Source organism: Oncorhynchus clarkii, chromosome 1 (assembly GCF_045791955.1).
Source record: "Oncorhynchus clarkii lewisi isolate Uvic-CL-2024 chromosome 1, UVic_Ocla_1.0, whole genome shotgun sequence".
Classification (NCBI taxonomy): Eukaryota; Metazoa; Chordata; class Actinopteri; order Salmoniformes; family Salmonidae; genus Oncorhynchus; species Oncorhynchus clarkii.
This window is the reverse complement of record NC_092147.1, coordinates 52,500,947-52,784,897: the sequence shown is the minus strand read 5'-3', so window position 1 is coordinate 52,784,897 and position 283,951 is coordinate 52,500,947. Positions and strand designations below refer to the sequence as shown.

The window sequence follows — 283,951 nt, the reverse complement described above, 5'->3', positions numbered from 1 at the left end:
CACATGACTTCTGTTATGGTGTGAGGAACACCTGTTTGGTCAGGGAATGATTCAGTTGGATAAATAATACCTATTGAAATACTGTAAGGTTTGGTCACTGGGTTATAGAGCACCGTTTGGCTCTTGTTGCCCCTCTGTTGGTTTCAGTGTACACAGTAGCAACCCCGGTTTCTTTCATTAACAACATGTTTTGTTGAGGTAATGTATTTTCATAATGTGGCTTCTTTAGTGCTTTTAAGTTGATTGGGGTGTCTGTATGGTTATGTTAGTAAATTATTATACATTGAACAAAAATATAAATGCAAGATGTTAGTCACATGTTTCATGAGCTGAAATAAAAGATCCCAGAAATGGTCCATACACACAAAAAGCTTATTTCTCTCAAATTTTGCGCAGAAATTTGTTTACATCCTGTCACGTTCTGACCTTTATTTCTTTTGTTTTTTCTTTATTTAGTATGGTCAGGGCGTGAGTTGGGGTGTGCAGTCTATGTGTGTTTTTCTATGTTGGGGTTTTGAGTTCAGCCTAGTATGGTTCTCTTATGGTTCTCAATCAGAGGCAGGTGTCGTTAGTTGTCTCTGATTGAGAATCATACTTAGGTAGCCTGGGTTTAACTTTTGAGTTGTGGGTGTTTGTTTCCGTGTGAGTGTTTGGGCCACACGGTACTGTTTCGGATTTCGTTCGTTCACTTTATTGTTTTGTATTTCAGTGTTCAGTTCGTTTCATTAAACATAATTATGAACACTTACCACGCTGCGCTTTGGTCCTCACCTTCTTCCACCGACGACAACCCTTACACATCCCTGTTAGTGAGCATTTCTCCTTTGCCAAGATAATCCATCCACCTGACAGGTGTGGCATATCAAGAAGCTGATTAAACAGCATGATCATTACACAGGTGAACCTTGCGCTGGGGACAATAAAAGGCCACTCTAAAATGTGCAGTTTGTTTCACAAAACACAATGCCACAGATGTCTTAAGTTTTGAGGGGGTGTGCAGTTGACATGCTGACGAATGTCCACCAGAGCTGCTGCCAGATAATTTAATGTTAATCTTTCTACCATAAGCCGCCTCCAACATTGTTTTAGAGAATTTGTCAGTTCGTCCAACCAGCTTTACAACCGCTGACCACGTGTATGGCGTCGTGTGAGAAAGCGGTTTGCTGTCAACGTTGTGAACAGAGTGCCGCATGGTGGCGTTGGGGCTATGGTATGGGCAGGCATAATGAACAATGAACCCAATTGCATTTTATCGATGGCAATTTGAATGCACAGAAATGCCATGATGAGATAATGATGCCCATTTTGATTAAGGTATCAGTAACCTAGAGATGCTTATCTGTATTCCCAGTCATGTGAAATCCATAGATTTGGTCCAAATTAATTCATTTCAACTGACTGATTTCCTCATATGAACTGTAACTCTGTAAAATATTTGAAAGTGTTGCATGTTGCATATATATTTTTGTTCAGTATAATTATGTTTCATTGTTTATTCTAGAAAAACCTGGCAATCCACTTTGATAAAAATACAGTGACCCTTCCGCTGTATATCTTGGAAAACATTCACATGCTTCTTTATGTATATTAAACATCTATTAAAGCTGTAAAAAGCAGAAGCTTATATATTTCTCTTTTGGCTTTGTGGACTGTTGCTTCTCAGGGCAGAGTTTAATGCCATCATCACCCAAGGTTGTCGGTTCCCTCCTCATGGTGAAATGGATCAGTCATGCGTGGGGGACATTGTTGGTCTGTTGCTATTGGAGCCTTCAGTTGGGAAGCTGGGAAAAGTCACATGAAGGCCAATTTGTGGAAAGAAGTCTTCCCCTGCTGAGTCCTACAAAGTTGTCCTCCATTTTCCAACCCAAGAAAAGACCAGCCATCAAGTAAGGAAACAACCAATTAAATAATCTGTGAACGTTTGCTGATCACAGGGAATGTCCCCAATCAATCCCAGGGCTCGTATTCACAAATAGTCTTAGTAGGAGTGCTGATCCGAGATGAGTTACCCTCTGTCAATATAACATTATTCATTATGTTCAAAAAGGGAAATTCCTACTCTGAGATGCCCAGATGCCCTTTGTTCTATTTACCTAAGAAAAGAAGAGCCAATTGAACAAAGATCCCCAGGCTTCAACTAACGTAAACGTATCAAATAACCCTAAATAGATTTTTGAAAGTAGTGACAGTCAGAAACTGCGACGATCAATGTTAAAAGGTTTATTTTTTCAAAATAAACTGTAGTAAACAGGCTTGATGAGCAAATATACAGCACAGTATTAATACGCAGCCCATACAAACAGATATCTCTTAGCTTAAAATGGTGGATTTTGATGGGGATTTTTTTATTATGTTACTTAGATTGAGGCACCGGTGCCTCAATACACTCTAGGGGGTTAAAAGCAACCTCTTTCAATGACAGAAACTTTACACAATACCTTGACATTGCAAATGGAGAAAGATACAAGGTTCATGAAGCCACATTCAGATCCAATTACTCCAGCTCTGAAAATACCCCAAAAAGCTGTTATTTTTTTCACATGCCCTTTCGTTTCCATTCGCTTGCTGTGTAGAGGACTTGGACCCATTTATAATAGAAGAAAAGCGGTTAACATACATGCACTCGACACATAGCACTCAACACTCTAGTCAAACTGAAGCATCACTAGCAAAAGGAAGAAAGAAAGAAAGACCTGCCTCCACTGGCTCACCTCTACACTTTGACCCATACTAGTAGTGTAGCCCATAGTAATAGTAATTCTATTTCTATAGTGTAGCCAGCCTGGTCTGTTAGAGGGAAGACACCTCCCTCCTCCCTCAAATCCAGTACAGGGCTTTCTATTGTTAGGTATGGCAAACAGAGAGAGAGACAGAGAGAGTGTGGTGCGGTTGCAGTAAATAGTGGGATCATCATACAGCAGTCTCCTGGTCCTCTCGTTGGATCATCTGGTAGTACTGGCAGTTCTCCAAGTACTCAGCCAGCTCCTGGTCATTGGTCTTCTTTGCATGCCACTTCAGTGTCTCACCCTGAGGAAGGGAGGGCAGGAGAAAGGGATGAGGGGGTGGAGAGAGAGAAAGAAGGAGGGATGAAAGCGAGAGTGAGAGAAAGGGAGAGGGGGATGACACAGAGAAATGTGTGTGTGTGTGTGTGTGTGTGTGTGTGTGTGTGTGTGTGTGTGTGCGCTTTTTGGTTGATTCTGATGATAATGCCCCCAAAACATACACACTGAAATAAAATCTATTTTTTTTATATTGGCAAGAAAACAGGAAAATATTCTCATACACTATGTTTTTTCCTGTTGCCAGTGAGTTCACCATGGTGACTGTGTAGTGTACTAAGACCATTGTGGATCTATGGGACCAGCCAGGAATCCTGCAAGGCTACAATTCTCACTGACAGAGAAGAACGTTAATCACCATTACAAAGTATAGACAGCAATTTTCCCCAATAATAGACCTTTACTGGACTATAGCTAGTCTTTATTATAACCATCAGGCTGGTTGTGATAACAATCAGCCCGATTCATAGAGCCCTTTAACCTGAAGGTCAAGTAAAAAAGGCCCCTTTACTGAACTAGAGCAAGTAATTATGATAACCACCACAGTCTTCATGAGGGAAGTCCCGGCCTCCACCAGGTTGTGTTGTAGCTGGGAGCTCTAGGTTTGACCCAGTTGACATACTTTATCCAGGAACTGAGTAATTCATATAAATTAGGTCTATTTTAATTGTATTATTTGAGGACAGAGCTTTAATAGTAGAGAGTTGGCCTCAGTAATAGGCCGATGCGCTGGAAACCGGTTGCATGATGTTCTGTGTCAAAAGGGTCCATATAGAAAATCAGTAAAAGGAAGTTGACAATATGACTCACGTCTCTTTTTCTGTGACATCCAGGAGAGTGGTAGGTGCTGTGTGTGTTAAAAAATGGACAGGATTCAGATATTGCATCCAGTATCCATGTGCACACAAGCACCCTATCTACAGTATTTCACACATATCTATCAATCATGTTAGATGTGTTAGAATGCTTTTTTATGTTTGATCCACAACAGTGAGGGAAAATATTAGTATGTTCATTGGGTTTATACACTGAGAATAACAAACATTAGGAACACCTTCCTAATATTGAGATGCTTTCACTTGGATTCACCTGGTCAGTCTATGTCATGGAAAGAGCAGCTGTTCTTAATGTTTTGTATATTCAGTGTATGGGATACTGCAGAGCGGTTCCATTATCGAAACGTTAAAAGTGTCATATCAGTACTTTAAATCACTTTCTAATTCTTAAAGTGGGATGGGAGTCAACTGCATTGATTGATGGGTCAGTTTCTTACCGTTGTCTATGATTTACTTGTCAATCTCCTTGCAGCTCACCTCCACTGCATAATGGAGGAAGGTGCAGCCCAAAGTATCCTGCGTAAAAATATCTGCCACCTGTTTGTGGAGCTCTATGAGCTGTGAGGAAAAAATAATGGTTCATTTACAGTGCTTCAACTTTACAGTACTTCAACTTTACTGTTCTTCAACTTCACAGTGATTAAAACTTCATAGCTTAATAAGCATGCCCCTTTCAAAAAATGTAGAACTAACAGATATAGCCCTTGCTTCACTCCAGACCTGACTGCCCTCGACCAGCACAAAAACATCCTGTGGTGGACTGCACTAGCATCGAATAGTCCCCACGATATGCAACTTTTCAGGGAAGTCAGGAACCAATACATGCAGTCAGTTAGGAAAGCAAAGGCTAGCTTTTTCAAACAGACATGTACATCCTGTAGCTCTAACACCCAAAAATTCTGGGACACTGTAAAGTCCATGGAGAATAAGAGCACCTCCTCCCAGCTGCCCACTGCACTGAGGTTAGGAAACACTGTCACCAGCAATAAATCCACGATAATTGATAATTTCAATAACCATTTCTCTACGGCTGCCAATGCTATCCTCCTAGCTACACCAACCTAAGCCGACTGCTCCGCAACCCCTGCAGCAACTTGCCCTGCAGCTACTTGCCCAAGCCTCCCCAGCTTCTCCTTCACCCAAATCCAGATAGCAGATGTTCTGAAAGAGCTGCAAAACCTGGACCCGTACAAATCAGCTGGGCTAGACAATCTGGACCCTCTCTTTCTAAAATTATCCACCACCATTGTTGCAACCCCTATTACTAGTCTGTTCAACCTCTCTTTCGTATTGTCCGTGATTGCTAAAGATTAGAAAGCTGCCGTGGTCATCCCCCTCTTCAAAGGGGGTGACACTCTAGACCCAAACTGTTACAGACATATATCCATCTTGCCCTGCATTTCTAAAGTCTTCGAAAGCCAAGTTAACAAACAGATCAATGACCATTTTGAATCCAAACCGTACCTTCTCCACTGTGCCATTTGGTCTCCGAGCTGGTCACGGGTGCACCTCAGCCACGCTCAAGGTACTAAACGATATCATAACCGCCATCGATAAAAGACAGTACTGTGCAGCCGTCTTCATCGACCTGGCCAAGGCCTTCAACTCTGTCAATCACAGTATTCTTATCGGCAGCCTCAACAGCATTGGCTTCTCAAATGACTGCCTCGCCTGGTTTACCAACTACTTCTCAGATAGAGTTCAGTGTGTCAAATCGGAGGGCCTGTTGTCCGGACCTCTGACAGTCTCTATGGGGGTGCCACAGGGTTCAATTCTCGGGGCGACTCTTTTCTCTGTATATATCAACGATGTCGCTCTTGCTGCGGGTGATTCCTTGATCCACCTCTACGCAGACGACACCATTCTCTACACATCTGGCCCTTCTTTGGACACTGTTAACAAACACACTCCAAACAAGCTTCAATGCCATACAACTCTCCTTCCGTGGCTTCCAACTGCACTTAAACGCTAGTTAAACTAAATGTATGCTCTTCAACCGATTGCTGCCCGTACCCGCCTGCCCGACCAGCATCATTACTCTGGACGGTTCCGACTTAGAATATGTGGACAACTACAAATACCTAGGTGTCTGGCTCGACTGTAAACTCTCCTTCCAGACTCATATTTAACATCTCCAATCCAAAATTAAATCTAGAATCGGCTTCCTATTTTGCAACAAAGCATCCTTCACTCACGCTGCCAAACATACCCTCGTAATACGGATCGTTCCGATCCTCGATTTCGGCGATTTAATTTACAAAATAGCCTCCAACACTCTACTCATCAAACTGGATGCAGTCTATCACAGTGCCATCCGTTTTGTTACCTAAGCCCCTTATACCACCCACCACTGCGACCTGTATGCTCTCGTTGGCTGGCCCTCGCTACATATTCGTCGCCAGACCCACTGGCTCCAGGCAGAGGTGGGACCAAGTCATTGTTTTACAAGTCACAAGTAAGTCTCAAGTTTTAGCACTCAAGTCCCAAGTCAAGTCTCAAGTCAAGACAGGCAAGTCCGAGTCAAGTCTCAAGTCCTAAACTTTGAGTTTCGAGTCCTAAGCAAGTCATAATGTGCTCTTCACCAAATGTAATACCATTTCATATTTTTAACAAGAGTATTAGTTAGTATATTACATTTACGCAAATCATGAATGCTTTTAAAAATATCTATATACATATTACTTTCCAAATAAACGTTATATTTCCATGGAAATACATGGGTAACCATGAGAAAGACCCCCCCCCCCCCCCCTCAATAGTGATCAACGATCGAGGATCGCTATGGGGCGCAATCGGGCAATGTGGGCTTGTACACAATCGCCCAACCTTAACACACAAACACACAGTCTCTCTCTGTGTGGTTACACTAGGCTAACGTATGTCAATGGTTATAGGAACAGCAGTAACATCAGGCCTAGCCAGTTGCAGCTCAATCTTCTGTGCAATGATCACGTTCCAGCACTGACTGACTGTGTGGAGGCTCATTGATTTAACGTAACGTTAGCCTACATGATACACTAGTAAAGTAATAAAATATATAGCTGTCGGCTATATTAGCCACGACTTACCGTTCTTTGTGCAGCTTCAAATGTTGAACAAAGTTGGAAATTGTTGTGCCTCTTCCCGCATGTTTTGCAAGTTGAAATCCGTTTTTTGTTGATACAGCGTCGTCTTTATATCCAAAAATAATAATTTTGGGTATCATCTTTCCAAGGGCTCCATCTGAAATCACCCGCCGACATTCCTCTGCACTGCCACGCGCAACTTTTTCTCAGCTGGCACAATTTGATTGGCTGCTGTCCGATTCAAAGTGTAATCTGTTAAATGAAGAGTTGATGCACTGCACACTTTTTTTTAATATAATCATTTTAAATATTTGGGCTTGGGGAGGGTATCAAATCAGGTAGAGTCATAAGGCTCAAGTCCAAGTCAAGTCACGAGTCATTGGTGTTCAAGTCAAAGTCAAGTTGCAAGTCATCATATTTGTGACTCGAGTCGGACTCGAGTCCAAGTCATGTGACTCGAGTCCACACCTCTGGCTCCAGGTCATCTATATGTCTCTGCTAGGTAAAGCTCTGCCTTATCTCAGCTCACTGGTCATCATAACAACACAGCACGCGCTACAGCAGGTATATTACACTGGTCATCCCTAAAGCCAACACCTGCTTTGGCTGCCTTTCCTTCCAGTTCTCTGCTGTCAATGACTGGAACGAATTGCAAAAATCGCTGAAGTTGTAGACATATCTTCCTCACTAACTTTAAGCATCAGCTATCTGTGGAGCTTACCGATCGCTGCAGCTGTACACAGCCCGTCTGTAAATAGCCCATCCAACCACAACTTCATGAATTTGAAGTCATAACCCTCCGATAGCTAGCCAAGGGGAAGAGGTAGGGAGTGCATTGCGACCAGGTGAGGGAATCCAATAGCCAAGGGGAAGAGGTAGGGAGTGCATTGCGACCAGGTGAGGGAATCCAATAGCCATGGGGAAGAGGTAGGGAGTGCATTGCAACCAGGTGAGGGAATCCAAAAGCCAGACAACAATGCATGAATACTTCATTGTTCCATAGCGGCATTTGTTTGGGAATAATGGCACACGTAACACATCACAGAACATTCAACACTTCACTAAAATACAACATAAACATCACAGGACATACTTCCCAAGACAAGGTCAGACAGACAAATAGATATAGGTGTACTGTAGGTGGTGAGTTACGGTTTAGTCTTCCTGGATTTAGGAACCTGATGCTGGTTGATATGAATGACTTGTGTGCCCTGTGTGTTCTACAGAGTGGGGTTTTGAACGTTCGACCTGACAGCAGGAGTTGGTACTGGTCTTAGTAAAATTGTCTGGATTTATGGATGGTTCTTGATTTGTAGAGTGACGGGATGCTTTGTGTCTTGACACTGCCGAACCATACCACCCAAGGGAGCAGAAGGTTAGGATGCATTCAATTAATGTCTTATATAAAAGGTGAATCATCAGTAAGGCCATAGGAAGTAGTCTTAAGACAAATGTTTTGCCCAGAACCCAGGGAGATATTACAAAAACACAAAACCATTTCTTATGTTCACAGAATACAAAACAGAACACTAATGACCCTCACCTCCACCACACTCTCCGACAGTCCAGTTCTGTTTGCTGCCTCAGCCAGTATACTTATCACAGACTTCATATGAGAAGTGGGCCATAATAAGCTAAGAAATCACTAAGGCAAGGTTACACGCTAGGCAATCCCCACAGCAGATGATACTGATTTCACATTATTCACATCCAGCCATAGGTACTGTATGATGCAATAAGGCATGTTTCAGTATAAGCGTTGTGCCCTTAGCCAGTAACACACTAAAAACCTACTCCACTGATTGTTGCTAGGACTTACTAGTGAGGTTGTTTCCATGAATTGTTGGCTGATTCGGGACACTATTGTTATGTTACTGTGTTGTTATTGTAATGGTGATTTTGCTTCTGTTTGTAAATTATTTTGGTACAATGGGCTGTATAATCAGAACAAGCATCACAAATAATATTTACATGTACCAGGAATTTGACCTGGTGACATGGTGCTGATATACAGTATATAGATTATAAGAATGTTATAAAAATCTTATAACAATATTACAAGGGCTCATGTATTCAAGTATGCTGTGCTGGAGTATGGTGATGTTCAGCTTGTCAGTTGCACCAAAGAGCTAGAGAAGGAGCTTGAGCGAGTACAATTCAGATGGATATATTTTGCCACCCTGCTGCCCAGCTCTACCCTCACGCTTTTGGCCATGAATGGTGACTAACGGAATATAGATAGGAAGCCATCATTTTACTCCTCAAAGACATGAGAGATCCCTCCACTCAAATAGCACTGACAGTTCATAGCTTCTCAGTTTTACCTGCTAGGACAAAGCCATTCCGACTATTTCCTACATTATCCTATCAGACTCTGTACTGGTAAAGATACATTTAACGTCTACATGATTCTATGATATTTTTAAATAAAATTGTATTGGTTGCATACACATTTTTAGCAGATGTTATTGCGAGTGTAGTGAAATGCTTGTGTTCCTAGCTCCAACAATATCTAACAATTCACAACAATGCACACAAATCTAAAAGTAAAAGATTGGAATTAAGAAATATATAAATATTAGGATGAGCAATGTTGTAGTGGCATTGACTAGAATACAGTAGAATGCAGTATATAATCAAATCAAATCAAATTTTATTTGTCACATACACATGGTTAGCAGATGTTAATGCGAGTGTAGCGAAATGCTTGTGCTTCTAGTTCCGACAATGCAGTAATAACCAACAAGTAATCTAGCTAACAATTCCAAAACTACTACCTTATAGACACAAGTGTAAGGGGATAAAGAATATGTACATAAAGATATATGAATGAGTGATGGTACAGAGCGGCATAGGCAAGATACAGTAGATGGTATTGAGTGCAGTATATACATATGAGATGAGTATGTAAACAAAGTGGCATAGTTAAAGTGGCTAGTGATACATGTATTACATAAAGATGCAGTAGATGATATAGAGTACAGTATATACATATACATATGAGATGAATAATGTAGGGTATGTAAACATTACATTAGGTAGCATTGTGGCTAGTGGCTAGTGATATATTTTACATCATTTCCCATTATTAAAGACATCATTTCCCATCAATTCCCATTATTAAAGTGGCTGGAGTTGAGTCAGTGTGCTGGCAGAAGCCACTCAATGTTAGTGGTGGCTGTTTAACAGTCTGATGGCCTTGAGATAGAAGCTGTTTTTCAGTCTCTCGGTCCCAGCTTTGATGCACCTGTACTGACCTCGCCTTCTGGATGATAGCGGGGTGAACAGGCAGTGGCTCGGGTGGTTGTTGTCCTTGATGATCTTTATGACCTTCCTGTGACATCGGGTGGTGTAGGTGTCCTGGAGGGCAGGTAGTTTGCCCCCGGTGATGCGTTGTGCAGACCTCACTACCCTCTGGAGAGCCTTACGGTTGTGGGCGGAGCAGTTGCCGTACCCTGTCACCGTGTCTTATGACCGAAAATAGCTTCTACATATCAGGACAGAGATTACTCACCCCGTACTGGAGGAATAATATAATATCTTATGTTTCACAGAGTCGAGGCTGAACGACGACATGAATACCATACAGCTGGGGGGTTTTAAACTTTTTCTGTCGGATAGAACAGCGGCCTCTGGTAAGACAAGGGGTAGTGGTCTATGTATATTTGTAAACAACAGCTTGTGCACAAAATCTAAGGAAGTCTAGGTATTGCTCGCCTGAGGTAGAGTATCTCATGATAAGCTGAAGACCACACAATTTACCAAGAGAGTTTTCATCTGTATTTTTCGTCCCTGTCTATATACCACCAAACCGATGCTGGCACTAAGGCCACACTCAATGAGCTGTATACAGCCATAAGCAAACAGGGAAATGCTAATCCAGGGGCAGCCCTCCTAGTGGCCAGGGACTTTAATGCATGGAAACTCAAATACGTTTTACCTAATTTCTACAAGCATGTTAAATGTGCAACCAGAGGGAAAAAACTAGACCACCTTTACTCCACACACAGAGACACATAAAGCTCTCCCTCACCCTCCATTTGGCAATTCTCACCATAATTATATCCTCCTGATTCCTGCCTGATTCCTGCTCAATAAGAAAGTGGTCAGATGAAGCAGATGCTAAGCTACAGGACTGTTTTGCTAGCACAGACTGGAATATGTCCCGGGATTCTTCTGATGGCATTGAGGAGGAGTACACCACATCGGTCACTGGCTTCATCAATAAGTGCATCGATGACGTGGTCCCCATAGTGACTGTACGTACATACCCCAACCAGAAGCCATGGATTACAGGCAACATCTGCCCTGAGTTAGATGGTACAGCTGCCGCTTTCAAGGAGCGGGACTTTAACCTGGAAGCTTATAAGAAATCCCGCTATGACCTCTAACAAACCACCAAACATGCAAAGCATCAATACAGGACTAAGATTGATGAGCCAGCTGAAGCGTAGACAACCTGGTGAGCCGGCTGAGGAGTAAAACCCTGGCGATCCAGCTGAGGCCTGACGTGGGATAGCATGGGTGCCTGCCGAGTGAACGGGGACAAGAAAGCTGGCTCGAGAGGTTAAGGCGTGGAAGCCCGATGGCGGCAGCCCTTGGACCCGACGTCACCACCAACCGGAACGCCACCACTCCCCGATGCTTCGTTAGAAGGCTGCTGCATTCTGTAAGGACCGATGCTGTAGATGAAAAGCATGTACGGGGAGTCAACATTTAATAAGGACCAGACATGAAACAAGACAGGCACAGCGTCAGCACACGGTCCAAACAACGACATTCGACAATCAATGCTGAAGCGGGGAACAGAGCGGGGGAACAGACAGATATTGGGGAGGTAATGACAGAGGTGACTGAGTCCAGGTGAGTCCAATCATTTCTGATGCACGTGATGGGGCGGCAGGGTAGCCTAGTGGTTAGAGCGTTGGACTAGTAACCGGAAGGTTGCAAGTTCAAATCCCCTAACTGACAAGGTACAAATCTGTCGTTCTGCCCCTGAACAGGCAGTTAACTCACTGGTCCTAGGCCGTCATTGAAAATAAGAATTTGTTCTTAACTGACTTGCCTAGTTAAATAAAGGTAAAATAAAATAAAATGGGGGAAGGCAGGTTTGCGTAATGATGGTGGCAGGAGTGCATAATGCTGGGGAGGCTGGCGCCCTCGAGTGCGGCAGCGGGCATGACACTTCGCCGCAAAACTACCTGATCTTCTCAAAAAGATACGTTTGTCTAGCTGTGTCCGGTCCAGGTGGTGCTTGTACAAGCAGGCCATCTATGGAAGGAAGGATGTCAGCGTTGCGCAGCAGCTGAAACCTGGTCCCGACTGAGTCCGAACGCTCCTTGGCTACAACAACACCAGGCTCCAGAGCATCAAAGTTGTGAAAGAGGAAATAACAAAAAAAAAATTGTGTGAGATCAATAAAAGTAGTGTTACAACCTGGAATTAAAATGGATTTTGGAAGGGTTTGTATCATTTGATTTACACAACACTTTGAAGATGGAAAATATTTTTTATTGTGAAACAAACAAGAAATAAAACAAAAATACAGAAAACTTGAGCGTATATAACTATTCACCCCCCCAGTCAATATTTTGTAGAGCCACCTTTTGCAGCAATTACAGCTGCAAGTTTCTTGTGGTATGTCTCTATAAGCTTGGCACATCTGGCCACTGGGATTTTTTGCCCATTCTTCAAGGCAAAATTGGATTGAGGTCTGGCCTTTGACTAGACCATTCCAATACATTTAAATGTTTTCCCTTAAACCACTCGAGTGCTGCTTTAGCAGTATGCTTAGGGTCATTTGTCCTGCTGGAAGGTGAACCTCGGTCCCAGTCTCAAAACTCTGGAAGACTGAAACAGGCTCCCCTCAAGAATTTCCCTGTATTTAGCTCCATCCATCATTCCTTCAATTCTGACCAGTTTCCAGTCCCTGCCGATGAAAAACATCCCCACAGCATGATGCTTCCACCACCATTCTTCACTGTGGGGATGGTACATGGAATAAACAAACATACAGTCAATATTACAATAGAAAAATCTATATACAGTGTGTGCAAATGAGGTAGGATAAGGGAGGTAAGGCAATAAATAGGCCATAGTGGCAAAATAATTACAAAATAGCAATTAAACACTGGAGTGATAGATGTGCAGAAGATGAGTGTGCAAGTAGAGATACTGGGGTGCAAAGGAGCAAAATAAATAAAATAAATAACAGCATGGGGATGAGGTAGTTGGATGGGCTATTTACAGATGGCTATGTACAGGTGAGGTGATCTGTGAGCTGCTCTGACAGCTGGTGTGTCACGAATATTACCGAAGGTGACTCCCCTTCTTGTTCGGGTGGCGCTCGGCGGTCGTCGTCGCCGGTCTACTAGCTGCCACCGATCCTTTGTTCTGTGTTCGTTTGGTTTTGTCTATTGGTTTCACCTGTTTCTTGTTTGGTTATTTGGGTGGGGTTATATAAGTTCGTTCAGCCCGCTTCTGTGTGTTATGTGTTAGAGTGGTTTGTGTTTGCATTTCGGGTTTCTCGCTGTCCTTTATTTTTTCACATTATTGTTTTCTATTTTGTTCCTGTGATTTATTCTGGACATTAAAGCGTGTTTTTCCCGCATCCTTTTGCTCTCTGCGCCTGACTCCACACCTATACACTCTTTGAGCGTTACAGAAGCCTGCACCTTAATATGGAGTCAGCAGGAGCAGCGACCACCCCTCTTCCCACGATGGAGGAGAGAGTCCTTCATCACACTTCCATCCTCCATCGCATCGGATCAGCGATGGATCAAATGATGGAGAGGATGGATCGTTGGGAGAGGAGTGGTCTCCCTACTACCCCACCTACCCTCCCACCAGCAACTCTACCATCTCCCCCAGCGGGATCTGGTTCCAGCGCTCTACGCATTACGCCTCCGAGGGAGTACGATGGAGCAGCGGCGGGGTGCCAGGGATTCCTGCTGCAACTAGACCTCTACCTGGCCACTGTTCGGCCGGCTCCCTCGGACGAGGAGAGCGTGAGTGTCCTCGTCACTTGCCTTACGGGTAGAGCCCTGGAGTGGGCCAATGCTGTCTGGAACGGGCCCGACTCAGCGAGGGGCAACTACCCGGAGTTCACCCGCCGTTTCCGGGCCGTGTTCGATCACCCTCCGGAGGGCCGAGCGGCGGGTGAGAGGTTGTTCCATCTCAGGCAGGGGACGAGGAGCGCGCAGGACTTCGCGCTGGATTTCTGGACCTTGGCCGCTGGAGCAGGGTGGAACGACAGGGCCCTGATAGACCATTACAGGTGTAGCCTGAGAGAGGACGTCCGCAGGGAGCGGGCCTGTCGGGACACTACGCTTAGCCTGGATGAACTGATAGACCTGTCGATCCGGTTAGACCATCTGCTAGCTGCTCGCGGACGTTCTGAAAGGGTCCTGTTAGTTCCACCTCCTGACCCTCCCGCTCCTATCCCGATGGAGCTAGGAGGGGCCGCGTCTAGGGAGATCGGAGGAGGAGGCTCCTCCTGTACCAGTTGTGGCCGGAGAGGGCACACTTCAGGTCGGTGCTGGAGGAGTTCATCTGGGAATCGAGAAGGCAGGCAGAACACTCCTCGGTCACCCCAGGTGAGTAAGCACCACACTCTCCCAGAGTTTCCTGTTGGTCACATGTTTTTATTAATTTGTTTCCTTAAAATGTTTTCCCTCTCTCCAGTATAAGGCGCTAGTAGATTCAGGCGCAGCTGAGAACTTTATAGATCGCTCAGAGGTTGAGGATTCCGTTAGTAAAAGTAGACCCCCCTTTTCCCGTGCACTCTTTAGATAGTCGACCATTAGGGTCAGGGCTGGTCAGGGAAGCCACAATTCCTTTGGAGATGATTACGCAGGGGAATCATAAGGAGCGAATTAGTCTGTTCCTTATCGATTCACCTGCGTTTCCGGTGGTGCTGGGGATTCCCTGGCTGGCTATTCACAATCCAACGATTTCGTGGAAACAGGGAACTCTCCAGGGGTGGTCTGATGAGTGTTCAGGCAGGTGTGTAGGGGTTTCCATCGGTGCAACAACGGTGGAGAGTCCAGACCAGGTTTCCACCGTGCGCATTCCCGCTGAGTATGCCGATTTGGCTATCGCTTTCAGTAAAAAGAAGGCGACCCAATTACCACCCCATCAACAGGGGGATTGCGTGATAAACCTCCAGGTAAACGCTGCACTCCCCAGGAGTCATGTGTATCCTTTATCCCAGGAGGAGACGTTGGCTATGGAGACATATGTCACCGAAGCTCTGGGACAGGGGTACATTCGGCCCTCCATGTCACCCGTCTCCTCAAGTTTCTTTTTTGTGAAGAAAAAGGATGGTGGTTTGCGTCCGTGTATTGATTATCGAGGTCTAAATTCCATCACGGTGGGTTTTAGTTACCCACTACCGCTCATTGCTACGGCAGTGGAATCATTTCACGGAGCGCAGTTCTTCACGAAACTGGATCTCAGGAGTGCGTATAATCTGGTGCGTATTCGGGAGGGAGATGAGTGGAAAACTGCATTTAGCACTACATCTGGCCATTGTGAGTACCTCGTCATGCCATACGGGTTAAAAAATGCTCCAGCTATCTTTCAATCCTTCGTGGATGAGATTCTCAGAGACTCACACGGACAGGGTGTGGTAGTGTATATTGACGATATTTTGATCTAATCCGCTACACGTACTGCGCATGTGTCTCTGGTGCGCAAGGTTCTTGGACGACTGCTGGAGCATGACCTGTACGTGAAGGCGGAGAAATGTGAGTTTTCCAAACGAGCCGTTTCCTTCCTGGGTTATCGCATTTCCAGCTCGGGGGTGGTAATGGAGGGTGACCGCGTCAAGGCCGTGCGTAATTGGCCGACTCCGACCACGGTAAAGGAGGTGCAGCGGTTCTTAGGGTTTGCCAATTACTACCGGAGGTTTATCCGGGGTTTTGGTCAGGTAGCAGCTCCTATTACCTCACTGCTGAAGGGGGGGCCGTTGCGTTTGCAGTGGTCAGCAGAGGCGGACGGAGCTTTCCGTAAGTTGAAGGCGCTGTTCACTGAGACACCGGTGTTGGCGCATCCGGACCCTTCTTTGGCGTTCATAGTAGAGGTGGACGCATCCGAGGCTGGGGTTGGAGCGGTGCTCTCACAGCACTCGGGTGCGCCACCGAAGCTCCGCCCGTGCCTTTTTTTCGAAGAAGCTCGGGCCGGCGGAGCGGAATTATGATGTGGGGGACAGGGAATTGTTGGCTATGGTTAAGGCCCTGAAGGTGTGGAGACACTGGCTTGAAGGGGCTAAGCACCCTTTCCTTATCTGGACTGATCACCGTAACCTGGAGTATATCCGATCAGCTAGGAGACTGAATCCTCGTCAATCAAGGTGGGCCATGTATTTCACTAGATTTCGTTTTACTATATCGTATTGACCAGGTTCCCTCAACACTAAGGCCGACGCGCGGTCCATCAATCCTACTCCCATCATTCCGGCGGCTAAGCTGGTAGCACCAGTAGTATGGGAGGTGGACGCGGACATCGAGCGGGCGCTAAGGAAGGAACATGCGCCTCCACAGTGTCCGGAGGGTCGTAGGTACGTGCCGCTCGCTGTTCGTGATCAATTGATTCGATGGGCTCATAGTCTACCCTCGTCGGGTCACCCAGGTATTTATTTTTTTATTTTTTTATTTTTTTAAATTTTTTTTTGAATTTTACCCCTTTTTCTCCCCAATTTCATAGTATCCAATTGTTGTAGTACTACTATCTTGTCTCATCGCTACAACTCCCGTACGGGCTCGGGAGAGACGAAGGTTGAAAGTCATGCGTCCTCCGATACACAACCAACCAAGCCGCTGCTTCTTTAACACAGCGCACATCCAACCCGGAAGCCAGCCGCACCAATGCGCCGGAGGAAACACCGTGCACCTGGCCACCTTGGCTAGCGTACACTGCGCCCAGCCCGCCACAGGAGTCGCTGGTGCGCGATGAGACAAGGACACCCCTACCGACCAAGCCCTCCCTAACCCGGGCGACGCTAGGCCAATTGTGCGTCGCCCCACGGACCTCCCGGTCGCGGCCGGTTACGACAGAGCCTGGGCGCAAACCCAGGACTCTGATGGCACAGCTGGCGCTGCGTACAGCGCCCTTAACCACTGCGCCACCCGGGAGGCCCACCCAGGTATTTCTAGGACAGTGCGAGGTCTTAGGAGGAAGTACTGGTGGCCCACCTTGGTGAGGGATGTGCGATTCTATGTCTCCTCCTGTTCGGTGTGCGCCCAGAGTAAGGCTCCTAGGCACCTGCCACGAGGGAAATTACAACCCCTCCCCGTTCCACAACGGCCGTGGACCCATCTATCGGTGGATTTTCTTACTGACCTTCCCCCCTCTCAGGGGAACACAACGATCCTGGTCGTTGTGGATCGGTTCTCTAAGTCCTGCCGTCTTATCCCATTGCCCGGTCTCCCTACGGTCCTGCAGAATGCGGAAGCCCTTTTCACCCATGTCTTCCGGCACTACGGGGTGCCCGAGGATATAGTTTCGGGGTCCCCAGTTTACCTCCCGTGTGTGGAGGGCATTTATGGAACGTCTGGGGGTCTCGGTCAGCCTGACCTCAGGGTATCACCCGGAGAGTAATGGGCAGGTGGAGAGAGTGAACCAGGAGGTGGGTAGGTTTCTGCGGTCGTATTGCCAGGACCGGCCAGGGGAGTGGGAGAGATGCATCCCCTGGGCAGAAATGGCCCAGAACTCACTAAGCCACTCCTCTACCAACATGTCACCATTTGAGTGTGTGTTGGGGTACCAGCCGGTCCTGGCACCATGGCATCAGAGCCAGACGGAGGCTCCTGCGGTGGAGGAGTGGGTGCAGCGCTCTAAGGAGACCTGGAGGGCTGTCCAGGAGTCATTACGCCAAGCGAGTGGACGGCAGAAGAAGAGTGCTGACCGTCACCGCAGTGAGGCCCCCGTGTTTGCACCAGGGGACAGAGTCTGGCTCTCAACCCGAAACCTGCCCCTCCGCTTGCCCTGCCGGAAGCTGGGTCCGCAGTGTGTAGGGCCATTTAAAGTCCTGAGGAGAATAAACGAGGTTTGTTATCGATTATTACTTCCTTCGTATTATCGCATTAACCCCTCGTTTCATGTGTCTCTTCTCAGGCCGGTGGTAGCTGGTCCCATGCAGGAAGGTGAGGTTCCGGAGGTCCCTCCGCCCCCTCTGGACATCGAGCGGTCCCCGGCGTACACGATACGAGCTATTCTGGTCTCGAGACACCGGGTGAGGGGCTTGCAGTACCTTGTTGACTGGTAGGGGTACTGGGTCCCGGTGGGGGATATTTTGGATCCATCTATGTTGAGAGAGTTCCATCGCCTCCATCCGGATCGCCCAGCGCCTCGGCCCCCGGGTCGTCCAGAGGCCGGCGTCGGCGCGCTGCGGGAGCTGCGCGTCAGGGGGGGGGGGGGGGCGCTCGGCGCTCGGCGGTCGTCGTCGCCGGTCTACTAGCTGCCACCGATCCTTTGTTCTGTGTTCGTTTGGTTTTGTCTATTGGTTTCACCTGTTTCTTGTTTGGTTATTTGGGTGGGGTTATATAAGTTCGTTCAGCCCGCTTTTGTTTGTGCGGGCTTGTTTGTATGTATGTGTTAGAGTGGTTTGTGTTTGCATTTCGGGTTTCTCGCTGTCCTATATTTTTTCACATTATTGTTTTCTATTTTGTTCCTGTGATTTATTCTGGACATTAAAGCGTGTTTTTCCCGCATCCTTTTGCTCTCTGCGCCTGACTCCACACCTATACACTCTTTGAGCGTTACATGGTGCCTGAAGTTAGTGAGGGAGATATGAGTCTCCAGCTTCAGTGATTTTTACAGTTTGTTCCAGTCATTGGCAGCAGAGAACTGGAAGAAAGGAGGCCAAAGTAGGAATTGGCTTTGGGGTTGACCAGTGAAATATACCTGCTCGAGCACGTGCTTGAAGTGGTCTTAAAGTGGTCCTATGGACAGATACTCCAGTCTCCCCTGTGGAGCTTTGCAGCTCCTTCAGGGTTATCTTTGGTCTCTTTGTTGCCTCTCTGATTAATGCCCTCCTTGCTTGGTCCATGAGTTTTGGTGGGCGGCCCTCTCTTGGCAGGTTTGTTGTGGTGCCATATTCTTTCCATTTTTTAAATAATGGATTTAATGGTGCTCTGTGGGATGTTCAAAGTTTCTTTCTTTTTTCATAACCAAACCCTGATTTGCACTTCTCCATAGCTTTGTCCCTGACCTGTTTGGAGAGCTCCTTGGTCTTCATGGTGCTGCTTGCTTGGTGGAGCTCCTTGTTTCATGGTGTTACAGACTCTAGGGCCTTTCAGAACAGGTATACTGAGATCATGTGACAGAACATGTGACACTTAGATTGCACACAGGTGGACTTCATTTAACTAATTATGTTACTTCTGAATGTAATTGGTTGAACTAGATCTTATTTAGGGGCTTCATAGCATAGGGGGTGAATAAATATGCACGCACCACTTTTCCATTTTATATTGTTTAGAATTTTTTTAAACAAGTAATTTCTTTTGTTTCACTTCACCAATTTGGACGATTTTATTTGTCCATTACATGAAATCCAAATAAAAATCTATTTAAATTACAGGTTGTAATGCAACAAAATAGGAAAACTGCCAAGGAGGATGAATACTTTTGCAAGGCACTGCACCAAGTGATGTCATCGATTCCTTGTAGAGACACCACAACGCTGCTTTTGTCACATGGGATGGCAGCAGCTTTCCACCAAGTGTTTGTGTCCTGGGTGGCATCCTGGTAATACTATTACATTATCCTCTGCGTAGTTGTTGATGAAGTTCACCACTCGCTGTAAGTCCTCATGCTTCAGGTGTAACCTGTGTTTGCTTGGGCCAGCTCTTATTTTGATGGGAGGCATTAGACCATTCCCCTTGTATGAATGGTGGAGGAGAGTCAATCGTGTTCTACTGATGTTGAAAGACAAATTCCAGATACAAATATTTTGGAATTATTATACAATAGATAGCCGTAATCACCGTCAGACACACATCTGGCGAAGTGGAGTCTTTTGTTTAGACATGCTAGCTAAACAATGAATCATAATACATTGAGTAATGTTCCTAGCAATACAAACCGATTGTCATAGATAGCTAAAGTTAACCAAATAGGTTCAATGTTAGCTAGTTAGCTAGCTAACATTAGGCTATTATGCTATAACTATTAGGCCATTAGGCTGTAACTAGCCATGCGAAATGGCATTCTGAGATAACATTACTACATACGGATCATAAACGTAATGTTAGCTCACGAGTCAGCCATCTAACATCAGCTAGCTAGCTAACAGTAAGCTTTAACTTGGGGGATTTTTTGTTAAGACATTTAGCTAGCTAGCTAAACAAACAATGAAGCATAATCCCAATCCATAGAGTACTAGCAATCCATAGAGTACTAGCAATTTCATAGCTAGCTAAAGTTAACCAAATAGGTTCAATGTTAGCTAGTTAGCAAGCTAATATTAGGCCATAACTAGCAATGCGAAATGGCATTCTGAGAATGTTACTACACACATATCATAAACATAATGTTAGCTAGCGAGCCAGCCATCTAACGTCAACTAGCTAACTAACAGTAAGCTTTAATAACTTATTATGGCTGGGGGGCAGTATTGATTAGCTTGGATGAATAAGGTGCCCAGAGTAAACTGCCTGCTCCTCAGTCCCATTTGCTAATATATGCATAGGATCAGTATTTGGATAGAAAACACTCTGAAGTTTCTAAAACTGTTTGAATGATGTCTGTGACTGTAACAGAACTCACATGGCAGGCAAAAACCTGAGAAAAAATCCAACCAGGAAGTGGGAAATCTGAGGTTGGTCGATTTTCAACTCAGCCCCTATTGAAGTTACAGTGGGATTTGGTCATCATGTACTTCCTAAGGCTTCCACTAGATGTCAACCGTCTTTAGAAACTTCTTTGATGCTTCTACTGTGAAGTGGGGCCGAATGAGAGGGGAATGAGTCAGAGGTCTGGCAGCAGTCACGCACATTTCACATGAGAGGTATCTCCCGTTCCTTTGCTTTTCTGAAGACAAAGGAATTCTCCGGTTGGAATATTATTGAAGATTTATGTTAAAAACATCCAAAAGATTGATTCCATACACCGTTTGACAAGTTTCTACGGTCTGTAACGGAACTTTTTGACATTTAGTCTGCAACTAGTGAACGCGCTTCATGAGTTTTGATTTGTTTACCAAACGCGCTAACAAAAGTAGCTATTTGGACATAAATTATGGACATTATTGAACAAATCAAACGTTTATTGTGGAACTGCGATTCCTGGTAGTGCATTCTGATGAAGATCATCAAAGGTAAGTGAATATTTATAATGTTATTTCTGACTTCTGTTTACTCCAATATATGCATTTGTTCTCTGAGCGCCGTTCTCAGATTATAGTATGTTTTCTTTTTCCATATAGCTTTTTTGAAATCTGACACAGCGGTTGCATTAAGGAGAAGTATACCTTTAATTCCATGTATAACACTTGTATTTTCATCAACATTTATGATGAGTATTTCTGTAAATTGATGTGGCTCTCTGCAAAATGACCGGATGTTTTTGAAACTGCTGAACATAACGCGCCTAATGTATACTGAGATTTTTTGATATAAATATAAACTTTATCAAACAAAACATACATGTCTTGTGTAACATGAAGTCCTATGAGTGTCATCTGATGAAGATCAAAGGTTAGTGATTAATTTTCTCTCTATTTCTGCTTTTTGTGACTCCTCTCTTTGGCTGGAAAAATGGCTGTGTTTTTCTGTGAATAGGTGCTGACCTAACATAATCGTTTGTGGTGCTTTCGCTGTAAAGCCTATTTGAAATTGGACACTGTGGTGGGATTAACAACAAGATTACATTTAACCTGTTGCGTCGACCAAACCCGGATCCGGGATTCTATTTACAGACCTAAGCTCATTACCATAACGCAACGTTAACTATTCATGAAAATCGCAAATGAAATGAAATAAATATGCCATCTCTCAAGCTTAGCCTTTTGTAAACAACACTGTCATCTCAGATTTTCAAAATATGCTTCTCAACCATAGGAAAAAAATCATTTGTGTAAAAGTGGCTAGCTAGCGTAGCATTTAGCGTTAGCATTAGCGTTAGCATCCAGCACGCAAGATTTCAACAAAAACATAAAAGCCTTCAAATAAAATCATTTACCTTTGAAGAACTTTTGATGTTTTCAATGAGGAGACTCTCAGTTAGATAGCAGATGCTCAGTTTTTCCAAAAAAGATTCTTTGTGTATTAGAAATAGCTCCGTTTTGTACATCACATTTGGCTACCAAAAAAAAAACGAAAATTCAGTCCTCAAAACGCGAACTTTTTTCCAAATTAACTCCATAATATCGACTGAAAACATGGCGAACGTTGTTTAGAATCAATCCTCAAGGTGTTTTTCACATATCTCTTCAATGATATATCGTTCGTGGAAGCATGGTTTCTCCCCTCAATCAAATGGAAAAGTACAAGCAGCTGGCGTTTGCGCACCGAATTCCACGCAGGACACCAGGCGGACACTTGGAAAATGTAGTCTCTTATGGTCAATCTTCCAATGATATGCCTACAAATACGTCACAATGCTGCAAACACCTTGGGGAAACGACAGAAAGTGTAGGCTCATTCCTTGCGCAATCACAGCCATATAAGGAGACAATGGAAAACAGAGCTTCAGAGATTCTGCTCATTTCCTGCTTGACGCATCATCTTGGTTTCGCCTGTAGAATGAGTTCTGGGGCACTTACAGACAATATCTTTGCAGATTCTGAAACTTCAGAGTGTTTTCTTTCCAAAACGGTCAATAATATGCATAGTCGAGCATCTTTTCGTGACAAAATATTGCGCTTAAAACGGGAATGTTTTTTATCCAAAAATGAAATAGCGCCCCTAGAGATCCAAGAGGTTAAAATGGTATAAAATACTTGTATGTTTGAGGAATTTTAATTATGAGATTTCTGTTGTTTTGAATTTGGCGCCCTGCACTTTCACTGGCTGTTGTCATATCGATCCCGTTAACGGGATTTCAGCCCTAAGAAGTGTTAACCCATTCCAGCCGTGCATTGTAAATTACATCATAACTTTCAATTGTGGCTCATTCCATTGTGCCACATGATTTCTCCATATAGCCGAATGGCTTGCTTCGTTTCAAGCATGGTTTCAAGTAATTCGGCTGACAGCGCTTAGTAAAAATATAAAGTGAAATATAACCCCTAACCCTAACTTGAGTTCACTGCCTGTAGCCATTTCAAGTGTGAAATGCTCAGTCTGAAGCCATTCGGCTATGGGTTTCAGAGCCCTATCATAATAATACAATAAACATTGGCAAAAAAAACAATAATTAAATTGTTGCCAGGAGTACAGTTACAGTCACCAACACTCTTGATAACATGAAAATAGCCTAACCAGCTCTGATTGGGTGAGTAAAATGGTCAGAGTTGGGTGGGGGCTAAAGCTTCAGATGATTCTTATGACATTACACATGGCCAGTGTGAACCAGAGTGACTTGACACAACAGGCCAAGCAAGCTGTACAAACAAAACAGAAATGACACAGGACGTGTTATTTAATGAAAGGGGTTGCAGTGTGCTGTGAAGCATTCATCCATGTATACGGGTAAGAGTCTAGCTACAGATTCAGATATTATATGTTTATATTTTTGTCAGAAAGTTATTTTCATTGCAAGTTAAGTGTATATTCGATTCATTAAATTATTTTTATCGATACACTGGGTCACATTTATTTGGATGGTCTGGATTTTCCATCTGTTGATGGTCCACAGATACGTAGTCATACTATTAATAAGCTATGTGTTGACAAGCAACTGCTTGCTACGGTTAGAGTTAAGTTTAGAATAAGGGTAAGGGTTAAGGTTAGTGTTAGTCGATAATTAGTTGAAATGTTACTGATAGTATCAAAATAAAGTGTTAACATAAACATATTCATTTTGGCAAACAGAGACACAAGTTATACTGTAGTAGGATGTTAGTGGGACTGAGTAATGTACAAAAGCATGCTCCTGGTCTCCCAAGGTGTTTTATTACAGTTTTTTTTCAATAACTAGTGCAATTTATGTGGTATATTTCCACAACTATTAGCACATAAAATCAACAGATCATCAAAATGGGACATGTTTCAAAACAAGTATAATTTCAATTGACTGAGTACAACAAACATATTCACAAAAGTCACTTGTTCATTGCACCAAATCAATCATACAATTGGCATTCATATTCCAGTATCTGCTTTTCACAATGCATCATTCATATAACCTTTGACATGATTTCCTTGTCATTTGTTAAAATACATACTAAATGACTTAATCAATTAGCTCAAAACTGATAACTAGTAAATCAAATTGTATAGTGTATACCGAAAGTAAAATCGATTGTATATGTAAACTCAGTACACAAAACATTATGAACACATGCAGACTTTCCAAAATTGCTGCACAGTGTTGGATACCAGTGTATAATCAGGTTTCTCTTCTCCATGGCCTTCGTTAACATTTATTTTAAAAGGTTTAAAACCTATATTGACTAGCCTCAATACAGTGTGACAAATATGATGGAGACAACATCCTAAAAAAGCGACTTACTTTCAAGCTGAGAAGTCAACTGAGTGTTCCTATCACAGGTGATTGACAGGGAATTCCTTTCAGACCTAGAAAATATTATACAAATATAAGTGAAAATATAACAGTACGAAAGCATCTCAACATAAAACTAACTAGGCTAAATCCATTTGAGTATAGATTTGAGTGTAGAGTGACTTATTGCAGCATGAAGTGTTGGCACACAGGTCAGAACACTTCATGTAGAATAGATTAAGCAGGGGAGGGGGGGGACTCATGTTTCTAATATATGGAGTGGAAAGGGTCAGGTGACAACAGGAGGTGGAGATAAGAGTATAAAGTAACGGGGCAGGGAGTAGCTATGCAGATCCAAGACACAACAGGAGGTGGTGATAAGAGTATAATGTAACAGGGAGTAGCTATGCAGATCCAGGACACATCAGGAGGTGGTGATAAGAGTATAAAGTAACAGGGAGTAGCTATGCAGATCCAGGACACAACAGGAGGTGGTGATAAGAGTATAAAGTAACAGGGAGTAGCTATGCAGATCCAAGACACAACAGGAGGTGGTGATAAAAGTATAAAGTAACGGAGTAGCTATGCAGATCCAGGACAACAGGAGGTGGTGATGAGAGTATAAAGTAACAGGGAGTAGCTATGCAGATCCAGGCCAACAGGAAGTGATGCTAAGACTAAAGTAACAGGGAGTAGCTTTGCAGATCCAGGCCAACAGGAAGTGATGCTAAGACTAAAGTAACAGGGTGTAGCTTTGCAGATCCAGGACAACAGGAGGCTGTTATAAGACTATAAAGTAACAGGGAGTAGCTATGCAGATCCAGGACAACAGGAGGTGGTGAAAAGAGTATAATGTAAAAGGGAGTAGATATTCAGATCCAGGACAACAGGAGGTGGTGAATAGAATATAAAGTAACAGGGAGTAGCTTTGCAGATCCAGGACAACTGGAAGTGATGATAACAGTATAAAGTAACAAGGAGTAGCTTTGCAGATCCAAAACACAACAGGAGGTGGTGAAAACAGTATAAAGTAACAGCGAGTAGCTATGCAGATCCACGACACAACAGGAGGTGGTGATAAGAGTATAAAGTAACAGGGAGTAGCTATGCAGATCCAGGAAAACAGGAGGTAGTGACAAGAGTATGAAGTAACAGGGAGTAGCTTTGCAGATCCAGGACAACAGGAAGTGATGATAAGGGTATAAAGTAACAGGAAGTAGCTATGCAGATCCAGGACAACAGGAGGTGGTGATAAGAGTATAAAGTAACAGGGCAGGGAGTAGCTTTGCAGATCCAGGACAACAGGAGGTGGAAACAAGAATTTAAAGTAACAGTGAGTAGCTATGCAGATCCAGGACAACAGGAGGTGGTGATAAGAATATAAAGTAACAGGGCAGGGAGTAGCTATGCAGATCCAAGACACAACAGGAAGTGATGATAAGAGTATAAAGTAAAAGGGAGTAGCTATGCAGATCCAGGACACAACAGGAAGTGATGATAAGAGTATAAAGTAACAGGGAGTAGCTATGCAGATCCAAGACACAACAGGAGGTGGTGATAAGAGTATAATGTAACAGGGAGTAGCTATGCAGATCCAGGACACAACAGGAGGTGGTGATAAAAGTATAAAGTAACGGAGTAGCTATGCAGATCCAGGACAACAGGAGGTGGTGATGACAGTATAAAGTAACAGGGAGTAGCTATGCAGATCCAGGCCAACAGGAAGTGATGCTAAGACTAAAGTAACAGGGAGTAGCTTTGCAGATCCAGGCCAACAGGAAGTGATGCTAAGACTAAAGTAACAGGGAGTAGCTTTGCAGATCCAAGACAAAACAGGATTTGATGATAAGAATATTAACTAAAAGGGAGTAGCTATGCAGATCCAGGACACAACAGGAGGTGGTGATAAGAGTATAAAGTAACATGGAGTAGCTTTGCAGATCCAGGACACAACAGGACGTGGTGATAAGAGTATAAAGTAACAGGGCAGGGAGTAGCTTTGCAGATCCAAGACACAACAGGAGGTGGTGATAAGAATATTAACTAACAGGGAGCAGCTATGCAGATCCAGGACACATCAGGAGGTGGTGATAAGAGTATAATGTAACAGGGAGTAACTATGCAGATCCAGGACACAACAGGAGGTGGTGATAAGAGTATAATGTAACAGGGAGTAGCTATGCAGATCCAGGACACAACAGGAGGTGGTGATAAGAATATTAACTAACAGGGAGTAGCTATGCAGATCCAGGACACATCAGGAGGTGGTGATAAGAGTATAAAATAACAGGGAGTAGCTATGCAGATCCAGGACAACAGGAGGTGGTGATAAGAATATAAAGTAACAGGGCAGGGAGTAGCTATGCAGATCCAAGACACAACAGGAGGTGGTGATTAGAATATAAAGTAACAGGGAGTAGCTTTGCAGATCCAGGACAACTGGAAGTGATGATAACAGTATAAAGTAACAGGGAGTAGCTTTGCAGATCCAAAACACAACAGGAGGTGGTGAAAACAGTATAAAGTCACAGGGAGTAGCTTTGCATATCCAGGACACAACAGGAGGTGGTGACAAGAGTATGAAGTAACAGGGAGTAGCTTTGCAGATCCAGGACAAAAGGAAGTGATGCTAAGACTATAAAGTAACAGGGAGTAGCTATGCAGATCCAGGACACAACAGGAGGTGGTGATAAGAATATTAACTAACAGGGAGTAGCTATGCAGATCCAGGACACATCAGGAGGTGGTGATAAGAGTATAAAGTAACAGGGAGTAGCTATGCAGATCCAGGACAACATGAGGTGGAAACAAGAATTTAAAGTAACAGTGAGTAGCTATGCAGATCCAGGACAACAGGAGGTGGTGATAAGAATATAAAGTAACAGGGCAGGGAGTAGCTATGCAGATCCAAGACACAACAGGAGGTGGTGATTAGAATATAAAGTAACAGGGAGTAGCTTTGCAGATCCAGGACAACTGGAAGTGATGATAACAGTATAAAGTAACAGGGAGTAGCTTTGCAGATCCAAAACACAACAGGAGGTGGTGACAAGAATATAAAGTAACATGGAGTATCTTTGCAGATCCAGGACAACGGGAGGTGGTTATAAGAGTATAAAGTAACAGGGCAGGGAGTAGCTATGCAGATCCAGGACAACAGGAGGTGGTGATGAGAGTATAAAGTAACAGGGAGTAGCTATGCAGATCCAGGACACATCAGACATGGTGATAAGAATATAAAGTAACAGGGAGTAGCTATGCAGATCCAGGACAACAGGAGGTGGTTATAAGAGTATAAAGTAACATGGAGTAGCGTTGCAGATCCAATACACAACAGGAGGTGGTGATAAGAGTATAAAGTAACAGGGAGGAGCTATGCAGGTCCAAGAGATGGTGCGACCAGGACACAGCATACAGTAGGGTATAGGAACATGGCATTCATGACTGGTAGGGCTAAGCCAGACAGAAAGGGGTATTTAGAAATGCAATAAAACCTTAGGTCAGAGATGAAGGAACTACTTACGCGACCCGCTGTTGCTCTGCGAGAGTTTCCACGTATCTCTCCTGCCATGTAAAGAACAACGTCCTCTTGTCTGTGAGGGTCTCCTTTATCTGATGTGTCCAAACTTCCACATCTGACTGTGTGCTGCCTGCAACATAAAGGGCCTAATTAAATCTATTGGAGAACAAAATAAACCAGTTCTACATGTTGTCATGACGTAGGCCTGGGGGTAGGTTTATGACAGTCATAAATACCTCTCCCCCCATTTTTCCTCTCTCTACCCTACTGATGTTACATTTGAAAACCCCTTGGTTAACATAGAGATTCTGGGAACATCAGAAGGTGGGGGGAAATGAACTATATTCTGTTAATCCGACCAATTGAACATATGCATGTGGTTGATACTTAATGAATGTCAGTTCGGTTGTCATGTGAGACATTCTCATCAATAAGATGACAAACTCTACAGTGTAAAGTCTACACAGAGTTATCAGATTCACATGGAATTGTTGTTCAATTTAAATGTTTGAATATGAAATTATTTGTGATGGGATGAAATGTGATTTTAGCTTCTAAAATGTGAGAATTGGGTTTTCATGAGTGAATTAGGCCCGACTCGGTGGCCCGCGTGAAGAGACATAGTTTACAACTTATGAAACACAACCTATCCCTCCACTATATAAGCCCTTGACGAAAATATAACCTCCTGTTCCGAGGATGTGAGGATGACGGTCCTATGTCAGAATGAACTACAGAATGAACTACAGAATGAAGCCAATATCAGCGTGAGCTTTGGTTGCGAATGGTATAAACTTTGAACTCTTATTCACTACAGAAGTGATACCTCCTAGCCGTTAGGGTTAGCAACAGCAGCTGCAAACGAGGGTTAGGAAGGAACAGACAGAGTATTCCGTCTATCACACAACGTTACTACAACATATCCAATTGACCACTAGAGACATTCTTCAAAGGACAAAGGGCTCGGTTTGGCAACACGGCCTTCCATCTACTACCAACCTACCGAAGCGCAGCTCAGAGTAAATATTTATTGCATTTTCCTTTTCCAAATGGGCGGTAATTTAGAATGCATAAGATACTGTATTTACGATAGGACAGCTTCTTCCTTTGTCCCTCAGTCTTCCCGCTCTTTCACACAAACCCAGCCCTTTTCTTTTGTGTAACCAGCTGTCATATCTGTTCCGCCCGCTAGAGACGTTTTCCTTTATCACGTCATTTGTAATCAATTTGTAATCAAGTATAATTCATTCTTTGTATATGTAATTCTGTGTGATTAATTATTTATTTACTAAATACCTAACTAAACACAATTTTGTCTTGCTGATTCAACTTGTTAGCCAGGGTTCGTTTAGATAACCAAGAATTTACAACTTTCAGATGAGAATGAATTAAGTTGACGATTAATATTGACTGCTAATGATGTAAAATATTACTAGGTCTTTAAGAGTTTATTTGGAAGATAACAGCTCTATAAATATTATTTTGTGGTGCCCTGACTCTAGTTAATTATCATTTACATGATTAACTCAATCAGGTAATATTAATTACGGAGAAATTATTTTATAGAATAGCATGTCATATCACTTAATCCGGTATAGCCAAAGATACAACAATGTTCAATGCTCAGAAGTTAGAGAGAAATATCTTACGGACAATGTAAGGAATTTGACAAAAATATCAAATTGTCACTGAAACCACAGCAAGGATTTCATCATCAAATCAAACAAATGTATTTTATAAAGACCTTTGAACATCAGCAGTTGTAAAAAAAAGCATCAAAGTGCTTTACAGATACCCTGCCTAAAACCCCAAAGAGCAAGCAATGCAGAGGCAGAAGCCCAATACAAGAGGTTTGCATGGTGTGCATGCTTGTCAGACTGATGGATAATCAGAACAGGATAGAGCACACAAAAATACTTTCAAATGTTCATAGATGACCAGCAGGGTCAGGCTATAGAGGGTGCAAACATGGCTTTCATGTTTAAGGAAGTCAAGGTTTATGGGTGGGGTGGGTTGCGTGGTTGACCTTCCCACCCATGGGGGAAAATAAAAAGTATGTGGGCGTGGGTTCCCCAGTAGCTTATGTAGGTTTGCTACTTACTTACGAAGAGTAGCTACCTCGCTCCTGTAGTTGTCTGCAAATATTGACTGGCAATCACCAAGCTGCCCACTCAGGAAAAAACTTCAAACTGTAACCAGTGCCTGCAACCTGGATCAGGTTGTCAGTCAACCTACCAGGGTAGTTACAAACAGCACAGGAATTAAATCATCAACATGTATTGATCACATCTTTACTACCGCTACAGATATTTGCTTTAAAGCAGTATCCAAATCCATAGGATGTAGTGACCACAATATAATAGCCATATCTAGGAAAACCAAAGTTCCAACGGCTACAAGAAGTTTAGTAGTGATTCATACGTTGATGATGTAAAGAATGTTTGCTGGTGTGTGGTGTGTAATGAGGAGCAACCAGACGCTGCACTTGATGCATTTATGAAACTACTTATTCCAGTTACTAATAGGCACGCACCCATTAAGAAAATTAAGATTTTCTTTAATCTCCTCGGATTGATGAGGAATTGAAAACTTGTATGGTTGAGGCAAAAGGTATGGCAATTAAGTCTGGCAGCCCAACTGATTGGCAAATGTACTGCAAATTAATAAATCATGTGACTAAACTAAATTTAAAAAAAACTACACTATGAAACAGATAAAGCTTTTTACTATCATTCTTTATATAATTTGGGGCACCTTAAATTACATTTTTGGGGAAAAAAGTCAACTCGGCTCCTTCATTCATTGAATCAGATGGCTCATTCATCACAAAGCCCACTGATATTACAAACTACTTCAACTTAGGGCTGAAATCCTGTTAACGGGATCGATATGACAACAGCCAGTGAAAGTGCAGGGCGCCAAATTCAAAACAGAAATCTCATAATTAAAATTCCTCAAACATACTGTATCTTATACCATTTTAAAGGTAATCTTGTTGTTAATCCCACCACAGTGTCCGATTTCAAATAGGCTTTACAGCAAAAGCACCACAAACGATTATGTTAGGTCACCACCAAGCCACAGAAAAACACAGCCATTTTTCCAGCCAAAGATAGGAGTCAAAAAGCACTAAGAGAGATAAAATTAATCACTAACCTTTGATGATCTTCATCAGATGACACTAATAGGATTTCATGTTACACAATACATGTATGTTTTGTTTGATAAAATTCATATTTATATAAAAAAATCGGAGTTTACATTGGCGCGTTTGTCACGCGGGACTAGGTGTGTGAGGAAGGAATAAGGCGCAGAGAGTTCCACAGGGAAAATGTGCACTTTAATCCGGCACAAACAAACAAACAAATAAGCCCCAACACAGGGCACGGAAATAAATGGACCACCCAAAACACAGGGTGCCAGGTCCAGAACACGAACACACCTAACTAAAGCACACACGTAACACAAATTAATCCTGCAACAAACAAGGGCGGGTAAATGTACTTTAAATAAGGAAGCTCATCATGCACACTCAAAAGGACACAGGTGAAACTAATAAGACAAAACAACCAGACAACGAAAAAGGGATCGGTGGTGGCTAGTAGGCCGGTGACGACGACAGCCGAGCACCGCCCGAACAGGCAGGGGAGCCAACTTCGGCGGAAGTCGTGACAGCGTTACGTTCACTAGTTCCAAAAGCATCCAGTGATTTTGCATAGCCACATCAATTTTACAGAAATACTCATCATAAATGTTGATGAAAATACAAGTTACACATGGAATTATAGATATACCTCTCCTTAATGCAACCGCAGTCAGATTTTTTTTTTTTAATTTATGGAAAAAGCAAACCATGCAATAATCTGAGAACGGCGCTCTTTATCAGCCGTGTTGGAGTCAACAGAAGTCAGAAATAACATTATAAATATTCCCTTACCTTTGATGATCTTCATCAGAATGCACTCCCAGGAATCCTAGTTCCACAATATATGTTTGATTTGTTCGATAATGTCCATTATTTATGTCCAAGTATCTACTTTTGTTAGGGCGTTTAGTACACAAATCCAAACACTCGTGCAGGTCCAGTCGAACGTCGGACGAAAAGTTAAAAAAGTTATATTACAGGTCGTTTTTATCATAAATCTTCAATAACGTTCCAACCGGAGAATTCCATTGTCTGTAGAAAAGCCATGGTTGCGTACATGTGAAATGCGCGTGACTAAGACCTGGCTCTATGCCAGACCACTGACTCAAAGAGCTCTCATCCGGCCCCACATCACAGTAGAAGCCTCATTCAAGTTTCTAAAGATGATTGACATCTAGTGGAAGCCCTAGGAAGTGCAACATAACCAATATCCCACTGTGTATTCAATAGGGCTGAGTTAAAAACTAAAAACCTCAGATTTCCCACTTCCTGTTTGGATTTTTTCTTCGGTTTTTGCCTGCCAAATGAGTTCTGTTATACTCACAGACATCATTCAAACAGTTTAAAAAACTTCAGAGTGTTTTCTCTCCAAATGAATGTACTAATAATATGCATATATTAGCAACTGGGACTGAGGAGCAGGCCGTTTACTCTGGGCACCTTACTCATCCAAGCTACTCAATACTGCCCCTGCAGCCATAAGAAGTGAATTACTTTTTAATTGGCAAGATAAGCAAACTTAGGGATGACATGCCAGCAACAAACACTGACATCCAAGTATATCGGACCAAATTCTGAAAGACAAGAATTGTACTTTTGAATTCTGTAAAGTTAGTGTGGAAGAGGTGAAAAAATGATTGTTGTCTATCAACAATGACAAGCCCCCGGGGTCTGACAATCTGGATGGAAAATTACTGAGGATAATAGCAGACGATATTGCCACATCTTCAATTTAAGCCTACTAGAGAGTGTGTGCCCTCAGACCTGGAGTTAAGATAAAGTCATTCCGCTACCCAAGAATAGCCCCTTTTACTGGCTCAAATAGCCGACCAATCAGCCTATTACCAACACTTAGGGAACTTTTGGAAAAAATTGTGTTTGACAAGATATAATGCTATTTCACAGTAAACAAATAGACAACAGAATTTCAGCATGCTTATATGGAAGGACACTCAACAAGCACTGGAAAAAACATACGTGTTAAGGCTTTACACCCCCTGCTATACTGTGGATAAAGAGTTACTGTATAACAGAACACAGAGGGTTCTTTGATGGAAGCCTTCCAAATATAACCCAGTTAGAATCAGGAATTCCCCAGGGTAGCTGTTAAGGCCCCTTACTTTTTTCAATTTTTACTAACATCATGCCACTAACTTTGAGTAAAGCCAGTGTGTCGATGTATGCGGATGACTCAATGCTATACACGTCAGCTACTACAGCGACTGAAATGACTGCAACACTCAACAAAGAGTTGCAGTTAGTTTCAGAGTGGGTGGCAATGAATAAGTTAGCCTTAAATATTTCTAAAACTGAAAGCATTGTATCACTCACTAAACCTCAACTAAAACTTGTTATAAATAATGTGGAAATTGAGCATGTAGAAATGACTAAACTGCTTGGAGTAACCCTAGATTGTAAGGGATGTCATGGTCAAAACATATTGATGCAGTAATAGCTAAGATGGGGAGAAAAAATGACTCCCTTATCTCAGCTCGCTGGTCACCATAGCAGCACCCACCTGTAGCACGCGCTCCAGCAGGTATATCTCTCTGATCACCCCCAAAATCAATTCCACCTTTGGCCGCCTCTCCTTCCAGTTCTCTGCTGCCAATGACTGGAACGAACTACAAAAATCTCTGAAACTGGAAACACTTATCTCCCTCACTAGCTTTAAGCACCAGCTTTCAGAGCAGCTCACAGATTACTGCACCTGTACATAGCCCATCTATAATTTAGCCCAAACAACTACCTCTTCCCCTACTGTATTTATTTATTTAGCTCCTTTGCGCCCCATTATTTCTACTTTGCACATTCTTCCACTGCAAATCTACCATTCCAGTGTTTTACTTGCTATATTGTATTTACTTCACCACCATGGCCATTTTTTTTTGCCTTTACCTCATTTGTTCACATTCTATATAGACTTATTTTTCTATTGTATTATTGACTGTATGTTTGTTTTACTCCATGTGTAACTCTGTGTTGTTGTATGTGTCGAACTGCTTTGCTGGTGGCATTATCTTGGAAACCATCATCGGGCAAATTTCACATTTTGTCCCAGTTTTCTAGACTATATTGTAATTTACTCTTAATGAATGTAACGAACGGTAACGTTAGCCTATGTGCAGACTGTTGCTAAATTACATGTGAGCGCCGAATACAAATATTTAATGACGTATATCTGGAGTTCTGTAAGTCATATGCGGGAAAAAAAAGTCAGATGACGTTTCCACCTTCATTGGCTACATTTGAATTAATTGGAGGTGTTAACTTCCAAGGTGCTCTTTAAGAATCTTTCATTTACATTTTTGTGGTAATCAGTACATCACTGTAGTACTATAGCTAAACAATCGTAATCAGCAACAATGTCATCAGGTGGTGTGGCTTTCGTTATTAAATTGTTAAAAGAACCTGCAGGATAATGCCAGTGGCAAAAAACAAAATGCTGTTTGCAAAATTTATGGAATTAACACTGAAGATGCTGGCGCAACTACATCTAACTTCATCCGACATTTGAAAACGAAATGCGAAATGTCAGTTAGGCTAGCTTGCTAACAACGTTACAATGTGATTAGACTAATAGCCTGTTTAGCAGATGCCAGCTTGATATAGCTAGCTTTCTTGTGTGTCATCTTTTAGCTAACAGGAAATGTATTACTGTCGAATATTTCTTGAAAGGTTAAGAGGTGGGTTGTCAGATAGCTAGGCCTACTTGTTAGCAGAGATTATTAAATTACATCTCGGCCATATGCACATCACTCTGAGATTAATATACTTTCTGTTGTAGCCTGTTCCTAGGAAGTAACTTAGTATAAAACGAGAGTTCAGAGCATGCAACTTCTTGGACACTTCTGCTGTAAAATCCCATCGACCATAAATATTTGTTTGTGTCCTTGTACTTCCATATCAAGTCAGCAACAACTATCCATCATGTTGTTCATCTGCAGGTTCACTGAATTCTGCAAAGCAAAGGTGGCCAGCGCAGGGACAGAAGGACAAAGCAGCATTGACTCATTCTTGACCACCATGTGTACAGCTAGGGCCACCCCAGGCAGAAGGCCATAAAAGAGGCTGCATAAGCTGACCATTTCCTTGGTGGTCAGCCCTCACTTTAGGCATTTCATGTCAGTGGTAGATGACAAATATAGACCAGTAAGTAGGCCCATGTTGATCAGGCGCCTGCAAAACTGAACAAAGAGGCTACAATCAAAAGTGCCCTAGAGAAGACAGACACTGATTCTATCCTGAACAACTTTTTTGATATCAGGCGTACCCATACCATGATGCAGCCACCACCATAGTTGAAAATAAGGAGGCAGTTACTCAGTGATGTGTTGTGTTCGATTTTCCCCAAACATAAGGCTCTGCATTTAGGTCAAAAATGTTATTCCTTTGCTGTGTTTTTTTTGCAGTATTACTTTAGAATCAGTGATAAATTTGAAGTAATATGTGATAATTTTGGTATAAAACATAAGTTAGATTATGTCATATGTGATAATGCTGCAAGTAAGAAAAAGCCCTTCACAGTTTGTTTCCCTTAAAGCAAGCAATGATCATGATGATTTGGATAACCCCAGCCTATGGGAAGAATGTGGTGAAGAGTACAATGCTGATGTTGAAGCTATCCAAACCAACTGCAGGAAACAGATCTTACATTGCTTTGCCCATTCATTACAACTGGTGATTAGAGATGGACTAAAGGAAACAAAAATGATACACAGTATGATGGCTAAGGTAACTAAACTTTGCAGCTTACTACATACTACCTGTGGTCTGAAAGAAGCATTTGAAGCTGAGTTCGGAGTCAATAGTAGTGTCCCTGCTGCTGTGTCTACCAGATGGAATTCTATCCTCCAGCTTGTTAAAGTAGTCACCAATCTGAATCAACAAAGCCTCAATACTCTACTTGAGGCCCAAGGAGCTCTGCTTATCACCAAGGGAAGGGAGCCAGCTATTGGACCCTTTTGTCCAGGCCACCGACCTTACTCAGGGGGAGAATGTGGTGACACTCAGTGCTGCCCTTCCTTGTGTATTGTCACTCAACTATCATCTGCAAAGTATACTGAGCACAAGTTGTCATTCAGTCAGTCTAGTAAAGCACTGCAGCAGTCACTGAAATGCCAATTCCAGGTGGTGTTTTTGAATGTCAGAATGGAACACTCAGATTAACAGGAAACAAAACTTCCATTTGGTGACAATGTATACAGAATGGCTGCACAGCTGGACCCATCTTTCCGCCTGTTCTGGCTTGATCACGATGTCCTCATACCACATGAAGATAAAGCTGCATTGAAGGAGAGTCTGATTGGTAGGTACAATGCACTGCAACATGCACTTTAAAATGTTGTTTTTTTTCTTCATATCTGGTACAATTACTTTTATTAATGTAAACTATCTACATTTTAAAAGGAAATGTATTTTGATTTAAATTGTGCCTGAAGTGCTTTTTTCATACAAGTATTGGACAATGAACAAGGGAGTCTCTTCAAATCATTTACAAGGTTTATAGACCTGACCCAAAGCAGGCAGAAAGCCATTGCCAAAAGGCATTTGAGACTTGATTTAGACTTGGCCCTAAAAGGCATGTTAATAAACCTAGGCAACAGTACCGCCGTGTGGCTGTCGCCTACCGTTGAACGTGTAACTAACATGTCGTCATACCAGCGCCTTACTAACATCTGCGTGACGCCTGTGTTTTAACGAAAGTCATAAGGTGCATAGTTTATATTTATATTAATTACATCTCAACCATAATGTTAGAAACATACTTTTTTTTCCCTGTGCAAGCCAACATTCCGATGTAGCCACCTTGAACTGTAGTGTAGCCTACGGCTTGTGTATTTCCTGTTATCTATAATGGCCTAAAAAAAGATTATATCTAATCTATAGGTCATTTGTCATCCCCTCAACACCTCATGGGATGGTATGTTATCGTATCTCACTGTACAGCACCAGTCAAAAGTTTGGACACACCTACTCATTCCAGGGTTTTTTCTTTATTTTACTATTTTCTATATTGTAAAATAATAATAGTGAAGACATAAAAATTATGAAATAACACATATGGAATCATGTAGTAACCAAAAAAAGTGTTAAACATATCAAAATCTATTTTAGATTTTAGATTCTTCAAAGTAGCCACCATTTGCCTTGATGACAGCTTTGCACACTCTTGCCATTCTCTCAACCAGCTTCATCTGGAATGCTTTCCCAACAGCCTTGAAGGAGTTCCCACATATGCTGAGCACTTGTTGGCTGCTTTTCCTTCACTCTGCGGTCAATCTCATCCCAAACCATCTCAATTGGTTGAGGTCGGGTGATTGTGGAGGCCAGGTCATCTGATGCAGCACTTCATCACTCTCCTTCTTGGTCAAATAGCCCTTACACAGCCTGGAGGTGTGTTGGGTCATTGTCCTGTTGAAAAACAAATGATAGTCCCACTAAACGCAAACCAGATGGGATGGCGTATCACTTCAGAATGCTGTGGTAGCCATACTGGTTAATTGTGCATTGAATTCTAAATAAATCAGTGTCACCAGCTAAGCACCCTGACAGAATCACACCTCTTCCTCCATGCTTCATGGTGGGAACCACACATGCGGAGATCATCCGTTCACCTACTCTGTCTCACAAAGACACAACGGTTGGAACCAAACATCTCAAATGTGGACTCATCAAATCAAAGTTTATTTGTCACGTGCGCCGAATGACCTTACAATGAAATGCTTACTTACAGGCTCTAACCAATGGTGGAAAAAAAGAAGGTATGTGTGTGTGTGTGTAAGTAAAGAAATAAAACAGTAAAAAGGCATTTGAAAAAAGAGTAGCATAGCTATATACCAGACACCTGTTAGTCAGGCTTATTGAAGTAGTATGTATATGTGCAAGTAAAGTGACTATGCATATATGATGAACAGAGAGTAGCAGAAGCGTAAAAAGAAGGGTTGGAGGGTGGTGGGACACAATGCAGATAGCCCAGTAAGCCAATGTGTGGGAGCACTGGTTGGTTTGGCCAATTTAGGTAGTATGTAAAAACAAAAAAATGAATGTATAGTTAAAGTGACTATGCATTTAAGATAAACAGAGTAGCAGCAGCGTAATAGAAGGGTTGGGGGGAGACACTATGCAAATAGTCAGGGTAACCATTTGGTTACCTGTTCAGGAGACTCATCAGACCAAAGGACAGATTTCCACCAGTCTAATATCCATTGCTGGTGTTTCTTGGTGTCCTTTAGTCGTGGTTTCTTTGCAGCAATTCGACCATGAAAGCCTGATTCACGCAGTCTCCTCTGAACAGTTGATGTTGAGATGTGTCTGTTACTTGAACTCTGAAGCATTTATTTGGACTGCAATGACTATGTCTTCCTTTCCTGTGGCGGTCCTCATGAGAGCCAGTTTCATCATAGAGGTTGAGGATTTTTGCAACTGATCTTCATGTCTTAAAGTAATGACGGACTGTTGTTTCTCTTTGCTTATTTGAGCTGTTCTTTCCATAATATGGACTTTATCTTTTACCAAATAGGGCTATCTTCTGTATACCTCCCCTACCTTGTCACAACACAACTGATTGGTTCAAACACATTAGGAAGGACAAATATTCCAAAAATGAACTTAAGGCACAACTGTTAATTGAAATGCATTCCAAATGACTACCTCATGAAGCTGGTTGAGAGAATGCCAAGAGAGTGCAAAGCTGTCATCAAGGCAAAGGGTGGCTGCTTTGAATAATCTCAAACAAAAAATATTTTGATTTGTTTAACACTTTTGTTTACTACATGATTCCACGTGTTATTTCATAGTTTTGATGTCTTCACTATTATTCTACAATGTAGAAAATAGTAAAAATAAAGAAAAACCCTGGAATGAGTAGGTGTGTTTTGACTGGTACTATATACAGATCTAAATGTTGTTAGCCAATCAGACTGTTGTTCCCAGTAGCCTACATCAGATAACCAATAAGAGTTGTGTCCACGGCTTTCAGCGAAAAGAGGAGTTCATAGGCTTTCCCAGAGGGTCAATGCTATTCGGGATCTTTGGGATATCCCTACGTACACCATTTTACATTTCTACTTCATTAAGTTTAGGTTAGGTAAGGGTTCTAGTTTAGGGTTCAGGGTAGGGACGTCCCAAGGAATCTGGATAGCAGTGACCATGAGAGAATGGGCACGGTATTTGAGAGCTCAGCGGCGTATGTTGGGAATTACAAGATTATGTTATAATACTTTTATTGCATCAATGGTTGTTTTATGCAACAGAATTGAGGGTTCTTACAACTCTATTGTGTCTGTGTGAACTGAAAGTGGGCCTCTTGGAGATAACACTGACAGGAGATTTATGATGACTTTTGGGTGATAAAACCTAAAAAGAGACCGCATTCCAGAGCATAAGTTAATGTTTCTGTTTTATAAAGGTACCAGGGAGAGATGACACCAGGGCCAGACCCTGGTCTGTACACAAATAGTACTGTTTTTACAGCAGATACTGTCTGCTGTGAATTATAAGTATCTTTCATACAAATCTTAACCTTGTGACCCATTCCATACATCTGTTCGTCATGTAGACTGAAAGGGGTGCATCTTGGCTATAAAAGACCTTTGTACTTTTGTCTCCGGGCTCTCAACAAATCATCGGAGGGTGATTCGTCAACCAGCCATCATTATCGTAGAGCACTCAATCAATTAACTTTATATGTGTGTGCTGTATTGACCTGCTCCCTTATTAATAAGTGTGCCACTCTGTGGTCCAAAAGAGTTCTACCTATGCATGGAAGGGGTTCTCCTATGGCGAGCATGAAGAATCCTTTTAGGTTGTAGATGCACCTTTTTTTCCTGAGTGTAGGCCTATATTGCAGAGGTGGTTCTGTGGTTTTCTGAAGAAAAAAACAAACAATTGGGTTCCTTGTTGGTGGGAAGTTAAGATCATCAAAAATACTATGAAGGTAGCATGGTAAACTACATAGTCCATGAGTTTGGTGTTGTTTGAAGACAATTGAAGGGAGTTTTAACCGAGTGAAACAATGGGGAAAATACCAACCAGTTTAAGTAATGGAGATTGCTAACAGTTTTACATGTAAGAGAAGGGTTTAAGATGGTGTCCAAACTTTCTGTAATTTATTTAAACAACGTTCTAAATCCTATTTGTTTTATTTTCTATGAACAAAGGCTCAGTTTAGTTCAGGTAGTTATGTAAATATTGGATGTCTTGATAAAATGTGTTAGTGTTAATATATGCATGAAAATTGCATTTAACAGTTCGCTAGGTTGATGCTTTGCAAAGTTAGATCTCTTTGCACACAACAGCAGCATCCAGGCCTCCAGACTACTCAACCTATCGCCTTCTGTAGGGACAGGAGCCTCAGATTTTCAGGCCCTCCAAGAGATATGTAAGAGATGTATTTGTAATAAGATGAAATATATTTGTATTTATTCAATATAATCTAATAATATATGTATTTTGTCAATGAAGGTGAGCCTGAACATGGACAGGGTGCAGGAGAAACCGAAGGAAAACCACCAGAGGAGAATCAAGAAGGGGACCAAGTGCTTCGACATCCGGTCAAATTACTTGGCTTGGAAGAAGGATGAAAGGAAGGCGAGACCTTGCTGCTCTTTGCTCCTAGCTGGGGTCACTATCCGTTCAGGTGAATATAAACAATCTCAGATGATAACTATTCGCATTTTCCTCCTTGTTTGTGGGTGGCATCGCCATGTTGTCAGGAGTACCAACACTGGCCCAAGAGTTTCTCCAAATAGTAAATCTCAAAGCTAACCACTGGGTCACGTTAAGTAACCTCTGCTTCTAGGTAGGTGCTGTTAAGGTGTATGATTCCAGTGGTCATAACACCACCCTGGAGTTTCTCTCACAACTAACCTCTTATCTTTTCCAGGGACCATCCCTCACCTCCCTCATCAACTCCACTGACAAAGAAAAAACAGACAGTTATCCTTTTTTTCTGTCTGCCGTTACCATTATTGTCCAATCAAACATGTTAAATTAAATAATTCAATAACTGTATTTTTACATACCTGATCAACCTGTAACCTGTGTGTTTGCTTGTTTACGTCGCTGTCTCCTACCCTGTTCCCTTTACTCTGCTCCGGTTCTCCAGGACCTAGGGGTGCTGCCCAACGCCCAGATGTGGATCCACCTGATGTCCTCCATTACCAACCACCCTCCAACTTTTCATTACATAATCTACAGCTACTGTTATTGTCATGTTGTCATTATCTTCTAAGAAAGAGCAAGAACACTTTCATACTGGGAACATAGTGAGATACACAGATGATCTAAAAACACTAGCACTCAGAACAAAGAGAGCAGCAGTGCATGGACTTCAGTCTCCCTCTTCCGAGACTGACTGTTTGTTGGGAACAAGTGACAGACAGAACCTCCCACCCACATAGCACCCACCTCTTCTCTATTCCACACACCAGAAGTCAGTATTTCAGTCTATGATTGTCATGTGAGGACAAAAAATCTAAGTTTTAAATATATAAAATCGTAAATATTGTCAGGTTGGTTTTCAGAGCTTGATCATTTTAATGTATCCCTTGATGGTATTTGTTAGTTCAACATTATTCATAGTTGCATCATAGGACCCACAATAGATATATATTCAACCACAAGGGTGTACTAATGAGCTATATAAACTCAGAAAAAAACGAAACGTCCTCTCACTCAACTTATTTTCAGCAAACTTAACATGTGTAAATATTTGTATGAACATAACAAGATTCAACAACTTAGACATAAACTGAACAAGTTCCACAGACATGTGACTAATAAAACTGGAACAATGTGTCCCTGAACAAAGGGGGGGTCAAAATCAAAAGTAACAGTCAGTATCTGGTGTGGCCACCAGCTGCATTAATTACTGCAGTGCATCTCCTCCTCATGGACTCCACCAGATTTGCGAGTTCTTGCTGTGAGATTTTACCCCACTCTTCCACCAAGGTACCTGGAGGGTTCCCAGACAATTCTGGAGGGAATGGCCCTAGCCTTCACCCGCCGATCCAACAGGTCTCAGACGTGCTCAATGGGATTGAGATTCGGGCTCTCCGCTGGCCATGGTAGAACACTGACATTCCTGTCTTGCAGGAAATCACGCACAGAACGAGCAGTATGGTGTCATTGTCATGCTGGAGGGTCTTGTCAGGATGAGCCTGCAGGAAGGGTACCACATGAGGAAGGAGGTTGTCTTCCTTGTAACGCACAGCGTTGAGATTGCCTGCAATGACAACAAGCTCAGTCTGATGCTGTGACACACCACCCCAGACCATGACGGACCCTCCACCTCCAAATCGCCCTCGGTGTAAATCTCATTCCTTCAACGATAAACTGGAATCCGACCATCACCCCTGGTGAGACAAAACCGCGAATCGTCAGTGAAGAGCACTTTTAGCCAGTCCTGTCTGGTCCAGCGACGGTGGGTTTGTGCCCATAGTCAACATTGTTGCCGGGCATGTCTGGTGAGCCCTCAGTCCCGCCTCTCTCAGCCTATCACTGATGGAGGAATTGTGCGTTCCTGGTGTAACTCGGGCAGTTGTTGTTGCCGTCCTGTACCTGTCCCGCAGGTGTGATGTTCGGATGTACCGATCCTGTGCAGGTGTTGTTACACGTGTTCTGCCACTGTGAGGATAATCAGCTGTCCGTCCTGTCTCCCTGTAGTGCTGTCTTAAGCGTCTCTCAGTACGGACATTGTGTAAATCAGCTATAAAGATATGTTGGCATCAAGTAATTGTCTCTGGCCCCCTCCCAGTTAGGGGGAGTGATGAGCTCTTCAGCAGAACTCAATCACTGGTTGAAAACTGTTTTCTGCCCCTACCAAAAGATAGAATTTGTAGATAATTGGTCCTCTTTCTGGGACTCACCCACAAACAGGAACAAGCCTGACCTGCTGAGGAGTGACTGACTCCATCCTAGCTGGAGGGGTGCTCTCATCTTATCTACGAACATAGACAGGGCTCTAACTCCCCTAGCTCCACAATGAGATAGCCAGCCTGCCAGCTTAGTAGAGCCTGCCACTAGCACAGTCAGTGTAGTCAGCTCAGCAATCCCCATTGAGACCGTATCTGTGCCTCGATCTAGGTTGGGTAAAGCTAAACATGGCGGTGGTTGCCTTAGCAATCTCACTGGAGTTAAAACCTCCTCCATTCCTGCCATTATTGAAAGAGATTGTGACACCTCACATCTCAAAATAGGGCTACTTAATATCAGATCCCTCAATTCCAAGGCAGTTACAGTCAATGAACTAATCACTGATCATAATCTGGATGTGGTTGGCCTGACTGAAACATGGCTTAAGCCTGATGAATTTACCGTGTTAAAATGAGGCCTCACCTCCTGGTTACACTAGTGACCATATCCCCCCGTGCATCCCGCGAAGGTGGATGTGTTGCTCACATTTATGATAGCTAATTTCAATTTGCAAAAAGAAAAACATTTTTTTTGTCTTTTGAGCTTCTAGTCATGAAATCTATGCAACCTACTCAATCACTTTTTTTTTGCGTTCCTCACTGAGTTCCCTGAATTCCTATCGGACCTTGTAGTCATGGCAGAAAATATTATAATTTTTGGTGACTTTAATATTCACATGGGAAAGTCCACAGACGCACTCCAAAAGGCTTTTGGAGCCATCTTTGACTCAGTAGGTTTTGTCTCACATGTCTCTGGACCTACTCACTGTCACAGTCATACTATGGACCTAGTTTTGTCCCGTGGAATAAATGTTGTGGATCTTAATGTTTTTCCTCATAATCCTGGACTATCGGACCACCATTTTATTACGTTTGCAATCGCAACAAATAATCTGCTCAGACCCCAAACAAGGATCATCAAAAGCTGTGCTATAAATTCTCGGACAACCCAAAGATTCCTAGATGCCCTTCCAGACTCCCTCCACCTACCCGAGGAAGTCAGAGTACAAAAATCAGTTAACCACCTAACTGAGGAACTCAATTTAACCTTGCGCAATACCCTAGATGCAGTCGCACCCCTAAAAACAACATTTGTCATAAGAAACTAGCTCCCTGGTATACCGAAAATAACCAATCTCTGAAGCAAGCTTCCAGAAAATTGGAATGGTAATGGCGCTACACCAAACTAGAAGTCTTCCGACTAGCTTGGAAAGACAGTGCCGTGCAGTATCGAAGAGCCCTCACTGCTGCTCGATCATCCTATTTTCCCAACTTATTTGAGGAAAATAAGAACAATCCAAAATGTATTTTTGATTCTGTCGCAAAGCAAACAAAAAAGCAGCATTCCCCAAGAGAGGATGGTTTTAATTTCAGCAGTGATAAATTCATGAACTTCTTTGAGGAAAAGATCATGATCATTAGAAAGCAAATTACGGACTCCTCTTTAAATCTGTGTATTCCTCCAAAGCTCAGTTGTCCTGAGTCTGCACAACTCTGCCAGGACCTAGGATCAAGAGAGACACTCAAGGTTTTTAATACTATATCCCTTGACACATTGATGAAAATAATCATGGCCTCTAAACCGTCAAGCTGCATACTGGACCCTATTCCAACTAAACTACAGAAAGAGCTGAGTCTGCGTATTTCACATGGGTAGGCAGACCATTCCATAAAAATGGAGCTCTATAGGAGAAAGCCCTGCCTCCAGCTGTTTGCTTAGAAATTCTAGGGACAGTAAAGAGGCCTGTGTCTTGTGACCGTAGCGTACGTGTAGGTATGTACGGCAGGTCCAAATTGGAAAGATAGGTAGGAGCAAGCCCATGTAATGCTTTGTATGTTAGCATTATAACCTTGAAATCAGCCCTTGCCTTAACAGGAAACCGGTGTAGAGAGGCTAGCACTGGAGTAATATGATCACATTTTTTGTTTCTAGTCAAGATTCTAGCCGCCGTGTTTAGCACTAATTGAAGTTTATTTAGTGCTTTATCTCAACCTTTAAGTCTTTATTGAAGACTCAACTCTTCAGTTAGTCCTATGATTGAGTGTAGTCTGGCCCAGGAGTGTGAAGGTGAACAAAAAAGGCACTGGAGCAACGAACCGCCCTTGCTGTCTCTGCCTGGCCGGTTCCCCTCTCTCCACTGGGATTCTCTGCCTCAAACCCTACTACAGGGGCTGAGTCACTGGCTTACTGGTGCTGTTCCATGCCATCCCTAGGAGGGGTGCATCACTTGAGTGGGTTGAGTCACTGACGTGATTGGGGGTTGGTCCCCCCCCCCCCCCCCCCCGTGGGTTGTGCCGTGGGGGAGATCTTTGTGTGCAATACTCGGCCTTGTCTCAGGATGGTAAGTTGGTTGGTTGAAGATATCCCTCTAGTGGTGTGGGGGCTGTGCTTTGGCAAAGTGGGTGGGGTTATATCCTGCCTGTTTCGCCCTGTCTGGGGGTATCGTCAGACGGGGCCACAGTGTCTCCTGACACCTCCTGTCCCAGCCTCCAGGATTTATGCTGCAATAGTTTGTGTCGGGGGGCTAGGGTCAGTCTGTTTTTTTCTGGAGTATTTCTCCTGGAGTATTTTATCCAGTGTCCTGTGTGAATTTAAGTATGCTCTCTCTAATTCTCTCTTTTTATATATATATTTTTTTATCTCTTTCGCTCTCTGAGTACCTGAGCCCTAGGACCATGCCTCAGGACTACCTGGCCTGATGTTTCCTTGCTGTTCCCAGTCCACCTGGTCGTGCTGCTGCTCCAGTTTCAACTGTTCTGCCTGCGGCTATGGAACCCTGACCTGTTCCCCGGACATGATACCTGTCCCAGACCTGCTGTCCAAAACCTGCCAATTAAGGGACATTTCTTTTTTTCTGAGTTATATATATATATATATATATATATATATATATATATATATATATTTTTTTTTTTTAAATAATCATAATAGTGGACTTATTGAAATAATATTATTTCAGTGTAGATAAGGAAAGGCCAGCTTAAAATGAAAACATGCCAGCCAGACAAGCCAGTGTATGAATCAAATGTATTTACAGATTAATGGAGTGGAAATTAGCTGACTTTGTGATCGGTCAGGTAAATAACAATGTGTGTGGGGGGTGATTTTTTTTTGTTTTACTCCAATGCCTGTTTATACTTAAAGCAGAATATAGTCAATATAATTAATCGCAATGGGTAGCCTATGCAAATGAATAGGAAAACATTAAAAGCTTATTAATAGGACTATTGTTTGTCAAATCCAGATTAAATATAGGTATTCATGTGTATCAAATCTGTAGGTGATTGTGAGCTAAATCAATGACCAGTATAGCTAAAATGTTCAGGCTTCATCATGATCTGTGATCAAAACAGGCTGGGGTGTTTTCGGTTCCGTTTAGGCAAATTTTAAGAATGCAACTGCACTGACGTTTTTGGTCTTTTGCTGTAGGCATAGCCTACCACTAATATTTTAAATTGCGGAGCATTTAATAAAACAACCATATTTTCCTATGATAGTGACACTTGCTTTTAATTTAAAAATGAATGTTTCATAAGCCTATAGAAACCATGTTGAGGCTGAACAAGGCCTTCGATAGGCTAGTAGATTATGAGGAAATAATTGTGGAGTTAATCATTATTATGGCCTAGATCGTTTATATAATTTGGACCGTTGTTTTTTTCTAAGGCTAAGCAAACAAGAGGTACATATGTTTTTTGCCCATCTCTATAACAAGGGTTAGGCCTATATCCTCACACACCCACTGAATTCAAGCCCTGCTTTTAACCAAATGGATAGCCTAAGGACATAAGTGATTTTCAGGTCGGAGAAAGATTTTCTGAATTGGAATTCTGCTTTGAATGACCGTTCAAAACTATTTTTCATAGTTTGAACTTGTACGACTTCCCAGTTGTCTTGAACTCACTGAAGTCGGAAGTCAGAGATTTCCACTAGAGACCTAATGCGTCACTAGAGAGACCTAGGGTACCTCTTATTTGTGAATAGGGCTACCTCCAACAAAGAAGCCCTTGTGTCCGTATTGATTTGAGAAATAGGCATATCTACACAGTAATGGTGGCTGGCTGCAAATCAATTGTATTGAGGTGATATGCCCATTTTAGATAAATCAACAGATGAAATTGATTAGATTACTTTGGCAATGAAAAATATGTTTTACAAAATCATGTACAGTGCCTCCGGCAAGAATTTTCAGACCCCTTGACTTTTTCCACATTTTGTTACATTACAGCCTTATTCTAAAATTGATTAAATAAATACACAATTCTCAGCAATCTATACACAATATCCCATAATGACAAAGCAAAAAAAAGTTATATATTTTAGCAAATGTATAAAAAAAATAAAACTAGAAATACCTTATTTACATAAGTATTCAGACCCTTTGCTATGAGTAGAAATTGAGCTCAGGTGCATCCTGTTTCCATTGAACATATTTTAGATGTTTCTACAACTTGATTGGAATCCACATGTGGTAAAATCAACTGATTGGACATGTTTTGGAAAAGCACACACCTGTCTATATAAGGTCCCACAGTTGACAGTGAATGTCAGAGCAAAAACCAAACCATTAGGTCGAAGGAACTGTCCGGAGAGTTCCGAGAAAGGATTGTGTCGAGGCACAGATCTGGGGAAGGGTACCAAAAATGTCTGCAGGAATGAAGGTCCCCAAGAACACAGTGGCCTCCTTCATTCTTAAATGGAAGAAGTTTGGAACCACCAAGGCTCTTCCTAGAGCTGGCCGCCCGGCCAAACTGAGCATTCGGGGGAGAATGGCCTTGGTCAGGGAGGTGACCAAGAACCCAATGGCTCTGACAGAGCTCTAGAGTTCCTCTGTGGATATTGGAGAAAACTCCAGAAGGACAACCATCTCTGCAGCACTCCTCCAATCAGGCCTTTATTGTAGAGTGGCCAGATGGAAGCCACTCCTCAGTAAAAGTCTGATGAAATCAAGATTTAACTCTTTGGAGGAATCCTGGCACCATCCCTACAGTGAAGCATGGTGGTGGCAGCATCATGCTGTGAGGATGTCTTTCAGCGGCAGGGACTGGGAGACTAGTCAGGATCGAGGCAAAGATAAACGGAGGAAAGTACAGAGAGATCCTTGATGAAAACTTGCTCCAGAGCACTCAAGACCTCCTACTGGGGAGAAGGTTCACCTTCCAAAAGGACAACGATCCTAAGAACACAGCCAAGACAATGCAGAAGTGGCTTCCGGACAACTCTGAATGTTGTTGAGTGGCCCAGCCAGAGCCTAGGCTTGAACCCGATCGAACATCTCTGGAGAGACCTGAAAATAGCTGTGCAGCAACGCTCCCCATCCAACCAGACAGAGCTAGAGAGGACCTGTCGAGAAGAATGGGAGAAAGTCACCGAATACAGGTGTGCCAAGCTTGTAGCGTCATACCCAAGAAGACTCAATGCTGTAGTCGCTGTCAAAGGTGCTTCAACAAAGTACTGAGTAAAGGATCTGAATACTTATGTAAATGTGATATTTCAGTTTTCTATTTGTAATACATTTGCAAAAAAATCTAAAAACCTCTTGTTGCTTTGTCATGATGTGGTATTGTGTAGATTGATGAGGGGAAAAAACGATTTAATACATTTTAGAATAAGGCTGTAACTTAACAAAATGTCAAAAAAGTCAAGGGGTCTGAATACTTTCCGAAGGCACTGTACATGTAGACGTCAAGGCGTTCATGGTGATATCTTTAATAATAAATTGACAAGTAAACAGTTTCAATTTTTTTTTAACCTTTATTTAACTAGGCAAGTTAGGGCACGGCGTGACACCTGTCGACAACATTCGGTGAAATTGGAGGGAGCGCAATTCAAATAAATATTTGTAATATTAAACATTCATGAACATTACAAGTATCTTATATCGGTTATTAAAAGATTACATTTGTGTTAATCTAACTGCATTGTCCAATTTACAATAGGCTTTACAGCTTTACAATGTGATTGTTTGAGGACGGCGCCCTACATCAACATATTTTTCAACCAGCACAGGCTTCATAAAATCACAAATAGCGATTTAAATAATCACTTATTTTTTGAAAATCTTCATGTTTGTAATCCCAAGGGTCCCAGCTACAACATGCATGGTCGTTTTGTTAGATAAAATCCTTCTTTATATCCCAAAAAGTCAGTTTAGTTGGCGCCGTCGATTTCAGTAATCAACTCGTTCAACATGCAGACAAAGGAATCCAAAAAGCTACAGATAAAGTTTGTTAAAACAAGTCAAACTACGTTTCTATTAAATCCTCAGGTACCCTAAAATGTAAATACACTATAATATTTCATACAGAAGGTAATATGTTCAATGGAAAAGTAAAATTAGCAAGTGCGCGTCCTCTTCGTCGCACGCCCACAGACTGATTTATTTTCTTTTGATTTTTTGCTACCATATCAATTGTGTTATAGTCTAATACATTATTTTAACATTTCTACAAAATTCAAAGTGTTTTCTATCCAATGATAGCAATTATATGCATATCCTTGGGCACGTCAGTCAGGCGGAAATTGAGAAAAAAGGACCCTACGCCTAGTTTCCTGAATCGGTCACATTTTATCTCTGGAACCCCCAGGGTGACAAATCAGAGCAAGATTACTGAATGTAAGTACATTATTTATCTTCAGAGGTGAATGTAGCAAACCAGTTGCCGTGAAAAAAGTGTTTTGTTGTTGTGCACTATCCTCAAACAACAGCATGGTATTTTCTTTCTGTATTAGCTACTTTAAATTGGACACTGCAGGTAGCTTAAATTCTTGTTAATCTTTCTGCCCATATAAGACATGTCCCGGAAAGTTGGTGTTGTATGCAACGTCTTCTAGTCATTATGGCATATTGAGCAACAACCGTCCAAGTTTAGGATTAATACTTCTTCAGGCTAGGGTCTGCCTGGAAGGCCAGCATCCCGGATACTGTAATGAAGCTGCCAGTTGAGGACTTGTAAGTTGTCTGTTTCTCAAACTAGACACTAATGTACTTGTCCTCTTGCTCAGTTGTGCACCGGGGCCTCCTACTCCTTTCTATTCTGGTTAGAGACAGTTTGAATGGTTCTGTGAAGGGAGTAGTACAAAGCGTTGTACGAGATCTTCAGTTTCTTGGTAATTTCTCGCATGGAATAGCCTTCATTCCTCAGAACAAGAATAGACTGAAGAGTTTCAGAAAAAGGACTTTGTTTCTGGCCATTTTGAGCTTGTAATCGAACACACAAATGCTGATGCTCCAGATACTCAACTAGTCTAAGGCCAGTTTTATTGCTTCTTTAATCATAACAGTTTTAAGCTGTGCTAACATAATTGCAAAAGGGTTTTCTAATGACTAATTAGTCTTAAAATTATACATTTGGATTAGCTAACATGCCATTGGAACACAGGAGTGATGGTTGCAGATAATGGGCTTCTGTAAGCCTATGTAGATATTCCACTACAAATCTGCCGTTTCCAGCTACAATTGTCATTTACAACATTAAATGTCTATACTGTATTTCTGATCAATTTGATGTTATTTTAATGGACAAAAACCTTTATTTTCTTTAAAAAACTAGGACATTTCTAAGTGACCCCAAACATTTGAACGTTAGTGTATATTTAATCCATTTTAAATTCAGGCTGTAACACCATTTTTTTTATTAGTTGAGGTATGAATACTTTCTGAAAACACTATACCTGAAGGCTTTATGTAAAGTGTAATATTGAACTCAAAAGTTATAATTTGACTTCATCGTATGTGTAGCACAGAACAATTCAAAGTTGAACCAAACTGTAAACTGAACCAAATTTAATGGCTACATCGATTTTTGGACATAACTTATAAACTAATGAATGCCTCATGAGCTTAGTTAAACTGTTGTACACCATCAGAACCCAAAATAAGTGTGTTTTACAACAATGTTTGTAAACAAAGTAAATGTAAACACTGCATCATTTTTATATCATCGATGGTCAGTTCTTGCGTCAATAGCTCTGTCTATGAATTTGAGAGTGATTACATTTAAAAAAAAAAAAAAATTTTTAAAGAGGTGGGTGCCGCTTTGTTATTGTTTCACCTGCGGATTATAGCTCCAAGTCAGTTTTGGTCCTCTGTGGCTCAGTTGGTAAAGTATTTTGCTTACAATGCCAGGATTATAGGTTTGATTCCTGCTGGGGCCACCCATACCAAAATATACAGTGCCTTGCGAAAGTATTCACCCCCCGTGGCATTTTTCCTATTTTGTTTTCTTACAACCTGGAATTAACATAGATTTTGGGGGGGTTTGTAATCATTTGATTTACACAACATGCCTACCACTTTGGTAGAGGCAATATATATTTTATTGTGAGACAAACAAGACAACAAAACAGAACATAACTATTCATTCCCCCAAAGTCAACACTTTGTAGAGCCACCTTTTGCAGCAATTACAGAGACTTACAGCCCAAGTCTCTTGGGGTACGTCTCTATAAGCTTGGCACTAGAGGTCGACCGATTATAATTTTTCAACACCGATAGCGATTATTGGAGGACCAAAAAAAGCTGATACAGATTAATAGGACAATTTTTTTTGTTGTAAAAATGACAATTACAACAATACTGAATTAACATTTATTTTAACTTAATATAATACATCAATAAAAATCAATTTAGCCTCAAATAAATAATGAAACATGTTCAATTTGGTTTAAATGATGCAAAAACAAAAAGTGTTGGAGAAGAAAGTAAAAGTGCAATATGTGCCATGTAAAAAAAGCTAAGTTCCTTGCTCAGAACATATGAAAGCTGGTGGTTCCTTTGAACATGAGTCTTCAATATTCCCAGGTAAGAAGTTTAGGTTGTAGTTATTATAGGAATTATAGGACTATTTCTCTATACCATTTGTATTTCATATACCTTTGACTATTGGATGTTCTTATAGGCACTTTAGTATTGCCATTGTAACAGTATAGCTTCCGTCCCTCTCCTCGCCCCTACCTGGGCTCGAACCAGGAACACATCGACAGCAGCCACACTCAAAGCATCGTTACTCATCGCTCCACCAAATCCGCGGCCCTTGCAGAGCAAGGGGAACAACTACTCCAAGTCTCAGAGCTAGTGACGTCACCGATTGAAACACTATGAACTAGCTAGCCATTTCACATTTCAAATCTCGGGAGTTAGGCTTGAAGTCATAAACAGCTCCATGCTTGAAGCACAGCGAAGAGCTGCTGCAAAAACGCACGACAGTGCCGTTTGAATGCTTACAATCCTGCTGCTGCCTACCGTCGCTCAGTCAGGCTTCTATATCAAATCGTAGACTAAATTATAACATAATAACACAGCAATACGAGCCTTTGGTCATTAATATGGTTGAATCCGGAAACTATCATTTCAAAAACAAAATGTTTATTCTTTCAGTGAAATACGGACCAGTTCTGTATTTTGGCATCCCTAAGTCTAAATATTGCTCTTACATTGTACAACCTTCAATGTTACGTCATAATGTTACACAATGTACTGTTATGCTACCATAAGTTTGTTACAACGTGGATAATATAAAGATTTATGTTAACAAGTTTCACAAAGCTCGTGAGTACTTGGGACACTGAGTACTTGGGACAGCGAAGAGCTGCTGCAAAAACGCACGACAGTGCCGTTTGAATGCTTACAATCCTGCTGCTGCCTACCGTCGCTCAGTCAGGCTTCTATATCAAATCGTAGACTAAATTATAACATAATAACACAGCAATACGAGCCTTTGGTCATTAATATGGTTGAATCCGGAAACTATCATTTCAAAAACAAAATGTTTATTCTTTCAGTGAAATACGGACCAGTTCTGTATTTTGGCATCCCTAAGTCTAAATATTGCTCTTACATTGTACAACCTTCAATGTTACGTCATAATTATGTACAATTCTGGCAAATTAATTACGGTCTTTGTTAGGAATAAATGTACTTCACACAGTTCGCAACGAGCCAGGCGGCCCAAACTGCTGCATATACCCTGACTGCTTGCGCAGAACACAAGAGAAGTGACAAAATTTCCCTCGTTTTAAGAAATTCATGTTAGCAGGCAATATTAACTAAATATGCTGGTTTAAAAATATATACTTGTGTATCGATTTTAAAGAAAGGCATTGATGTTCATGGTTAGGTACAAATTGGTGCAACGACAGTGCTTTTTTCACAAATGCGCTTGTTAAATCATCACCCGTTAGGCGAAGTAGGCAGTGATTCGATGAGAAATTAACATGCACCGATTATATGCAACGCAGGACACGCTAGATAAACTAGTAATATCAACCATGTGTAGTTAACTAGTGATTATGTTAATGTGGCAGTGTGATGTTGTTCCCCTAGATTATGCACCAAGTTGCACACAAGGACCAATTAAAATAGGCCAGGTCAAGAGGGGATGTTAATAATTTGATAATAATAATAATAATAATAATTCAGTGTATTTCTTTATTTAATTACAGCTGCATAGCTAATGTTTTTCTTTGGTGTACAAACACTTTTTCATATAAATTTTGCACATACATGTGATTGTAAAAGTTTTGTACATGTTGGTTTGACCCATCGCGGGTAATCTGTATTTCCGTACCCCCTTATTGTTCTCTTTTGCCTGAACTTCGGCTAGCAAGGTATGTTGTCCTTGGCTCCGAAATTGTTTAACATAAAACCGTCATAATGTTACACAATGTACTGTTATGCTACCATAAGTTTGTTACAACGTGGATAATATAAAGATTTATGTTAACAAGTTTCACAAAGCTCGTGAGTACTTGGGACACTGAGTACTTGGGACAGTGTTTGAGTGAGTGTCCATATGCAGGTGCCTGAGAGCTAGGACTGCGCCAAGGTTTAACATAATGTGTGTTGTCTCTTTGTGTGCAGGGCAAATAAAAATAATTCCACTAGCAGACCTTCCATTGTGGCAGCGTCCTAATTAAAAGTACACAACGCAGAATGAACCACGCTACAAACTAGTGCTGCGACCTGCCGACTGGTCAGCACAAGCCGACCACTGGAGCTCTGCGCATGCGCACTTGTTGATGGTTTGCTATAAGTGAATGTATACTGTAAATAGTGAAGGTGAATGTAGCATATTCACTAGATAAGGGAATTTGTGTTTATTTGCATGTTGAGGGAATTTGTTTATTGCATGTTTTTTTGTATTTGTCTGCAGTAAATTACATTGCATTTTAGTGCTCTATTGAGCCATGGAAGACTCTCAAATCCATAAAATGAATTATGCTGGGGATTTTAGTGTGGGTAGAGGGAGGGGTGTTCTTGCATTTACACCATTTGTACAGTCAGCTCCTGGGAGTAGTGTTTGCTAGTCCTGAGTTTACAAGCACTGGGAGGGGTAGGCTGTTTACTCCATCCTGACCAGGGCATCCCACCACTGTCTCTTGATGTACCATCATCCCCAGTCCTCAGTAATAATGGGACACCTCCAAGTCACCTGAGTGACCTTATTAAGCAGATAGCAGAATCTATCTCTGAACCAATCAGAGCGAGTTTACTGCTTCAAGTCTGTCTCCTGCCCATTCCCCTCACCAATCCCAGCAGTTTCCCCTGCCTGAACAATGTGGGTCAACTTTTATTGATGCGTCCAAGCTGAATCTGGTTGTGAAGTCAGAGGTTAGTGCTCCACCTCTCTTTAGGGGTGATGGCACAGATAAGTACTCTGTCCTGGAGTGGGAGGAGCTAATGGGAGTCTACCTAGAGAAGAGGGGTTACACTGGGTCTGAGAATGTTGGGAAGGTGATGTCTCGGCTCATGGGGAGGGCACGGGATGTGACCAAAGTCTGGATGCGTAACAACCCCGTTGTCACAGATATTAAGGCAGTGTTCAGTGTTCTCAAGCAACACTTTGGGGATACTGTCTGTTCAGGTATGCCATTAGCTGATTTCTATTCAATGAAACCATATGCTAATGAGGGTCCACTAGATTTCTGGATTAGGCTTAACAAAGCTGCAGAGGCAGCTGAACAGTACCTTGTAAGTGAGGGTAGAACCTTGCCCAATCAGTGCTCAGAGTTGGCAGTCATGTTTGTACTTAACTGTCCTGATAAAGAGTTGGCCCAAGTGTTCAAATGCAAACCCCTTCGTGACTGGCAACTGACAGCCAGTGCGGTACAGGATCGTTTGGATGAACTGTTAAGGCAGTGTAGGGGAGTAGGTTTATGACAGTCATAAATACCTCTTTCCCCCTTTTTCCTCTCTACCCTACTGATGTTACATTTGAAAAACCCTTGGTTAACATATAGATTCTGGGAACATCAGAAGGTAGGGGGAAATTAACTATATTCTGGTAATCTGACCAATTGAACATATTCGGTGGTACTTAATGAATATGATGTCAGTTCGGTTATCATCTGAAACATTCTCATCAATGATAAGATGACAAACTCTACAGTGTAAAGTCTACACAGAGTTATCGGATTCACATGGAATTGTTGTTCAATTTAAATGTTTGAATATGAAATTATTCGTGATGAAATGTGATTTTAGCTTCTAAAATGTGAGATTTGGGTTTTCATAAGATAGGGCTCTGCTCAATCAGTGGCCCGCACCTGTGAAGGGACATGGGCTATAAAACTTTTCAAACACGCCCTCCTCTCCCTTCCTATATAAGCCCTTGACGACAATGTAACCTCCTGTTCCGAGGATGTAGGATGACGGTCCGATGTAAGAATGGTTCAGATAATAACTACAGAATGAAGCCAACATCAGTGTGAGCTTTGGTTTGCGAATGGTATGAACTTTGAAATCTTATTAACTACAGAAGTGATACCTCCTAGCTGTTGAGTTAGCAACAGCAGCTGCAAACGCAGGTTAGGAAGGAAGACAGAGTATCCCGTCTACCACACAACAACGTTACTACAACGTATCCAATTGACAACCAGAGACATTCTTCAAAGGACTCGGTTGTGCAACACGGCCTTCCATCTACCACCAACCTACCGAAGCGCAGCTCAGAGTAAATATTTATTGCATTTTCCTTTTCCAAATGGCCGGTAATTTAGAATGCATAAGATACTGTATTTACGATAGCACAGCTTCGGCCTTTGTTCCTCAGTCTTCCCACTCCTTCACTCAAACCCTTTTCTTTTGTGTAACAAGCGGTCATATCTGTTCCGCCCGCTAGGGACGTTTTCCTTTATGATGTAATTTGTAATCAAGTTATGATTTAATTATGTGTAATTCTGTGTGATTAGTTAGGTATTTAGTAAATCAATGATTAAACCCAATTTTGTATTGCTGATTCAACTTGTTAGCCAGGGTTTGTGCAGATAACCAAGAATTTACAACTTTCAGATGAGACTGAATTAAGTTGACTATTAATATTGACTGCTATTGATGTAAAATATGACTAGGTCTTTAAGAGTTTATTCGGAAGATAACAGCTCTATAAATATTATTTTGTGGTGCCCTGACTCTCGTTAATTACATTTACATGATTAGCTCAATCAGGTAATATTAATTACGGATAAATTATTTTATTGAATAGCATGTCATATCACTTAATCCGGCATAGCCAAAGACACGACAGGAGCATAAAGCATGTAGAACACAACTTTCACAGCAGGTGGCTGCTGTCTTTGACTCCCCCCAGGAGGAAGTGGATCCAGAGAGCAGACCTAATGTGTCATATTTTTCTCGATGTGGCCGTGAACCAGAACAGGCCCCATCTGTATCTGAGGGTGGGACATTAGAGAAAGTTTTGAGTATGTTAGAGAATGCTCTTCTCAGCAATACTCAGTCTGAACAGAGGACCCCGTAAACAGTTCCCCAAATGTGAGCGCGCTGTCTGTGGAAGCACTAATCACTGGAACAAAGCTCACTGTCAGATGCACCAGCTGTGTTTCAAGTGCTTCTCTCCTGGCCACATGAGCTTTGACTAGTGAGACTGGGAAGCGAAAGAGCCCTGGATGTGGACAGATTGGCAGGTCTCAGGAAAACTAGAAAGTCTCCATTCTGAGGAGGGCAATGTGGGGCAGTCTAATTTTTCCTCCACTGAAGATGATATCCAATCTGTTTATTCTTATTTTTCTGAGTTAGTACCCAAGAACACAGTCATTTTTCAGAACACAATGAGAATTACTCAGAATGACAGTTTGGTACAGGATAAAGTTGAGCTGAAGGGAATGTTAGATAGTGGGTCCATGGCTACTACTCTGCGTGCAGAGTACCTCGGTTGAGGGAGGCAGGAGTGGTAGAGGGGAACTTTCTAGCTCCTTCAGACATCATCCTGGTGGGTTGTGGTGGAACGCAAACTAGCCCAGTGGGCATGTGTGACTTAAAAATACAGCTTTATGGCTTCAGTTATGTAGTCCCAGTGCTTATTGTAGATGGGCAGGTTGATGAACTCATTGTAGGCACTAACGTGTTGAAGTCTCTGATTAGACAGTTCAAATCAAATGACAGCTACTGGCGGGTGGTGGGTACGCCAGGACCTTCTGGTCAGTGTGATGACAGCCAGTTCCTGAGGAGTGTCCAATGTTGTCTCCGAGTGCAGGGCAAATAAAAATAATTTCACTAGCAGACCTTCAGTTGTGGCAGCGTCCTAATTAAAAGTACACAACGCAGAACGAACCACGCTACATTACGATTGATTGTTTTTTTTATAAGATAAGTTTAATGCTAGCTAGCAATTTACCTTGGCTTCTTGCTGCCCTCGCGTAACAGGTAGTCAGCCTGCCACGCAGGCTCCTCGTGGAGTGCAAGGCAAGTGGTGAGAGCGTTGGACTAGTAATTGTACTAGTAACAGGTTTGTTGTGGTGCTATATTCTTTCCATTTTTTAATATTGGATTTAATGGTGCTCTGTGGGATGTTCAAAGTAAAAAATTAATTAAAAAAAGTTAGAACCAAACTCTGATCTGTACTTCTCCACAACTTTGTCCCTGACCTGTTTGGAAAGCTCCTTGGTCTTCATGGTGCCGCTTGCTTGGTGGTGCCGCTTGCTTGGTGGTGTTACAGACTCTGGGGCAATTCAGAACAGGTGTATATATACTGAGATCATGTGACAGATCATGTGACACTTAGATTGCACACAGGTGGACTTTATTTAACTAATTATGTGACTTCTGAAGGTAACTGGTTGCACCAGATATTAGTTAGGGGCTTCATAGTAAAGGGGGTGAATACATATGCATGCACCACAAGTAATTTTTTTCCTTTCACTTCACCAATTTTGACTATTTTATGTATGTCCATTACATGAAATCCAAATAAAAATAAATTACAGGTTGTAATTTAACAATATTGGAAAAATGCCAAGGGGGATGAATACTTTTGCAAGGCACTGTATGCATGCATAAGTCACTTTGGATAGAACAGAAGCGTCTGCTAAATGGCATATATTATTATTAGTTAAGTGATTTCATTGTTTAGAACACAAAATGCACATTAGCAAATGTACTTTATATGTAGTTTTACAATAATGTTTACTAGTGTGCATTCAATTACAACTGTATTATTTTGGAGAGCCTTCATGCATGCATTGTAACAAATGGAAATGTGTTTCCTGAATGAGGTACCGTTTGCTTTTATTCAAAAGTCATCACCTGCTCTTGGAATCTTTTGGGCGTGTTTAAAAAGTAAATTAGCAATGGTGTGTCATTATTTGCCCAATTCAAACCAATCAATATGACACAGTATTATCCCTACAACCACATTGCCCATGATGGTGAAAATAATTTGAACACTTGACTAGCAACTTGTAGCCTCATTAATTTATCATTCAATGTTTTTATTTACAAAACAGGTGACACTAAGTCTATATATTAGTCTATTGAAAGAGAATGTCTTGTGTTTTACTCTCCATAATACTCTAATTTCCCATTGGTGTGGTCAAGTAAATGCATCAGTCAAATTTTGTTGGATTGTGGCCCCGAGATTTTCATTTTAGGTTAATGATAAATTAGGTTTCAGTGCGCACAGAATTATTTTACATTCCAGAGACAATAATGGCCAAAGGGACAAGACGCTTGCTATAGCATGTTTTAAAGTTTGATAATTGTAGTCTAAAGCATTCAGGCCAGGGGGTAGCCCGAACAGGCCTCGAACCTGAGTCCTCACGGCTGTCAGCCCAGTACATTAGCCATTACACCAAGCGGTTCAAACCTTTTTCAATATTACAGTTGTATAGATATTTTAACTCATGCAGGGACAAACAAATCAAATTACATGCATGAGAGGATATAAAAGAGATTTATGTTATATCAGTTTGTTTTTACTGTAACTTGTAAGTACAGGGTAGTATGTTTAGCCTGGTAGCGTGCTTAGCCTGCAGTGGTGGAAAAAGTACCCAAATGTCATACTTGAGTAAAAGTAAAGATACCTTAATATAAAATGGCTCAAGGAAAAGTCACCCAGTAAAATACTATTTGAGTAAAAGTCTAAAAGTATTTGGCTTTAAATATACTTAAATATCAAAAGTAAATGTAATTGCTAAAATATATGTAACTATCAAAAGTAAAAGTATAAATAATTTGAAATGACTTATACCAAGCAAACCAGAAACACAATTTTTGTTAATTTATTTACAGATAGCCATTGGGACACTGCAACACTCAGACATAATTTACAAACCAAGCATTTGTGTTTAGTGAGTCCTCCAGATCAGAGGCTGTAGGGATTACCAGGGTTGTTCTCTTGATAAGTACTTGAATTGGACCATATCCCTGTCCTGCTAAGCATTCAAAATGTAAGAGTACTTTTGGGTGTCAGGTAAAATGTATAGAGTAGTACTTTACCCCATTGTTAGCCTGTTATCCACTGTCTTGTATCATAAACCTGTGTATTGTATAGGCCTATTATGGAATCCATCAGTTTTGGTAACATCAAGTATTATTTTTGACAATTTACACTAGTTATCTATAATAATAATAATAGTGTGTCGTTCTACAATACTAAATAAATATAGATGATATGACATATCAAAAACAACTATTTTCTAATTATATTAAAATCATGGCGCACTTGTAAAGTGTCGCTTGCCCACGCCTCACATTAACAGCCAGCCATCACCAGAAAGCATGTACAGTGCAGCGGTTCTGCATAAACGTTTGATACTTGGCATGACCGTTTTATTATGTCGAGCGCCCCTTCAATACTAAAACTGAATTCAGAATGGCTGGCTAGTAAAATATATGAAAGCAAGTGCTGCTTTTTCACCCATCGACAGTGAGGCGCAGGATATGGGCCGTGGCAAGTCTAAGCAGCAACAAATTGCTCCGCGTATTTCTTTGCATCGAGTGCTAGGTTTGCATTAGATAGCACAGTCACAAAGTCAAAATTGGCTATATTGTAACAATTTATGAAAACATACATTGCTGCTTTTGGTCGTAATTTAAGGTCAGGGTTAGGCATAGTGCATGGTTAAGTTTAAAATCACATTATAAGAAGATAACTTGTAGAAATAGGCGGATTTTAAGACTTTGTGACTGTGGTTACTAGTGACGACCCGAGTGCTACTTCTCTCCAGATGAGTTTCACCGAGTTTACATCCGGGGTTTTTCCCTAGGCAATGGAAGGCGTAGTACCCCTGTTCCTTAGGCAAAGTGAAATAAATTCGCCGCACCATGACAAAAAATAGTTCGCTTTTCAAACACATTTTCGTTTCACCTTGCGAAGAACCTCGACTCAAAATGTATAACTAACCATATACTATTCATTAATTAATCAATCTGGGATACAACGGCTACAATTGTCACCTTTTAGAAATAGTTTTCCTACCCCTTTCTTCTCGCTCCTCATGAGCGCATGGATAACTGTTGTGCTCAGGCTGTGGTGAATGAGATTGAAGAAGAGTTCTTGTTTTGTATCTCAGTTTCTCTCTTTTTGCACAAATTGAATTTAAACAAATACTACGGAGATCTCAGACTAATCAATGGAGGATATTTGAATATTCACATCAATTGTATCGGTAGAGAGTATTGGGTTGTTTGTAAATATTTCATTAATATCTGTGGAGAGGACTGCTGCTGTTCATGTGATTGAAGGGTAAGTACACATAGGGATTTAAAAAAAATATTATTATAAGTTTAATTTTCATTGTTTAGAAACTTTGGTTGTTTTCACATGCGTTTGATCCCTATACCTGTAATTAATCGTGTGTTAGGATAGGCAGGACGGTTTGTTCATAGCTATTTCTTATAAGAGTTGGATGATATTCTCTAGCTCAGTGGTTCCCTACCCTTTTCGGTTACCAACTGAATTTTGCTCTGCACGGAGTACCCCTGAAATACTCTCTCATGTGCATTTTTACCAGTAGGCCTATGGTCTCATGAGTCTTCAAGTACCCCCGGGGGTCCTAGTACTCCTTGTTGGGAACACTAGTCTAGCTAGCGAAGTGCACTGCTATTGGAGGGCAGTGGACATAGCTAGCTAGAAAGGGGCCGATTCTAACTTGTAACCACCAAAGCGTGCCTATTTGTGAGGATTTAGTTATTTATTTGAAGCCATCCCCAAAATATTATTATTATGTTATGCTACTGTTTTATTTTCTAAGTTACTTATCTAGATTGACAGCTAGCTTGTTTGCTACAGTTTTGTGCCATATGTAGTTAGCTATCGCTAACTAGTTTAGAGCTAGCTTGCTCTCTAGTGACTGGATGCTGTGAAAACTCTCCCTGTGTTAGCTAGCCTCGCAAGCTGAAATAACCGGCTAACGTCGTTAGTTATAGTTGACGAGGATGTCAAGGTATATCAACTGTAGTGATATCTTATTTTAAAATGAGTTTTAAACTGTGAAATGGAACTGAAGTCTGACTCATTGCCATTAGCTAGCAAATAATCTGATGTTTTTCATTAGCTTGCACCAAATATGTAACAACAATTTACTAGCTACCTGGCTAACGAACGCGAATTGAACGTGTGCGCGCGGCTGCACTGCGCAACATGGCGATTTGTGCTCTTGTAAATGAAAGTTATAAAACACTCGTTCATGCTGAAATAATATGCATTTTCAGACAAAGTCAATGCATCTGATAGCATGGCATTGTGCAAAGGAGGTCCAAATAGTGCTAAATATGAGTTGAGGCCCTTATGTTAGGAAAACTAATCAATATTTATGCTCATGGAGTCATTTTATAGACTGCACGCTAGCCAGCAGATCCAACCGGGTTGCTTACAGCTGCACTAGGGTCAGACAGCAGAGAAGCCGGTTCAAATCAAATTTTAGTTGTCACGTGCCGAATACAGTAGGTGTAGATTTAACAGTATAACTTTATTCGGTCCCCTCGCCCATACCCGGGCTCGAACCAGGGACCCTCTGCACGCACACATCAACAACTGACACCCACGAAGCATCGTTACCCATCGCTCCACAAAAGCTGCGGCCCTTGCAGAGCAAGGGGAACCACTACTTCAAGTTCTCAAAGAGAGTGACGTCACCGATTGAAACGCTATTAGTGTGCACCACCGCTAACTAGCTAGCCATTTCACATCGGTTACATAGACCTTACAGTAAAAGGCTTACTTACAAGCCCTTAACCAACAATGCAGTTAAAATAAATACATAAAGTAACATTAAAGAGCAGCAGTAAAATAACAATATCGACGCTATATACAGGGGGTACCGGTACAGAGCGGGGGCACTGGTTAGTCGAGGTAATTGAGGTAATATATACATGTGGGTAGAATTATTAAAGTGACTTATGCATAGATAATAACAGAGAGTAGCAGCAGTGTATAATATGGGGGGGGGTAGAAGCCACTTGGACCTAGACTTGGCGCTCTGGTACTTCTTGCCGTACAGTAAGGGTACAGACTAGGGTGGCTAGTCTTTTCTTTTTTTAGGGCCTTCCTCTGACACCGCCTGGTATAGAGGTCCTGGATGGCAGGAAGCTTGGCTCCAGTGATGTACTGGGCCGTACGCACTACCCTCTGTAGTACCTTGCGTTCGATGCCGAGCAGTTGCCATACCAGGCAGTGATGAAACCAGTCAGGATGTTCTCGATGGTGCAGCTGTAGAACCTTTTGAGGATCTGAGGTCCCATGCCAAATCTTTTCAGTCTCCTGAGGGGGAATAGGTGTTGTGCCCTCTTCACGACTGTTTTGGTGTGCTTGGGCCATGTTAGTTTTGTGATGTGGACACCAAGGAACTTGAAGTTCTCAACCTGCTCCACTACAGCCCCGTCGATGAGAGTGGGGGTGTGCTTGGTTTTCTGTAGTCTCGGCCCATTTGCTCCTCCCCCATTGTTTTCCAAGCAGAGCAGGGAGGCACAACTCCAGACTCCACACAGACACTGTGTACACATGCTGCTTCAGAGACAGTTCATTTTTTAACATTTAACTTTATTTAACCAGGTAGGCCAGTTGAGAACAAGTTCTCATTTACAACTGCGACATGGCCAAGATAAAGCAAAGCAGTGCGACAAAAACAACAGTCTCTCACATAGGATAAACAAACGTACAGTCAATAAGACAATAGAAAATCTGTATACAGTGTGTGCAAATGAAGTAAGGCGGTAAGTCAATAAATAGGCCGTAGTGGTGAAGTAATTACAATTTAGCAATTAACACTGCCGTGATAGATGTGCAGATGAAGATGTGCAAGTAGAAATGCTGGTGTGCAAAAGAGCAGAGAAAAAAACAAAAAACAAATATGGGGATGAGGTAGGTAGGTAGTTGGTTGGATGGACCATTTACAGATGGGCTGTGAACAGCTGCAGCGATCTGTAAGCTGCTCTGACAGCTGATGCTTGAAGTTAGTGAGGGAGATATGTCTCCAACTTCAGTGATTTTTGCAATTTGTTCCAGTCATTGGCAGCAGAGAACTGGAAGGAAAAGCGGCCAAAGGAGGTGTTGGCTTTGGGGATGACCAGTGACCAGTGCTGGAGCGTGTGCTACGGGTGGGTGTTGCTATGGTGACCAGTGAGCTGACATTAGGTGGAGCTTTACCTAGCAAAGACTTAAAAATGACCTGGAGCCAGTGGGTTTGGCGACAAATATGTAGCGAGGACAAGATAACGCGGGCATAAAGGTCGCAGTGGTGGGTAGTATATAGGGCTTTGGTGACAAAACGGATGGCCCTGTGATAGACTGCATCCAATTTACTGAGTAGTGTTGGAGGCTATTTTATAAATGACATCGCCGAAGTCGATTGCATTTAGATAATTTGGCAGTAGGTCCTACCAGCCTCACAACCACAGATCACGTGTAACCACGCCAGCCCAGGACCTTCACATCCGGCTTCTTCACCTGCGGGATCGTCTGAGACCAGCCACCCAGACAGCTGATGAAACTGAGGTGTATTTCTGTCTGTAATGAAGCCCTTTTGTGAGGGGAAAAACATTCTGATGGCTGCGCCCCTGCCCAGTCATGTGATATCCATAGATTATGGCCTAATGAATTTATTTCAATTGACTGATTTCCTTATGAACTGTAGCTCAGTAAAATCGTTAATTGTTTCATGTTTAAATATTTTTGTTAAGTGTATATTAACCAAGTAATGGGTTTTTAATCATGTCACTCTTCTGTTCTGCTGTTGGTCTGTAGGCTGTCTCCATGCTGTAGAATGGCCATTGGAATTTTTATGAAGGTATTCTAGCTTAATTACACATACTCTTACTGTACATGCTCAGCTCTTCTAGCTGCATAGAATCAACCTCTATACAGGAAATAAAATATTTTATCATGGACAGTAACTGTAGCCCACCTAATGAACTAGGTAAGCTTTCCTGATTACGTTTCACACTAGTAGGTTTCAAACCAATCTGTGTCATTAGGAATTATGGATTGTACGGGTGGTTTAGTTCAGAAGTAGGGAAACTGAAAGTGGCCAAGGGATAGTATTGCCACCCACTGCTACCTATATACAATTACTGTCTGTTATGATCAGAACCATGCATGAAAATTCATGTTTGGTCAAACCATGTTTAGTTGCAAATTATCCTGCACGTTGTCCACCCATGTTTAACATGACTGACTTTACAGGTGAACTTGGCTCGGTTGCTCTGGTAGTTTTACAATGTTGGGGTGACTTAGCCATCCTGAAAGTCCAATTTGTGGTGGTGAGGAGTCTCATGTAGGCCTAGTGGGCTCTGCATCTACTATCTTGCAGGGAGTCTGAGAGAGTGGAGACCAGTTACACTGCCAGGTGTGAGTCCTGCAACAGCACCTGTTGTAATTGTTCTCTTGGCTGGCAGTTTTGGCCCGGAAATCAATCAGACTGGACGGCTGTGACATTGCCTCGGGCGGACTCGCTGGTTTCCCGGTTCTCACTGTTTGTTTATTGTTGTCCCACGGAACCAGCCAAATGTATGCTTTTGTGAGCTTCACGTCATTGCCCTGCGAATTTAATTTCCAAGTTGTTTTATTTACTCTTGTGCATGCTAAGAACAAAAATTCTAATTCAGTAGAAGACAGAATTATTGGCTTTCTTTGACGTTGCAAGTTGATCCATAATCCAAGGTGGTTGTGCAGGATTCAAAGTGTCGTCCCTTTGAAAGTAATACTATGGGCCTTTGAAACAATGAGCTTTACGCAGATTCATGGCATCATTACAGTTAGGCTTGGGTGGTATACCATGTATATACCCAGGGGTCACATTAGCTTTCAGAAATCAGCATTTTCAAAACACAGACCATCATGCAATCTGCGTTTTTAAACCATTTCACTTACATTTTATATGGAACTTTGACATATTTGTGATCGGGGGCATGCAACTATTAGCTTACAATGAAAAAGACGATGCATGGCCATCGTATTTCTGTTTATCATAGAAAGAATGAAGCCAGCTACATTTCGTAATGTTTTGCTTGAAGGTAATGTTGCATTTTACTGGAGAACAGTAGCTACACGTCAGTCAGAGTGCTGTCTGACTGATGAATGACGAGCAAACATTTTTCATCTGAGTGGAGAAGTGCTTAAATTAGTCTGAAGCCAAGCAGAAAATACAATGAGTTACATTTTAGATCTGCGTTTCTAAAAAGCAGCAAGATATTTTTATACCTTTTTGTCTGTGTGACCGGTGAAATGAAGAACACAATCTGCTTTATCTCTTAATGTATTGCACAAGTTGACTGCAAGTATTCACTTAGAAAGTAGCTACAAATATTCAAAGTTTATAAAATAAAAACTTCAAAGAAATAGTTCCAACGGTATTGATAAACCATCTTGTGGCTATTTCCAAATAACCCAGTTAACGGTATCGGGTTGCATTAACACAGAATTCTGATAACTATTTCTTTGACGTTTTTATTATTGTTAGCTACTTTTTAAGTAAATACCTGCAGTTAAACATGTGCAATATGTTAGGAGATAAAGCAGATCACGTTCATTATTTCATCCCTCACATTATTTTTCATTATGAAATTTACCAGCATTCCCCAGTAACATGGTGTTTGTTTACAAGTACACAAACAAGGAGAGACTGGAGCCTTGTGAGTCACTGACTGTTGTGCTGCATTCGCCAGGCACTCTAATTACAGTATGGAATACGCAACTTAATATTTGCCAGTTAGATACTTTGTATAGGTAGTGTGTTTTTCACTCCTTCAAATGAGTGGATTTGGCTTTTTCAGCCACACCTGTTGCTGAATACAGCCACACCTGTTGTTTTTGTCACACTGCCACACCTGTTTCAGCCAAACAGCCATGCAATCTCCACAGACAAACATTGGCAGTAGAATGGCCTTACTGAAGAGCTCAGTGACTTTTAACTTGGCACCGTCATAAGATGCCACCTTTACAAAAAGTCAGTTTGTAAAATGTATGCCCTGCTCGAGCTGCCCCGGTCAACTATAAGTGCTGTTATTGTGAAGTGGAAACGCCCAGGGGAAACAACGGCTCAGCCGCAAAGTGTTAGGACACACAAGCTCGCAGAACGGGACCGCCGAGTGTTGTAGTGCTTAAAAATGTTGCTTGGTTGCAACACTCACTACCGAATTCCAAATTGCCTCTGGAAACGTCATCACAAGAACTGTTCTTCGGGAACTTCATAAAATGCGTTTCCATGGCCGAGCAGCTGCACACAAGCCTAAGAACACCATGCACAATACAGCTGGAGTGTTGTAAAGCTTGCCGCCATTGGACTCTGGAGCAGTGGAAACGTGTTCACTGGAGTGATGAATCACGCTTCACCATCTGGCAGTTCGACGGACAAATCTTGGTTTGACTGATGCCAGGAAACCGCTACCTGTAAAGTTTTTGGTGGTCTTGGGCTGTTTTTCATGGTTTGGGCTATGCCCCTTAGTTCCAATGAAGGGAAATCTTAACGCTAAAGCATACAATGACAGTCTAGACGATTCTGTGCTTCCAACTTTGTGGCAACATTTTGGGGAAGGCCCTTTCCTGTTTCAGCACAAAGCGAGGTCCATACAGAAATGGTTTGATGAGATCGGTGTGGAAGAACTTCACTGGGCTGGATAGAGCCTTGACCTCAATCCCATCCAACACATTTGGGATGAATTGGAACGGCGACTGTGAGCCAGGCCTTATCGCCCAACATCAGTGCCGACCTCACTAATGCTCTTGTGGCTGAATGGAAGCAAGTCCCCACAGCAATGTTCCAACATCTTGTGGAAATCCTTCCCAGATGAGTGGAGGGTGTTATTGCACCAAAGGAGGGGGGGAACAACTCCATAGTAATTCCCATGATTTTGGAATGAGATGTTTGACGAGCAGATGTCCACATACTTTTGGTATGCTAACTTAGTAGTTATCTAGCTGGTTAGTGTCTTCCCGAAATCAGCGTCTTCCGGTATTACCAAAAATCCCGGGATGGCACAAGGTCGTTATGAATGTCTGACAATCTGGATACCGCCCAAGCCTGATTACAGTCCCTTTAGATCTTTCAGGTGAGTTGGAATTAGGGTCAGAGTAGCAGTGAACACAAGTCATATGCCATTTATCAGATTTTCTCACCTCCTGCATCCTCTATCCTTCGTCCTCTTGCGCCTCCTATTGAAAATAGTCAAAGTGAATCGAGGAAAGTGAACGTGGATGGAAATGCGCTTGCTTGAAATGAGGCGGTCCTTCTCCGTTCACACGTCGTTAGGTAAATTACGTTTTACAGGGGTGGATCCCAAAATAAATGTGTAAAGTGATAATTTGTTTTTAAGTTAGTTGTGCAAGACATTTTATCGATTTTAAAACAATAAATAGCATATTGTTTTTAAACGTGTGTATGTTTTTATCCTCTGACAAAACAAAAGCTGACTCAAGGGGGTGTGGCAGATTTCAAAACTCTTCCACGATAGGATACACGTAAGTATCCTTGATGAAAGGTGGCGATCAAGGAGGGGAGGACACTTACGTTTGCCTTCTAACGAATTTACATGCTCCTTCTCGATCGCTTATCGGTTTCCGGGTCACAGAGAAGAGGGGACGGAGGATGGTCTTTTGAGAAGCCCATAGGCGACCCTCTTTATCAGGGCATGTTCATTAGGTACCAAACGGGGGGAAATGGACTGCAACACACAGGGACTTCTTGGACTTAAGGCTCATTTTTGTTTTCTGTTCCGAAACATTTGAAGACGTGTGCCCTAATAGAAACAACTTATTTTTTGTTTTGTTACTGAAAGGTGAATTGTTTATTTGCTGTTGGCGCAAAGGTCAGTTACTGTGTTTTCTGTTTTGCGTACAGCGGCTCTTTTAATGCTTCAATTGGATGGTATTCAACCTGGAGACGGTGTGAAGGTAAGTGGGAGTTAATTATCACATTCCTTCACTATTTTTACTATTCACAAGGTTACAACATTCAGCCTTTTGTACGTCCAAGGCTATGTTGATAAATATCCTAAAATACTCAAACAAAAAGTTAATAACTGTTTTTTTTTTCCCCAGGCCGTTTGACTCATAACCTTGCTTTTTTTGCCAGGATGTACAATGCATTCGGAAAGTATTCAGAACCCTTGACTTTTTCCACATTTTGTTATGTTACAGCCTTATTCTAAAATGGACTACCATTCTCCCCCCCCCCCCCCCCCCATCAATCTACAAACACAGTACCCCATAATGACAAAGCAAAAACAGGTTTTTAGATATTTTTGAAATGTATCATTTTTTTTAAATCACGTTTATGTAAGTATTCAGACCCTTTACTCAATACTTTGTTGAAGCACCTTCGGCAGCGATTACAGCCTCGACTCTTCTTGGGTATGACGCTACAAGCTTTCCATACCTGTATTTGGGGAGTTTCTCCCTTCTCTGCAGATCCTCTCAAGCTCTGTCAGGTTGGATGGGGGCGTCGCTGCAAAGCTATTTTCAGGTCTTTCCAGACATATTCGAACGTGTTCAAGTCTGGGCTCTGGCTGGGCACCTCAAGGATATTCAGAGACTTGTCTCGAAGCCACTCCTGTGTTGTCTTGGCTGTGTGCTTAGGGTTGTTGTCCTGTTGGAAGGTGAACCTTCGCCCCAGTCTGAGGTCCTGAGCACTCTGGAGCAAGTTTTCATCAAGGATCTCTGTTGTCGTGGCGATCATTAACATGATGACTGTTATCAAATCAACTATGTTTATTTGTTACTAACTTTAAATTAATCATGTAACAATTAACTCATTGTGAATTTGGGGCACCACAGGAAAGTAAAAAAAAAAGTTACAATCTCTGAATTAAACTCTAAACTCTCATCGCCAACAGTCGCTTATTAATCATTACCTCATATCGGTCTCATTTTGAATGTCGCAGACCTCTTGAATCCACAATAACCGATAACAGATAAAAATACAATCAGGAAGTGCCGCATTTTTTGAAACCGCCTCATGGCAATGACTCCTTTATATGGCTGTGGAGGAGCTAGGAGTCAGCTTACCTTTTGCACGTTTTCCCCAAGGTGTCTGCAGCATTGTGACTTATTTGTAGGCATATCATTGGAAGATTGACCATAAGAGACTACATCTACCAGGTGGTCGGTTGGTGTCCCCCGTCGCAATTATTGCGTAATCTCCAGCTGCAGTATTTTTCCGTTTGCCTCTGATGAGAAACCGACTGCCAGGAATGATTTTTCATCGAATGGAATTGTGAAAAACACCTTGAGGATTGATTCTAAACAACGTTTGCCATGTTTCTGTCGATATTATGGAGGTAATTGGGAAAAAAGTTTAGCGTTGTGTTGACTGCATTTTCGTTTTTTTTTCTTAGCCAAACGTGATGAACAAAACGGAGCTATTTCTCTTACACAAATAATATTTTGGGAAAAAATTAACATTTGCTATCTGAGAGTCTCGTCATTGAAAACATCCGAAGTTCTTCAAAGGTAAATGATTTTATTTGAATGCTTTTCTTGTTTTTGTGAAAATGTTGCCTGCTGAATGCTAGGCTTAATGCTATGCTATCAATACTCTTACACAAATGCTTGTGTAGCTTTGGTTAAAGCATATTTTGAAAATATGAGATGACAGTGTTGTTAACAAAAGGCTAAGCTTGTGTTTCAATATATTTATTTTATTTCATTTGCGATTTTCATGAATAGGAAACGTTGCGTTATGGTAATGAGCTTGAGGCTATGATTACGCTCCCGGATACGGGTTTGGAGTCGCAAGAAGTTAAAGAGAGACTTCTCCTTGCAACCGCTGTGTCAGATTTCAAAAAACCTTTACGGGAAAAGCGTAATCTGAGAACGGCGCTCAGAACCCAAAACAGCCAGAGGAATATCTGCCATTTTTGAGTCAACAGAAGTTAGAAATAACATTTTATAAATATTCACTTAAATTTGATGATCTTCATCAGAATGCACTCCCAGGAATCCCAGTTTGACAATAAATTACTGATTTGTTCCATAAAGTCCATAATTTACATCCAAATAGCCACTTGTTGTTAGTGTGTGCAGCACAGTAATCCATCTTCATGAGGCGCGAGCACTTCGTCCAGACAAAAACTCAAAGTTCTGTTACAGGTCATAGAAACAAGTCAAACGATGTATGGAATTAATCTTTAGGATGTTTTTAACATAAAACATGAATACGCTTCCAACCGGAGAATTCCTGTCTGAAGAAAAGCACTGGAAGGAGCTAACTCTGCTGGGAGCGCGCGTCACGAGCCTGAGACACTCCGCCAGACCACTGACTCAAACAGGTCTCATGACAGGTCTCATGCCCCTCCTTTTATAGTAGAATCCTCAAACCAGTTTCTAAAGACGGTCGACATCTAGTGGAAGCCGTAGGAAGTGCAACTTGACCCCATAGACACTGTGTATTCGGTAGGCCAAGCTTTGAAAAACTACAAACCTCAGATATCCCACGTCCTGGTTGGATTTTTCTCAGGTTTTTGCCTGCCATATGAGTTCTGTTATAGTCACAGATATCATTCAAACAGTTTTAGAAACTTCAGAGTGTTTTCTATCCAATAATAATATGCATATATATTAGCATCTGGGACAGAGTAGGAGGCAGTTCACTCTGGACACGCTATTCATCCAAAAGTGAAAATGCTGCCCCCTATCCCAAAAAGGTTAACAGTTTCATCGTTTTTCATATTCTATTAACATCATATTGGATGGAAACTTGAAAGCTAGAATGATTTTCCTTCCTAAGTTACAGTATTTGGTCAATACAGTTTTTATTAACATCACAAAGTAATAAATAATATGACAACATTCTTTAGATCCCCATGGACCATTCTTAACATTCCTATCTTATAAATATTGCTCCAAAGTTCACTCTTTGGATGTTTTTATAGTTTTGGGCAGCAAAATGTCTCTGTAACAAAGACATTCCTTTCCCAATACTGAGGAGCAAAGAGATTCCTCTCCTGCCTAATTTACGACCGAGTGTTAAGGGGTCAAAACCTCTTCTGTGGTTAAGAGGGTCTGGTTGTTGTAAGCTATTTACCAAGCTGATCTGAGGCCTTTAATCCTTGACCAGGAGAGTCATGACACTGTACTTTGCTCCTTTCATCTTTGCCTCAATCTTGACTAGTCTTCCAATCCCTGCTGCTGAAAAACATCCCCACAGCATGATACTGTCACCATGCTTCACCGTAGGTATGGTGCCAGGTTTTCTCTAGACATGACGCATGCCAAAGAGATCAATCTTGGTTTCATAAAACCTTTTCTTGTTTCTCATGGTCAGAGTCCTTTAGGTGCCTTTTGGCAAACTCCAAGCGGGATGTCGTGCCTTTTACTAAGGAGTGGCTTTAGTCTGGCCGCTCTACCATAAAGGCCTGATTTGGTGGAGTGCTGCAGAGATTGTTGTCCTTCTGGAAGGTTCTCCCATCTACACAGAGAAACTCTGGAGCTCTGTGAAAGTGGACATCGGGTTCTTAGTCACCTCCCGAACCAAGGCCCTTCTCCCCAGATAGCTCAGTTTGGCCAGGTGGCCAGCTCTAGGACTAGTCTTGATGGTTCAAAACTTCTTCCATTTAAGAATGGCGGCCACTGTGTTCTTGGGAACCTTCAATACTGCAGAGATGTTTTGGTACCCTTACCCAGATCTGTGCCTCGACACAATCCTGTCTCAGAGCTCTATGGACAATTCCTTCAACCTCATGGCTTGGTTTTTGCTCTGACATGCACTGTCAATTGTGGGACCTTTATATAATCAGGTGTGTGTCTTTCCAAATCATGTCCAATCAATTGAATTTACCCCAGGTGGACGCCAATCGAGTTGTAGAAACATCTCAACAATGATCATTGGAAACAGGATGCACCTGACCTCAATTTCGAGTCTCATAGCAAAGGGTCTGAATAGTTATGTAAATATGGTCTCTTTTTTAAAAACATTTTTAATACATTTACAACAATTTGAAACATGTTTTTGCTTTGTCATTATGGGATATTGTGTGTTGATTGAGGAAAATAATACATTTTATAATAAGGCTGTAATGTAACAACGTGGAAAAAGGGAAGTGGTCTGAATACTTTCCGAATGCACTGTATTCCCTTCAGGACTTATGTAATGTACTGTATTCAATGGACATGATTCTTTAACATGCAGAATAGACTATTAAACCCAAGCCATGATTATCACCTCCAGAGTATTTCGTTACGAATCGGATGGGGACAGTGTAATTGTTTGAACTACGCATATTGCCATAAAAAATTGTTTCCATCATGGATTGTGTGACAAAGCTTAGGGAATGTAGAATATTCTCTGGTTGCGATGACTGCAAGCTTGAAACCACTGATTCAACTGTGAGAATTAAAGGTGTTGTTGTCTGATGTTTTTACCATTCTCCTTCTGTCTCTGTACACAGGCTGAACGTTCCCCCGGACTGACTTGCACACTGATTGACTCAATGATGGAATTACAAACATTACAGGAGGCCTTGAAAGTGGAAATACAAGTCCATCAGGTAGGAGGGGAAAAAGAGGTGTTCTCTTGTTCATCAGCTCAGTGTTCAGGCTCTTTGTTAGGCCTGCAAATGTTGACATAGTACTCTAATCAACTGGGCTAACTGTCAAGTTGAATCACCGCTATTATTAAGAGTCCTATCAAATAAAGTAAAAATGTATTACACAGTTTAGCAGATGGTATGGCGGGTGCAGAGAAATGCGTATGTTCCTATCAGTCAATGCAGTAAATGTCCAACAAGCACACAATAATGAAACATTTTTAAATGTTAATGTTGTACAGCAGTAGATATGTAAATAGTATGTAATCATTATTAAAGTGACCAGTGTTCAATGACTATGTACGTAGGGCAACCGTCTCTGAGTAGCTGGCTAGTGACAGTGACTAAGGGACAGAGTTGGGTCCCCAGTCCACCTGGCTGTGCTGCTGCTCCAGTTTCAACTGTTCTGCCTGTGATTATTAATATTTGACCATGCTGGTCATTTATGAACATTTGAACATCTTGGCCATGTTCTGTTATAATCTCCACCCGGCACAGCCAGAAGAGGACTGGCCACCCCACATAGCCTGGTTCCTCTCTAGGTTTTGGCCTTTCTCTAGGTTTTGGCCTTTCTAGGGAGTTTTTCCTAGCCACTGTGTTTCTACACCTGCATTGCTTGCTGTTTGGGGTTTTAGGCTGGGTTTCTGTACAGCACTTTGAGATATCAGCTGATGTACGAAAGGCTATATAAATAAATTTGATTTGATTTACTGGGAGGAGGCTGTCTAGTTTTGGCTGTTTAATTGTCTGATGGCCTAGGGATAGAAGCTGTTTATGTAATGTCTTCGCCTTGTAGATGATAGTGGGGGAACAGTCCTTGATGAGCTTCTTGACCTTCCTGTGACACCGGGTGCTGTAGATGTCCTGGAAGGCAGGCAGTGTGCCCCCGATGATGCGTTGGGCTGACGGCACCACCCTCTGGAGAACCCTGCAGTTGCGGACCGTACAATTGCTGTACCAGGTGGTGATACAGCCTGACAGGATGCTCAATTATTTTGGTATTTTATTAGGATCCCCATTAGCTGTTGCAAAAGCAGCAGCTACTCTTCCTGGGGTCCACATGAAACATGACACAATACAGAACGTCAATAGACAAGAACAGCTACATTATGGTGTATCTTTAGAAGTTTGTGAGAGTCTTATGGGCCAAGCCAAATTTCTTCGGCCTCCTTAGGTTAGAGGCGCTGTTGCGCCCTCTTCACCACGCTGTTGGTGTGCATTTCAGGTCTTCAGTGACGTGCATGCAGAGGAATTTGAAGTTTTTTACCCTCTTCACTGCGGCCCGTTGATGTGGATGGGGGCGTGCTCTCTCTGCTGTGTCCTGTAGTCCACGATCAGCTCCTTTGTTTTGTTGACGCTGAGGTTATTTTCCTGGCACCACTCTGCCAAGGCACTCACCTCATCCCTGTTTTTTAAAGTGATTTAATTTATTTTTTATTTCACCTTTTATTTAACCAGGTAGGACAGTTGAGAACCAGTTCTCATTTACAACTGCAACCTGGCCAAGATAAAGCAAAGCAGTGCGACAAAAACAACAGCACAGAATTACACATGGGATAAACAAACATACAGTCAATAACAAAATAGAAAATCTGTATACAGTGTGCAAATGAAGTAAGAAGGTAAGGCAATAAATAGGCCGTTGGGGCGAAGTAATTACAATTTAGAAATGAACACTGGAGTGATAGATGTGAGGGAGATAAGTCTCTAACTTCAGTGTTTTTTGCAATTAGTTTCGGTCATTGGTAGCAGAGAACTGGAAGGAAAGACGGCCAAAGGAGGTGTTGGCTTTGGGGATGACCAGTGAAATATACCTGCTGGAGCGTGTGCTACGGGTGGGTGTTGCTATGGTAACCAGTGAGCTGAGATAAGGCGGAGCTTTACCTATAGACTTATAGATGACCTGGAGCCAGTGGGCTTGGCGACTAATATGTAGCGAGGACCAGCCAACGAGGACATACAGGTCGCAATGGTGGGTAATATATGGGGCTTTGGTGACGGATTGCACTGTGATAGACTGCATCCAATTTACTGAGTAGAGTGTTGGAGGCTATTTTGTAAATGACATTGCTGAAGTCAAGGATCGGCAGGATAGTCCGTTTTACGAGGGTATGTTTGTCAGCGTGAGTGAAAATTGGAAGCCGAATCTATATTTAATTTTGGATTGTAGATGTTTAATATGAGTCTGAAAGGAGAGTTTATAGTCTAGCCAGACACACCTAGGTATTTATAGTTGTCCACATATTCATATTCAAGTCAGAACCGTTCAGAGTAGTGATGCTACGTGGGCGGGCAGGTGCTGGTAGCGATCGGTTGAAGAGCATGCATGTAGTTTTTCTAGCATTTAAGAGCAGTTGGAGGCCACGGAAGGAGTGTTTTATGGCATTGAAGCTCGTTTGGAGGTTTGTTAACACAGTGTCCAAAGAAAGGCCAGAAGTATACAGAATGGTGTCGTCTGCGTAGAGGTGGATCAGAGACTCACCAGCAGCAAGAGTGACATCATTGATATATACAGAGAAAAGAGTCAGCCTGAGAATTTAACCCTGTGGCACCCAATAGAGACTTTCAGAGGTCCGGACAACAGGCCCTCCGATTTGACACACTGCACTCTATGTGAGAAGTAGTTTGTGAACCAGGCGAGGCAGTCATTTGAGAAACCGATGAGAAACCTGTAGGCAGTCTCGTCGTTGTTTGTAATCAGGCCTACCACTGTTGCGGCGTCAGCAAACTTGATGATTGAGTTGGAGATGTGCTCAGTCATGAGTGAACAGGGATTACAGAAAGGGGCTGAGCACTCACCCCTGTGGGGCCCCTGTGTGAGGATCAGCTTGGCGACGGTATTGTCTACCTTCACCAACTGGGGTTGGCCCGTCAGGAAGTCCAGGACCCAGTTGCACAGGGAGGGGTTCAGACCTGGGGCCCTGAGTAATGAGCTTGGAGGCACTATGGTGCTGAAGGTTGAGCTGTCGTCAATGAACAGCATTCTTACATAGGTATTCTTCTTGTCTAGGTGGAATAGGGCAGTGTGCAATGCAATGGCAATTGCGTCTGTGTATCTGTTGGGGCTGTATGCAAATTGTAGTGGGTCTATGGTGTCAGGTAAGATGGAGGTGATATGATCCTTAATTATCCTCTCAAAGCACTTTGTGATTACAGGAGTGCTATAGGGCGAAGTCATTTAGTTCGGTTAACTTTGCTTTCTTGGTTACAGGAATGATGGTGGACGTCTTGAAGCAAGTGGGGACCATCTACCGGGATAGTGAGAAATGTAATTTGTCCATAACTCCAGCCAGCTGGTCTGGGCATGCTCTGAGGACACTGCTTTGTATGCAGTCTGGGCCGGCAGCCTTGCGAGGGTTAACTTGTTTAAATGTCTTACTTGCTTCGGCTAGGGAGATCAGGAATACACAGTCCTTGTGAGTGGTGGGGGTCCACATCGGTGGCTCTGTGTTGTTTTCCTCGAAACAGGTGTTTAGCTTGTCTAGAAGTGAGGCGCAGTGTCTGAAGCGTTGGGCTTTCCCGTTATAATCAAGGGTTGTCTGGAGTCTCTGACACATGCGTCTCGTCTGAGCTGTTGAATTGTGACTCCACTTTCTCTGTACTGACTTTTTGCCTCCGATTGCCTTTCGGTGGTCGTAGTTGGTCTGTTTGTAATAGTCAATGTTCTCAGGCACCTTACGGTAGTTTGCATTTTCTGTTTTGTGAGAATGCTGCCATGTCTCCCTGGTTTCTGAAATGGATACATTTTCATCACAGTAGGAACAATGTAACCTATGTGCTTCTGATGAACCCAGTCACCGAGTCAATGTATGTTTGAGAAGATCCACTGAAGACCATTGCATTATGGGGTGAATCCATACTTCCACTTAAGTAGAATTTTTACTCCGATTTGACAGCAACTCACAACTAGGTATTAGAATTAGTGGCGAAACCTTATCTTCCTTTTACAGTGCATTTGTAAAGTAAAGACTCCTTTACTTTTTCCAGATTTTGTTACGTAACAGCCTTATTCAAAAATGTATTTAATAAAATCCACAATACCCCATAATGACAAAGCAATTTTTTTTTTGCATTTTTAGCAAATGTATTAAAAATAACAAATAGATACCTTATTTACATAAGTATTCAGAACCTTTGCTATGAGATTTGAAATTGAGCTCATGTGCATCATATTTCCAATGATCATCGGTGCTGTTTCTACAACTTGATTGGAGGCCACCTGTGGTAAATTCAGTTGATTGGACATGATTTGGAAAGGCACACAGCTGTCTATATAACGCCCCACAGTTGACAGTGCATGTCAGAGCAAAAACCAAGCCATGAGGTCGACAGAATTGTCTGTAGAGCTCTAAGACAGGATTGTGTCAAGACACAGATCTGGGGAAGGGTACCAAAACATTTCTGCAGCGTTGAAGGTTCCTTAGAACACAGTGGCCTCTCAAACTTATTCCATTTAAGAATGATGAACCACCAAGATGGAGGGGGAAAAAATAAACAATTTAATCAATTTCATAATAAGGCTGTAACGTAATAAAATGTGGAAATAGTTAAGTCTGAATACTTTCCAAATGCACTATTTGTGGCAACTTCAAGCATCCATTTTCATTACATGTTTGTTAGTGAGTAAGCATGAGTGTGCTAGATAATGGATGCATCCCAAATGACACCCTATTCATTACGCAGGCCAGGTCTTCAGCCTCCTTGCTGTTGCGCACCAGTGGGGTCAGGCCAGTGTCCCATAACCACATAGGTCACTCACCATTGTCCCATAACCACACTCCCAGCACATTGAACAGGACTCTCCCAATGAGTAGGCAATTTTTAACTCCGCCTACTGTAGGCCTATAGTATGTCTTTATAAAGTTGAATGTAAATACTGTATGTAAAATGTATCAGTATGTAATTTACATGTAAAATGTCACATTTCAGTATTTTATAAAGTCATAAACTAATCAAATATTCAAATTATAATAATCATATACTATAATGATGAAAATACAAAGTGTTGTATGTGTTATTCAATTTTATGTTTGTTCAGACTGAATGATGGCCAATGTCACAATTTGGGTATGGGACACAGTTGAATGTTTTGTCTATAGGTTTCACTGTCCACAGGCTGTAGTAGTCTTGCGGAATGTCCCTGAATGCATTTGTTATCCTACCCACATGTATCTCTTTCTTCTACAGAAACTGGTCACCCAGATGAAACAGGACCCACAGGTAAATACAATTTCAGTTAATAATTGGTTTGTTTTCAGTAGACTGATGGTGCCGATAGGAATTGCAGCTCTGTTTCTACCTCCTAAGCAACTTTGCAGAATTTATTTAGTAGTTATTTCTTACATTATTAGCCCAGAACGTTTTTTGCATTATTACATACAGCCGGAAATAACTTTGGGATATCAGAGCGGCGGTAACTCACCAGCGTTCCGACCAGGAATACGACTTTCCCGAATTGGATCCGAATTCGTATCCCCAAGGCAATTTAACTTATCCCCGAGGGTGCTCCAAGACGTCACCGGTAGAGAAGAGGTATTCGGAATGGACTTGTCGTCTGACTCAAGGCGTGCACACCATCCACCGCTTCCAAGTGTATTACTTGTTAATGTTCAGTCCATGGAAAATAAAGTTCCAGAAAGACATCAGGGACTCTAACATACTCTGTTTCACGTAATCATGGCTCTCTCCGGATATACTATCCTCATCCGTACAGCAGCTTAAATGGGCTACTTCTTTGTGAGTTAATGAGGAAGCGGAACACCTCTCCATTCAAATTTTTGTTAGAAAATACAACTTGTTGGAAAATAATTTGAAATTGACAAATTGAAAAATAGTCTATAGATCACAAGCAGTGTGATAAGTGTGTTAAGTCCTGTTGCGTAACAGTCACATTTTGGAACAGTGAGTGCATTCTGACATCACGTGCATAAAACAACTCACGCTGGGGTGACCGTTAGAGATATTTGGAACCCACAAAAGGTTAACTATGCATGGTGTGATTGTGGTAACATACAGGAAGGAACTCAAGCCCTTTTGTTCACCTGACCTAGAGTACCTCACAATCAAATGCCGATCACATTAGCTCCCAAAGAATTGTCTTTGGTTATCGTCACAGCCGTGTATATTCTTCCCCAAGCCGATACCACGACGGCCCTCAAGGAACTAAACTGGACTTTGTGCAAACTGGAAACCGCATATACAAAGTATATCTAAGAAAATTCAGGTAGCATTTACAGTGGGGAGAACAAGTATTTGATACACTGCCGATTTTGCAGGTTTTCCTACTTACAAAGCATGTAGAGGTCTGTAATTTTTTATCATAGGTACACTTCAACTGTGAGAGATGGAATCTAAAACAAAAATCCAGAAAATCACATTGTATGCTTTTTAATGCATAAAAGTTAGCCACCCCTAGCCATAAGAAGTTAAAGAAGCAATAAAACGAGCCTTCTTTAGACTAGTTGAGTATCTGGAGCATCAGCATTTGTGGGTTCGATTACAGGCTCAAAATGGCCAGAAACAAATAACTAACTTCTGAAACTCGTCAGTCTATTCTTGTTCTGAGAAATGAAGGCTATTTCATGCGAGATATTGCCATGAAACTGAAGATCTCGTACAGCGCTGTGTACTACTACCACCTTCACAGAACAGAGCAAACTGGCTCTAACCAGAATAGAAAGAGTGGGAGGCCCTGGTGCACAACTGAGCAAGAGGACAAGTACATTAGTGAGGTGTCTGTTTCTCAAACTAGACACTCTCAAATCCTCAACTGGCAGCTTCATTAAATAGTACCCGCAAAACACCAGTCTCAACGTCAACAGTGAAGAGGCGACTCCGAGATGCTGGCCTTCTTGGTGTCCTTTAGTAGTGGTTTCTTTGCAGCAATTCGACCATGAAGGCCTGATTCACGCAGTCTCGTCTGAACAGTTGATGTTGAGATGCGTCTTACTTGAGCTCTGCGAAGCATTTATTTGGGCTGCAATTTCTGAGGACGGTAACTCTAATGACCTTATCCTCTGCAGCAGAGAACTGTGTCTTGTGGCAGTCCTCATGAGAGGCAGTTTCATCATAGCGCTTGATGGTTTTTGTGACTCAACTTGAAGAAATTTTAAAAGTTCTTGAAATGTTCCCAATTGACAGACATTCATATTGTAAGGTAATGGACTGTCCTTTCTCTTTGCTTATGAGCTGTTCTTGCCTTAATATGGACTTCTTCTTTTACAACAACAAAAAACTACCTTGCCACAACACAACAGATTGGCTCAAACGCATTAACAAGGAAAGAAATTCCACAAATTAACCTTTAACAAGGCACACCTGTTAATTTAAACACATTCCAGGTGACTACCTCATCAAGCTGGTTGAGAGAATACCAAGGCTGTGCAAAGTGGTCATCAAGGCAAAGGGTGGCTACTTTGAATAATCTCAAATATAAAATATATTATGATTTGTTTCACTTTTTTGATTCCATGGGTGTTATTTCATAGTTTTGACGTCTTCCCTATTATTCTACAATGTAGAAAATAGTACAAATAAAGAAAAACCCTTGAATGAGTAGATGTCCACATTTTTCACTGGTACTGTAAACTCTCGGTCCCAGCTTTGATGCACCTATACTGACCTCGCCTTCTGGATGATAGCTGGTTGAACAGGCCGTGGTTCGGGTGGTTAATGTCCTTGATGAATATTTTTGACCTTCCTGTGACATTGGGTGATATAAATATCCTGGAAGGCAGGCAGTGTGCCCCCAGGGACGCATTGGGCAGACTGCCCCACCTGCTGGATAGCCCTGTGGTTTCGGACGGTGCAGTTGCCATACAAAAGGGGTGATACAGCCTGACCGAATGCTCCCAATGGTGCATCTGTCAAAGTTTGTGAGGGTCTTAGGGGCCAAGCCAAATTTCTTCAGCCTGCGGAGGTTGAGGAGGCACGGTTGAGCCTTCCTCACAAGACTACCTGTGTGTACACTGAAGACTTGAAGATTTCCACCTTCTCCACTGTGGCCCCGTCGATGTGGATCGGGGCGTGCGCCCGCTGCTGTCTCCTGGAGTCCACAATCAGCTTCTTCGTCTTGATGTTGAGGGAGAAGTTATTTTCCTGGCACCACTCCGCAAGGGCCCTCACCTCCTCCCTTTAGGCTGTCTCGTCATTATTAGTAAATCAGGCTACTACTGTTGTCTGCAAAAGTTCATTTTATTTTTTTACCACTTTTTCATGGTATCCAATTGGTAGTTAGTCGTCTCACCGTGCTTCCTCAAACACAACCCAACCAAGCCGCACTGCTTCTTGACACAATGCCCACTTAACCCTGTAAGCCAGGCGCACCAATGTATCGGAGGAAACACCGTACACCTGGCGATCGTGTCAGCATGCACTGCGCCTGGCCCGCCACAGGAGTCGCTAGTGCGCTATGGGACAAGAACATCCCTGCCGGACAAACCCTCCCCTAACCCGGACGACGCTGGGCCAAATTGTGCACAGCCCCATGGGTCTCCTGGTCGCGGCCGGCTGTGACAGAGCCTGGACTCGAACCCCGAATCTCCAGTGGCACAGCTAGCACTGCGATGCAGTGCCTTAGACCAACCCTCCCCTAACCCGGACGACGCTGGGCCAAATTGTGCACAGCCCAATGGGTCTCCTGATCGCGGCCGGCTGTGACAGAGCCTGGACTCGAACCCCGAATCTCCAGTGGCACAGCTAGCACTGCGATGCAGTGCCTTAGACCAACCCTCCCCTAACCCGGACGACGCTGGGCCAAATTGTGCACAGCCCAATGGGTCTCCTGATCGCGGCCGGCTGTGACAGAGCCTGGACTCGAACCCCGAATCTCCAGTGGCACAGCTAGCACTGCGAAGCAGTGCCTTAGACCACTGCGCCACTCACTCATCAAACTTGATGGTTGAGTTGGAGGTGTGCATGGCTACGCAGTCACGGGTGAACAGGGAGTACAGGAGGGGGCTGAGCATGCACCTTTGTTGGGCCACTGTGAAGAGGATCAGCGTAGTGGAGGTGTTGTTTTCTACCTTCACCACCCGTCAGGAAGTCCAGGATCCAGTTGCATAGAGCTGGATTCAGACCCAGCTTAATGATGAGCTTGGAGCGTGCTATGGTGTTTACGGCTGAGCTGTAGTCAATTAATATAATTCTTACAAAGGTATTGCTCTTTTCTAGATGGGATAGGGCAGAGTGCAGTGCAATTGCGATTGCTTCATCTGTGGATTGATTGGGGCGGAATGCAAATTGCAGTGGGTCTAAAAAGGTAAGGTGAAGATGATATGATCCTTACCTAGCCTCACAAAGCACTTCATGATGACGGAAGTGAGTGTTATTGGGTGATAGTCATTTAGTTTGTTCCTGTACCCAAGAAAGTGCAGGTAACCAATGGTGGGGACAGCAGACTGGGATAGGGAGAGATTGAATATGTCCGTAAACACTCCAGCCAGCCGGTCTGCGAATGACATGGCTAGGTATGCCATCTGCGCCCGGCAGCCTTGCGAGGGTTAACGCTCTAAAATGTATTACTCCTATCAGCCACGGAGGAGGAAAGCCCCCAGTCCTTTGGGAGCAGGCCGCGTCGATGGTCCTCAAAGCGGGCAAAGGTGTTTTAGCTTGTCCGGGAGCAAGACGTCAGTCTCCGCGACGTGGCTGGTTTTCCCCTCGTAATCCATAATTGTCTGGAGTCCTTGCCACATACTGAATTGCGACTCCAACTCTCTGTACTGACGTTTTTCCTGTTTGATTTTATGTTTTTATGGAGAGCATAACTGGACTGTTTGTATTCGGCCATATTCCCAGTCACTTGGCTGTGGTTAAATGTGGTGGTTCGAGCTTTCAGTTTTGCGAATAGTGCCATCTATCCACGATTTTTGGTTTGGGTAGGTTTTTTTTCTTTTTAGGTTTTCGTCAGTGGTTACAACATCCCCTATACACTTCCTTACGAACTCGGTCAGTGTATACATCAATGTTATTCTCTGAGGCAAGCCAGAACATATCCCAGTCCACATGATCAAAACAATCTTGAAGCATGGATTCTGATTGATCAGACCAGCATTGAATAGACCTCAGCATGGGTACTTCCTGTTTGAGTATCTGCCTATAGGAAGGATCAGAATGGAAGTCGTGATCTGATATGCCGAAGGGAGGGCGGGGTGGGCCTTGTAGCCATCCTGGAAGTAAGAGTAACAATGGTCGAGAGTTTTTAAAGCGTGAGTACTACAGGCAATTGGTTGATATACAGTGGGGAGAACAAGTATTTGATACACTGCCGATTTTGCAGATTTTCCTACTTACAAAGCATGTAGAGGTCTGTAATTTTTATCATATGTACACTTCAACTGTGAGAGACGGAATCTAAAACAAAAATCCAGAAAACCCATTGTATGATTTTTTTAAGGGACAGTATTTTCACTTTTGGATGAAAGGCGTGCCCAGGGTAAACGGCCTCCTACTCTTTCCCAGATGGGAATATATGCATAGTATTATTACTGGTGGATAGAAAACACTCAGTTTTTAAAACGGTTTGAATTGTCTGTGAGTTTAACAGAACCCATAGGGCAGGCAAACTTCCAAACAGGAAGTGGAAATTCTGGGGCTGGTTGATTTTCAACTCATTGCCTATTCACATCCCAATAAGATATGGATCTGTTCGCACTTCCTACGCCTTCCACTAGATGTCAACAGTCAGTAGAACATGGAATGAAGCCTCTAGTGTGATGTGGGGCCAAATGGGAGGGGAATGAGTCACTGGTCTGGCAGAATGCCAGTTCCTGGTTATGCGCACTACTCATTATATCTTCATGTGTTCCATTACTCTGTAGACAAAAACGAATGCTCCGGTTGGAACGTTATTTGATAAAATGATAAAAACATCCTGAAGATTGATTCTCTACTTAGTTTGACCAGTTTATTCGACCTGTTTTCGTCCGAGTTCGCCTGGACCGGCGCCAGCTTTTGGACATGTGAGCTAAACGTGCTAGCAAAAGTAGCTAATTGGACACTAGTAATGGACATTATCGAACAAAACAACGATTTAATGCGGAACTAGGATTCCTTGCACTGCATTCTGATGAAAGATCATCAAAGGTGAGGGAATATTTATGATGTAATTTCGTATTTCAGTTGACTCCAACATGGCGGAGAAATGTATTTACGTCTGAGCGCCGTCTCAGATTATTGCATGGTATGCTTTTTTTCTGAAAGTTTTATAAAAAATCTGACAGTGGTTGCATTAAGAACCAGTGTATCTTTAATTATATGTAAAACATCTATCTTTCGTCAAAGTTTATGATGAGTATTTCTGTTATATGACGTGGCTCTGTAATTACTCCGGATAATTTGGAGGCATTTCTGAACATGGCGCCAATGTAAACCGCGGTTTGTGGATATAAATATGCATATTATCGAACAGAACATAAATGTATTGTGTAACATGATGTCATATGAGTGTCATCTGATGAAGATTATCAAAGGTTAGTGATTAATTGTATCTCTAATTCTGCTTTTGTGACTATCTTTGGCTGGGAAAAATGGCTTTTTTTGGGGGATTTGGTGGTGATCTAACATAAATATATGTTGTGTTTTCGCTGTAAAACATTTTAAAAATTGGACACAATGGGTAGATTAACAAGATGTTTATAATTTGCTGTATTGGACTTGTTAATTTGTGAAAGTTAAATATTTCAAAAAAATATTTTTGAATTTCCTTCGATGCCTTTTCAGCGGAATGTTGGGGGGTGGTTCCGCTAGCGGAAACTGTGTCCTAGACAGGTTAACAAGTGCAATACACCAAATGAAAAACTTCTTGTTAATCTACCCATCGTGTCCAATTTCAAAAAGGCTTTACAGCGAAAGCACAACATATGATTATGTTAGGTCAGAGCCAAGTCACAAAAAAACACCTTTGATTATCTTCGTCAGATGACACTCATAGGACATCATGTTACATACATGTTTGGTTCGATAAAGTGCATATTTATATCCAAAATCTGTTTACATTGGCACGTTACGTTCAATAATGTTTTGCTTCCAAAACATCTGGTGATTTTGCAGAGAGCCACATCAATTTAAAGAAATACTCATAATAAACATTGATAAAAGATACAACTGTTATTCACAGAATTAAAGATATACTTCTCCTTAATGCAACCGCTGTGTTAAAATTTCAAAAAAACTTTACGGAAAAAGCAAACCATGCAATAATCTGAGTACGGCACTCATATAAGCCAAACAGATATCCGCCATGTTGGAGTCAACAGAAGTCAGAAATAACATTATAAATATTCACTTTGATGATCTTAATCTGAATGCACTCTCAGGAATCCCAGTTCCACAAATGTTTGATTTGTTCGATAAAGTTCATCTTCATGTCCAAATACCTCCTTGTTGTTAGCGCGTTCAGCCCAGTAATCCAAATTCATGACACACGAGCAGACAAAGTCAAAACATTCTCTTACAGTCCGTAGAAACATGTCAAACGAAGTATAGAATCAATCTTTAGGATGTTTTTATCATATCGTCAATAATGTTCCAACTGGAGAATTCCTTTGTCTTCAGAAATGCAATGGAACTCAAGCTAACTTGCACGTGAATGCGTGTCACGAGTTCATGGCACTCTGCCAGACCACTGACTCATTCAGCTCTCATTCCCCCCTCCTTCACAGTAGAAACCTGAAACAAGGTTCTAAAGACTGTTGACAGTCTAGTGGAAGCCTTAGGAAGTGCAATTTGACCCCATAGACACTGTTTTCGATAGGCCAAGAGTTGAAAAACTACAAACCTCAGATTGCCCGCTTCCTGGTTGGATTGTTCTCAGGTTTTCGCCTGCCATATGAGTTCTGTTATACTCACAGACATCATTCGAACAGTTTTACAAACTTCAGAGTGTTTTCTGTCCAAATCTACTAATAATATGGATATATTAGCAACTGGGACCAAGTAGCAGGCAGTTTACTCTGGGCACGCTTTTCATCCAAACGTGAAAATGCTGCCCCTTATCCCAAACAGGTTAATCAGAACAACAGTTTTCAGCTGTGCCAACATAATTGCAAAAGGGTTTTCTAATGATCAATTAGCCGTTTAAAATGATAAACTTGGATTGGCTAAGAAGTAGCCATTGGAACACAGGAGTGTTGGTCGCCTATGAATATATTCCAGCTACAGTTTCAATAGTCATTTACAACATTAATAATGTCTACACTGTATTTCTGATCTATTTGATGTTATTTTAATGGACAAGAAATGTGCTTTTATTTCAAAAACAAGGACATTTCGAAGAGACCCAAACTTTTGAACGGTATTGTGTGTGTGATATTTTATTCACAATGAATGGAAGATAACATTTTGACCCTCAAATGGTATACTTATTCTTTTGATTTTAGGAACAGCCTCCAAGATTTGATGCTAAGGGAGGATTGATAGATTTCCAATTGAATGAAATCCTTCTGCGGGCTAATGGGGAGGCAATGGCATGCAGAGCTGTCTATTTGTCAGAGATTGATTGTTTGGTACTCCGAAAAAAACATTTCTGCACTTGGCTGCAACTTTATTTAAAACCCTTTCTGAAGCATTAGATATATAGTAAAATAAGTCCAATGTAAGTGAACTGGAGAATACTCAATCTCTGAAATTCCAGTTCAAGTTTGCTGGTTAGGGGAGTAAATTTCTCATAATGGAGGGAAGACGAGGTATATTGGATATTGGTGATATTGGACCCCTAAATATTTAAAGCCAGACTTGGACATATGAAATGGAATAGTATCCCGTGGAATTTGTAATGCAAATTCATTAATAGGAAAATATTCACTTTTTGAGAAATTCAATTTATAACCCGAAAACACACCAAACCTACGCATTAGGCCCACTACCACAGGGACACACACTTCAGGGTCTGAGATATATATAAAAGCAAGTAATCTGCATACAAGGAAACTTTGTGTTCTAGTCCCCATCTGTAGATACCACGTATTGAGGGTGTGGCCTTTAGCATGATGGAAAGGGGTTCTATCGCCAGGGCAAATAACAATTGGATATCCACTGCATGTGGCCCTTGATAATGGGAAATACTTTGGGTATTGAGTACAACCGTCCGACCCAGGTAATTAAGTTCGCACCAATGCCAAATTTTCCCATTACAGAGAATAAATATTCCCATTCTACCCTGTCAAATGCCTTCTCCGCATCTAAAGAGAGAACTACTTCAGGAACGTCCGAAGATGCAGGAGAGTATGACATTAGGCAGACATCGAATGTTAGAAAAGGAGTGTCGACCCTTAATAAACCCTGTCTGATCTGTTATGTCTGTCATAGTGGATTCTAATCGAGAGGCAAGCAATTTCGCCAATACTTATGCATTTAAAAGTGAGATTGGTCTGTATCGGTTTCAAACATTTCAAGCAGGTGGTGGTGGAGTTTGGCATCAAACATTGTAGAATTAAATTGGGTAGCCATCTGGGTTAGCGATTTTCCACTTTGCATTGCTGTTATTGAATTAATAATCTCCTCTAACTGCAAAGCTAGATCCATTCCCTCTCTTCTCTGTATTAAGGGTAGGAGTTTCCAAATTGTCAAAATCATTCATAATTCAATTTTCTTCAGGTCCTTCAGATGTGTATAGATCATAATAAACATTTGATAGTAGTATTGGTTTCAGAAGGACTACTTAAGACACCTGAGGTGTTGTGAATTTGAGGGACCAGCTGTGAGGCAGATTTGCACTTGAGTTGATGAGCTAGAAGTCGACCAGCCTTTTCCCTATATTCTTAAACAGAACAAGTAGCTGCAGCTCAGCCTTATCTGTGGATAGTAAATTGTACTGAGTTTGAAGACTCAGCCTTTGTAAAGTTCTGGTGATGTAGAGGTGGAATATTGTTGGTCTAATTCCAGAATTGCATTGATCAGCTGTTTTTAATTTTCCGTTTATTGAGAAGAGAGGAATAGGAAATTATTATTAACAACTTTAAGTGTGTCCCAAAGTGTAGATCGAGAGATCGGTTCGGTTTTATTTGTTTCAATAAAGACAGCAATTGCATTTGATAGAATGGTGCAGAATAACTTGTTTGAAAGTAGGTTAAGTCTCCATGTGGGGGTCTGTATAGTTCAGTGAGAGGTCGAGCGACAGAGGAGCATGGTCACTAATAACAATGGCAGAGTATTCTACTTAACAGAGGGGAGAAGAGCTTTATCTACGAAGAAGTAGTCTATTCTAGAATAGGAGTGGTGCACATGTGAAACAAAAGAGAATTCTTTGTTACTAGGAAAAAGTAATCTCCATGGATCTAGAAATCCTGCCTAGCTTATAAATGCAGAAATAGCGCTGGACATTTTGAGGGAGATGATGATCTAGGGTTTGAGTGGTCCGAGACTGGGTGGATCACACAATTCAAGTCGCCTCCAAAAATGTAATCGTGCGGGTTGAGATTGGGCAGCAAAGAAACAAGTTGGTTAATGCAATCAACATTATCCCAATTGGGAGCATAAACATTTACAATTTAAACAGAGGTGTGAAAGAAATAACCAGATACCATAACAAAACTCTGTGGATCTGAGACTGTCAGCAGCAGTAAATTATACTTTCTTGTAAACTGTACTTGTTGCTGTTCCCCTTGCCTTAGCATTGAATTTTGAATGCACCTGTACATAGCCCACCTATAATTTAGCCCAAACAACTACCTCTTTCCCTACTGTATTTATTTATTTTATTTATTTATTTTGCTCCTTTGCACCCCATTATTTGTATTTCTAATTTGCACATTCTTCCACTGCAAATCTACCATTCCAGTGTTTTACTTTCTATATTGTATTTACTTTGCCACCATGGGCTTTTTTTTGCCTTTACCTCCCTTATCTCACCTAATTTGCTCACATCGTATATAGACTTCTTTATACTGTATTATTGACTGTATGTTTGTTTTACTCCATGTGTAACTCTGTGTTGTTGTATGTGTCGAACTGCTTTGCTTTATCTTGGCCAGGTCGCAATTGTAAATGAGAACTTGTTCTCAACTTGCCTACCTGGTTAAATAAAGGTGAAATAAATAAAAAGCTGTTTGAGAGATTGCCAAGAGTGTGCAAAGCTGTCAAGGCAAAGGTTGGCTACTTTGAAGAATCTCCAATATAAAATATATTTTGATTTGTTAACACTTTTTTTTGGTTATCACATGATGCCAAATGTATTATTTCCTAGTTTTGATGTCTTTACTATTATTCTCAATGTAGAAAATGGGTGTCCAAACTTGACTGGTACTGTTTGTGTGTGTGTTTTATTTATATATATATATATATATATATATATATATATATATATATATATATTGTTAATGTTTGTACTGATTTCTGTTCATTTGTAGATGTGTGTGCATGTGAAACATCAGTGTGGAGACATAAATATTCCAATTTGAAATAAAGTAGTTTTGGTTGAAATGAACCAAACTGCCTTTTCAAGTGAACCTGGATGTACATTTTTGGAACTTGGTATGAAAGTGCCCTAAAAAGAGCTTTGCCTTCCTTTGCAGAATGCTGATCTGAAGAAGCAGCTCCACGAACTTCAGGCTAAGATCACAGCGCTTAGCGAGAAGCAGGTATTTCAGGAGATGATGCTGACACAACACAAGGCTGTCCCAGGTTGCCCTACATGAGAGCAGACACACCAATATTGATATGCGTTTGAAACACATGATTTTTACAAATTAAAATGTGTAACCAGTTGGTCCTTTTAGACAGACTAATTTGTTTCTTTAAACATCATATTCGAAGATACGCACAAGTTAATCATGTATGTTTATTTCGTTTAAGGCTTTATAAATCCCAATGAGTAATTTGTCACTCCCTCTGTGCAGAGCTGTGTGCATGGGCAAGTGAACACGGAATAGACACGCACACAAACATACTGTTTACACAGCTAATGTCTTGTGATGGATGCTCTGAGGCAGAAATGAAAGCACATTATTATTTGGAATGTGTGTTCTCTTCCCAATGTGCTGTCTCTGTTAGCAGTATTCTGCCCACTGTGAGGCTCACCTAGTGTGACTTCCACAACGACTTGTTTTCCTGCTGCTTTCTCCATTCTGTCAAGGGAGCTGACTAATCAATGTGGTTTGTGACACACTGACTGTTCTCTGGAACAATTCAAAGAACATGGAATATATTCAATATATAGAGTGGTGGCTCTTTTAGTTAAAGGGATACTTCGGGATCTACTTCCCCAGAGTCAGATGTTATTGTGGATACCAGTTTTATGTCTCTCTGTCCAGTATGAAGGATCCGATACCCATAGACTTCCAGCCATTGCACTAGTTAGCATTGGCTTGCAATACTACCTATAACGTCCTTCATACTGGACACAGAGACATAAAAATGGTATCCATGAGTTCTTCTGACTGGGGCAGTAGATTAGATACTTTTTCTTGCCACTGTATGTGAACCCTTTGGAATTACTTGGATTTCTGCATAAATTGGTCATCAAATTTGTTCTGATCTTCATCTAAGTCACAACAATAGACTAACCTAGTGTGCTTATATGCACACATTATTGTATTCAATATAGACATCATTTAAACATTCACAGTGTAAGTTGGAAAAAGTATGTGAATCCCTAGGCTAATGAGTTCTCCAAAAGCTAATTGGCGTCAGCTAACCTGGAGTCTAATCAATGAGACGAGATTGGAGATGTTGGTTAGAGCTGCCTTGCCCTATTAAAAAACACTCAAAATCTGAGTTTGCATTTCACAAGAAGCATTGCCTGATGTGAACCATGCCTCAAACAAAGGAGATCTCGGAAGACCTAAGATTAAGAATCGTTGACTTGTATAAAGCTTGGAAGGGTTACAAAAGTATGACAAAGCTCAAGTGAGGTTAAGAAGAGTGTCAGCTAAAGACTTAAAGAAATATCTGGAACATGCTAACGTCTACGATTCGTAAAACACTAAACAAGAATGGTGTTCATGGGAAGACACCACAGAAGAAGCCACTGCTCTCCCAAATTCTGAAGTTTTCAAAAGTGCACCTGAATGTTCCACAGCGCTACTGGCAAAATATTCTGTGGACGGATTAAACTAAAGTTGACACACAATACTATGTGTGGAGAAAAAAAAGCACAGCACACCAACATCAAAACCCCATCCCAACTGTAAAGAATGGTGAAGGGAGCATCATGGTTTGGACTGCTTTGCTGCCCCAGGGCCTGGACAGCTTGCTATCATCGACGGAAAAATTAATCCCCATGTTTAGCCTAACATTCTCCTGCAAAATGTCTTTATATCTGTCCGCCAATTAAAGCTCAACAGATCGGTGATGCAAAAGGACAACGACCCAAAACACAGTAGTCCTGACCTCAACCCGATTTGAGATGCAGTGGCATGACCTCGAGAGCCGTTCACACCAGACATCCCAAGAATATTGCTGAACTGAAACAGTTTTGTAAAGAGGAATGGTCAAAAAATTCCTCCTGACTGTTGTGCAGGTTTGATCCGCAACTACAGAAAACGTTTGCTTGAGGTTATTGCTGCCAAAGGAGGATCAACCAGTTATTAAATCCAAGAGTTCACATATACTTTTTCTACCCTGCACTGGAAGTGTTTACACGGTGTGATTAATAAAGACATGAAAACGTATAATTGTTTGTGTGTTATTAGTTTAAGCAGACTGTCTATTGTTGTGACCTAGATGAAGATCAAATTTTATGACCAAAGGGTTTACATACTTTTTCTTGCCACTGTAAATGGCCTAATTGCCAAAATCACAAAGTATCCCTTTTACGATCCAGGCTGTATCACATCCGGCCGTGATTGGGAGTCCCATAGGGTGGCGCACAATTGGCCCAGCGTCGTCCAGGTTTTGCTGGGGTAGGCCATCATTGTAAATAAGAATTTGTTCTTTAACTGACTTGCCTAGTTAAATAAAGGTGAAAAAAATGTGTTTAATGTTGGGCTGTCCAAAAAATTGGATCTTGGCCGACCGAAAGTTGTCTTCTTTTGACCAGTCTAAGGTGTATTTTTCCTTATGTAGATGTAACAGTATAGACTTTACATCTGTCCCCTCGCCCCGACCTGGGCGCGAACCAGGGAGGCTCTGCACACGTCAACAGTCACCCTCGAAGCATCGTTACCCATCACTCCACAAAAGCCGCGGCTCTTGCAGAGCGAGGGGAACCACTACTTCAAGGTCTCAGAGCAAGTGACGTCACCGATTGAAACGCTATTAGCGCGCACCACCGCTAACTAGCTAGCCATTTCACATCCGTTACACTGACACACCTTTAATAAAATCAACGATATGCATTGAGCTTGTCTGAGGGTTTAAGCGCACTGTGTGATGAAATAAGACGCACATGACTCAAAAGAGGGAGCCAGAGATCAAGATAACCTGAAGAAAAAAAATCCTTAACCTGACCCAATCATCCTTCTCCTGCTGGCTTTCTAACGTTACACTCCTGAAGTTGCTGGTAATAAGCTACACGAGTAGTCTGCAATTTTTTCTCATGTGGAATGCCAATGTATCTTACCATTTCCACTGATCTGCGTGCAAGTTATGGTTTTCATGTGCACATTTTCATGGAACAGTTTAATTTGTAATGACGTCTTCGTATCTCAAAATCATTGTCGTGTTTAATCAAAATTAGATCCAAATCTAAATGAAAATGATTCAAACCTAAAATAACTTATATTGCCATCTATGTAAAAAAAAATTGCTTACATTAAAGCCAACAAATACAAATATTACAGCCTGCAAGCAGAAAATATCCTGATTTAATAGAGAACGATTTATTTAAGTTATCTTTCATCACATTCCCAATGTGTCAACAGTTTACATGCTACCAAATACTAATTGAGTCTATTGCCTTAAACAATTTAAACTTAGGTCAAACGTTTCGGGTAGCCTTCCACAAGCTTCCCACAATAAGTTGGGTGAATTTTGGCCCATTCCTCCTGACTCCTGTTCCATTTTTCTTTCATCAGACCAGCGGACATTTCTCCAAAAAGTACGATCTTTGTCCCCATGTGCAGTTGCAAACCGTAGTCTCTCTTTTTCATGGCGGTTTTGGAGCAGTGGCTTCTTCCTTGCGGAGTGGCCTTTCAGGTTCTGTTGATTTAAAGGACTCGTTTTACTGTGGATATAGATAATGTTGTACCTGTTTCCTCCAGCATCTTCACATGGTCCTTTGCTGTTGTTCTGGGATTGATTTGCACTTTTCGCACCAAAGTACGTTCATCTCTAGGAGACAGAACGTGTCTTCTTCCTGAGCAGTGTGACGGCTACGTGGTCCCATGGTGTTTATACTTGCGTACTATTGTTTGTACAGATGAACGTGGTACCTTCAGGTGTTTGGAAATTGCTCCCAAGGATGAACCAGACTTGTGGAGGTCTACAAGTGTTTTTATTTTTTTTTTTTTTTTGAGTGCTTGGCTGATTTCTTTAGATTTGTTCCCATGATGTCAAGCCAAGAGGCACTGAGTTTGAAGGTAAGCCTTGACATGCATCCACCGGTACACCTCCAATTGACTCAAATTAGGTCAATTAGCATATCAGAAGCTTCATGACATTTTCTGAAATTTTCCAAGCTGTCAACTTAGTGTATGTAAACTTCTGACCCACTGGAATAGTGATCAGTGAATTATAAGTGACATACTCTGTAAGCAATTGTTGGAAAAATTACTTGTCATGCACAAAGTAGATGTCCTAACCGACTTGCCAAAACTATAGTTTGTCAAGAAATTTGTGGAGTTGTTGAAAAACGAGTTTTAATGACTCCAAGCTAAGAATATGTATAAACTTCAAACCTCAACTGTATATACACTGCTCAAAAAATAAAGGGAACACTAAAATAACACATCCTAGATCTGAATGAATGAAATATTCTTATTAAATACTTTTTTCTTTACATAGTTGAATGTGCTGACAACAAAATCACACAAAAATGATCAATGGAAATCAAATTTATCAACCCATGGAGGTCTGGATTTGGGGTCACACTCAACATTAAAGTGGAAAACCACACTACAGGCTGATCCAACTTTGATGTAATGTCCTTAAAACAAGTCCAAATGAGGCTCAGTAGTGTGTGTGGCCTCCACGTGCCTGTATGACCTCCCTACAACGCCTGGGCATGCTCCTGATGAGGTCTCCTGAGGGATCTCCTCCCAGACCTGGACTAAAGCATCCGCCAACTCCTGGACAGTCTGTGGTGCTACGTGGCGTTGGTGGATGAAGCGAGACATGATCTCCCAGATGTGCTCAATTGGATTCAGATCTGGGGAACGGGCGGGCCAGTCCATAGCATCAATGCCTTCCTCTTGCAGGAACTGTTGACACACTCCAGCCACATGAGATCTAACATTGTCTTGCATTAGGAGGAACCCAGGGCCAACCGCACCAGCATATGGTCTCACAAGGGGTCTGAGAATCTCATCTCGGTACCTAATGGCAGTCAGGCTACCTCTGGCGAGCACATGGAGGGCTGTGCGGCCCCCCCAAAGAAATGCCACCCCACACCATGACTGACCCACCGCCAAACCGGTCATGCTGGAGGATGTTGCAGGCAGCAGAACGTTCTCCATGGCGTCTCCAGACTCAGTCACGTGCTCAGTGTGAACCTGCTTTCATCTGTGAAGAGCACAGGGCGCCAGTGGCGAATTTGCCAATCTTGGTGTTCTCTGGCAAATGCCACACATCCTGCACGGTGTTGGGCTGTAAGCACAACCCCCACCTGTGGACGTCGGGCCCTCATACCACCCTCATGGAGTCTGTTTCTGACCGTTTGAGCAGACACATGCACATTTGTGGCCTGCTGGAGGTCATTTGCAGGGCTCTGTTAGTGCTCCTCCTTGCACAAAGGCAGAGGCAGCGGTCCTGCTGCTGGGTTGTTGCCCTCCTACGGCCTCCTCCACGTCTCCTGATGTACTGGCCTGTCTCCTGGTAGCGCCTCCATGCTCTGGACACTACGCTGACAGACACAGCAAACCTTCTTGCCACAGCTCGCATTGATGTGCCATCCTGGATGAACTGCACTACCTGAGCCACTTGTGTGGGTTGTAGACTCCGTCTCATGCTACCACTAGTGAAAGCACCGCCAGAATTCAAAAGTGACCAAAACATCAGCCAGGAAGCATAGTAACTGAGAAGTGGTCTGTGGTCACCACCTGCAGAACCACTCCTTTATTGGGGGTGTCTTGCTAATTGCCTATAATTTCCACCTATTGTCTATTCCATTTACACAACAGCATGTGAAATGTATTGTCAATCAGTGTTGCTTCCTAAGTGGACAGATTGATTTCACAGAAGTGTGATTGACTTGGAGTTACATTGTGTTGTTTAAGTGTTCCCTTTTTTTTTTTTGAGCAGTGTATATTTCTGTACCAGTCAAAAGTTTGGACACACCTAATCATTCAAGGGTTTTCTTTATTTTTAAAATATTTTCTACCATGTAGACATCAAACTATGAAATAACAGATATAGAATCATGTAGTTACCAAAAAAGTGACAAATAAATATATTTGAGATTCTTCAAAGTAGCCACCCTTTGCCTTGATGACAGCTTTGCACACTCTTGGCATTCTCTCAACCTGCTTCATGAGGTAGTCATCTGGAATGCACTTCAATTGATATGTGTGCCTTGTTAAAAGTTTATTTGTGTAATTTCTTTCCTTAATGCGCATTAGCCAATCAGTTGTGTTGTGACAAGGTAGGGGTGGTAGAAGATGGACCTATTTGGTGAAAGATCAAGTCCACATTATGGCAAGAACAGCTCAAATAAGCAAAGAGAAACCACAGTCCACCATTTCTTTAAGACATAAAGAACATTTCAGTCACATAAGCCATCAGGCGCTATAATGAAACTGGCTCTCTTGAGGACCGCCACCGGAAAGGAAGACCCAGAGTTACCTCTGCGGCAGAGGATAAGTTCATTCGTTACCAGCCTCAAAGTTTCAGCCCAAATAAATGCTTCACAGAGTTCAAGTAACCGACACATCTCAACATCAACTGTTCAGAGGAGACTGTGTGAATTAGGCCTTCATGTTTGAATTGCAGCAAAGAAACCACTACTAAAGAAAACCAATAAGAAGAGACTTGCTTGGGCCAAGAAACACGAGCAATTGACCAGGTGGATATCTGTCATTTTGGTCTGAGTCCAAATTTGAGGTTTATGGTTCCATCTCTCGTGTCTTTGTGAGACGCAGAGTAGATGAATGGATGATCTCCGCATGTGTGCTTCCCACCGCGAAGCATGGAGGAGGAGGTGTGATGGTGTGGGTGTTTTGCTGGTGACACTGATTTATTTAGAATTCAAGGCACAATTAACCAGCTTGGCTACCACATCATTCTGCAGCGACACACCATCCCATCTGGTTTGTGCTTAGTGGGACTATCATTTGCTTTTCAACAGGACAATGACCCAACACACCTCCTCCATGCTGTGTAAGGCCTATTTGACCAAGAAGGAGAGTGATGAGTCCTGCGTCAGATGACCTGGCCTCCACAATCATCATCAACCCAATTGAGATGAGTTGGACCGCAGAGTGAAGGAAAGCAGCTAACAAGTGCTCAGCCTATGTGGGTACTCCTTCAAGGGAACTCCTTCAGGCATTCCAGGTGAAGCTGATTGAGAGAATGCCAAGAGTGTGCAAAGCTATCATCAAGGCAAAGGGTGGCCACTGATTTGTGTAACACTTTTTTGGTAACTACATGATTCCATATGTGTTATTTCATAGTTTTGATGTATTCACTATTTTCCTACATTGTAGAAAAAATTAAAACAATGAAATAACTCTTCAATGAGTAGGTGTTAACAAACTTTTGGCTGGTTCTGTATATAGACAATGCTTTCGGGAAAGTATTCAGATGCCTTGACTTTCCAGATTTTGTAACGTTCCCACCTTAAAAAAAAAATGGATTAGATAAATAAAATTCCTCAGCAATCTACACAAGATACCCCATAATGACAAAGTGAAAACAGGTTTTTAGACATTTTAGCAAATGTCAAAACAATTTACATAATTATTCAGACCCTTTGCTATGAGACTCATAATAAAGCTCAGGTGCATGCTGTTTTTCATTGATCAATCTTGAGAGGTTTCTACAACTTGATTGGATTCCACCTGGGGTCAATTCAGTTGATTGGACATGATTTAGAAAGACACACACCTGTCTATATAAGGACCCACAGTTGACAGTGCATGTCAGAGCAAAAACCAAGCCATGAAGTCGAAGGAATTGTCCGTAGAGCTCCGAGAAAGGATTGTGTCGAGGCACAGATCTGGGGAAGGATGCCAAAAATGTCCGCAGCTTTGAAGGTCCCCAACAACACAGCGGCCTCCATTCTTAACTGGAAATAGTTTGGAATCACCAAGAATCTTCCTAGAGCAGGCCACCCGGCCAAACTAAGCAATCGGGGTAGAAGGGCCTTGGTCAGGTAGGTGACCAAGAATCCTATGGTCACTCTGACAGAGCTCCCCTGTGGAGATGGGAGAAGGACATCCATCTCTGCAGAACTTTATGGTAGAGTGGTCAGAAGGAAGCCACGCCTCAGTAAAAGGAATGACAGCCTGCTTCGAGTTTGACGAAAGGTACCTAAAGGACTCTTAGACCATGAGAAACAAGATTCTCTGGTCTGATAAAACCAATATTGAACTCTATGAATGCCAAACATCATGTCTGGAGGAAACCTGGCACCAGGCCTACGGTGAAGCACGGTGGTGGCAGCGTCATGCTGTTAGTTTGTATTTTAACAGTAGGGACTGGGAGACTCGTCAGGATCGAGGGAAAGATGAACGGCGGAAAGTACATAGAGATCCTTGATGAAAACTTAATCTAGAGCGCTCAGGACCTCAGACTAGAGCGAAGGATCCCCTTTCAACAGGACAACAAACCGAAGCACACAGCCAAGACAAAGCAGGAGTGGCTTCAGGACACGTCTCTGCATGTCCTGGAGGAGATTGATTCTTTTCTAGGACGTGGGAGTGGCCATTCAGTGAAGGAAGAGCCCTGCACATTCTACAAGTCTTAAAAGGCCCAGTGCAGTCAAAAACGTGAAATCCTGCGTGTTATATATTTCCACACTGAGGTTGGAATAATACTGTGATATTGTGAAAATGATAATGCCATTTTAGAGTAAAAGCTGTTTGAAAAGATCAGCTGAAATTTCAACCTGTTTTGCTGGGATGGTGTTTTGGCCTGCCCGGTGACATCACCAGGCGGTCAAGTAGTTAATAGACCAATAAGAAGCAGAGTTTCAAACCTCTCTTCCAATAACGGCTAGTTTCCACCTCCAAACTCAGCTAGTTTCCACCTCCAAACTCAGACCACTCCCAGACAGTCCTAGCTAAATTCTTGTTTTAGAAATTGCTCTTTGCTAAGAAGCTATTTGTATTTAAAGAGGGATTTGCTGAATTTCCCCTTTTTTCAGATGTGCCCTGCTAAACCACAAAAGGAGCATTCCACTTTTCAGTAACATTTTACTTGACATCTAGCGTCATAACACGTTATGACATGGTCATGGCCATGTGCTAACAGCTGACCTAACTTGTCATAAAATGGTCATAACACCTTCATAACACATATTTACACATGTTGTGACATATTGCATTATTTTAAGGCTAGTTGTGACAGCTACATAAGTGTCTCAACCCACATTTTATGCAAAATGATTTTTCCCTGCCAAGACGTTTCATTTAGTTTTTCTTAACTTTTTCATACGCGAGTTCCAAATATCTCTTAACGGTCGCCCCAGCGTGAGTTGTTTTATGCACGTCATGTCAGAATGCACTCACTGTTAACACTCGCTGCGTGCAAATTATCTGTAGGCTGTAGGGGGGGGAGGGAGATCACTACTGGCTGTAAGCGAACAAGTGATGCGCGCTTGGAGCAATACTGGCTGAAAAGTAAATAAAAACAATATGGGGATGAGGTAGGTAGATTGGATGGGCTATTTACAGATGGGCTATGTACAGCTGCAGCGATCGGTTAGCTGCTTAGTTAGCTGATGTTCAAAGTTAGTGAGGGACATATAAGCAATTCGTTCCAGTCACTGGCAGCAGAGAACTGGAAGGAAAGGCGGCCAAAGGAGGTGTTGATTTGGGGATGACCAGTGAGATATATCTGCTGGAGCGTGACCAGTGAGCTGAGATAAGGTGGAGCTTTACCTAGCAAAGACTTATAGATTACCTGGTTAAGTCTGTTGTTGTAATGATTTCTTTCCAGTAATTTTCATCAAGCATTATAACCAGGGTTCCCCAACTAGCGGCCTGACAGTTTTCTGAGCAAAAAAATATTGTTGAATTTTCATTGTTGGACATAAAACTGTAAAAACACCAGGAAATCAGAGATTAATGTACTTTGATGTGAAAAGTGCAAATCAATCCCAGAACAACAGCAAAGGACCTTGTGAAGATGTTGGAGGAAACCGGTACAAAAGTATCTACAGTGCCTTGCGAAAGTATTCGGCCCCCTTGAACTTTGCGACCTTTTGCCACATTTCAGGCTTCAAACATAAAGATAAAACTGTATTTTTTTGTGAAGAATCAACAACAAGTGGGACACAATCATGAAGTGGAACGACATTTATTGGATATTTAAAACTTTTTTAACAAATCAAAAACTGAAAAATTGGGCGTGCAAAATTATTCAGCCCCCTTAAGTTAATACTTTGTAGTGCCACCTTTTGCTGCGATTACAGCTGTAAGTCGCTTGGGGTATGTCTCTATCAGTTTTGCACATCGAGAGACTGACATTTTTTCCCATTCCTCCTTGCAAACAGCTCGAGCTCAGTGAGGTTGGATGGAGAGCATTTGTGAACAGCAGTTTTCAGTTCTTTCCACAGATTCTCGATTGGATTCAGGTCTGGACTTTGACTTGGCCATTCTAACACCTGGATATGTTTATTTTTGAACCATTCCATTGTAGATTTTGCTTTATGTTTTGGATCATTGTCTTGTTGGAAGACAAATCTCTGTCCCAGTCTCAGGTCTTTTGCAGACACCATCAGGTTTTCTTCCAGAATGGTCCCGTATTTGGCTCCATCCATCTTCCCATCAATGTTAACCATCTTCCCTGTCCCTGCTGAAGAAAAGCAGGCCCAAACCATGATGCTGCCACCACCATGTTTGACAGTGGGGATGGTGTGTTCATGGTGATGAGCTGTGTTGCTTTTACGCCAAACATAACGTTTTGCATTGTTGCCAAAAAGTTCCATTTTGGTTTCATCTGACCAGAGCACCTTCTTTCACATGTTTTTGTATCCAAATCTGGCTTTAAACTTCTTCACAACAGTATCTCGGACCTGCCTGGTGTGTTCCTTGTTCTTCATGATGCTCTCTGCGCTTTTAACGGACCTCTGAGACTATCACAGTGCAGGTGCATTTATACGGAGACTTGATTACACACAGGTGGATTGTATTTATCATCATTGGTCATTTAGGTCAACATTGGATCATTCAGAGATCCTCACTGAACTTCTGGAGAGAGTTTGCTGCACTGAAAGTGAAGGGGCTGAATAATTTTGCACGCCCAATTTTTCAGTTTGATTTGTTAAAAAAGTTTGAAATATCCAATAAATGTCATTCCACTTCATGATTGTGTCCCACTTCTTGTTGATTCTTCACAAAAAATATAGTTTTATATCTTTATGTTTGAAGCCTGAAATGTGGATAAAGGTCGCAAAGTTCAAGGGGGCCGAATACTTTCGCAAGGCACTGTATATCCACAGTAAAACGAGTCCTATATCGACATAACCTGAAAGGCCGCTCAGCAAGGAAGAAGCCACTGCTCCAAAACCGGCATAAGAATGCCACACTACGATTTGCAACTGCAAATGGGGACAAAGATCGTACTTTTTGGAGAAATGTCCTCTGGTCTGATGGAAGAAAAATAGAACTGTTTGGCCATAATGACCATCGTTATGTTTGGAGGAAAAAGGGGGATGCTTGCAAGCCGAAGACACCATCCCAACTGCGAAGCACGGGGGTGCTTTGCTGCAGGAGGGACTTGTGCACTTCACAAAATAGATGGCATCGTGAGGGAGGAAAATGTTGTGGATATATTGAAGCAACGTCTCAAAACATTAGTCAGGAAGCTAAAGTTGGTTGCAAATGGGTCTTCCAAATGGACAATGACACCAAGCATACTTCCAAAGTTGTGGCAAAATGGCTTAAGGACAACAAAGTCAAGGTATTGGAATGGCCATCACAAAGCCCAGACCTCAATCCTATAGAACATTTGTGTACAGACCTGAAGAAGTTTGTGCGAGCAAGGAGGCCTACAAACCTGAGTCAGTTACACCTGCTCTGTCAAGAGGAATGGGCCAAAATTCACCCAACTTATTGTGGGAAGCTTGTGGAAGGCTACCTGAAATGTTTGACCCAAGTAAATTATTTAAAGGCAATGCTACCAAATACTAATTGAGTGTATGTAAACTTTGACCCCACTGGGAATGTGATGAAAGATATAAAAACGGAAATAAATCATTCTCTCTACTATTATTCTGACATTGCATTGTCAGAATAATAAAATAAAGTGGGTATCCTATCTGACCAAAGCTGACATTTTTAATAGGATTAAATGTCAGGAATTGTGGAAAACTGAGTTTAAATGTATTTGGCTGTGTATGGAAACTTACGACTTCAACTGTACATGTGTGTGTATAAACCCTTTTTCAGGACCCTGTTTTTAAAAGATAATTCGTAAAAATCCAAATAACTTCACAGATCTTCATTGTAAAGAGTTTAAAAAATGTTTCTCATGCTTGTTCAATGAAACATACACAATTAACGAACATGCACCTGTGGAACAGTCGTTAAGACACTAACCGCTTACAGATGGTAGGCAATTAAGGTCACAGTTATGAAAACTTAGGACGCTAAAAGAGGCCTTTCTACTGACTATGAAAAATACCAAAAGAAAGATGCCCATCTGTGTGTATGTGCCTTAGGCATGCTGCAAGGAGGCATGAGGACTGCAGATGTGGCCAAGGCAATAAATTGCAATGTTTGTACTGTGAGACGCCTAAGACAGCGCTACAGGGAGGACAGCTGATCCTCCTCGCAGTGGCAGACCCAGTGGCAGACCACGTGTAACAACACTTGCACAGGATCGGTACATCTGAACATCACATCTGCTGGACAGGTACAGGATGGCAACAAGTGCCCGAGTTACACCAGGAACGCACAATCCCTCCATCAGTGCTCAGACTGTCCGCAATAGGCTGACAGAGGCTGGACTGAGGGCTTGTAGGCCTGTTGTAAGGCAGGTCCTTACCAGACATCATCAGCAATAATGTTGCCTATTGGCACAAACCCACCGTTGCTAGACCAGACAGGACTGGCAAAAAGTGCACTTCACTGACGAGTCGCCGTTTTGTCTCACCAGGGGTGATAGTCGGATTTGCGTTTGTCGTCGAAGGAATGTGTGTTACACCGAGGCCTGTACTCTGGAGCGGGATCGATTTGGAGGTGGAGGGTCCGTCATGGTCTGGGGTGATGTGTCACAGCATCATCAGACTGAACTTGTTGTCATTTCAGGCAATCTCAAAACTGTGCGTTACAGGGAAGACATCCTCCTCCTTCATGTGGTACCCTTCCTGCAGGCTCATCCTGACATGACCCTCCAGCATGACAATATCACCAGCCATACTGCTCGTTCTGTTCATGATTTCCTGCAAGACAGGAATGTCAGTGTTGCCATGACCAGAGAAGAGCCCGGATCTCAATCCCATTGAGCACGTCTGGGACCGGTTGGATCGGGGGGTGACATATTATGTTCAGGGACACATCATTCTAATTATGTTAGTCAAATATCTGTGGAACTTGTTCAGGTTGTTGAAACTTATGTTTAAAATTAGCTGAAAATTAACACAGGTGACAGTGAGGATGTTTCTTTCTTTTTTTAATTTTTTTAAATTTTTTATTTATATATATTTCCCTTATTACCCTACCTACCCTCCCCCAATTGGAGCAAACTAGTGAACAACAACGCTTAGGCCTTTATTTACAGCTTATACATACTATATGCGTTTTATGGACACAGTCTATTTTACAATAGTTTTATTTTGTTTGTTTTTAACTCTTGTCCTTCCTCTACCCTCAACCTCTCCCATATATTTATGATGTCCATCCGGTTTGATTTCCTTTTGACAAACAATTTCCAAACCTATATACGTTTTATGGGCACAGTACACATTAGTTATCTTGTTGTTATTAGTCCCAACCTTCAGGTTCATTCAACCCCTCCCATCTATCTCTTAACACCGTCCATATTGGATTTCTATTTGCCATTTTTTTCAACTGTGCTGTGATGTTTCACAGAAGCTCTGAACCTTTCCATTCTCATTGTTTCTGCAGATTGTAAATTGAAAATATTTTTCTTTGCTAAAAGTATTATATTATTTATCTATTGACTATGACTTTTCAGATCACCCAATAGTGCTATCTGCAGGGTTAGCTCCAGGTAAATATTGCAATTCTTCAGCCATACCTGAACCTGTGACCAAAAACAAGCTACATATGGACAATACCAAAACAAATGATATAATGTTTCTGCCTCTTCGCAGCAAAATCTTCTGTTGGTTGCAAGAATTCTGTATTATAATTGATATTGAAAAATGCTAAGTTTTGTGTCCGGCGTCGTCTTGCGTATCAGTTCTTAAACCATGTACCATGACATCGGTACGTCAAAAATCCGACAGACAAGTTCCTTACTTTTTGCCCCTTCCACTTTCCTCTTCCATTTTTGCGGTAATGCCGCAATTAGTTGATTTGTTATTTTGGGTAGAGCAGACATTTCCATATGTTTTAGTTAGCTGCATGTATGTCATAACTCCACCAGTCATGTTGTATCATTTTATGAAGATTATACCTGTTTTTTACATTTTTTATAATTTTTTTTATCAATTCATATATTTGAGTTTAACCATATTTGTTCTGTTTTTTTCTGGTGAATTAAATTGAAATTGCAACCAACTTTCTATGGCTTGTTTTAAAATAGCGATATTTGAGAGATGGTTTCTTTTTCAAATAACAAAGTGAGATGTTGTAATCTGAAGAAAGTGAAAAAGGCCTTTCTTGAACACAGGGTGAGATATTCTTACAAATTTACTAGAGAACCAGTTTGGATTGAAGTATAACTTTTGTTTGACTGAAGCCTTTAGTGAGAGGTCTTAATGCTTTCATTTTTTAAAATCATTTCTGCCCTACGAATTCATATTTATTATATAAATAGGCCCGTTTAATTTTGTCTGGCTTGCCTTTCCAAATAAAATTGATTTTTTTTCTCATATAATTAAAAAACAGCTCGCTAGGTGTAGGCAAGACCATAAGCATATAGGTCAACTGGGATATGACTAAAGAGTTAATTGGGGTGATTTACCTTTCCGTGTTTGCAAGATCTTATCTAATTTTGCTATATTTCTATAAAAATGTATTGGAGTGAGATCATTTATTTATTTCGGGATATGTATACCACATCACCATCAGACAATTTTATTGGTAAACCACACGGTAAAGTCAAAGTAGTATTTTTTTTTTTTAGTGATCCAATACTTAATATAGTACACTTATTATCATTTGGTTGTTATCCAGAGAGGTTAGAAAATGATCTAGATCCTCTGAGGTTGTGAATTTAAAAGAAAAGAAAACATGAGTCATCAGCGTACAATGACACTTTTGTTCTTAAGCCTTGTATTTCTAATCCTTTGATATTATTGTTGGATCTGATTTTAATAGCTAACATTTCAGGGGCCAAAATAAATAGATCTGTCAATAGTGGACAACCTTGTTTTACTCCTCTTGACAGTTTAAAACTTTCTGAGAAGTAGCCATTATTTACTATTTTACACCTAGGGTTACTATACTTGATTTGAACCCATTTTTTTTATAGATTCTCCAAAATTGAAATGTTCCAGGCATTTACATATGAACTCCAGTCGTACTTTATCAAACGCCTTTTTAAATCCGCTATGAATAGCAGGCCTGGTTTCCCAGATTTTTCATAGTGTTCTATTGTTTCCTGTACTTGCCTTATATTATCTCGACTGCATTGTCCATGTAAAAAACCTGTCTGATTAGAATGAATAATGTCTGACAATACTTTTTAAATTCTATGTGCTATACATTTTGCTAGAATTTTTGCATCACAACACTAAAGTGTAAGTGGCCTCCATTTTTTTTTTATGGACTGGGTCTTTATATTTCCCACTTGTATCCTGTTTCAGTAATAATGAAATCGGAACTTCTTGAGTGTCTGATAATCTACCACTTACATAGGAGTGGTTTAAACATGCTAATAACGGTCCTCTAAGAATATCATAAAAGGTTTGGTCTGGTATGCCATCCAGTTTTCCCAGACGTAAAGGCTTTAATTGCATCAAGAAGTTCCTCCTCTGTAATTTCACCTTCACATGAGTCTTTCTATATGGCTGTTAATTTTACATTATTAATTTGAAAAAAATCCATACATTTAGCTTCGTTTAGAGGAGATTGAGGAGACTGAAGCGAAAACATATGCTTAAAGTACTTTTAAAGTGTTTTTCTTCTAACTTACTCTGAGCCTCTATGGTACAGTTTTTATTGCTATCAATCTGTTCTGTTAGATCTTCTATTTCCTTTGTAAGTATGGACTCATTTGACCTAACTTGCTTTTGTTTTTGAGATGAGTACTGAATTCCATGACCTCTAAATGCACATTTATAAGTGTCCCATACAATAAGCGGATTTGCTGTACCTATGTTAAGTCGGAAAAATTCAGTTATAAATTCCTCTGTCCTAGTTAAAAACAAGTTTTTTTTTTATATATATATATATATATTATATTTCCAATATCCTTGCCCACGTGAAATTCAGTAAGAGTAATGTATATGCCAATTATCTGATGGTCCGACCACATTCTATCCCCTTTCAATTAGAGCTGGACGATATATTGAGTTTTTTTAATATAATCAAGTATATGTTTTGCGCGATATGGAAAATGCCTGTATTGAGGTTCTGTTATAAGGTTCTGTTATAAGGCTGTGACGATTTACAAATGCAGCATCTCACTGTCTTTTCTGTCAGCCCAATGTCCAATCATGTCCCAATTGCTTGACAACACATGCACAGAGGTTACCCACCAATCACAACCCTAGACAGCCTTTCACAAATTGTAACCACGCCGGAGAAGTGTAGCGGTAGTAAGAGTTCCACCAAAGTGGAAAGCGAGGAAGCCAACTCAGCCTCTCGTGAGGATGAAATCAACCCCAAAAAGGGCAGCAATGTTTTTTAGTGATATGGAAGTGGTTCAGGTTTAAGAGGTCTGCTGTTCAGCAAACGAATGTCCTGTGCAAAATGTGTCTAAAGACAATTGCTACGAAAAGCAGCAGCACAACCAACCCCTTCCATCACATGCAACTGAAACACGCGGAGGAATGTGTGAGACTACGGCAATGCCGATTCCAGTCACCCAATTCCCAAAACGTCTGCTAAAAGACATACTACCATAGCCGTATCCTTTTCAAACGTTATCGCTTATGACAAGAAAAGTTTGAGGTGGAAGGAGATAACGGATGCAGTGACCAATTACATAGCGAAAGTCATGGTTCCAATCTTTACAGTAGAAAAGCCAGGCTTTCAAAATCTGCTAGGTACAGTTGACCACAAATATCAGCTGCCAAGCCGATATTTCACGGAAGGCTTCACGGAAGAAGCCCTGCCGAGATTATACACTGCTACCCGCGAAAGAGTCGCAGAGAAGCTGGCTAGTGTTTCTTATTTTTCCACCACATCCAATCTATGGTTGAGCAGAACGTCAGAGCCATAACTAAGTTTGACAGTCCACTACATAAATGAAGACTAGAAATTGCAAAATGTCTGCCTCCAAACATCTTACTTCCCTGATGATCATACGGGTGAAGTAATAGCCCAGGGTCTCAAAGACTCTCTGGCATCGTGGAAGATGAGCGAATACTGACAGGTGTGCATGACAACTGACATCAGAGGCAACATGATAAAAGCATTGTGCTTGAACAACTGGACCCGCCTGGAGTGCTTTGGGCACAGGCTTCACCTCGCCATCGGTAAGTGTGACATTGGATAGTTAAAGTGCATTCAAAAAAGTTATGTTCAGGCCAGCTGTAGGCTAATGTGTTAGTAGTTAGTAGTGTCATTCTGCCAATCGAATAGCAAATAACCACAGGCTGTTTTAATAACAACAAATTAACTAATACATTTTAAATCAAAATTATGATTTAAATTACATATTCAAATAGCTAGTGGTCAAACATTGCTAAGCAATAGAATAGACTTGTGGGTGTGTGTTGTTCATTTGTGTTGCACAAATAGGCTTTGAGGCCTTGTATATTTTTTTTACATTTTAATCAAGAAAAATCAGTTAAGAATTATGTCTTGGCCTTTTAAAAATTTGTTTAGAGAAAAACAAGAAATTGAGATTAGAGGTCGACCGATTTATGATTTTTTAATATCGATACCTATTATTGGAGGACCATAAAAAGCCAATACAGATTTATGTATATATATTTGTAATAATGACAATTACAACAATACTGAATGAACAATGAACCCTTTTATTTTAACTTAATATAATACATCAATAAAATCTATTTAGTCTCAAATAAATAATGAAACATGTTCAATTTGGTTTAAATAATACAAAAACACAGTGTTGGAAAAGAAAGTAAAAGTGCAATATGTGCCATGCAAAAAAGCTAACGTTTAAGTTCCTTGCTCAGAACATGAGAACATATGAAAGCTGGTGGTTCAATATTCCCAGTTCTTCAATATTCCCAGTTAAGAAGTTTTAGGTTGTAGTTATTATAGGAATTATGACGCGTCGACTATTTCTCTACCATTTGTATTTCATATACCTTTGACTATTGGATGTTCTTATAGGCACTTTAGTATTGCCAGCCAAATCTCGGTTTGCTTGAAGTCATAAACAGCGCTGTGCATCAAGCATCGCTAAGACCGGCTCGCAAACGCGGTAAAGTGCTGTTTGAATGAATGCTTACGAGCCTGCTGTTGCCCCCCACCGCTCAGTCAGACTGCTCTATCAAATGTCAAATCATAGACTTAATTGTAATAAACACACATAAATACGAGCCTTTGGTCATTAATATGGTCAAATTCGGAAACGATAATTTCGAAAACAAAATGTTTATTCTTTCACTGAAATACAGAATCGTTCCGTATTTTATCGAACTGGTGGCAACCCTAAGTCTAAATATTGCTGTTACATTGCACAACCTTCAATGTTATGTCATAATTATGTAAAATTCTGGCAAATTAATTACGGTCTTTGTCAGGAAGAAACACAGTTCGCAACGAGCCAGGCGACCCAAACTGTTGCATATACCCTGACTCTGCTTGCACTGGACGCAAGAGAAGTGACACAGTTTCCCTAGTTAATATTGCCTGCTAACATGCATTTATTTGAATTAAATTAGCAGGTTTAAAAAAAATATACTTCTGTGTATTGATTTTAAGAAAGGCATTGATGTTTATGGTTAGGTACATTTGTGCAACGACTGTGATTATTTTCGTGAATGTGCTTTTGTTAAATCACCCGTTTGGTGAAGTTTAAGTAGGCTGTGACTCCTTGATAAATTAACAGGCACCGCATTGATTATATGCAAAACAGAACAAGCTAGTTAACCTAGTAATATCATCAACCATGTGTAGTTAACTATTGATTATGTGAAGGTTGATTGTTTTTTTTATAAGATAAGTTTAATGCTAGCTAGCAACTTACCATGGCTGCAAGGAGCCAAGGTCCTTTTGTCGCTGCACCCGTGTAACAGGTGGTCAGCCTGCCATGCAGTTTCCTCATGGATTGCAATGTAATTGGCCATAATCAGCATCCAAAATTGTTGTGAATTACCAATTGTGTTATGAAAACTTGAAATCGGCCCTAATTAACCATAACCATAATCGGTCAACCTCTAATCAAGATATATATCATGAATCGTCCAAACCTTTGAAAAGGAATGTAGATATTACTTTTAGTCCATATTGTCCAGCCCTACTTTCAACACACTTTTGGTGCCAATGAGAATGACATAAGAAAGAAGTCAAGATGACTAGGTCAGGATATTTAAGCCTCCATATATCTATTAGTTCCAATATATCCATGACATTCATGATTTCCTTTGCTGTCCATTGAGGAATTTAAAACAGTATTATAATCTCCCACCATAATAATAGAGTCTTGTATTGCTTGTAAGATTGATAATTTGTTATACACTGCTCAAAAAAATAAAGGGAACACTTAAACAACACAATGTAACTCCAAGTCAATCACACTTCTGTGAAATCAAACTGTCCACTTAGGAAGCAACACTGATTGACAATAAATTTCACATGCTGTTGTGCAAATGGAATAGACAACAGGTGGAAATTATAGGCAATTAGCAAGACACCCCCAATAAAGGAGTGGTTCTGCAGGTGGTGACCACAGACCACTTCTCAGTTACTATGCTTCCTGGCTGATGTTTTGGTCACTTTTGAATGCTGGCGGTGCTTTCACTCTAGTGGTAGCATGAGACGGAGTCTACAACCCACACAAGTGGCTCAGGTAGTGCAGCTCATCCAGGATGGCACATCAATGCAGGCTGTGGCAAGAAGGTTTGCTGTGTCTGTCAGCGTAGTGTCCAGAGCATGGAGGCACTACCAGGAGACAGGCCAGTACTTCAGGAGACGTGGAGGAGGCCGTAGGAGGGCAACAACCCAGCAGCAGGACCGCTACCTCTGCCTTTGTGCAAGGAGGAGCACTGCCAGAGCCCTGCAAAATGACCTCCAGCAGGCCACAAATGTGCATGTGTCTGCTCAAACGGTCAGAAACAGATTCCATGAGGGTGGTATGAGGGCCCGATGTCCACAGGTGGGGGTTGTGCTTACAGCCCAACACCATGCAGGACGTTTGGCATTTGCCAGAGAACACCAAGATTGGGAAATTCGCCACTGGCGCCCTGTGCTCTTCACAGATGAAAGCAGGTTCACACTGAGCACGTGACTGAGTCTGGAGACGCCGTGGAGAATGTTCTGCTGCCTGCAACATCCTCCAGCATGACCGGTTTGGCGGTGGGTCAGTCATAGTGTGGGGTGGAATTTCTTTGGGGGGCCGCACAGCCCTCCATGTGCTCGCCAGAGGTAGCCTGACTGCCATTAGGTACCGAGATGAGATTCTCAGACCCCTTGTGAGACCATATGCTGGTGCGGTTGGCCCTGGGTTCCTCCTAATGCAAGACAATGCTAGATCTCATGTGGCTGGAGTGTGTCAGCAGTTCCTGCAAGAGGAAGGCATTGATGCTATGGACTGGCCCGCCCGTTCCCCAGACCTGAATCTAATTGAGCACATCTGGGACATCATGTCTCGCTCAATCCACCAACGCCACGTCCTGCATGGTGTTGGGCTGTAAGCACAACCCCCACCTGTTGCACCACAGACTGTCCAGGAGTTGGCAGATGCTTTAGTCCAGGTCTGGGAGGAGATCCCTCATGAGACCATCCGCCACCTCATCAGGAGCATGCCCAGGCGTTGTAGGGAGGTCTTACAGGCACGTGGAGGCCACACACACTACCGAGCCTAATTTTTACTTGTTTTAAGGACATTACATCAAAGTTGGATCAGCCTGTAGTGTGGTTTTCCACTTTAATTTAACTTTAACTCCAAATCCAGACCTCCATGGGTTGATAAATTTGATTTCCATTGATTAATTTTTGTGTGATTTTGTTGTCAGCACATTCAACTATGTAAAGAAAAAAGTATTTAATAAGAATATTTCATTCATTCAGATCTAGGATGTGTTATTTTAGTGTTCCCTTTTTTTTTTGAGCATTGTACTTAAACAGCTGCAGACTGAATGTTCCTGTGTAGTCTTAATTTTCTTCACTCAAGAAAGTTTCAGTGTCTAGCCATTCCATACCTTTCAGCTCACCCTGTTGGTCTCGCTGGCCTATAGAGTGGTAGCCATTTCATTGTGGGGACGCACGTTCTCTGTACTTTAGTTTTGTAGATTTCTTATCCATTCGTGACAACATCTGCCTGCTTGGTCTCTAGTTTTAAACTATTTCTCAGCCATGTAGCCACCGCTTCACGCTGTCTGGTCTAATGCACATTTAGAAGTGGGTTTTATTGCGAAAAGGGGGCGTTCCATGACGCCGACATAATATCTGTGCTCACGCAGGTGTGGTCGATGGCTAGTTAAGACTTTACATGAAAAACAATCATTTATAAGGCTAAAATCACATTTAATCTTTTCACAAATAGTTTCATATTCAATCATATAAGTTCCCCAACATTTGGATGTGAATCTGATCACTGGGAAATATGCACATTCAGAGATGTTGTTGTACATCACAAATTAGAACAAATTCGACAGGATTGTTTAAGCCCCCCCTCCATTTCCAACTGTTTGGATTACAGAAGTATTGTTTCACTATTCAACCTTTTTGATTTTACCGTTTTGGTGGGAGGAATCTCCTTGTAACAGAGGTTTCTTTCCCCTCAATCCTGCCAAACCCAAAGGCAGAGTTTCTACAAGGTATTTACGACCATCATAATACTGGTGGTGGGTGTGGGGGGGAATCTGGCACCTATGATTCTCACCCAAAAGGGCAAGTCATGACACATCCTTACCCCCTTGCAACAGATGTGGGATACACACACACACTCAACCCCTTTCCCCCATTCTCAACCATAAGCTCAGATGCTCAAAGGTTGTTACATCCCAGAGCCTAACTCAGGAAAGGACCTGCTTTATGAATGAATATACAGTTACAGCTGTTTGAGAAAGAATGCAAGATTGAGCAAAAATTTGAAAACATTTGCCATGGTCAAGTCCAAGGTGATGGAGATTAGATCCACCCCCGCTCCCCTGAAACACAGACGCTGGTCCCCCGTTTATGACCATTTCCCCAAACATCTCTGTGCAGTCAGCTTTGATTATTTAGTGCCAACAGGGTCACAATAGAATGACCCCTCTCTTACTGCAGCTAGTGTTGCCAGGACTGCCACTTCCTTGGTGGAGGCACCCCACCAGAATCCCCACCGGCTTGGTACAAGGTCGTCAAGGTTTTCATTAGCAGCTTTGAGAATTTCCTTGTATATTATGCTCTCCCATCAGGGGGCTTTGGCTTTGTAGGACCAACCTTGCCAGGCAGGCTCAGTAGGTCTCTGACCGCATTTATCTTTCTGTTTTGGCTATACAGTTGGGCAAAAAAGTATTTAGTCAGCCACCAATTGTGCAAGTTCTCCCACTTAAAAAGATGAGAGGCCTGTAATTTTCATCATAGGTACACTTCAACTATGACTGACAAAATGAGAAAAGAAATCCAGAAAATCACATTGTAGGATTTTTTATGAATTTATTTGCAAATTATGGTGGAAAATAAGTATTTGGTAAATAACAAAAGTTTATCTCAATACTTTATTTCAATAACTTTGTTATATACCTTTGTTGGCAATGACAGAGGTCAAACGTTTTCTGTAAGTCTTCACAAGGTTTTCACACACTGTTGCTGGTATTTTGGCCCATTCTTCCATGCAGATCCACTCTAGAGCAGTGATGTTTTGGGGCTGTTGCTGGGCAACACAGACTTTCAACTCCATCCAAAGATTTTCTATGGGGTTTAGATCTAGAGACTGGCTAGGCCACTCCAGGACCTTGAAATGCTTCTTACGAAGCTACTCCTTCATTGCCCGGGCAGTGTGTTTGGGATCATTGTCATGCTGAAAGACCCAGCCACGTTTCATCTTCAATGCCTTTGCTGATGGAAGGAGGATTTCACTCAATCTCACGATACATGGCCCCATTCATTCTTTCCTTTACACGGATCTGTCGTCCTGGTCCCTTTGCAGAAAAACAGCCCCAAAGCTTGATGTTTCCACCCCCATGCTTCACAGTAAGCATGGTGTTCTTTGGATGCAACTCAGCATTCTTTGTCCTCCAAACACGACCAGTTGAGTTTTTACCAAAAAGTTATATTTTGGTTTCATCTGACCATATGACATTCTCCCAATCTTCTTCTGGATCATCCAAATGCTCTCTAGCAAACTTCAGGCGGGCCTGGACATGTACTGGCTTAAGCAGGGGGACACGTCTGGCACTGCAGGATTTGAGTCCCTGGCGGCGTTGGGTGTTACTGATGGTAGGCTTTGTTACTTTGGTCCTAGCTCTCTGCAGGTCATTCACTAGGTCCCCCCGTGTGGTTCTGGGATTTTTGCTCACCGTTCTTGTGATCATTTTGACCCCACGGGGTGAGATCTTGCGTGGAGCCCCAGATCGAGGGAGATTATCAGTGGTCTTGTATGTCTTCCATTTCCTAATAATTGCTCCCACAGTTGATTTCTTCAAACCAAGCTGCTTACCTATTGCAGATTCGGTCTTCCCAGCCTGGTGCGGGTCTACAATTTTGTTTCTGGTGTCCTTTGACAGCTCTTTGGTCTTGGCCATAGTGGAGTTTGGAGTGTGACTGTTTGAGGTTGTGGACAGGTGTCTTTTTTTTATACTGATAACAAGTTCAAACAGGTGCCATTAATACAGGTAACGAGTGGAGGACAGAGGAGCCTCTTAAAGAATAAGTTACAGGTCTGTGAGAGCCAGAAATCTTGCTTGTTTGTAGGTGACCAAATACTTATTTTCCAACATAATTTGCAAATAAATTCATTAAAAATCCTACAATGTGATTTTCTGGATTTTTTTTCTCATTTTGTCTGTCATAGTTGAAGTGTACCTATGATGAAAATTACAGGCCTCTCAAGTGGGAGAACTTGCACAATTGGTGGCTGACTAAATACTTTTTTGCCCCACTGTATATAGGCAGCTTTCAGCAAGCCCATAAAACAGATAGCGACTTCTCTTTAGTGTATGGTACATTCAGGTGTGTGTCTAATTTTTTTAAACGAAACCCTCAGGGTTTCCATTAGGATGGATTGTAAAATATTGCGCTCGGGAGTAGGCGACAACATAATTGGAGGATTGGATTATTCTATTGGAGGATTGGAGGATTCTAAATGAATTTCTAAGCGGCATAACATTTCCTCACCCTAATTGTAGTGTTACCAATACTCATTTCGCCTATGGTAGGCCTACAGGGTATCTAAAAAATATATATATTTCGCCTATGGTAGGTAGGCCTACAGGGTATCTAAAAAAAAAAATGCAATGATGTGATTCTCTGCCAATAATAAATTAATATCTAAGGGGCATTTTCCTTTAGGATCTGTGAGAACATCTGTGTATATCTAAGGGGCTTTTATATAATTCTAAATTAATTAATTAATAATAATAACAATTGCTTTGTTGAAAAATGATATTTTGGAGATTTAAATTGTATTTAACGTAGAGGGAACGAGAGGCAATTCTTGAACATGGGGTGAGACATTCTCACTAATTTGTAAATAAAGCCAGTTTGTTATTTAGAATGATTTATTTCTAGAGAAACCTAACAAGATTATTTAGCAGAGATCACTTTCTTATATTCAGTCAACATATATCTTAAGAATATCATGGAATATTTGAACATTTTAGTTTCTCCATGCTTGTCTCAGAGCAGCGAGAAATGGTGCTGAAATAGACGCCCACAGCGGGAAGGCTATACACGTATATATTTTGGAGATTATTTTGTTTCCAAAAAAACGACTGAGCAATTGTAATCTGAATTAAGGGCCAAAATATAGCCCTGCTAATAGCCATAATGATGCTGTACAATGTGCCTACGTGTGTTTGAAATAGTTTTCCAGTAAGCAACAATGTGTTTGCATTCATTAGACAATTTTGTTCCAATAATTCTGTAATTCAGTGATATTTATTCCCATAATAATTCGTTATGGATCCATAACTAAATCAACATCTGCAGTTTTAAAGAGTATTTTTTTATCATTATTTTATTAACAGAAGCTGATGAAGAAATACATTACTGTACAGTATATGCTTTTACATTTGGATAATAAAGCATTTCAAGCATTTTGAAGATATAAGCCACCTGCATTTGTTTATTAGTGGACTGTGCAGTCTGACAAGAAAACACAGCCTACAATACATACTGTAATAAACATGGGGAAAGTGTCTAATTCCTTACATAAAGGAGAGCAGTCCATGTCCAGACTCTCTCGGTGACCTCAAGTACCTTCAATAATGGCTGTTCTAAAGAATGCGGATACGTGGGAGACTGGGGTTCAATTCCCCGACGGGGAGGAAGGAGTATGCTGTCCTTGTAAATAAGAATTTGTTCTTGACTTACTTGTCTAGTCAAATAAAGGTTACACTAAGAGCATTTCGGCACCCACATTTTTAAATTCCAGTCTAACCAATACCCAAACGGAGATTCAGTGAAAATAAAAATCACATTGATTTATCAAGACCAGTCCCCGTGCTTGTCTCAGAGCAGTGCGAAATGGTGCTAAAATAGTTGTATGCTTTTGCTTCAAATCCTATTGCTTCTAAATGCAATATGCTCTTTAAATAAATAAGGCATACACCACTTTTAACAGCACATTACTCATGACATTAGCACATTACTCACATTTACTCATGACATTAGACGATTCTTTAGTAAAGGTTGAATAGTCTATTGTTCAACTAATAGCCCTTCCTAGAAACATTGTTTGCAATTCACAGCCTGCTACAGTACGCTTGTGGAAAACAAAATGCCTCCAGCTGTCGAAACACTAAATATCTAAGGGGCTTTTATATAATTATAATGCAGGGTTAATATTAATAATAATAATGATACTTTTCCCCCTTTCCACTTGTTAAATAGCCTGGATTGTTACTCCCATCTCATTCCTCGCCCTCTTCCACGTTTCATTGTCTGCCTGAGTGGCTTGCTGGCAGGATATGGCAGCACATTCAGTTGTGCGTCAAGAATACAGCATAGCAAGTTTGTATGAAGGTCTGGTTATTCACAGGCAATAGTAATATGCTCTAAACCGTTCTGGTAACAGACATACTTTGCTGCCCTGTTTTCAATCGTCCACATGGCTGGGAGAACCTATTCAAGGTTGTAGAAACAATGTATTATTAGCTACAGTAACTAGCTACAGTGCATTTTAACCCAATTGAGCTGCTAACATAGCTAGCTAGTTTACACACTGTATAGATAGCTAGCTAAGTTAATTACATTTGACCAGCTACCTAACTTCATATTAGCTAGCTATCTTGATATATTTGTATTTTATGATGACTGACCATGTTAGAAAAAAACAAACAAAGCTTAATAATGCTCTCTCTCTATCCATCTGTCTCTCGTCTGCAGGTATGTTTTGATGTGAGAGAGGAAGCCAGTTCCATCATCGCCACCTCACCCACTCTTAGGATAACCTTCGGGCCAACTGGGGGCCAAAGGCTGGTTAGGAGACACCGCTAGGGACACTAGCACTGTAGCACTGTAATTCATTAATCATATGCTGTCTTCCCAGCTCCTCTCTGCTCTTACCTCTTTCCCTGTCGGTCTTCTACACCTCTCCTTCCATCTAATTTTTCTTTCTCTTTTTTTTAAATATGTGCTTTGAAGTGTACAGATTGAACTTGTATTTTAGAATATATTTATAATGCATGTATTATATATTTCTAACACCTGGATAATGAACTTTCAGTAAAGTGTTTCACATTCTCCACTGGTTGAAATACTATCCTGTGTCCTCAGATTAATGCAGATGAAGGGAGTTAGATATGCATAGGAAGTATAGTGTACTGTTTTTTTATCTGTATATATGAATTACAAATCAGCCTTTACTTAAATCATGTCTCTAGTCTATTGCATAGTTACAATGTGTAATCATTGATGTCCTAGGAGCAGAAGTGGTAAACACTGAAGTGTATACATGTAATACATACTTGCAGACACACCATAATTCAAAGAATTTGTTTGATACACCTGGTATTGGATTTGACTGAAAAATAATGTCTCACAGAGATTCATACCTGAACCTCACATTTATTTGCCAAGAAAGAGTACCAATTCTGGCAAGTTCTCCCACTTAAAAAGATGAGAGAGGCCTGTAATTTTCATCATAGGTACACTTCAACTATGACAGACAAAATGAGAAAAAAAATACAGAAAATCACATTGTAGGATTTTTAATTAATTTATTTGCAAATTATGGTGGAAAATAAGTATTTGGTCACCTACAAACAAGCAAGATTTCTGGCTCTCACAGACCTGTAACTTCTTCTTTAAGAGGCTCCTCTGTCCTCCACTCGTTACCTGTATTAATGGCACCTGTTTGAACTTGTTATCAGTATAAAAAAGACACCTGTCCACAGCCGCAAACAGTCACACTCAAAACTCCACTATGGCCAAGACCAAAGAGCTGTCAAAGGAAACCAGAAACAAAATTGTAGACCTGCACCAGGCTGGGAAGACTTAATCTGCAATAGGTAAGCAGCTTGGTTTGAAGAAATCAACTGTGGGAGCAATTATTAGGAAATGGAAGACATACAAGACCACTAATAATCTCCCTTGATCTCGGGCTCCACGCAAGATCTCACCCCGTGGGGTCAAAATGATCACAAGAACGGTGAGCAAAAATCCCAGAACCACACGGGGGGACCTAGTGAATGACCTGCAGAGAGCTGGGACCAAAGTAACAAAGCCTACCATCAGTAACACACTACGCCGCCAGGGACTCAAATCCTGCAGTGCCAGACGTGTCCAGGCCCGTCTGAAGTTTGCTAGAGAGCATTTGGATGATCCAGAAGAAGATTGGGAGAATGTCATATGGTCAGATGAAACCAAAATATAACTTTTTGGTAAAAACTCAACTCGTCGTGTTTGGAGGACAAAGAATGCTGAGTTGCATCCAAAGAACACCATACCTACTGTGAAGCATGGGGGTGGAAACATCAAGCTTTGGGGCTGTTTTTCTGCAAAGGGACCAGGACGACTGATCCGTGTAAAGGAAAGAATGAATGGGGCCATGTATCATGAGATTTTGAGTGAAAACCTCCTTCCATCAGCAAGGGCATTGAAGATGAAACATGGCTGGGTCTTTCAGCATGACAATGATCCCAAACACACCGCCCGGGCAACGAAGGAGTGGCTTCGTAAGAAGCATTTCAAGGTCCTGGAGTGACCTAGCCAGTCTCCAGATCTCAACCCCATAGAAAATCTTTGGAGGGAGTTGAAAGTCCGTGTTGCCTAGCAACAGCCCCAAAACATCACTGCTCTAGAGGAGATCTACATGGAGGAATGGGCCAAAATACCAGCAACAGTGTGTGAACCTTGTGAAGACTTACAGAAAACGTTCCTTATACTTATTTTCCACCATAATTTGCAAATAAATTCATTAAAAATCCTACAATGTGATTTTCTGGATTTTTTTCTCTCATTTTGTCGGTCATAGTTGAAGTGTACCTATGATGAAAATTACAGGCCTCTCAAGTGGGAGAACTTGCACAATTGGTGGCTGACTAAATACTTTTTTGCCCCACTGTATATTCAATGTACAGGCTACAATGTGGGGATCTAATGCCTGGTAATAACTGCATGTACAGTGCCTTGCGAAAGTATTCGGCCCCCTTGAACTTTGCGACCTTTTGCCACATTTCAGGCTTCAAACATAAAGATATAAAACTGTATTTTTTTGTGAAGAATCAACAACAAGTGGGACACAATCATGAAGTGGAACGACATTTATTGGATATTTCAAACTTTTTTAACAAATCAAAAACTGAAAAATTGGGCGTGCAAAATTATTCAGCCCCCTTAAGTTAATACTTTGTAGCGCCACCTTTTGCTGTGATTACAGCTGTAAGTCGCTTGGGGTATGTCTCTATCAGTTTTGCACATCGAGAGACTGAAATTTTTTCCCATTCCTCCTTGCAAAACAGCTCGAGCTCAGTGAGGTTGGATGGAGAGCATTTGTGAACAGCAGTTTTCAGTTCTTTCCACAGATTCTCGATTGGATTCAGGTCTGGACTTTGACTTGGCCATTCTAACACCTGGATCTGTTTATTTTTGAACCATTCCATTGTAGATTTTGCTTTATGTTTTGGATCATTGTCTTGTTGGAAGACAAATCTCTGTCCCAGTCTCAGGTCTTTTGCAGACACCATCAGGTTTTCTTCCAGAATGGTCCTGTATTTGGCTCCATCCATCTTCCCATCAATTTTAACCATCTTCCCTGTCCCCGCTGAAGAAAAGCAGGCCCAAACCATGATGCTGCCACCACCATGTTTGACAATGGGGATGGTGTGTTCAGCTGTGTTGCTTTTACGCCAAACATAACGTTTTGCATTGTTGCCAAAAAGTTCAATTTTGGTTTCATCTGACCAGAGCACCTTCTTCCACATGTTTGGTGTGTCTCCCAGGTGGCTTGTGGCAAACTTTAAACAACACTTATTTTTATGGATATCTTTAAGAAATGGCTTTCTTCTTGCCACTCTTCCATAAAGGCCAGATTTGTGCAATATACGACTGATTGTTGTCCTATGGACAGAGTCTCCCACCTCAGCTGTAGATCTCTGCAGTTCATCCAGAGTGATCATGGGCCTCTTGGCTGCATCTCTGATCAGTCTTCTCCTTGTATGAGCTGAAAGTTTAGAGGGATGGCCAGGTCTTGGTAGATTTGCAGTGGTCTGATACTCCTTCCATTTCAATATTATCGCTTGCACAGTGCTCCTTGGGATGTTTAAAGCTTGGGAAATCTTTTTGTATCCAAATCCGGCTTTAAACTTCTTCACAACAGTATGTCGGACCTGCCTGGTGTGTTCCTTGTTCTTCATGATGTTCTCTGCGCTTTTAACGGACCTCTGAGACTATCACAGTGCAGGTGCATTTATACGGAGACTTGATTACACACAGGTGGATTGTATTTATCATCATTAGTCATTTAGGTCAACATTGGATCATTCAGAGATCCTCACTGAACTTCTGGAGAGAGTTTGCTGCACTGAAAGTAAAGGGGCTGAATAATTTTGCACGCCCAATTTTTCAGTTTTTGATTTGTTAAAAAAGTTTGAAATATCCAATAAATGTCGTTCCATTTCATGACTGTGTCCCACTTGTTGTTGATTCTTCACAAAAAAATATAGTTTTATATCTTTATGTTTGAAGCCTGAAATGTGGCAAAAGGTCGCAAAGTTCAAGGGGGCCGAATACTTTCGCAAGGCACTGTATATAGGACTTGCATCCTTGGCACAATAAAGTTATTATATTCTACTCAATCCATAGGCTTCATTAATGCCATTCAGTCTTGAAGTCAATACAACAACTATGATAGCTGAGGTTCATAGGTTCTGAACTAATATTCATACCAAATGTTTTAGGGTCCATACGCAGATCGGCTACATACTGTAGCTAGCTACACATCCATATGCATCCATTTATTTTTATCCTCCACTACACAATAAGCAAGTAAATAGTTAGCTAGCTATGTTACTTCAGCAGCATTGCATGGAAAGTATAAGCAAGGCAAGCTTACACAATTGTACATTCAATTTGCAGTAAATGCTTTAGCTAGCTAGATTCTTTACATCCACTGTTTCAGGTTTTCTCAGGAGTCCTTAAAACATTAAACAACATGAATTACAATTTCATACTCATGTCATAACACTAGCTAGTTAGCTGGCTAATATTAGCTAGTCAGCTAACTTACTAAATAGCGATTTTCGCCCCAAATTTTTTTTGTCTCTACATTAACATATTCCTCTCAATTGTATGTTTTTTGCTTGACTCGTTATGATGTTATAATTACTTTCATTTGCTTCCACTGTAATGTTTTGTCAGCCATCTTTGCTGAAGAAAGTCACCAGCGACGGGGGGCTTGCGTCAAATTCGTCATTGGAACTACTCGATATGATTGGTCATATAAAAACCTTGGGACCCAAATGCATAATAAGTGCTCTAACTCCCCTTGCGGTGATCTGGAGCAATGAAGCCGTGATGCTAGGTACCTCTAAGTCCTGCGGTGTAAGATCGCAACTTTTAAAGGAGGAACCACTGTATCATGGTCCAAACACACCAAGACAGTCGTAAAGAGGGCACGACAACACCTTTTTCACCTCAGGAGACAGACAAGATTTGGCATGTGTCCCCAAATCCCCCAAAAAGTCTACAGCTGCACCATCGAGAGCATCCTGACCGGTTGCATCACTGTGGCAACTGTTCTGCATTTGACCGTAAGGTGCTACAGAGGGTAGTGCATAGTGCTCAGTACATCACTGGGGCCAAGCTTCTTGCCATCCAGGACCTATATACTAGGCGGTGTCAGAGGAAAGTCACAAAAATTGTCCAAGACTCCAGTCACCCAAGTCATAGACAGTTCTCTCTGCTACCGCACTGCAAGCGATACCGGAATGCCAAGTATAGGACCAAAAGGCTCCTTAACAGCTTCTACCCCCAAACCATAAGACTTTTATTTATTTAACCTTTATTTAGCTAGGCAAGTCATTTAAGAACAAATTCTTATTTGCAATGACGGCCTACCAGGGAACAGTGTGTTAACTGCCTTGTTCAAGGGCAGAACGACAGATTTTTACCATGTCAGCTCGAGGATTCAATCCAGCAACCTTTCGGTTACTGTCCCAACACTCTATCCACTAGACTACCTGCCACTGAACAATTCATCAAATGGCCATCCGGACTATTTACATTGACCCCCTCCATTTGTTTTTACACTGCAGCTACTCACTGTTTATTATCTATGCATAGTCACTTTACCCCTACCTACATGTACAAATTACCTCGACTAACCTGTACCCCCGCACATTGACTCAGTACCGGTACCCCCTTTATATAGCCTTGTTATTTTATTGTTACATTTTATATACTTTTTTACTTTAGTTTATTTTGTAAATATTTTCTTAACTCTTTCTTGAACTGCATTGTTGGTTATGGGCTTGTAAGTAAGCATTTCATTGTAAGGTCAACACCTGTTGTATTCGGGACACGTGGAAAATAAAGTTTGATTTGAATGTCCGAAATGGTTCCAACAACTCTTCTCCTGTTGTCCTTCTTCGTAGTTGTCCGGTATCCGGTGACTTGTCGTGTAGTCCTGAACCGATCTTATGAGTTGATTTTCCTTCCATTCACTCCTAACGATGCTTCTTTGAAGATAGGATTAGCCAGCTGTATTGATGGTTAAGCAGAGTAACAGGATGATCCTACTTAAATTCACTTTTGAAGATATCTTACTTAGAATAGCTAATCAGCCATACCTGTGATGGCTGATTAGGGAGGTGAGTTTGTCTCTACCTCATGTTGAGATTCAATGTTCAAGCCATTTAAATGCGCAGCTGCAGCTTCACGTTTTTCCTGGTTCAATGTGGTTTTTTCTTAACTCGTAATTTATACCTTTTTGCTCGAAAGGGGCGGTCCGGCAGGCTGGCACGCTCCCTGACCTCACTCCAGGGCGGTGGTTACTCACTGTGCAAACTTATGGAAAACAATTATCTCTTAAATCACATCCCTTCCTTAACAAAAACACTAATCATTTTTAATATTACATGCACAACGCACAGTATGGAAACGTCAAATATGTAGTGGGTATACTTTCCAAGTTACAGTATTTCCTTTATAACATTTGTAATGATATCACAAAAGAACAAACAAAATGACATTAGTGTTCTATAGATCGCCTCTGACCATTCCCTACATTATATACTAGAAACATTGTTCCATTTCTATTTGTTTTTGAATGTGTTAGAGTTTCAGCGGGAAAAAGGTATGTTGAGACAAAGCACAATCCTTTGGTGAATTTGGAGAGCGCAGGCTGGATCTTCTCCCTTGATTTACAACAGGACGTGAGTTGTTAAACCTCACTAGTTATATCCATCCCCCTCTACGGGTGAGAGGGGGTCTGATTGAAGTTATTCATTGCAAATCTGATCTTTTGGGATTTTTGTGGACAGTTATGACACCACTGAGAGTCCGCACTAGAGGTCGACCGATTATGATTTTTCAACGCCGATACCGATTTATTGGAGGACCAAAAAAGCCGATACCGATTAATCGGCCGATTTTTATTTATTTATTTGTAATCATGACAATTACAACAATACTGAATGAACACTTAACATTTTAACTTAATATAATGCATCAATAAAATCAATTTAGCCTCAAGTAAATAATGAAACATGTTCAATTTGGTTTAAGTAATGCAAAAACAAAGTGTTTGAGAAGAAAGTAAAAGTGCAATATGTGCTATGTAAGAAAGCTAACGGTTCACAATCCCTACATAAGTGACAACCCACAAAACCTTCCACACCATAGCTTACTTATCAACAGTATGTTTATGTTATATAATATTTTCTGAAACTGACCATATTAGCAGTTCTACAGAGGGTAGTGCATACCCGCACTTCCTTGCTCAGAACATGAGAACATATGAAAGCTTGTGGTTCCTTTTAACATGAGTCTTCAATATTCCCAGGTAAGAAGTTTTAGGTTGTAGTTATTATAGGAATTATAGGACTATTTCCCTCTATTCCATTTGTATTTCATTAACCTTTGACTATTGGATGTTCTTATAGGCACTTTAGTATTGCCAGTGTAACAGTATAGCTTCCGTCCCTCTCCTCGCTCTTACCTGGGCTCGAACCAGGAACACATCGACAGCAGCCACACTCGAAGCAGTGTTACCCATGCAGAGCAAGGGAAACAACCACAGGCTCAGAGCGAGTGACATTTGAAACGCTATTAGCGCGCGCTAACTAGCTAGCCATTTCATTTCGGTTACACCAGCCTCCTCTCGGGAGTTGATAGGCTTGAAGTCATAAACAGTGCAATGCTTGACGCACAACGAAGAGCTGCTGGCAAAACGCACGAAAGTGCTGTTTGAATGAATGTTTACGCACCTGCTTCTACCACCGCTCAGGCAGATACTTAGATACTTGTATGCTTGTTGTATGCTCAGTCAGATTAGCAGGACACGCTAGATAATATCTAATTAACCATGTGTAGTTAACTAGTGATTATGATTGATTGTTTTTTATAAAATAAGTTTAATGCTAGCTAGCAACTTACCTTGGCTTAATGCATTCCCGTAATAGGCAGTCTCCTTGTGGAGTGCAACGAGAGAGAGGCAGGTCATTATTGCGTTGGACGAGTTAACTGTAAGGTTGCAAGATTGGATCTCCCGAGCTGACAAGGTGAGCATCTGTCGTTCTGCCCCTGAACGAGGCAGTTAACCCACCGTTCCTAGGCCGTCATTGAAAATAAGAATGTGTTCTTAACTGACTTGCCTAGTTAAATAAAGGTATACATAATTTTTTTCCGGCAAATCGGCGCCCAAAAATACCGATTTCCGATTGTTATGAAAACCTGAAATCGGCCATAATTAATCGGCCATTTCGATTAAACGGTCGACCTCTAGTCCGGACACCCGTTTTAACATCCCATCCAAAAGACGACACCCTACTTAGGGGAATGTCCCCAAATGTAATCAAGGTTTGGTCAAATATTATATCTGTTTAGGCTTCTTGAAGTCAATTTGCAATCTATTTGTCTGATTATGTTCTAGCCCCCTGACCATCCGCTAAAAAAGAAATTGTCCCGTGGCTGAATCTAGTTTATCACTGGTTATGACCATCCTCGGTCACTTTACTTGGACAAAGAAAATACACTTTATGACACTGTCAAGAAGCATTATAACCATCATAATCATATAAGCCAGATAGGCCTCTCACGTACATGCCCTTATGTCAGTCATCAGTCAAAAAGAGGGTCTCGTCCTGCTCCTGAAATCTGCTCCTGTATTCATCTGTCATCAGCAACAGAGCATTGGGTAGGGATGTCTGACATCAATTTGTGCGCAATAACAATGATAATTTAATATGGTCAGTTTCAGAAAATGTTATATAACATAAACATACTGTTGATAAGTAAGCTATGGTGTGGTTGGTTTTGTGGGTTTTGTCACTTATGTAGGGATTGTAACCAGGCATAAAATAATGCCATATGTCACAACAGGTTTAAATGTGTCATTACAGTGTTATTACCATATTATGACAGGTTATGACAATGTGTGAAAGGCAGCTCTATGCATGCTGAAGCTAATATGATGAGCAAAACAAAGAGAAGCAGCTGGAAGTATGCATTTCTGGAAGTACGCACATTTATTGGTTTGACACAGTGAATGCATATTCAATGGCCTAAGCCCTGTTCCATGCATTAATATTTACTAGAGAGAATGAGAGTGCACTGCAACAGTACTTATTTCATACTTGCCTGTTCCTCTGCTCCCCAGTCTCTACCCCTCCTCAGAGCAGGTCTAATTCCCTGTCGGGAAAATCGTTTCGAGTTAGCGTAGTAGCGGAATTAGCTATTGAAATGACTTGGCATTGCTGCATATACTAATTTGGTATTCTGCTCTTGTGAGAACTGCAGTTGTTGTCAAAGGGAAAGGTCAGAGCCCCCGGCCTCAAATTTAAGTCACAAAAGTTGGTTTGGTCTTAAAGCCAAGTATTCTCAACATTAATTAATCAACTATGTCAACGTGGAACAATGAAAGTGATTTGATTTGACAACCAATTGTTAGCAAATGTTGATATAAGAGACTTTTGAGTAGTTACCATAATACAATGTTAATCACCGGTTGGGGTTATTGCCAAAAAAGGGTACAGAACATTTAAAGGGAACAGTGACACTAAACTCAATTGGAGTTTTATTCAATCTGCTTTCCTTCATCTTGTTTCTTCTCCCTTCATCCCCTCTTCTCTCCCCATCCTCTACACCCCTCCCTCTCTCGCCCTCTTCTCACTCCCCATGCTCTTCACCGCTCTTTTCCCACTCTTCTCCCACCATCCTTCACCCCTCTTCGACTCCCACTCTTTCTCTACCCCTCTCACTTCTGTCCTCCAGAAAAGCGTTGTGGAGCAGCTGAGGAAGGACCTGCTGGTGAAACAGGAGCCAGAGGTGACGGTGCAGGTGCCGGCTGCAGACAAACACGTCCTCCAGATCCCCTCCTCTGCCACTCTGCTGGCCCTACAGCAGACCACACACACCCAGGCCCTGCAGCAGGTAGCCACACAAGTCCACAGTCAACCTTAGCTCAACTCAGCTGCTTGTTATGTTGCACAAAGGCTTGTTGTGTCATAACTTTGCAGTAGCCTAGAAACATTCCTGAAACTTTCCCAGGTTTTTCAGAAATACCATTTGGATGATTCCTTGTTGGATAACTTATTCTCTCCTGCTTATTCCCTCCTGATCCAAGGAATCCTCCAACCAGGATTTCTGGAAAACCTAGGCAGTTTGGGAAAGTTTGCAACACTAGCATGCCCTGAAAAGCCCCAAACCTGTCAGTGTTCATAATCGTTTACTACTATAAAGATAGAGAGTGAAGAATCATGCTAAGAAAAAGTCCCCGATACTCTGGATGGTTCTCTGTACTGGCATTAGCTCCGTTATCAGATGTCCTTCAGCCATGCCAGTTCTTTCAGGTAGTACTTCTTCGTTCCTATGACCTCGCGGACCACGTTCCCCGCTAGACAAACACAGACATGTTGTAAACCCTCCATCATTCATGACTCTGTAGATTTATCTCCAGCTCTTAGTGAGATGTACGTGCTCGGCTGCCAGATTTTCTGTGGCGTTTGATATAACCGGGAGGAAAGATTCACTCCTCCAGAGAATGGTTTAATAAAGGTAGCCGTAGTAGTGAGTCACTAGGCTTCACATTAGTTCATATTTCTTGGATTTAGCATTATTATGCTCACTTTTCCACTCCCTTTTTTGACCCCATCTCATCTAATTTCTCTCTCTTCTGTCTCCGATTTAGAAACTTTTTATTTATTTGTATTTTTTCTCTCCTCTCGCTGTCAGAAGATGCTGGCAGTCACCCCAGTCATCACCACTAAGACTCTACCTCTAGTGCTGAAAGCTGCCACTCCCACCATGCCTGCCTCTGTCATGGTGCAGCCCCCCTCCACGGTCACTGCCATCAGCCACACCTCCAAGCCCGGTGCCATCATCTCTAACAACGCCAACTTCCGAAACACACCAGTCAACCTCCAGGTGGCCAGCAAGTTGACCAATCAGGGTTCAGAGTCCGTGCGTCTGGTGTCAAAGAATTCAGTTGTGGTAAGGGGCATTCACTTCCTGTACATTCTACAGTACTATCATTGTCATCCTTTGTAGTTCAACTCTTTCAAACTCTTTCTCTTGTAATTGGTGGCAGTTTGGGATCCCCAGAGTGTGTTCAAATTAAGCAGTAAATATTCAACCAGTTTTTTTCTGTTTTACAGAGTCTCTTAGAGCAAGATGGGTTGAACATCTTTGTATGGAAATATGCATGGTCAAAATTGAGAATGTCTGTTAATGAGGAGGTGCCACCACCACCCCCACCTCAGCACAGCCAGTCAAAGTTCCTCAGTTTGTCTCCTAAAATGACGCCTCAACCCACCTTTCAACCACAGTTGCGTCCTAGTAAGACCTGCCCCCTAACCCTAATCCCCACCAATACTTTCCAATGTGTGAGTGGACACATGAGGCATTTAACTCAGACGTCACTAGAGGGCGACAGTGTATCCAAGGACACAAACCCAGTGCAGTCACAGTCTTGGCTCCCTGGCTCCAAGCTACTGTTTGCATTGTGCTGCTTTGTTCATTTACTTTCCTCTAGTCTTCTTCAGCTTTCAGAATGATGTGTGCTCATGTTGTTGCTTTGATCTGTGTTAATACTTTCCTTTGCGGCTGTTGCGTCGTTATGGTGAAAACTCGTTGTTTTGGCTGTCAGTGTGATGACCTGTTTTTAACCCTGGGTGTGAATGTGTGATTTAATGCCCTGCTATTGAGGTGTGTAATGCCCCTGGGATCTCAGAGTCCCTCAACACTGGGCTCATTCTGACAGTTACACAAAAAAAAGAAACCCTGGAATGAGTAAGTGTGTCCAAACTTTTGACTGGTACTGTAGAAAATTGTAAAAATTAAGAAAAACCCTGCAGTGAGTACTTGTGTCCAAACTTTTGACTGGTACTGTATCTATATATGTACTTTAACCTTATTTATAGGGATATACAATTGCTCCTGTAGCAGATGATGATACATTATTGGAACCAACCCTCACGGGTTAATTGCTTGTTTATTATCTCTTCAATAGGGCTGGCAGTGAGACAAGTAAGGGAGCTTCCCGACCATATTGACTAAACTTCGTAGCTGGAGGTGTCTCCAAAATGTATTCTGTGGCAACTTATATTTCTTGGAAATTTGGGAAAAGCTTAAGAATTGCTTAGAATGCTCATCAAATAGATCCAACAGATAATTGATTCCTAGTTGTTGCCACTGTACCCCAAAAATGGTTTTACTTCCAATTAGGATACTCTTATTTTGCCACAGAGGGGCCTGAGGCGATGTATGAAGGTCCCAGTGTCCAGCTCTATGTACCTTACCCCACAAGGTTCGGGTGTTTGTAACATTGGGGTGATCCATCAGTTGTGGTCCAAGCCAGGGCGAGACTCCCCCACAGGCCTCAGACTCTATCTGGTACCAGCCTGGTTTAGCCCCTCCCTTCCAATATGGTAACCACATACTGATATGTTTGACATTGATAGCCCAGTAGTACCCCCTGAAGTTATGGATACCATATCCACCTTTTGGGTGTGGGGGGGAATGTCTTTTTTATACCTAAATGGATCTGTGAGTTACCCCAAAGAAAATCTAGGACATGCCTGTCAATATCTTTAAAGTAAGAATCTGGAATATATAGAGGGAGATGAACTAGAAGATAATATATTACAGGTGCCAGCAACATTTTAATATAATTAATTTGACCCCATAATGAAATATATATTTTTGACCATTTAGCAAAGCCATTCTTCATGTTTAAAAGTAACGGTTTTTATATTCTCTCCAACAATATCCCTGTGGCTGGGTGTTATTAGTATGCCAAGGTATTTGATACCCTAAGGCACATATGTCAGAGTCAAGGCCCGCGGGCCACATCCGGCCCGCAAGAAGGTTTTTTACGGCCCCTGGGATGATCTTGATTTATTATTAGAACCGGCCCGCAGCAAGCCGGCAGCCCGCAGATCTTTTACACGCACCAATACTACATTTCCCACAATGCAAAGGTGACGCACCGAGCAGTAGGCTGCTTCATTTCAATATTTATTGGCACAGCAGTCGTCAGCATCACAGTAAAATTAACTTTCAGATACCCATCAAAAATGGCAAAACGGAAGGTGGATACTGAGAACCGGGGGTTTCAAACAAGGTGGGAGTCGGAGTATATGTTCACGAAGGTAGCTGGAAAACCTGTGTGTCTTCTGTGTGGAGAAAGTGTGGCGGTACTGAAAGAGTATAATCTGAGACGACATTATGAAACGAAACACGCGGACAAAAACAAGAATATGGACATGGAACAAAGGCTACAAAAGGCAGAGGAATTAAAACGAGGCCTCAAATCTCGACAGGCTCTGTTCAAAAAAGCCAAATCACAAGGCCAGGCTGCTGTCAAGGCCAGTTTTATTTTGGCAGAAGAGATCGCTAAATCAGCCCGGCCATTTACGGAGGGGGATTTCATCAAAAACTGCATGATTAAAGTTTGTGACGAAGTTTGCCCAGAAAAAAGGCAACTCTTTTTAAATGTGAGTCTGAGCAGAAACACCATTGCCGAGAGAGTAGACCAGTTGTCCATCAATCTAAAAGAGCAGCTTGTGAAAAAGGGAAAAGATTTTATTGCATATTCCTTGGCTGTGGATGAGAGCACCGACATTTCTGACATTGCCCAGTTGTCAATTTTCATCCGCGGAGTGGACTCCAACCTAAGCGTGACAGAGGAGTTTTTGGCTTTACGTCCTATGCATGGCACAACTACGGGGCATGATTTGTATGAAGAGGTGTCAAGATGTGTAAATGAGATGGAGCTGCCTTGGGAAAAACTCGTGGGTTTGACAACCGACGGAGCACCTGCGATGTGTGGACACAGGAGCGGACTGGTGGCGAAGATACGGGAAAAGATGCAAGAGGAAAACGCGACAGGTGAGCTGACAGCTTATCATTGTATCATACACCAGGAAGCGTTGTGCGGTAAAGCCTTGAAAATGGAGCATGTAATGAGCATCATCACGCGCACAGTTAACTTTATCAGAGCCAAAGGTTTGAATCACCGCCAGTTCAAGGCATTTCTGACGGAGTTAGAAACGGAGCATGGTGATTTGCCTTATCACACAGAGGTGCGATGGCTAAGCCAGGGAAAGGTGCTTCAAAGATGTTTCGAGCTTCGTGAGGAGATTTGTCTGTTCTTGGACAGCAAAGGGAAAGACACAACACAACTCCGAGACGAAATGTTTCTGTGTGAAATGGCTTTTCTGTGTGACATTACGAGTCATCTGAATGCAATAAACTTGCAGCTGCAGGGTCGGGATCGTGTCATCTCTGATATGTACAGTACAGTGAAGGCATTTAAAACCAAACTGACTCTGTGGGAGACGCAGATGCGGAAAGAAAATTTGAGCCACTTTCCCAGCTGCCAGACCATGAAAGAGAAGCTCTCTACCAGTGCGTTCCCGAGCACACAGTTGGCTGATAAAATAGGTATGCTTGCCGCTGACTTTCGACGCCGATTTGCTGACTTTGAAGCACAAAAAAGCAGGTTGGAACTGCTCGGTAACCCATTTGCTGTTGACGTGGAAAGCTCACCACCAAACCTCCAAATGGAGTTGATTGACCTCCAATGCAATGATGCACTGAGGGCAAAATATGCGGCAGTGGGTGCTGCGGAGTTCGCCCGTTTCCTCCCCGGCACAATGCCCCAGCTGCGCATCCAGGCTGCTCAAACGTTGTCTATGTTTGGCAGCACATACCTGTGTGAACAACTGTTTTCTTTGATGAACCTGAACAAAACATCACACAGAAGTCGACTTACTGCTGAACACCTCCACTCAATTCTGAGGATTTCTTCAGCTCAGAGCCTTACCCCGAACATTGATGAACTTGTGGAAAAGATGGGACACCACCAAGTATCACCCTCAACCTCAAACAAGTGAACATTACTGTGCAATCACATATTTAGAGTTTTTACTCAGTTCAAGTTTAAAAGTTAAAATTTAATATTTGTTTTCACTGCATGTTACTTCTCCTTAAACAAAGTGTTGTTTTTGATTAATAGATTTTTGCACTTTATTTTTTTGTATTTCAATCCAATTATATTTTTAAAATATTTCAGTTGAGTGGATGATAGAAAATTGCTATTATTGTTTTTTCTTTGAAGTAAATTTAGCCCACTTTTGCTAAAATAGAAAATATAGTCTACTGATGGTGCCTTGAATACCGGTTTCTTTCATTTAATGTTCATGTTATGGGGATATTTATATAAAGGAAATTTGTCTTTTGTGTCTGTTGAAAATTAAAGATTACTGACAGAGCCATAAGAAAATATTGCTTTATTTATCTGATCATATTGTAATATATTTGTTAGGTTTTCAGTAGGTTCAATTAGGTTCACTAGACTATATGCGTCATTTAAAAATTTTTCAATGAACATTCGAACAGTCCGGCCCTCGTCTTGTAGCTGATTTTTTTATTTGGCCCTCCGTCCATTTGACTTTGACACCCCTGCCCTAAGGGGACCATGTACATTTCTATTGGTTGAAGAAATTGGATGGGCTTAAGCCAGATAAAAGATGAGCCTCAGATTTATGCCAGTTAATATGATAACTAGATGATGTAAATTCCTCAGCAGTGTCGTAAATCAGGGACAGATATCTCAGGTTGAGACAAGAAAAGTAACATGTCATCTGTATAAAAGCATGAGCTTATGCTGAATGTTGCCCACCATAACACCATGAATAAGTGGGTTACCTCTGTTTCTGGGCCAGGGGTTCCAAAGCTAGCACAAATAAACTGGGGCTTGAAGGGCATCCTTGTTTTGTACTTCTATGTAACTGGAAAGGGTTGGGTATGAGACCATTTGTTAAAACGCAGGCATAAGGAGTGCCATATAACATTTTATCCAATTCACAAAGTTCTCCCCAAAGCCAACTGTTGTAAGAGATTTAAAAATATAGCCCCATTCCACACAATAAAAGGCTTTGGCAGCATCTAATGACAAAGTGCTCGAGTCCTGGACAGCACACTGTATTTATGTGTTGTAAGGTTATCTGAGCTGTAACGGTGGGGGATAAAGCCAGGTTAATGATACTACTGTCGTGACGTTGTATTAGTTAATGCTCAGACTGTTGCTCATCGAATGATTACAAGTTTCTAATTGCATGATTAACAGAATCAAGCAATTATTAACTCATTAACCTGGGGCACCATGGGAAAACTAGTTTTTATTGAGTTTCTATTTCCCAAATTAACTCAAAGAATATCAGAATATCGATTTTACAACAGCCGCTAATTAACCAGTTACCTCTACCAATCTCGTTCTGAACGTCGTATAGCCTGTGAATCTGCACGGACCCAGGTCTCACCAATGAGTTCGTACCACACCAATCTTAGTTGAATATTTGATGATAATAAAAGATACATGATGATAAAAGATACATATAGACAAAACACATTATAGGCTATTGATTAGAACTTAGTATAATGGGCCAACACACTATGGCGCGTGTTACCAAAATGGGGATTTCAAAGAGAGAGAGAAAAAAGAAAGTACACAAGAAAAATATACATTTGGGTGAATTTGTCAGCTATGCTTATTCTAACCCTAGCCTTGCCCCAAACTGCCGCTCTTATGGGTCAGAATATAATTATGTAATTACGTGGGGATGATCTCCGAGGATTCTCTGCGTGGACCGTTCAGGGGAACGTTCAGGTTGCTCGATGACGCACCTCTCCGGCGCACCTCTCTGACGCACCTCTCTGATCGTCCTCCCGATGTCAGTGTCCTTTTGGCTTAGGAGTCTGTTCCCTGAGGACAGACAGCTCTGTAGCTCAGAGCTCACAGCATAGGAATGAAACCTTTTAGATACCACGATTCGCTGGGATTGGATGCTAAGGGGGTCCGTCTTGAATTCACCCGCTTAGACACAGCTACTCATCCGTAGCTTGGGTAGAAAAGGATTTCGTTGTCTTCAAACTTACTCCTCAACCCTAAGTAGTGCATCTAAATAATCTCTATCCTTATCTGAGAGTTGGGCTAAATTCATGTCTGCAAAAAATCTATCCAACTTTTGTTTGTCCAGTATACCCTGAGATGTACAGTGGTTCCTCCTTTAAAAGTTGCGAACTTGCACCGCGGGACTTAGGGGTTACCCAGAGTCACAGCTTCATTGCTCCAGACCACCACAAGTGGGAGTTAGAAAACTCATCATGCATTTGGGTCACAAGGTTTTTATATGACCAATCATATCGAGTGGTTCCAATTATGAATTTTGAAGCGAGCGACCCTTGCCTTTGTGGCGTTCTTCAACAAATATGGCGGACAAAACATTATGGTGGAACCAGATGTAAGTTCTTATAACGTCATAATGAGTCAAGCAAAATATTTACAATTGAGAGGAATATGTTAGTTAATGTAGAGACAAACGTTAGTGCATAATTTTTGTCATAAAGTTAATTTACGAAAATTGCTATTTTCGCAAGTTATCTGACTAGCTAACATTAGCCAGCTAGCTAGTGTGATGTTGAACAAACCAAAAAAATAAAAAATAACCTACTGGTAAGAAACAGTCCAGTCAAATCCAGCTCTAGGGCTGAGTCTAATCAAAGCAATGCAAAGTCAAAGGCACTTATAGTCCTACATCCAATATAATTCTGGATTCAGCGGACCTCCCTGGCAGATCTTCTCTGGATGAAGGCTGATGTTTCGTCTTGTCAGTCAAACGTGTGATCTTGGCTCCATTGAGTTTGGTCTCCAGTGTAGCAGGAAAACACAGAAAACGCATGAACTCGATCTTCCGCAATTTTAGATCGATTTTGACATGTTTGAATGCCATCCTCCGGTCGTTAACTCGTTTAGAATAGTCTGGGAAGAACATAATTGTAGATCCCTGCCGTGTCACCTGTCTTATCTCTTGCTGTTCTGAGAATTTATTCCTTCACCTGGTAACATAGCATGTCGAACATAATGGGCTGTGGCCGGCATCCCTCTTTCGGGTCTCTTCTCGGCGGGCCAGGGGGGAATCTATGTGCCCTCTGTACCACAAGTGACCTCTCAAACTGGCATTCCAGCACATTTGGGATTTTCCTCTGTAGGAACTGTATCATGTCTTTGATTTCTACCATCTCGGGAACACCCAGGATTTTAATATTACAGCGATGCCCTCTGTTATCCAAGTTATCAACATGGTCCTGTCATTTTTTAAATTCTTTATGGATTTAATCTAGCTGACCTTTCGTTGAGACGGCACCATTCTCCTATGTTGCAACATGGTCCTCTGCTTCTCTAAAGCGGGTGGTCAGCGAATAAATGTTCCTTCCATTTCCTACTTTTAGGTTCTAATTCTCAGAGAAAAAAACTCTACAAATACTATGAAAGCTTAACTTCTTTGGGATAGGGGGCGGTATTTTGACGTCCGGATGAAAAGCGTGTCCAAAGTAAACTGCCTGCTACTCAGGCCCAGAAGCTAGGATATGCATATAATTGGTAGATTTGGATAGAAACCACTCTAAAGTTTCGAAAACTGTTAACATAATGTATGTGAGCATAACAGAACTGAAATGGCAGGTGAAACCCTGAGGACAACCCCCCCCCAAAAAAAAATGTAATCCTACCACTGATTTCAATGGCTGGCACTTTTATAATAGGGCAAAATTGTGCCTGATTGCAGTTCCTATGGCTTCCACTAGATGTCAACAGTCTTTAGAAAGAGTTTCAGGCTGGTTTTTGGAAAAATTTGCCAGAAATGGTTGTTTTTCTAGGTGGCTCCCATTTTGGCTGTAGTGTTTCCAAGCGCGTGAATGAGAGCGCGTTCTTTGGTATTTTTCTCCGGTAAAGACAAACGATTCTCTGTCTTAAATTTTATCGTTTATTTGCGTATTAAGGTACCTATTGTTTGATTATAAACGTTGATTGACTTGTTTGGATAAGTTTATTGGTAACGTTTGGGATTAATTTTGTATGCATTTTGAAGGAGGGAAACCGAGTGGATTATTGACTGAAGCACGCCAGCTAAACTGAGTTTTTATGGATATAAAGAAGGACATTGTCAAACAAAATGACCATTTGTAATGTAACTGGGACCTTTTGGACTGCCAACAGAAGAAGATAGGGATTTTAGGAGCCACCTAGAAAAACAACCATTTCTGGCAAATTTTTCCAAAAACCAGCCTGAAACTCTTTCTAAAGACTGTTGACATCTAGTGGAAGCCATAGGAACTGCAATCAGGCACAATTTTGCCCTATTATAAAAGTGCCAGCCATTGAAATCAGTGGTAGGATTACATTTTTTTTGGGGGGGGGGGGTTGTCCTCAGGGTTTCACCTGCCATTTCAGTTCTGTTATGCTCACATACATTATGTTAACAGTTTTCGAAACTTTAGAGTGGTTTCTATCCAAATCTACCAATTATATGCATATCCTAGCTTCTGGGCCTCAGTAACAGGCAGTTTACTCTGGACACGCTTTTCATCCGGTGGTGAAAATAGTGCCCCCTACCCTAGTGTGGTTAACGATGTGGTAAGCTGTGCATAATTATATATGCATGAAAACCAAAGTTTGAGACCATGACAATTCCCACTCTCTCTTCACCTGACTCCATGCCTTCAGGATACTTTACTGCTGGATTCCACAAAAATGAATGCCCTAAAAAGCCTCCTCATGCTTTCGCTCAGTCTTCCCCTTTCCGGCCCCAGGTTCCGAGAGATGTTCCCAAGCTATGTCATTTCACTTTGTTCCCCATCTCCTCCATTGTCACCTGATAGACAAGTCACCTGATAGGCAAGTGCGTATCCCTAATCAACACCACATCCTCTTGAGGTAACTCAGCACTGTATATGCTTTCACAAGAATGCCTTCAAAATGTTGTTTAGAGTACAATTACCCCAACATCTATCCTCTTTCATATGATGCATTAACCAATAAAGCAGCTATCCCAACTATGATGTTAAAGTAGCTCCCAGACCCAACCCATCTGCAGGTCTTACAGTGGAATCTAGTCTCTCTCTCTCTCTCTCTTTAGCCCCGCTTCCTCTGTCATGGTGTCTTCAAGCTCACCCATTATGCAGCTGGACCTAACTTCACGTGAGAACTATGCACCCACCAAGGAGAAACATGATGATCTTTACCGCTGCAGGTGCTGTATGGAGTACTGTGTGTGGATCAGACCAACGCTGTCCCAACATCCCTGCCTGGTGTATCTTGATGTACACTCAATCTCCAGAATTCAGCCCATGCCCTTAGTTATCTCTGGCTCCTTATGTGCTGCTTTCACCTGAGGACATACACACTGCAACACATGGGTCATTTCCTGACAACGTAAACTCTCCTGTTATAGCAAGATCACTAATTTGTGACATTTAAGTAATAGCCTCCCCTGTACTCCCATCGGTCTCCCAGTTACCAGTTACCAATCCATGAGTCTTCATAAACTGTTTTCCCAACAATGCTACTAAAGTAACCCCTGCAACTACTAACATGGCCCATGACTATAGCCTCCTTCAATTACGGTCCCTACAGCGACTGCCGTGAGAATAACTACTGCATGTAATCTGTCAAGTGTTTTCCGGCTGTTAGAAATTGGGAACGAGATTAATGAGTTGGAAGAATATCCAATCTAACAAAACACTGAGTTACAGGTTTCTTGAAAGTTTACCATTACCACTATCTTTTCTACTCTCACCATGACCTGGGTATGTGTAATGTTCAATTTAACTTAACAGTTAGCTGTCCTCCCTCCTATGAGCGATCTCCTGTAACAATATACATAGTCTCTGGGAATGATACCCCTCTACCACCATGACCTTAATTTATGAGCCCCCTCAGATCTTCACTGCAGTCACGTTCCATCCCACTTAACAGCCCTATGTAAACATTCTGTCTCAAACACCTCTCCTCCTGCTACAGATACATTTGCACATATATCAGTCCATCGAACCCATAACACGCTAGTCACTACTCCTAATGCACTTCTACAGTTATAAACATACTAAAACATTCTCAAATAATTTAGTCAATATACATCAGTCCCGACTCTGGAACAATGATCACTAATATGTTCCATGAAACCCAAAAACATATTGACTTCACACCACCCTTGATGTTTATGTATTGTTTATGTATCTTTAGCATGTACTATTCTCCATAACCACTGCACCACAATGTTTATGAACTAACTATAAAAAAAAGTTCATTTTAGGTTTAGTATCCCCTTTGCTAATTCCTCGTTACCCCTCTACCCTTTCGTACATTCTAGAAATCTATTTCAGAATAAAACCACATAAAATGTCTCATGAGAAACAAGGCTTTCTGAGTTTGCAAGGAGTGTTTGGCCAGATAATTAAAATGTGTTACCTCTGGAATCCATTCCCCTGACATTTTGCCTAGATTCTTCAACCCAAAGTACGTTTTCCTCTGGCAAATTTAGCCATTTTCTCATCTTAGGGAATCTGCGATATTTGATCCCTGGCCTCTACTAAAAAGTTGGGTAAGATGTGATCTCATACGTCTTCCTTCACATAAAAACAAGAAACTGTAATCTCTATGAACCACTATCGATTGAACCTGTGACATTTCCTCTCCTGCTACTCTCAAAAGGATTTGTTGTTGCTCTTTTGTAAAAGATGCAAACACTTGTATTGCGGCATTTCCTTCGACTGCAGCAGGTTCCAGTATCACCTTATTCTTACAATGTCCGATAGCGCCCTGTTTTAGTCCCACATCTATCTCCTTACGCTTTGATGTTTTTTTTCTAAGTTTCTTTGTCTTACCTTGGCCATTGAAACCACTGTTATTGACTTTCACTGTGGCCGTATTAACCCCTCGCACATCTGCGAAGTGAGCGGAGTTATATTCCACTCTCAAAACATCTTCCTCTATTATATCCACAACCCCCACAACTGTCGTTTTGATCACAGGTTTCAAACCTGCCATCAACGCCGAAGTACAAATTCTATCAATGTACTCACGTACCCAGCCTTTTGGTAGCTAAGTACATCTATTAATTCCCCATATTCGAGCTGAATTGGTAGAATGCTCGTGCGCTTCTTTCAGCGACTCCATGGCTTTATTAAAATCCTCTAGCTCCGCTTGGAGAATCGGGGCCGTATGTCGCCATATGAATTAGAGGTCGACCGATTATAATTTTTTCATTGCCGATACCGATTATTGGAGGACCAAAAAAGCCGATACCGATTAATCGGACGATTTTCATATATATATATTTGTAATAATGACAATTACAACAATACTGAATGAACAATGATCACTTTTATTTTAACTTGATATAATACAGAAATAAAATCAATTTAGTCTCAAATAAGTAATGAAACATGTTCAATTTGGTTTAAATAATGCAAAAACACCATGTTGGAGAAGAAAGTAAAAGTGCAATATGTGCCATGTAAAAAAGCTTACGTTTAAGTTCCTTGCTCAGAACATGAGAACATATGAAGGCTGGTGGTTCCTTTTAACATGAGTCTTCAATATTCCCAATTAAGAAGTTTTAGGTTGTAGTTATTATAGGACTATTTCTCTCTATACCATTTGTATTTCATATACCATTTGTATTTCATAGACTATTGGATGTTCTTATAGGCACTTTAGTATTGCCAGCCTAATCTCGGGAGTTGATAGGCTTGAAGTCATAAACAGCGCTGTGCCTCAAGCATTGCTAACATGGAACCCAAACCGGCTGCGCGCGTGTGCCATCGTGCATAAATGTATTTTGTCTCCCCATACCAAACGCAATCACGACACGCAGGTTAAAATGTAGAAATTCTTTCAGTGGAATATATTCTTTCAGTGGAATATGGAACCGTAGCGTATTTCATAATTATGTTCTGGCAAATTAATTACTGTCTTTGTTAGGAAGAAATGGTCTTAACACAGTTCGCAACGAGCCAGGCTGCCCAAACTGCTGCATATACCCTGACTCTGCTTGCACTGAACGCAAGATAAGTGACACAATTACCTGCTAACATGAATTTCTTTTAACTACATATGCAGGTTTAAAAAATATACTTGTGTATTGATTTTAAGAAAGGCATTGATGTTTATGGTTAGGTACATTTGTGCGACGATTGTGCTTTTTTCACGAATGCGCTTTTGATAAATCATCACCCGTTTGGCGAAGTTGAAGTAGGCTGTGATTCGATGACAAATTAACAGGCCCCACATTTGATTATATGCAACACAGAACAAGCTAGATAACCACACATGGTTGATGATATTACTAGGTTAACTAGTGATTATGTGAAGATTGATTGTTTTTTATAAGATAAGTTTAATACTATCCAGCAACTTAAGGTCCTTTTGATGCTGCACTCGGGTAACAGCTGGTCAGCCTGCCACGCAGTCTCCTCGTGGATTGCAATGTAATTGGTCATAATCGGCGTCCAAAAAGGCTGATTACCGATTGTTATGAAAACTTGAAATCAGCCCTAATTAATCAGCCATGCCTATTATTCGGTCGACCTCTAATATAAATAGTTATTCCCAAACCTCTCTCGACTGTGTCTAGGGTGTTTTAGATTTCTTCACTCCCGTCTATAATAGACACCTACTATTAACCATTTTCCAAGGTAGCGCTGCCCACTTCCCCGGATAATAATGATTTGGTCACGGCACTTAATACCTTGTATTAGAACCTATACTATAGCGTCTGCAAATGTATTACTGGAGAATACGGATTACTTCATGTTTTATTCCAGTAATGCGCCCCAAATATCACTGTTGTTGATAACCCACATTACCAAAATTATTCACACTTTGTTTTCCTATTTCCACCCCCTCCCCATAGGGCATAAACCAACCTCTCTCCGTATTGCTACTGCTACTACACGTAACTCAAACAGTGTTAGAATATCTTCATTTTTCTTTTCTTTTTTACTCACTAGCTTCTAGAACTCTAGTCTTACAAAAACTCCCTGCAGCTGGGACTTTTGTCCCTTTTACAGATCTCACAGGGGAATACCCCCACTAGGGACCTATCCTAATTTGGAACCTACCATACACTGTATTGTCACTCCTGGATCTTGCAGAGGAAAACCTCCACTCGGGACCTATCCTTGAAGGATCCCACCCTAGACCTGTTTTTTACCTGGATATCGCAGAGGAAAACCTCCACTCGGGACCTATCCTTATGGAACCTACCCTACACCGGGCTGTATCACAACAACCGTAAAGCTCTCCAGAGGGTAGTGCGGGCTGCACAACGCATCACTGGGGGCAAACTACCTGCCCTCCAGGACACCTACATCATCCGATGTCACAGGAAGGCCAAAAATGCTGCTGCCAACATACAGGCTCAAATCTCTAGCCACTTTAATAATTAATAATTGGATGTAATAAATGTATCACTAGTCACTTTAAACAATGCCACATTATATAATGTTTACATACCCTATTACTCATCTCATATGTATATACTGTACTCTATACCATCTACTGCATCTTGCCTATTCCGCACGGCCATTGATCGTCCATATATTTTTATATACATATTCTTATTCATCCCTTTACACTTGTGTGTATAAGGGAGTTGTTGTGTTATTGTTAGATTACTTGTGAGATATTACTGCACTGTCAGAACTAGAAGCACAAGCATTTCGCTACACTAACTAGCACATTAACATCTGCTAACCATGTGTATGTGACCAATAAGATTTTATTTGATATTTATATTACACAATGGGCCTACCGAATAAACTCAGGCTCTCTAGGTCCGTATCCTATAATTGTTCAGCCTACGATTCTCATCTCCCCAAGATATCAAAATGAGTGGAAACAGTTGTAGGAACTGTGCCTACCTTGTTTGTTGCCAGCTCCTGCTCCACTCATCTGGACTCTCTGGTTTGACTACAAATCGTGGTGAACCCAGCTCGTGACGCCAACTGTTAGGTTCTAATACTCAAAGTAAAAACCTTTACGAACACAATGAAAGCTTAACCAAGTTTATTGTGCCCAGATGTTCAATACAGCTGCATTAGACAAAAACATTTTCACACAACCTTTCCTCATAGGCTGAGTCTCCTCCTACCCTTCTGTACAAACATCGTTCTTTACTGCTAGGCAGGACACTAGTGATACCGGCCATACACTTTTATTTATCCCTTAAGCTGACCTGACCTCAACCCCCCTCCATCACCAATCCATGGCTCTCTCCCCTTACCAATGCCTGCCACATGTAATCGCTTCCCTGCACTCAACACATTCCAAGCTTAGTTGCACACACTATATACCTTCCTCTTATAACCCTTAACCTTTTTGGGATAGGGGGCAGCATTTTCACTTTTGGATGAATAGTGTGCCCAGCGTGAACTGCCTCCTACTCTGTCCCAGATGCTAATATATGCATATTAGTATTAGTATTGGATAGAAAACACTCTGAAGTTTCTAAAACTGTTTGAATGATGTCTGTGAGTATAACAGAACTCATATGGCAGGCGAAAACCTGAGAAAAATCCAACCAGGAAGTGGGACATCTGAGGTTAGTAGTTTTTCAAAGCTTGGCCTACCGAATACACATTGAGATATGGATAAAGTTGCACTTCCTAGGGCTTCCACTAGATGTCAACCGCCTTTAGAAACTTGAATGATGATCCTACTATAAAGGAGGGGCTCATGAGACCTCTTTGAGTCAGTGGTCTGCAGAGTGCCTTGGTCTCATGACGTGCGCTCCCGACAGAGTTACCTCTCGTTCCAGTGCTTTTCTTCAGACAAAGGAATTCTCCGGTTGGAACATTATTGATGTTTTATGTTAAAGACATCCTAAAGATTGATTCCATATATCGTTTGACATGTTTCTAAAGGACTGTAACGGAACTTTTCGAGTTTTTGTCTGGACATAGTGCCTGCGCCTCATGAAGATGGATTACTGGGCTGAACACGCTAACAACAAGTGGCTATTTGGACATAAATGATGGACTTTATGGAACAAATCAGTCATTTATTGTCGAACTGGGATTCCTGGGAGTGCAAAGGTAAGTGAATATTTATGGTGTTATTTCTAACTTTGTTGACTCCAAAATGGCTGATATTCCTCTGGCTGTTTTGGGTTCTGAGCGTCGTTCTCAAATTATGCTTTTTCCATTAAGTTTTTTTTAAATCTGACACAGCGGTTGCATTAAGGAGAAGTTTATCTTTAATTCTGTGAATAACACTTGTATCTTTTACCAATGTTTATTATGAGTATTTCTGCAAAATCACCGGATGTTTTGGAATCAAAACATTACTGCATGTAATGCGCCAATGTAAACTGCGATTTTTGGATATAAATATGCACATAATCGAACAAAACATACATGTATTGTGTAACATGATGTCCTATGAGTGTCATCTGATGAAGATCATCAACGGTTAGTGATTAATTTAATCTATATTTCTCCTTTTTGTGACTCCTATCTTTGGCTGGAAAAATGGCTGTTTTTTTTTACTTGGCAATGACCTAACATATGTTGTGTTTTCTCTGTAAAGCATTTTTTAAATCGGACACGATGGGTAGATTAACAAGATGTTTATCTTTCATTTGCTGTATTGCACTTGTTAATGTTTGAAAGTTACATATTTCCCAAAAATATTTTTAAATTTCGCCTGCTGCCTTTTCAGCGGAATGTTGTCGCTGGGTTCCGCTGGTGTAGAGCCTCTAAACCTCAGCACTCCATCAGTGACATAAGTATATTTTCATATTCTCAGAACCCAACACTACACTGTGGTCTTAATTTCTGATGTGTCTTGTTCAGTATTTTGGGTGGACAAACAAATTGCTCTGATTTCAGAGTCAAGAAAGGTCAGAGTGGGCTCGCAAGTTGCAGAGTCTGGCATATCTGGCCTGTAGGCAGCCTCAATTTCCTTGCTAAGCTTGGACAGTTGTGTCTGCAGTGAATCCTTTGTACGCTGTGATTTGCGGCTATCCAGTTTAGAACTGTTAATTTTCGTTGTAACAAAAATCTGCCTTTCACTTGTATAACTATGCCCCAAAATGGGTAAATAGCATTGCCAAAATCATTTCAGTTCCACGGAGCTACTCAACTACACAGCCATCCTTGTCAAGAGCACAAGTGACGTCCTGCTTGTAAGGGTTAGGAACACCAGCAAAGCCAAAAGGAACATCAGCAAAACCACCAAGGTCACCATTTTTTTCTGGTTTTGATGGTGAAATGAATGACCGCTTACATTTCACAACCTATCGCAGGTTCATTTAACAGCTCAATTTTTGGGTTGTAACTTTTACTGACACCTTCCTTACCTAAGTGTTCATAGTTAAGTAGAGACTGTGATTATATAGTACAGTGGGGCAAAAAAGTATTTAGTCAGCCACCAATTGTGCAAGTTCTCCCACTTAAAAAGATGAGAGGCCTGTAATTTTCATCATAGGTACACTTCAACTAATCACATTGTAGGATTTTTAATTAATTAATTTGCAAATTATGGTGGAAATAAGTATTTGGTCACCTACAATCAAGCAAGATGTCTGGCTCTCACAGACCTGTAACTTCTTCTTTAAGAGGCTCCTCTGTCCTCCACTCGTTACCTGTATTAATGGCACCTGTTAATTTAATTCATTAAAAATCCTACAATGTGATTTTCTGGATTTTTTTTCTCATTTTGTCTGTCATAGTTGAAGTGTACCTGTGATGAAAATTAGAGGCCTCTCTCATCTTGTTAAGTGAGAGAACTTGCACAATTGGTGGCTGACTAAATACTTTTTTGCCCCACTGTATGCCTCCATCTACAGTGATACCTCAGAGCACCACATTGGAATTACCTTTCCCTGGTCGGTCTCTTTTACACACATTTGTGAAGACCCATAAGCTCCAATATGACACCTGATGAATGATTGGCTAACCTCTGACCCCTATCCTCCCAACTCAGGTCCGGGCGAAGCCCAACAGCGTGCCCATTGCCCCAGCGCCCCTTCGGCCCATGATGACGGCGCTCCAGCTGCTCCAGCGAGGCCCGGTGATGCTGACCAACAAGCTGAGCCCCTCCTCGCTGCCCTCCAGCGCCGGGCTCATCCACCAGGTGCGCATCATCAATGGCCAGCCCTGCGCCGCCAAAAGCGGCCAGCCCACAGGCATGTTGACGGGCATTGTCATCACGGCCCCGGCATCGGTGCAGACACTGCAAATCAGCGGCCTAACCTCCGACACCAAGGTCAGCACCACGGTTTGGGTGGGAAGTTACGATACTAGAATTGTATCGTCCATTTTCAGGGAAATTAATACATTTTGTGGGGTCAGCAGGACAGTTTGGATGGGAAAGTGACTTGTTCCCTTTTCATAATTGAAGTAATTCTACATGTATAACTCTGTTACTTTCATTGTTCATGTTTTAAGAGCGTTGTTTTCCTCCCTCTGTTTCCAGACTGTTAAAGCACGGGGGGGATTGGGGCAGAAGATGTTGGTGAGCAGGACCCCTCCTCTGCCTCCAGCACCGAGACTAAAGAGAGAGGACAATCCTCAGGTACACTGGAGAAGGAGCTTATGCTTCATTCTGAACTTGGGGTCAAACCTGCATAACAAATACATACCATACTTTTTTGAATGTCAGCCTACTGATAGAACCTTAAAGTTCTTCACAGATGACTCTGTAATGGGAGGCAGGCTTTGCCAAAGATGTAGTGTAAACATATAAAGTAATTTATAGATACAGTATACACTACATGACAAATTAGTGGCAAGAAAACTTATGTAAACCCTTTTGAAATACCTGGATTTCTGCATTAATTGGTCATACAATGGTCATACAATTTGATCTGATCTTCATCTAAGTCACAACAATGTACAAACACAGTTTGCTTAAACTAATAACACACAAACAATTATACGTTTTCATGTCTTTCTTGAACACACTGTGTAAACATTCACAGTGCAGGGTGGGAAAAAGTATGTGAATCCTTGGATTTAATAACTGGTTGACCCTCCTTTGGCAGCAATAACCTCAACCAAACGTTTTCTGTAGTTGCGGATCAGACCTGCAAAACGGTCAGGAGGAGTTTTGGACCATTCCTCTTCACAAAATTGTTTCGGTTCAGCAATATTCTTGGGATGTCTGGTGTGAACTGCTCTCCTGAGGTCATGCCACAGCATCTCAATCGGGTTGAGGTCAGGACTCTGACTGGGCCACTCCAGAAGGTGTATATTCTTCTGTTGAAGCCATTCTGTTGTTAATTTACATCTGTGTTTTGGGTCGCTGTCCTGTTGCATCACCCAACTTCTGTTGAGCTTCAATTGGCAGACAGGTAGTCTAACATTCTCCTGCAAAATGTTTTGATGAACTTTGGAATTCATTTTTCCGTCGATGATAGCAAGCTGTCCAAGCCCTGAGGCAGCAAAGCAGCCCCAAACCTCAATGCTCCCTCCACCATACTTTACAGTTGGGATGAGGTTTTGATGTAGGTATGCTGTGCCCTTTTTTCTCCACACATAGTGTTGTGTGTTCCTTCCAAACAACTCAATTGTAGTTTACTCTGTCCACAGACTATTTTGCCAGTAGTGCTGTGGAACATCCAGGTATACTTTTGCAAACTTCAGACATGTAGCAATGTTTTGTTGAACAGCAGTGGCTTCTTCTGTGGTGTCCTACCATGAACACCATTCTTGTTTAGTGTTTTACGTATCGTTGACTCGTCAACAGAGATGTTAGCATGTTCCAGAGATTTCTGTAAGTCTTTAGCTGACACTCTAGGATTCTTCTTAACCTCATTGAGCATTCTGTACTGTGTTCTTGCAGTCATCTTTGCAGGATGGCCTAGGGAGAGGAGCAACAGTGCTGAACTTTCTCCATTCATAGACATTTTGTCTTACCGTGGACTGATGAACATCAAGGCTTTTAGAGATACTTTTGTAACCCTTTCCAGCTTTATGCAAGTCAACAATTCTTAATCTTAGGCCTTCTGAGGTCTCTTTTGTTCGAGGCATGATTCACATCAAGCAATGCTTCTTGTGAATAGCAAACTCAGATTTTGTGAGTATTTTTTTATAGGGCAAGGCAGCTCCAACCAACATCTCCAATCTGTCTCATTGATTGGAATCCAGGTTAGCTGACTCCTGACTCCAATTCGCTTTTGGAGAAGTCATTAGCTGTCACGCCCTGACCATAGAAAGCTGTTTATTCTCTATGTTGGTTGGGGCGTGATAGTGACTAGGGTGGGTCATCTAGGTGAATTGTATGTCTATGGTAGCCTGATATGGTTCCCAATCAGAGGCAGCTGTTTATCGTTGTCTCTGATTGGGGATCATATTTAGGTTGCCATTTTACCCATTGTGTTTGTGGGATCTTGTCTACAGTTAGTTGCCTGTGTGCACACCAGTAGCTTCACGTTTTGTTTGTACTTGTTTGTTTTTGTTTGGTAAGTTTCATTTAATTAATATATGTGGAACTCTACTCTTGGTCCATTCATTACGATGAGCGTAACAGAAGATCCCACCAACAACGGACCATGCAGCTTGCCTGGGAGATAATGGCATCCTGGTCTGTGGAGGGGATTAGGGAGAGAACATCCTGGACTTGGGACGACATAATAGCAGGAGAGAAGAGCCCGCCATGGAGGCAGGCGGAAGCAGCGAAAGAGGGACAGTGACGAAGTCGGGGAGGTGGGCCACAGAAACCCCAATATTTGGGGGGGCACATGGAGCAGTCGGCAAAGTTGAGGGGTGAGTCAGAGTCTGTCGAGGAGTTATTGGACAAATTGGAGGAGAGTGAAGAGAGAGAGCTGTTGGTTTGGCGTGGTATGCACGGCATTCGCCCTGAGGAGCGTGATAGCTGTCCGATGCCATCTGTGACAGTTCCTCGCACTTGTCCTGAGAAGTGTGTTAAAGTTCCGGTACAATTGATGCCGGCTATACGCACCAGGTTTCCAGTGCGCTTTCACAGCCCAGTACGTCCTGTGTCAGCTCCTCGCACTTGTCGTGCTAAAGTGGGTATCTGTCCAGGGCGGGTTGTGCCGGCTTAGCGCTCCTGGTCTCCAGTGCGCCTCCAGGGTCCAGTACATCCTGCGCCGGTTCTACGCACTCTCCCTCAAGTGCGCTTTCCCAGTCAGGTGCGTCATGTTCCTGCTCCTTGTACTCTCCCTCAAGTGTGTTTCCCCAGTCAAGTCCGTCCTGTTCCTGCTCCCCGCACTCGCCCTGAGGTGCTTGTCATCAGCCCGGTGCCACCTGTACCGGTCTCACGCATCAGGCCTCCAGTGCGCCTCCACAGTCCAGTACGTCCTGTGCCTCCTCCCCGCACTCGCCCTGAGGTGCGTGTCATCAGCCCGGTGCCACCTGTACCGGCATCAGGCCTCCAGTGCGCCTCCACAGTCCAGAGCTTCCTGCGACAGTTCCCAGTCCAGAGCTTCCTGCGACAGTTCCCAGTCCAGAGCTTCCGGCGACAGTTCCCAGTCCAGAGCTTCCGGCGACAGTTCCCAGTCCAGAGCTTCCGGCGACAGTTCCCAGTCCAGAGCTTCCGGCGACGGTTCCCAGTCCGGAACCTCCAACGACGGTCCACAGTCCGAAACCTCCAACGACGGTCCACAGTCCGGAACCTCCTGAGACGTTCTACAGTGCGGAACCTCCTGAGACGTTCTACAGTGCGGAACCTCCTGAGACGGTCAGCAGTCCAGAGCCTCCAGCAACGGTCTGCAGTCCATAGTCTCCTGCGACGATCTACGGTCCTGTTCCTTCGGCGATGATCTACGGTCCGGCGCCGACACACGGTCCGGTGTCTCCAGCAACGACCCACGGTCCGGAGCTTCCGGCAAAGATCCCCGCACCAGAGCCACCATGGAGGATGATGTATCTGCGAGCGGAGTGGGTACTTCGCCCCGCACCAGAGCCACCCCTGACGCCCTGTGTCATCCTTTGTAGATGCCCACCCAGACCCACCCCTATTGAGTCAGGTTTTGTGGTCGAAGTCCGCACCTTTGGGGGGTGGTACTGTCACGCCCTAACCATAGAGAGCTGTTTAATCTCTATGTTGGTTGGGGCGTGATAGTGACTAGGGTGGGTCATCTAGGTGATTAATGGTTTATGTTGGCCTGGTATGGTTCCCAATCAGAGACAGCTGTTTATCGTTGTCTCTGATTGGGGATCATATTTAGGTAGCCATTTCCTCATTTGTGATTTGTGGGATCTTGTCTACAGTTAGTTGCCTGTGTGCACACCAGTAGCTTCACCTTTCATTTGTGCTTTATTGTCTTGTTTATTGAGTTTCTATTTATAAAAAATATGTGGAACTCTACGCACGCTGCGCCCTGGTCCAGTCATTACGACGAGCGTGAGATTAGCCGAGGGGTTACATTTTCCAACCTACATATATTTTCCAACCTACACTGTGAATGTTTAAATAATGTATTCAATATAGACAAGAAAAATACAAGAATGTGTCTGTTATTAGTTTCACCACGGCTGTGCCACGGCTGTGCCGGGTGGAGATTATAACAGAACATGGCCAAGATGTTCAAATGTTCATAAATGACCAGCATGGTCTACGGCCAATCCAATGTCAGCACAATAACGTTGGGAGCTTCATGAAATGGGTTTCAATGGCTGAGCAGCCACACGCAAGCCTAAGATCACCATGCACAATGCCAAGCGTTGGCTGGAGTGGTGTAAAGCTTGCCGCCATTGGACTCTAGAGCAGTAGAAACGCGTTCTCTGGAGTGACGAATCACGCTTCACCATCTGGCAGTCCGACGGACGAATCTGGCTTTGGTGGATGCCAGGAGAAAGCTACTAATCACCTAACATCAGTACCCAACCTCACTAATGCTCTTGTGGCGGGGCCACAGTGTCTCCTGACCCCTCCTGTCTCAGCCTCCAGTATTTATGCTGCAGTAGTTTATGTGAATTTAAGTTCTCACTCACTCACTCACTCACGACCTAAGCCCTAGGACCATGCCTCAGGACTACCTGGCATGATTACTCCTTGTTGTCCCCAGTCCACCTGGCTGTGCTGCTGCTCCAGATTCAACTGTTCTGCCTGCGACTATGGAACCCTGACCTGTACACTGTGATTACTATTATTTGACCATGCTGGTCATTTATGAACATTTGAACATCTTGGCCATGTTCTGTTATAATCTCCACCCGGCACAGCCAGAAGAGGACTGGTCACCCCTCACAGCCTGGTTCCCCTCTAGGTTTCTTCCTAGGTTTTGGCCTTTCTAGGGAGTTTTTCCTAGCCACCGTGCTTCTACACCTGCATTGCTTGCTGTTTGGGGTTTTAAGCTGGGTTTCTGTACAGCACTTTGATATGTCAGCTGATGTAAGAAGGGCTATATAAATAAATACTTTTGAATTTGGCTGAAAGGAAGCAAGTCCCCGCAGCAATGTTCCAACATCTAGTGGAAATTGGCAGTTTGGAACTCGGTAGTGGGTGTTGCAACCGAGGACAGACTATATTTTTTACACGCTTCAGCACTTGGCGGTCCAGTTCTGTGACTTTGTGTGGCCTACCATTTCGTTGCTAAGCCGTTGTTGCTCCTAGACGTTTCCACTTCACAATAACAGCACTTACAGTTGACCGGGGCAGCTCTAGCAGGGCAGAAATTTGACGGACTAGAGAGGTGGCATCCTATGACAGTTACACTTTGAAAGTCACTGTACTCTTCAGTAAGGCAATTCTATGAAGATTGCATGGCTGTGTGCTAAAAAAAAATATTATCTTGTCAGCAAGGGTGTGGCTGAAATAGCCGAATCCACTAATTTGAAGGGATGTCCACATACTTTTTTATATATAGTGTAATTGTTCATGTTAGGAATTCTCCTCACAGAAGGCACAATTTATGGAGGGGGTTGTCCTAATACTCTTTTATTGTTTCCTCCCAGAAACTTGCCTTCATGGTGTCCCTCGGACTTGTTACCCATGACCGTTTGGAAGGTAAGCACAGCCAGTTTCGCCTGAAGTAAATTCCAGTTCCTACATTCACCCGCATTCCCTAGGAGTGTATACTGCAATGCCTGTATTAATATACTACTCTGTGGTTATAGAAATTCAGAGGAGGAGGCAGGAGCGTAAGCGAAGAACAACGGCCAATCCGGTGTACAGTGGAGCTGTGTTTGAGCCTGAGGTATGGACTTACACTGCTGTTCTTCTACTTATCAAACATTTTTGATAGTGTAACCACACATTATTACAACAGCCGATACACAATGTGTTTCTTATTCAATTGGATGCCACTGTTTTCAATGTGCATATCTGAATTATTGAAGGTAGGATCTGACCCTGTGTAGCATATGAATAGCAAATAGGTTTTCTTTTTGAGTGAGTGACATGATAAACTTGCAGACAAATCACAGCTGTATTTCTTCTCCCACATACGTGTTCCTATCCACGCTGTGCAGAGGAAGAAGAGTGCAGTGACCTACCTAAACACTCCGCTCCACCAGGGCACCAGGAAAAGAGGTTAGTATCCACTCAACAACTGCACCTTCTCCAATGCCCAGGACATATACAGGTCACTGCCAAAATAATGGAATCACCAACATAACGTGTCTCAATAGGGCCAGCACGAGCCACCAGAACAGCTTCAAAGCACATTGGCATAGATTCTACAAGTGTCTGGAGCTCTATTGGTGGGATGCAACATCATTCTTCCACAGTTCTTCCATAGTTTGTTGTTTTGTTGCTGGTAGTGGAAAATTGTGTTCAATTGGGTTCAATCAGTACCACTGTTCCTCTTGAAACACAGCAAGTTGAGCAGTCTTCATCACTGAAGCTCCTGCCAAACGTTCCCCAACAATCAACTCTCTTTCAATGTCACTGAAATCTCTTCTTCTAGCCATGGTAGCCAAAGTAATGGGCAAGTGAGCCTGCCCAGCATTTTTATACTTGACCCTAAGCATGGTGGGATGTTAATTGCTTAATTAACTCAGGAACCACACCTGTGTGGAAGCATCTGCTTACTTTGTATCCCTCATTTACTCAAGTGTTTCCTTTATTTTGGCAGTTCCCTGTACATGTTAATATGGATTCCTGAGCTGGCCTATATTTGATGCTTGTATGTTCTAATCTATTCAATGTAAATGGTACGAAATGCTGTGAGTTTCTCTCTCACACACCACACAACTTTTCTGCTGATACCTCTTTGCTTGCTGGCTGAATCCTGCGCAGGGACACTTAAGCATGAAACACACAAGAATCTCACTGTCGATAGACTGCCAATAGGTACGTATCACAGTGAGAGGCCATTCCTTCTCTTGCTAGAACAAAACTGGTACGAGCTGCGTGCCGTCCTGTTATCTACGAACATGCCTTTTCTACTTGTAGAATTGCAATTCTTGGCAGTGGCCAACAACTTGAATTTGAGCGAAACATTCTAAAATGTATTAAATAAGAAATATGTCTTCAGCGATCTGCACACAATACCCCATAATGACAAACAAAAACAGGTTTTTAGAAATGTTTCAAAAATTAAAAAAACATAAATACCTTATTTACATAACTATTCAGACCCTTTGCTATGAGACTCAAAATTTAGTTCAGGTGCATCTTGTTTCCATTGATCTGTGGTAAATTCTGTTGATTGGACATGATCTAAATAAGGTCCCACAGTTGACAGTGCATGTCAGAGCAAAAACCAAGCAATGAGGTCGTCCATAGAAATTGCCCGTAGACCTCTGAGACAGGATTGTGTCGATGCACATATCTGGGAAAGGGTACCAATAAATTGCTGCAGCATTGAATGACCCAAGAACACAGTGGCCTCCATCATTCTTAAATGGAAGCTGGCTGCCTGGCCAAACTGAGCAATTGGGGGAGAAGGGCCTTGGTCAGGGAGGCCTTTATGGTAGAGTGGCCAGACGGAAGCCCCTCCTCAGTAAAAGGCACATGACAGCCCGCTTGGAGTTGCCAAAAGGCACTTAAGTGACTCTCAGACCATGAGAAACAAGATTGTCTCATCTGATGAAACCAAGATTAAACTCTTTAGCCTGGAATGCCAAGTGTCACATCTGGAGGAAACCTGGCACCATCCCTACGGTGAAGCATGGTGGTGGCAGCATCATGCTGTGGGCATGTTTTTCAGCGGCAGGGACTGGGAGACTAGTAAGGATCGAGGGAAAGATGAACAGAGAAAAGTACAGAGATCCTTGAAGAAAACCTGCTCCAGAGCGCTAAGGACCTCAGACTGGGGTGAAGGTTCACTTTTCAACAGGACAACGGGCCTAAGCACACAGCCAAGACAACTCAGGAGTGGCTTCGGGACAAGTCTCTTAATGTCCTGGAGTTGCCCAGCCAGAGCCCGGACTTTCTATTCTGACCTCGAAGACTTGATTATAAAGGCCACTTTTTCTTTATCCCGAGTGAGCTCCTGAGGTTACACACACACACACCACTGACCAAAAAGTTATTTTGTTGGCATTTACGTATGTCCCCATTACCAGGAAAACATAATCAAAACCTATTTCTTTAATTTACTTGCTGTGCTGTTTCGTTGTTCATTTGTCGTTTCATTCTGAACCAGGATTTCTAGGGAACACTGTTTGGGTCTTTGCATGTCAAAAAAGTTACATGTCAAATAAGCTTGTTGACCAATCAGGACCTGAATATGACTGTCACATAATAATTTAACGAGTTCATAATTTTTTTTAACATAGTGTAATCAATGTGTAATAACTATCACTTGTATTTCATATGTCACAACGATTTATCGATACGTATGCTAGGAGAGTTGTCTCGCACACCTACAGTGCTGGTCATAAAAAAAGCTAGCTAGCTCATGGATGCAAACAATGTTCTTCCCGAAAAACATAGCAAAACGACAATCTGTTTCAGTAGGTATAGTTAGCTAACAAACTTTATAGCTAGGTGTCATCATCTAAAATGACCCTAATTTATAAGACCGTTCTTATTTGATTATTAATGGTGGTCGGACCCATCTTTGTGAAGCTAGCCACAATAAGGATTAGCCACAATAGGGGAATTTGCGGTTAGCCTTCAAAATAAAAGTATGTAATTGACAGTGATGCAAATAAATACAAATAGTAGAATTATGCCATTATTAAATAGATCATGCTAAACGAGGTTGGAATGTTGTTTCTATGAAATCAACAAAAGACAATTAGTTAATATGACAAAAATATGTTGAAATCACACTGGATTTATTATACTTTAGAATTGCGTTAGGGTCATACTTCTTTCACTGTACAGCCTTACCTATGGATTGTGGATCAATGACATGGCGTATCAGTCTTCTCAGTGACACCCAGAGAACATTAGCGTCGTAGCTCTTTTTGCGGGACTCTGAAACAACTGTGAATTGAGCAACATTTATTGGCAACCTATGTGTATTGAACATTATTCCAGAGGATGTTTTGGAGTCTGATAACTCTGATGAGGACGTTGGGAAAAAATATCTTGGGTAATGAGTAGACTGATATATTTAATTGATCCCCAATCCTTAGCTAAAGCTGTACAGTTTAATATGAATGTCAATACACACAATAGGCTGACTGGGGAGGTGATTTCACAGAATCACAGTCCTGCGATAAGAGCTACAACGCTAATATTTGCGTAAACTCTTCACAGTTGTGTTCTGTGGGTGTCACCGAGTAGACTGATACCCCATTTCATTGATTCACATTCTGACCTTGTTTAACATTATCTAGTCTAAATATGCCATGATTCCACCAATTGTAACCTTCTGCATCACTTTCAAAGAAGTACTTTTATTTTGAAGACAAGCCTCAAATTCCACTATCAAATCAAATCAAATGTATTTCTATAGCCCTTCGTACATCAGCTGATATCTCAAAGTGCTGTACAGAAACCCAGCCTAAAACCCCAAACAGCAAGCAATGCAGGTGTAGAAGCACGGTGGCTAGGAAAAACTCCCTAGAAAAGCCAAAACCTAGGAAGAAACCTAGAGAGGAACCAGGCTGTGGGGTGACCAGTCCTCTTCTGGCTGTGCCGGGTGGAGATTATAACAGAACATGGCCAAGATGTTCAAATGTTCATAAATGACCAGCATGGTTAAATAATAATAATCACAGGCAGAACAGTTGAAACTGGAGCAGCAGCACGGCCAGATGGACTGGGGACAGCAAGGATTCATCATGCCAGGCAGTCCTGAGGCATGGTCCTAGGGCTCAGGTCCTCCGAGAGAGAGAAAGAAAGAGAGAAAGAGAGAATTAGAGAGAGCATACTTAAATTCACACAGGACACCGGATAGAACAGGAGAAGTACTCCAGATATAACAAACTGACCCTAGCCCCCCGACACAAACTACTGCAGCATAAATACTGGAGGCTGAGACAGGAGGGGTCAGGTGACACTGTGGCCCCATCCGATGATACCCCCGGACAGCGCCAAACAGGAAGGATATAACCCCACCCACTTTGCCAATGCACAGCCCCCACACCACTAGAGGGATATCTTCAACCACCAACTTACCATCCTGAGACAAGGCCGAGTATAGCCCACAAAGATCTCCGCCACGGCACAACCCAAGGGGGGGGGGGGGTGGAGCCAGCCCAGACTGGAAGATCATGTCAGTGACTCAACCCACTCAAGTGACGCACCCCTCCTAGGGACGGCATGAAAGAGCACCAGTAAGCCAGTGACTCAGCCCCTGTAATAGGGTTCGAGGCAGAGAATCCCAGTGGAAAGAGGGGAACCGGCCAGGCAGAGACAGCAAGGGCGGTTCGTTGCTCCAGAGCCTTTCCGTTCACCTTCACACTCCTGGGCCAGACTACACTCAATCATATGACCAACTGAAGAGATGAGTCTTCAGTAAAGACTTAAAGGTTGAGACCGAGTTTGCGTCTCTCACATGGGTAGGCAGACCATTACATAAAAATGGAGCTCTATAGGAGAAAGCCCTGCCTCCAGCTGTTTGCTTAGAAATTCTAGGGACAATTTGGAGGCCTGCGTCTTGTGACCGTAGCGTACGTGTAGGTATGTACAGCAGGACCAAATCAGAGAGCGAGGTAGGAGCAAGCCCATGTAATGCTTTGTAGGTTAGCAGTAAAACCTTGAAATCAGCCCTTGCCTTGACATGAAGCCAGTGTAGGTAGGCTAGCACTGGAGTAATATGATCACATTTTTTGGTTCTAGTCAGGATTCTAGCAGCCGTATTTAGCACTAACTGAAGTTTATTTAGTGCTTTATCCGGGTAGCCGGAAAGTAGAGCATTGCAGTAGTCTAACCTAGAAGTAACAAAAGCATGGATTAATTTTTCTGCATAATTTTTGGACGGAAAGTTTCAGATTTTTGCAATGTTACGTAGATGGAAAAAAGCTGTCCTTGAAACAGTCTTGATATGTTCGTCAAAAGAGAGATCAGGGTCCAGAGTAACGCAGAGGTCCTTCAGTTTTATTTGAGACGACTGTACAACCATTAAGAATAATTGTCAGATTCAACAGAAGATATCTTTGTTTCTTGGGACCTAGAACAAGCATCTCTGTTTTGTTCGAGTTTAAAAGTAGAAAGTTTGCAGCCATCCATTTCCTTATGTCTGAAACACAGGCTTCTAGCGAGTGCAATATTGGAGCTTCACCATGTTTCATTGAAATGTACAGCTGTGTGTTTCATCCGCATAGCTGTGAAAGTTAACATTATGTTTTCGAATGACATCCCCAAGAGGTAAAATATATAGTGAAAACAATAGTGGTCCTAAAACGGAACCTTGAGGAACACCACAATTTACAGTTGATTTGTCAGAGGACAAACCATTCACAGAGACAAACTGATATCTTTCCGACAGATAAGATCTAAACCAGATCAGAACTTGTCTTTGTAGACCAATTTGGGTTTCCAATCTCTCCAAAAGAATGTGGTGATTGATGGTATCAAAAGCAGCACTAAGGTCTAGGAGCACGAGGACAGATGCAGAGCCTCGGTCTGATGCCATTAAAAGGTAATTTACCACCTTCACAAGTGCAGTCTCAGTGCTATGATGGGGTCTAAAACCAGACTGAAGCATTTTGTATACATTGTTTGTCTCCAGGAAGCCAGTCAGTTGCTGCGCAACAGCCTTTTCTAAAAATGTTGAGAGGAATGGAAGATTCGATATAGGCCGATTTAGTTTTTAATATTTTCTGGGTCAAGGTTTGGCTTTTTCAAGAGTGGCTTTATTACTGCCACTTTTAGTGAGTTTGGTACACATCCGGTGGATAGAGAGCCGTTTAAAATGTTCAACATAGGAGAGCCAAGCACAGGAAGCAGCTCTTTCAGTAGTTTAGTTGGAATAGGGTCCAGTATGCAGCTTGAAGGTTTAGAGGCCATGATTATTTTCCTCATTGTGTCAAGAGATATAGTACTAAAACACATGAGTGTCTCTCTTGATCCTAAGTCCTGGCAGAGTTGTGCAGACTCAGGACAACTGAGCTTTGAAGGAATACGCAGATTTAAAGAGGAGTCCGTAATTTGCTTTCTAATAATCATGATCTTTTCCTCAAAGAAGTTCATGAATTTATTACTGCTGAAGTGAAAGCCATCCTCTCTTGGGGAATGCTGCTTTTTAGTTAGCTTTGCCACAGTATCAAAAAGGAATTTCGGATTGTTCTTATTTTCCTCAATTAAGTTTGAAATTTAGGATGATCGAGCAGCAGTAAGGGCTCTTCGATACTGCACGGTACTGTCTTTCCAAGCTAGTCGGAAGACTTACAGTTTGGTGTGGCGCCATTTCCTTTCCAATTTTCTGGAAGCTTGCTTCAGAGCTCGGGTATTTTCTCTGTACCAGGGAGCTAGTTTCTTATGAGAAATGTTTTTAGTTTTTAGGGGTGCAACTACATCTAGGGTATTGCGCAAGGTTAAGTTGAGTTCCTCAGTTAGGTGGTAAACTGATTTTTGTCCTCTGATGTCCTTGGGTAGACAGAGGGAGTTTGGAAGGACATCAAGGAATCTTTGTGTTGTCTGCGAATTTATAGCACAACTTTTGATGTTCCTTCTTTGGGGTCTGAGCAGATTATTTGTTGCAATTGCAAACGTAATAAAATGGTGGTCCGATAGTCCAGGATTATGAGGAAAAACATTAAGATCCACAACATTTATTCCATGGGACAAAACTAGGTCCAGAGTATGACTGTGACAGTGAGTAGGTCCAGAGACATGTTGGACAAAACCCACTGAGTCGATGATGGCTCCGAAAGCCTTTTGGAGTGGGTCTGTGGACTTTTCCATGTGAATATTAAAGTCACCAAAGATTAGAATATTATCTGCTATGACTACAAGATCCGATAGGAATTCAGGGAACTCAATGAGGAACGCTGTAATATGGCCCAGGAGGCCTGTAAACAGTGATTGAGAAGGCTGCATAGATTTCATGACTAGAAGCTCAAAAGACAAAAACGTCATCATTTTTTTTTTGTAAATTGAAATTTGCTATCGTAGATGTTAGCAACACCTCCGCCTTTGCGGGATGCATGGGGGATATGGTCACTAGTGTAGCCAGGAGGTGAGGCCTCATTTATAACAGTAAATTCATCAGGCTTAAGCCATGTTTCAGTCAGGCCAATCACATCAAGATTATGATCAGTGATTAGTTAATTGACTATAATTGCCTTTGAAGTAAGGGATCTAACATTAAGTAGCCCTATTTTGAGATGTGAGGTATCATGATCTCTTTCAATAATGACAGGAATGGAGGAGGTCTTTATCCTAGTGAGATTGCTAAGGCGAACACTGCCATGTTTAGTTTTGCCCAACCTAGGTCGAGGCACAGACACGGTCTCAATGGGGATAGCTGAGCTGACTACACTGACTGTGCTAGTGGCAGACTCCACTATGCTGGCAGGCTGGCTAACAGCCTGCTGCCTGGCCTGCACCCTATTTCATTGTGGAGCTAGAGGAGTTAGAGCCCTGTCTATGTTGGTAAATAAGATGAGATCACCCCTCCAGCTAGGGTGGAGTCCGTCACTCCTCAGCAGGTCAGGCTTGGTCCTGTTTGTGGGTGAGTCCCAGAAAGAGGGCCAATTATCTACAAATTCTATCTTTTGGGAGGGGCAGAAAACAGTTTTCAACCAGCGATTGAGTTGTGAGACTCTGCTGTAGAGCTGATCACTCCCCCTAACTGGGAGGGGGCCAGAGACAATTTCTCGATGCCGACACATCTTACTAGCTGATTTACACCCTGAAGCTATGTTGCGCTTGGTGATCTCTGACTGTTTCATCCTAACATTGTTGGTGCCGACGTGGATAACAATATCTCTATACTCTCTACACTCGCCAGTTTTTTCTTTAGCCAGCACCATCTTCAGATTAGCCTTAACGTCGGTAGCCATGCCCCCTGGTAAACAGTGTATGATCGCTGGATGATTCGTTTTAAGTCTAATACTGCGGGTAATGGAGTCGACAATGACTAGAGTTTTCAATTTGTCAGAGCTAATGATGGGAAGCTTCGGCGTCTCAGACCCCGTAACAGGAGGAGTAGAGACAAGAAGGCTCGGCCTCTGACTCCGACTCGTTGCTTACAGTGCCTTGCGAAAGTATTCGGCCCCCTTGAACTTTGCGACCTTTTGCCACATTTCAGGCTTCAAACATAAAGATATAAAAATGTATTTTTTTGTGAAGAATCAACAACAAGTGGGACACAATCATGAAGTGGAACGACATTTATTGGATATTTCAAACTTTTTTAACAAATCAAAAACTGAAAAATTGGGCGTGCAAAATTATTCAGCCCCCTTAAGTTAATACTTTGTAGCGCCACCTTTTACAGCTGTAAGTCGCTTGGGGTATGTCTCTATCAGTTTTGCACATCGAGAGACTGACATTTTTTCCCATTCCTCCTTGCAAAACAGCTCGAGCTCAGTGAGGTTGGATGGAGAGCATTTGTGAACAGCAGTTTTCAGTTCTTTCCACAGATTCTCGATTGGATTCAGGTCTGGACTTTGACTTGGCCCTTCTAACACCTGGATATGTTTATTTTTGAACCATTCCATTGTAGATTTTGCTTTATGTTTTGGATCATTGTCTTGTTGGAAGACAAATCTCCGTCCCAGTCTCAGGTCTTTTGCAGACTCCATCAGGTTTTCTTCCAGAATGGTCCTGTATTTGGCTCCATCCATCTTCCCATCAATTTTAACCATCTTCCCTGTCCCTGCTGAAGAAAAGCAGGCCCAAACCATGATGCTGCCACCACCATGTTTGACAGTGGGGATGGTGTGTTCAGCTGTGTTGCTTTTACGCCAAACATAACGTTTTGCATTGTTGCCAAAAAGTTCAATTTTGGTTTCATCTGACCAGAGCACCTTCTTCCACATGTTTGGTGTGTCTCCCAGGTGGCTTGTGGCAAACTTTAAACGACACTTTTTATGGATATCTTTAAGAAATGGCTTTCTTCTTGCCACTCTTCCATAAAGGCCAGATTTGTGCAATATACGACTGATTGTTGTCCTATGGACAGAGTCTCCCACCTCAGCTGTAGATCTCTGCAGTTCATCCAGAGTGATCATGGGCCTCTTGGCTGCATCTCTGATCAGTCTTCTCCTTGTTTGAGCTGAAAGTTTAGAGGGACGGCCAGGTCTTGGTAGATTTGCAGTGGTCTGATACTCCTTCCATTTCAATATTATCGCTTGCACAGTGCTCCTTGGGATGTTTAAAGCTTGGGAAATCTTTTTGTATCCAAATCCGGCTTTAAACTTCTTCACAACAGTATCTCGGACCTGCCTGGTGTGTTCCTTGTTCTTCATGATGCTCTCTGCGCTTTTAACGGACCACTGAGACTATCACAGTGCAGGTGCATTTATACAGAGACTTGATTACACAAAGGTGGATTGTATTTATCATCATTAGTCATTTAGGTCAACATTGGATCATTCAGAGATCCTCACTGAACTTCTGGAGAGAGTTTGCTGCACTGAAAGTAAAGGGGCTGAATAATTTTGCACGTCCAATTTTTCAGTTTTTGATTTGTTAAAAAAGTTTGAAATATCCAATAAATGTCGTTCCACTTCATGACTGTGTCCCACTTGTTGTTGATTTTTCACAAAAAAATACAGTTTTATATCTTTATGTTTGAAGCCTGAAATGTGGCAAAAGGTCACAAAGTTCAAGGGGGCCGAATACTTTCGCAAGGCACTGTAATGGGGAAAACCGGTTGAAAGTTTCTGTCAGGCTGAATGAGCGACACCGGTTGAGCATTCCTACAGCATTTCCCTCCAGAAACCGTGAGAAAGTTGTCCGGCTGCGGGGACCGTGCGAGGGGATTTATACTAACGTTACTATCTGTACTTACTGGTGGCACAGACGCTGTTTCATCCTTTCCTACACTGAAATTACCCTTGCCTAACGATTGCGTCTGAAGCTGGGCTTGTTCTCCTGTATATTATGAGTACAGCGACTGCAATTAGAAGGCATCATGTTAATGTTACTACTTAGCTTCGGCTGTTGGAGGTCCTGACGAACCATGTCCAGATAAAGCGTCGGGAGTGAAAAAGTTGAATGAAAAAAAAAGTTGCCTAATCCTCATTGTGGCTAGCTTCACAACACATAACCCAGTCCGGTCGAGCCTCACTAGCCAGATGAAGCTAGCAGGCAGCTTATTACGTTAACTTTGGGCAACAGGGTTAAGTAGCTGGCTAGCTATTTATTTTCATGAACTGAAGTTCAATTAGGAGAACAACAAGTGGCAACACCTACCTAATACTTAATCACAAGGATTCCTTAATCATTGCTAAGAATAATGAAAATGACTGCAGTTTCTACTGGTCATTGTTTTCAGGCTGGTTGTATTGGTGCTAGCTAGGTACCAAGCTAAAGCTAGTTAGCTACCCCAGAGGTTGCGTTCAAACAAATAATGCTTTATTACCAACGTGGTATTGTAATACATCGTTCGAGGCCGGTGTTTGCTTGTTTGCAGACAGTGCTACTGCTTTGACAGTGCTACTGATAGTAGTGGTGGCGCTTGGCTTGCACGTGCAAATTCAGAACACATAACATTCTATAAAAAGAACTGTGTTATTTGACGTGTCAAAAGCTTATTTAACACGTTAAATAGTGTTATTGTCAAATAGTGTTATTTTACATGTATCTTTTTTGACATGCAAAGACCCAAACGGCGTTCCATAGTATGTCGTGAAGCTAATAACAGTGACGCTACCTGTGTAACTCCAGTAGGGCAACATCTGAAAAATAGCGCACTTGGTAGCGTGTACCGGTGCTCAACCAGTCGGTCGAGAACGGTTGATTGTCAAGGGCATTGTATTCAAATATCTTGGCCTTAATGGATTTTGCCTTTGAGCTGTCTCGCTGAAATGTTCTTACTCTTTCAAATGACTGCTCGATTTGTTGACTGCTCGATCCACACAGCAGAAATTGTCAGACATTGTCATAGGTTAGGAATTCTGTGTTGCACTTGTAGCGCAAAATTTTATGTGGCGTCATTACGTCATCTACCTACGTTATATAGGTATGCACGTCAGCTTTGACATCGGTTTTGCACATCGGCGCTACACTAGACATCGGGCCGAGACTGATGTTGGCATTTTTAGCTAATATCGGCCGATTCCAATATGTTCACCGATATATTGTGCATCCCTATTAAAAATAATGTAATTGAACTTAGCTGAATAAAATAAAATATATTATCCCCATTAAGGAGCGAGTAAGCATATGAAATGGCTAAGTTGAGCGTAAACGTGAGCTTTTGAAACAGGTCCTATATGCTAGATTTTGAGTTTTTTGGCAACTTTAGTTGGGAATGTCTAAAAAAGCTTGCGCACTGTTCCTTGCCTCAGGCTGCACATGCTGTTCTCTCAAGTGATGATATCTTCAGCCATCAGACTGTTCTCAATTGAATCTTGGCCTTTACTAATATGTAACATTTGTTTCTGTTTAGGATGGCCCATTACCAAATGGGCAGGAACATGGGGAATAAAACATGTCATCCTTATGCACGCAAATAGCTTTTTCAATCATGCCTGGTAGGCAACGTTTATTTCACTCCACCCATCAACCACTGAGTAGCCTGCAGCCTCTCGCTGCGGGACAAAAAAGACTATAACAATTCTCCGTCTTAAAGTTTATCGTTTATTTGTGTATTAGGGTACCTAAGATTTGATTATAAACATTGATTGACTTGTTTGGATAAGTTTATTGGTAACGTTTGGGATTCATTTTGTATGCATTTTGAAGGAAGGAAACCGAGTGGATTATTGACTGAAGCGCGCCAGCTAAACTGAGTTTTTATGGATATAAAGAATGACTTTATCGAAATAAAAGGACTATTTGTAATGTAACTGGGACCTTTTGGAGTGCCAACAGAAGATGATCTTCAAAGGTAAGGCATATATTATATCGCTATTTCTGACTTTCGTGTCGCAACTCCCTGGTTGAAAATGATTTGTTATGCATTTGTGTGCTTTGCACTGTCCTCAGATAATCACATGGTTTGCTTTCGCCGTAAAGCCTTTTTGAAATCTGACACGGCAGCTGGATTAACTTCTTGGCGCACCCATCCCGTTATAACAGGATCATTTTCATCAACATCCGCTGAACTGCAGAGCGCCAAATTCTAATTAAATTTTCATGAAATCACAAGTGCAATATAGCAAAACACAGCTTAGCTTGTTGTTAATCCACCTGGCGTGTCAGATAAAAAAAAATTAAAAGCTTTACAGCGAAAGCAAACAAAGCGTTTATGTGAGGACATCTCTCTCAGCAGACAAAACATTACCAACAGCTAGCAGCAAAGTCAGAAAAGCAATAAAATGAATCGCTTACCTTTGAGGATCTTCGGATGTTTGCACTCAGTTACACTCCCAGTTACACAATAAATGTTCTGTTTGTTCGATAAAGATTATTTTTATATCCAAAAACCTCCATTTGGTTGGCGCGTATTGTTTAGTAATCCACAGGCTCGTGCAGGTCATGACGGGCAGACGAAAATTCCAAATAGTATCCGTAAAGTTCATATAAACATGTCAAACGTTTTTTATAATCAATCCTCAGGTTGTTTTTACGATAATATTTAAACCGGACCGTAGCTTTTTCAATAGGAGAGAGAGAAAAAATGTCTGCTCCAAGCTGTTGCGCATGCAAAACTCTGGTGCAAGCCATCCACTGACCCGATGTAATCGTTCGTGCTCATTTTTCAGAATAAAAGGCTGAAACTATATCTAAAGACTGTTCACACCATGTGGAAGCCATAGGGAAAGGAATCTGGTTGATATCCCTTTAAATGGAGGGAAGGCATGCAATGGAACAGGGAGTTTTCAAAATAAGAGGCACTTATTTTCCTCGGGTTTTCGCCTGCAATATCAGTTCTGTTATACTCATAGACAATATTTTGACAGTTTTGGAAACTTTAGAGTGTTTTCTATGCATATTCTAGCTTCTGGACCTGAGAAATAGGCAGTTTCATTTGGGTAAGTTTTTCATCCAAACATCAAAATACTGCCCCCTACACTCAACAGGTTAACAACAAGTTAAGCTTTATTTTGATATATTGCACTTGTGATTTCATGAAAGTTTAATATTTATAGTAATTTAATTTGAATTTGGTGCTCTGCAATTTCACCGGAAGGTGTCGAAATAATCCGCAAGATGTTAAGGTGGACTGGTATAATAATACAGTCCACACTTAAAGGCGATACTAGAATTTGTATTTTTAATTCTAGACCATGGGTGGGCAACTCCAGTCCTTGAGGGCCTGATTGGTGTCACTTTTTCTCCATCCCTAGCAAACACAGCTGATTAATCAAATTGAATTCTAAACTGAAGATCATGATTAGGTAATTATTGGAGTCAGGTGTGTTAGCTGGAACTGGGGCAAAACTGTGACACCAATCAGGCACTCAAGGACTGGAATTGCCCAGCTCTGGCATAGACCATGGGTCACCAACCTTTTCTAGCATGAGAGCTACTATAAAAAAAATGTTACATGTCGCGAGCTACAATTTCTTCATTTTTTTTATAGCTTTCAAAGTCTAGCTAGTTCTCCTCTCCCCTTCCGGGTCCTTTCTGTCAATATACCTGGTAAAATAATGGTTAATAAACAACTGCAAAGGGGCCCTATAAAATCTGTAAATTTCCCAAATTATGTAAAAAAAATGTCACTCTTAAAATTACAATTGTTCATAGAAAACCAATGAAATTGGATGTTCTGAGTCCACGTCAAATCTTAAATCACATCGGTATCTAAAATGGAGCCGGAAGAAATGGCAGCAGTTTTACGGACGTCTAACCAGTTGTGCTATTATGTGGGGTTTTTTGCTTTATTTGTAACTTATTTTGTACATAATGTTTCTGCCACCATATCTTGCGGCAAAAAAATAATTTCTGGATATCAGGACAGCGATCACTCCTCGGATTAGATTTTTTCTTCAACAAGCAGGAAGCACAGGACATACTGCGAACACCCAACAAGGCCGACATCCCCGTTATTGGAAAGAGAGACGCAGGTACAGAGGAAACAGAGTCGGGTGCCTCGTAAGGATCCGTAGAAGGCGAGTGGGAAAGCTTCCGTTACCGTCAATATTACTCGCCAAAGTACAATCATTGGAAAATTAATAAGACGAGGTACGATCACAAATATCCTACCAACGGGACATCAAAAACTGTAGCATCTTATGTCTCATGGAATCGTGGCTGAATGATGACATGGACATTCAGCTAGAAGGATATACGCTGCACCGGCTAGATACAACAGCACACTCCGGTAAGACGAGGGAGGGGCATATGGTCCGTGCATATTTGTAAACAACAGCTGGTGCACAAAATCTAAGGAAGTGTCTAGATTTTGCTTGCCTGAAGTAGAGTTTCTTTTGGTAAACTGTAGACCACACTATTTGCCAAGAGAGTTTTCATCTATACTTTTCGTAGATGTTTATTTACCATCGCAGATGGACACTGAGTGCGGTCTTAGTGCCAGTCAGCTGTATAAGGTAATAAGCAAACAGGAAACCACTCACCCAGAGGCGGCGCTCCTAGTGTCCGGGAAGTTTAATGCAGGGAAACTTAAACACAGAGACGCATACAAAGCTCTTCCTCACCCTCCATTTGGTAAATCTGACCACAATTCTATTCTCCTGATTCCTGCTTACAAGCAAACATTAAAGCAAGAAGCACCAGTGACTCGGTCTATAAAAAAGTGGTCAGATGAAGCAGATGCTAAACTACAGGACTGTTTTGCTATCACAGACTGGAATATGTTCCGGGATTCTTCACTGGCTTTATCAATAAGTACATCGAGGACGTCATCCCCAAAGTGATTGTGCGTACATACCCCATCCAGAAGCCATGGATTACAGGCAACATTCGCACTGAGCTAAAAGGTAGAGCTGCCGCTTTCAAGGTGCGGGACTCTAACCCGGAAGCTTATAAGAAATCCTGCTATGCCCTCTGACGAACCATCAAACAGGCAAAGCTCCAATACAGGGCTAAGATTGAATCGTACTACACCGGCTCCAATGCTCGTCTTATGTGGCAGGGCTTGCAAACTATTACAGACTACAAAGGGAAGCACAGCCGCGAGCTGCCCAGTAACACGAGCCTACCAGACCAGCTAAATCACTTTTATGCTCACTTCGAGGCAAGCAACACAGAGGCATGCATGAGAGAATCAGCTGTTGCAGACGACTGTGTGATCACGCTCTCCGTTGCCGACATGAGTAAGACCTTTAAACAGGTCAACATTCACAAGGCCGCGGGGCCAGCGGATTACCAAGTCTTGTGCTCAGGGCATGTGCTGACCAACTGGCAGGTGTCTTCACTGACATTTTCAACTTGTCCCTGAATGAGTCTGTAATATCAACACGTTTCAAGCAGACCACCATAGTCCCTGTGCCCAAGAACACAAAGACAACCAGCCTAAATGACTACAGACCCATAGCACTCACGTCCGTAGCCATGAAGTGCCTTGAAAGGCTGGTAATGGCTCACATCAACACCATTATCCCAGAAACCTTAGACCCACTCCAATTTGCATACCACCCAGACAGATCCACAGATGATGTAATCTCTATTGCACTCCGCACTGCCCTTTCCCACCTGGACAAAAGGAACACTTACGTGAGAATGCTATTCATTGACTACAACTCATCGTTCACCACCATAGTACCCTCAAAGCTCATCACTAAGCTAAGGATCCTGTTACTAAACACCTCCCTCTGCAACTGGATCCTGGACTTCCTGACGGGCCGCCCCCAGGTGGTGGGGGTAGGTGGCAACACATCTGCCACGCTGATCCTCAACACGTGGGCCCCTCAGGGACAGCCTATAGGGAGGAGGTCAGAGACCTGGCCGGGTTGTGCCAGAAGAACAACCTATCCCTCAACGTAACCAAGACTAAGGAGATGATTGTGGACTACAGGAAAAGGAGGAATGAGCATGCCCTCATTCTCATCAACGGGGCTGTAGTGGAGCAGGTTGAGAGCTTCAAGTTCCTTGGTGTCCATATCACCAACAAACTAGAATGGTCCAAACTCACCAAGACAGTCATAAAGAGAGCACAACAAAGCCTATTCCCCCTCAGGAAACTATAAAGATTTGGCATGGGTGCTCAGATCCTCAAAAGGTTTTACAGCTGTAACATCGAGAGCATCCTGACTGGTCCGATCGCAAGGCACTACAGAGGGTAGTGCGTACAGCCCAGTACATCACTGGAGCTAAGCTACCTGCCATCCAGGACCTCAGAGGAAAGCCTTAAAAATTGTCAAAGATCCCACCCTCCCCAGTCAGACTGTTCTCTCTACTACCACATGGCAAGTGGTATCGGAGCGCCAAGTCTAGGACCAAAAGGCTCCTCAACAGCTTTTACCCCCAAGCCATAAGACTCCTGAACAGGTAATCAAATGGCTACCCAGACTATTTGCTGTGTGTGTGTGTGTGTGTGTCCCAACCCCTCTTTACACTGCTGCTACTCTATGTTTACCATATATGCATAGTCACTTTAACCATACCCACATGTGCACACTACAGTCGGACTAACTGGTGTCACGCCCTGATCTATTTCACCTGTTCCTGTTATTGTCTCCACCCCCTCCAGGTGTCGCTTATTTTTCCCAGTGTGTTTATCCCTGTGTTTCCGATCTCTCTGTGCCAGTTCGGCTTGTATGTTTAGTCAAATCAACCAGCGTGTTTTTCCCGTACTCCTTTTGCTATTCTCCTTTTTTCTAGTCCTCACGGTTTTGACCCTTGCCTGTTTCTGGACTCTGTACCCGCCTGCCTGTTCATTTCTGCCTGCCTTGACCACAAGCCTGTCTGCCACTCTGTACTTCCTGGACTCTGATCTGGTTTTGACCTTTTTGCCTGTCCTCGACCATTCTCTTGTCTACCCCTTTGGATTATTTAACAAAGTAAGACTCCAACCATTTGCCTCCTGTGTCTGCATCTGGGTCTCGCCTTGATAACCGGTGCCTGTATATAGCCTCGCTACTGTTATAGCCTTGCTACTGTATATTGCCTCGCTACTGTTATTATTCACTGTCTTTTTACTGTTGTTTTTTATTTCCTTATCTATTGTTCACCTAATACCTATTTTTTTACTTAAAAATTGCACTGTTGGTTCGTGCCTGTAAGTATGCATTTCACTGTGAGATCTACCTACACCTGTTGTATTCGGCGCACGTGACAAATAAACTTTGTTTGATTTGATTTGAAGACACATTTTTGGTGAGTGTTATTCCTCTTTAATTGCTCATCTGGCCCTTTAATTGGGCATGTAGCGAGTGAGGAATGTGCCATCTATTGTGCTGGTCTAGCGATGGTTCTGTACAGCTGCTTCTCATTTCATGGCAAAGTTTGCAAATAGCAAATAATAGATACAAATTATGCTTACTCATGATATACTTCTGCCAGGTAAGCCTACTTTGCGGTTAATATTTATTTGAGAAGGTTTTGGGGAAAGTATTTCTGTCAACCCACAAGACGGTTATAACATCAACTGGCTATACACGGAGTGATAGACAAACGGGCGCACCACACAGACCTGACACAAGCAATTTTGCCTGAAAATAATTGGCAGATATTGTCTTAATTATTATTATTTTTAAACCAATAGTGGCTAACCAGGGGTGGGATAATGTTGCGTTGATTAGCTGGGAGCTTGCGGTGTCTGAGACTTGTGAGATTTGTTTTTGACGAGCTACTCATAGGTGGGCTGTGAACTACTGGTAGCTCGTGATTGACCTGCTGGAAACCCCCCCATTATTTTAATTCTGGTTTTATTTTTCGTGCTTGGGCTTTAAAACAACATCCATGACGACCATGTTTTCCACTAAGTTTCAACCTGTTGTTGAACTTCTTTCTTCAAATTGATCAATCACAGTGAGTTGGGTTAAAGAGACAATAGAGCTCTGAATATCAGGCCATTAGCGACCTGATGGTCATTAGCAAGTTGGGCACTACCAAGCATGTCCAGAGTGCATAAGAGGAGATTACCGTGACTCAACGATCACGTGGAATTTTACTGCGGTCATGACTCATGACTGCCAGTGTGGCACCCTTACAAAAAAAGATTGTCGTTTTTAAAGTACATTAACTCCAGTCGTCTGTGGTATTTTGGAGGCAGTAATTGCAGAATAACTGCAGTGTACTGCACTGTAACTGCAATTACACTGCAAAATTCTGTAGTAAAATTTTTTTTGTTATTTTGGACGCAGTATTTGCAACATACTGCAGTTATTGTACTGCAGTTATACTGCACTCTGATTGCAATCTTTTTTCGTAAGGGCAGTAATACAGTCACCGCAACAGCCTTAGTGGAATGGGATTTTTGGAGTAAAGGACAGCTTTTGGTAACATAAAATCCTTGCCAGTCTCACTTCCATTCAAGGGGGCTATAGCAAAGTTTTAGCCTTTTGTCTTTAAATGTTGTGAAAGCAAGGAATGTATCCCTTGCTAGAATAAGTTAGCTGGCAGCATGTCTAGCTGGCTAAAAACATAGCAAGCTAGCTAACTTTTTTAGCTTCCCACATCCCCATGTGAAATAATCTGATTTATAATATAAAAATATGCCCTGGCAAATATTCGTACTTGGTGTAACCTAAACATTGTCCCAGTTTGACATGCTACTTGTGTATTCATCCCCTTATCATTTAAAAATAGAATGTCATCATGTTTTGTTCTGGGATAAAAAAGCACATGACTAGCTAGTTAGCTACAGCAGGTTCTACTATTTCACAATAGCCTGTAATCACTAGTTATTATTACTTCTAAACAAAATACCTTTTTGAGTGGATCGTTTTTTTGTTTACTGTTTGAACAGTCGCTGAAATTATATTTGGTTATCAATGAAAAATAGTCTACTTTGATGAATAGCCTATAGATAAGATCAAGGAACCAAGCAAGAACACTGCCCCTACGACTGCGGAAGGAATGATATGGCGTGTCTCAATTTCCATGTAGTAAAAAATAATGTTGAATGCCGGAGCATATTACAAGGAGCCGCCCCTTTTGTGACGAAAAAGGACATGGCAACACTCAATCTTTCGTCTGCGTAGAGCTTGTAGTACATTTTAGTGCACTAACTCCGCTCTCTGTGCTTCTCCTACTCTTCCACCCTCAACTCAACACCCTCCCCTTTTCACATAAGCCAACGAGGACCCCCTGTCAAAGGTATGTCGGACAGACGGTTTATTTGTTTGTTTCCTTCCCACTTTTTGTTTTTCGTCTGTCTCATTTCATCCAGGTCGCCCTCCCAAATACAGCAGCGAAACGCTGGGCAGCCACACCCCGACCTCCCCCTCCAGCTGTCTCACTGCCTCCCCGGCACCCGAGTGGCCCAACACAGGGGGGAGCTTCCCCTTCCATGTCCATCCCCACCACACTCTCCCCCTGCCCAGCCCCAGCTCTGGGGATGTAAGTAGCAGCTGGAGAGAGCACAGCAGCCTGGTCTTTCTGGGGCTCTATCCTAACATACTGACTTCATCTACTCTTGCCCCTCCCTTTTTATATTGGTGGTATTGTCCACAGGCTGTTACAAATACTTCAGTGGAGTTGAAATGTCCCAGTACCTCACGTCTAAAGACCTAGACAAGTACAGACATGTTTTTATTGATTTACTCCCTACTGTCTGATCCTTCATTTTTGATGCAATCTTACAAAGTGAACAGTACTCCTCGCCTCAAATTCAGTACTCCCCCTACTCTCAAAAAGGAACAAGTGATACAGCCTGAGTGAAATTGTTACTTTACCTATATTATTTTTTAAGTAGGATCAGTTAGTTTAGATCTTCTTTTAAATGCCATTAAAAAAAAAAAAAAATGAAGTACTCTGCTTCTTACTTCTCGCTCCAGCAGAATAAAAGTTAACGATTACTAAGATGCAGTATTAAAGTAGTTTATTACATACTTTAAACTATATTTTTCAAATAGGAAATGCAGAATGGTATTCACAATGGCTTTTAGAATGGGCTTTTCCATTTCAGTGTTGGAATTACACACACTATTTAAGTGTTACCTTTTAAAACAACACAGAAACCGTAATATGATTGGATGATCCTCAAATCAACACACGGCCCCTCTGCCCTGCCTCTGCACACGTGATTGGTCAGGCCTAGACAGGCAGAGAAACTGATTGGTGCAATTCATCCTGACAGGGAGACATCCATGAGGATTTCTGCACTGTGTGCAGACGCAGTGGCCAGTTGCTCATGTGTGACACATGCTCACGTGTCTATCACCTGGACTGCCTGGACCCACCCCTGAAAACCATTCCTAAAGGCATGTGGATCTGTCCCAAATGTCAAGAGCAGGTAAACGCAGCACCCACAATCGAGGGGCTTGGCCCTTCAGTCCAGTGGTTCACCAGTATAGATCTGAGAATTTGGCTACTCTTTCAAAGTGGATAATCTATTGACATTGGCAGAGACATAGTTTTCCCCTCAGGCTTTCATCAGCTAGTCCTTATTTCTAGGCGAAAACATTACGACGATATGACTGTTCCTTCCTTTAAAAGCTTCAACATGATTCAGTATTGTTTTAAGTAATTCTTTCCCATTCATTTTGTTAATGGAGGATGGCATCTTACACTCCCATCTGATTCATTTTGTTTGTTCTTTGTGACATCTCCAAAGGATGACCACAGCATTGTTCTCTTCCACGTCTAGGTAATGTCGTGACTTTGCAATCACAATACAACAAAGCTGTGCTCTTCTCTCCAGATATTGAAAAAAGAAGATTCAATTCAATGGCCAGGAACATTGGCTATTGTTCATTCCTATATTGCCTATAAAGAAGGTAGGAATAGCACACTAAAGACCTTGTGCCTTGACAAACATCAAATGTGTGGCTCCGTTTCAGTCAGCTGAAGCGGTGGTAGATGAGAGTTGTTTCTGTTTCCTAAAAGCTAAAGAAGAGGAGAAACAAAAACTAATGAAGTGGAGTGCTGAGCTGAAACTGGAGCGAGAACAGTTGGAACAAGGGGTCAACCAACTCAGTAACTCCATAACGGTAAGCTCCATAGTAACCGCAAACCACCTTCATAAGCGAGTTGTTTTCAGATGGATGTACTGAAATAGATGGAAGTATTTGAGATCTTGAATAATAGTGTGGCTTAGGTAATTTACGTAACTACCCCTATTGCTTACCAGTCTTTGATGCTCTCTCTTAGCTTATTCCATGTTATATCCAGGCTTTTATCACAACCGGACGTGATTGGGAGTCCCATAGGGGGGCACACAATTGGCCCAGCGTCGTCTGGGTTTGGCCGGTGTAGACCGTCATTGTAAATAAGAATTTGTTCTTAACTGACTTGCCTAGTTAAATAAGGTTAAATACATTTAAAAAATGTCATAGAAACGCATCCAAAGATACATTTGCACACTGATAACAAAGCTAGCTACATAGCAAAATGCTTGCTAATCGGATAAAGTCTCAGTTACCTTGTTATACTAATACTTTAGCTCATTTATAAAAACGATACATTTATAAAAACATCACTGGTAGTGCTATAATTAGAGAGAGTTCAAAAAATTGCCAGAGATGGAGACATCTAGCTTGCTATCTGGCCTGTTAGGAAGCAAATGTGGATCTGTCAGGAACCAACATAAGAAATGTAATTTAGCAGACTCTTTTATCCAAAGCGACTTAGTCATGCGTGCATACATTTTACGTGGGTGTCACTGGGAATCGAACATATAGCTTAGACTAGTTCCTGGGAGTCTTAACCTGACTGAAACCAAATGGAGACATTTGACACCAGATGAGGTGCAGTGATGTAAAATATAAAAAATAACGGTCTAAATATAGAGCCTTGTGGGACTCCACAAGCCATTATTGTATTTTGAAACTGTTCTTTTAAAAGGTAGCCACGGGACCAAAACAGTGGAGAAGTTGAACCTCGCGCTTCAGCGCTCTTAGTTGTTGCGAAAATTTACCCAATATGCTGATTACTTTCTGCATCTGTCATATCACTGAGTCTACTTTTAAGTCACTGCATTTATTGGATTAATTTAAGTGACTTAATTTATTATGTCCATTATTCTGAAATGCCCAACCCTGTTTCCTCCCCTCTAAATAGGAATGCATGGAGACCAAAAACACCATCATGTCTCGACAGAATGAAATGCAAGTTTCGTTGGAGAAGGTCAAACACTTGGTCCGCCTCATTCAGGCTTTCCATTTCAGTCAAACCGTGGAGACAGGTGCCTTCACAGAAGACATCGGGGCCAAGGATGCAATTGTCCCAGCTGAAAATGCAGTAGACGCCATCAACACCCATGCTGTAGCAGAAGTCCATATCCAGTCTGTGGATGGGGTAAAGGCCGAGGTCACAGCACTGAACAGCACCAATGTTGAAGCCGGGACGAGAGTTGTTGTAGCTCATGTTGCCACAGACAAGGTAGCAGGAGTCAGTGCTGAGGCTGCTGTTGACATCTGCGTTGAGCCTGCTGCCGAGGTCTACACTGAGACTGCAGTGGGCAGCAGTGTTGAACCTGTGGCTGAGTTTAATAACGCTGAGGAAGTGACGGAAGCCACTGCAGTAGTCGGTGCAGTGAACTTTACAGTGGCCACAAACAATGCTACCACTGACCTTGTGTGTACTGACAACACTAACACCATACCTGAGAACAAGGTCACCACCACGAGCAGCACAGAGGAGGTGATAGAAGAGGAACAGGAGGAGAACACAAACATTGACAACAGCAGCACCAACAACAGCAAAACCTCAGAACCTTGCCAGCAATCTTTGCAAGCTCTTCTCGACAGTTTGGACAATAAAGACTAACACTCCATCTCTTGGATTGAAAACCCCCAACATAAAAAAAGAAGACTTTAACTTTCACTTTTGAAAGGTAACTGAAATTGCCAATCTATATACATACTTGATTCCAATGTATATTCAGACTGTGTAAATAGTAGATCTACAGCCCAAGTCTGAGATTGCTATTGGATGCTGTAGGTTATTATACCACAAACATGGGTGAAAGGGTGGCTTGTGTACCAGTGACATGCCAATTTAAGGATAGAAAATAACAGTAGTAATGGTAAAAGTAAGATAATTTATAACATCACACCAGTGTGTGCCTGCAACAGTTCCCCTCAGAACTCTCATAGGGGTTGTATCTTAGGTTATCTTCTGTTCCTGGGGATGCAGGTTAGAGATGTCTAAAGACTGCGTGCTGAACAGAGACCATGTTTCTACTGCATTAACTGAGAACAAAATAAAACCAAAAGATAAGCGAAACAGCTGAGGGACAGGGCTTTGAAAAAGTGTCAGTATTTGTTAACAGTGGGGAAACATTGAGGTGTTTGATCGTCATTGAAAATCAAATAGGTAAAACAGGAGAGCCTTCAGTTATCCCAATACCTTCCTCCCCTTTCCCCATTCTCACTCTTACATGACCGATAACTATGGACCCATTTACACAAAACCTCAGGCAAAAAATAAGAAAGTAAAGCAGCATCCACGTGCTTTGGAAGTATGAGGCAAACTGCTTATAGAGCTGGCTGGTTAGGGCCTTGCTGAGGAAGACCCAGGTAACAAAGACGGTCATCTCAAGATAGAGTGGAGTCAGATCACGGTATCATGGTATCTTAATGTTTTAAAATGGTGTAGATCCAGTGCAGTAATTGAGTTAAATTTGTGAGTCAGTGTCAACTGTGAGCACTAAATGTGAAATTGCAATAATATTGCATTGTCAAAAACAAACACGCAAAAAATATCTGCAGTGTGTTTCTTTTCTAGGATAAGATATTCATTCAGGTCTTCCTAGTCTTCAAAAGTAAGTGCATTTCTTTTGCATAAAACAGTTGTTTGTTAATAAATGTTTTTAACTGGCATAGTTTATGCATTTAATTATCTTTTAAAAGAGGTGACCTTTGCATATTATGAAATGTACGTTTTTGTTTAATTCTGAACTGCCAAAATGCTGTTGTATCCAAATATAGCAGGGACATGTCCACTAACTGTATGGAAAGATAAAGAACTAAATGTATTATTCAATACCATCTTGGGAATTGGCAATCCCTGGTAAATAAGTGCTTATTCAACAATCTCATCAAAATATCTTTATTTTCTGGAAACTGGAGGGTTTGTTGTTTCAGACCATTTTGGTGATTAAAGCACAAGCTTGCTGTATAACAAATAAGTGCTGAAAAGCTTTTTTGTATGTTACGTATGGAACAAAACAGATTATGCATTTTGTTTGTTGTCATGTAATTTAGTCCCAACAAAATATTTTTGTATGGCCCAACTGATCTTTGAGAGTGAGTCTTAGGCCTTGTCCAGGAGAAATGTTCCCTCTCTCCTACCGCTGGAACATGCTTGGATAAGAGAATTGACCAAGAACCCTATCCCCAAAAACTCAATAGATTTGCGCTTCCTCTGTTTTTTTTTTTTTGTAATGCTCCATCAACATAAAGTCAGCAAAAAAAGAAACGTCCTCTCACTGTCAACTGCGTTTATTTTCAGCAAACTTAACATGTGTAAATATTTGTATGAACATAACAAGATTCAACAACTGAGACATAAACTGCTCAAGTTCCACCTACATAATGTGTCCCTGAACAAAGGGGGGTTCAAAATCAAAAGTAACAGTCAGTACCAGCTGCATTCAGTACTACAGTGCATCTCCTCCTCATGGACAACACCAGATTTGCCAGTTCTTGCTGTGAGATGTTACCCCACCAAGGCACCTGCAAGTTCCCAGACAATTCTGGAGGGAATGGCCCTAGCCCTCACCCTCCGATCCAACAGGTCCCAGACATGCTCAATGGGATTGAGATCCGGGCTCTTTGCTGGCCATGGCAGAACACTGACATTCCTGTTTTGCAGGAAATCACGCACAGAACGAGCAGTATGGCTGGTGGCATTGTCATGCTGGAGGGTCATGTCAGGATGAGCCTGAAGGAAGGGTACCACATGAAGGAGGAGGATGTCTTCCCTGTAATGCGTTGAGATTGCCTGCAATGACAACAAGCTCAGTCTGATGATGCTGTGACACACCGCCCCAGATCATGACGGACCCTCCACCTCCAAATCGATCCCGCTCCAGAGTACAGGCCTCGGTGTAACGCTCATTCCTTCGACGATATACGCAAATCCGACAATCACCCCTGGTGAGATAAAACCAATTTCCAATTACGGTGGGTTTGTGCTGTTGCCGGTGATGTCTGATGAGGACCCGCCTTACAACAGGCTTACAAGCCCTCAGTCCAGCCTCTCTCAGCCTATTGCGGAAAGTCTGAGCACTGATGGAGGGATGGTGCGTTTCTGGTGTAACTCAGGCAGTTGTTGTTGCCATCCTGTACCTGTTCCGCAGGTGTGATGTTCCGATGTTCCGATCCTGTGCAGGTGTTGTTACACATGGTCTGCCACTGCGAGGATGATCAGCTGTCCGTCCTGTCTCCCTGTAGTGCTGTCTTAGGCGTCTCACAGTACGGACATTGCAATTTATTGCCCTGGCCACATCTGCAGTCCTCATGCCTCCTTGCAGCATGCCTAAGGCACGTTCACGCAGATGAGCAGGGACCCTGGGCATCTTTCTTTTGGTGAAGTTATTTGGATTTTTACGAATTGTCTTTGAAAGACAGGGTCCTGAAAAAGAAACATTTGTTTTTTTGCTGAGTTTATTTGTCTGTTTTATAATTTGTTGGGCCAATACCCAGGTTTTTTCCATTTTTCGACCAAGTCGATCATGAATTTCACCAGACTGTTCATAAACCTTTGGGGTTGGGACTATTCAGAAGATCTGTGAAGGATCTTTTTTGAGCGAGCCTCAGGTCTTCTCAATTGAAATTTTAAAAAAAATGTTTATGCTATACTGCATTATATAAAGTGCAAAGAGGGCAACATGGAGTTGGGTCTTAAATGATTTACACCCTTGATAAAGATTATAAAAAATGACTGTAAAATAAATATTTAAAATACTTAGCTATATTGTACACTCAACAAAATGGGGAAATTATATTATTTTATACAATTGCTAATACAATTGCTCAGAAAGATTTTGTTTTAGCAAGTAATCTTTTTTTCTCAAAGGTAGGGGTCAAAATTATTGACACCCCTATTGTCAATAGCATTTTAATACCTCACCTTGTGAGGATAATGGCACTGAGCCTTTTTATAAAATGTTTTATGAGTTGGAGAACACACTTGGAGGGATCTAAAACCATTTGTCCATTCAGAGTCCTTCCAAATCCTCCTGTCAGAGGAAACCAGGTTTTGGCTCAAATGTCCTGATACTGGGAAAAGTTCATGATGCCGTTGACCTTAACAAGCGCCCCAGGACCTGTGGAAGCAAAAGAGCCGCATAACATAAAATATTCCCTACCATATTTTATAATAGTCTTTTCTGCTCATGCATTCTAATTTCAACACCAAACCCACCACAGCTATATTTTCATGTCTTTACCCAGTACCAGGACATTTTAGCCAAAACCTGGTTGCCTCTGCCAGGAGGTTGAAACTTGGCCGCAAGTGGATCTTTCAGCAAGACAATAACCCCAAGCACACTTCTGAATTTATTGACCACAAAATCAACATTTTGAAATGGCCATCTCAGTTTCCGGACTTGAAACCCATTGAAAACCTGTATATGAATTGAAGAGAGCAGTCCATAAGCGCAGTCAAAGGATATCAAGGATCTGGAAGGATACTGTATGGGAGAATGGTCTAATATCCCTCCCAATGTGTTCTCCAACCAATAAAACATTGTAGAAAAAAGGCTCAGTGCCGTTATCCTAACAAGATGAGGTATTGAAAACAGGGGTGTCAATAATTTTGATCCCTACCTTTTGAGGGAAAAATGTATTACTTGTTAAACAAAATCTCTGTCACTGAGCAATTTGTATTCGTATAAAATAATGTAATTTCCTTAATTTTTCGAGCATACAATATAGCTCAGTATTTGAATTATTTATTTTATACAGTCATTTTTGCTCATCTTTATCAAGGGTGTCAATACTTTCAGACCCCACTGTTCATCATGTTTACTTCAATCCATGACCAATCGACATATCTTTGGAGAATGTTTGCTGTTTAAATAACAGGGACTTTAAATCATTTAACAAATATATGACATTCAATATATATGACGACGTCTTCTTAACATTGCAATTTTTTTTTATAGTTAGCTATATAATAAATAGCATCTATATTTTCTCCTCTAAGTTGTTATAGAGATTAATTTTTTATATTTCTTTTAACCCATCTTAATGTCCAAGGAAAAGGGATAGTTTGACAAAGATATGCAATCAACTGCAATGGCTATACTGTCTTGTACATCCTCATAGATTGAATGAAAGGGGTTCTTTGCCTTGTGAGTCTTACACGGTACTCGTAAGGACATATCTACATCAAGACCGTACAGAATTGATTTCCTGGGTGTCCCATGTTTTTCATACTGTGTCCCTTGAATACAACAAAATATTCAGACATTGTCTGTAAAGCCTGAACGTATGTTACAGAGCAACTTGATCTTTCCCCTTTTTAGGTACCTCGAGTGCCTTTCTTCCAACAGCATATTTTGTCTCTTGACTTGCACTGTGACATGTATTATTACCTTACTACACAAACACACTGGTCTATTTCTTGTCCTATGTTATTCCCATGTGATTTTATATCCACCCACAAAACTCAAGAATCTTCAGCAAATATATGTATCTGAAATATAGAGCACAATTGAATCAGCATATGGAAAATAACTTTGGGCTTTAAGTTAAGTACGTGGAGTTGACTTTGTTTCAGGCTATTGGATATGTTTGTTTTTTCTACAAGTAGTCTGTATAGCAGCTGCCTTAAATGTATTTTTGTAATGTATTTTTTGTCCTTAAAAGGTGAATTCAATTTATTTTGAATGATCTGTATTGGGGATACCTGTAAAATGAATGGGCAAATCTCTGTGGTTTCTTCATAGATGTACACCACTCAGTAGTTTGTTCAAATGTCACAGGAACTGGTACGATATTTGTGAAGGATTATTCAAAAACTCTTAAACAGGTGTGACTTTTAGAATGTTTTTTTTGTGATGCACTTTTGGTTGAATTCCCAGACTAAAATATGTGATGTGTGTATATAATATGAAATAGAAATCTGGATTATATCCTTTTACCCTGAATTTACCTCTCTATTGTTGAGATTCTACATAGGCATGTTGTGGTAGTCTAGTCTCCTCAGCATTACAACTCAGCCAGGACAGCGCCAGTGTCCTATTTGTCCCCTACTTGTCCCCTACTTGTGCACCTTTTTTTATTTTCTCACCCATTCTTTTGTCTCTGTCTTGCCGTAAGCTTGATAACATCAGGTCATATGAATTGAGCCTTGGCCTGTGTGCGTTTGAACAAATGAAACAGCACCCTGATTGGATAGACTTCTTGAAGGTCTAGTGCAGTCAAAAATGTGATTTTCCTGTGTTTTATAAATATTTCCAGTATGATGTTGGAATAATACTATGAAAATGATAGTGACATTTTAGTGTAAGAGCTGTTTGAAAACACAGCCTGAAATTTCATCCTGCCTGGTGACATCACTAGGCGGTAAAGTTAATAGACAATAAGGAAGTTTCAAACCTCTGCCAATAATAGCTAGTTTTCCCTGTCCGACTCAGACCACTCCCAGACAGTCCTACCAAAAGTCTTGCATAAGAAATTGCTCTTTGCTAAGAAACTATTTTATTTATTGCTGAGCATTTTAACTGAAAACAATCACAGTAAGGTACTTAATTGTTACCTTGAAATTACTTGATATTGAGACAACTTCTGCATTGGATTTTTTTTTTTAAGGGCAAATCAGCAGTTGAAACAAAAACAAAGCGTTTTTCAGCCACTGTTTTGGTAAAAAGCCGAGGGATGGAGCTGGAAAAAGTAACCACTCTAAAATGAATAGACAGAGCTATGGATGCCAGGACTGACCATCCATGATATCAAAATTGTAGTTTTAATGTTTTGAGGCTTTGCAGTGTTTATTTTACTTTGTTTACAAACATTGGAGTAAAACACGTTTATTTTGGGTTCTGATGGGGAACGACAGTTGAACTAAGCTCATGAGGCATTTACTTTCTAAGTTATATTCTTCAAGAATCAACGGGTACATATCATTAATTTATAAGTCCGAAAATGGATGTAGCAACTTCTGATTGCCCATTTAAACCCCCTTAGCAGCAGCTTTCCAATCATTCCAACAGAAATTATGCCATTTTATGCAAGTTTTTTTATACAAATGTTTGTCAAACTTTTTTAATACACATTACCTTCGGTTTTTATGTGAAATTAGTCACTTTTCTTTTTCCATTCTGGCAACATGATTCCATAACTATAGTATGCAGTGGATGGATGTCTCAGTATAAGAAAATTGAAGCTTTTCTTACAAATAAACACCATTTTGTATGGCATCTCTGGCAATAATGTTATTGCTTAAATATAAGGCCCAGGGGGGGTGTGCTATATGGCCAATATACCACGTCTAAGGACCGTTCCTATACATGACACAACGCAGAGTGCCTGGATATACAGCCCTTAGCCGTGGTATATTGGCAATATACCATAAACCCCTGAGGTAACTTATTGGTATAACAGTTGAAGTCGGAAGTTTACATACACTTAGGTTGGAGTCATTAAAACTCGTTTTTCAACCACTCCACAAATTTCTTGTTAACAAAATATAGTTTTGGCAAGTCGGTTAGGACATCTACTTGGTGCATGACAAAAGTCATTTTTCCAACAATTGTTTATAGACAGATTATTTCACGTATCATTCACTGTATCACAATTCCAGTGGGTCAGAAGTTTACATACACTAAGTTGACTGTGGCTTTAAACAGCTTGGAAAATTCTAGAAAATGATGTCATGGCTTTAGAAGCTTCTGATGGATGTATTTCATTGCCTACCTTTCAACTCAGTGCCTCTCTGCTTGACATTATGGGGAAATCAAAAGAAATCAGCCAAGACCTCAGAAAAAAATTGTAGACCTCCACAAGTCTGGTTCATCCTTGGGAGAATTTCCAAACGCCTGGAGGTACCATGTTCATCTGTACAAACAATAGAATGCAAGTATAAACACCATGGGACCATGCAGCCATCACACCGCTCTGGAAGGAGATGTGTTCTGTCTCCTAGAGATGAACGTACTTTGGTGTACAAAAAGTGCAAATCAATCCCAGAACAACAGCAAAGGACCTTGTGAACATGCTGGGGAAAACGGGTACAAAAGTATCTATATCCCCAGTAAAACGAGTCCTATATCGACATAACCTGAAAGGCCGCTCAGCAAGGAAGAAGCCACTGCTCCAAAACCGCCATGAAAAAGCCAGACTACAGTTTGCAACTGCACATGGGGACAAAGATTGTACTTTTTGGAGAAATGTCCTCTGGTCTGATGAAACAAAAATATAACTGTTTGGCCATAATGACCATCATTATGTTTGGAGGGAAAAGGGGGTGGCTTACAAGCCGAAGAACACCATTCCAACCGTGAAGCACTGGGGTGGCAGCACCATGTTGTGGGGGTGCTTTTGTTGCAGGAGGGACTGGTGGACATCTTAAGACATTAGTCAGGAAGTTAAAGCTTGGTCCAAATGGACAATGACCCCAAGCATACTTCCAAAGTTGCGGTAAAATGGCTTAAGGACAACAAAGTCAAGGTAATGGAGTGGGCAGAACTGAAAAAGTGTGTGTGAGCAAGGTGGCCTACAAACCTGACTCAGTTACACCAGCTCTGTCAGGAGGAATGAGGCAAAATTCACCCAATTTATTGTGGGAAGCTTGTGGAAGGCTACCCAAAACATTTGACCCAAGCTAAACAATTTAAAGGCAATGCTACCAAAAACTAATTGAGTGTATGTACACTTCTGACCCACTGGGAATGTGATAAAAGTTGAAATAAATCATTAATCAGAGATTCTTCAGATTGGTGTCTTTTTAAATGGCCCAATGTATACATAAAGGAGATAAGTCTCATCAGTTTTCTCAGACCAGCTAAGATTAGTCACTCCACTTAATTCTCATCCCATAAAATAATTGGCAACTTTGAATTGGATCAAATGAAGAAAGTGTAGAACACTTGTAATCCTATTGTCTGGTTTTAGACCCCATCATAGCACTGAGACGGCACTTGTGAAGGTGGTAAATGACATTTTAATGGCATCGGACCGAGGCTCTGCATCTGTCCTCGTGCTCCTAGACCTTAGTGCTGCTTTTGATACCATCGATCACCACATTCTTTTGGAGAGATTGGAAACCCAAATTGGTCTACACGGACAAGTTCTGGCCTGGTTTAGATCTTATCTGTCGGAAAGATATCAGTTTGTCTCTGTGAATGGTTTGTCCTCTGACAAATCAACTGTAAATTTCGGTGTTCCTCAAGGTTCCGTTTTAGGACCACTATTGTTTTCACTATATATTTTACCTCTTGGGGATGTCATTCGAAAACATAATGTTAACTTTCACTGCTATGTGGATGACACACAGCTGTACATTTCAATTAAACATGGTGAAGCCCCAAAATTGCCCTTGCTAGAAGAATGTGTTTCAGACATAAGGAAGTGGATGGCTGCAAACTTTCTACTTTTAAACTCGGACAAAACAGAGATGCTTGTTCTAGGTCCCAAGAAACAAAGAGATCTTCTGTTGAATCTGACAATTAATCTTAATGGTTGTACAGTCGTCTCAAATAAAACTGTGAAGGACCTCGGCGTTACTCTGGACCCTGATCTCTCTTTTGAAGAACATATCAAGACCATTTCAAGGACAGCTTTTTTCCATCTACGTAACATTGCAAAAATCAGAAACTTTCTGTCCAAAAATGATGCAGAAAAATTAATCCATGCTTTTGTCACTTCCAGGTTAGACTACTGCAATGCTCTACTTTCCGGCTACCCGGATAAAGCACTAAATAAACTTCAGTTAGTGCTAAATACGGCTGCTAGAATCCTGACTAGAACCAAAAAATTTGATCATATTACTCCAGTGCTAGCCTCTCTACACTGGCTTCCTGTCAAAGCAAGGGCTGATTTCAAGGTTTTACTGCTAACCTACAAAGCATTACATGGGCTTGCTCCTACCTATCTCTCTGATTTGGTCCTGCCGTACATACCTACACGTACGCTACGGTCACAAGACGCAGGCCTCCTAATTGTCCCTAGAATTTTTAAGCAAACAGCTGGAGGCAGGGCTTTCTCCTATAGAGCTCCATTTTTATGGAACGGTCTGCCTACCCATGTCAGAGACGCAAACTCGGTCTCAACCTTTAAGTCTCTACTGAAGACTCATCTCTTCAGTGGGTCATATGATTGAGTGTAGTCTGGCCCAGGAGTGGGAGGGTGAACGGAAAGGCTCTGGAGCAACGAACCGCCCTTGCTGTCTCTGCCTGGCCGGTTCCCCTCTTTCCACTGGGATTCTCTGCCTCTAACCCTATTACAGGGGCTGAGTCACTGGCTTTACTGGGGCTCTCTCATGCCGTCCCTGGAGGGGGTGCGTCACCTGAGTGGGTTGAGTCACTGATGTGGTCATCCTGTCTGGGTTGGCGCCCCCCCCCCCCCCCCTTGGGTTGTGCCGTGGCGGAGGTCTTTGTGGGCTATACTCAGCCTTGTCTCAGGATGGTAAGTTGGTGGTTGAAGATATCCCTCTAGTGTTGTGGGGGCTGTGCTTTGGCAAAGTGGGTGGGGTTATATCCTTCCTGTTTGGCCCTGTCCGGGGGTGTCCTCGGATGGGGCCACAGTGTCTCCTGACCCCTCCTGTCTCAGCCTCCAGTATTTATGCTGCAGTAGTTTATGTGTCGGGGGGCTAGGGTCAGTTTGTTATATCTGGAGTACTTCTCCTGTCCTATTCGGTGTCCTGTGTGAATCTAAGTGTGCGTTCTCTAATTCTCTCCTTCTCTCTTTCTCTCTCTCGGAGGACCTGAGCCCTAGGACCATGCCCCAGGACTACCTGACATGATGACTCCTTGCTGTCCCCAGTCCACCTGGCTGTGCTGCTGCTCCAGTTTCAACTGTTCTGCCTTATTATTATTCGACCATGCTGGTCATTTATGAACATTTGAACATCTTGGCCATGTTCTGTTATAATCTCCACCCGGCACAGCCAGAAGAGGACTGGCCATCCCACATATGCTCTCTCTAATTCTCTCTTTCTTTCTCTCTCTCGGAGGACCTGAGCCATAGGACCATGCCCCAGGAATACCTGACATGATGACTCCTTGCTGTCCCCAGTCCACCTGACTGTGCTGCTGCTCCAGTTTCAACTATTCTGCCTTATTATTATTCGACCATGCTGGTCATTTATGAACATTTGAACATCTTGACCATGTTTTGTTATAATCTCCACCCGGCACAGCCAGAAGAGGACTGGCCACCCCACATAGCCTGGTTCCTCTCTAGGTTTCTTCCTAGGTTTTGGCCTTTCTAGGGAGTTTTTCCTAGCCACCGTGCTTCTACACCTGCATTGCTTGCTGTTTGGGGTTTTAGGCTGGGTTTCTGTACAGCACTTTGAGATATCAGCTGATGTACGAAGGGCTATATAAATAAATTTGATTTGATTTGATTTGATTTGTCATTGTGAGAACCTTGCAGAAAGAAGGGAGCATTCTAGAATGGTAGCCTCTCTTCTCTTTACTTGTCAGGTTGTGTGTTTTGTTAGCTTCTACTGTAAGGATATTGAGATCTTGGATTTGCAATTATGGTTGAATATCCTCAGTGAGGCGTCTCACAATGGAGTCTGATGAATGACAGGAATTGTGAAACTGAGTTGAAATGTATTTGGCTAAGGTGTATGTAAACTTCCTACTTCAACTGTATAAACTGGTAACCAACGTAATTAGAACAGTAAAAAATACATGTTTTGTCATACCTGTGGTATACAGTCTGATATATACTACGGCTTTCAGACAATCAGCATTCAGGGCTCAAACCACCCAGTTCATAATTGGAATTATCTAATGGCAGAGGATTTTAATGCCGTGAACTATGAAGTCTCTGTGCAATTGGACCATTCTTTTGATTCAATTTCTGCCTTCACTAATGCACCATGCCTAATGTTATTGTTACTTTGGGACAGTGAGTGCAAAATTCAGTACACTGTCCTGTAAAAAAAAAAATAGAAATAATAATTAACACATTCATTTAAAGTACTAAGCTCTAAAACCAATATACCAAAAGCAAATGTGCATTTATATTTGGAAGCCCTTATGCATTTAATATATATCAGCCTCAAAAACGGTTAATTTCTGCTTCAGTACAATGTTCACAGGTGTGAAAGAAAAAGCAGTTGGCAGCTGAGACTCACTCAGATATATGTTATTGGGCTTGTGGGTTTTACAGTGGAAGTAGTATATTTTATGCATAACAATGGCATTTCCAGTTAATTCCAGAGTGAATCTAGAGTAGCTCACTTATACATTCTCACCAGTGCATTATATATTCTGTCAATGGCTTTTTAATATAGTCTAGATTTTTTGTTCTTCTGGTATACCAAGTCATGATTGTGGCCTTCTAGTATTGTTGATGCATTTCATCATCCATAATACTTATAATTCATATGTTGTGACTTCCCTATTGTTGTAACACCTTGAGAGTCTTACCTCATCCACTGTAAATTCAATTGGAGGACTTTCTTCTTTAAGAGTGCGAAAAAGTATAATAAAAAAAATGACATTTGGTGAAAGATGATGCATTGTAGCGATACGAATAAAAGGTTCACCTGGTGTGCTGAATTGTGTAAATTGTTAATTACACAAAATGAAATATTTGTAAAATGTTTGTATTTTTCATCATTTTAAAAGGAGTGTTTATTTTTTTGGCATCTCTTCTGTTACAGATCTCTCATTTGTTTGTTCACCTGACATTGTGAGTGATCCGGTGTGTTTCTTACCTCTCCTGTATTGAGCCTCTTCTGTGATTAGTTATTTGTATGCATTGTTTAGAAAATACTGTAGGGAATATGGGAAGAAGTTGATATTAGGAAAATTTGATCAATTTGTATTTATTTATTTTATCATTTTGTTAATAAATAGTCAAAAGCAACCTGCCTTGTCATTGAAGTGTGTGTTTAAGTTTGGTGGGAGGGGGAGTAGTCAAAATAATATTTTCTTTAGAATTGCATTTAAATTTTGTTCTATCATTTAACTATTTACTTTTAACTAAATAGTTTAAATATAACTTTAATTTACTTTCACGCTTATATTATGCCATTGTCCATGATAACTGATGAGGTCTGTTTTGATTGTGTACCATTTTCAAATGATTTCAGCCATAAATTGATTTCAGCAATATTTTTGGAGGACATAATTGAGGACAGTTTCTCAATCTACCCTGCCTAAATGTAAAAGCTTTTTTTACTTTTTGCGTGTAAACATTCCATAGGTTCGTTTCTGAGCATTCTGTCTCAAGGTTGTTTCTCTCGCGCCCACACAGCACATCTAGTAATGCGCGTTGGACGAAAGGTGACAATTTAACTCACATTTTTGTACTGCGTCTTTTATTTCTGAACTAAAGTAGCTTTCTTCCGTTTTTCATGTCATTTCCTGGAATAAAAAGTTAGTCAAAGCCGAGAGATTCGGCCGGCTCATAGTAATTACTTCTAATAGGAACAACTTTGCATTTCCGTGGACTAGTGAAATCAAAGAGTGGCGGTGCGTCAACGACGGGGATCACGGAGTCTTGGGTCGGTAGATAAAGTGCTCAACGCAGACCCTCTGGAGCCCTGCAGATTCTATAGGTGGGGAGTCGTATTACTAGCCAATGAAAATGGCTTCCGTAAGCGTTAGGCAAATTGCCAATTGCCTGCAAACGAGAATTTAGGAAATATCTGGAAATAGCGCAGTGCACGACATATCTGGAATCTATCACATAGTATGAATATGCTGCTGTGCTTTTCCTTGTTGTTGTGTAGGAACAGCAAACTTCGCCGATAAATGTAAGTTTGTTATTTGAGTATCATTATTTGTAGACCCGTCTTTACTGATAATACACGAGCGTCCTCCGAAAGCGCCAGCCTTGACGACCAAATTAGAACTGCCGCAATATTTTAGAATTCGGGATTTGCGGCCATAGCCCTTGTAATATTTGTGTTGTGGAGAAATGACCAGGCAGGAGACGGGAGTACAGTTCGTTTTCGTTTAGTCAAAACCCCTCGTGCTCTACAGTTCGCGGCACCCTAGTGCGCATGTGCATTTCCTGTTAGGTGTAGTAACATAACACTGCCGTAATACATTACTGCTTAGTAACAGCATAGTAACTAATATAAACAGATGTAGATCCCAGATACCACACTCCTCCCCCATAGTGTTTAACTCCCAGAGAACAAGGTAAATATGTTAGGGAACTACTAATGCAATATCTGAACAACACATTCTTAAACATTTTTCAACTACTGGGTTGAAGCAAACTTTTCAGAGCCCAGCACAAATCCAGAGGATTATTCTGCCCCGAAGATGGAGTTTGTGTCCTAATAACTAACCCAGGTAATGTCCTTTTTCTTTCCTTTTATCTAGGCCATATTAAAGTGTTTGTTTGTTTTACTGTCTGTTACCTCCTTAACCAGCTCAACTCACAGGTCAAGCTGTTGAGGTGCCCTTCGCTGTCGAATAGGATATCTCCGCTCCTCCTGGGCTTCCGGTGGTGGGCCAAGTTCAGGTGGAAGGTCAGGCTCTGTCTCTCCCGTACGTCCGTAGTCAGGAGAATAGTCTTGGGGGTCGTTATTGTTCTTGTTCTCTCGGCATGTCTCTGCTGGGGCGTTGGACCGTAGCAGATGATCCACATGAACGTTGACCTGGCGATGACCGATTTGAACTTGGTAAATGAAAGGTCCTCTGCGTTGCAAGATCACACCTGAGTTCCACAGGCGCTTGGGGTGTCTGAAATCACGTTCCCTCTTTGAATTCTCTGACAGTCTTTGAGTGTCTGTCATGTGCTTTCTTCTGCTGTAGCTGGTGCTTGACAAGTCTGGTTTCAACAATGTCAGGCGGGTACGTGGTTGGTGTTTCAGAAAGTTTAGCTGGTGTACATTCCGTTACTGTGTGTGGTGTGTTACGGTAAGTAAACAGGAACCGGGGAAACCTTTGGTGGGCGGGCACAGACTGAACCTTGAGTCTAGTCCAGGCCTTCTTAAACTGGTCTTTCTTGTCGATGAATGGACGAAGGGTATCGTCATTTACGAAGCTTGGCCAACAGCCTAATGTTAAGTCCAAGACTTTGGAAAGCTCTGGGTCTTTCCTTGTTTCCTCTGCTATGTCTGAAGCAGATATGGGCAGTTTGTTAATGAGAGAGATCTGGAAGACTGCTCTATCATCTTCACTGTCGGAGTCACTATTGCACGGTAGTCTTGATAGTGCATCGGCATTTGCGTGATCACTGGATCGTCTGTACTCAATCTCGTAGTCGTAGGCTAACAATATCAGAGCCCAACGTTGCATTCGAAGTGCAGCAAGGGTTGGTATAGCTGATTCTGGTCCAAGGATGGCCAACAGAGGCTTGTGATCTGACAGTAGTTGGAACTTCCTTCCGTAGAGGTATTTGTGAAACTTCTTCACTCCGAATATTATGCTCAGGGCTTCCTTCTCAATTTGAGCATAATTTTTCTCACTTGGTGACAGAGTCCATGATGCAAATACAATAGGATGTTCTTCACCTGACGGTAGAACATGTGAGATGGCTCCTACTCCGTATGGAGATGCATCACACGTGAGTCTCAGCTTCATCTCTGTGTTGTAGTGGGCAAGCCACTTGCTCTTTATCAGACGCTGTTTGCAAGTCTTGAATGCTTCTTTGCATTGTGGGGACCAATTCCACTTTGTAACGGCCTGCAGCAGTTGGTGAAGCGGATGCAACAATGTGGACAAGTTTGCCACAAACTTTCCGTAATAGTTCAGGAGCCCCAAAAATGAGCTTTGAGATATTTGTGGGTGCTGGTGTGTTTACGATTGCTTCCACCTTGCTGTTGGTTGGGTGCAGGCCTTGTGCATCAATCTTGTATCCGAGATACTCCACTGAGTCCTGGAGGACTCCTGCGTTTCATTCTCACTCCGTATTTCTTCAGTCTTGACATCACTTTGTCCAGCATTACAAGGTGCTCTCCAATGGTTGGTGCTGACACGAGGATGTCGTCCATGAAGCACACAACATTGTCTATACCATCCAAGATCTGATCCATTGTGTGTTGGAATATCGCTGGAGCTGTCGAGATTCCATAGGCCAAGCGATCGAATCTGAATAGCCCCTTGTGTGTATTGATGGTCAGATACTGTTCTGACTCCAGATCCAGCTTCAGTTGCTGATAAGCGAATGCCAGGTTCCAGCTTACTGAAAACCTTCCCACCAGCTAGAGTGGCAAACAGATCTTCAGCGTTTGGTAGTGGATATTCCTCTGGTAGTATGCAGCGATTTACTGTGACCTTGTAGTCACCACACATTCTGACGGTCTTGTCTTTCTTTGGGACTACAACAATCGGAGCGGCCCAGTCGCTCCTCGCTACTTTCGAGTTATTCTTCTGTAGGCGGTCCAGTTCCTTCTCTACTGCTTCCTTAACCTCTCTGATCTACCCATCCCGGATCCGGTATCAGGAATACAGACTCAAGCTCATTACCATAACGCAACGTTAACTATTCATGAAAATCGCAAATGAAATGAAATAAATATGCCATCTCTCAAGCTTAGCCTTTTGTAAACAACACTGTCATCTCAGATTTTCAAAATATGCTTCTCAACCATAGGAAAACAATCATTTGTGTAAAAGTAGCTAGCTAGCGTAGCATTTAGCGTTAGCATTAGCGTTAGCATCCAGCACGCAACATTTCAACAAAAACATAAAATCATTTACCTTTGAAGAACTTCTGATGTTTTCAATGAGGATACTCTCAGTTAGATAGCAGATGCTCAGTTTTTCCAAAAATATTCTTTGTGTATTAGAAATAGCTCCGTTTTATACATCACATTTGGCTACCAAAAAAAAACGAAAATTCAGTCCTCAAAACGCGAACTTTTTTCCAAATTAACTCCATAATATCGACTGAAAACATGGCAAACGTTGTTTAGAATCAATCCTCAAGGTGTTTTTCACATATCTCTTCAATGATATATCGTTCGTGGAAGCATGGTTTCTCCCCTCAATCAAATGGAAAAATACTTGCACATGGCTTTGCGCACCAGTTTCGACGCAGGACACCAGGCGGACACTTGGAAAATGTAGTCTCTTATGGTCAATCTTCCAATGATATGCCTACAAATACGTCACAATGCTGCCGACATCTTGGGGAAACGGCAGAAGGTCTAAGCTTATTCCTGTCGCATTCACAGCCATATAAGGAGACATTAGAAAACAGAGCTTCAGAAATTCTGCTCATTTCCTGGTTGACGTATCATCTTGGTTTCGCCTGTAGAATGAGTTCTGGGGCACTTACAGACAAAATCTTTGCAGATTCTGAAACTTCAGAGTGTTTTCTTTCCAAAACTGTCAAGAATATGCATAGTCGAGCATCTTTTCGTGACAAAATATCGCGCTTAAAACGGGAACGTTTTTTATCCAAAAATGAAATAGCGCCCCTAGAGATGCAACTGGTTAAGAGCATAGGGAACCGGACGTGGTTTGTGAAAGATAGGCTTGGTTCCTTCTTGTACTCTGACTTTTGCTGTGAAGTCTTGTATTTCACCGTAGCCATCTTTGAAAAGTTATTTGTTTGTTAGTGAGTGTAGCCTGACTCACTGGTTTGTCATTTCTCAGACTGACGATTTCTCCCCAGTTCAACTTGATCTTTTGTAGCCAGTTTCTACCTAGCAGAACAATGACGAGCAGTAGCCTCCACTCCTTCCCCTCATACCGGACTGGTACCTGGATCTGCCCTAACACGGGAATAGTGTATGAAGAAAGGCGAATGGACGCGGGCTGAAGAGGGCACTCTTTCAGTTTTTCTTTGTACAGTCTCTCTGGAACCAGAGATACAGACGCTCCGGTGTCCAGCTGCATTTTTACTGGTTTTCCTGCTAACTCCATGTTGAGATAGATTCCATCTTTTTGTTGTTGAGCTGTGTACACTGTGAACAGTTCCACTACTGTTTCAGTTGTACCTTCCTCTTCTTGTTCTGCGTCTGACACTTTGTGCGCTCTTGCTGTGCATTTCGAGGCTTTACACACTCTCTGTAAATGTCTAACCTTTCCACAATTGTGGCACTTTTCATTTTGGAATCGACATTCACTGTGCTGATGATTATCTCCCCCACATCTGTAGCAACTGGGCTTAGACCTTTGAGATGTGGGCTGCTTTGTTCTTGTGTAACCTTGAGGACGGGACTGAGAAAAGTGTGACTTTTGTGAGCCTTTTTCACCATGTGCATCACTGACCTTGTGAACACCTTTCTGACGTTCTGCATGTCCCGATAGCTCAATAGTATCCCTGTGGGCAAGCTCGAGTCCAAGTGCGATATCACTGGCTTTCTTAAAGGTCAGGTCCTTCTCTGACAGAAGCCTTCTGTGATATGCTTCACCTGTGAGACCACATACAAACTTGTCTCGGAGAGCATCATCAAGAAATCGTGTAAACTCACATGTACTTGCCAGCCTTTTTAAGGCAAGGATGTAGTCAGCCACGGTTTCCCCTTGACTCTGGTGACATTAGTAAAATCTGAAACGTTCTGCAATGAGAATTGGCTTAGGCTTGAAATACCTTGAAAGAGTTTCAGTCAGTTCTGCATAGTTCAACTCCACTGCTTTTATTGGTTCAATGAGAACTTTCAGCAATCCATACTCAGTTGGACCCAAAACACTGAGAAATACGTCTGCTTTCTTTTCATCTTTGATTTCATTTGCAGCCAGCCAACGCTCAAAACGCTCCAAATAGGAATCAAAATCCTCTTTTGTAGCCTCAAACTCTGGTACTCGACCAATGGAATGGATGCCATTTTCACAGTTAATTGTTCAGTTTCCTTATTCCTTGTATTCCTTAATTTTCTGAATTTATCTAATTCTTCACTTCAGGAGTTTCTGCAATTACTTCATTCACTGCACTCATTTGTAATAATGTACGTTCCTTCTTCCTTTTTTTTTTCTTGACAACATTTCTCCACTGAGATCGCCTAATTTCAATGGGTTCAATGACAGTTTTTTTTATTTAACAACCAGAGTGCAGTGTCGCTATTCTGGACTCGCTACTTGGCAGCTCCTGAATACCGTACCTACTAGCAGTGCTTAGCCTTCTCTCCTGGCGAAAGAAAATAAATAATAACGGACGAATTACATAATTATTTTTAGTTTCATTACTCATGCAACATTCTTCTCTTCAAGCAATGTCCGTTTATGTAGTTTAATCACCTCATCGCCACTGTAATATTTGTGTTGTGGAGAAATGACCAGGTAGGAGACGGGAGTACAGTTAGTTTTCGTTTAGTGAAAACCCCTCGTGCTCTACAGTTCGCGGCACCCTAGTGCGCATGTGCATTTCCTATTAGATGTAGTAACGTAACACTGCCGTAATACATTACTGCTTAGTAACAGCATAGTAACTAATATAAACAGATATAGATCCCAGATACTACAGCCCTCAACAACAATTGATTGGACAGGGGTTTCTCGCGGTCACTTCGAACGTCCAGAGATTGCCTTCTTTGTTACATTGTAACATCTCAGAATGCAAATCCTGCATGAGACATATGCTTGGTCTCTAAACCGTTTTGCCTTTTGTGAGTGCAGCTTGCCTTATGTAAATATCTTTGAAAATATATATATTTTTTTTGACAGAATTAGCAGAGACGGGATGCTAATTAGAGTTACCCCCTTTATAGTGAGTGCATTTAGAGTTCTGCTTTTGTGAAAATAGTCCAAATATTTTCATTTTGAGGATTTCAGATTATTTTCAAAGGTGCCCTTTGTATCTGTGCAACTGGTCATAATAACCAGACTACTTTGTGTTGTAGATCACCTTGTTTTTCTGTGTTATTTGCAGATTAATGATGTGCGACTGAACTTGCAAACAGTAGGCCCACTCCCCTCCTGTCCACAGTGGCAGCATCATCTGCCTATCAAACCAAGCCTTCCTCAGAAGCCGGGCCCAACAGCAGCCCCAGGGCGATTCCAGTGTTGTGGACACTACATTTGCATGCAAAATCACAACTTTAATATCTCACAAAATGGACAAAAATGAATATGAATGAACATAAATGAAACTTTGGATGTATGTGTCCCCCTTGGAATTTCAAGAAAGCGGACTTCTACATGCTAGCATGTTGTAGAAATAAAGTAAATAAGAATCATTATGGATGTTACATGAACAAGCTTTTTGGAAGGAAGGGCTTGGCTGAAAACCGAAATGATCATTTTGAAAACATGGTAATGTCCATGATTACTTTAGAGAGGAAAAATAACCTTTATAGTGGCTACAACCTCCGTTATGGATGTTACAGAGTCTGAAATAGACGTTCAAATCATGATAAAAATCTATCAAAACACATTTGTTATCATTTATAATGTTTTTATAAGGTCAGCAGAAGGCATAATACTTCAGGATTGCATAATTACAGGTAGCCTGAATAGTATACAAGGACAGTCACCACACCCTTACATTTAAAAATTTTTCCATTAAAATAACATCAAATTGGTCAGAAATACAGTGTAGACATTGTTAATGTTGTAAATGACTATTGTAGCTGGAAACGGCAGATTTTTTTAATGGAATATCTACATAGGCGTACAGAGGCCCATTATCAGCAACCATCACTCCTGTGTTCCAATGGCACGTTGTGTTAGCTAATCCAAGTTTATAATTGTAAAAGTCTAAATGATCATTAAAACAACTTTTTGCAATTATGTTAGCACAGCTTAAAACTGTTGTCCTGATTTAAAGAAGCAATAAAACTGGCCTTTAGACTAGTTGAGTATCTGAAGCATCAGCATTTGTGGGTTCGATTACAGGCTCAAAATGGCCAAAAAACAAATACTTTTCTTCTGAAACTCGTTAGTCTATTCTTGTTCTGAGAAATTAAGTCTATTCCATGCGAGATATTACCAAGAAGCTGAAGATTTCTAACGCTGTGTACTACTCCCTTCACAGAACAGCGCAAACGGGCTCTAACCAGAATATAAAGAGGAGTGGGAGGCCCCGGTGCACAGCTGAGCAAGAGGACAAGTACATTAGTGTCTAGTTTGAGAAACAGAAGCCTCACAAGTCCTCAACTGGCAGCTTCATTAAATAGTACCCGCAAAACACCAGTCTCAATGTGAACAGCAAAGAGGCGACTCCGGGATGCTGGCCTTCTAAGCAGAGTTGCAAAGAAAAGCCATATCTCAGACTAGCCAATGAAAAGATGAAAATGAGCAAAAGAACACAGACACTGGACAGAGGAACTCTGCCTAGAAGGCCAGCATCCCGGAGTGGGTCAAACGTTTAGGGTAGCCTTCCACAAGCTTCCCACAATAAGTTGAGTGAATTTTGGCCCATTCCTCCTGACAGAACTGGTATAACTGAGTCAGGTTTGTAGGCCTCCTCGCTCTCACACACTTTTTCAATTCTGCCCACACATTTTCTGTAGGAATGAGGTCTTGGCTTTGTGATGGCCACTCCAATACCTTGACTTTGTTGTCCTTAAGCCATTTTGGAAGTATGCTTGGGGTCATTGTCCATTTGGAAGACCCATTTGCAACCAAGCTTTAACTTCCTGACTGATGTCTTGAGATCCTGCTTCAATATATCCACACAATTTTCCTCCCTCATGATGCCATCTATTTTGTGAAGTGCACCAATCCCTCCTGCAGCAAAGCAATCGTGCAACATGATGCTGCCACCCCCTTGCTTCATGGTTGGGATGGTGTTCTTCGGCTTGCAAGCCTCTCCTTTTTCTCTCCAAACATAACAATGGTCATAAAGGCCAAACAGTTTTATTTTTGTTTCATCAGAACAGAGGACATTTCTCCAAAAAGTACAATCTGTGTCCGCATGTGCAGTTGCAAACCGTAGTCTGGCTTTTTTGATGGCGGTTTTGGAGCAGTGGCTTCTTCCTTGCTGAGCAGCCTTTCAGGTTATGTCGATATAGGACTCGTTTTACTGTGGATATAGATACTTTTGTACCCGTTCCCTCCAGCATCTTCACGAGGTTCTTTGATGTTGTTCTGGGATTGATTTGCACTTTTCGCACCAAAGTACCTTTATCTCTAGGAGACAGAATGCGTCTTCTTCCTGAGCGGTACGAGGGCTGCGTGGTGCCATGGTGTTTATTCTTGCGTTTATATTGTTTGTACAGATTAATGTGGTACCTTTTAATGGCACAGTCAACTTAGTGTATGTAAACTTCTGACCCACTGGAATTGTAATACTGTGAATTATAAGTGAAATAATTTGTCTGTAAACAATTGTTGGAAAAATTACTTGTCATGCACAAAGTAGATGTCCTAACTGACTTACCAAAACTATAGTTTGTTAACCTCTTGGTGACAGGGGGCAGTATTTGCATGCCCAAATTCAACTGCCTGCTACCAATCCCCAGAAGATAAGATATGCATAGTATTAGTAGATTTGGATAGAAAACAGTTTGAATCATGTCTGTGAGTATAACATAACTTATTTAGCAGGTGAAACCCCGAGGTCACTCTCCTTTCAATGATTTTTCATTGGGAATCCAGATTTCTAAGGGACCTTCTTGCAGTTCCTATCGCTTCCACTGGATGTCAACAGTCTTTAGAAATTGGTTGAGGTTATTCCTTTGTGTAATGAAGAAGTACAGCCATCTTGAACGAGGGTCACTTGAAGTGAACTGTTAGATAGAGGAGATATTTTGTAGTCAGGTTGAGCAAGTTGGAACCAGTGTTTTTCTGGATCAAACGCGCCAAATAAATGGACTTTTTGGATATATATATCGACGGAATTAATCAAACAAAAGGACCATTTGTGATGTTTATGGGACATTTTGGAGTGCCATCAAAAGAAGCTTGTCAAAGGTAAGGCATGAATTATACTTTTATTTCTACGTTTTGTGTCGCGCCTGCAGGGTTGAAATATGGTTTCTCTCTTTGTTTACGGAGGTGCTATCCTCAGATAATTGCATCGTTTGCTTTCGCCGAAGAGCCGTTTTGAAATCTGACATGTTGGCTGGATTCACAATTTGCTATCTTGCATGTTTAATGAAAGGTTGATTTTTATAGTAATTTATTTGAATTTGGCGCTCTGCATTTTCCCTGGCTTTTAGCTAGGTGGGACGCTAATCCCACATATCCCAGAGAGGTTAACAAGAAATTTGTGGAGTGGTTGAAAAGCGAGTTTTAATGACTCCAACCTGTATGTAAACTTCCGACTTCAACTGTAGATATTCCATTAAAAATCTACTGTTTCCAGCTACAATAGTCATTTACAACATTAACTTCTTATGGCTGGGGGCAGTATTGAGCAGCTTGGATGATTAAGGTGCCCAGAGTAAACTGCCTGCTACTCAGGCCCAGTTGCTAATATATGCATATTATTAGTAGATTTTGGAGAGAAAACACTCTGAAGTTTCCAAAACTGTTTGAATGATGTCTGTGAGTATAACAGAACTCATATGGCAGGCAAAAGCCTGAGAAAAAATCCAACCAGGAAGTGGGAAATCTGAGTTTTTCAACTCTTTGTCGAATATACAGTGTTTATGGGGTCAAATTGCACTTCCTACGGCTTCCAATAGACTGGCAACAGTCTTTAGAACCTTGTTTGATGCTTATACTGTAAAGGAGGGGGGAATGGGAGCTGAATGAGTCAGTGGTCTGGCAGAGTGGCATGAGTTGAGACTCGCGTTCACATGAGAGTTAGCTTGAGTTCCATTGCAGTTCTGAAGAAAAAGGAATTCTCCGGTTGGAACATTATTGAAGATTTATGATAAAAACATCCTAAAGATTGATTCTATACATCGTTTGACATGTTTCTACGAACTGTAACATATAACTTTTTGACTTTTCGTCTGAACTAAGCGATCATGCATTGAGCATTTGGATTACTGGGCTAAACGTGCAAACAAAAAGGAGGTATTTGGACATAAATGATGGACTTTATCGAACAAATCAAACATTTATTGTAGAATTGGGATTCCTGGGAGTGCATTCTGATGAAGATCATCAAAGGTAAGTTAATATTTATAATGCTATTTCTGACTTCTGTTGACTCCACAACATGGTGGATATCTGTATGGCTTGTTTTGTTGTCTCAGCACTGTACTCGGATTATTGCATGGTGTGCTTTTTCCGTAAAGCTTTTTTGAAATCTGACACAGCGGTTGCATTAAGGAGAAGTGTATCTATAATTCCATGCATAATAGTTGTATCTTTTATCAATGTTGTTTATGAATATTTCTGTAAATTGATGTGGCTCTCTGCAAAATCACAGGATGTTTTGGAACTACTGAACATAACGCGCCAATGTAAACTGAGTTTTTTGGATATAAATATGAACTTTATCGAACTAAACATACATGTATTGTGTAACATGAAGTCCTATGAGTGTCATCTGATGAAGATCATCAAAGGTTAGTGATTCATTTTCTCTCTATTTCTGCTTTTTGTGACTCCTCTCTTTGGCTGGGAAAATGGCTGTTTTTCTATAACTAGGTACTGACCTAATATAATCGTTTGGTGTGATTTCGTCGTAAAGCCTTTTTGAAATCGGACACTGTGGCTGGATTTACAACACGTTTAAAATGGTGTAAAATACTTGTATGTTTGAGGAATTTTAATTATGAGATTTCTGTTGTTTTGAATTTGGCGCCTTGCGTCCCGAATATCTCAGAGAGGTTCAACTTCTTGAACCCATTATTGGGTTCAAATACACATTTAGACTTGTGAACAGCCATCCACAACAACCACAATCCGTAAGGCACAAATAGCTAAATGAGAGAGCAGCAGTGTGATTCACATCATTCTACTTTTGTAATCACAGGTAGAATTGTAATGTACAGATATCAAAGCATACCCCCTTTGGGGGTAAAACCTCCAACTCAAACATTACAATAAAAAAAAAAAAATTCACAAAGGAATGTAGCACAAATACGACAATCTTCTGTTTGTCACATAGCGCGCAAGCTTCATTACAACACACAGAACAATCATCACACTGGCACCTGGCACAATAATAAGGGTCAGCATGGTGGAAATTTTGAAAATGTAATTTGGTAATGGATCAGGTTCACCCTCTCCATTCACCAGGGCATGCTGAGAATAGTGTCAACATCTTTAGTACACAACTTCTTTACCCATGTCACAATTAGCATAACATCAGTCAAAACAATCAATCCACACATTAATTACTTCATTCATATAGTTATGAACATACTCAAATCAATTGAGTCAGTTTTCAAAAATCTTTGTTTCCAAATCAAAACCCAATTAATTATCCAACCCAAAATTAGAATAACAATGCTTCAGTGATTCACATTGGTCCTAGTACTCAAAGTTAAAAACCCTCAACTTTGCACATTGACACTTGCAGAATGTACATTTATTTTATCACACAGCATAATTATAGTATTCACTTTCTTATCATGATTATAACCACAGATCAGTATCCCAATGCATTCTTCATAAATGACTCAATTTAGCAGTGTGTATACCTACCTCTACAATCAACTTAATACCCCCCCACCCCCCCACCACTTCAGGCACTCAATCTTCTGGCGTCTCTTCATAGTTTTCTCCAGATAGCTTCATAGTTCAAGAGGATGGCCCATGATCATGTCCCAATTTCAAATGTCTCACCCTTGCCAACCAGCACACCAGTTACATGAGAGAAGTTTTGGAACAGATCTCTCTCCATGCTTACTCCACGTGTTCTCCTGTCACCCTCCTGAGAGAAAAGCAGTTGATAGCTTTGACTGGATGCTGTACAACGGTGGCTGGCTCGGACTCAGGTCTCTTGGTAGAAGTGGTGCGGGCAGGGCTGGATTGAACGCCTTTGTTGCTCTTCTTCAGCCGGTTAGAGGGGTTTTGACGTTCACACCGTTCTCGTGGTCAAATTATTCCTTCCATGCATTAAGACATTGATTTGTACAAATTACTTTTTGATACATTTCATAACCCAATTGTGAAACATACTTTATGTAGACATTATTTGCTTCTTATTTTCTACTTTTAAGATGCATATAATGTCCAGTGCATAACCTAGCCTGTTGGAACCAGCCTGATCGCTGTGTTCACCATTCTATTTCACTTTCACACAGCATTCAAGTTGGTTCCACCAGGCTAATCGTAACCAACATTGATAATGTAATCAGTGCTGTGTGTGTTTGTGTGTGACCAACCAGTATCTTTGATGATGGGCCAGGAGCTGATCGACACTGCTATGCCCATCAATGTGGCTCTGGCAAAGATCTCACTTCCAGCATCACATCTTGCCTGCTCACCAACGGTCGTCGATGGGGAGAAGAGCATTAGGTAGGTTTAGTCTGACTTGTTCAAACTTCAACATAGTATATGGTACAGCACAAATGTCCAGTAGTAGCAACACCCTTTTCATTCCATGTTCCACTGATGAACTGCCGATTTATACAGGATGGACTGGAGATGCTTTTGCCAGATGGCAGCCTCGTTCTGTGGAAACCGAAATTGGGTAGGTTTTATAAGCCTGTTCAAACTTCAACATAGGATAGGTAGTACTTGTTTGTGTCAGATATTAACTGCCATTGGTAATAGAACATAAATATGTATGGAGACTTGCAAGATGAAGTCCAGACAGATGGGCTTGATACTGATGTCTCTGAATGGAGGGACCTGGACTCTGCCTTCAAATGTTACTAGACAACTTTTACTTGTATTGTCTTTAAATTTTTTATTATTGAATGGTATCAGTCAATATGGGGAGGGAGAACTCTGTTGTATATGGCAGGATTTCGTAAACGTGGTCCTGTAATCGGCTAAGGTGTATGTAAACTTCCGACTTGAACTGTATATATATAACACAGGAATTCACGTTTGACTGCACTGGGCATTTAAACTCAAGATTTTCAGAGAGATGATTTGTCTAGACACAAACCAGACTAAAATATGACAAAAGCACACACAATCCATTAGGAGTGAACATTTAATGTGCTGAATACACGTTTGGTCTTCCTTTGAAATGTTATTGAACATATCCCTATCTCCTTTGGTTGGAAAACATAATTGGCATAAGAAGCATTTGAAATGTACATGTGTAGACAAATGTTTTTTCATACAGCAACATCTGATTCAATTGTCCTCAATCATACTACCTAATAGTAACAGAGCAAATATAATGTCTACTTTTAAAGTCTGAATACCTGTAAGAAAAAGTTGTTTAATACAATAGAAAAATACAATTGGTCACACTGTCCTTCATTGAAAGTAATCATTCTAAAATCAGTAAGAGTGTACGAGGATGGCAGACTTAAACAAGGCTTCACTACAAGCAAATTCAATATGAATTTAGTAGCAAAGAACACATTTTTTCATCCAACAAGATATCATATAATATGATGCACACGCACTGTTCAGCAATGGGAACGGTAATATTCTACATGTAGTCCTCTATAAGTGTCCATTGAACTACCAGACAAGCCTGAAGGTCAAAGATCCAATCAACAGTAACAATCAAGTTATGCCTATATCACATGTTTAGTACCTCCCATAATTGCAATTTGACCTTAAATACACTATACCACCACAAGAACTGCAATATCCTAAAGCACGATGGGAAGAGCCATTTCAAAGTGCTTCAACATGGCTGTGTTTAAAAGTATATTGCACATTACTGGGGTCTTAAGGCGGAAGCATGGTTATCATGTTCATCGCAGCATTGGCGGCTCAACAGAAGTACATGACAGTGTCACACTGAAGCATACGTAACGACTATTGCGGCGACCAAACATTTAATGTCATGATCACAAGGTTTTCACAACAAATTTGAACAGCCAATGTGAATAACTTAATGAAGTCTGTTGTGAGGGCAGCCCTTAATTCTTCAATCTGCAGGAAATGCATTGATATGGCAACATTATCAGCAGCTCGCAATTTCTTTAAGGTGTAGCATTACTTTAAGTTGAACTTAAGGTAATCTATGCATTTTATCGTGGTTGAGGCTTGGATTGGGGGTAGGGCAAGATGAGAAGTCCGCATACATATCAGGACAACTTCTACAAGTAGCCATCCGATTTAATCAGCTCCAGGAGAAGTTTAAGTCAAGAGGAAATGTTCCTCTTGAGTTTTGCAAGATTGGCTCACCGTCCCTATGTGGATATTATTGACAAAATAAAAATACAGATTTCAGTGAGGACACAGAACTAATAATATAGGAAAGTAGACTTGAATGTAGCTAAACAATTTCTATTTGGTAGGACATGGGATTTTACATTGCCCAAACTACCAAAACAAATAAATGGTGGTCCATTCATAGAAAACAACAACTTGAACCGTGACTTATTGAGATACTACAAAACAATCTTACTAGTCGTTAAAATTTGAGAGAGTCAGGAGGAATGAGTCTGTCTTAGAGGCCTCTTAAAGGGTAGAATAAGTGATGGCAATCCCTAGAAGCAGACATGCTGATTGGCTACAAAGTGTCCCCTGGATTTACAGATTGCCTGCGAGAACAACACCCAGGGCATCACTGATTGGCTGCGAGAACTACAAGGTGACCCCCTTGGCATCACTGACTGGCTGAGAGCAGGCCCTGTCTTTGAGCATGCTCCAGGATGGCGTTGTGGCAGAAGTAGTACTGGTCGGGGGTCTGGATCGTGAAGGCCCTTTGCGTTCTCATCCACCGCACCGTCTGACACACATTGAGTGTCCCCATGTCCTGCAACTGGGACAGACAAATGTCCAGGGCACAGAAGGTACCTTGGGAGACATCATTATCAACAGATATATTACGAAGTGGGGAAGATGCAGAAATAACATTAGTTCACTATGGACTCCATACATGATAGCCATAGAAATAGAATCCCTATTAGAGAAATGGGGGTGACACCTATGACTATCACATCATAGAGATTTTATTTAATTGTGTGCATTACGTGTTACTGAGGTGATCTGGGGGGAATTAACTTACTTGTTAAAAGCATGTATGAGCCTTTTTTTTGTCTTATTAGGGCCCTGTGGTTTGTGAAATCATGTGACATGCCTGGATTTTTAACCTTTATAGCTTTTTCATCAAACTGTCCCAGCAGATGGTCCAGCTGCATCCTCAGACAATTGCTTTCCTTTTTGGTGTAATTCTCCTTTCTGGATAAGGCTTAAAATACAGGATAAAATCTTGCCATGTCACATAATTGTGCAAAATACAGAGCCTAAATAATATATTTTGTGTGTCTTTATTTTGGTCTCAAGGACTGGAGTAAAGTCTGATACGCATAGACTGAAGGAGTGGTGGTCATCAGTGAGAATTAATAGTTCACCTGTTCTGCCTATGCCCGCACTGCAGTGAACCACCATGGGGGGTCCCAGGGGGTGGCCTCTCCACCGGGGCCCCATGCCCTTCACCGCCTGTCTCTGCTGCCTCTTGACGGCCCCCAGGAAGTCGATGAGCGTCAAGGCCGAAGTGGGGACGCCATAGTCAGGCCAGCTCAGGTATTGGAAGTGGGTCACCTGCTTTTGCTCACAATTCTGGTAGGGAAGGGATAGACACACCATGATAATAGTGTTAAATTGTGGTAAACAATCACTGATGTGCATGATTTGTGTTGGAAGTTTTGATGTTGGCCAACACCAGCACTAAGGTAGTGTTGCACAGTGAAAATTGTCCCAGCTAAGGTGAACAGCCATCCCTATGCAGCTAGACTGTGTTACAGATAATCTCAGATTTTCATCCTTAAAAAACAACAAATCAGCAATAGGAAATGTGTTATTCCTTGTGTAAAGGGAGCAGAGGTCACTTTAGACCTGTAGCTAGCTACTGTACCTCCATGTTGTACAGCTCCAGGGTGGTCTGGCTGTAGTGGGAGTGGTTGTCCACTCTCTGGTTGACCACAGCCATGTGACTGTACACCTCCTGTCCACCTTCCTCCAGAGGCCAGTACTGACCACATTTCTTCCGACCGCCCTCGTTCGTCCTGCAACACACAGATTTATTATCTCCAGGAGGGTAATGACAATCTCTATAATTCAAGAAGTGCCCCATTGTAACATACACAGTGCCTTGCAAAAGTATTCGGCCCCCTTGAACTTTGCGACCTTTTGCCACATTTCAGGCTTCAAACATAAAGATATAAAACTGTATTTTTTTGTGAAAAATCAACAACAAGTGGGACACAATCATGAAGTGGAAAGACATTTATTGGATATTTCAAACTTTTTTAACAAATCAAAAACTGAAAAATTGGGCGTGCAAAATTATTCAGCCCCTTTACTTTCAGTGCAGCAAACTCTCTCCAGAAGTTCAGTGAGGATCTCTGAATGATCCAATGTTGACCTAAATGACTAATGATGATAAATACAATCCACCTGTGTGTAATCAAGTCTCCGTATAAATGCACCTGCACTGTGATAGTCTCAGAGGTCCGTTAAAAGCGCAGAGAGCATCATGAAGAACAAGGAACACACCAGGCAGGTCCGACATACTGTTGTGAAGAAGTTTAAAGCCGGATTTGGATACAAAAAGATTTCCCAAGCTTTAAACATCCCAAGGAGCACTGTGCAAGCGATAATATTGAAATGGAAGGAGTATCAGACCACTGCAAATCTACGAAGACCTGGCCGTCCCTCTAAACTTTCAGCTCATACAAGGAGAAGACTGATCAGAGATGCAGCCAAGAGGCCCATGATCACTCTGGATGAACTGCAGAGATCTACAGCTGAGGTGGGAGACTCTGTCCATAGGACAACAATCAGTCATTTATTGCACAAATCTGGCCTTTATGAAAGAGTGGCAAGAAGAAAGCCATTTCTTAAAGATCTCCATAAAAAGTGTTGTTTAAAGTTTGCCACAAGCCACCTGGGAGACACACCAAACGTGGAAGAAGGTGCTCTGGTCAGATGAAACCAAAAATGAACTTTTTGGCAACAATGCAAAACGTTATGTTTGGCGTAAAAGCAACACAGCTGAACACACCATCCCCACTGTCAAACATGGTGGTGGCAGCATCATGGTTTGGGCCTGCTTTTCTTCAGCAGGGACAGGGAAGATGGTTAAAATTGATGGGAAGATGGGAAGATGGATGGAGCCAAATACAGGACCATTCCTGATGGAGTCTGCAAAAGACCTGAGACTGGGACGGAGATTTGTCTTCCAACAAGACAATGATCCAAAACATAAAGCAAAATCTACAATGGAATGGTTCAAAAATAAACATATACAGGTGTTAGAATGGCCAAGTCAAAGTCCAGACCTGAATCCAATCGAGAATCTGTGGAAAGAACTGAAAACTGCTGTTCACAAATGCTCTCCATCCGAGCTCGAGCTGTTTTGCAAGGAGGAATGGGAAAAAATGTCAGTCTCTCGATGTGCAAAACTGATAGAGACATACCCCAAGCGACTTACAGCTGTAATCGCAGAAAAAGGTGGCGCTACAAAGTATTAACTTAAGGGGGCTGAATAATTTTGCACGCCCAATTTTTCAGTTTTTGATATTTAAAAAAAGTTTGAAATATCCAATAAATGTCGTTCCACTTCATGATTGTGTCCCACTTGTTATTGATTCTTCACAAAAACATACAGTTTTATATCTTTATGTTTGAAGCCTGAAATGTGGCAAAAGGTCGCAAAGTTCAAGGGGGCCGAATACTTTCGCAAGGCACTGTATGGGTCTGGTTGACAACAGTCACCACATATCAGCATTTCCAAACGTCAGTGAATCATTTAACAACAATCCTCCACTTCATGCCATGACAAAGACTTGATATCATTTCAACTCCCACTGGGTAAAGGAACGCTGTAAGAAAAGTAACTACCTTGTTGTCATTACAATGACTAGCACATTTTGCTCCCAGACCATTCTCCAAAAATCACCATAAGTTTTCTCCAGTGGTCCTATGGACAGTAGAGTAGAATGAAGGGAATTATCTACTTGTTACATCAAAGCTCATACACACTTACAAAATGTTGAGGTCTTTATGTATAAACTGTTCAACCAACTCAAAACATAAAGAACACCTGCTCTTTCCATAACAGACTGACCAGGTGAATCCAGCTGAAAGCTATGGTCCTTTATTGATGTCACTTGTTAAATCCACTTCAATCAGTACAGATGAAAAGGAGACAGGTTAAAGAAGGATTTTTAAGCCTTGAGAAAATTGAAACATGGATTGTGTATGTGTCATTCAGAGGGTGAATGGGCAAGACAAAATATTTAAGTGCCTTTGAACGGAGTATGGTAGTAGGTGCCAGACGTACCGGTTTGTGTGAGTCAAAAACTGCAACAGTGCTGGAATTTTCACACTCAACAGTTTCCAGTGTGTATCAGGATTGGTCCCCCACCCAAAGGACATCAACCAACTTGACACAACTGTGAGAAGCATTGGAGTCAACATGGGCCAGCATCCCTGTGGAACGCTTTCGACACCTTGTATAGTCCATGCCCCTACAAACTGAGGATGTTCTGAGGGCAAAAGGGGTGTGCAACTCAATATTAGGAAGGTGTTCCTAATGTTTTGTAAACCGTGTGCATGCTTATGACAAGTCTGTCAATTCATCAAGCACACCATAATGCATTACACCTGTCGACTTTAGTGTTACCAAAATACCAATAGTTTGCGAAAGGAACCTCTTACAAATAAATCCCATCAAAATGACTAGTGCAAAAGTCTCTGATGGTGAAACTAGCAGATGTAATATCATAGACGGCCATCGTTGTACCTTGAGTACCGATGTACGCATTCTTCTGTTTGTAGCCATCCATGAAGCTGGCGTTGATGTAGTCCGATCTCTGAGGGAATAAACATGCCTTTGTCACAGCGACCGAGAGAATAGGGGTCCTATAACTTCAGAGCTGTACAGTAGCAATCCAGATAACATTATAGAGCCCTGTTGGATGAATGCCAAATAAATTGAGCAAATAAAAAGAGGGGGCTATCAATGCGGTATTACGCCATTTATCAGAGGCCTTTGGTGAGCTGGCTGAGTGTAAAAGTAGAGGCTTTCTCACAAACACATGAACCAAAGATGTCCTTTGACATTCTTTGAGGCTGAAAGAGAGCATTCACGTATGGCAATATTGCGCAGTTCTTGTGTGTGTTTTTTTTGTCCTCTTAACAGCCTATTCAAGATGAATATTCAAAAAATATAGAATTAATATTTCAAGTTCTAGGAACCATGTGTAATGTTCAGGTATATGTGCATTTACAAATACTGTATGGAACCATATTATGCTGTTGTGAATGGTGACAGCAAGTCTTCTAATGCACATTGTGCTTGATAAAAGGCACTATATGCACATGTGGTTCCTAGAAAGTGTTACTGATATCTCGTATGTTATGATACTGTACACTTTAACTGCATGATGACATTGTCATATGACTTTCGAAAAGTACACACCTCGTTTTGTCTAGTTTTCAGACGAACTCTTGTTTGGTCAAGACACAGGACATCTCCATAGCGATTCCTCTCCTGGTTGTATGCAGTACTGGAGAGATTGACAGACATTCTTAAATTACCAATGGTTGATTATATCATGAATCAGTATCAAGTTACTGCTCCAAGGGACTGATGCAAAGTTTTGCCACCCAGTTTGATGCTTTCCTTGGTAGTTTAATGGACAAACCCAAAGTCTCATCCTTTTCAATCCAGTGAGGGCTGGGGGGCCCGTATTCACAAAGGGCCAGAGTAGGATTGCTGGTATATGATCAGTTTAGCCATTTAGATAATAAAGAATAAGATTATAAATCGATAGGAGGGTTCTGATCCAAGAAAAGCTCTGATCAGCTTCTACTCTGAGACACCTTGTGAATACAGGACCAGAACTCTCTAGGCTTCTCCCTACGCAGCTCAAATGCCAGGAAATGTAGATCAACACAATGCAAACCCTTTAAAAGTGATTGTACTCATCTACTCACAGGGCACAGTGGAAGGTCCCTGGCGGTTGCTCCTTGCGGATTTCCACGTACTCCAGGTGGATGCCAGAGCGCTGGAGCCTGCCCAGGTGGGCCATGAACTCCTGCAGGCACATGGCCTCCAGCCCGGGGGTGTGGACCGACGAGTCCGCCAGTGGGATGCCTACCAGCTCGTCAACGGGGTCCACACGACCGTTCTGCCCAGCCAGGAGCTGCTCGTTCCAGCCGTGGGCATCCAGGGGCAGCAGCCCCCCCAGGTGCTCTGGGAGACAATCCCGGGGGAGGTGCTGGCGGAGGTCGGACATTTTGACCATCTGGACCTGGGAGAGGAGAAGGAGGTAGGAGATTGTGAGGGCTTCAACTTGAAAGTCAAGTGATAACATCTGATCTTAAGTCCTTGCTCCGTTTAAATATATATATATATATATATATATATATATATATAAAAAAACTGGACCACATGTCAAAAGTATAGAATCCTTTTTAGGACATCCTGATTTGTAATCTGTAGGTTTCAGTCTTGACTAAGAATTGAGGATGTCCTAAAATGGATTCCATGCATTAATAGGGGTTTAGGCTGATTTCATTCCAATTCAATGAATCACTGGGACAGTCAATGAATCAACGTCAAGGAATCAAACAGTGTGCTTTTCAATAATGCTCCATGCCCTGTTCAATAAATGGATTCCGATTTGATATTGCATATTAGAGCCATTTTACAAACGTCATATCATCAATGAATAATTAATAATAATGATATAATACCAAGCATTCAATCTCATGACCTCCTCAAGTTCATAAAAAAGTCATAGTTAAACAAGATCATTCATGACTAAATCAGCTTTGTAAAAAAAAAAATATCACTGTCCTACTGCCTTCTTAACTAATCTGCTTTAAGAGATGCAAGTCCATCAGAGCCACATGAACGATCTGTTACATCTACTATTTTTTGTGAAATCAACAGTAACTTGGGCTGAGTATAAATGGCACATAATTCCCTATGTTGTGAACTGCTTTTGACCAGGGCCCATAGGGGTAGAGTGTGGATCGAAATGATGTACACCCTTGATAAAGATGAGCAATAGTGACTGTATAAAATAAGTAATTCTAATTCTGAGCAACATTTTTATGCACAAAATTATATTCTTACAATTTCTCAGAGAAAGATTTTGTTAAACAAGTAATACTTTTATCTCAAAAAGATAGGGGTTAACATTATTGACACCCCTGAACATTCTTATAGATAAAGTAGTCAAGTTAAGTATTTGGTCCCATTTTCCTAGCACGCAATGACTACATCGAACTTGTGACTAGAGCTGCAAAGGGTCGGAAATTTCCGTAATTTTTCCAGAAACTTTCCATGGGAAGTTAAACCCGGGAATTTTGCTTAAATTCATCAAAAGTTAGCTTATAACAGTGAATCTTTTTTGTGGGATACCAAAGGCAATTCTAGGTCTTGTGGCATATTTTGGTTAAACTATCCCAAATTAAATGGAATTGCCCTCTGCATGCACAGTGCATTCTTCCATCACATGTACAGCTGATTCTCAAGATCTTGCACACTAATGAGATGTTATTGAGCCCACACTACTAGACTGTCTGAGCCAAGGACTACAGGCTTTCTGGTAAGTTTTGATTACAATACCGGGTGGGGTGAATATATTTTATTTGACATACATCATTTTTTGTTAACTAGTAAATAGTAGCCTACAGCAAACTGTGTTTCAATAAATTCTAACTTGTATATTTTTGCTACCATGTGGGTTTTAGCTTGCTTGAGCCTGCTAACTGAGGAGTGTTAATTCACCTGTTTCCATACATGTTTAATTTTAAAACATTTATCTTACAAAGGAGTTGTTTAATCTAACTATTTAACTGTACATGAAATTGTATTTGTAGTTTTTTTACTTATTTTTTTCTCATCTTTACATGAAAATGCAACAGGCACTATTTTATGTGTGGAGATATTTCACTGCAGCTAATGTAGAAGGAATAGCAGTGTGCAAATACTGTGCCAAATCATGTGTGAAGAATGCAACAAAGATAGAGAATCATCTGGCCAAGAGCATGAAGTTCCCTCAGCGCTCACAAAAATCAACCTTTGACAAAAGTCCCTCTATTCGAGGTGAAAATGATGAATCAGACATCGCCATCAAGAGGATCCTCCTGGAGAGAGAGTAGTAAGCAGCCTGAAACTCCTGAAACCTATAGCAGTAGCCATTGCACAGATTGAGGGAGACAATGCCATCCTATCTGATGTTCAGACTCAGCTCGCAGATATAAGAGAAGAAATCTGTACTGCCCTGCCCACTTCACTGTTGCTCCAAGCACAGGAAACTACAGTTCTGAAAAACATCAAAAAGCGCAAAGACTTCTGCCTGAAGCCCATACACGCCGCAGAGCACATGTTGGACCCCAAGTATGCAGGCAAGAGCATCCTGTCTGGTGCAGAGATCAACAAGGGATATGGTGTCATCACTACAGTGTCTCACCACCTTGGCCTGCACAAGGGCAAGGTTCTTGGCAGTCTGGAAAAAGTTTAGGCTTTTTGAGCCTGACAACGAGCCATCCTCAACAAGGTTGGAAAATGGCAGTGAAGATGAGGCCTCAGAGTCTGATGTTCAAGAGGTGGACATTGAGGAGGTCCAGGGAGAAGACATGGAAGCCTGAGAGCAAGACAACCAAAGCTTTAGTTTCTAGACTATCATTTTACAGATGTATGTTAAATGTTTTTGGGAGATGCGATGGATCATTGGGGATCATTCAATATTCCCTTTCTTTTGGTTGTTCAGTGAAATCATCCCATGTGAAGAGTCAAGTCATTTAATTAATAACTAAATAGTTTTTAGTTTTTTTTCCTATTGGAAGGATTTAATCATTTGCAATTATGTCTACTTATGACAAGGTAAAAGGTTTAAGTTTCTGTCTCCATATGATATGGTAAATATATCCAATGCAAAAAACATCTACATTTAAATGGTATTAATAATAATTTGCATATATTTCCATATGTTTCCACCTCCTGAATATTCCCCAAAATGTGCAACCCTACTTGTGACTGACTACAAACATATTGGATGCATTTGCAGTTTGTTTTAGTTGTGTTTCAGATTATTTTGTGCCCAATAGAAATGTATGGTAAATAATGTATTGTGTCGAGTGAATAATGGTGAGTGAGAAAGTTAGAGGGTCAAAGATCATAACCAAAAGACATGTTAACCATTACCAATAACAGGGGTGGTTAGCATTTCTTGGGGATATGATCTTTGATCCACAGTAACTTTCTCACTCATCATTATTCAGGATTATCCGTAATCATGGTAGCATCCACATTAATGTAGAAGTGTTTAGAAACATATTCTATTCTTATTTACAATAAATGTGACTCCAAAATGGCACAAAATAATCTAAAACAACCTAAACGAGCTGCAAAATTCATCCAACAAGTTTATAGTCACACGCTTGATGTAGTCATTGCATACTAGGAATCTTTAGGGGGGGGGGGGGGTAATAATTTTGACCCCTACCTTTTTGAGAAAAAAAAGTATTACTTGTTAATTAAACAAAATCTCTTTCTCTAAGCAATTGTAATAGTATTAAAGAATAATTTCACAATTTTCTGGAGCAGTATTTATTTTATACAGTCATTCTTTATCAATGGTGTCAATCATTTTACACTCCACTGTAGGGGTATAGGGTGCGATTTCAAACACAGCCGATGTGATTTATGATCCCAAACGTTCGCTTTCCCTGGGAGGAGTTAGTTCCTGAGTAAAGGTCACTGTGGAAACGCCTTGCATCCATCAATCATTTATTTATTTAACTAGGCAAGTCAGTTATGAACAAATTCTTATTTACAATGACGGCCTACCAAAAGGCAAAAGCCTCCTATGGGGACGGAGGTTGGGATTAAAAATAAAAATCATCTGACATCTGAGGAAGTGCCTTGTGTATCAATTACATTGCAGGGCTGGACGGCGGTTCACCCTCCAATGTCAGGCGTTATTCACTGGAAGGGAGCATAACGATCATCCCCAGGTCCCAGGAGTGTTTATCTGCTTCTAATACTATTGATGTTCCCAAACTAGGACAGGGGGTTACTGAAGCAATGTCTGAGAGATATAGGGGGCATGTTTGGCTCTACAGGTCCTACTTCTGCACCATGCCAGAACATGTCTCTATCATGCTGCATCAGAAAAAAACATTGTCTCGATGGCTAAATTGCTTGGTGCAAGCAACACCAAGGAGGTGACTTTATTCCTACATGGGCCACATACAGTGCATTCGGAAAGCATTCAGACACCTTGACTTTTTTCCACATTTCGTTACAGCTTTATTCTAAAATTGGTTAAATAGTTGTTTTCCCTCAATCTACACACAATACCCCATAATGACAAATCAAAAACAGGTTTTTAGACATTTTTGCAAATGTATTATAAATAAAAAACTGAAATATCACATTTACACAAGTATTCAGACCCTTTACTTTGTTGAAACACCTTTGGCAGCGATTACAGCCTTCTTGGGTATGATCGGGTTCAAATCCTGGCTCTAGATGGGCTACTCAAGGTCATTCAGAGACTTGTCCCGAACCCACTCTTGCCTTGTCTTGGCCGTGTGCTTAGGATCGTTGACCTGTTGGAAGGTGAACCTTCACCCCAGTAGGAGGTCCTGAGCGCTCTGGAGCAGGTTTTCATCAAGTATAGCTCTGTATTCTGTACTTTCACTCTACCCCGACTAGTCTCCCAGTCCCTGCTGCTGAAAAACATCACCACAGAATGATGCTGCCACCACCATGCTTCACCGTAGGGATGGTGCCAGGTTTCCTCCAGGTGTGACACTTGGCCAAAGATTTCAATCTTGGTTTCATCAGACCAGAGAATGTTGTTTCTCATTGTCTGAGAGTCTTTAAGTGCATTTTGGCAAACTCAAAGCAGGCTGTCATGTGCCTTTTACTGAGGAGTGGCTTTCATCTGGCCACTACCACGAAGGCCTGATTTGTGGAATGCAGGCAGAGACCTTCCTTCTGGAAGGTTATCCCTTCTCCACAGAGGAACTCTGGAGCTCTGTCAGAGTGACAATCGGGTTCTTGGTCACCTCTCTGACCAAGGCCCTTCTCCCCCGATTGCTCACCTTGGCCAGGTGGTCAGAGTCTTGGTGGTTCCAAATTTCTTCAATTTAAGAATGATGGAGGCCACCGTGTTCTTGGGGACCTTCAATGCTGCAGATATTTTTTGGTATTCTTCCCCAGATCTGTGCCTCGACACAATCCCGTCTCAGAGCTCTACTGACAATTCCTTCGACGTCATGGCTTGGTTTTGCTCTGACATGCATTGTCAACTGTGTGACCTTATATAGACAGGTGTGTGCCTTTCCAAATAATGTCCAAACAATTGAATTTACCACAGGTGGACTCCAATCAAGTTGTACAAACATCTCAAGGATGAACAATGGAAACAGGATGAATCAGAGCTCAATTTCAAGTCTCATAGCAAAGGGTCTGAATAACAACATGTTTTTTCTTTGTCATTATGGGGTATTGTGTGTAGATTGAGTTTAGAATAAGGCTGTAACGTAACATGGAAAATGTTAAGGGGTCTGAAAACTTTCAAAATGCATTGATTAAGTCGGTTTGGATGGAAGTGTCAGCTAAATGATCATTACTACAGTCACATTCTTGACAGTTCTTTATAGTTGAAATTAGTGCTTGTTTTTGAAGATACAATTCTACCCATAGTGAGAATAGTACCATTGCACTCACCCTCTCCCTGAGTTTCTCCTTAAGCAGCAGGCTCAGCAGGTTGTAGGGCACGCGGAACCAGACAGGGGCGCCCACTATCAACACCTTCTTCAGCCTGGCAGGAAAAGCCCCCTGGTGTAGAACAGAGCAGACCTGCAGTTTTGGAACACCACTTCGCAATCCTGGCCTCTCATTCATACACATGGAGTGTACATTTTTGTCTGTCATCAGTCAACATATTAGCCTGGTGAACAGATAGTGATAAAATACTACAATATGCTGCCTCAGTACTTTCTAACCTTGAGTAAGTTGAGAATCTTCTTGCTGAGGTCCAGCTCAAAGTTGGTATAGTTGGAGCCCGCCATGTCATAAATGAACACCAGGCCATTTCTTTGAGTTTCAAAGCTGGGGGGAGAGAGAGAAAATGTTTAACACTTTTTATGAACATTAAATGGGTATATTTATAGAATGAATAGGAGTTTGGAGGGGTAAAACTATTAAATATCAAGGCATAAACCTCTCAAAGCTTATGTTATACTAAAACTGTATTAACAGTACCAGGCAAAAGTAGACACACCTACTCATTCAAGGGTTTATCTTTATTTGTACTATTTTCGACATTGTAGAATAATAGTGAAGACATAAACTATGAAATAACACATATGGAATCATGTAGTAACTAGTGCTGTTGCGGAGACCGTATTACCACCACACCGGCGGTCACTAGTCATGAAGGCAGTCAAATTACACATGACTTTTTAGGCTTCTCCAAGCACTCTATTGTCCCTCTTATCAATTTGACATCAATGCAAATGTATTCGAATCAAATACTACATAAGAGCACATGAGCTCATGTTGCACAACATTTCTGTGCGATGAGTGATGGCCGCTAATAAAAAGAGGATCCCATCTTTCTATAGGCTAGGCCTACTATATTGATTTCTCAACTTTCCTAATAATAAGCACATTGCTTATATTTACAACAGGAGTATAGCCTACCTGGCTGGCATGAAAATAAACCACGGTGAAAAGCGTACTCCATTCGCTATTTAAGTGCATAGATGACATGTATTATTTCCTGCTGCCCCTGTTTCGATACAGGTGCATGATAATGGTCCATTCTAAATCTAAACAAATGTCACACATGTAGTATATGTACAGACAATATTAAATCAAGAAAACTCTGAAGGGTGACACCTCATGTTGCATAGCCCATAGTGCTATATGTTTTAATGAAGCTTAATCACCACTAAAGTGGCCAAATAACTTAATTTAGCACATTAATCCACTTTACATTGGGTACCTTTATAATAAAAACATTACATGCATTTGCGATCACTTTTGATAATGATGCTTTCCAGTAATGGAACATTCAAGCTTATAGCCTACTACCATGTGCGCATTGCTGCGCTTATAAATGTGAAGAAATAGCCTAATAGTTTAAGCTAAACATTCTGATCTGTTGCGTCAGTCTCATTGCATAAAAAAGTGTTTTGATGCTAGTGGTCGTCTTCATTTGGGATCTATCACATCCCACAACTATCCCAGACTATGTTTGGAATATTTATTTCTCACACAGAATGTTTGTACTGTGGGGGATAGTAGATTGACATAAGCTAGTGCTTTTGCTGTTCGTTAGACCTACTCATCTTGTTGGCTGTCAAAGTAAATGTGGACAGTTCTTCCAATATGCCGCTCGGAATTGGATAAGGATGCACGCAGTTGCATCCCAGATGTGTCTCTTCATTTGTAGCCTGTGAGTAAGACCAGATCAGGTGACAGAGAGCCATGTGAGTGAGAGGGTTTCCGATTGTGCAGCACACTCAGGGAGAAGGGCACAACGCAGCACTCCGAGATGCAAAAGTCATGGCTCTTTATAGAGTGCATTACGGCCACAAAGGGGATACTGTCCTGAAATGTGAGGAATTATCAAGTGCTTGTCAAATTGTGAATGAAAGGGAGAGATTGGAGTGTGTACAGCCTGCGCAAAAAAAAAACAAAGCAGAGCTCATGCCTTTCAAGCTACTTTTTTTCAAATCATTAGAATCTCATCATGCAGTCTTACAATGTATTAAAAGGAAAACATATAATCAAACATTTGTAGAACAACTAATGTTACTTTAATAACTCTAAATTAAGCATATAGGAGTACCTATTTCATTGTCAACCGCTCAACACAGAATAGCTCCCTCAAATCGTTGAGACAATATTTATATTTTGTTCAATTGTATTCTTATTGCTATAAATAATATAAAATAATGCCACAGAATTATAAGCAAATCTTGTCTGCTAAATGAACTAGTGTAGCCCAAAGCCTAAGAGGCTGTGGGCGACAGGTGATGGCCAGTTTACAGAGGAGTTTAGGAGTGCAATGATGTGTCCTATAAGGAACATTGGTGGCAAGTCTGATGGCCGAATGGTATCGAGCGGCTGCTCGAGAGCAACCTTACCTGCCGATCTATAAATTATGTCTCCGTAATCTATCATGGGTATGATGGTCATTTGAATCAGGGTTAGTTTAGCAGCTGGGGTGAAAGAGGAGCGATTACAATAGAGGAAACCAAGTCTAGATTTAACTTCAGCCTGCAGCTTTGATATGTGCTGAGAGAAGGACAGTGCACCGTCTTGCCATACTCCCAAGGACTTGTATGAAGTGACTACCTCAAGCTCTAAACCCTCAGAGGTAGTAACACCTGTGGGAAGAGCATTCTTCTTAACAAACCACATAACCTTTGTTTTGGAGGTGTTCAGAACAAGGTTAAGGGTAGAGAACGCTTGTTGGACACTAAGAAAACTTTGTTGTAAAGCATTTAACACAAAATCTGGGGAGGTGACAGCTGAGTATACAGACTATCATCTGCATATAAAAATGGATGAGAGAGCTTCCTACTGCCTGAGCTATGTTGTTGATGTAAATTGAGAAGAGCGTGGGGCCTAGGATCGAGCCTTTGGGTACTCCCTTGGTGACAGGCAGACTTTATACACTACACTCTTTGAGAGAGATAGTTAGCAAACCAGGCCAAAGTCCCCTCAGAGACACCAATACTCCTTTGTTGGTCCAGAATGGATTGATCTACCGTATCAAAAGCTTTGGCCAAGTCAATAAAAATAGCAGCACAATATTGCTTAGAATCAAGGGCAATTGTGTCATCATTGAGGTAGCAGTGACACATCCATAACCTGAGCGGAAACCAGATTGCACACCGAGAGAATACTAGACATAAAGAAAGCCTGTCAGTTGATTATTGACAAGTTTTTCCAACACTTTTGATAAACGGCGAAAAATTGAACTAGGCCTACAACAGAGAGGATGAGCTTGATCGCCCCCTTTAAATAAAGGACGAACTGTGGCTGCCTTCCAAGCAATGGGAACCTCTCCAGAAAGGAGAGACGGGTTAAAAAGGTTGGAGACAGGAATTCTCTCAACCAGATTCATCAGCCTGGAATGCATTTCAATTAACAGGTGTGCCTTGTTAAAAGTTCATTTGTGGAATTTCTTTCCTCTTTAATGCGTTTGAGTCAATCAGTTGTGTTGTGACAAGGTAGGGGTGGTATAGAGGATAGCACTATTTGGTAAAAGACCAAGTCCATATTATGGCAAGAACAGTTCAAATAAGCAAAGAGAAACGACAGTCCATCATTACTTTACAACATGGTCAGTCAATCCTCAGTCACATAAACCATCAAACGCTATGATAAAACTGGCTCTAATGAGGACTGCTACAGGAAAGGAAGACCCAGAGTTACCTCTGTTGTAGAGGATAAGTTCATTAGAGTTAACTGCACCTCAGAAATTACAGCCCAAATAAATTCAGCATTCAAGTAACAGACACATCTCAACATCAACTGTTCAGAGGAGACTGCGTGAATCAGGCTTTCATAGTCAAATTTCCACTACTGAAGGACACCAATAAAAAGAAGAGACTTGCTTGGGCCAAGAAACACAAGCAATGGACATTAGACCGGTGGGAAACTGTCTGAAACCCAAAACACAACTCCAGGATGTGTAATAGCTATTTGACCAAGAAGGAGAGCGATGGAGTGCTGAATCAGATAACCTGTTCTCCACAATTACCCAACCTCAACCCAATTGAGATAGTTTGGGATGAGTTGGATCACAGAGTGATGGAAAAGCAACAACAAGTGCTCAGCATATGTGGGAACTCCTTCAATACTGTTGGAAAAGCATTCCTCATGAAGCTGGTTGAGAGAATGCCAAGAGTGTGCACAGCTGTCATCAAGGCAAAGGGTGGCTACTTTGAAGAATCTCAAACATAACATATATTTAGATTTGTTAAAACACTTTTTTGATTACTACATGATTCCATGTGTTATTTCATAGTTTTGATGTCTTCACTATTATACAACAAGGTAGAAAATGGTAACAATAAAGAAAAACCCTGGAATGAGTATCTGTCCAAACTTTTGACTGGTACTGTAAATCCAAACGGGTTTTCTAGTAGACTACTAAGAGAGGCACATCCAATGTTTAAAAAGGGTGCTCTTTGCTGTTATACAGATTCAAATTGTAAATTTTTGGTGGATTTACAATGAATTTTTTTTTAAATGAAGCTATACAGAGTTGGCTACAATTCCAATGTTATCCTCTAGAAGAGACCATATATATTAGAGCAATGTGGCTAAACTCCAATGTACTGCTAGAGGATAAACCCATTTTCTTGGAGAGAGTGTATTTGAAATGTATCATGTTTATGAGTGGCATTGTAAACATACTCCCAATTTAATCCAGGTGTATGGAGATGTACAGTGCATTCAGAAAGTACTCAGACCCCTTGACTTTTTACACATTTTGTTACGTTACAGCATTATTCTGAAGTTAATTAAATTGTTTGTTTTTCTCATCAATCTACACACAATACCCCATAATGACAAAACAAAAACAGAAATTTTTGCAAATATATTCAAAATAAAAACACACAAATCTTAAATTTACATAAGTATTCAGACCCTTTACTCAGTACTTTGTTGAAGCACCTTTGGCAGCGATTACAGGCCCAAGTCTTCTTGGGTATGACGCTACAAGCTTGGCACACCTGTATTTGGGAGGTGTCTCCCATTCTTCTCTGCAGATCCTCTCAAGCTCTGTCAGGTTGGATGGGGAGCGTCGCTGCACAGCTATTTTCAGGTCTCTCCAGAGATGTTCGATCGGGTACAAGACTAGTCTCCCAGTCCCTACCGCTGAAAAACATCCCCACAGCATGATGCAGCCACTATCATGCTTCACCGTAGGGATTTTGCCAGTTTTCCTACAGACGCAATGCTTAACATTCAGGCCAAAGAGTTCAATCATGGTTTCATCATACAAGAGAATCTTGTTTCTCATGGTCTGAGAGTCCTCGAAGTCTTTTAAACTCCAAGCGGGCTGTCATGTGCCTTTTACTGAAGAGTGGCTTCCGTCTGGCCACTCTACCATGATTGGTGTAGTGCTGCAGAGATGGTTGTCCTTCTGGAAGGTTCTCCCATCTCCATAGAGGAACTCTGGAGCTCTGTCAGAGTGACCATCGGGTTCTTGGTCACCTCCCTGACCAAGCCCCTTCTCCCCTGATTGCTCGGTTTGGCCCGGGCGGCCAGCTCTAGGTATTCTCAATAGAAAATTATAAACAACTCATCGCAGCTCTGCCACAAAAATGGAAAAGGCAATTAATTAGTTTGTCTGCCACCAAATAAAAGTAATAAATGGCTTAAAATGAGTCATATAAATCATAAAATGTACCAGTTTCACTTACGGTCAAGAGGGTTGACAACTATGCCGCATAAAATTCAAGATGCTGTAGTTGGGAACAGATTTTTGATGTCCCAATACCATGGCATTGGGTTTATGAACTGATATATAAAATGACAATTGATCCAACAATTTGTTCTTTTAAATTTAAGCTATTATATACAATTCTTGCTTCAAAAAGAATGCTCAGTGTATGGGGTATTCAACAGTCAGAGCGCTGCAGACTGCCATGATGAAACAGAATCAATAGAGCATCTCTTTTGGTGCTGTCCATCAGGTGCTTGTTTTTAGAGTCTGGTCCAGGAATGGTTGTTGTGCCATTAATATCAGGGTGAAGTTGAACCTGCAAACTGTATTGCTGGGGGATGTGAAGGACAACAGTAAGTTAATAGGAAATATCATTGTGCTCTTGGGTAAATATATTATTTTTGGGGCAATTTTGGCAGAAATGTTGCAGATGGGAAGGTTCAAGTCCCTAGTGAGACAACATCGGAGAATGGAGGGATGTATTGCGAGAGGAAATGGTAGAATTATGATTTATTGGGAAAGATGGGTTGATCTGTGGCTGTTTGAAGAGTGGAATTGACAAGTGTTGGAATAATTATATATACAAATGTATGTACAGTATAAAAGTTTAAGGTCCTCCAATCAGCGGTGAGGGCGGGGATGGGATTATTGTTTGTTTTGATGCTGTGAGCGGTGTGTGTTCTGGTCTTGGTAGTTACGGGTGTGCTCGCTTCCAAGTGGCGGGCCTTGGTTTTTCCCGCCCTTGGAAAATCCCTTTGGGCTGGGGGCAGTGCCTTGCCGGCGTCTCGGTGCGGGTGGGGGCGAGCGCACCCACTGACCAGAGCGCCCGCTAATGGGAGTGGCCATTTGTACTGTATTGTTGTTTTAAAGAAATACATTTTTATTTTATTTTTTAGAATACAACTCTATGAATGCCCTCTTTATAATGCATTATAAGCATATTTATAAACTGGGCGGTCCATGCCCTGAATGCTGATGGGCTAACATCCATGGTATATGACCACATATACTACGGATATGACAAAATATGTATTTATACTGCTCTAATTACTTTGGTAACCAATTTACAATAACAATAAGGGACCTCGGGTGTTTGTGATATATGGCCAATATACCACGGCTAAAGGCTGTACCCAGGCACTCGGTGTTGCGTCATGCATAAGAACAGCCCTTAGCCATGGTATATTGGCCATATACCACACCTTATTGCTTAATTATAATGCCTTATGCGCTATACTTAAATCATTATAATTAATGACATAGGTGCTAATAGCTGCTCATCAATAATGGAGTAAAAAAGGATTCTAAAATCGCTCATCAGGTCATAGAAATTACACGCACTTTCACAACAAACTGTCAGCGTGCAATGCCAACATCCTGTCTCAATTTGTCGGCTGTGTTGTAAACCTAAGCCTGCCTTTACCCAATGGTCTTGATCAGTTAAGACAATTGGTCATTTAGGACAATTGGGACCGAGACTGAGTCTCACCTACATAATAGGCTAATACTAAAATATGTATCTCGTTGTTCTCACCTCTCCACAGCCCGGTCCAAGAGGTAGAAGAGAGCCTGCAGGACAACATGGTTGCCTGTCTTGTTGGGGTGGTGGAGCTTGGCTGTGTACAAGGCTATGGAGGCGCCTGATGGGTCTCGCACACTCTGGTTGAACAGAACAGAGACAGAGGTCAGAGTGAGGAGAGATTAGGGTGTGCTTCTTAGCTGCACTGTGGGGCACTGAAGTCCAACATCCTGATTCAAATAGGATTCTATATAGTTCCTGTGGGTGAAAAAAAAAAGCAAATAAGCAGTAACGCATCACAAAAGTCACTGCAAGTTTATCACTTGGTATACATTTCTATTTTTCTCCATTGGCATAATACTAGTGGTGTATACAGTTTTCAGTAAGGCTGGGAACTGCCAGTGACCTCACGATACAATATTATCACGATACTTAAGTGCCGATAAGATACGTATTGCGATTCTCACTATTCTATATGTAATGCAATTCATACTGTGATTATATTGCGTTACGATGTTCCAAACGTATTGCTCACCATATGTCTTCTGCAGAGGGACAATAGAGAGTCAATGAGAATACAAGTTTTGATCAGTCATGGAAATAAAAGTGCTGAAAACAAAAAAAGATGGAGAACAAGCTATGAATGAAAAATACTGGCATTTTGTCGCAGGTACAGCCAGCAAAAAGAATATTGCGATATTGTCAAAATGATATAATGTATCATCAAAAATAATATCCCGAATTGTAACTATAGATTTTTCCCTCATCACTAGTTTACAGTATAGGTGCATACAGACAGGTTTGAGGCAAAACTCTAGTCTAGACTCTATACTAGTTGCACAATGAATCCAACATGCAATCATCAAATACATGTGAAGTCATGGCAGCCTGCATATCAAAATGTCTAAAATGGGGTCTGGTGTTCAGTTTGACCACAGGATGGCAAAGTGGACATGACCATGAGAAGCAAAGAGAGCTTTGGTCACAGGGAGGCACCTGGGTTCAAAGTCAGTAGATTTAAAATGGACGCCACCTCACATCTCTGAAGGAGTGACGTCTATGAAACAAACTGTCAGTATGAATGGAACATCTAACTAAAGCCAAACAATTGTGAAAAACAGAGCCCCATTCAATTCAATTAAAACAGGTCACCGGTCACTGGATTAGGACATTCTTGCACTGTGAGTTACTGTGTGACCTATTAGCATAGAATAGTTTATAGTCTGAACTGCAACACTGAAGAGCATACAATACATTTTTCCACAATTAACACTCACCCCAGCATCCAAAAAGCAGATCGAGTGACTTAGTTTGACTAGGCAATAATAAAAAGTAGGGATGCACGATATATCGTTGAACATATCGGAATCGGACAATATTAGCTAAAAATGCCAACATCGGCCCGATGTCTAGTGTAACGGCGATGTGCAAAACCGATGTCAAAGATTACGTGCATACCTATATAACATAGGTTATAATGACGCCACGGAAAATGTTGCGTTACAAGTATAGCACAGCATTACTAACCTAGCCCACAATGTCTGCTGTGTGGATCAAGCAGTCAACAAGTCAAGCAGTCATTTGAAAGAGTAAGAACATTTCAGCGAGACAACTCAAAATCAAAAGCCATTAACGCCAAGATAATGGAATTCATTGCCCTAGACAATCAACCATTCTCTGTCGTAATTGCATGCTCATGAATGTGCTAGTTGTCATACCGCTGCTGCCATTTCAATGGAATTTGAGAACACGTTTGAAATTTGGAAACATGAACACTAGCTAGTAGAGTTGCACATGTTGGGGAATATTCAAGGTGGAAACTTTCTGTGTGAAATAACGGAAATATATGGGAATTAACGGAAATATATGCAAATTAATATTACTACAATTTAAATGTAGATGTTTTTTTGCATTGGATATATTTTCCATATCAAATGAAGACAGAAACTGACCTTATCATAAGTAGAGATATTTGAAAATTATTAAATCCTTCCAATATAAATAAAAAAAACAATTGAGTTACAAATAAAACTTTAATTAAATGAATTGACTCTTCACATGGGATGATTTCACTGAACAACAAAAGGGAATATGTGAATGATCCATCACATATCCCAAAAACGTTTTTAACATTCATCTGTAAAATGATAACCAAAGCTTTAGTTTCTAGACTTTCTTCCTCTCAGGCCTCCATGTCTTCTCCCTGGACCTCTTCAATGTCCACCTCCTGAACATCAGACTCTGAGGCCCCATCTTCACTGTTTACTTTCCAACCTTGTTGAGGATGGCTCGTTGTCAGGCTCAAAAAGCCAAAAGTTTGCCTGGATGCCCACCAATTTTTCAACCCTTGTATTGGTCAGCCTGTTACATGCTTTGGTGCATGTGTTCCCAAACAAGGACCAGTTGCGCTCTGAGGTGGCTGATGTTGGTGGGATTTGGAGGATGATGGAGGCAACAGGGAAAAGAGCCTCAGAGCCACAAAGTCCCTTCCACCAGGTGGTTGATGAGATATGTTGGCATGACTGCCATATTGCACCTCCATCCCAAAGCCCTTACATCATCCAGGAGGATCCTCTTGATGGGGCTGTCCATATCGGCAGACTGTGATATGGCCATTTCTTGGAGAGACTCCTTCCCCTCCAGGAAACTGTCAAACATGATGACAACATTGGGGGGCAATGTTGCTGGGCAGCTTCAATGTGGCGCTCTTATTCTTCTCACTTTGCTTGGTGAGGTAGATTGCTGCAGTAACTTGATGACCCTTCACGTACTTAACGATTTCCTTGGCTCTCTTGTAGAGTATATCCATTGTTTTCAGAGCCATGATGTCCTTGAGGGGCAGATTCAATGCATGAGCAGCACAGCCAATGGGTGTAATGTGAGGGTAGGACACCTCCACTTTAGACCAAGAAGCCTTCATGTTCACAGCATTGTCTGTCACCAGTGCAAATACCTTCTGTGGTCCAAGGTCATTGATGACTGCCTTCAGCTCATCTGCAATGTAGAGACCGGTGTCTGTTGTCCCTTGTGTCTGTGCTCTTGTAGAATACTGGTTGAGGGGTGGAGATTATGTAGTTAATTATTACTTGCCCACGAACATTCGACCACCCATCAGAGATGATTGCAATACAGTCTGCTTTCTCTATGATTTGCTTGACCTTCACTTGAACTCTGTTGAACTCTGCATGCAGCAAATGAGTAGATAAAGCATGTCTGGTTGGAGGGGTGTATGCTGGGCAAAGAACATTCAGAAATCTACTCCAATACACATTGCCTGTTAGCATCAGAGGTGAACCAGTCGCATACACAGCTCGAGCAAGACATTCATCAGCATTTCTCCGACTACGTTCCTCCATTGAATCAAAAAAACTTCTGATGGGGGTTGGAGGGACACCATGTGCGACTGACGTGTTTGCTCCCGCAGTATTCTTAAAGTTTTTGAATTTTGCAGCAGAACTGTATTTACTTTCAAATGTTAGTTTGGTGATGCCTTTTCCTAAAAACCAAGACTACTTTGCTTTCGAATGTCAGCATGTCTATGAAACATAAGGCCAAAAACATGACTTTGAGGAAACCCGGCCTACAAGACCCACTCTCATCACCGCCATCTCCTGAGTCTGAGGGCCTGGGGAATCACACTTTACCTGGGGGGTGCATTCGAGGCCATCAAACTACTACATGTAACAGTATAGCTTCCGTCCCTCTCCTCGCTCCAACCTGGGCTCGAACCAGGGACCCTCTGCACACATCAACTACAGTCACTCACAAAGCATCGTTACCATCGTGCCACAAAAGCCACAGCCCCGGGATGGTGAGAGGCCCCGTAATTCTTTGCGTGCACTTTTTCCATGAGAAGATGGAGATTCTCCGACGAGCCCGCAATACCACTCTGAGCTTTCAAGGACAGAGCTTCTCTATCTACCAGGACTACTCCCCCACTGTTTCCAGGCAGCGCAGAGCTTTCGGGCAGGCCAAACAACTACTACGGGACCATCCAGGTGTGAAGTATGGACTGCGATTCCCGGACCGTTTATGGCTATCTCATGATGGTAAAGACTACACATTTGAGTCTCCGGATGAGGCTATGGCTCACATTCAACGTCACATCAAGAAGTCTTGAACTTGCTCATAGATCAGCAACTGTTGCTTGCGAACTGTGGATAGTAAGTAGCCCACCTGTGGTACAATTATGTTTAGTTATAACATACTATTCTTGTATAGTTGGGGAGTTAGCGAACCCATTCGGGCTTATTTGATGTGATATAATGTTTTGATCATCTAGTGTGCTTGCCTTACAAGCATTCAGTCATTTTCATTTAATTTTAATACAATGAAATTAAAATGACTGAATGCTTGTTTTACTTAACTACATTGTTTCTAGGCTCTCATATTCACCTACTCAGTTTGTTCACATAGTGTCTCAGTGACTCAAAATATTTTTGGTTATTTGTTTACTGCATCCATTTGTACCGACCTAGTAAACAGTAATTGTTCCGAGGCTACACGTTTTTGTGGGTCTTCACTTCAATTTTAAAGGTTTTGAACATAATTTATGCCCAGAAAACGTTCAACGTTGCGCAAATGTAGTTTTTTGGTCTTGGCTGTAAGGTGTCTTATCGTCAAACTAGACAATTATTATTATTTTTTTGATTTGCTTACTTCAAATTAGGTTTTTGGTTGAGAGCCTTTATACATTTTATTTATTTTCTCTCTCAATGCCTGTTATAAGACTGGGAATATAATTATATACATCTACAAGTGGTGCTTTTGTAATTTCGTTTGCACAAGGGATTCACTTTTATTTTTCTCTCTTTTTGCTGCTTGATCCACTAACATAAAACACAACTTTAAAGAGCAGGACTGTGAGTTTGGGTTTAACACCGCACTCTCACAGACATACTGTGCGAAGAGAACATGTTCTGTTTAGGCTTGTACCTCGTTTGGAGAGGTACTGTCTGGGATGGGGAAAGGTGGTTGAATTGTTCAGTTCTAATGTTGTCGTTCCGTCTTTTTAGTTTTTTTTCTGTGCTTTTTCCAAATATCTTGCACCGTACATTACTATTCTGAGACAAGTTAATCTGGGGTTTTTGGGTACTGATTACTTTTCCACTCTATGCTCTAATGACAGGGTTGTATAACGGGAGTGCTCAGGGTGGCCAAAACAATACGATCAAGTACATTTCGTGGAACATCAAAGGGGTTAACAACACTGTGAAGCGTAAGAGGGTGCTGACACACTTAAAGGGTTTGATTGCAAATGTTGTATTTCTACAAGAGACTCACTTGAGGACTGGTGAGCATTTTAGGATGCGTAAGGACTGGGTTGGTCAAGTGTTCCACTCTAACTTTCATAGTAAATCAAGAGGTGCTGCCTTTGTAGCTTCTGAGGTTATTGCTGATCCTAAGGGACGATACGTCATAGTAACTGGTAAACAGTTTTCTACCCCACTTGTTTTGGCTAGTGTTTATGCTCCCAATTGGGATGACAAGTTTCATTTCTTCCTTTTTATCTGCTATACCCAATTTAGATTCCCATTTGTTGATTTTAGGGAGGGGGGGGGGGGGATTTCAACTGTACAATTTCCCCAGTTCTTGACAAGTCTTCACAAAGAACTACAGGCCCATCTAAATGTGCCCTACTTATTCAATCTTTCCTTCATAAATATGCTATGTTTGAGGCCTGGCGTTTCCTACACCCTACAGATAGACAGTATTCCTTTTATTCTCATGTTCATCAAACATACTCCCGGATTGATTACTTATTTCTGGACAAAAAACTTCTGCTTAACATTCGGCAGTTTGCTTACGAGAGTATTGTTATTTCTGACAATTCACCATTAGTGCTTGAACTAGAGTTTCCCCAGCGACCTCCTATGTGTTATCAATGGCGTCTTAACCCCATTTTACTCTCAGATAAGGAGTTTGTCAATTTCATTTCTTCTGAAATCACCTTATTCCTAGAAACTAATTCAACGCCAGGTATGTCCTGCTCTACCATATGGGAGTCTCTTAAAGCATACCTACGTGGCCAAATTATTTATTTTACAGCCAACCAAAACAAAGCTCGCTCTCAGCAACTTCGGGACCTGAGCGAATCCATAGCCACATTGGATGAGAAGTATGCTACAGATCCTTCCTCTGATCTACATAAAGAGTGCCAACTACTCCAATCTGAATTTGATGAGCTTTCTACCAGGCGAGCTGAACATTTACTCGTGAGCTCGATACAGAGTGTATGAACAAGGCGACAAGGCCAGTAAACTCCATGCACATCAGATCCGTAAATCTGAGGACTCACGTTTAAATCCCACAAATAAGGACCCTGTCTGGTGCCACCACACTTATACATAAAGAGATCAATGATCAATTTAAAACAATTTTACTCTGCGCTATACACCTCTGAATCTCCTCAAGACCCTTTGCTGATTGATTCATTCTTTAATGGCTTGAATATGCCTTCAATTGATACAGGCTCCCATGACTGTCTAGAAGAAGAATTTACGCTTGAGGAGATCGCAACAGCAGTGTCCGCAATGAAAAGTGGTAAATCACCAGGTCCGGACGGTTTTCCAATCGAATTTTACAGGACGTTTTCCGGTCTGCTTTTCCCATTCTTGTCTCAATTATTTGCAGAGTGCCTTAATACCTCAAAGCTACCACCTAGTCTTTATCAGGCTTCAATTTTATTACTATTAAAGAAAAACAAAGACCCCCTGGAATATGGATCCTATCGCCCAATCTCTCTTTTAAACTGTGATTGCAAAATCCTAGCCAAGCTTTTAGCCATCTGTATGGAAGGCTCGCTGCACCAAATAATACACTCTGACCAGACTGGCTTTTGTTTTTCAATATTAGACGCCGTATGAATATACTGTACTCCCCAGCGTCAGGGGACCCGGGGGTGGTGGTCTCACTTGATGCGAAAAAAGCTTTTGACCGCGTTGAGTGGGACTCCCTAACAGCTGCCCTTTATAGATTTGGCTTTGGCCCCAAATTCATTGCGTGGACAAAGGTTCTTTATTTTTCTCCCATGGCTTCGGTACGGACTAACAACTTGTCCTATGACTATTTTCCCTTGCACTGCGGATCCAGACAGAGTTGTCCACTCTCCCACTTGTTGTTTGCTTTGGAAATCGAGCCTCTCGTCATTGCACTACGCTCTAATGATGCCATTCAAGGTATAATCAGGACGGGCTTAGAGCAGAAAGTCTCGCTATATGCTGATGACCTCCTTTTGTTTATCTCCAACCCTGATACCTCATTGCCACGTGCCTTATCTGTTCTTAAAAAGTTTGGATCAATCTCAGGTTACAAGCTGAATCTAGGCAAGAGTGAGCTTTTTCCTGTAAATAACCCTGCTTTAAAGTCCTCTTTTGCAAGTTTTCAGTTTAGGATTGTCCGGGATCAATTCACCTACTTGGGAGTTAAAGTGACAAGGAAATATTCCAATTTATTTCACAAAAATGTGTTGCTCTAGCAGACAGTTTGAAACAATATTTTACTTTTTGGAATTCACTACCTCTTTCTCTTATTGGAAGGATTAATGTCATTAAAATGAACGTGTTGCCCAAATCTTTATATTTATTTCAATGTTTACCCATTTTATTTCAAAATCTTTTTTTAATTCACTGGATCAAACATTCATGTATTTTATTTGGGATGGCAAGGTACCACAGATTGGTAGAAAACATTTACAGAAGCCTAAGGCATTGGGTGGTTTAGCTCTACCAAATTTTCAGACACACTATTAGGCTGCAAATTTCAGAGCCCTTTTGTACTGGCTGCAGACTGATCCTACTGGCCCTAGACCACTCTGGGTCCAGATGGAGTCTGAATCATGTAAACCTGCTGCACACGCTTCTGTGTTGTGCCTGTCTCTCCCAGTGTCCCTAGGCAAAAGGTGTGTTAACACAATTGTAAAGCAGTCTCTTAAAATTTTGAATCAGTTCCGTTTAGCCTTTAGCATCCGAGGCTTTTCTCTATCAGGCCCAATCAATCAGAACATTTTATTTCCTCCATCTTTGAATGATGGGGCTTTTGCCATCTGGCACTCACTAGGCCTCTCCTCACTAGCCCAATTATTATTTGATGATACATTTGTCTCTCTTGCTCAGCTACAGGAAAAGTTCAACCTCCCCCAATCCCACTTTTTCTACTATCTCCAGACTAGGAACTTTGTCAGAGCTAACACACCTGAATTTGCGAATACAGCTATAGTGAGAATCTTTGAGCTGAACAAGCTTCCTAGGGGCGCAATTTCAGATGTATATGCAATATTTAAATGTTTCTCTGATATATATATGACACTGTTATAGATCCGTCTCCCCTTACAGCCCTTTTTGGTGTACTGCCCATAGGTACCACCTTGTCAAGAATCCAGTTGGACACTTTAGCTAGACGGCTAATACTTCAGAACTGCAAAATGGCATCTCCCCCATCTTATAAATTTTGGGTGAGAGACGTGGGAACCCCAAACTGTTTTACAGGGCTTGGGCTCCATTCTGGTCTTATTTTAAAAACAGTCCATCCTCTGATGGCATCCATATTTTTTAAAAAGTCTGTATTTGACTCCCTTGTGACTCAAGGGTTGGATAAGCATTTCTTTGTTTTTTTTGGGGGGGGGGGGGGGGGGGGGGGGGCATTAAGGTTGATATGCCTTGTTCATCTTGCCCGGTCAGAAATTAAAATGTGAGCTTATTTTGCCCTGGGTTTTTTTACATGTTTGTTCACGGTGACGTAAATTTTAGTTTTGGTCCAGTGGATGGTCGGTCTGTGGGTGGTTGCATTTCTCCACCCCTATCCCTTGACTGTTATGTTATGTTGTTTTCTCGAGTGTATGAAAATTATTCTAATGATTGAAGTGTATGTACCTAGTATGTTGTACTAGTATATACGTTAAGCTGACTTAAAAAACATATTTATGAGTTAATTAAGAAGCTGAATATAAAAAGTGTGGCTTCTTACATAGAAATGGGTCAGGCCTCTTGCTCAATAGCACAAAGCAGATAATTCAATCTATGTTCTTACTGGTTCTAGACTATGTTGAAATAATCTAAATGAATGCAGCGACCACTTCATTAAAAACTATAGACGCATTTGACCGTATACCATTTTGTTTTATAATGGGTACAGTAGATGTTCAGTACACATCCCTTCATTCTATATTATAAAGTCGGCTGTCGGTCTTTGAGGTCACTTAAGTCAATATGTTGCTCTCTTTGCCTTTATACATCTCATTGACCTACTGTAATCTCCCTCAGTTGTAAACATCTACAACAACCATTAGACGTACGCGTCAGAGTTATCAAACCCAGTGTCAGGGTTTGTACAGAGTTGGGTAAATCAGCTCTTTGCACCCCCCTTACAGGGGTAATAATCTCCAAGCTGCTCTAAACGTTGATGTTCTGGTGTCTCTAGGTTAATCTCTAGACTTTTGAATGATGCCTGTTACAACTTTCTTACAAAACCTTTAAAGGGAGTTTGTGAAACCATTCAGTCATGGATGTATGTAAAACATATTTATCACGTATTGCAGGTTACAGAAGACTCCTGTTGTACTATGAATACCCACTCATCCCTGTTAGATATTGATGTGTTGGCTCTCTATGTATGTACATGTTTATAATCCACATAAAGTTAATATTACTTTTAGTGTTCTAATCTCCCTCTTTCAAAATCGGCACTGTGACCAAATCTCTAACATTCCTGATCCTTCCCATATATTTTAACCCTAAACCTCCCAATAACTATTGTCTATTGTTAGTCTCAGTGAGCTTACTGACAATATCAACGTTTTATACAGATCGAAATACATTGTTGGATACAGTTTTCATGTCTTTCATTATGCAGACATTTGTTTATTAGATTATATTTCTCATTAAGAATACTGTTGTCAGCCACTTGGAGGCTTGGTGCATGTACAAAGAAAAAGTACCAAATTCAACCATTGGTGGATGGTAACTAAAATAATGGCAATGCATGTAGTCATGTTATGGGTTTCATTGTTTTGCATATGACTATGCATTATATGCTGTCGTAATAGTGTTGAGGATCAGAGCATGCCTATTGGGCATTCTTGATCAATTATTGATCCAAAAAAGACACACACACCGGTTCTGGGTTAATTCCATAGCGGTTTGCATGGCTTGGTAGTGTATTAGCCGGGTATGAGACATGATAAATAATACAATTTAAGTAAAGTATAAAATAAACAGTATTATCCTAAATTGAGAGATTAATTGAAAATCACATCAACAGCATAATCTTTCAGAATGTACCTGTTTTCCGAATAGAATGACATGTATACAGATTATATTAAAACTTTTTGTGTTAGTGGTTGTTCTTTAGTAAATAGGAAAATCAACAGTGTGTTAGTCCGAGAAACATTATTGAGATGGTTGGTTTATTGTTGTTGAAAATTTGAAATGTACACATTGTGAAGTGATATTGCAGCAACAGTTTTAAAGGGGGTAATTGTATCAAATATATATCCTTGCATGTTTGAATTAGAGCTCCTTTAAAGTGTTTTCATCACAGCCTGGTAAACACATTCTTGTAAGTTGTCTACAGTGACATTTCTGGTTGTCTCGCATGTAAAATAATAATACTAAAGATTATGATAATAGTGTTATTATTTTTTATAATAATACATATCTGCAAACCATATGTATTTCTGAAAACCCCTTTTTGCATCTTCAATAGTTGTAGATATTCCAACGTTCGTAGATGACCCTCAGGGTCATATAACAACCAAGGTTGTTGTAGAGTGGGCATAAGTTCAACACTCAGGAGTCAATGTCCTATCTTTTGCATTTTTCATAGCCTGAGAGAATATATTCAACACTTAAATAATAGATAATCATTCACGCACACACAGCCCTGTCTTCATAGTTGTTTATAGTGTATTATCATAGTTTTGCCATAGCTTCTAATTATCATTTCTAATCACAGATTGAATATAGTTGGCCTTGGTTTCTAATCATACTTTCTAATCAATAAGCGGGTCAAGTAGACCCAAGCTATTGTTTACAAACAGTATGAATAAAGACAATGTTTCATTGTATAAATAGCCTTCATTTTTAAAAACATACATGTAAATGCCTAGAATGAATACCTATCATTCTTAAATAATATATATCTATATACAAACATTCCCTTGAATATTCAACTCCCCTTCAAAAAAGTTCCATGAGGAAGGAAGGATTCCCCGATTATCGTTTTATCTGTCCTGGGTCTGCTGACTGTTGTTTGGAGTTAGGGTAAGGCAGTTAGTACAAAAACGTAGAATAGCATCTGTTTCATCTGCTCTTCCGAAGTCATTCAGAGTCCCTAATGCTGCATGTATCCATCCCTGTTTGTTGGCTGTCTGCTGTAAACACAAAAATAGCTTTTAAAATAGGTTGCACACTTTTTGTTTTTAATGTATAAAAATCATTATGGATGTTATTTTTGGGGACTTACGCCGAAAATAGTGTGATGGTGAAGGGCTACGTAAAGGACAGGGCGCAGTTTGCTTCTGAGAATCCCCGTCTAACTGTCGCTTCCCAATCAATTATGTCCGGTAGCCTCTGGATATCTTGCGAACGTTAGATAATATTAACAGTTATTTGTCCTATATACATATTTAACTTATAAGAATACGAGCATTGACCCCCGTTTAAAACACATATAACATCCTTAACATTCAAACAATTCCCCAAGTTCAAATCTTAAAATATTTTTTTTCACTAACTCACCTTCAGAAAGCTCCATTAGGATGGATTCACAGACTATCTTTTTTATCTGTCCTGGCCGATAAATATTCGGGCTGTTGGCCTGTGGGTTTGCGCTAAAGCAGTGCTAACAGAGTGGATCGGATGTCACTAGACTCGCTCCACGGATGTGTCCCTAACTAGAGAAAGTACGGAATTAGTTTACGGGGCATTGTGGTGACTTTTTGCGGGTTATATCCTGTATGCAACACCCTGTATATTTGGTTTAGATTACAAAGGCAGTGAATTCAAACAACAGGAGGGGATGTCGAGACATTTTGTATGCATGTATTGCATTTTTGATTTCCTGCACCCTCAGGGTTAGCACCTTGGTGGGGTGTCCGATGTAAATTTATAGACCGGGGTGGGGGCACCGGGCGCTGATTAGAAATATCAATGTTTAACCCCGGGGGTCGGTCTAGACATACTGTATTCTTTCTGGGGTGTTTGACTTTTTACCCCCCCCCCCCAACCACATCCTCAGGGTTGTTTGAATTTAAATTTGGATTTGAAAGACCAGTGTGTCGAAAGTGCCCATTTTAAGAGACGCCGTCACACTTTTTGATGGGGGGTAGGCAGATATCTGGACATACTGTATGCATGATAGTGCAAACCTTGGTTTCAAACGATCCCCTACAGAGAGAGAGAAAGGGCCTTGAGTGCAGATGCCTGGGCATTGTTGAACACACACCCCACCCCTTTTGTTTTTGAAACACACGCACACCCACGCACACACATGGCTTTTCCGTAAGTCTTTTTCTCCTGGGTGATAGATGGGAAGGACATTTTCCTATCGTTAAAAGGTGAGATACATTTTTAAAACCATTTATTTAATTCAAAATATTTAGTAAACTTTTTTAAGACATGTCATTATTAATTAAACCTTTTTACTATTCCTTTCTTACAGATATAGGTCCTGGTTAGCACTGACCATGATCCGTTTTCAATTCACGATCGCTAAGACGCTTGCACAATCCATCAAAGCTCCGTAAGTTTTCCCTCCATGGGTAGATCATCCGTCCGGCATGTAAGTCCTGGGTATGAATCTGTTTAAGTCATAAGTAAAGGCCTTTCGAAAAAGGGGCTGTCATGATTGACTGTGGCCCATATTTAACACGTATTGCTTGTTACAGAAGACTACTGTTGTACATTGAATATCCACTAGCAGATTTTTGTAGCATCTCCACTATATCTGTCATGTTACTGGGGTCTTTTTAAAAGTCAATAAACGTGTGTAAAATGTACACTTTTGTTTCACTGTAGATTTGTTTAAGCCCACCTAGAAACACCTGATTTATCCCACAGCATTAATGAATAAGCTGGGTATAAAATTATTCTGTTTAAGTCATAAGTAAAGGCCTTTCATAAAGAGGCTGTCATGATTGACTGTGGCACATATTTAACACGTATTGCTTGTTACAGAAGACTACTGTTGTACATTGAATATCCCTTCATCCCTGTTACACCTTTATGTGTTGGCTCTCTATGTCTGTACATAGTGTGAAATGTGGTTTCCCTAAAGTTATTACACCCTAAACCTGAATCTGAAATTACCTTTAGGATCTTTGGGGTTCTAATCTCCCCGGTGTACATGCACCGAACATCCATAGGCTGGAGCCACCTGGAAGCTCAGTGCATGTACATATAAAGAGAACTAAATAGGAAACTCAACAGTGTGTTAGGCCGAGAAACATTATTTAGATGGCGGTTTTATTGTTGTTGAAAGCTTGAAATGTACACAATGCGAAGGGACCTTGTTTCTAACACACACAATCACCCTCCCAGACATTCCTGCTTCATAGATAACAACCCCAAGGGCAATAAAATAGGGGGTGTGGGGCCATTCTCTTTCAAAAGTTCAAACACAGACCCCCCCCAGTTCAACCAGGTACCTAGACATCAATCATCATGACAACTTCAAAGGAATATATGCATAAATTAGCACACCCTCTAACGCGTGAGAACAGGAACAGGATGCCCAGATATGGGCATAAGCACGTGATCAGTTCCCGCCAGGATGTCCTGACCGGATGTCCAAATAAGGGCGTGCACACGTCATCCTGACATAGGGTCATAAATCAAACGTTTGACGTGTGCTGTCTGCTTTATTCTCTCTCACATCAGATAGTTTCCGTGGCATTTTTCTGTAAAGATTCGAAAAAATATATTTTTTTAAATCAGTAAAAAATAACAAACACAATTCCATGTACAGATAAATAGTTAAGCAGTTAGATTAAACAACTCATTTGTAAGATAAATGTTTTGAAATTAAACATGTATGGAAACAGGTGAATTAACACTCCTCAGTTAGCAGGCTCAAGCAAGCTAAAAACCCACATGGTAGCAAAAATTAACTAGCAGGAATTGTTAACAAGTTAAACTATTTAAATACACGTTGCTGTAGGCTACTATTTACTAGTTATCATAAAATATAACTTAATCAAAACTTACCAGAAAGCATGTAGTCCTTGGCTCAGACAGTGTAGTAGAGTGGGCTCAATAGCATCTCAATAGTGTGCAAGATCTTGAGAATCAGCTGTACATGTGATGGAAAAGTGCACTGTGCATGCAGAGGGTTGCAATTCCATTGAATTGGGGATAGTTTAACCAAAATATGCCACAACCCTCACACCCCACCTACTACTGTCTGCGTAACTACTACAGCAGAAAGCAGCCTAGTCGGCACAGCTCCATATATCTCATAGTCGTAAAAGAAAAAACAGATGATCCCAGAGCATTTCCTGCACTGTCCCCCCCCCCCCTCCCCCATCCCCCATCCTGACGAGAGTATCCTCCTAATGGAATGGAAGTGAGAGGCGTATGTGTCATGACATTACCGTCTCTGTCTGAAAGCCATGCATGGCCCATTGCACTGACTGACTAACGGCCCTGGGGAGGGGAATCGACATCAGCCACCCGCTCCAGACATAGAGGATAACCAATGCAATAAGTCTGGTCCTGGAGTTGTTTTAGCGTTTATCTTTTTTCAGCATCTGGGTCGTGTTCAGTAGGCACGATGTGGAAGAAAACATTTTGACATGGAGTGAAATGAAGAGAAAGTTAAGATGGTTGTTGTAGGCTTAATGCCACAGAGGGTTGCCAAAGCTGCCATACGCCTTTGCACACACAAAACACTATTAAACTCACCAGCACAGTGAACTTCCCACTGAGCAGCTCCGAATGCAGAGGTTCCTCCTGAGGCTGTAGTTTGACGATGCCTTCTTTCAGACGCGTCTCCTATACACATGAAAAAATAACAATTAAGGAAACATCAGGCCTGTGAAGTCTACAGGCTTTTGTTCCAGTCCAGCACTAACACACTTTGATTCAAATGATCCAAATCCACCTAAACAGTCTTCAATGTAGGCCACTACTATCAGTTGAATCAGGTGTGGTAGTGCAGGACTGCAATTCCCCATCCCAGACCTAGTGTGTCTCAGAACTCTTCAGTGATTGGTCTTTCCTTCATCTGCATTGGTTTGTCCAACTGAAATGTGTCTTCCGCATTTAACCCAAACCCTCTGAATCAGAGAGGTGCGGGGGGCTGCCTAAATCGACATCCATGTCTTTGGAGGCAATATATGGATGAGTCCTACCAGCAAGTGTGCTCTCAACCGTCATGTGATTAAAGGGAAGTTTAGCTGAAAGGAAAGGAAACCATTTCTGAGGAGATTTTCAGGATGTATGGTATTGCAGAGATACTGTGATAGCCAAGCAGATAAGGTACCTGTGGGAATCTGTGAATTGAACTTTGTAGGCTACACGACAGTACTGTATATTTACAAAGATCTACCTGTCCAAGTGACTAGAAAGCCTTTACCTTGATCCGCATGGAGTAGAGCTTAAACTGACTACCGTGGCAAACAATTGGATAACCGTGGGCTCAAGGATTATGACATATTACTTAACATGCTTATACACTGAACAAAATTACACTACATGACCAAAAGTATGTGGACACCTGCTCGTCGAACATCTTATTACAAAATCATGGGCATTAATATGGAGTTGGTCTCCCCTTTGCAGCTATAACAGCCTCCACTCTTCTGGGAAGGCTTTCCACTACATGTTGGAACATTGCTGTGGGGACTTGCTTCCATTCAGTCACAAGAGCATTAGTGAGATCAGGCACTGATGTTGGGATATTAGGCCCGGCTCACAGTCGGTGTTCCAATTCATCCCAAAGTCGTTCGATGGTGTTGAGGTAGGGGCTCTGTGCAGGCCAGTCAAGTTCTTCCACACAGATCTCGACAAACCATTTCTGTAATGGATGGGGGCTCCTGAGTGGCGCAGCGGTCTAAGGCACTGCATCTCAGTGATAGAGGCGTCACTACAGTCCCTGGTTCGAATCCAGACTGCATCACATCCGGCTGTGATTGGGAGTTCCATAGGGCAGCGCACAATTGGCCCAGTGTCGTCCGGGTTTGGCCGTCATTGTAAATAAGAACAAGAACTGACTTGCCTAGTTAAATAAACCTTGCTTTGTGCACGGGGAGGATTGTACCTCACTTTGTGCACAGGGGAATTGTCATGCTGAAACAGGAAAGGGCCTTCCCCAAACTGTTAACACAAAGTTGGAAGCACAGAATTATATATAATGTCATTGTATGCTGTAGCGTTAAGATTTCCCTTCACTGGAACTAGGGTGCCAATCCCGAACCATGAAAAACAGTCCCAGACCATTACTCCTCCTCCACCAAACTTTACAGTTGGCACTATACATTCGGGCAGATAGCGTTCTCCTGGCATTAGCCAAACCCAGATTTGTTCTTTGGACTGCCAGATGGTGAAGCATCACTCCAGAGAACCCATTGCCACTGCTCCAGAGTCCAATGGTGGCGAGCTTAACACCACTCCAGCTGACACTTGGCATTGCATATGCTTGTGAGCGGCTGCTTGGCCACTGAAACCCCTTTCATTAAGCTCCCAACGAACGGTACTGCTGACGTCCAGAGGCAGTTTGGAACTCGGTAGTGAGTGTTGGAACCGAGGACAGACGATTTTCACATGCTATGCGCATCAGCACCCGCCGGTCCCGGTCTGTGAGCTTGTGTGGCCTAACAATGTTGCTCCTAAACATTTCCACTTCACAATAACAGCACTCAGGGGTGCAACTCCGGTTTTAGAAGTGGGGAATAGCATATAATAACCTATTACTTTTTTTATCCAGTCGGATAAACACTCCAAACAACCTTCCCGACCGCTCGGAGGCATCCGCATGGACATTTCACAAACTGATTTGTTGGAAAGGTGGCATCCTATGACGGTGCCACGATGAAAGTCACCGAGCTCTTCAGAAAGGCCATTCTACTGCCAATGTTTGTCTATGGAGATGGCTGTCTGCTGGATTGTATACACCTGTCAGCAACGGGTGTGGCTGAAATAGTGGTTTTGGCTAAGTTTCCACATACTTTGTATACAGTGCCTTGCGAAAGTATTCGGCCCCCTTGAACTTTGCGACCTTTTGGCCATATTTCAGGCTTCAAACATAAAGACATAAAACTGTATTTTTTTTGTGAAGAATCAACAACAAGTGGGACACAATCATGAAGTGGAACGACATTTATTGGATATTTCAAACTTTTTTAACAAATCAAAAACTGAAAAATTGGGCGTGCAAAATTATTCAGCCCCTTTACTTTCAGTGCAGCAAACTCTCTCCAGAAGTTCAGTGAGGATCTCTGAATGATCCAATGTTGACCTAAATGACTAATGATGATAAATATAATCCACCTGTGTGTAATCAAGTCTCCGTATAAATGCACCTGCATTGTGATAGTCTCAGAGGTCCGTTAAAAGCGCAGAGAGCATCATGAAGAACAAGGAACACACCAGGCAGGTCCGACATACTGTTGTGAAGAAGTTTAAAGCCGGATTTGGATACAAAAAGATTTCCCAAGCTTTAAACATCCCAAGGAGCACTGTGCAAGCGATAATATTGAAATGGAAGGAGTATCAGACCACTGCAAATCTACCAAGACCTGGCCGTCCCTCTAAACTTTCAGCTCATACAAGGAGAAGACTGATCAGAGATGCAGCCAAGAGGCCCATGATCACTCTGGATGAACTGCAGAGATCTACAGCTGAGGTGGGAGACTCTGTCCATAGGACAACAATCAGTCGTATATTGCACAAATCTGGCCTTTATGGAAGAGTGGCAAGAAGAAAGCCATTTCTTAAAGATATCCATAAAAAGTGTTGTTTAAAGTTTGCCACAAGCCACCTGGGAGACACACCAAACATGTGGAAGAAGGTGCTCTGGTCAGATGAAACCAAAATTGAACTTTTTGGCAACAATGCAAAACGTTATGTTTGGCGTAAAAGCAACACAGCTGAACACACCATCCCCACTGTCAAACATGGTGGTGGCAGCATCATGGTTTGGGCCTGCTTTTCTTCAGCAGGGACAGGGAAGATGGTTAAAATTGATGGGAAGATGGATGGAGCCAAATACAGGACCATTCTGGAAGAAAACCTGATGGAGTCTGCAAAAGACCTGAGACTGGGACGGAGATTTGTCTTCCAACAAGACAATGATCCAAAACATAAAGCAAAATCTACAATGGAATGGTTCAAAAATAAACATATCCAGGTGTTAGAAGGGCCAAGTCAAAGTCCAGACCTGAATCCAATCGAGAATCTGTGGAAAGAACTGAAAACTGCTGTTCACAAATGCTCTCCATCCAACCTCACTGAGCTCGAGCTGTTTTGCAAGGAGGAATGGGAAAACATTTCAGTCTCTCGATGTGCAAAACTGATAGAGACATACCCCATGCGACTTACAGCTGTAATCGCAGCAAAAGGTGGCGCTACAAAGTATTAACTTAAGGGGGCTGAATAATTTTGCACGCCCAATTTTTCCGTTTTTGATTTGTTAAAAAAGTTTGAAATATCCAATAAATGTCGTTCCACTTCATGATTGTGTCCCACTTGTTGTTGATTCTTCACAAAAAAATACAGTTTTATATCTTTATGTTTGAAGTCTGAAATGTGGCAAAAGGTCGCAAAGTTCAAGGGGGCCGAATACTTTCGCAAGGCACTGTATATAGTGCATCAACGCTACATGTAAAGTTTTGGTCCAGTGTTTCATGAGCTGAAATAAAAAGATCCCAGAAATGTTCCATATGCACAAAAAGCTTATTTCTCTCAAATTTGGTGTACCAATTTGTTTATATCCATGTTAATGAGGATTCTTCCTTTGCCAAGATAAGGGAGGAAGAGGAGGATTGTCCCCCTCAAAATTGAGTAAAAAAACACAAAAATAAAAACAATGCTCCTAAAATGTTTATTTAAAAATAAATTCACCATCTTTCTCCCTAACTTTACAAGTTACCAGCCACCACTGACACACACGCACGCGCGCATGCATACCTACACACACTTACTCTGTAGCTGTGAAAGAGCTCAATGGCTAGCAGCACGTCGAACTTGCGCGCCATAAGGAACTTGACGGCCACTTCCCAGGACAGCTGGGACACTCCATGCTGAGTGGTCCACTTGGTGATTTCCTCCAGAAACTGTTTGGTAGCCTAAAAACACAGAGATGCGGTCACACACCATGGCTGTGTCCCAAATGGCACCATATTCCCTAGCACACTGCATTTGAATGGCCCCCTTTTCCATGTATAGTGCATTTCCTTTGATCAGAGCCCTGGTCAAAAGTAGTGCACTATATAGGGGATATGGTGCCATTTGGGACACAACCTATGTACTCACTCTACAGAGATAATAAAAGAGACTAGAAGAAGTGAAAGAAGAAGTTAAAGATGATACATCCTATCAGGAAGTGGTGTTGGTGTATGGTGTCTGTGTGGCCTTTACCATGAGAGAGCATTTAATTTCATAAAGAGAGAAAGGGTGTTGGAAGACAGAGGTGACTTGGCTGCATGAAAAAAAGAAGATACCAACAAAAACAGAGGTTCAAATTGTAGGTATAGCACTTTGTGCTTCCACATTTCTGTACTTCCAAGCCTTTTGTTAGCTGGGACTAGCAGTTGAGTAAAAAGTGTTGGGCTATTAATCTAGTCAGAACAACTTGGATTCCATAAACCCTACCTCTATCAAACCTGCCATAAGAAATACACTGAGCTTGTATGCAGAAAACAGTGCTCCAATCTTGAATAGTTATGGGGTAATAAAGCACTTTTGTGGGGAAAAGCTCACTCTGATTGGCTGGGCCTGGCTCCTCAGTACAATCTTGCAATTGTTGCTGGTTTCATTTTATTTTTATTCAGTATATTTTTTAACGCATTCCTATGTGCACACACACTTTACACAAAGACGGACCCTTTGGCCACTAGGAAGGTTTAGCAAAATTACCTTTAGGTAAGTGATTACGGGAGCATCATTTTACATGAACACTGCCTGGGACTGTTTTTCATCATGTTGATTTACCCCAATCAATTATAGAACTACATACACAAAATTCCCATTTCAGCACTCAGCTCAGTTACCTATGCATTCTTTATGAACTACAAGGCGGAGTATATCTTTTTTATTTCACCTTTATTTAACCAGGTAAGCTAGTTGAGAACAAGTACTTATTTACAACTTGGACCTGGCCAATATAAAGCAAAGCAGTGCGACACAAACAACAGAGTTACACATGGAATAAACAAGCGTACAAGATAAACAAGATCAACGAAATGTTTTCAAAGAGTAAAAAGTAATGTGCCTAGAGTTAATAATGTTTTATAGAAGAATGCTATGAAAAATAACATTACCTAGCTGCTAGATTTCAATATTGAGTCTTTTCAGAATTTCCTCCCTTTATCTGATAGCTGACTGTCAAGGTGGACCATTAATTTCCTGTCTCTCATATCACGTCATCATCCACTCCAGACACCAGGCCTGAAGGTGCTCATTCAAATCTTCTTCAAACTTCCCCATTATACCCATTCAATAGAATAACTAAATATTTAACCAACACATTTGGACAAAAAAAATAGTTTAATAACACTATCCGTATTGAAATCTACAGTAGTGTGAAAAGGCACGAGAGAACCCCCAGCTATATTATGTTTTCAGTTAGCAAAGAGACCAATCTAAGCGTGCACACCCTCTCTGTCTATGTCCTTCCAAAAGTCTTCCGGAATTTTGTTGGTGGGCAAGCCCAGCCAGGCAGCACCAGCAAGCTGTCACAGAAGATAGAGGCTAATGAAAGCTCACGCTCTGAGCAAGTTCCGCTTCCCCAGCCAGCGAGAGGGGGAAGTCAACTATGGGGAGTCAGAAACTCTTCATGAATACAGAAAGCAACTGATGAGCAGAGCTGAAAAGGACAGGATGCCACTGTCCTCCTCTCACAAAGCTCGGGATTTCTAAGACAAATTGATGCATTTCAGAGGCTCCAGCACTATTCAAACCGCTAAAAGCCAAGGAGGAAGCTAACTTTTAACTACAGAATTGTTAAAAATATATATATATTCTCACTGTGTGGCTGCATTGTTGAGTTTTCACCATGTGGTTGTTTCATTCTCATTCGGATGTTTGTTTCCCTGTGTATCATTCAATTATTTTAACTGGTAAATCAAAGCAAGCGTCATATTGGCCCGGTCCTTAAAGACAGCCCATGTACAAAGCATTTCCTCTGGATGCAGGTGGTGTTTAACTAAAGGAGGTGGGCCTATATCTAATATCAGATTATCAGTACATTTTAATGTGCTCTGATTTAATGATACTTTATTATTAACTCTATCTAAACAATATTGGTGGTTTAAAGGCAAATTCGATATAAATCAGTCAAATATTTTTTTAGCTAATATCGAGCGATAATATTGGTCAACTTATATATCGGTTCATAAAATTCAACCAGGAACCCTGGACTCCCAGAGCAGATGAAGGGATGCTAGTCTTGGTGCTATTCAAAGAGCCCAACTACCAGGATTTGATTCCAGTCCACTAAGTTGTGATGTACAGTACCAGTCAAAAGTTTGAACACACCTACTCATTCAAGGGTTTATTTTTATTTTTACTATTTTCTACATTGTAGAATGATAGTGAAGACATCACAACTATGAAATAAAACACATATGGAATCATGTGGTAACCAAAAAGTGTTAAACAAATCAAAATACATTTTATATTTGAGATTCTTCAAAGTAGCCACCCTTTGTCTTGATGACAGCTTTGCACACTCTTGCATTCTCTCAACCAGCTTCATGTGGTAGTCACCTGGAATGCATTTCAATTAACAGGTGTGCCTTGTTAAAAGTTAATTTGTGGAATTTCTTTCCTTAATGTGTATGAGCCAATCAGGCCTTCATGGTTAAATTGCTGCAAAGAAACCACTATTAAATACTCAGTCTCAGTAGATGCAAAAATACTGAATCTTAGGAGTTGATTCCTAGAGGAATCGAAGCTTGTCACCCAGAAAGGGGAGTTGACATCGGGAGATGACAGGCAAAGAGTCGAGGAATCTATTATTTTGGAGTCAACTCCCCACCACTAGCACAAAGTTGGATGCAACCAAGTTGCAGATGAGTTGCATTGGGATGTTTCACAAAGCAATCAAGTAGTAACTCAGTTACCCAAAATTGTGGGAAAGTTGCTTTGTTTAACTCCAGCCTACGGTTACAGATAAAATAAGGGTTAAGGTTAGAGTACGAGCTAGGGATAGTTGTAATGTTGTTGACATTTATTGAAGATCTACAAACCATGTACTTGGGACTATCCAAACAAAATGTTACCGAAACAGGTTTGTGTGTGTGAATAAACTAGTGAAAATTAACGTAGTTCAATATTCATAAGTATTCTGGAACTTTCTGGTTCACAAAAAAACATTGAACCTTCGCAGTTCACACTTGAAGCCGAACCAAGAGGAGGACCCATTACTGACTTCAAGATAGTTCCCCTGAATTAGAAATGTACCTAGGTGCAGGAATGGATTCCTAAAAAGTAGTCTATTAACCCTGAGTGTCCCCAACACAGATTCTGGACCTGTTTGCTTAGCTACAGTTTATAGCAGTCATGAGAATTAGGTCTAAACAAAGATTTCTACTTTGAAGGAAATATTCTGGCACAAATTCTGTGAATCAAGACGATACGTGCAAATATTTACATATCTTTGAGGAATTCAGTATGCACTTCCTCAAATGGGGGTTCTGCTGGTTACACATGCTGTAATAAAAACAAACATTTGTGAGACATTTTCTTTTCAATGCAAGTCTTCCGCCCTTACGGATCTTGATCCCTCGGCATAAAACCAAACTTGACTGCTTTCTCTATGAAGAGGTCACAGCCTTCCCATATGCTCTGCCCAAAGTCTGTTGATTCTCCTTAAAAGCCTAAGATATCAGGGAGAATGAGCTTGAGGGAGAGAGAGCAGCTATCAGAAGTTAGTAGTTAGGTTAATATTAGTCAGGAAGTTATCTTTGGCTCACACGGAGAGGGGAGAGTCAATCAATATCAAGTGAGTAGACAGAGACTGCACATTTCAACCAGTCTGAATGATATACGAACCGCAAGTGACAGAGTTCATATTAAAGCCCGACCAATATGTTTTTTTTTATTACGATTCTGATTTTTTGGGGGAAAAACTTTTCCAATACCTACACATCTGCCGATATACTGTTAAAAGCAGGGAAATTAAAAAACAAACAAACATCGCTGCACAGCGATTTTCAGGTCTCTCCAGTGATGTTCGATTAGGTTCAAGTCTGGGCTGTGGATGGACCACTCAAGGATATCCCAATTGGATGATGCTGCCGCCACCACGTGGCAGCATCACCCTGTGGGGATATATTTCGGCGGCAGGGACTGGGAGACAAGACAGGATCGAGGCAAATATGAACGGAGCACAGTACAGAGAGATCCTTGATGAAAACCTGCTCCAGGGCACTCAGGTCCTCAGAGTGGGGTGAAGGTTCACCTTTCAACAGGACAACGATCCTAAGCACACAGCCAAGACAATGCAGGAGTGGCTTCGGGACAAGTCTCTGAATGTCTTGAGTCACCCAGTTAGAGCCCGGACTTGAACCCAATCAACATCTCTGGAGAGACCTGAAAGCAAAAATTTGAATCCCCCTTGGCATGTTTCCTATTTTGTTGCATTACAATCTGTAATTTAAATCGATTTTTATTTGGATTTCATCTAATAGACATACACAAAATAGTCCAAATTAGTGAAGTGAAAAAAAAATTAACTTGTTTAAAAACTTTAAAGTGGTGTGTCCATTGTATTCACCCACTTTGCTATGAAGCCCCTAAATAAGATCTGGTGCAACCAATTACCTTCAGAAGTCACAAAATTAGACTGGTTGAAATGTGCAGTCTCTGTCTACTCAAAAAGTCCACCTGTGTGCAATCTAAGTGTCACATGATAACAGTATATACATATATATATATATATATACGCACACACACAATCTGCAACACCACTAAGCAAGGGGCACCACTAAGCAAGGGGCACCACCAAGCAAGAGGCACCATGAAGAACAAGGAGCTCTCCAAACATTTCAGGGATAAAGTTGTGGAGAAGTACAGATCAGGGTTGGGTTATAAAAAAATATCCAAAACTTTGAACATCCCACAGAGCACCATTAAATCCAATATATAAAATGGAAAGATAATGGCACCACAACAGGCCTGCCAAGAGAGGGCGACCCACCAAAACGAATGGACCAGGCAAGGAGGGCATTAATCAGAGAGGCAACAAAGAGACCAAAAATAACCCTAAAGGAGCTGCAAAACTCCACAGCGGAGATTAGAGTACCTGTCCATAGGACCACTTTAAGCCGTACACTTCACAGAGCTGTGCTTTCCGGAAGAGTGGCCCCAAAAAAAATAAATAAGCAAACACGTTTGATGGTGTTCACTAAAAGGCATGTGGGAGACTCCCCAAACATATGGAAGAAGGTACTCTGGTGAGGTGAGATTAAATTGAACTTTTGGCCATCAAGGAAACCGCTATGTCTGGCGTAAACCCAACACCTCTCATCACCCCGAGAACATCCCCACAGTGAAGCATGGTGGTGGCAGCATCATGCTGTGGGGATGTTTTTCTATTGGCAGGGACTGGGAAACTGGTCAGAATTGAAGGAATGATGGATGGCGCTAAATACAGGGAAATTCTTGAGGGAAACCTGTTTGTCTTCCAGAGATTTGAGACTGGGATGGAGGTTCACCTTTCAGCAAGACAATGACCCTAAGCATACTGCTAAAGCAACCACTCCGAGTGGTTTAAGGGGAAACATTTTTAAGTCTTGGAATGGCCTAGTCAAAGCCCAGACCTCAATCCAATTGAGAATCTGTGGTATGACTTAAAGATTGCTGTACACCAGCGGAACCCATCCTACCTGAAAGAGCTGGAGCAGTTTTGCCTTGAAGAATGGGCAAAAATCCCAATGACTAGATGTGACAAGCTTATACAGTCGTGGACAAAAATTGAGAATGACACAAATATTAATTTCCAGAAAGTTTGCTGCTTCAGTGTGTTTAGATATTTTTGTCAGATGTTATGGAATACTGAAGTATAATTACAAGCATTTCATAAGTGTCAAAGGCTTGTATTGACAATTACATGAAGTTGATGCAGAGTCAATATTTGCAGTTTTGACCCACTTTTTCAAGACCTCTGCAATCCGCCCTGGCATGCTGTCAATTAACTTCTGGGCCACATCCTGACTGATGGCAGCACAGTCTTGCATAATCAATGCTTGGAGTTTGTCAGAATATCGATGTAATATCAATGTTTTGTTCCCCGAGCCACTTAGTTATCACTTTTGCCTTAAGGCAAGGTGTTCATCATGCTTGAAAAGGCATTGTTCGTCACCAAACTTTTCCTGGATGGTTGGGAGAAGTTGCTCTCGGAGGATGTTGGTACCATTCTTTATTCATGGCTGTGTTCTTAGGAAAAATTGTGAGTGAGCCCACTCCCTTGGCTGAGAAGCAACCCCACACATGAATGGTCTCAGGATGCTTTACTGTTGGCATGACACAGGACTGATGGTAGCACTCACCTTGTCTTCTCCGGACAAGCTTTTTTTCCGGGTGCCCCAAACCATCTGAAAGGGTATTCATCAGAGAAAATGACTTTATCCCAGTCCTCAGCAGTCCAATCCCTGTACCTTTTGCAGAAATCAGTCTGTCCCTGACGTTTTCCCTGGAGAGAAGTGGCTTCTTTGCTGCCCTTCTTGACACCAGGCCATCTTCCAAAAATCTTCGCCTCACTGTGCGTGCAGATGCACTCACACCTGCCTGCCTGCTGCCATTCCTGCGCAAGCTCTGTACTGGTGGTGCCCCGATCCCGCAGCTTAATCAACTTTAGGAGACGGTCCTGGCGCTTCCTGGACTTTCTTGGGCGCCCTGAAGCCTTCTTCACCACAATTGAACCGCTCTCCTTGAAGTTCTTGATGATATGATAAATGGTTGATTTAGGTGCAATCTTACTGGCAGCAATATTCTTGCCTGTGAAGCCCTATTTGTGCAAAGCAATGATGAAGGAAGAGCAATGATTCCAAGCACCACCCTCCTTTTGAAGCTTCCAGTCTGTTATTCGAACTCAATCAGCATGACAGAGTGATCTCCTGCCTTGTCCTAATCAACACTCACACCTGTGTTAACGAAAGAATCACTGACATGATGTCAGCTGGTCCTTTTATGGCAGGGCTAAAATGCAGTGTAAATGTTTTGGGGTGATTCAGTTCATTTGCATGGCAAAGAGGGACATTGCAATTCATCTGATCACTCTTCATAACATTCTGGAGTATATGCAAATTGCCATCATACAAACTGAGGCAACAGACTTTGTGAAAATTAATGTTTGTGTCATTCTCAAAACTTTTGGCCACAACTGTCGAGACAGTGTGGTTTGTATTTTAATTCCAGGTTGTAAGGCAACAAAATTGGAAAAAAGTCAATGGGTCTGAATACTTTCCGAAGGCACTGTACATACAAAGTTAAGTCTCACACACACACACACACACACCTGTATTTGGGGAGTTTCACCCATTCTCCTCCGCAGATCCTCTCAAGCAAAAACAGGTTTGTAGAAAGTTTGGAAAATGTATTCAGTCAATACATGTTAGAGTCACCATTGGGAGCAATTACACCTGTGAGTCTTCCTGTTTAAGTCTCAAAGAGCTTTCCACACCTGGGTGGTGCAACATTTCCCATGATTCCAGTATGTGATGAAAAGCAGACAACCAGGTTTTCCTCTAGGATTTTGCCTGTGTTGAGCTCCATTCCGTTAATTTTGTGTCCTCAAAAACTCCACGGTCCTGAACAATTTCAGGCATACCCATAACATGATGCAGTCATCACTATGGTGGTACTCAGTAATGTGTTTGTTGTATTAGATATTTCCTAAACACAACACTTTGTCTTCAGGACAAAAAGTGAATTGCTTTGCCACATTTGTTGCTGTATTACTTTAGGGCACGTTCCAGACATAGAAAAGGCACCTATGCACTTCTCAGTATTTGGTATTTAGACTTACCTTTTTCAATGACATAACGCTCTCTGCAGGTGCTACCTTGCACACTCTGAATAAATGTAATTCAACTGCTAAAAACCCTCCCACTTGCTTGCCAACAGATTTTCTCGTGGAGTTTTCATTTAATGGGGTTTTCAGTACATTTAACTTAAGCCATCCCTTTAAATACAGTATATCTTTAGTTATAATTTTGTCAGACAATAGAATACATAGAGGGAACAGGCCAAAATATAGGGATCAATGAAAGAAGCAATCTATGCATATTTGTCTCAGCTTCAACACCAACGGGTACATTCTAAAATACTTCGATCTTGTAGATTGTTTAGGCAAATCTTAGGGTTAGGAAAGTCTGTATGAATAATACAATTTTAAAAATGGGTTGGAGAGCCTTCACAGAAAATAAATTGATGAATAAAATAAAATATTTGATTGATTCATCCTGAAAATTGTCATATTCAAATTCAATCCATAAAATATTGGAAGGTGGGGGCAGATAAAAAAAGTATACAATAGGGTTTGAACAATAATCCTACCCTAATTCTCACTACTCGTGGAACTGTATAACACAGGTCCATTCGTCATGAAACATGCGCCAGGCTCCAGGTTTAACCTGCTACGTGTGGTCTGAGTTCCACAATGATTCAAATAGGCTACATGTCCCAAATTATTGGGACACGTGGACAACTATGATCCACTACTCCTCTTTACAGAGGAAAGAAAAGTAAATGGAATGCAATGATGCAGAAATAAATGTATGTGGTATTACTGACTGTGGCTCCTGATAGTGGCTAATATTTAACATAATTCAAATTGTAAAATAAAACTGAGAAAAGCCCTGGCATATAATCAAAACATTCTAAAGGACAGACATCAACCGCGACAGGTCCAGCCCTACAGAAGTCTAGGTTTCCAAATTTTCATCCACACAATAAAAATTCTGAATAACGGCACATCTATTTATATCCTGTGGAAAAGGGGCCGCAATACATGTCCTGTTGATATGATCTCAAATCAAATCAGATCTTCAGTTTGCTTCCATATGGCTGATTACACATGTCTCTAGGGGTAAAGGGAAAAATGTGTATTTACAATCACCTTCTCCAAATGGATTACTAATTTACCTAGCTCTTAACAATTTCTAAATTACAGTGCATGTAGAATGCTGTTATTTCGAAGAAAAAATGATAAAAAAGCTTTTCCCACTTGGAACTGGCAGGTTCGATCAACCTTATTCATAGATTCCACATGCGTAAAGGTGGTGGAACGAGGGAATTAAGTAATGGTCAAAATATTTCCACCACACCTTCATTTGTTCTAGCCCCGCCTCAAACGAATAGCAGGTGAATAGCATGCTTAAGTTCAAGGTCAGAATAGGAAGAGAAAAGTACATAAAAAGCTAATTACGTTCTATTTACGTACGCTTAACTCAGGTTGGAATCGGGGGCCTTCGTGCCTTGTTGCAAACAGGATGCATGTTTTGGAATATTTTTATTCTGTACAGACGTCCTTCTTTTCCCTCTGTCAATTAGGTTAGTATTGTGGAATAACTACAAAGTTGTTGATCCATCCTCAGTTTTCCTATCACAGCCATTAAACAAACTGTTTTAAAGTCACTATTGGCCAAGTGGTGAAATCCCCTCCCGCAAATGAGTTAGGAAACAGCCAGTATCTTTGTAGTGACTGGGTGTATTGATACATCATCCAAAGTGTAATTATATGCTTTATATACACCATGCTTTTTAAATTCACCCCTCTACCAACAGGTGCCCTTCTTCGCGAGGCATTGGAAAACCTCCCTGGTCTTTGTGGTTGAATCTGTGTATGACATTCACTGCTCGACTGAGGGACCTTACAGATAATTGTATATGTGTGGGGTACAGAGATGAAGTAGTAATTTAAAAATAAAGTTAAACACTATTATTGCACAAAGAGTGAGTCCATGCAACTTATTATGCGACTTGTTCAGTAAATTTGTAGTTCTAAACGTATATACAGTGACAAGAAAAATTACATGAATCCAGGAATTACCTGGATTTCTGCATTAAAAATTGGCCATAAAATTTGATCTGATCTTCACCTAAGTCACAAAAATAGACACAGTCTGCTTAAACTAATAACACACAATTATACATTTTCATGTCTTTATTGAACACACTGTGTAAACATTCACAGTGTAGGGTGGAAAGAGAATGTGAACCCTTGGATTTAACAATTGGTTTACCCTCCTTTGGCAGCAATAAACTCAACCAAATGTTTTCTGTAGTTGCGGATCAGACCTGCACAACGGTCAGGAGTAGTTTTGGACCATGTTTACAAAACTGTTTCAGTTCAGCAATATTCTTAGGATGTCTGGTGTGAATCACTCTCAAGGTCATGCCACAGCATTTTAAATTGGGTTGAGGTCGGGACTCTGACTGGTCCACTCCAGAAGGTGTATTTTTCTTCTGTTGAAGCCATTCTGTTGTTAATTTACTTCTGTTTTGGGTCGCTGTCCTGTCGCATCACCCAACTTCTGTTGAGCTTCAATTGGCGGACAGGTAGCCTAACATTCTCCTGCAAAATGTCTTGATAAACTTAGGAATTCATTTTTCCGTCGATGATAGCAAGCTGTCCAGGCCCTGAGGCAGCAAAGCAGCCTCAAGCCATGATGCTCCCTTCACCATACTTTACAGTTGGGATGAGGTTTTGGTTTTTGATGTTGGTGTGCTGTGCCTTTTTTTCTCCGCACATAGTGTTGTGTGTTCCTTCCAAACAACTCCACTGTAGTTTCATCTGTCCACAGAATATATTTATAGCAGCGGCTTCTTCCACGGTGTCCTCCCATGAACACAATTCTTGTTTAGTGTTTTACATATCGTAGACTCGTCAACAGAGATGTTCGTATGTCCCAGAGATTTCTGTAAGTCTTTAGCTGACACTAGGATTCTTCTTAACCTCATTGAGCATTCCGCACTGTGCTCTTGCGATCATCTTTGCAGGACGGCCACTCCTAGGGAGAATAGCAACAGTGCAGAACTTTCTCCATTTATAGACAATGTGTCTTACCGTGGACCGATGAACATCAAGGCTTTTAGAGTTACTTTTGTAACGCTTTACAGTTTTATACAAGTCAACAATTCTTAATCTTAGGTCTTCTGAGATCTATTTTGTTCGAGGCATGTTTCACATCAGGTAATGCTTCTTGTGAATAGGAAACTCAAAACTTTCATATAGAGCAGGGCAGCTCTAACCAACATCTCCAATCTCATCTCATTGATTGGAGTCAAGCTTAGCAGACTCCTGACTCCAATTAGCTTTAGGAAAAGTCTTTGTGGTTGAATCTGATGGGGTTCTAGGGGGTTCACATACAGTGCCTTGCGAAAGTATTCGGCCCCCTTGAACTTTGCGACCTTTTGCCACATTTCAGGCTTCAAACATAAAGATATAAAACTGTATTTTTTTGTGAAGAATCAACAACAAGTGGGACACAATCATGAAGTGGAACGACATTTATTGGATATTTCAAACTTTTTTAACAAATCAAAAACTGAAAAATTGGGCATGCAAAATTATTTAGCCCCCTTAAGTTAATACTTTGTAGCGCCACCTTTTGCTGCGATTACAGCTGTAAGTCGCTTGGGGTATGTCTCTATCAGTTTTGCACATCGAGAGACTGACATTTTTTCCCATTCCTCCTTGCAAAACAGCTCGAGCTCAGTGAGGTTGGATGGAGAGCATTTGTGAACAGCAGTTTTCAGTTCTTTCCACAGATTCTCGATTGGATTCAGGTCTGGACTTTGACTTGGCCATTCTAACACCTGGATATGTTTATTTTTGAACCATTCCATTGTAGATTTTGCTTTATGTTTTGGATCATTGTCTTGTTGGAAGACAAATCTCTGTCCCAGTCTCAGGTCTTTTGCAGACTCCATCAGGTTTTCTTCCAGAATGGTCCTGTATTTGGCTCCATCCATCTTCCCATCAATTTTAACCATCTTCCCTGTCCCTGCTGAAGAAAAGCAGGCCCAAACCATGATGCTGCCACCACCATGTTTGACAGTGGGGATGGTGTGTTCAGGGTGATGTGCTGTGTTGCTTTTACGCCAAACATAACGTTTTGCATTGTTGCCAAAAAGTTCCATTTTGGTTTCATCTGACCATAGCACCTTCTTCCACATGTTTGGTGTGTCTCCCAGGTGGCTTGTGGCAAACTTTAAACAACACTTTTTATGGATATCTTTAAGAAATGGCTTTCTTCTTGCCACTCTTCCATAAAGGCCAAATTTGTGCAATATACGACTGATTGTTGTCCTATGGACAGAGTCTCCCACCTCAGCTGTAGATCTCTGCAGTTCATCCAGAGTGATCATGGGCCTCTTGGCTGCATCTCTGATCAGTCTTCTCCTTGTATGAGCTGAAAGTTTAGAGGGACGGCCAGGTCTTGGTAGATTTGCAGTGGTCTGATACTCCTTCCATTTCAATATTATCGCTTGCACAGTGCTCCTTGGGATGTTTAAAGCTTGGGAAATCTTTTTGTATCCAAATCCGGCTTTAAACTTCTTCACAACAGTATCTCGGACCTGCCTGGTGTGTTCCTTGTTCTTCATGATGCTCTCTGCGCTTTTGACAGACCTCTGAGACTATCACAGTGCAGGTGCATTTATACGGAGACTTGATTACACACAGGTGGATTGTATTTATCATCATTAGTCATTTAGGTCAACATTGGATCATTCAGAGATCCTCACTGAACTTCTGGAGAGAGTTTGCTGCACTGAAAGTAAAGGGGCTGAATAATTTTGCACGCCCAATTTTTCAGTTTTTGATTTGTTAAAAAAGTTTGAAATATCCAATAAACGTCGTTCCACTTCATGATTGTGTCCCACTTGTTGTTGATTCTTCAAAAAAAAAAAGTTTTATATCTTTATGTTTGAAGCCTGAAATGTGGCAAAAGGTCGCAAAATTCAAGGGGGCCGAATACTTTCGCAAGGCACTGTACTTTTTCCAACCTACACTGTGAATGTTTAAATTATGTATTCAATATAGACAAGAACATTACATTAATTTGTGTGTTATTAGTTTGTCTATTGTTGTGACTAAGATGAAGATCAGATCACATTTTATGACTAATTTATACAGAAATCCAGGTCATTCCAAAGGGATCACATACTTATTCTTGCCACTGTAGGCTTGCCATAAAAGGGTTGAATACCTGACTCAAGACATTTCAGCTTTTCATTTGCAATTCATTTGTAAAAAAATATATATACAAAAATATTACACTTTGTGTAGGCCAGTGAAAAAATATATAACAACAAATTGTGGAACAAGTCAAGGGGTGTGAATACTTTCTGAAAGCACTATATATCACATTAAGACTTGGCCCTGTTTGCAAAAAATATATGTCCATTTATATTTAGTGGGAGTGTGACTCCATTACCACGTGACCATGACCTGTGACAAAAATAGTGTCAACAGGCTTAGGAAGAAAAAAAACACAAACCTTGTACTTATCCCAGAAACATGCTTCGAATATGATTGAATATTTTGGCACCCTAGCTCTCTAAAGATATGCGACTCCTCTAAAGAGTTCCATTTCAAAGCAATGTGGTCTTGAGAAGACTCATATCACCCAGAAGACTGACCTGTTCATTCAATTAAAAACCCCAAGCTAGGACACGATGTGATGCAAGTATTGCACACATAACAAAAAAGTGCACAGCAATGGCCAGAATCGCATAGTACAGATATAGGCTATGAAACGAGTGCACGGTTCTAGTCTGTCGTTGAATTTTTTTGAATGATTGGCTCTTAAAACATAAGCATCTTCATTCTACATTGTCTAAGAAAGTTTTTTTTTAAACATTACATTGACAGCATAAGACATTCAGGCCAGAATCTAAAAGAATCAAGCCAGGCCTTATAGTCTTGCTAAATGTTTGAGCTGATAAAATTGTTATACTTAAGGGTGATTCATACGTAACATGATCATGATTATTGCTGATCCACTTCTCTCGACATTAGCCACATGTGGAAAGTGCATCCTATTATGTTCAGTCAGTCCCATTTGGCACGAGTTGATACTAAACAGGAAGTGTCATGTTGCATTCTTTCTTTCTATCCCCCACTTTTTCTTCCTGTAACAGTTCCTGGGAGACAACTACCTGCCCCTCCCCCAACACACAAATTAACCCCACAATGGCAGTATCACTCCAGTCCAGTCGAAATGCTTTTAACAGCTGCCTGAAAGTGAAGTTCCACCATACTAGCACAGTTCCCCAGAGGCCCCCTGCTACAACCGGACCCAGCCAAGCTGAGGAGCTAATAACCCAGCCTACAAGCCTCCAGCCCTCCACCATGGCTGGGCCTGCAGAGGAAATGCCCAGATAAGAGTCTCTACACACTTCACTCCGCTGATTGCGTGAGTGCGCATGGGCGGAGTCAGATGTTTTTTAGCACCGCACACTTTGGTCCCATTCATCAGTGTGTTCCACCCAGAGATCCTATTCATCAGTGTGTTCCACCCAGAGAGGAAGTCTGGGTAGTATATATCCACTAGGGGGCTTGGGGTTCCCGAGTAGCTTACCAAGCAAGAGGGTCTAAAGCGCTTGATTGTAGCTAGTGACAACATTTTAAATTCCGGATCCGGTGTGCTATATGCCCTTTGTTTACTAATACTAGCTAGCTACAAGTATGGCTAGTATGGTGTTCTATGATTTTTGATGCTACTAGGATTTAACTAGCTACAGAAGCAAACACATCTCTACAAATTGGAAGAGCTTGAAATGCTCTTACTACTCAGTAGGAATAAAAATGAGGGAGAAAATGACGTTTGTCCACTGAAAACTACATGAGAGGACAATGGAGAATACAGGTCTCTTGTCCAACCTATGTGAAGCATTGTCGAGGAAAGACATTTTCAATACTTTTGGACGTTGGCGGCCAGATTTGACGACTTGCTTCAGTAGCTTCCCCTCACATCTCGTATGAGAGAACACAGGATTTTGTTGCTTATTCCTCTGCGTCAAAATGGGCCGAAATCGAACGTTGAACTTCCGATCCGGTGTAATGCCAGTTTACAAATACTAGCTAGCTACACGTCAGCCTAGTATGGTGTTACATGCTTTATGACACTACGTTTAAGCCACAGAAGCAAACGTCTCTTTTTGAATTGCAATTGCTGTAAAATGGGCAGAAATTTTGGGGCCAATGGAATGATCAGTTTTGTGCAGGAGCTGTCGGAAAACATATTTGGATATGAGCTCCGGTAAACTCGGGCAATCGAGTACTACAACGGCTTTTTCTCAATGGTCCTGATGGCAGTCAGTTCCTTGCAACGCAAGGAACCGCTTCACCATGATTGACGTGGGCGCATTTGGTCAGGAGGGAGATGAGGGAATCTTCTTGCGAGGCAAGTTCACCTCCAACTCATTGCAGGCCAGTTGCCGCTACCTAAGTGCTTGCTGGAGACCCAGACACCAAGCCCATATATCTTCACGTGAGACGATATAAAAAAAAAATATGATCAGCTTTTTTGTTTTTGATAACATAGAGTTTAATTGTATATTTATGGTGGCTTTGACCCACAGATCTGTAGATGAACTGGCAGGTCAACTTTCTTTGGCTTGCCTAGCTGGCAATACTTTTTTTTTTTTAAATTATGCATCTGCACACTGTACCACTTTTTTTTTGTTTCACCTGGCTACTGGTTCCTGATATTTTTAAAACACCAATTGAAGAGTCACATGAAGCATGAGAGGAATGGGAGATGCAGTTAAAATGCAGTGCTTAGGCAGAGGGCTCGTAGTGAGGACGACTAGCTACTACTCAACTGTGGGTGATGAGTTTTCTGTCACCCAGAGCTGCGGAGGCATCACCCAAGTGGGTGCTACAAAGAGTGAAGGAGGAGAGGTCCAGAAGCTACATGACTCTGGCTGGTTCCCAGAGTAGCCCTGTACATGATCAACACTAGACTCTTCATTAACCATCTCCCAGACCACCTTCTTCTGATCAAGAACTGTCCCTCTACATCTTTGGAGGATGTATGCATTCAAAGACTTGGCCTCTATTGGTGGAACTAACTATAGCGAGGCTAATCATGATAATGTATTGCTTGTTTATTTTTTGAAGCACGTTGAGATTGCCATATTATGCTTGTGTGAAAATTATACCAATATAGAACTTATACTGAACAAAAATATAAGAGCAACTTGTAACAATTTCAATGATTTTACTGAGTTACAGCTATTAAGGAAATCAGTCGATTGATATAAATTCATTAGGCCTAATCTATGGAATTCACAACTGGGCAGGGTCACAGACATGGGTGGGCATAGGCCCCCCCACTGGGGAGCCAGGCCCAGCCAATCAGAATGAGATTTTTCCCAACATAAGGGCTTTATTAGACACAAATACTCCTCAGCTGTCTGGGTGGCTGGTCTCAGACGATCCCACAGGTGAAGAAGCCAGATGTGGAGGTCCTGGGCTGGTGTGGTTACACGTGGTCTGCAATTGTGAGGCTGGTTGGAAGTACTGCTAAATTCTCTAAAATGACTGAGGCAGTTTACGGTAGAGAAATTAACATTAAATTCTCTGTCAACAGCTCTGGTGGAAATTTATGCAGTCAGCATGTCAATTGCACATTCCCTCAAAACTAGACATCTGTGGCATTGTGTTGTGTGACAAACCTGCACATTTGAGAGTGGCCTTTTATTGTCCCCAGGACAAGGTGCACCTGTGTAATGATCACGCTGTTAAATCATCTTAATATGCCACACCTGTCACGTGGACAGATTATCTTGACAAATGTGTGCACATAATTTGAGAGAAATAAGCTGTGTGGATATGGGACACTTCTGGGATCTTTCAGCTCATGAAATATGGGACCAACACTTTACATGTTGCGTTTATATTTCTGTTGAGTATATATGCTAGGGATGTGACAAATGTAAAAAAAATATATAATAATCTTAACGTTTTAACTGATTTCATCAAATTACATGAATTCATATGGTCCTGTGTATGACTGCTAGGGGGCAGTGCAGTTAAATCTACCGCAGTCCTGGTTACCTACCAGATGGCACTAAACTTACTGTTGTCCACCACCCACTCAGCAACAATGATATGAATGCAGTTTTAGGTTCTCTGTTGTGTGCCTGCCCTCCATGTTCTCAGTACGTGGGACTTCTCCTCAATGTGATGGCTTGTTGGAGTGATGTGTGACAGGGTGTTCATAGACGTCCAACAATCTGTACAGAGCTTGCGCTTTGTACTTGCAGAGCAAGGTTTGGTTTAGACAGCCCTATTTGGTAAAAGACCAAGTCCATATTATGGCAAGAACAGCTCAAATAAGAAAAGAGAAATGACAGTCCATCATTACTTTAAGACATGAAGGTCAGTCAATACGGTTTCTTCAAGTGCAGTCGCAAAAACAATAATGTGCTATGATGAAACTGGCTCTCATGAGGACCGCCACAGAAGATAAGTTCATTAGAGATTCTGGAGGCGAAATAAACTGTACTAGCCCTTGACCTGTTTAGGAGAGGTGCTGACTAGCGGAGTAGAGCCAGTTTGCGCTGTTCTGTGAAGGGAGTAGTACACAGCGTTGTACGAGATCTTCAGTTTCTTGGCAATTTCTCACATGGAATAGCCTTCATTTCACAGAACATGAATAGACTGACGAGTTTCAGAAGTACTTTGTTTCTGGACATTTTGAGCCTGTAAATCAAACCCACAAATGCTGATGCTCCAGATACTAAACTAGTCTAAAGGACAGATTTATTGCTTCTTAAATCAGAACAGTTTTCAGCTGTGCTAACAATTGCAAAAGGGTTTTCTAACGTTCAATCAGCCTTTTAAAATGATCAACTTGGAACACAGGAGTAATGGTTGCTGACAATGGGCCTCTGTACGCATATATAGATATTCCATAAAAATCTGCCGTTTCCAGCTACAATAGTCATTTACAACATTAACAATGTCTACACTGTATTTCTGATAAATGTTATGTTATTTTAATGGACCAAAACATTTTAAAAAATCCAAAACAAGGACATTTCTAAGTGATCCCAAACGTTTGAACGGTAGTGTATGTAAATAAGGTTCTGTTTTTTAATTTATACATTTGCACAAATTTCTAGAAACCTGTTTTTTGCTTTGTCATTATGGGCCATTGTTTGTAGATTGAGGACATTTTTATATTTAATCAATTTTAGAATAAGTCTGTAACACAACAAAATGTGGAAAAAGTCAAGGGATCTGAATACTTTCCGAATGCACTGTAGGTGTCTGTCTGACGATGTTTCACGTAAACACGAAGCCAAGTCAGTTGTCGGACAATTTACGGGACACACCGACAGCAGCAGCCCCACTCCTTATCTCTTTCAGATTATGAACATACCGGTCCCAAATCTTTCTCCAATTTTCTTTGATATCGGTGATATCTACCTAGCTGTTATCTTTTGTGTTCTTGTCCAAATACAACTGCATCGAAGGATTGTAGATGTATAATTGCACGTAGCAAATATTGAAATAAAAGCACACACAAAAAAATAAGCTTGCAAGTAGATTAGCAGTAGCATTAAAGTAGAAGCACGTCCATTGCTTCCATGTTTATACCAGAAGGGATGATGTAGACACAAGGCGGGATTTATGTTGCAAAACTCACTCAATATTGCCCCTCAAATCTCCAAGGAATGATACGCAGCATCTCAATTTTCAGGTATCACAAAAGTATGTTGAATGCGGAACCGTATTACCCCTTTTGTGAAATAAAACGGACCTTCCGTCTCCATAGTGTATAAAATCAGCCCTAAGACTCACTGCCTGCTGTCCAGATAAACCATGGGGAAAGGGTATTAGGGACCGGAAAGTGTAAAGACCATCATTACCACCAGGCTGGAAAAATCAGTCAGGGAGACAGAGAGAGAATAAACAAGCTGATCCCTCTCAAACTCATGTGAAAGAGGTACTACTCTTCACCCCCCTCATAAATATCCACAGTTCTTGGTACTGGACTTCTTTATGTGTTTGGAACCATCTATCCAGTTTAATGAGTGTAACCCACATGTTCATGTATGTTGGGGATAGCATGAATAGACCTACAATAGGCCCACCAACTCATGTTTTATGCTGTGGATACATTGTCATCATATGGACAATAAGCACCCTAGCAATATATTATTATATAATATCAATTTCCTGCCTTTTAGGACCTGGTTGGAAAAACACAAGAGGCAGTGAGAGCAGCTTGGCATGTGATTAACAACTGTACTAGCCCTTGATCATGACTCTCAGTTCCATTACATTACACACAAGAGTCATTGGATGAAGGCATCTTCTGTAAGAGAGTTAAGAGCCCCCCCTACACTCAATCTGAACATTAACACGTTTCACTTGTGGTATTGTTTTGGAAGCATAAGAACTTTATCTTTCATATATCAGCGAGAAGTAATATTTAAAAATAAAAACAATTTAAAGGCTAAATTGATACACACCTTGATTGGGTATAATCAGCGGAGGCTGCTGAGGGGAGAACGGCTCATAATGGCTGGAACGGCGCTAATGGAATGGCTGATAACGTCCCACTAATTCCGCTACAGCCATTACCACAAGCCTGTTCCGACAACTTCATGTCATAGGGTTATAGTTAGTGTTCCCACAAGACCATATCTCCATGTCACAGTGCTTGTTTACAGAAAACAGACTGAAGCTATCCAGTGTGCGCCAAACATCTGTGTGTAAGCATAGCTGTATGGATCTGTGCGAAGATGCTACACTGTGTGTGCGTGTATATATATATTTTTAAGGATTATTTCTAGTTGATGAAAGATATGGGCCATATGTTTGAAAGCCGTATCGCAAGCAATAATTATTGACGTTTTAAACACAAAAACAGCGTCGGGATTGTAGTTCCCTTCAGCGAGTCATGGGCAAATCTAATGGCTGAAAACTGTAGGGTGAAGGCAGAATGCCGCCTAGAGTTTGAGAGCTACATCTGTACTAGCCATATTGTTGTTTGTGTCGTATGTAAAGGGAGATGTGTGGGCTAAGTAAATGCATCAATGCAAATGGAGAAAGCATAGCTTTTTAGATTCTTGTCCTAATTCTGATCATTTATAATTCTATATCATTTGATAGACACTTGGGTCTACATTCGCGGAAATTATTAAATCAAATTACAATTGCATGGTGTTTTTCAAGTCAAAACATTACATCTGATCATTTTTAATTCTTTACCAATACAAATCAATGTAATATTTTGACATTTCCTGTTAGAAGCATCTTCAAGGTAGGCTACAATGTTGACAAATGTAGTTGGATACAATGTTTGTGTTCGTTATGCCTGTCTGTGACGATGACTTCGCAACAATTGATCTGTTTAAAGAGCATAACTTGCAGTGGTGTAGGCTAACTGCAATGCAACAACTTGACACATTATGCATTCTTACTACGGAATGAGCAAATATTTGGCATTCTATTCAAAATTACCTGTTCTTCCTCTGCTGACAAACTGGCTGCCATTCTTCACTCTCGTTCTTGAGATTGACACCTTAATCCTTCAATTTGGTCGCCTTTCTCCTTTTCCTCTTTTCATAAAGGTAAACCGGTAACGTTTTTGCTAGGTTCCTGGTGTTTTACCAAACTTAAATTTGTCTCGTATATAAATGGAAAGCTTTATACTCTTTCTTCGTTTGACTGGCCTGTTTTAGTAGTCGAATAATAAATTATTTGTAATCTTCCATCAAAATGCTCATGCATGAGAGAAAATCGCTGATGTGTCAAATCTTATCGAGAGCTGAAGAAAAGAGTCCTTAACAGCTTGCCGTTTTTCTGTGACGAATCGCTGCTGATAGAATTGTCCAGTAAAGCCACCCACCTTTGCTTTAGAATCAAGACTAAAGGCATTCCTGTTCTCTGGTTTGCAATCATTTAACTCCGTGTAGGCTTGACGATACCTGTGTGAAGCTACCCACAATAAGGTTTGGCCACAATAGTGGCGTTTGCCTTCAAAATAATAGTCCCCCATTGATCTAAACTGATACAAATGGTGTTTCTATTTAACTTCAAAATAAATACAATAATTTATTAATTTGACAATAAACAGTAAAACATGTCAAATCCAACTGTGGATTTATGACTGCATAATTGCATTGGGGTAATACATACAGTATATGTACTGTACAGCCTTGGTGTCTGTAAATACACGGAATAAAAATATAAATGCACATGTAAAGTGTAGGTCACATGTTTCATGAGCTGAAATAAAAGATCCCAGAAATGTTCCATACGCACAGAAATCTTTTTTCTCTCAAATGTGTTTACATCCCTCTCTCAAATTTGTTTACATTCTCATTTGCCAAGATAATCCATCCACCTGACAGGTGTGGCATATCAAGAAGCTGATTAAACAGCATGATCATTACATAGGTGCACCTTGTGCTGAGGATCTTTTTTTAGGCCACTTTAAATGTGCAGTTTTGTCACACAACACAATGCCACAGATGTATCAAGTTTTGAGGGAGTGTGCAATTGGCATGCTGAATACAGGAATGTCCACCAGAGCTGTTGACAGAGAATTGAATGTTGATGAAACGGGAGGTTTGCACAACCAAAGAATTTCTGCACAAACGGTCAGAAACCATCCCAGGGAAACTCATCTGCGTGCTTGTCGTCCTCACCATGGTCTTGGCCTGACTGCAGGTCGGTGTTGTAACCGAATTCAGTGGGCAAATGCTCACCTTCGATGGCCACTGGAGTGCTGGAGAGGTATGCTCTTGACGGACGAATCCCAGTTTCAACTATACCAGGCAGACGGCAGTGTATGGCGTTGTGTGGGCGAGGGGTTTGCTGATGTCAACGTTGTGAACAGAGTGTCCCATGGTGGCAATGGGGTCATGGTATAGACGACACCATCTGTATACTTCTGGCCCTTCATTGAACACTGTGTTAACTATCCTCCAGACGAGCTTCAATGCCATTACAACTCTCCTTCTGTGGCTTCCAACTGCTCTTAAATGCAAATAAAACTAAATGCATGCTCTTCAACCGATCGCTGCCCGTACTTGCCCACCCGCCTAGCATCACTATTCTGGACGGTTCTGACTTGGAATATGTGGACAACTACACATACCTAGGTGTCTGGTTAGACTGTAAACTCTCCTTCCAGACTCACATTAAGCATCTCCAATCCAAAATTAAATCTAGAATTGGCTTCCTATTTCGCAACAAAGCATCCTTCACTCATGTTGCCAAACATACCTTCGTAAAACTGACTATCCTACCGATCCTTGAGTTCAGCGATGTCCTCCAACACTCTACTCAGGAAATTGGATGCAGTCTATCACAGTGCCATACGTTTTGTCACCAAAGCCCCATATACTACCCACCACTGCAATCTGTATGCTCTTGTTGGCTGGCCCTCGCTTCATATTCGTCGCCAAACCCACAGGCTCATCTATAAGTCTTTGCTTGGTAAAGCCCTGCCTTATCTCAGCTCCCTGGTCACCATAGCAGCACCCACACATAGCACGTGCTCCAGCAGGTATATTTCACTGGTCACCCCCAAAGCCAATTCCTCATTCCTCTTTCCTTCCAGTTCTCTGCTGCCAATGACTGGAACAAATCGCAAAAATCACTGAAGCTGGAGACTCATATCTCCCTCACTAACTTTAAGCATCAGCTGTAAGAGCAGCTTACAGACCATTGTACCTGTATATAGCCCATCTGTAAATAGCCCATCCAACTACCTCATCCCCACAATGTATTTATTTTTTGCTCCTTTGCACCCCAGTATATCTACTTGCACCTTCATCTTCTGCACATCTATCACTCCAGTGTTAAATTGCTAAATTGTAACTATTTCCCCACTATGGCCTATTTATTGCCTTACCTCCCTAATCTTACCTCATTAGCACACATTGTATATAGACTTTTCTATTGTGTTATTGACTGTATGTTTGTTTATTCCATGTGTAACTCTGTTGTTGTTTGTGTCGCACTGCTTTGCTTTCTCTTGGCCAGGTCGCAGTTGTAAATGATAACTTGTTCTCAACTGGCCTACCTGGTTAAATAAAGGTGAAATAAAACATTTAAACTCTATGCAAAGGAGTTATGTCGCACTGCATGAGGCAAATGGTGGTCACACCAGATACTGACTGATATTCTGATCCATGCCCCTACCTTTTTTTAAGTATCAGTGACCAACAGATGCATATCTGTATTCCCAGTCATGTGAAATCCATAGATTAGAATTTATTTCAATTGACTGATTTCCTTATATGATTTGTAACTCAGTAAAGTCTTTGAAATTGTGCATGTTCCATTTATATTTTTGTTCAGTGTAGTGCACATGGTTCGTTTCACAAAAAGACAACACTTCTCCACATTTTTAGCTCTTGGCTACTTTTGGTTTGCTTCCATTTATAAATAAAATGTTTCTTCCACATAAGGCTTCCCTCCACTCGATCATCCAAGGGTAATAACGACCGACTGACTGACTGCATGCGCTTGCCTTAATGGTGCCAAATTAAGATCATCAACAGGTGATTGTGCCCGTTGACAAAAGACGCAGCCGAGACAAAGACGCTATAGAACTCTGTTTTGGCGTTTGATGAAGCACTAAAGGTTACTACAAGCTTTACTCTGTGGATCTACATTTACATTTTAGTAATTTAGCAGATGCTCTTGTCCAGAGCGACTTACAGTGCATTCATCTTAAGATAGCTAGGTGGGACAACCACATATCACAGGCATAGAAAGTACATTTTCCCTCAATAACGTAGCTATCAATAGAGTCAGAGCTACAGGGGGGGTCAAGGTGAGGTGGAGGATTATTTAAGATACTGTTTGAAGAGGTAGGGTTTCAGATGTTTTCCTAAGATTGGCAGGGATTCTGCTATCCTAGGTTCAGCGGGAAGCTGGTTCCACCATTGGGGTGCCAGGACAGGAAAGAGGTTGGGCTGAGAAGGAGCTGCCCGTAGGGGTGGTAGGGCCAAGAGACCTGAGGTGGCAGAACGGAGTCTTCGGGTTGGGTTGTAGGGTTTGAGCCTGAAGGTTAGGGAGGGGCAATTCCTCTTGCTGCTCTGTAGGTAAGCACCATGGTCTTGCAGTGGATGCGAGCTTCGACTGGATGTCACGCCCTGACCATAGAGAGCTGTTTTTTCTCTATGTTGTTTAGGTCGGATGTGATCAAGGGTGGGTTATCTAGGGGAATTATATTTCTATGTTGGCCCGGTATGGTTCCCAATCAGAGGCAGCTGTTTATCGTTGTCTCTGATTGGGGATCATATTTAGGTAGCCATTTCCCCATTGTGCTTTGTGGGATCTTGTCTAGGTATAGTTGCCTGTGAGCACTACTCTGAGCTTCACGGTTCGTTTGTTCGCTTTATTGTTTTTGTTCTTTATAGATGGGCTGCAGCATTCTGGATAAACTGCAGGGCTTTGATGGCACAAGCAAGGAGCCCAGCCAACAGCGAGTTTCAGTAGTCCAGACGGGAGAGGACAAGTGCGGTAGGGTCATATTCTGCGGATGTTGTAGAGCATGAACCTGCAGGAGCGGGTCACTGCTTTGATGTTTGCATTGAACGACAGGGTGTTGTCCAGGGTCACGCTAAGGTTCTTTGCACTCTGGAAGGACGACACAGTGGAGTTGTCAACGTGATGGAGAGGTCTTTGAGCGGGCATTCCTTCTTCAGGAGGAAGAGCAGTTCTAGCTGGCAGCCTGGCTACATGCGTGTGTGCACGTGGGTGAAGTGGTGTTTTTAGAGCAGCGAACACCTTTTGGTAACATGATATCCTCACCGGTCCCACTCCCATTCACAACGGTGCGATAGCAACCTTTATTTTTGTAATTTCATTTAGTGAAAATAAGGAAGAGTTGGCTTCCCTTGCTAGTAGTAGCTAGCTGGCAGAATGGCTAGATGGCTTTATCCTGGCTAAAAACATAGCAAGCCAGCTAGCCGTTTGAGTTTACCACTTCTCTATGTAAAATTATCAGATTTATAATAAAAATGTCTTGGCAAATATTCATATACTTGCCGGTTTAACCTAAAACATTATCCCAATTTCATTCATTCCGATATTAGCTAAAAAATAATTACATCATCATGTTTAATAACTCTACCTACATGTATATATTACCTCGACTAACCGGTGCCCCCGCACATTGACTCTGTACCGGTACCCCCTGTATATAACCTCTCTACTGCTGCTCTTTAATTATTTGTTACTTTTATTTCTTATTTTTCTTTAGGTATTTTTCTTAAAACTGCATTGTTGGTTAAGGGCTTGTAAGTAAGCATTTCACTGTGAAATTCACCTGTTGTATTCGGCGCATGTGAAAAATACTATTTTATTTGATTTGGTCATGGAGAAAAAAGCTAATGGCTAGCTACAATAGTTGGCTACAGCAGGTTCTACCATTTCACTATAGCTTGGAATCCTTAGTTATTACTTCTAAACAAAACACCTTCTTGGGTGGATTCTTGTTGTTTGGTTTACTGTTAGAACAGTCGCTGATGAATAGCCTATATAGCTTATAGATCAGCTCAAGGAACCAAGAAGTGAAAATACTCCCACAGCTGTGGAAGGAATGATACAGCCGGTCTCAACTTTCAAGTAGTACAAATGTACTTCGAATACCGGAGCATATTACAAGGACACCCCCTTTTGTGATGAAAAACAACATTGTAATACTGTGCTACGCTCCATACTTTCTGTCTGCAGTGTGTGAACAGTGGTGAAAAAAATACCCAATTGTTTTACTTGAGTAAAAGTAAATATACCGTAATAGAAAATGACTCAAGTGAAAGTCACCCAGTGAAATACTACTTGAGTAAAAGTCTAAAAGTATTTGGTTGTAAATATATTTAAGTATAAAACATGAAAGCGTAAATAATAAAAAATTCCTTATATTAAAAAAGTACTTTTTTTATAGATAGCAAATACTCAGAAGCATTTGTGTTTAGAGTCCACCAGATCAGAGGCAGTAGGGATGACCAGGGATGTTCTCTTGATAAGTGTGTGAATTGGACCAATTTCCTGTCCTGCTAAGAATTCAAAATGTAAAGAGTACTTTTGGGTGTCAGGGGAAAATGTATGGATTAAAAAGTTACGTCATTTTCTTTAGGAATGTAGTGTAGTAAAAGTTGTCAAAAATATAAGTACTGAAGTACAGATACCCCAGAAAACTACTTAAGTAGTATTTTCAAGTATTTTTACTTAAGTACTTTACACCACTGTGTGCGAATTTACCTTAACAGACTGACATTCCTGTCTAATTAGCCAGTTTGCCCTACTGATGCTTTTAAAGGTTGGGCCTTTACACATGTAAATCAGCAATGGAAACAACAAAAAAACTAAATGATTTTGCCTATATGACACAGTAGCCTAGTAGTTTAGGCTTCAATCAAATCCATGAAATATAATGTTGTACATAGCCACCCGTAGCATACAACCCATAGCATACAACCCATGACCTCCTCAATTGGTTCGAATCTCTGCGCAAATAACCAAGTTGTAGGACTGCCAATCGCATGCATCCTTGTTCAAGCTCTTGTGTTTAAATGTTATTTGTCTCTTCCTAAATAATATATGCTCATTCATTATGAGTCAGTGTTGGCTAACACTGCTCTCAGAGCCACAGGATGATCAGGTTTTTGTTCAATCACCATTCTTCCACACCATTTTAACTTATCAACTGCTCAACATGAGTTGTAGAATCAGGTGTGATAGGACTGGTCTTGAACAACATTTTATTTTAAATAGTTCATGGATGTATGTTGATGCTTTGTGTATTTTCCAGGAACTCGGTTGTCTTCTAAAAACATTTATCAGTTTCGCCCATATTTCTGTTTTTTGTTTCCCTCTGTAATATATATATTTTTTATATAAATACTGATTATAACATTATTTATATTGTCATTTCTGAATATTGTGTATTTTAATTGCAGATGGGTTAAACATTAAAGGCTAAATGATTTTCCATTACATGGGTGCACAATGGGTTGATGGGTGAGCTAATGTCTTATTTCACAGTGAGTCCTGCAATAAGAGCTATAACACTAATATTGGTGTAGACTCTACATAGTTGTGTTCTGTGGGTGTCACTGAGTTGACTGATATCCCATGGGTACACACTCCATATGTAAGGCTGTACAGTCTGATATGATTGTCCAATACAGGCAATAGACTGACTGGGGAGGTGATTTCATACAGTCAAAGTCCTGCAATAAGAGCTATGACAAATATTTATGTAAACTCTTTGGAATTGTAATCTGTTGGTGTTCCAGAGTAGGATTATACACCATTTAATTCACACTCTATAGGTAAGGCTGCACAGTCCAATATTAATGGTCAATACACACAATAGGTTGACAGTCAATAGGTTGACTGATAATGTGACTAATGTCACAGTGGTTTCAGAGTCCTACAATAAGAGCTACAGTATGACGCCGAGCAAGGGTAGCATTCCAGAGGGACATCAGAGACTGTAACGTTCTTTGCTTCACGGAGACATGGCTCACTGGAGAGACGCTATCGGAGTCGGTGCAGCCAGCTGGTTTCTCCACGCATCGCGCCGACAGTAACAAACATTTTTCTGGTAAGAAGAGGGGCGGGGGCGTATGCTTCATGGTTAACGTGACGTGGTGTGGCCACAACAACATACAGGAACTCAAGTCCTTCTGTTCACCTGATTTAGAATTCCTCACAATCAAATGTCGACCGCATTATCTACCAAGAGAATTCTCTTCGATTATAATCACAGCCGTATATATTCCCCCCCAAGCAGACACAACGATGGCTTTGAACAAACTTTATTTGACTCTTTGCAAACTGGAATCCATATATCCGGAGGCTGCATTCATTGTAGCTGGGGATTTTAACAAGGCTAATCTGAAAACAAGACTCCCTAAATTTTATCAGCATATCGATTGCGCAACCAGGGCTGGAAAAACCTTGGATCATTGCTATTCTAACTTCCGCTCTCCTTTCGGAAAAGCTGACCACTACTCCATTTTGTTGATCCCTGCCTACAGACAGAAACTAAAACAAGAAGCTCCCGCGCTGAGGTCTGTTCAACGCTGGTCCGACCAATCTGATTCCACACTCCAAGACTGCTTCCATCACGTGGACTGGGATATGTTTTGTATTGTGTCAGACAACAACATTGACGAATACGCTGATATGGTGAGCGAGTTCATTAGAACGTGTGTTGAAGATGTCGTTCCCATAGCAACGATTAAAACATTCCCAAACCAGAAACCGTGGATTGATGGCAGCATTCGCGTGAAACTGAAAGCGCGAACCACTGCTTTTAATCAGGGCAAGGTGACCGGAAACATGACCGAATACAAACAGTGTAACTATTCCCTCCGCAAGGCAATCAAACAAGCTAAGCGTCAGTATAGAGACAAAGTAGAATCTCAATTCAACGGCTCAGACACAAGAGGTATGTGGCAGGGTCTACAGTCAATCACGGATTACAAAAAGAAAACCAGCACCGTCACGGACCTGGATGTCTTGCTCCCAGGCAGACTAAATAACTTTTTTGCCCGCTTTGAGGACAATACAGTGCCACTGACACGGCCCACAACTAAAACATGCGGACTGTCCTTCACTGCAGCCGACGTGAGGAAAACATTTAAACGTGTCAACCCTCGCAAGGCTGCAGGCCCAGACGGCATCCCCAGCCGCGCCCTCAGAGCATGTGCAGACCAGCTGGCTGGTGTGTTTACGGACATATTCAATCAATCCCTATCCCAGTCTGTTGTTCCCACATGCTTCAAGAGGGCCACCATTGTTCCTTTTCCCAAGAAAGTTAAGGTAACTGAGCTAAACGACTACCTCCCCGTAGCACTCACTTCCGTCATCATGAAGTGCTTTGAGAGACTAGTCAAGGACCATATCACCTCCACCCTACCTGACACCCTAGACCCACTCCAATTTGCTTACCGCCCAAATAGGTCCACAGACACAACCACACTGCACACTGCCCTAACCCATCTGGACAAGAGTAATACCTATGTGAGAATGCTGTTCATCGACTACAGCTCGGCATTTAACACCATAGTGCCCTCCAAGCTCGTCATCAAGCTCGAGACCCTGGGTCTCGACCCCGCCCTGTGCAACTGGGTACTGGACTTCCTGACGGGCCGCCCCCAGGTGGTGAGGGTAGGCAACAACATCTCCACCCCGCTGATCCTCAACACTGGGGCCCCACAAGGGTGCGTTCTGAGCCCTCTCCTGTACTCCCTGTTCACCCACGACTGCGTGGCCACCCACGCCTCCAACTCAATCATCAAGTTTGCGGACGACACAACAGTGGTAGGCTTGATTACCAACAACGACGAGACGGCCTACAGGGAGGAGGTGAGGGACCTCGGAGTGTGGTGTCAGGAAAATAACCTCACACTCAACGTCAACAAAACTAAGGAGATGATTGTGGACTTCAGGAAACAGCAGAGGGAACACCCCCCTATCCACATCGATGGAACAGTAGTGGAGAGGGTAGTAAGTTTTAAGTTCCTCGGCGTACACATCACAGACAAACTGAATTGGTCCACCCACACAGACAGCATTGTGAAGAAGGCGCAGCAGTGCCTCTTCAACCTCAGGAGGCTGAAGAAATTCGGCTTGTCACCAAAAGCACTCACAAACTTCTACAGATGCACAATCGAGAGCATCCTGTCGGGCTGTATCGCTGCCTGGTACGGCAACTGCTCCGCCCACAACCGTAAGGCTCTCCAGAGGGTAGTGAGGTCTGCACAACGCATCACCGGGGGCAAACTACCTGCCCTCCAGGACACCTACACCACCCGATGTCACAGGAAGGCCATAAAGATCAAGGACAACAACCACCCGAGCCACTGCCTGTTCACCCCGCTATCATCCAGAAGGCGAGGTCAGTACAGGTGCATCAAAGCTGGGACCGAGAGACTGAAAAACAGCTTCTATCTCAAGGCAATCAGACTGTTAAACAGCCACCACTAACATTGAGTGGCTGCTGCCAACACACTGACTCAACTCCAGCCACTTTAATAATGGGAATTGATGGGAAATGATGTCAAATATATCACTAGCCACTTTAAACAATGCTACCTAATATAATGTTTACATACCCTACATTATTCATCTCATATGTATATGTATATACTGTACTTTATATGATCTACTGCATCTTTATGTAATACATGTATCACTAGCCACTTTAACTATGCCACTTTGTTTACATACTCATCTCATATGTATATACTGCACTCAATACCATCTACTGTATCTTGCCTATGCCGTTTTTTTTTACTGTTTATTGTCAAATGAATTAAGTAAATGTATTTTTTTTTAAAGTTATATAACATTCTTTAGTATTATCTACACCCAATATGGCATTATTCCACTATTTGTAAACGTTTGGAACAGTTTCAATGGGGTAATTTTATTTTGAAGGCAAACAGCAAATTCGACTATTGTGGCTAATCCTTATTGTGGCTATTTTCACACAGGTCCTGGTGAGGCACATTCTCTGAGGTATAGTAATTCCTCTCTCTGGTGGCCACAATGAAAAACAACAATGAAATTCACACAAACTGCCTTCCTTCATTCATAAAAATGGCACACCATTTTGTTTATCACACACACCTTGTTTGACCAATTATATGAAACCAGCTGATAATGATTTAAACATTGCAATTATTTGGCATTTTCAGCGCTGTTTAATGAAAGTGAGTCACCAAATGAAATTGTATTTGCCACATGCTTTGTAATCAACAAGTGTAGATTAACAGTGAAATGCTTACTTATGGGTCCTTCCCAACAATGCAGAGAAAAAAATACTGTTCCTGTAGGTGCTCAGTTTCTTTGTGACCTTCACCGCCAGTCAGTAGGAAAATGTTGTCTACATGTAATATGCTTAAATTGAGCAATCCATTGCCTTTAGAAGTCAAGAGTCAGAGGCACCACTTACTCACATGTAGTGCATACCAACAAACTTTGGGAAACTGGAATAAAGGTTCTCAAATTGTCCAGATTGAACAGACCTTTCCACATGAAAGCCTTCATAATGATAAAATCTGTGTTCCAGTTATTAAAACTTCTTGAGTGTAGGGGGCAGTATTTTCGTTTTTGGCTAAAAAACGTACCCATTTGAAACTGCCTATTTCTCAGGCCCAGAAACCAGAATGTGCATATAATTGTCAGATTAGGATAGAAAACACTCTAAAGTTTCCAAAAGTGTCCAAATATTGTCTGTGAGTATAACAGAACTGATATTGCAGGCGAAAACCTGAGGAAAATCCAACAAGGAAGTGCTGTTTTTCCTAAAAGCTCTCTGTTCCATTGGATGCCTTGCCTCCATTTATAGGGATATCAACCAGATTCCTTTTCCTATGGTTTCCTCAAGCTGTGAACAGTCTTTAGACATAGTTTCAGGCTTTTATTTTGAAAAATTAGTTAGAAAGAACCCATCGCGTCAGTGGATGGCTGGGTGCCAGCAGAGTTTTTCATTTTCATCAGCCATTTTCTCTCTCTCGCCTATGGAAGAAGCTACATTCCGGTTGACATATTATCGATTATATATTGTAAAAACAACCTGAGGATTGATTATAAAAACCATTTGACATTTTTCTGTGCACTTTACGATACCGCTAGAGCCTGTGGATTTCTGAACATAACGTGCCAAACAAATGGAGGTATTTTGGATATTAAAATTATCTTCATGGAACAAAAGGAACATTTATTGTGTAACTGGGAGTCTCGTGAGTGCAAACATCCGAAGATCATCAAAGGTAAGCGATTTAATTTATTGCTTTTCTGACTTTCGTGACCAATCTACTTGGCTGCTGTTTGTAATATTTTGTCTACTGAGAGAGATGTTCTTATATAAACGCTTGTTATGCTTTCACGAAAAGCTTTATTGAAATCTGACACGCCAGGTGGATTAACAACAAGCTAAGCTGTGTTTTGCTATATTGCACTTGTGATTTCATGAAAATTTAATATTTTTAGTAATTTAATTTGAATTTGGCACTGTGCAATTCAGCTGATGTTGATGAAAATGATCCCGCTAACGGGATGGGTGCATCAAGAAGTTTTAAATATAGGGACTGACAGTGCAATGGCTTGTGTGAGCACCTGTACATTTACCATGAAATTATCATTCACACGGATTGTCTTCTAGCATTTTTAGAGGAATAATTGGTTAACAACCCTACTACTGCCAATGTGTGTATTGGCAGGTACAATAATGATTTTACACGTTATTCATGGTTTAAATGATAACAGCTCAGAATAGCTGTAAATAATGAAGCCTGAGAAAGCCTATGTTGGAAACCAAGGGAACAGGGACTGGACAACAATAGATTTCCTGTCAATGGACTGACATGTCATTTGGGACAACTTGATAGGCAGGCCCTAGAACCACCTACCGCCCATGTAAGGAATGGGTGGATTCGATTATTCTGAGCTGCAGGGGCACTGGTCCGTGGCCTGTGACCTGAACGGGCAAAATCGGTGAGGGAGGAGCGCCCTTCTCAAATCAAACAGTAATCTGCGTCGCTCAGTCATGTTGTAAACAAGGCAGCATTGTGCATTGTCCAGAAACATACAACATCTCTTTTCCATAAAGTATATGTTAAATTAGTGTCACGGTCGTCGTAAGGAGGAGACCAAGGCACAGCGTGATATGCGTACATACTTCTTTAATAAAGAAGCTAACAAACTAACAAAAACAACAAAACGAACCGTGAAGCTAATATGAATAGTGCAGACAGGCAACTAAACATAGAACAGAACCCACGAAACCAAAAGGGAAAATGGCAACCTCGATAGGATTCCCAATCAGAGACAACGATAAACAGCTGCCTCTGATTGGGAACCAATTTAGGCCACCATAGACATACAATTACCTAGACTTACAAAAAACCCTAAGAAATAGAAAAACCCTAGACAAGATTAACAAGCATACCCACCCTCGTCACACTCTGGCCTATCCAAAATAATAACGAAAACAGAGATAACTAAGGTCAGTGCGTGACAACTAGTTTTCATTGGGAAGGCAGATAATGCGTTGTCATGACGTTGCCCTGTTGGGGGAGGTTTCTGACCCCCCATAAATACCTTTCCCCTTTTTTCTCTCCAGTCTACAGACTGGACTCTTGGAAAGCCCTTTTGTTAACATAGGGAGAGTATTTTAACATCAAAAGGTTGGGGAAAATAACAACCTTTAGCTAATCCAACCAGTTGAAAGATTATCCTGGTACTTAAAGAATAGGTCAAATCAGTTGTCATCTGAGATATTATTACCGATGATAGGACGACAAACTGTATCTCGGAAAGTCTACACATTTTAGTTATCAGATTCACATGGAATTGTGCAATTTAAATGTTTAAATATTAAACTATTTGTGAAAAGATGAAATGTAATGTTATCTTCTAAATGAGAGAATTGTTTTCATAACTGAACTATGCTCACTCAGTGGCCCCGCCCAAGTGAACAGGCATTGGTTGTGAACTATGAAACACACCCTTCTCTCCCCCACTACAAAAGCCCATTGATGAAAGTCAACCTATTGTGTTCCCGATGACGTGGGGACTGCTGTCCATACGTTTAAAACGGTTCATTTCAACAACAGAACTGAGCCAACCTCAGAGTGAGCTCTGGTTGCACGATTACAACCTAACAAAATGAACATTGTGTTCCCGATGTCGTGAGGACTGCTGTCCATACGTTTAGAAGGGCGAATGTCAACGTGGAGGTGACGATCGCCACGCTGGAAGGATGATTTCGACTGCACCAGACAGAATATGGCATGAGCTTATAATATGGCAACTTGGTATGAACTTTAAACTCTTATTCACTAAAAACGTGATACATCCTGAGCTTCGAGTTATCAGCAGCAGCTGTGGATGTGCGTGGCCTGGGAAGGGATGAACAATCTCTTCAGAAAGACAGGGTACTACAACGTATCCGTTCTACCACATGATGACGGTACAACAACGTATCCGTTCTACCATATTATTCAAAGGACAAGGGAGATCTCTGCTGGGCAACCCAGCCTTCCATCATCGACCAATCTATCAAAGCGCAGCTCAGAGTAAATATATTTCTTGCATTTTCCTTTTCCGAATGGGCGGTTATTTAGAATGCATAAGATTCTGTATTTACAATAGAATAGCTTCATGAGGTCCGATAGAGACCCAATCGTTTTGTTCCTCAGTCTTCCCGCGCTTTCATTCCAACCCAACCCCCTTTAAAACCCCCCTTAAAAATGGTTAGAAGTACAAAATGTGCCACGTTACGGTGGGACTCATTGGGTTAACAAAATCTATATCCCACTCCCTAATTTCTTCAATCTTCCATAGCTCCCTCCCTAGACTCTGGGGCCTGAGAAGGTATCACTGCTCTTGTCATTGTCTCATGTAACTCCTTCCTTGAGAAATATTTTAGTCCCAGGAACCGCTCTGCCACATTCACAATCCACAATTTCCCTCCACTTTAGCCAAGTCATTGATCACCATTGCCATATAAATCACAAAGTCCACCTTCTTTATACGTAACATCCCTGGATCCTGTTGGTGGGAAGCCAACTCTGCAACCTGCATTAAAGGCCTTCCCAACACCATGGAGTCCTCGAGTACTTTTCGTTCCCTACACCCTTTTGACAGCCTCTGCATATAAAATGCTCTGGACGGCCCTGACTTTGGCAACCTCGTTCTCTTTTCACCCTCTTTCGCACTTTGCTATGACACTCGAAATTGAGCTCAGGTGCATCCTGTTTCCATTGATCATCCTTGAGATGTTTCTACAACTTGATTATAGTCCACCTGCCGTAAGTTCACATCATTTGGAAAGGCACACACCTATCTATATAAGGATCCACAGTTGACAATGCATAACAGAGCAAAAACCAAGCTGTGAGATCGAAGGAATTGTCCGTAGAACTCCGAGACACGATTTTGTCGAGGAACAGATCTGGGGAATGGTACTGTATTTCCTGTACTACCAAATAATGAGAGCAAACCACACACAAGTCAGAGTTATCATAAAGTCCATCTTTAATTATATGAGCTCAATCTCATCACAACCCTGTGACTCTCAGATCAATTCAGTGTCTATAAATGAATTCTCTGAGAGTGCTTACACATTGCAACTGAGATCCTTTATAGGCAAAGACACACATAGCCAGACAGCATTGGCTATAAATTATCGTTCAGCTTTGTCTCCTAAACTATGTTCTCATCTCGCTCTTGGTACCACTCAGGACCAAAAACAAAACCTCATCCACTAGCATATATCAAATACACCCCCTCCTAGACAAGATCACAGAGAGACAGTGACTGGCACACAGACATTGTGGAGCCACCTATCTGGTTCCCCATTTATCACACCATCCCTTCACATGGTTTAGGAATAATTTACAGACACATTCACAGATAAGACTAACCTTTCCCCTCTCTGGGGCCCAATGTAACTTAGCCCTAGCTGGAAAGGGATAACTGCAAACTGCAAACAGTATTATCCAAAAGAAGACATTCTAATGACAAATATCTCACATAAGCATGCAATAAAATGAATAAAACATCTTATTTATAAATGGAATTCTGATTCTGCCACGACAGTACCAAAACATTTCTGCAGCATTGAAGGTCCCCTTGAACACAGTGGCCTCCATCATTCTTAAATGGAAGAAGTTTGGAACAACCAAGACTATTCCTAGAGCTGGCCGCCCAGCCAAACTGAGCAATCGGGTTAGAAGGGCCTTGTTCAGGGAGGTGACCAAGAACCCGATGGTCACTCTGACAGTGCTCCAGAGTTCCTCTGTGGAGATGGTTGTCCTTCTGGAAGGTTCTCCCATCTCAGCAGCACTCCACCAATCAGTCCTTTATGGTAGTGGCCAGACGGAAGCCACTCCTCAGTTAAAGGCACATGACGGCCGGCTTTGAGTTTGCCAAAAGGCACCTAAAGGACTCTCAGACCATGAGAAACAAGATTCTCTGGTCTGATGAAACCAAGATTGAACTCTTTGGCCTGAATGCCAAGGGTCACGTCTGGAGGAAACCGGGCACCATCTGTACGGTGAATCATGATGGTGGCAGCATCATGTTGTGTGGGGTGTTTTTAAGCGGCAGGGACCGGGAGACTCGTCAGGATTCAGGGAACGATGAACAGAGTAAGGTACAGAGAGATCCTTGATTAAAACCTTCTCCAGAGCGCTCAGGACATCAGACTGGGGGCGAAGGTTCACCTTCCAACAAAACAACGACCCTAAGCACACAGCCAAGACAATGCAGGAGTGGCTTTGGTACAAATCTCTGAATGTCCTTGAGTGGCCCAGCCAGAGTCTGGACTTGAACCCGATCGAATATCTCTGGAGAGACCTGAAAATAGCTGTGCATTGACGCTCCCCATCCAACCTGACAGAGCTTGAGAAGATCTGCAGAGAAGAAAAGGAGAAACTCCCCAAATACAGGTGTGCCAAGCTTGTAGTATCATAGCCAAGAAGACTCAAAGGCTGTATTCGCTGCCAAAGTTGCTTTAACAAAGTACTGAATAAAGGTCTACATACTTATGTAAATGTGTTATTTCATTTATATTTTATACATTTGCAGAAATGTCTTTAAACCCAATTTGTACTTTGTCATTATGGGGTATTGTATATAGATTGATGAGAAGAAAAAAAACAAATCAATCCATTTTAGAATAAGGCTATAACGTAACAGAATGTGGAAAAAGTCAATGTGTCTGAATACTTTTCGAAAGCACTGTGTATAGATACAGTTCCAGTCGAAAGTTTGAACACACCTACTAATTAAAGTTTTTTTTATTTTTTTACTTTATTTTTTACTATTTTCTACATTGTAGAATAGTAGTGAAGACATCAAAACTATTTAAAAAAAAACACATATGGAATCATATAGTAACCAAAAAAAGTGTTAAACAAATCTAAATATATTTGAGATTCTTCAAAGTAGCCACCCTTTGCCTTAATGACAGCTTTGGACACTCTTGGCATTTTCTCAACCAGCTTAACCTGGACTTTTCCAACAGTCTTGAAGGAGTTCCCACATATGCTGAGCTCGTGTTGGTTGCTTTTCCTTCCCTCTGCAGTCCAACTCATCCCAAACCATCTCAACTGAGTTGAGGTCAGGTGATTGAGTTAGAGTTTATTTATATTTTTACAGTGACAGTGCACATTAATCAATGTTTCAGTAAAAGTGCCGGTTTTAGCCATCCGGCTAATTTTCAAATACAGTCCCTGGGCAGGTTAAAAACAATTACAATACAGACAATCAGGGACATCACTAGAGATTCATGGATTGGGGGGCTAAGCCTCTTTTAGGGGGGTCTGGCCAAACTACAAACTACAAAAATCTCTGAAACTGGAAACACTTATCTCCCTCACTAGCTTTAAGAACCAGCTGTCAGAGCAGCTCACAGATTACTGCACCTGTACATAGCCCATCTATAATTTAGCCCAAACAACTACCTCTTCCCCTACGGTATTTATTTATTTAGCTCCTTTGCACCCCATGTATTTCTATTTCTACTTTACATATTCTTCCACTGCAAATTTACCATTCCAGTGTTTTACTTACTATATTGTATTTACCTCGCCACAATGGCCTTTTTTTTGCCTTTACCTCCCTTATCTAACCTTATTTGCTCACATTGTACATAGATTTATTTTTCTACTGTATTATTGACTGTATGTTTGTTTTACTCCATGTGTAACTCTGTATTGTTGTATGTGTCGAACTGCTTTGCTTTATCTTGGCCAGGTCGCAGTTAAATTAGAACTTGTTCTCAACTAGCCTACCTGGTTAAATAAAGGTGAAATAAATACAATTGTTTATTTTTTTAACTCCCCAAATACAGGTGTTTCAAGCTTGTAGTGTCATACTCAAGAACACTCAAGGCTGTAATTGCTGCCAAAGGTGCTTTAACAAAGTACTGAGTAAAGCGTCTGAATAAAATGCAAATTAATTACTTAAAAATCATACAATGTGATTTTCTGGATTTTTGTTTTAGACTCCGTCTCTCACAGTTGAAGTGTACCTATGATAAAAATTACAGACCTCTACATGCTTTCTAAGTAGGAAAACATGCAAAATCGGCAATACTTGTTCTCCCCACTGTATGTACACTACCGTTCAAAAGTTTGGGGTCACTTAGAAATGTCCTTGTTTTTTAAAGAAAAGCAAATTTTTCATAAATTAAAAATTGTATTAAATTAAAAATGCTGCCTAGAAGGCCAGCATCCCAGAGTCGCCTCTTCACTGTTGATGTTGAGACTGGTGTTTTGTGGGTACTATTTAATGAAGCTGCCAGTTGAGGACTTGTGAGGCGTTTTTTTCTCAAACTAGACACTAATGTACTTGTCCTCTTGCTCACTCGTGCCCCGGGGCCTCCCACTCTTTATATTCTGGTTAAAGACACAGTTTGCACTGTTCTGTGAAGGGAGTAGTACACAGCGTTGTACGATATCTTCAGTTTCTTGGCAATTTCTCACATGGAATAGCCTTCCTTTCTCAGAACAAGAATAGACTGATGAGTTTCAGAAAAAAGTTATTTGTTTCTAGCCATTTTGAGCCTGTAATCGAACCCACAAATACTGATGCTCCAGATACTCACCTAGTCTAAAGGATGCCAGTTTTATTGCTTCTTCAATCAGAACAGCTTTCAGCTGTGCTATCATAATTGCAAAAGGATTTTCTAGTGATCAATTAGCCTTTTAAAATGATCAACTTGGATTGGTTGCTGATAATGCGCCTCATCTGCTTCCAGTGGCATTTTTTATCCAACTAGAGACTGGGCCGACTGAAGGGTGGAGGTGGCCTCGGGCACGCACACCTGACAGGGTAAGAAGAAAAGACTTACCAGAGGCAGAGGGGACCGTTCACACGGTCCCAGAACCCACAGGACTGAGTGTTTTTAATTTATCAAGCAAGATGTTGAGCCCTGCTCATGTCTCCTTGCTTAATAAAGGGTTATTCTTTGTGCCTACAACTCAGTGCAACGAGTTTGATGTTAAGGTAGACATGTTTACGTTTTTTAGAAACATCCGTTTAAGGGAATACTTTAGCTCCCCTAATTGTGATATTTCTATTGAACATGTAGGTTGCTCACCTGCACATCCTCCTACTCCTTTCAGAAGTAAGTGTTATTTTGCACCTCCAGCCAATCACAATCACTCTATTGAGACATATTGCAGACTTGTTGAAAAATATGTTTTTCATCTCCTTAAGAACAAACAGGAGTACATATCTTTCCATAATTTACCTAAGGATGAAAAACAAGCTTTGCTTGGAATAGTACTCACACACAATGACTTCATATTTCTCAATTATTCCTTTATTCAGAAGAAGGGTACTGCTCGTGGATCCCCCATGGCTCCAAACTATGTGTCACTTCTTCTGCCGAAGTCGATGCCTATCCTTGTTCGGGCGGTGCTCGGTGATCGACGTCACCGGTCCTCTAGCCATCATTGATCCATGTTTCATTTTCCATTGGTTTTGTCTGGTCTTCTTACACACCTGGTTCCAATCCCATTCATTAATTGTTGTGTATTTAACCCTCTGTTTCCCCTCATGTCCTTGTCAGAGATTGTTTATTGTTATGTTCATGTGTGCAAAGGGTTCTTGTACCCACATTTATTTTATTATGGACTTTGGTTTTGGAGTTTATGTTTTAAGTTATTAAAATACTCAATTTATACCAAGTTTAATTCTCCTGCGCTTGAGCTCCCTGCCACCTACATACACGACGTGACGCTCTGCTAGTTTGTATGTGGGTTACATGAAGAAACAGTCTATTTTCAATCCTCTCAAAAATGTTTTCTTGCCTAACGTCATTATTTGGAAACGGTATATGGATGATATGTTTGTTCTATGGAGGGGTGATGCGAAACAGCTCCATCCGTTCCATGCTTTTCTTAACTCCTGTTCTGAGCATCTGAGATTTACTATGCAATCTGATCCACGTCAAATCAGTTTTCTTGATCTTCTGATCTTGTGTGAAGATAATGTTTGTTACGGATACAGTTATGTATCCTGTGTGTGTATTTCTTTTCTCTCCTTCTCCCCTCACAGGTGGCATTCATCATTCCCCAATCAGTCATCAATCAGTCGCTAATCAGAAGACACACCTCCTGTTTCCATTACCCTATCACATTCCCTTTCCATTGGTTTAAAAACCCTGTCTGTTGTTTGCTCTAGAGCTCAATACACTGATTTTTACAGGAAACCTATTGATCGCAACAGTTTGTTGAGGGCTGATGGTAGTCACCCGCTTCCCTTGAAAAACAGTTTGCCCTACAGCCAATTCTGTCGAATCAAAAGAATATGGCTGAGACGCAAAAGAAAATTCAAGGAGAGGGGGTACAAAAATGGTCAGATTAATACTGCCATTAAGAAAATTCAAAAACAAAACATGACATTTTTCAAGGTCAGTCTTGCAAAAAGAAGCATTCTTGCTTTCTTAACTACCCGCTATTCAAAGATCTCTGAACAAATTAAGGGAATCGTTCAAACATTGGCACATTCTAAGATCCGATGATAGTATCGGTAATGTGTTTTCGGACCTTCCCTTGGTCGTATTCTCGCGGGGCAGAAACCTCAGAGATCAATTGGTAAACTCTGATTTACCACCCCAAGATATCCTTACACAACGTGTATTTGCGCCCCTGCTGGATGGAAACTACAAGTGTAATGGCTGTGCTCAATGCAATGGCACTTATATATATATATATATCCTTCAAACACCCCCAAACAGGGAAACAGATCCCAATCAAAGGTGTTATGTGCTCCACTAAGGCAGTTATTTATCGTATAACTTGTCCTTGTGGTAAAAATTATAGTAAAACAAAGCGCAAATTAAAAGTACGTATCTGGGAGCATCGTAGCACCACTAGGTGCAAAAACTCGACTTACCCAGTTGCGGCCTATTTTTTGGAAGCAAACCACTCGATTTCGTCTCTACGTTATATTGGCATCGAACATGCCACCCTCTGTAGGAGAGGGGGTGACCTCGACAATTTATTGTTAAAACGAGAGGTTGCCTGGACCTTTAATTTAAAGACCCTTGCTCCCTTCGGTCTCGACGTAGACTTTCATCTGAAGCTATTTTTGCAATTATTGTGATTTTACTATTATAAATGTTTGTAGACTTATGTAGCCAAATTGTATCTATGATCATACGCTATCCATTCATGTTTTTTGTATGCTATTTTAATATATGAGAATTAACCAATGATATCAGGCCACACCCGGCCATGATTACAGCCACCTGTGTGTCTTTTGACACTATATAAATGAGTCACCCCGCAGTGTTTGTCATTATACGCTGATGAAGACAGCTTTTCTGTCGAAACGTTGGAAGTTATATTTTTGCATCTGAGTTCCTAGAGTGTGCGGCTGTTCTTTATTTTTTTTAAAGTGTTCCACTCCGCTAGCCAGCACCTCGCCTAAATAGGTGTGCGTTTCTTTCGCCTCTATATACATACATACATACATACACACTATATATATATATATACAGTTGAAGTCTGAAGTTTACATACACCTTAGCGAAATACATTTCAACTCAGTTTTTCACAATTCCTGACATTTAATCCTAGTAAAAAATTCCCTGTTTTAGGATCACCACTTTATTTAAGAATGTGAAATGTCAGAATAATAGTTGAGAGAATTATTTATATCAGCTTTTATTTCTTTCATCACATTCCCAGTGGGTCAGAAGTTTACATAGGCTCAATTCGTATTTGGTAGCATCACCTTTAAATTGTTTAACTTGGGGCAAACATTTCAGGTAGCCTTCCACAAGCTTCCCACAATAAGTCGGGTGAATTTTGGCCCATTCGTCCTAACAGAGCTGGTGTAACTGAGTCAGGTTTGTAGGCCTCCTTGCTCGCACACACTTTTTCAGTTCTGCCCACAAATTTTCTATGGGATTGAGGTCAGGGCTTTGTGATGGCCACTCCAATACCGTAACTTTGTTGTCCTTAAGCCATTTTGCCACAACTTTGGAAGTATGCTTGGGGTCATTGTCCATTTGGAAGACCCATCTGCGATCAAGCTTTAACTTCCTGACTGAATGCTTAAGATGTTGCTTCAATATATCCACAATTTTCTTTCCTCATGAAGCCATCTATTTTAAGAAGTGCACCAGTCCCTCCTGCAGCAAAGCACCCCCACAACATAATGTTGCCACCCCCGTGCTTCATGGTTGTTCTTCGGCTTGCAAGCATCCCCCTTTTTCCTCCAAACATAACGATTGTCATTATGGCCAAACAGTTCCATTTTTGTTTCATCAGACCAGAGGACATTTCTCCAAGAAGTATGATCTTTGTCCCCATGTGCAGTTGCAAACCGTAGTCTGGCTTTTTTATGGAGGTTTTGGAGCAGTGGCTTCTTCCTTGCTGAGCGGCCTTTCTTGTTATGTCGATATAGGACTAGTTTTACTGTGGATATAGATACTTTTGTACCTGTTTCCCCCAGCATCTTCACAAGGTGTTGTTCTGGGATTGATTTGCACTTCTCTCACCAAAGTACGTTCATCTCTAGGAGACAGAACGCGTCTCCTCCCTGAGCGGTATGATGGCTACGTGGTCCCATGGTGTTTATACTTTTTTACTATTGTTTGTACAGATGAACGTGGTACCTTCAGGCGTTTGGAAATTGCTCCCAAGGATGAACCAGACTTGTGGAGGTCTACGATTTTTTTCTGAGGTCTTGGCTGATTTTTAAAAATTTTCCCATGATGTCAAGCAAAGAGACACTGAGTTTGAAGGTAGGCCTTGAAATACATTCACAGGTACACCTCCAGTTGACTCTAAAGCCATTACATCATTTTCTGGAATTTTCCAAGCTGTTTAAAGGCAGTCAACTTATTGGATGTAAACTTCTGACCCACTGGAATTGTGATACAGTGAATTATAAGTGAAATAATCTGTCTGTTAACAATTGTTGGAAAAATTACTTGTGTCATGCACAAAGTAGCAAGTCCTAACCGACTTGCCAAAACTATACTTTGTTAATTAACAAGAACATTTTGGAGTGGTTGAAAAACTAGTTTTAGTGACTCCAACCTAAGTGTATGTAAACTTCCGACTTCAACTGTGTGCTGCCTACACCATATGATTCATTTTTCAAATCATATGAGTAAAAAATATTTAGCTTTGTCCAGACAAAATAAAGCGTGCCTATCTATATAATGAATATGAATTGGGTGGGTTGAGATTATTAAATATAAAAGCACTGATTCTCTCTCTAAAAGCATCACTTATTCCAAAGTGTTTCTTAAATCCTACATTTTTCTCAAGTAGATTACTAAGAAAAGCTCATCCATTGTTTAAAAATGGCCTTTTTGCCTTTGTGCAGATTGCCATGTCTCATTTTCGATTCGACATGCATTGCAGAGCTGGCTACAATTTCAATTTCATCCCCCTTAAAAGATATAATAAATATTACAACAAATATTATGGTAAAATAAAATACCTGTATTTATGGGAAAGATGTTTGAAAAGGGTATTCTGTTCTTAAATTGTAATGGTAGAGTTATGTCTTTCATGGAGTTATCAGAATTGTACGGGAAGGTCTGCTCAATCCAAGAGTACAACCAATTGATTCCACATTACCCCAAAAATGTAGGAGGCAGGTGGCAGCGGGAGGAGGTAGGTAACTGGCCTGTCAGCCCAATATAAAGAATCAAAACTGGAGGAGGAATAAAAATAGCATAAATAGGAAAGTATACCCGTTTTATTTGAGGTCCAAGATTTTGACAGCTGTGCTATACAGATTGCAAAATAGTTGTCAAGATTTTTGATGTACTGATTCCATGGCACAGGGTGTATGAGTTTATATATAAACAACCCAAGATTCAAGACTTTGTGCTTTTCAGCTAAAATTATTATATAGAATTCTTGCCATCAACAAAATGTTGAATATTTGGGGCATACAATCATCGAAGCTCTGCAGATTTTGTTGTGAGGATACAGAATCAGTAGACAATTTATTTTGGAATTGCCCTCAGGTAGCCTGTTTCTGGTCTCAGGTTCAGGAACTCTGAAAATGCATAACATTGATCTAAAATTGACCCTAGAAATAGTACTGTTAGGAGATCTGGAGAGACCAGGTTAGTCAGTTACTAATATACTAATACTCTTAGTAAAATAAGTTATCTTCAACTCGCAATCTGTGGACTCTATTCAATTAGATAGATTGAAATGGTATGTTAAACATCACAGCATAGTTGAAAGATATATAGTGCATAGAAATCCAAACAGGGTGACCAGCAGAGATTGGTGGAATGGGCTGAGGGAAGATAAGGGTTGGGATGTGGAATTGGAGACAAGTGGGAACGGAGTTTCTGGGCGGGGGATAGAATGATGGTCAAAGATAAAAGTATAAAAAATATAGTCAAAATAAAACATAACAAAAGTATGTTTGAATGACACTGAGGGGCAGTGTTTTTACAGCTAATGCCAGTTTGCCTGAGACTGATGCCGTGCAGGTGTTTGTACACATGCATATACACACACTCTCATTGAAATGCACACATGTGCACATACACGTACACACACACATGTAAATAGTGCCATACATGCACTCAAACATATTCAGTTGGCCTTGCTGTTATGATTTTTGTTGTCCTTGGTGTCTTTAGTTCTTTGCATTGTTGTTTCTGTTCCTTTGTCTTTCTCTTTTATTAATTTTCTTGGTTATTGGGTGGGGGGCTGTGTGTGTGTGGGGGGGGGGGGGATGTTTGAGAGGCAGCTCTTGGGGAACTGTGTGGGGGATCTTGGAGGGCTGGTGGCCTAGCGGTTGGCTAGCTTGGGCCAGTGCCTGATGGATTGTTGGTTCGGGTCCCCGTTTTTGACCTTGTGGGAGATCTGTCGACTTGACCTTGAGCAGGTCCCGAGGAACAAAGTGAACTTCTGTTGAATCTGACAATTAATCTTGATGGTTGTACAGACGTCTCAAATAAAACTGTGAAGGACCTCGGTGTTACTCTGGACCCTGATCTCTCTTTTGACGAACATATCAAGACTGTTTCAAGGACAGCTTTTTCCATCTACGTAACATTACAAAAATCAGAAAGTTTCTGTCCAAAAATGATGCAGGAAAAATGTATCCATGCTTTTGTTACTTCTAGGTTAGACTACTGCAATGCTCTACTTTCCGGCTACCCGGATAAAGCAC

General features: G+C 41.5%; 2 protein-coding genes across 4 annotated transcripts; one reads left to right on the top strand and one right to left on the bottom strand.

Moving 5' to 3' along the window:
- The first annotated feature begins 60,908 nt into the window (after window positions 1-60,908).
- LOC139408823 (PHD finger protein 21A-like) lies at window positions 60,909-174,435 on the top strand. Its single transcript, XM_071153187.1, has 18 exons — window positions 60,909-61,129; window positions 68,718-68,770; window positions 73,264-73,362; window positions 78,589-78,621; window positions 89,910-89,975; window positions 126,168-126,326; window positions 127,128-127,385; window positions 144,223-144,504; window positions 144,715-144,813; window positions 150,159-150,210; window positions 150,321-150,400; window positions 150,675-150,735; window positions 169,901-170,070; window positions 170,810-170,965; window positions 171,374-171,449; window positions 171,559-171,662; window positions 172,732-173,506; window positions 174,400-174,435. The coding sequence occupies exons 2-17, from the start codon at window positions 68,729-68,731 to the stop codon at window positions 173,437-173,439; spliced, it is 2,445 nt and encodes an 814-aa protein (XP_071009288.1). The 5' UTR covers window positions 60,909-61,129; window positions 68,718-68,728; the 3' UTR covers window positions 173,440-173,506; window positions 174,400-174,435.
- A 26,623-nt stretch (window positions 174,436-201,058) lies between these two features.
- Window positions 201,059-259,612, bottom strand: LOC139408808 (tyrosine-protein phosphatase non-receptor type 9-like). 3 transcript variants are annotated; one of them, XM_071153155.1, is made up of 13 exons: window positions 259,250-259,612; window positions 238,737-238,880; window positions 234,499-234,588; window positions 219,617-219,741; window positions 212,612-212,717; window positions 212,334-212,444; window positions 206,576-206,892; window positions 206,058-206,145; window positions 205,380-205,449; window positions 204,476-204,554; window positions 202,488-202,638; window positions 201,985-202,192; window positions 201,059-201,427 (listed from the first exon to the last, which is right to left on the bottom strand). In XM_071153155.1, exons 1-13 carry the CDS (start codon window positions 259,280-259,282, stop codon window positions 201,237-201,239), a joined length of 1,713 nt encoding a protein of 570 aa, XP_071009256.1. In that variant the 5' UTR covers window positions 259,283-259,612; the 3' UTR covers window positions 201,059-201,236. The 3 variants fall into 3 exon arrangements, with proteins under 3 accessions (XP_071009256.1, XP_071009265.1, XP_071009275.1); XM_071153164.1 differs by lacking the exon at window positions 238,737-238,880; XM_071153174.1 differs by lacking the exons at window positions 219,617-219,741; window positions 234,499-234,588; window positions 238,737-238,880; window positions 259,250-259,612 and adding an exon at window positions 217,308-219,493.
- Between the last annotated feature and the right edge of the window lie 24,339 nt (window positions 259,613-283,951).

Bases quoted from the DNA above. Each gene is read 5' to 3' on its own strand.
- LOC139408808 (XM_071153155.1), bottom strand. From the start codon at position 259,282: ATGGCAGCCAGTTTGTCAGCAGAGGAAGAACAG. The intron at 202,193-202,487 runs GTACAGTAGCTA...CTTCCCTACCAG, and splicing joins TGGAGCTGTACAACATGGAG to AATTGTGAGCAAAAGCAGGT. The intron at 201,428-201,984 runs GTGAACTATTAA...ATGTCTCCCAAG, and splicing joins TGCGGGCATAGGCAGAACAG to GTACCTTCTGTGCCCTGGAC.
- LOC139408823 (XM_071153187.1), top strand. From the start codon at position 68,729: ATGCTTCAATTGGATGGTATTCAACCTGGAGACGGTGTGAAG. The intron at 144,505-144,714 runs GTCAGCACCACG...CTCTGTTTCCAG, and splicing joins GCCTAACCTCCGACACCAAG to ACTGTTAAAGCACGGGGGGG. The intron at 170,071-170,809 runs GTAAGTAGCAGC...TCATCCTGACAG, and splicing joins CCAGCCCCAGCTCTGGGGAT to GGAGACATCCATGAGGATTT.